This window comes from Accipiter gentilis, chromosome 15 (assembly GCF_929443795.1).
Source record: "Accipiter gentilis chromosome 15, bAccGen1.1, whole genome shotgun sequence".
Classification (NCBI taxonomy): Eukaryota; Metazoa; Chordata; class Aves; order Accipitriformes; family Accipitridae; genus Astur; species Astur gentilis.
In genome coordinates, this window is record NC_064894.1 from 28725554 (window position 1) to 29013911 (window position 288358).

The 288358-nt window shown below is 38.6% G+C and overlaps 1 protein-coding gene across 1 annotated transcript; it reads right to left on the bottom strand.

The window, feature by feature from the left end:
* Positions 1–4751: 4751 nt before the first annotated feature.
* On the bottom strand, positions 4752–240904 carry TRDN (triadin). Its single transcript, XM_049818154.1, has 36 exons — positions 240543–240904; positions 209700–209909; positions 196916–197053; positions 194982–195008; positions 179190–179240; positions 172280–172339; positions 169529–169588; positions 168100–168159; positions 165465–165524; positions 164043–164237; positions 159258–159317; positions 141381–141452; positions 129442–129504; positions 128546–128608; positions 107992–108027; positions 105091–105144; positions 92224–92256; positions 90953–90979; positions 84462–84509; positions 81453–81476; positions 78454–78504; positions 77896–77946; positions 72755–72805; positions 70879–70929; positions 70241–70291; positions 56910–56939; positions 43800–43826; positions 42674–42721; positions 37485–37529; positions 33642–33689; positions 32751–32771; positions 28739–28765; positions 27592–27627; positions 27345–27389; positions 26396–26443; positions 4752–7385 (listed from the first exon to the last, which is right to left on the bottom strand). Exons 1-36 carry the CDS (start codon positions 240562–240564, stop codon positions 7243–7245), a joined length of 2136 nt encoding a protein of 711 aa, XP_049674111.1. The 5' UTR covers positions 240565–240904; the 3' UTR covers positions 4752–7242.
* Positions 240905–288358: the final 47454 nt, after the last annotated feature.

Here is a 288358-nt window from a genome sequence, read left to right on the forward strand (position 1 = left end):
TTAGCATTTAATAACCTCACTGTCATCGGTACTAATTTTCCAAGTGCCTTTTCTGCTTTTGTTTTGAAAATGAATATGTGAAAAAATGTTTGGGTACTTCAATTTTCTCTTCTACTTTTTGGGGAAGCTTCCAAAATGATTAGCTAAGTGATCAATCAGTTAGAAAAAGTGGATTCAGGGTGCAATCCAAATGTCCTTAAAGTCTATAGTATTCTATTAAATTCTATTACTTGTACCTAGAGATGACAAATAAGTTGGCAAGTCATTCCTGGGAAAAACACTCTTGACAACTAATTTAAACTGATTTAAACAGTTAAAGTCTTCTTAGAAAAGCAGATATTTTAAATAGTTTTTGGTTTATACCTTTGTAATTTTATTTTTTTTTTACCTTTTTTTGTGCATTTGAAAAGAATAGTTAGTGCTATTGGACTCACCACTCCAGGTTCCTTGCCCTAGTTTACTAATCTGATCTATCAAAGAACATGTTGTCATTCCAATTGAAATGTCAGTGGTAGATATGCAAGTATAGTATACGCTCACACACACACACACATATATATATATATGAGAGCAGAACACAGTATTGACTTCCCCACTCTAAAAAATCACCAAGCAGTAATGATTTATTCAGATTTTCTCAAGCCAGACTTACACCCACTCACATCAAGGTCAAGGAGAGAACAAAGAAACTCAGTTGTTTTGAGAAAGAGTGACCGTATCACTTTGACAGAAAGATACGATATTTAGAGAGGCATATGGAGGGTTCTCATCAAGTTGTCTTCATGTTGCCTTTTCTTCATTGAAATGCCACAGATAAGCTCTAATTTAACAGCATGGTACTCAAGACTCCTCCTTTGCATTGTTCATCTTCTGAAAGAAAAAACCACAGAAAGTGGCTTGCACAATAAATGTGCATTTATAACTTTGTCATTCAGCTGGAAAGCGTGTTGGAGCATTAATGTCAGCAGCTTTATTTTCCCATTTCTTTGACAGGTCCAAAACTGAGAAGACCTTTCTTTTGTAATGCCCCTCTGCAGAATAAAAAACCAGCCGATTAAAGTGTTTCTGTTTACCCTTTACCATAATTACAATTTTTCAGTTTGGTGATTTGGTTTCAAAGAATGTTCACTTTTTCTCCTAGCTGGAGCTTAGCATGGGGTAGGTGAGAGAGTAAATGTATGTCTGAACAAAATTTAGCACAAAAAATGAGAAAACTTTAGAATTATAAAAGCAAATATCACACTTATCAGAAAGAAGCTGCTTATTACGTCCACTACTAACCACGTTCAGTGACTTGCTGGTTCAGACACCAGAGAATATTACCTAATATGATTTCCTACTGGTGACTAACACAAACCCCAAAGTTTTAGGATATGGGCATACTTATTACCATTAGATATTCTGAGAGAAAATGAAGGGAAATTTTCAGGTAAAAACATATCTGGAAAGAAGTTTGCCTGTGGGCAGAGTATCCTTTCATCTAAAGAAAATGAGACCACTTACTTAGGTTTTTCTTAATGCAGAACAAGAACCAAACTGAAGGGAACACAGGGGTCACACTGTTCATTTGAGCAAGGACATTTTCCCCCCCCTTTGAGAATAAGCAGCCCGTGCAAAGAAACAGGCTCAAAGTTTTAAACAAATTTTATCTAGTCAGTATTGGTAAAAGAGAATCTCCTTTCCCCCCATACATAATAAAAGTGATATCTGGAAAGTGCATTTTTTTGCAATACCTTTCCAAAAGGAAGCATCACTGAGTAAATTAAATTGCTGGGCATGTGGACCAGGGAAAACAAAATAGTGTTCTAAAAATTTGACTGATTTCTATCATAATAAAAGACAAGACTGGAAATTGAAGAAAACTCCTGAGAAGTATTTACAGCAATAACTAACACAGTTCTTGACATGCAAGTGCTGCGGAACAGATTGTTGTGTAGAGGAAGTATCACCAGCAACAAGCATATACCATAAACCAAGAGAAAACCCACAAAATGTCATGTTATTTCATTGTTTAATTGAAAGGCCAAGAATTCTACATTGAGAGGTACATTCTGTATAAGGAGGTTTTGCCCACAGGTGAATAATATGACTCCTTAACTAGTTGGCTAATTGGGAATTTCTGGAAAACCTCACTCAGGATAAATGGATGGTATGAAAGCTAGATATCTAGTGACCTTTTCAGGTGTATAAATAATGCATGCTTCATATTTTCATTTGCCTTTGTGTTTCTTCCTTCTGGAGAACTAAAAGGTGACAGAAATATCACCATCTCAAAGCTGAATCTTTAGCAAATTCTTCTTCTTTTTTTTTGCATAGTTCCTGCCTAGGAACCCTCATAAGGCATTTGATATTTCCTCTTATTTTGTCAGTTACCAGCCCCTCACACCTTCACTTTCTCCTTCACCCAGTGCTATTTATGGTATCATTTTACTTTTTTTCTTGGCTTCCAAACTCTTGAATCCTTGGAAAGAAGTGCTACTCATGGTATGCAACTGTGGGCAGTCCGCAGCTGACTGTCTTAAGTCCAAAGCAGCTTAAACAGCCAGTGTTCTCCCTGAGGGAGTAAGTCTTTCACTCATTCCTTACTATGCTGAGTGGATTATACAGTGGGATGGTGAAGTGGAAGTAAAGTTTTAAGTAAGATAGGAAAGGAAAGAGTCTTTCAGCTGCTCTCCTGAGTGCCTGTGTCCTGGCAGATAAAGACATCCCTCTGCAACTGTGCTTACTGCATTTCTCATATTACGTTGGATTAAAGCAGTGCCATAGAGTTTTTCTACAGGGAATTTGGCATGTCAACTAGAGTATATTAAGTAGTAAATGGCTGTGTATAAACAACCGAGCAGTGTAGTTCTAGAGTTGGGGACCAATGGGATAAATCTTTGTGGCAAGGTGCAAGTTATGTATCTTCTGTCTTGTGTTCTAAGTGGAGACCCTAAATGTGGGGACAAATAGCAATTTGTTGCCAGTCAGTAGGAGCTGTAGAGGATCTGTGTAACAACCAGCTGTGGTGGGTTAGCCTTGCCTAACAGCTGAACTCCCACCTAGCCACTCGCTCGCTTCTCCCCTCAGAGGGAGAAAATAGGAAGAACAGGAATGAGAAAGCTTGTGGGTCGAGATAAAGACAGGCATGTTAATTACTAATTACTGTTGTGGACAAAGCAAACTCAGGGAAAATTAACTGATAAAAATGTAATTGCTAATTTGGATAGTGGGAAACAGAAAGACGAACATTAACACTTTCCCCCACCCCTTTCCCAAGCTCAAGTTCACTCCTTCACTCCAGTCTCTAGCAGTTATGGTTGGTACATGGTGGTTCCTCTCCACTGCTCTGTTCTCCTCACACTTTTTGCCTGCTCTGGCATGGGTCCTCCGCAGGCTGCAGGGCGATCTCTTCTCCGGCACGGTGTGCCTCCTCTTCCTCCTCCTCTTCCAACCTTGGTGCTCCCTCCGCTGCTTCTCTCTCTCTTTCTTCCCTCCTCCTCTCTCTCTGTGGCAGTGTCTGCCCTTCCTCACACACGCATTCCCCGAGGCACCGCCATCTTGGCTGCGGGCCTCAGCCGTGCCCTGTGGATGGAACCGGCTGGAACCAGCCGTGTCTGGCACGGGGCAGCCCCGGCGTCTCCTCACAGAGGTCCCCTCCAGCCCCCCACCAGCACCTGGGCACCTACACCGAGTACACTGGCACAGTTAATCACCAAAATAGCTTCTTACACAGACTTTCTGACCTTCCCTTGGAAATCGTGTCAGCAACCGGAGCAACAGAAATGAGCCGTTCAGAAAAGCTCTCTTTGGAAGGTTTTAAAATGGACAAAATCAGACTCCAGCGGTGGTGTGGGTAGAAATGTGAACCACTGAACATGGGCTGAGGGCTGCGGACGGGGCCTATGGGCTGTATTAGCGAGAGCAGGCAGCTCTGGGGTGGGCAACCTACTCTTGGCCGAGCAGTGAAAAATTGATCTCATTGGGCTTGGTCAAGTCCTGATTTTCAGAGTTGCTGGAAATTTACTGTTCCTGTTGACTTCAGCAAGATTTTAGCATTTCAGAGAAAGGTGTGTTTTTGAGGAGAAGGGATTAGAAATACCGATCTACCTGCACAGCCAAACCGCCGAGCAACAAACCTCCCACATGGGAAGGGTCACCAAACTCCATGGGGCAAAAGACTCTTGAAGCCCAATGCAGAGCTGTGGAACTGCAGCCGTGCTGTCTTCAGGCTGTAGTCCAGTTCATGCACCAGCTCACCTGTTTTAGCAATTGCTGATACAGGCGAGGTATATTTTCTATGGTGGTGGTGGTGAAATCTCACTGTTTTTACTCTCATTTTCTTGGTGGTAATTTTCCTAATTTTCTGGACTACAGACTAGTCATTGGAGATTGCAGGTTTGTCTGTATTGGTTGTGCAGTTGTATTTTAAATAACCACTTTGATGAACATATGTGATTTTGGTACAGACAAAGTCCTACCTTGAATGACTGCAGCAACCACTTAGGTTTTTGTATGTCAGAGTATAATCCTCAAAGTGTGTAAAAACACTAGCTAAGATAAGCATTGCAAAAAGCTCATTAGGAATAAATATAATGCTGAATGATTCACTTTTCTAGCCTAATTGTAAGCAATGCCGCATCTTTATATTCAGAAGATCTGTATATGCTTAACAGGGATAGAAAACTTACATGTGTAAACCCTTGTCCTCCACTTTTGGATTCACAGGAAAACATATCACAGCCACTGGGAGCAAGGTTTATATTTTTTATTTTCCAAAATGGATAACAATCAGCATATGATTTTGCAATATTTCAGGCTAATTTGAGTAAAACCCATGCAATTCAAGTATTTTTTTCAAAGTTTCCAGGTGAATTTAAAGAGAAAAATGCTTGCCACTTTGAGAGTGTACCTGTTTCTCCTGTTCTTCAAGGCAGTGACTAAGATTAGGAAACAACAATAAATGACTGATTTTATATCACTTACTCAATGATATTGTTTATTTTTCCAAAGCTTTCAGACATCTAATTGAAACACTATGGAAATGAGATCTGGAACATATTCTCGTCACCTCCCAACTCAAATGGGAAGAAAGGATTAAGGCTAACTGTAATGAAAAAATGTATTCTGCCAAAAGAAGCTGAAAAAAATAACAGCTTATAGTATATTAGAATTTTGTCCTGATTATTGGAATTAGATAGGGTCTTGAATTAAATAGCTGATTTTTCAGAAAGTTATAATCTCATTTTAAGACAGTTTTCACAGTAAAAATCTAGGGCAAAATCACAAACTGGGAAGGAAAAGAAGTCACTGGAAATATAAAAAGGCCCACTGAAAGAAAATTAAAGATTGTCATTTTACTATGAAATATTCTCTGTTTGTAGCTCTTTCTCCTGAGCAGATTTCACAGGTGACTGTGGAGGCATTCACCATGAACACTTTTATCTGCAGCGTGCTCCTTTGTGGGAAGAGCTACCCCTAGGGCAGAACCTGTTCCTACCTCTTTCCAGAAACCACTGTCTAGACTGCTTTTTGCAATGACGGTTTTTGCAGCACAGGACCTGTGCAATATGAAAGCGCATTAAGACCAAGAACCCAGTTCATGTAAGGCCATGACCAGTAATCAGAGATTACCAACCTGACCCAGCAGTGTAACAGCAAATATTTCTGAATTGCATTAACCTGTCAAAGACTCAGTTGTCCAAAACTCATGTGAGTAAATTATTTGCTTAAGGTAAGAATGGATCAGCATGGAGAGGGGATAGGGAAGGGGCTGATGTTATCTTGAACTCTGCTAAAAATAAAAAAGCAGTATATAGTTACTGGTGTGATCAGACTTTACAAGTAGCCAGGTTGTACGAAGAGCATCATGTTGCTTCACCAGATAACTATATAACTAGAGATCACTGCTGTACATTTCACAGATTAAATGAAAAAATATAGTAAGGAGATACAAACAAATAGCAGCTTGCAAAAACATGATTATTTACATTGCCAGACGTACAGACAATTGAGATGCCAGTTTTCAGTCATGTGCCTTCACATGGATCAAATGCCATCCCATCTCTTTCTTAAGGCAACAAATCCATTATTCCTACAGAAATGCACAAAAGAAGGTTGAGGATTGGCATATCTACTTCCATTTCTCATCTATGAGCTATCAACAGCAGTGTGCTGTGAGGAAGTCCTTTTGTTTCATCTAGTAAAATCAGCTACCTGGATTATTTCATATGCTCCTGTTTGGGTTTTCTTGTGTGTTTGTTTGTTTGTTTGTTGTGTTCACCGATCTGAAATTGCACCAAACTGGCGTGCTTACCTATTGGAAATTTGGGCTGCCTTAGTTGCATAAGTGGCATCTCACATCATAGCTTTTCATCTGACTTATGGTAATGGCAAATGATTGGCTGGCATATTCTCCATTTACATGGTCTTCACTGCAAGTCAATCTGATTTACCCGCAGAAGAAAAGTAGAAGTACTAAAATTATTTCACTTGTTTCTTAGGACATTCATGTTGGTAAACCACTGGTTTTCCTCACCTTTGCCATGTTGCTTCACTTTTTCTGCTCACTTTGGGCTTTAGAAAGTGAAGAGTTTGTATTTCACGAACAGGCAGGGCAAACAGACCATGCTTTCACTACTTCAAGTTAAATAGAAGTATTCATCATTAACATGACTTGTGGAGGCAACTTACTGATAGTATATTGAGCTGCTCCGAATAAGTGTGAGCTTCAGGCTACACTGGTCAATGAGACATAAAAATAGCACCAGTCACAGAGCACATTTTCATGACTTAGTGAGGCTTTTTCCTGTCAGCAATTTGATTGAACGTTAAGAAGAAATGATTTAGGATCGCAGGTAGTTTTGCAATCTTGCTGATATAAGAGCTACATTCAACCTCTCACTCCCTAGATAAGATTAAATGGAAAACAGACTCACTTCAATGCTGAGCAGGTAGGTAAAGAAAAACAAGAAGAGCAAAAGAGGCAGGAAAACACACACACACACACACTCACACACACAACCAGGTCAATGCTTTGTTAGCATTGCAGCCTTTCCACGAGAAATGGGGCACTTTTACATTTCTACCTTTCTCAAACAGGGTTCATTACTGCTTGTTTTTCCTCTGCCCCATGGAAACTTTTTCCAGGTACATGTGTCCAAGTGGATCACATTCTTGCAATGACAAGTACCACTGTAACTACTGTGGACCTCAGCAGAAAGATAAAGTGCAACATGTGAGCGATCTCAGGACTCAGTCTCTCTACTGCCCTGGTTTCCTTGTCTTTTTCTTGGAAGTCTTTGAATGAGTCTTTTCTTCCTTGTTTGAAGGGGGATTAGTGGGAAACTGCAGTCCAAATCCATTAGGTCCATTTAGGAAGACACATTGAAAGTAGCGGACAGGAGCTAGGAAAACAAGGAAGAGATGGTTAATGTTTATGGCTTCCAAACTGGGGCCATGAGTCCATTCCATGTTCTTTCAGAAAACATCTGTATAATTTCATTCCCATTATGTGAGTTATAACAGCACAAATCCCTAGTGTGATCACAAGCCAGGTCCCACATATCAACAAGATTTTAGTCAAAAGGCTCAATGAGACATCTTTATAGCACAAGATGAGACATTATTGACAATTTCACACTTAAATCCATTATTCCTCTAGTGTTAGAGTCCTACTTCTCCCAGAATATTTGCATTTTGGGACAGCTGAATGGAAACCCCCAAAATTCACACATATATTTTCTGATTTTATATTTCACAGCCACTTTCAGATACATTGAGGAGTTCCAGAAGGACTCACATCTAATAGTGATAATGACATATTTTATTAGCCTTCAAGCAAATTAAGCAAATAAAGGGATCATAAATGACGGTACCTCTTTCCTAGTCTTTCACAATCAGGGAGGTTTTCTCCCTTTTGATTTTTGAGCTCTAGCCTGTGTAGTCACAATTCTTCCTATTATGTTTTAAAAGCTTTCAAGTACACATACTTTACCACAGATGGAATTGATCTAATTTATTCCAAAAGCTGAGTTTTTCACTCTGAGATTAAGGAAGGTTGACAAGATTTTAAAAGATAACTATTAGCCAGTTACGTGTTTGGGAAAATGATTGGAGGAATGTTGGCATCTGAAACAAGTTAGTTTTCATGCAATTGATTTTCTGATGACTTTTTCTTTCTTCTGCTGTTCATTCCATATTAAAAAAAAAGAGCTGTTCCCTGTGACTGTTCTAAACTGAGATGGACTCTAGGGATCCCTGCGTTATAAACTGAGGTGCAGGGTTTATTTATTGACTACCATGTCACAGTAAATGGTGGAACACAGAAAGGTGTGTTGGAAATGCTGGTGTATTTGATCCAGTTATACTATCCTTTGTCGTCGTCTTCCCTGACTTGCACAAAGGTTACATCTTTGTTATCTATAAAGCACGCTTGAAAATGGAGTTGGAAATCAGATCCTTCTGCAAATGACTTAACTGCTTTTCCACTAAATCTAAGAATGGAAACAAATTTTTTCCCCCAAATTTTCAGTATTTCTGATGTTCCTCTGTCAGATGAATCTGAGATTTCTTTGCAAAACAGAGAAAGCAACTCCCATGACTAGAGCTCACAGCCCAAACGTGACAGACCAAGGTTCCCCTGCGAGGCCTGGCAAGCCACGAACCAGTTGCACGGTGTGGATATGCTACGTCCTCTACCATTGGCCATTTTACAAAGACACTTGGCCAAGACCAGAAAGTTTCTGGGATATGTTATTTTTTCAACGGATAAACTTACTCCATCCTTGAACTAAAGTAATTGTTGTGAGTAAAATTAGCTAAAAGTAGTACATTGCCACAAAACCCGCTGTGATTGAAAACAATGTTCTCCTATCAAGTTACTTTGTCAGAGATTTCTCAATCAGATCTTCTTTAAAAAAACCCCAAACAAACACACAATTCCCTAAAATTTAATCCCAGTGGGTGCCAGTTTGATAAAGAGAAATACCTTACAGGATGAAAGCTGCCAATTAAAACCTCACCTTTCACTGTTTATGTAGAAATTATTTCTGTATATTCCTCTTAAGGATATAAAGATGAAAATAAAAAAGTCAATAACTCTCTCTTCTTTATGAAGAAGGCAAGTAGGGCATCATGCACTTTCTAGCCCAAATAAATACTAATAAATAGTTTACTTAACAGTAAAAAAAAATTATGATACCCCCTGTATTTTACATGCTATCAGAATGCAAAAATTTAGCTCTTTTTCTTTACATGCATTCACAAAGTCCTGATATGTACTAGCTTATGCAGCCACACTTACGAGCATTTTAAACATGGTTATACATTGTAATTATAGCATGCCTGACACCACAGCATTTTCCAGAGGTGTTATCTGATCATAATTTTAAAATCACTAGTAGCGGTGGCCACTGCAATCATTTCACTTGAAAATCTGACTTACAGTCTATTGTTAAAAGACACTAAATTCACAGAGGGAAAGGGAAAGGTCAAACTTTCAGATTTTTGCAACTTAGCCAAAAGCCACAAACTGATTACAAGGGCTGTAAGGCTAAATCTGAAAAATTGGCACAGAAAATAAGTATTTTGAAAAAAAATAAAAAAATCTAAAAGGTATGTGTATTTGGAATGTGTAATGCTGAAGATCATGCTTGATTCTGTTATTTCTGAGATACCTGTAGTGTTTGTGAAGTAAGCCCTATTGTTTGGCTGATATGTACTTAAGTTTAGGGCAACATTTTGATGTCACATTCAAATGTTCATATAGCCTATTACTTATCATCTGTCTTCAGAAAATACCAGGAAAATGTAGGATAAGGAAGAAACTCAGGAGAGATAGGGATGGTAGTAATGACTTTTATTAAGTTTGCCTGGTACTTCCTTTCATAAGACTCTAATTCCAGTAACTTAATTTGTTACCATATTTAACTATCTGTGGTGAAACTTTCAGTGTTGAAATTAGTGGCAGGCTGAGTTTGGCTTTTGGCGAAGAACACCAAAAGAGCAACGTAGGTATATTTAAAAAAAAACACAAAACAAAACAGCTAGGGGAAAAAAAAAAAAAGGTTTTCTTTCCTTGGTATAAAAAAATCTTTTCTTTAAAAAGTGTCAGTATCCTAGGGGGCTAGAGGGGCAATGTTGAGGGTAGAAGACATCTGACTTTTGTGTCAAGGGTGATGAGACTGAGATGGGAAGCCATGAAGGAGACTGACTGCTCAAGCAAAAAAAAAGTGGTCTGCTGTCTTAGGAGACCAACACTAATCTAGTAAAGTGCCTGGGCCAGGTGATACTTGGGGTGACTGGAAGGAAAAATAGGTGATGTACAACTTGACCAAAGAGCTTGAGGAGAAAAATGGACATAGCTGTGTCAAGAGACTGTAGCCAAGGAACTGGAAAGTGTTAGGTGAACCTCATGGTAGGAAGGTTGACAAGGGCTGGAGATTATCACAGATATTAAAAAACAAAGAATAGGAGTTACTTTCTGGACAAACAGAGAGTGGGAAAGCCTGAAGAGTGGAAGTAAGATAGGATGAACACTCAAAACAGGACAGGGAAAAGAACAAGGGGACTAGAAAGGCAGGGTATGTACAAGAATTTTTAAGAAAAGGAGGAAAAAATAATTACACTTCTTCCAGGAGAAGTGTGTAAGGGGTATGAGGCTCAAAACCCTCTGAATATTGCAGCATACTGTCTTCCAAACCCCGTATTTTTTACAATCGCTCTGCTGTCGACCAGCAGTCAAAACCACCGGTAAAGTACTTTATCCCTCTTCAGTGCTCACACATTTTGAGGATGACATCCTAATGCTGTTGAGAATTTTTCCTTTAGTTCAAATGACAGAAGCCCTTGTTAAGGGTCCAGCCCTTAGGGTCTGCAGGGGCTGTAATGTCAGGCTCTGGACCAGCACGTATGGGTGTCAGGGCCAAAAGCTGCTTCCACACTTACACTGACCAAGTCTCCTCTTCCCTATGGGATGAGTAAGGCAGTAAGAGGAATTAACCTGCAGGAGGTTTCCCCTAGCCTCTGAGGCACAGGCAAGGTGGCAGCCAATGAGAAATTTAGCTGTAACAACTTTTCATTGGAGAAAAACCTTCTGAAAAAAGGGAAAGATACAGATTCTGCTTACCAAAAAAAAATTAAAAAAGATCAAAGTCCGGAAAAGAATTAATAACTCCTTTTCGACTGTTTCATCTTGAGGAAGGATATACTAAAAAAAGCAAGTACTTTTTTCATCAATACTAAACAGATTATAGTAGAGGATTTAAAATATCCGAATATCCAAAAGCAACTTTATAAATAAAAAGTGATATCTGAAACAAAAATTTGGAAGCTCCACCTTGTGATTTTCAAAACTTTTAGATGAAACTTTTCTCAAATTCTTTGGAAAATATACAAATATTTCTGAAAAAATTGTTTTAATTTTTAACTGGAATGTCACTGGAATGAATCTGAAATGTTTCATTCTGAAATGAAAAGTCCGCATTTTCTTCAATTTTTTTGTGGGGGGTAGACAAACTAAAGCACAATGTTTCACGGATTTATCCTAATATTAAAGCAATGTTTATACATGAGTAAATTAAGCAGATTCACTTGCTAAAAGATTGAACTGTTTTGATACGTTGTATGGTATGTGGGATCTATATGCGAGATCTTATACTCTGTTATCAGAGTATAAGATTTAGTAAGCAAGGTGTTATGCTTCCAAATGTAGGTACAGAAGGAGAGCATTTTCAGGTTTTGGATGATAGTCCATACCTTCTTTGTAGATTGCTTCATATTAATTCTCTGAGTACCAAACTATTCAAATTTCATCAGCATGCCTTGCTGGGATGGATCTTTTATATTTTACCTAATCAAGCAACCAGAGCTTTGAAGGACAATATTGCAAATGTTTGTGGTTTAGGTTTTTTTGTTTGTTTCATATTGTCTGGTAAGCATCTCATATATTGTCTTTCTTCTTTATGGCTGATGAGATTCACACTTTCTGTGAACTGAATGGTCTGTCTTTAGCATATTCTAACTTGTTAAGCAGGACAAAGTCAGCTGCCAGTATAGTAAGTCTATGCAAGAGGAAATGGTTACAGATTAAAGCTTTTTGCTATGTGCTTTTTCACTATTTCCCTTTCATGTTGCCCTTCTGAGGCTGCTTTATCTAGAAAACCTCAGCTGCAAAACACGCAGATAAGGACTTCTTTCGAAAAATGCCAACATCTTTGGAACTGTGTCTGTATCAGAGCCTGCAACAGTGTTATGATACAAGCCATAGAGAACAATTTGAATTTTGGCATGCAAATAAGACTACAAATGCATCCCATTCTGCCTTTGTAATTCCCACGTTCAATGTGAATACAGAATGTGGCTTTTAAACTGAAGAGGGTTCTCACTTTGAATATATTGTCTCATATCTTCGGGGCGAATGCTACCAAAAAAAGATGAACAGTAGGAGCAAAACATGTGGTTTAACACTAGATGTCTTTTGTCAGCTTAGCTGAGGCAAAAAAAGACTTATATCTGGCCTTATGCTTTTGTTTAGGATGTAGCTTATGAGAATTCATATAATTACTTCAATTTCTCTTATGAGTACTACTGAGGAAAAAAAAAAAGAAGGCTGGGAAAGTATAAAAATGTTTTTTTAACAAATTCTAACTAATGCTGTTATATAAGGACATTTGATACCTGAGATGAATTCATTTCTGAAAGGCTGGAGGAGGGTGTATTTTCTTCTTTGTTTTTCACTTTGTGAAAGGATCAGGTACTTTTTGTCGTCACAAAAAAAGGAGAAATCTTTTAAATGATTTTTGATCTTTTAAAATGATTTTTGCCTGGATGGAAATCAGTTTGGAGTGAGAACAGCCAAGATGAGTTCCAGAAAGCAGAGAAACAAACAAAACCTCCATGATTCAAGGTTTGTGTGAAGCTGTTTAGGGCTAGTCAAGAGGAAATGCTAACTACCTTCCATAGATAGCAAATAATTTGTACAAATATTCCATGGAGCTTATGTGTCCTTTTGATCTCTAAGTGACCTGCATCTCACACAGAGGGTTGGTTTCAAGAAATGTGAGGAATATTGCAAGGGGACTCTCCTGATGCTTTCAATTCTTCAGCAGAAAGGAGGAAACCAGCCTGTTGAGGTCCCTCTGGATGGCAACACAGCCCTCCGTGTACCAGCTGTTTCCCCCAGTATTGCATCATCTGCAAACTTGCTGGGAGTACTCTGCTCCATCATCCAGATCGTTAATGAAGATGATAAATGGAACCAATATTGACCCCTGAGTTACCGTGCTAGTTGCTGGCCTCCAACTAGACGTCCTGCCACTGATCACCACCTCCTGGGCCTGGCAGTTTAGACAGTTTTCAATCCACTTCACTCTCTGCTCATCCAGCCCACACTTCATCAGCTTCTCTGAGACGATCCTATGGGGCACAGTGCCAAAAGCCTTACTGATGTCAAGGTAGACAATATCCACTGCTCTCCCCTGGTCTACCAAGCCAGTCATTTCATCACAGAAGGTCATCAGGTTGGTCAAGAATGACTTTCCCTTTGTGAATCCATGCTGACTATTCCTGATCAACTTCTTGTCCTTCATGTGTCTGGCAATGGTTTCCAGGATTAGCTGCTCCATCACCTTCCCAGGGACTGAGGTGAGGCTGACCAGCCTGTAGTTCCCTGCATCCTTCTTCTTGCTCTTTCTGAAGTCACAGCAACATTTACTTTCTGCCCGTCCTCAGGTACCTCTCCCAGTTGCCATGATCGTTCAAAGATTATTAATTTTGCTTTGAGGATCTAGTTTAACATTTAAAGAGCTAGAATGGAAATTGCATACTATTCATTGTTAATTGTTCTCGTTAAGCCTATTGAATGGAAGAGGTAACAGGTAAAAGACAACTAGCTGACACAAGTCCCAGTAAGGGATGAGACACTGGAGAACAAATAGAATCCCAAAGCCATGAGATTGTTGGAATAGTTAAACAGTGATTTTAGATACTGTTCCATTTCCACATATTCTCATACGGCAACGATACCAGCAGAATTGACTTGGCTGAGAACCAGCAGACAGGCTCACAGAAGTCCAAATACATCCCAGAATCAGATCTAACTTTCAAAGCATGCACATCTAGCATATCCCCTACAGATACTATTAAGGTATCATCCACAAGTCCTTTACCATCCCAAATAGATTGATTACTGTGTCACATCGCTGGCAAAAGTAGTGAAGAGTTAAATCCACCTGTATATGGCACAAATCATCGTTTTATGTGAATCTGTATAGAATATTAAAATCAATGTATGAGAAAGCTTCACTTTCAGGTTTGAATATTGCTTAACAGGTGGTCACAGTTTTTTGCCTTATGGTGGCTTATGTTGGTTAACAGTCTTTATTTACTGTCTGGGCAGGAAGATTCACACTCAGCCATTTACATTACCAAAGCATGAGAAAGCAGACACTGATGAAGTGACAATAAGATCCCAAATCTTTCTCTGTTGAGAGAAGCATTAAGGAATTGCTAGGAAACAGAGGAGTTTTAAATCTGAATAGATCACCAGAAGACCCTTCCATATGAAGGGAATAAAGGGGTCTTCAACCTGGGGTCCCCTTCTGTGACAAATCTGGATGGGGAAAGATTTTCATGAGAAGTCCAGTCACCAGGACACAGACTATTAAGCATCTGTCAGCTAATTAAAAGAACTCTGTAGTGGAAGAGACACTATAAAAGCTCAATGCTAGGTAAGCACTGACTTGCTCATCTCCATCCTGCATATTTATGCCTTTATAGGTCCTTACATCCTAACCAGTCTGTTTTGGAATTGTTTCTGTGCTGATTTAGCTGAAATAGTTCTTCAAGAAAACTGATGAATATGAGGGTACTCCATCCTTAGAGATGTGATGGATTTTATAAGTCAAGATGCTGGGACACTGTAAAAGAGTTTGGCTGCCAGTGCATTGACCCACAGTTTCCAAAGGATGGTAGGCTCAAGCTCTACTTAAGCAGCCTGTCTGGTTTGGGAATTGGCAATTCAGGGGCTAAAGAGGGAAAACCAGTTTTCAATTTCTTCTTTAGCTGTATGCAGTCCAACTGGTAACATATTTAAACTCCAAGGATGTGCAGGCACTTTGTGATAATTTTCAGGAAAGCTTCTCCTGAGTTAATATAATTTAGTGTCATTTTAAAGAAGACTGCTTAGGCGTAGCTTTCTACCATTCAAAGTGCTAAACTACCATTCAGGTGCCTATTCAAGTAACTAATGGGAGTTTTGTGTAAGGGATTATGGTGATCCAAACAAATAAATGTATTTTTTTTTCATGATAGTATTTTTAAAAATTAATCTTATAAGGAAAGTGGGCAGAAAATTCAGAGAGGAATAAAATTTACTAATCCTAAAGAATATAAAGGTGCTCCTGTTTATGTGTTACAATGGTCAAAGTCCCATTTCTACAAGGCTCAGAGAGCTGTTTTTAAGGCAAGTCACCAAATAAAACATTCATTAAAAAGCAATAGCTTTTAGCAATAACAGTTTGGTTATTAGGGAAAAATTACAGAGCATGTGTGAGGAAACATTTTTTATCACTAATATTTTCTAGTTTGAATCAAATTTCTTCACCTAGAGGCTCTCCTAATAGAATTAAACAATCCAACAAAGCACAAAAATTCAGGCAATCATAGCATTAGAAACAACTAATTAGTAAGCAATTATAAGTAAGAGGAAAGTATTAACAATTGCACTAATTTCTTTCTGATTGCTTCTCAGGAATGCACATACTGTGTTTTGGTTCAGCAATCAAAACTGAACCACACAAGAACAAGGAAAAATTGTTCCAATGACTGGGGAGCTGAAGTTTTTTTCACTTACTGAAGGGCAAGTAAGAGAAGCGGGTATTTTCCCCCTTGCTCTGCTTCTTTCCCTATCAAACAATTTGGGATCTTTCCCTTAATATTTCAGTAAAATTACAGAATGACAAACTGACTAGAGAAAGCACAGGGGCAGATGGGGAAGGGAAGTGGTGTGGAGTCCTTGCTCAGTATCACAAATTTTTGCCTTCACGCTTTCTAACACAAGTATCTAAGTCCTTGTGCTTAGTGGCACTGCGTAACTGACATTTAAGTAAATCCCATTTCTCTGAAGAGCAAAGCTGAATGCTGAGGGCCTATGCAGGAGACCAAATACTGTTTTCCTAAACTCACAACACGGTCCATGTTTGGATACCGGCTATTCAAAACAACATGGTTTGCTTCAAAAACTAGATTTATCTTTTTTTGATAAATCCTTTCACCTCCTTTCTTATTACGGAGCATGCTGTACAGCCACACTACTGTCATTCTCAGGAAGTACAATGCTTAATGGGAAGGAGCAGGGGGAAAAGAAGAGGAGAAAATGTTTATATGTCCATTACACATAAGCAAGAAATATCACTACCACTTCAAATCAATTCTACATATTTAAAAACATCCCCTTAAAATGACATTTTTCTAGCATTGTATAGACAATGTGTAGATAGAGAAAAAAAGAAATTGTCCCATGAGGACATTTCTTTTGCATCTTATTTTGAGTCTTGAATAAGGAAAGAAAATGAAGAATGGTTGGAAAGTAGCTCTCAAAGCTACTTTCAAAGTGTCTGCGATACAATGCAATTAATTGCTCATCCTTGCAAAGACCATCCAAGTTTTCATATCGCTTTTAGCAGGGGGTCTGTCAGAGAATAAGTTATTAAATACAAAAGTACTAAAGTTGTTTGAGTACCAGAGTTAAATACTAGCAACAGCATTGTTATTACAGGCACGAGAACTCTGATCACACATTCTCCTTGATGGCTCTTTTTCAAGCATTGTGGGACTGCAAGGTCTGGAGAAGGTGAAATTGTTATACTTCAAAAGAATAAACACTCCTTCTCCCCAAAATTGTGCTCAACAGTGAGCAAAAAACACCCAGAAGACTGTTCCACTTCTTATGAGTGTCTGTGGTCCCAACTCCCTCAGGAAATCTGCTAAATACGCAAAAGAAACCAGCCTTTATTGGTGTTACAATCAGTGGGACAAAACCAGTATCAGTACAAAGTCAGAAGTACATGTCTCTAATAACATTTTCTTGGTATAAAACATGTTGTAAATGTATCAAATCAATAGCACTAGAAGGTCACTCTGGTCATATTTAATGTCATTAGAGGCAAAAAATATCACCACAGTAAAAATATATATAAGATCCTAAGACCAGAACTGGTTAAAACCAGTTATGATTTGTTACTTATCAAAGTCAGTGCTCTTTTTGAAACATAACACCAAAGGTCAATGAATGAGATCTTTATTCTAACAAAACCCTTTTACTGCAATAAAAGGTAAAATTTATTATTTCTATCTTTTAGCTTGAATGTGATAGATGACACCTAACAACCATTTAAGGGAGCAAATAATTCTGTATTTTGCTACCTGGCTCTTGCCTTGTCTAGTAAGAAGACTTAATGGATAGATAAAATGTATGTTTAGGGAAAAGTGTTATATTCCATGTTATGGTCACTGCACACAAACAACATAACTCTCACATAAATGTGTGAATATCCCCAAAGTGACGTTCCCCCCAAATTCATTAAAAAATTCTTTTTGTTAGACAGTGAAACCATACAAGATGTAACAGTGTGACACGTGGTAACACAGACACTTCCAGCAGAGCAGAGCAATGATCAGAGTACACAGTCTTTACAATTTTGCTAGCATTGAGCTTTCAAAGGAGTCTGGTACTGGCGTTATGTGTTTTCTTAGTGAAACATAGGAGCAAAAGAATGAAACACTCAAGAAATTATATTTAAGAGGGATCAAAAATTAATGCAGGCCTGATCCAAAGCCTATTAAAATCTGTTGGATTTTTTCACAGTCTGCAGTGGCAATTCCATGAGACTACAGTGGTATTTGGTGGGCAGCAAAGTCGAATTGCTCGATAAACAATGACGGTGCTGTGATAGAATGCACTGTGTGCTCATCGTGTACCCTAGGCATGGTGACGTGACATGGTCTCTGTCGACTCATTCCTATGGCCAGCATGTTCAACTAATGTAATTACAACATATTACATTAAATCATTGTTTCTAGTGAACTGTCAGTCAGTAAAAGATTGGTTTAAACTTTACATACAAACTCATTTATGCACACAAAAAATGTATAAAACCAAAGAAGGTAAAACCAATCAGGGATCTTTTTATGTTAACAAGAATGGATACCAAAAAACTGGAAGTTAATACCAGGTATTTATTCAGCTGTGAAGGCCTGGGATGGAGAGAGGAGGGGAGGAGAACGGGAGGGAGGAGAAGAGAGGGGAGAAAAGAAGAACAGCGAAGATAAGGCAGTTAAGCCACTAATGAAAGTGAAGCTGGTGTTTGAATGATTCTAACTGAAATCTTTATTAAATAAAGGGTTTTTTTTTTTGGTTGCGTGTAGCATTATGTGTAGATATTTATCTTCCTCGGTGAGAACTTTTCTGCTGGGAGCAGCAGCACTCCTTTATGACAACAAAAAGTCAGGAAAAAGACAGTGCTTGAACTATGCTGCTGATAAACTCCGGTAGGCGCAAATTCATCCTGCTTGACATCAGTCATTAGAGGCACTACCTTCTGGATTTAGCTCTAGCCACAAGACGTAATGCTGGAGGCAATTCAGATTTCAAAGGGATGAGTAACCCATTGGAGGAGGTCCTCTCTCATTGGCCTTGGAACTTGTGCAAAAATGCTCTTATTTAGGTGTTTATGATTAGGAGGATCGGATCTATGCCTGTGTGCTACTTAGAATGAAAGATGAAGCTACATTAGAATGTCTTTCTCACCCTGAATTTGCACAGTTTTAGGAACAAGGAAAACCAGAAAGAAACCGTAGGAGCTCTATAGGCTGGCTTCTTTAAAATATTTCACAGCATCTGCTGCCAGTTCTGGTCTCACTAATTAAGAATTTCATCAGATAATTATGATTTGTCCACTGGATTTTACTATACTGATGTTAACCTGGAAACATGAACTCACTCCAACATCAGGATACCTGTTTTTCAGCTGATAAATGTTTGAAAACAAAATCTATGTTGATAAAATGTAAGACAGTTGCTCTGTCCTCAAAGCAATGTCCCCATTAGAAGAGAAGGAATATTACATTAGAGGAATTACTTTCCTAAAGTTCAAGAGGGATTTGAAGAAATGGCCATTTATCTGAAGAATTACATTTTGTATAGGACTTTAATTTCATGAGCTATGTCATGGAAATACATGATATGTACTTCTCTTCTCTTGCAGTGTGATTTAAGAAGATATACGAGTCAAACTAAAGGGCAAAACAAACAACAATGAGAAGCATTAGGATTCTAGATATTGATATTTCATTTGTGGCAAAATCATTCAGAAACTTATACTGAGGGTTTTTTTTGGTTTTTTTTTTTTTTTTTTTCATTTGACTTGGCACAAATTTAGTATATATTTATAAATGCTTGGAGCCACTTAGTTTAATTTTAGCAGAATGTTTTGACCCAGTTAAGAGGAAGGGAATGAAATCATTGTCCAACAAGCATAAATGACATTACTAATTGGATTAATTTTGGAAACTTAGGCAAATCAGATTCTCATTACTGGATCTAAACCAGCATGCTAAATATTTTTTTCATAGTCTTTTTTTCCATTGGCTGCAACCCTCATATGTTGTTTAGTTAGAATAATTTATCCCTACATTTATAGAAAATATAGATGTTTCTCTAATTTGCTAGGCAAATCATTTTTAGGCTTAACATGAGAAGTAATCAATTAATGAATTAATTGTAAAAAACCCCAACTTTTGACTAACTTGTCTGTTGTCAACTTTTGCTCATCCTTCAACTCTTTTTTTTCTTTTGCCAAAGATATTTCTTTATTTCTGAGATCTCTATATGGACTCAGTTTTTCCTTAGTGTATTCCCTGGTAGAATTTTGCTTGTTCCCTTGTGGTGTAAACAACCATTCCAAGCTCAGAGGGCACATTATCAAGTGTAATGGGAGAGGTTTAATAATGTTTGTGCACCAAAATTTAGAGTGGACTTCATACACCTTGAACAAGATTTAGGTCGAATGACAGAACCTACATTTGAAGTGATGTTCACAAACCAACTCTCCAATGACAACAGGAAATATCCTGCAAAACTCTCCTGATATTAAACTTAGTGCTGTAGATGTGCATGAGCCACAAGAGCTAGCTGCATGCATTATTAGATGTGCCTGATATTATAAGAATTAGCCTAGAATTATTTCTAAATTTTACCCAGTAACCATTTTGAAGTAATTTACATAAAGAGATTTCTGAAGCAGAGACAGACCTTTATATCAAATAGATAAATCTTGTCTATTAATCTCCAGTATCAATGACTTTTGTATTAATGGGTCTAGAATTGTGTAAATTCAAGAGGAACAGGCAGTTGAAGTTCCACCCATGTTATTCTGTAACTCAGTAGCCCTAGTACTCTCCTGGGAAGTGGAAAGTATAAAGTTGAGTGTCTCCAGGTGAAAAGGGCTCTGAAAGAGTGTCAGCTAAATCCCTGGAAGAGTACACAATAGCTATACAGGTATAGAGAAAATATCACTGTTACCACCATTTTAAAAGCAAAGTAATTATGGCTGCATTTTGTCAAGGGCCTGATGTTGCTGTTGGGTTAGTGGTACTCAAAGCATGTCTGGTAGACAGGAATTGTTAATCAAGTTTCTGGATCCTAATAAAGTTTTTGAAGGAACCGGACACTAGGCCAGCAGTTTTCCCTCTTTCAAAAACAGGGATGTAGGGGCCAAAAAATTCTGTGCTTGCATGGGAGGGTGCCTTATAGATGTAGAAATCTTCGGCTTTATGGAACCTCTTTGACAGACTCTTTGAGACATTAAAATCTTCTAAAATAAGGTTTTGGGTCTGACAAACAGTGGGTTTCACTGTTGATTGGCAAGGACTCTCTGCTCATTAATCTTCAGGATTTATCTCATATGGATGTTAAATGAGAGTCTGTCAATGGGGTCTGTAAAGTATATTCATGGTTGTGGTACAGCTGAGATTTGCAATCATAAGAAAAGGTTCTCAGTAATTTGAAGACTGAGCTAGTAAAGTTCAAGTGCTATTAACATGTAGCTAGTAGGAATTGAACTGAGTCAACCCTTCTTTTGTCACTGTGTTGGTAACTGTGAAAACTTAATGATTGTTTATTGGGGAGGTGGACTTTAAACTGAGTCCAAATACTTCTCATCATAATGCAAAGCCGATTGAGAATCAATCCCAGTAATTGCTAATTGTAAACAAATCTTGACAACAAATAAGCTCAAGATAAGGTAATGGAATTACCAAATATAGCCAAAGGTAAAAAAGGAGATTAGTTTAGAGCTAGGGATAGATGTCCTCCTGTAGAAGACACAGCAGGAACCCAAAGTGCTTCTAGATTCTCCCCAAGAAGTTCTTTGTTTCAAAAGACAAAACTTACCCTTTGGGCATTTAAATAGAATGTCTGTAATTCATAACTTAGCTTACAATGTCACTATGGTGAGAGGCTATCTATAAGCTTATAGTTAACATAAAATCTGATGTATTGTTCTCATTTGTGGTGTGTATTTACAGATTTAAAGTTTCAAAACTTATTGCAATCTATAGGAAGTTTTCCAGTGACATTTAATCAGCTTCAGACCAGACCATAAAGCTTTCATTTTACCTAGCTACTACAATATGGCTGATATTTCCCCCTTATATGCCTTTTCTATGTAGGAACAATCAGGAAGATTAATTCACGTTAACTTTCAAAATGGATGAATTAGGCCATATAAAAGCGTTGCATGGGCACTCATTCAGAATTAAAGCAGCCTCAGTGAAATTTTCATCAATTCAATTTCAACATAGGTTAAACTAGATTAAATCAAGGACATCTTAGTTCTTAATAAGTGACCACTCAAGCATTTAGCACTATTTAACTGAGCGCTTTAAACATACCCTTCTTGTTAATGCACAGTATTCCTCCATGTCCCCGCTTAGACAAGCCTGCTGAGATTTAGTCTCCAAGTATTTCTTTAAAAGTCAACTTCAGAACAGTGGAATGACTATCAGCAAGTTGCTGGAAAGCCCGCATGTGCAGTCTTGGTCCTTACAGTACTAACAGATGTGAAATATTGAGATGCTCACGGGTATCCACAGAACGGAGGCTGTTCTACATGGACTCTCCTGCAAGCAGCCTTAACGCCTGGCTCATCCTGCTCTCATGCTGAGCGCTTGTACTGCAGAGTGATGAGCACCCTAGAAAATCTTACTGAATGAGAATATTCTGTATAGATGCAGGTCTTGTAAATGAATGAGCCCAGATCTTATATAAAACATTCGGAAACTTCTCAGAGTGCCAGTTCCTTCTATTATTTTCCAGCCAATGGCACACTTTCTTGTGTCCAGAAAATACAACATTAATATTAGTGATTTATTGCTGAATTCTGGTGAGAAAAAAAATGATGAATCACTAATATAAATTATTTCGAGGTTGCTATTACTGTTTTCATTATTACTTTCAGAGGCACAGCTGTTACAGTTAATGGTCCCTTCCCTGATCTATATTTCTATTTTGGGAAAGGACACCACATCTTTTCTCCTCAACATTTCTCTTCAGCCTCTTTGATCTAGTTGCATTCAGATGGTCAGCTTTGGGACTATGAGTTTATACAGCTGAAGTTCTGGAAGAAACTGCTGGCAGAATACCAGAACCATCACACCTCTGAGATACACAGCCTGTCTGGGTGGCAAGGAGAGTAGAAAATCTAGTATGTGCTGTTCATCACCTATCTGTAGATGAGAGCTACCTGTCCTGCGGTGATGAAGTTCTTGTCTTCTCTTTTGAATATTGTGCTTTATTTTAAAAGTAGTTCAATGCTTCTATTTTATAGAACAGTACCAATACGTTTGTGCTCAATGAAATTGCCCCAAACTGCAACTTCAGAATAATGAAAAAGATCGTATTTTCCTCCAAAGTCTTCAAATGCTTCAGAACCAAGGAAAAAATAAAGTGGTCTCATTCTCTTTCAAAATAATGATCCATGGAAAAAATCTTACACATTGCACTGCTGACAAGTTTATGTTCCCTTAGCACTGAGGAAACATCCTTGATGTTCTCTCAAATGGCTCTTACATCAAATCTCACATTAAATAGAACTTTCTGTTTTTGCAGATTCGGAAATCATCTTTGCATTGGAAAATATATTACAGGAAGCCAGCAAGTGCAAAGCAATAAAACAACCTTACAGTAATAAACCAATCACCACGTGCTAATACAGACATGTAATGAATTCATCCACTGGAGTTGCTGAGGTTTTCATGTGGTGATCACTATGTGCCATTGCATATCTTTTACTGATAATATGATGAAATGATTCCTCTTTATGCTAGAAAACATCTGAGTAACTGTATTGCTCTCTGTCACTGCAGAAGCAGAGGAAAAATCTAGTTGAGATTTTTTTTTATTTTAAGTGCTAACACAGTATGTTCATATAAATGGTGTTCCAACTCTGCTTAGAGATAATTTTAGTTTTCCCAGAGGTACAACTTTGACTAGACAGTAAGTATAGAAGTTCTCATGTCCAAGAAAGTTTTAAGCCTCTAATAATATGTGAGGGTAGATGCATGAATTACATAAGTCTATTTACAACACATCTATTTACATGGAAGTTAGAATGACTAGTTTGATTTCTCTTGACCTTGAGAATAATCCACACACTTCTCTAACTTAACAAATTTATATAGGATGAGTATCAATCTCATTATTTCCCACTTTTCATGCTCTTCCATAGCAGCCTCTCTTTATTTCTGCCACATTTGCACATCTGTGGGCTTAGATAACAGCACAGTAAAAACACCAACCTCTTCAACTAACTGTATGACAAACACAACACACAGTTTCCTGAGTTTTCAGCCACGATGACAGTTACAAGGTAATTGCAATAAACATAATAAACTTTTGATTAATTTATGTTTTCATACTCTCGTATAAGCCTTGAAACAAACTAGGACTTATATAAAAGTATACAGCTGTTCATATAAAGGGTAGGGTAGGTAGTCTTCACCACAGAGTTGAATTTGTACGCTTCTCAAATTTTACTTCAAGAGTTGAAAAATCTGCTTCTGTGTGCTTGCAAGTATGTTTATTATAAGATAGAAAGAAAAAAATGGAGTCCCAAGAATTCCCCCCCTTTTTTTTTGTGTGGGTAGGTTTGAGTCTGGGTACAGGTGTTAATTTTGACATTTAGGACAGGTGAAAGGACGTGAAAAAATTCTAAGTAATTGTTTGCAGCTCTACAAGGGAGTGAAATTTAGTGTCTACTGCACATAACACCATTGTTTATGAAAGATACAGTACTGCTTAAAATTCTGTTTAAATGTGGAGCATTCTAAAATGGAAGATATATACAGCTTTATAAGTTGCTTATTTTTCTTTATCTGATTGCTTTTTAATATCAGGGAAAGCTTGAAGGACTGATCAAAATCTAAGAACACGTGAATATTCAGCTTTTGAAAGCTGAAAGAAGATTTACTATTTGAATTTTTAGATTAGCTCAGAATGTGTAAATCCTTTTCTACTTCCATTTATCAGCAAAAAGTATTAGTATTCAGCGCACTGGGGAAGATGCACTGGCTTCATCTGCAGACAGAACGGGCAACAGCTATCAAGTTCTGACTCAAGGGCACACGACCTAGGATTTGGTCTCAATTTTTAAATTCTCAGTTTGAGCAAATACCAAAGAACAACATTCATAAAGAGAAATCACTTTGATGTTCTTCTGGAAACCTTTCATCTGTTGTCTGAAAACTAACTTGTTCTTTTCAGTGGACAAAGAATATTTGAAAACACTTACATAGTAAGTTCTGTTAGCAAAGCCAGTTACGAAGAACTGTATGCACAGAGCTGCTTATGATCTGGTGAGCATCCACTGAAGAATAATTGCACAATGATAATGTGCAATTAAATTAACCAATCATAACAATTACTGTAAATGAAAGTCACAGGAACACAGTCTTTGAATGATGTAAACTTTGCAGGAATGTGATGTGCAGGAGAAAGTCCACTGGCAGACAAGACAACTGTTAGTACATTCCTGTTTTACACTGAATTTGGAATTTTGCTGCATAAGATAATACTTTTTTCTCCTGGCAAAATCTTTGGTCTATGTGAATTCTATATTAATAAAATAGTAATAACTTTTGTTAACAAAGAGTCTACCTTCTGTATCTATCAGTTAACAGCATCACTAAGAGGAATTAAAGTCTGTATCTGAATCTACAACTCTATATTCCTGATTAAAAAAAAAGAAAAAGCTAAACCATCCTTTTGTGTAAATGTAGTATCCCTTACGCAACAAAGTCTTGTGAGCCATGTGTGCAAATATTTTCATACAAATACACATGCTAACATTTGGATGTTTGATCTTAGTATTTCATTTACATTTTCTCTTCCTTGATGTCAGATTGTTCTGTGCTGCTTTTATACTTAACTACCTTTTTTATTATTATTCAAATATTTTATGTTTATACATATGGATAAATAGATATTTCTAAATATATATATACATATAACTATACGTATATTACACATTTTATATCATGTGTAGGGGACTGTAAAGCATACTTCTAGTAAAAAAGGTAAAAATAATTCACATAGAACAAAACAGTCTGGGTGATTAGAAGTGAAATTCTTTGCTTAGTAGTTTAAGAGTTGCACTGGGAGGATCCACATTAATCTTTAGTTCATATTTTCTGTGCAAACCAGTTACACCTCACAGGTGAGAGTAAGGACTTCAGTCTTTGTCTGTCATGAATCAGTGCAGTTCGACTGAGGTCACAGGGATTAATTTATAGTACTCAAGAATCTGCAACATATTTTTGTTTTTACTTTAAACTAGGAAAAACAGAGCTAACCGATAATGCAATGCAGGGAGATTTCCTCCTAAGATGCCCTAGCTTTACTCACCTTTTTTTGTGGGGGTTTGGGGTGCAGGGCACACTGTGATAGGAGATGATATTTATTAATGTTGGAGAAAAACTGAACATGCTTCACCTCATGTGGTTTTGTTATGGAGCAGATTTTCTATGAGCAGCATATGTTTGTTTTAAATAATGCACTGCCAAATTATTTACAGGCTACTTGGTTTATAAAGTAATTAGCTGAATATATGTTTAAAAGTTTAGGAAGGTGGTAAATCAATACCATTTGGGCAAATTATTCTCCACAGAAACAATATTTATGGATTTGATTTATTTGGCCTGCCTCACATCTTGTCCCCTAGGCTTGAATGAGAGATGTGAAAAGATTGCAGGTGTGATCTCCTTTACAAAAAACCCCCGCCACGACCAAAAAATGAAAAACAAAAAGGAAAGTTTTGGAAAGGAAAAGGAAGTTCCTTTACAATAAAGGAGAATCATGTACCTGATGTCAGGTTGTGATGTCGTGGAGCTTCTTTTACTGGCGGGACTCCTAAAGAACAAAACATAGATGATAAATTAATCTTCAGTTTCAGGCCAGAATATTTAAATAAATTTCAATAAAAAACATGCTAGTTTCTTGGAATCAACTCATAGATAGGAATCTCTATAAACTAGATTGTTTTTTTAAGTGCGACTTTCCTAGTAAATTATTTAAACATAGAAATTTTATGTCTTGTAAAACCATAGAAGCAAACTGCTTCTAGATACTAGTTAGAGCAAACTTGCACTACTACAACTAACTAACTGTTATCCTTTGAGGTTCCAGGACTTCAATATACAACATTTGTATGCAAGTCACTGTCATTAACCAATGTAGAGAAGACATAAATGTCTTAGACCTCTAACTTAATAAATCAGTGTAACTTAGTATTATTAATTATCTTCAGAGGTATAGCAGAAACCATTTCTCTCTCTGCATATTACTGTAGGGAAACAATCAGGGCAGTGCTGGGTGCAGCAGGTTAGCCAGAATATAGGTGACCACAAAGTCTGTCTTATGTATAAAAAGCACTTCTTGTTCTCAGCGTAGTTATTCTACAGGGTGAAGCTGGTGATCTAAAGCATCACGCAAACGGTGGAGGTGAACTTTGCACAACCCACTAGGGAGTGTAACAGCAGAGTAAGTGGGGACCACTAATCCTACTAGCCAGGGGGGGTCACGGGCAGGGCACCGCTGCAGCCACTTCGGGTGTGCTGATGGGATCCTTAATACTCACATGCAAAGAAGCCATCAGACATTCAATTACCGGGGATTTATGCACAATTTCATCATTTTGGCTTACTTGCACATATTTAGACAGACTAACAAAGCTCCTCTTTCCAATCCCATGAAAAACCCCTAACATTTGCGTTTTCATTGCTGTTTGCAGAGATTTTCATCCCTTTATTACCTTTGTTTTTTTCATCTTTTAGACGTTTCTTCTCAGCTGGTTTTTCTGGCAAGAAAAAAGTAGCACAGTTGGTAAATTGGCTGCTGGATAGATTATTACCTAGTGTTTTCAAGTAAAATTCTTTGAAAATTAACACAGATCTTTTAGGGTTTGTTTCAAATAGCAATACATGCAAAATTGTAATCCTTTACTATTTTTATTGTGATCATCTTCTACATGTATACACACACACAGAGTAAATTCCTACCTTCTTTTTCCTTAGCTGTCTTTGTTTTTTTCGTGGCTAGAAAGATTTGCAAGGAAACAACATTAAGTGACAGGCATCAGAAATACAGGGCTCTTACAATAAGTACATTGCACAAAGCTGATCTCCCTAGTAATTTCCCTGGAATAATAACTGTGGTAAATGTGTCTCACGGCATGTATACAGCATATCTAATATTACAACCGTGGCTGCTACCCTTGGTGGCAGTAGCAGTTCTGGGCTTTCTGAACAGTCATTGGAAATTTTTTGAATATTGCTGGTTGCAGAGTAGTTCGGAAACTCCTGATAAAGGTTTTAGGCACCAGACTTCTGTAATTCCCTACCTACTGCCAGAATTCCCTAATTATTGGCAGCCAAAATGCATCAGGGAAGGATCCTTCTGCCTATTGCCTGCTTCTACTCGATGATCTTGAAGGTCTTTTCCAACCTAAATGATCCTATGATTCTATGATTCTTGCCCACTTTCCCAGAGCAATTTCAATTGTTTGAAACACGTAAACGAACAAAAACCCACAACCAGGATATAGAGCTAGATGGGCCTTTCGAACCACCAGACGTGACCATTCTGAAGTCCTGCAGCAGTAGATTCTGATTTATTTTTCTCTAATTGTACGTTCACTTAAAACATGTGCTCTTTTCTTTTCAGCATCCTTTTCCCCAGCCCGCAAACACAGACATTTGGTCCGTGACTCCATTCAACAAGGCAGATTAAAATTAAGTCAGGTGTATTGCTTCAGGCGTCTGAGCCCATTTCAGTATTCCCTGTTGTCTGCAGCGGAAAGCTGGCAGGCTGCCTTCGAATTGTTCGTTTTCACATCATATTGTCTAACCAGTTGTAATAACGCTTTGTTCAATGTCTTCTGGTGCGTGTGTTATCTGATTAACACTAGCTCGCTCAGTGCTGATCACCTGTGTCTAGCTCACCAAAATGTGCCGCAGAAGATGAACAGTGAAAATAACATTATCAGCCCATCAGAATAGTCTTTGGTAGAGAACTGCGTAGCTGCAATGCTGTCAGTTTACCAGTGCTCGTTTACATTAGTGTTGTTGATGAACAATATATATTGATCAACACTGGTATGTTCATTAATTCTTTCCATAAGACATACCAGAGAAATGTAACATTTACCTGCTGTTGGTATTTCACCTGTTGGCTCTCCAGGAAAATAATCAGAAATGAAGAAGAAGGGAGGAAGGAAAAGAATATGAGGTACAGTGCCATGTTTTTTCAGGGCAAGTAACCATTTAAATAGTTCTCCTTTTCATCTGCAACTTTTCTGCAGGGTATTAATTTGCAAAGAAATGTGCCTTAACAATGGGCGTGTACACAGAATTTCACACTGAAAGCCGAGTCTCACTCTTTGAAGTACTATAATCCAGCATGCAATGGTTCCTGCAAATGCAAACACTGTGCCAATCAAAGCTTTCCAGCAAGCAAATATTTAAATAGAGTTATTTTAAAATGTGCATTCAAGGTTATAGCTGACTATGCTGTTTTCCAAAAAATGTATTCAGTTTAATTGTTACCTCTCTTTTCTCATCATCCACACATCCCAACCAAAGACTGATGCTGACCTTGAATAGCTGGCGTTCACCCCTGCATTACTGTTTCTTCTGCATTGTCAGTTTGCCTTGCCTTTTAAGAGTAAAAGCTCTTGAGAGCTGGAAAATTTTTTACTACACCTTTGCACAGCACCTGGCACAAAAGAAGCATATATTCCCATGCTGCTATAATACCCACAATAATTAATGAAAATTGATCAATTCAATGGGATAGAAATTCCCTGGTGTAAACCATCATGACTTTTTTTAAATCAAAGGAATGAATTAAATTATGATTTAGAATCCAGGATTTTTTTACCCATCACTACTTCATTAGTCCCAGTTTTATTCTGGAACACAATTTTAAGGAAAGAGAATAACCTTACTAGCCAAGCAAATCCTTTATTCCTTGAACCTAGAGCTGGATATAAAATGAATATGCTGACAAAATATTTCAGGGTCACCTTTGATTGAATTATCTCTGTATTTTCTTCATGCTGAGTTTTGGCCTCAGATGCAGATGAGGTTCTACAGCTTATACCAAGGTGAAAATGTTTCAGTCAATGCTTTTTCAACAGGAAGACTGAGGAATTGAGCATGATTTTCACTAACACACCCCAGGAAACTTTCATTCAGGTCTTTTTTTCATAAGGGGACTCATAAATGTCAGTGCTCAATACTTAGGCATCACAGGCATTCAGCAAAGGCCAGTTTTGCTGCCAGTAAATGCTAACATGCTTAAGTCCTTTAATATTTACATTTCTGCTTGTGGTCATGCTCATAGTTGCTGAAAGCTGATACGTTACTGCGTTGTGACCCATGGATTAATACCTGTTCTCATTTTTAGAAGGAAAAAAAAAAGAAATTGTCTGCGGCACTAAATCTAGGAAAGGGGTTCGTGCTCTCACTCCTTCCCTGGGGGGCTATCTGACTGAGGGAGCTGGACTGGCCCTGTGAAATGCATATATCCTAATTTAGGATTAATGACTGACTCCCTTAGCGAGGTACTGGAAGACTGTTGACCTGAAGGGTAGTTAGTTTGACCCTCTGATGTGTGAAACTTAAGTGTCATTTTCTCCTCTCAATGCATCAACAAACTTCTACTTACTCTGAGGGTTTTGGGAAACAATTTACCCCTATCATGGGACTTTCATTATAGAACTAAATGGGAATAGAGTTTGGCCAATGCTTCTTGCATGAGTAAGATATGCCAGCAGTTTTGACCTCTGTTCAAGGTAACCTCTCAAAATTTGAGAGTCTTTAGTCAGTATGCAGGGAGTAAATTCCGAGTTTCATTACATGTTCAAATTTGATATTGGATTAACTGCTGTCAAAGACCCTCCTGCATGCTAAAACAGAAATAGAGAAAATAAGATAGTTTACCAATTGCTTTTATAATTGCATGGTAATTCACATAGCAGGTTACTATAAAAATGTATTTGTTGTTAATTTGAAGACGTTTCAAACTCAACCTTGTATTTCTATTTACAACCTATCATTCACTTAATGATACAATCTCTCTACTGATTTAAACCCCCAGAATAGAGGTATAGAATTATTTTACATTCCTACTAGACCTGAACTCCAAAATCAGTCAATATTTTGTGTGCACAGCTACATCTCATACTGAATTGCATGATAGCTATGTCCATGTTATGGCAAGTATACTGTACACCTGGCTGAGAAATATATGAAGCAAAGCTATATAGAGCTCTAGAAATAAAGAAGGCAGTGATCCAACTAAGTGTTCTTCTTTGAATGGAAAAAAGTAATTTAAAATAGACAGCTTTGGTGCTTAAAATCTTGAACCAGATCTATTCAAGGATGGTTTGCTCAAAATAAGCAGTGTAAACTAAGGGTGGTTAGTTCAAAATAGGCAATGTAAACAGAATTACTTTTGTGTAAGATCATAGGTCTGCTTGTTACTGTTTTGTGGGTTTTTTTTGTTGTTGTTGGGTTGTTTTTTTCTTCTTTTCTTTTTCTAAAGGCACTGTTAACCTTTATAATCGTTTCAGGCAGCAGGATATAAGCTCAAGAATATGGTACAAACATCCCTCTGCAAAGGTCAAGGGAAAATACCTTGGCTGTTCCTTATATTCACTATATGCCAGGGTAATAAAGCTCTTGATAAAAAAGCATTGTAGACAGTGATTTTGGGTTGAAATGATCCTCACTGCAGAAAGCATGAGGAATTAGCCACTTAAACCTCTGATGTTTCTCTAATAGTAGAGAGTGCCATCAGTGGGTGTCTCAGATAAATCAGTGCAGAAGATATAAAATGTCAGTTAACAGATCCAGTGAATACAAGACTAAACAGATATGAATAATGGACTCAAATAGAGGAAAATTTACTTAAAATACTGGCAAAAATGGAAATAAACCCACCAATAGCTTCAGAAGAAGTAATAATTTTGCAGTGATAGCTTGAAAACTGAACACGGGAATTCAGGACTGCAGGAGATCCGTCAGTGTTGGCACATTTCAGATGCTCCGTGTTCCCCCTTATCCCCTAGGAGCTGGGGTTCAGAATAGCACTGTGCCTTCTGACAGGTGTTTAAGGGTGGGTATTCCTCTTCTCTAACTTCAAGCACCTGACACAGGAGACTAAATTTAGGAAGCTTAATGGCATCAGTTTGCCTTGCCTTGTTGTCAGCTTCTGACCTGGAGCAGGAAGAGGTCTGAATCTCCTGGGGCTTGGCCATGGTTTTGGATACTCTTCATAGATTACTTTACATCAGAATAACATGGTGTTTGGTCTTGATGTGCCAGGCACAGTACAAAAAAAGAAAATAGAGATCCCGTGCTAAAGAGGCTACAGCCAATTCATCTGCGAAGGTCCGTACTTGAATGTTTTCACAATTCAAAGCATGCAGCGTAAACGCTGTCCTTCTGATTGTTGTCTAATCGTGATTTGCAGTATGCAATGTATAATGACTTGCCACAATAAGTGTAGATCCCAGTCTTTATCTATTCAGAAGTCTTACTGACCTTAACAAGGACTTTATCTGGTGACTTCAGTGGAAGTCTTTGTTATGCAAGAAATTCCCCTTGAATCCTCCTTAAAACTCATCTAAAATGGAAATACTCCTTTCTCTTCCTAAATTTATTTTTTTTTTTTATTAAGGTAGGAAAAAAAAAATTATTGAAACAAGGCCAAGAATGTGCTTAGTGAAGTAATGAAATAAATCCTTTCCAAGTGGTAGAAGAAGTAATGAAAAGGTTGTCTAATTCAGTTATGCTACATGCCATTTTGTTATTTTTAATAAACAATATATTTGCATAAAGATAAATCATGTGTCTACACTCATCTAAAATCACCAGAGCTTCAATTATGCTACTAGCATAATTTATTTTACTTTTATAAGAAAGAAAAAATTGCAAGAAGAGTTTGACTGTTGTGGTTTCACAGTATTAAATTGTAAATGTACTTAGTTTTGGTGTGTTCAGCTGTTAGAAAGCAGGTGGAGTGCAAGAGTATCTGTAGTAGAAGCAAGAAAATAGCATTATCTAGCATGACAAAATTGCAAAAATGCAAATTGAGACAACATGCATCTGAAAAGAAGGTTTATACTCCATAGGAAACAAGACATGACACGTACTTGCAGTGTTTTTCAGTTTGACTGGGAAGTAAAAAGAGGAAAGAAAAATGGTCAGAACAGTCAGGTGCAGTATAATACTGTTACGGTGGAGAATGGCTTTATTTGTTCTATGTATAAACTGCATATCAAAATATAACTTTTAGTAATCTCACAGTAATTAATAACAATCTAATGATGGATAATAATAATAGGGATGTTCTCTTCTACACGTGATAATTGCTTCGCTAGCGTTAAGGATGAATAACACAGAATTTGAACCCTTCACTTATTTCCTTTCACGGAGAAGCATGGAGGGGACATTTTTTAAACCCATGGTGATTGCTTCACAGTGAAACGGAACCGTGCTGCTTCCTATACCTGCAGTAATTTTGCTCTATCTTGTACAAGCGAGGCTGCATAGGAGCTATGATATGCAGAGACATTTATCATAGATGATGGATAGTGCCAGGTCATGATCTGAATAGTATATCATATAATACCCGTTCTGGATGAAAATTAAACTATTGCTGGTCCTGAGAAGTTGGGTCATACAGGAAGACTGTGAAGTCCAAATAAGTGGCAGCTGCCCACAATTAACTAGCAAATTGAAGCCATTTAAAGCAAGCACTTTCAGAAAACAGTTCAAATTCTTTGCTGGCATAGCTCTGACATCGGTGGAATTACAGAAGCAGAAATTTGACCTTTGATATATATTTAACTTCAGAAAACAACTGGCATTGTGAATATGTGCTGTGCTACCTTAGCTGTGGTATGACATGTCAAGGCCATTTTGTGCAGCAAAATAGATCACAGGGCCATGATTTTGATGTTTGTCATATAAAATTGTATTTTGCAATTTCTTTAAATAACAGTTTCAAAAGCAATGAATACATAAAATACAGGAGTGCTTACCTGGTTTTGCAGGTGGAACACCTTTTTCATGTCTGACTGCTTCATGCTCTAGAAAAAAGAAACAACATAACAAAATTCCGATAATGTTTCTAAGCTACATTTTGTATGCCCTTTTTTTTTTTTTTTTTTTTTTTAACTAAGAAGGATTTCATGTGTATTTTCAGGAATAAACATTCATTTTCTCTTGCATCATGCTGTTATTTTGGAAAAAAAGACACATGGCTAGTTACTAACAGATTATCCACTGAGAGATCTGCTACTAAATAGCGAAGTTCAGTAGTACTGCACATAGCTCCACACATATAGCTACTGTTAATGTTACTAAGAGTTATGCAGGTATCTTAAGGAAGAAATCAGTTAATAGGGGCTCCCTTCCATTTCCAAAATGTAATTTGTATCTACTCTCCATTTTTGTTGTTTGAAAGGATAGTACAGAACAAACTCAGCAACCATTCACTCGACCTTTATGTTGTTGATTCTGACATACTTGAGCTGTATTCCCAAAGTCTCGAACGCATCCTATTCCATATGAATAAATTATATCTAGCTGAGGAAAATTAGAGAACTAGCACTGCTTGGTAGGCAATGCATCCCCTCACCCCCTGCCCTCCTTTCTATTTCATAATTATTACTGGAAAAAATTGAGAATTTTTGTTAGGTTGCTGGAAATGGAAAAGATGAAGCTTTGTTTTAAAACAAGGTCTAGAACTACATAATTTATACAAAAGTCACACCTGCTTAAAAGGAATTGAAAAAAAGCCCACACCACAGATCTCCCAGCATAATAGCAGCTATGCCAAATGCATGCAAATAGGGGCCACAATGCATTTTAGAGCTGAGGAATCAGGGGACAGCTATGCTGGCCTTGTTTCCAGGTGATGTTCCCTACAGCTAAAAAAAATGTGCATCAGTTTCTTTTTGAGCAACAAGGACACAAGGGTGAGCTGTAAAGTGGAAAATGTTGAAAATGTGAGTAGCCGCTGAAAAAAAAAGGGCAATATGCCTCAGCCCTTCTGCTACTTAGATGAATAATTGAACTTCTAGCAACTGTGATATCAGGTGAAGATATATGCCAGGAAATACCGAGATGAAGACATGATAGGGAATTTCAAATGGGAAACAGTTTTATGAGGTGTGAATTAAAACTTATGTCTGTGGGGAGTGATATTTTTCCCATATCTGGGCTCTTTTTGAGCGTGGTAGTATTTGGGGATTTAAATGAGTAGGTTTTTTTACTTTTGCAGTTTTCATTGCATGCTGACCATATGAAACGTATAGCAAGTTAACAAGCAGGCTTTGTGGTAAGTTAATATATGGACTCTTTCTTCAGTTCTTTTTGACTGAGAAAAATTCTAGGCACAGTTATACTAAAATAATATATGATTAGAAAGAAAATGTGATAATGTCTTCCTTTTTTTTTTCTTTAATTCAGCAGGATTATTTATTCAACCTAAGTAATTGTTAACAGCGATTTTTTAAAAGCTTGTCACTCCCATATTATTTTTTTTTGTTGAGAATCTTGATATGGGAAGGATAGAATAAGTTGATGCCTGTACTGAAGCAATTGGTTATGTCAAATGGACTTTTAAATAGCAATGAAAAGACAGTATGTTAAATGAAAGTAATGGAAGGCATGGTGATAAAGACACTCTAATTTTAAACAAAACTAGAAATTGCTAAGGGAGAGTTTCCATATGTTAAAGTCAAAAAAGCCACACATATCCAGCTATTTTACAGGATTTTTTCTGATAAGGTAGGTACCACGTACTTGCTGGTTTTGCCTGGACTACAGAAGACAAAAGAAAGTAAATTGTAATATTTAGATACAAAAAGAAAAGATGTTCTACTTTTTTTTTTTTCTTTTTAACATTCAAATATTTTTATGTCAGTCTGTTCTCACTTGTTCTTAGCTTCCCCCACTGATGTAAAGGTGCACAGCATTCAGGCCCCTAAAATGCAGGTAGGCTTTGACATGTTTAGACCTTTGCAACTCCCGCTAGCTATCAGCTCCTGCTGAAATAATGCAGTATCCTCTCATTTAGCACATTAACACATTTATGTATTCCAGGACCATTTCTCCTTGTGCAACAGTGTAAATCAGAAGTAGCACCAGACCAGTCAACAGGCGATTGGAAATTTTGGGTGGGATTTAACTCATTTGCACCACTGAGAACACATCGGTCTATACTTTTAGTCAGGAGAGCACTAGTCATCTCCAGAGGCTAATTCATATCATTATAAAAGACAGGATGACTTACCCACTGTTTGAAGTTGCCTGTTTCAAGCTCAACAGGTATTGATCTGAAAACTTACAAGTTATTCCTGTAGTGGCTTATGTTAAGTTGGCCAACCTGAAATACTGCATTTTTAGTTTGGTTCCAACAAACAGGAAGAAGACTCAGCAAGGACGTGACTCTAACAGTCTTACAGAAAGTAGTCAAGTCATGATATTTCTGGCAGCTTTGTTTCCAACCACTGCTAAACCACAGTTTGAGCTTTCTGATTTTGCTCACAAACTGAGAGTGAAACTTAAAAAGCAAAATTGTGAATTGAGCTTTGAAAATCCTGTAAATTCAAAGATGTCATTTCTTCCTTCTTCAGACTTGTTTGCCTGTCAGTAATTGCTAACTCATTAAACATCCAGGTTAGAAATATATTGAAGTATTTTGCAGTAATTTCTCCAATTCTATTAACAGAAGCATAATTTATATGGTTTTGAACAAGCTACAGCAGTTTATGATCAGATAAAAACTATCAAAACAGTATTCTTATTGGTTAAACAGAGTGCTGTAAAACATCACTTGATAGTAAAATGATAGATTATCATGAGAGTTCTTACAGAAAGCAATATAAACCCACAAATTATATGAATGTTCACAATTAGAGACAGATCATACTCTTCTGTACAACATCTATTCTGCTACTGCAGAGAAGAAAAGACATACAAAATAAGAATAGAAATGAGGTAGTAACAAGCACCATTTAGCTTAAAAGAAGACAGCATTTTATTTTATTGAAAATATTCTTCATCATCATCGTCATCATCATATCAAATGAAAATCCGATATTGGCATCATTGCCCAAGATTTGGCAATCCTTAATTTTATGTTTGGACCAAGGTGACCCCCAGTAGAAATCAAGAGGTTGATATCTAGAAAAATCCTTCAAAAGAGCTTTGTGTTGACTGTCAATGATGATGAGAATGTTCTAATTCCTTGGGTGACCCTTTAGGGATTCTATAACAGTCAATGTTTTGATTTGAATTTTTTTCTGTCAGCATTATTATTACAAAACCTACAAGGTCTAAATCATAGAAAAGACCCAAAGACTTAGAGATTAGTTCCAGAAATATTTTCCCCATGAGAAAGCCAGTTTAAGACCCATCCAAGTTCCTAATCCAACTGGTGATTCATCCTCCTGCATCTCTCCCTACTTGGGCACTGGTCTCTGTGCTGTAAATTCAGCTGTAATTTCGCTTGAAAGATCTGAGGTTGGAAAAAACAAACAGCAATGCCTTACAAGGATATTTGGGATCATTTCAGCGATCTGATTTACAGCTACACCCCATTTCATTAGCCCAGCTCTGGCAGAGAGGATGGACCGAGCAGCCCCAAGAGCTGAAACGTCTTGACCTGTCTTTGTCATTGGAAAGACTGTTCTTATAACGGTATCTGCAATTGCCACTCTGCTGGATTTGCTCTAAAAAAGTGTTATCAGTCACATATTTCAAAATACTGGAAAAAAATGATTGCAATGCAAATGTACTATGTGAGTACTGAACAGTGTTTAACACCCCCTCTCCCCCTCCCCCCCATAAATCAGGAGAGAATGACTTGTTCCTACCTGACTTCTCAGTGGGAGTTGTCTTTTGTTGTTTAATTTTCTCCTCTGTATTGTGAAAGCAGCATTAAAATTAGAAATTCACACTGTGTTAGCATAAGTGCATATAACTGGAATTTTTTTTCTATATGTGATATTATACATATGGTTCACCATGACAAAATAAATGCATGTCTTTGGCATCACTATCCCATTGCAGTGCTGTAAAACAGCACGTATGTATTATGAGTTCTGAATGCATAGTGAGATCATACTCCATAGAAAAAAAATAAAATAAAAATTGCTGAGCCTAATGTGTCAGACACTAAAGAACAGCCACATACCTGGTAGTGTCTTTCAGGCAGGCACTCAGGTGGAAACTGTATTCTAATAATACAAGTATTATAGCTTTGTGAACTTCACCTTCCTAAGTGTTTAAGTTCACGTTGGGTATTATACAACACTGAGAACTGTCTTAGCTACTGCCTGACCACCAGTATGAATGGACATATCCAGGTGTGTCTACACCCTGAAGATGAGGAAGGTACAGAGACCCCCAAGCACATACTGACTTGCAGAGGCACATCCACATGGGACAGTGCCAGTCTGAATGCCGGTTCATCCCACCTGCTACTGGACAAGCTTACCCAGACCCAGCTGGATATCTGTCATCAAACCTTAGAGCAGCCCTGAGCTTTTGCTAATCTCCTAAGAAAAGCTGCCTGTGGCTTTGCTCAGCACAGTTCTCGGGTGACGTGGACCCGTACCGACATCGGCCACCAGACCTGAGCTGCTTCTCCTCCCAGTAAGGTGGTGGATGAAGCTTCAGGCAGAGGTGGGACTACGCTTTCTGAGAAGGTGGGGTTTGTCTTAACTGCCCAATGGCCCAATCGGGTGGGAATTGGGATGTTTGTTTTCAGATCCCTACTCTGCCCACTTTGGTTGACTTGACCTTCACCCTTCCTGATCCTTTCCTAGCTCTACTCCCATGTTCTCTTTTCCCATACCCGAAGTCAAACCTCTTTCCTAACCCCTACTTTTCAACATTGACATACATCACTACTTTTCTTTTTAAATGTATTTAAGACGCGTTCAGAACGTATTTCCCCTTGCTCTCTCTGATGGAAGCAGTTTACAGCCACATGCCTCTGGCCTTTCCCCCCCAGACCTCTGGAGGCATCCGACTGCAGCTGGCCGTGGCTGGGTGGAGGTCAGGTCGGGCAGGGGTGTTTTGTCCCCTGAAGCCATTTAACTCATCTGAGTACCAGTTGGTTAGAAACCCTCCCGAGTAGTCTGTCTGTGCGTGCACAGAGCTGCTTGGAAACAGTCAACCTCAAGAACCGCTGCTCTTCTGTGGAGGCTATTTCTCCAGAACCCAAGTGTCCAAGTTTGGATGCTAAATCCCAGTCTGCACTCTGACTAAATATGTGGCTAGTACAGTATTTAGAAAAGCAGACTGTTGAGTGGTCTTAACGTACATGTCATTTCCTTTGAATTTAGCATGTGACCTCCAGAGGTGGTTTTTTTTTCTGAGGGCAGAGAGCAGGTTCATCTTCTCTGTGCCGATTTCTCTTTAACTTGGCTCTCTGAGATTCCCAGAGATTGCCAAAGAGGCCTAAAAAGATATTTATCAGATGTCAATAGATGGAGGAACAGCCTCATTGCTGCACAGTCCTTGTTTCTCATCCACAGCACAGAAGCATCCAGCAAAGCTGCAGTGCAAGTATGGACATGAAACATACAGCAATTGTGGTTTGGGGTTTATTTGTTTGGTCTGGGATGGTTTTTTGTTTGTTTGTTTGTTTCTGGAAGAAAATCAGTACTGGTGGGGGAAAATACAGGGAGGGATAAAGCTCCATGGTTACTGATCTTTTCTATTCTTTGGAAGTAAAATATAGCCCTGCATTGCTATGCCTTTCAGTTGTCAGCTGGTAGGTTGCGATTTAATTTCTCTTCACTTGTATTAAGTTTAGGGCTTTTTTTCCCCCTTACTCAGCTATTGTTATTGTCAGCTTCTTATGAAAGCAGTGAATTAAAAAATCTCATCTCCATTTCATGGCTGTCTGTGAAGCTAGAAATGTTTTTATAGCACAACCAGCAGCTTGAAGGTGCAACTTGTTGAGATAAAGTATCCTCATTCTGCTCTTAGATAAGCTTTAGCATATAACAGTACACTTCACTAATTTAGACTGGAGTATTAAGTTTTCCACGTCCCAATACACAAAAAGCCCAGCATGCTGACTTTAAACATAGGCCCTATACCATCCACCGGATTAATGACAAGTAAAGCTCAGAGGGTTTGGAGCTTCTCTTTCTTTGGGAGTTATCACTTCCTTTTTGAACACTAAATAAGGTATTTTTGCTTTTTCTAATTCTGGTGAGAATTTCCAGCAATGTTTGCTCTGTAACTCTAGGAGTCGATCAAATAAGCCTGTGAGTGAAAGGCAAGTCTGACCCATTTAAAGGTATGGGCGGGATTTCTTTTCAAAATTAATTCATTTTTGAAAACAGAGTGTCTTGGGCAGGCCTGTGGACTTGCATTTTCTGCGAATAAATACAGTAATTCTTTGGTATTCATTCACTACTTATTCTGCAACCTAACCACACAGCAAGTATCGATCTGCTGATTCCACTGGAGAACACCCTGACGTGTTTCCTGGCGGATCTCCAGGACGTGACTGTATGCCTTTTTTCTCTGAGTTTCTAGCTATTAGTTTTAGCCAGAAGGAAAACTGAAGAAGTAGATTATTAAAACTTAAGGAGAACACTCTTTATGAGGGAACACGCTTCAAGACATCAGGAAGCTTCACAAAATCATTTCTGTTCACCAAATCTGAAGAGGATAATACCTAGTATTTGGTTCTCTGGCAAGAACAGGAGTAATAATTCCAATTTCTCGTCTAATTTTGTTTACTATACCATGAGGAGTTTGGCAAAAAAAAAATTAAAAAAGAAATTCTAATGACCTCATAAAGCTACAAAATGTCCAAAATAATTTTTTTGTGAGTATTTCAGAAAAATACAGATTTTGTTCTGATTTTGAATAAGCCTGAAGTTTAAAGTTCTGAAATCTTTCATTGGAGAGAATTTCTTTCCTCTGCAGAGCTCTAGTTTTGTAGCACTACAAGCATTAATATTCATTTTTTTCCCTGATGAATCTAATTTAAATGGAAAAATATAAAGCTGTAAACATTTCTCTGTGTATTGCAGGCAGTTTCAGAAGAATTACATCAGGAATGAATTATCTTGCTTTACTTGCTCTAACAGACATACGCAAAACACTCTTTAATTCAAACATTTCTCTATAGGATCAATACATTTTCTGAAATTCTCTAGTTTCTCAGTCATGTGATACTTCCAAGTCTGATGACGGGAGGCGTAGGAATAATAGTTTGAAGCTGCTCTCAATCAAGGTGAAAAAGGAGGCCACTGCTTGGTACAGAATGAGGCTTTTATGATTCAGTCTGCTAACTCAAGAGCACTCGTTGGCACACAGAAGGCAGAAGCACTATCACCACCAGTGCTTGCAGATTAATACTTCCAGTCATCAACTGAAACTCAAAACAGCCACTGCTCTCCAAAGCAACTATTAATCATCTGAGAATAGATCTTTTATGATAAAGGAAATTTAGCAAGCCTTTTTTTTTTTCTTCAAGGATTTAAATTCCAAGGGCTGTAGTCTGGAATATACTGTACTAGAGTAGAGTGAGCTCCCAGTCAGTCCAATGTACTGGTTTGTGATGTGATGCTCTGATGTTTGCAGAAGCCTCACCAAGGAAATTTATTTTTATGCTGCTATGAGGATGAGATCAGGCTGATTGTGCAGCAGGACTGATTTAATTTTGCAGGAAAGGTGAGTGGTCGTGCCACCTGCCCAGGCAACCCATTCTTTGGCCACCAGTGACCCCTGCCAGGATGCACAGAGCTGGATAGGGTGGCTTCCTTACTGGGATGTTCCTGCCTTGGCTGAGCCCACCTGCACCCACCTCCTGGCTGAAGCACTCTGTTAGCTGTAAATACACAAACTGATCAACAAGGGGAAAAAAAAAAAAAAAAAAAAAAAAAAAAAAAGCAGCTTGGCCTCTGTGTCTTTGAAGGCTGGAGTGAGGAACTTTGATTTTTTTTCCCTGTTGACTCAAAACCAGCAATACAACTTCACTAAATCAGCTACTCAAGGCTTGCAGGACATCTCAAAATATCTATGGAAATACTTAACTTACAAGTAGAATATTGTATTATAAAAACAAATGAGAAACATAGTAAATGCATAGGAGAAATTGTTTTCTTTCAAAAAAAAATTCAGGAAAAAAATGGTAATGAGAAAAAAAGGCTGCCTGCTTAGCATTGAGCATGTTAGGTTTTAGGTAATTTATCCAATCACTTATTCATGAGGACTTCATCTTATGTGAAGTTCAAACAGCAGCACTGCCAGCAAAGGTGGATGGGATGCTGATACTTGCTTTTCAGTGCCCACTGCATCCGATAAGATCACTCCGGAGTGATGTAAGCGGAGACCCAATAGCTGAGTTTTCTGTGAGTTTATCCTCTTGGTCTCGTTTCTTCACACCAGACCCACGTGTGGATCCCGGAGTGCCTTCCTCCTCAAAAAGCACGACGAGGCACAAAGCCCTGGTTTGAAAGTGGGAACCTTGTCCTGCTCACCACAGCCAGTTCTCGCTGGTTATTACAGTTTACCCAAGTGCATAGTCAGCCCAGGATTATTTTTTATTTATTTATTTATTTAAAATTTTCAGCTCCTGTTCTTCTGAGACTCAGAAACTGGAGGCTGCCTCTGTGCAAGCTATCATATACCTGCTGAGATGGTAGCTCCTCCTTTTTGGGGACCAGACTCACTTCATGTAACAACTCGTTTACTGAAAAAGTGGAGATGGGGTAATTCCCAGTATTCCTCTTTGATGTACTAAAGGGCAGTCGAGAACTCCTTCCCCAAACTCTGGAAAATGGGTTTTGCTAATGTTTTATAAACTGTACTGCACCAATGAGAGAAACTCACAGGAACTATGAAAAACAGGGAAAGCTGAATCCTTTTAGTTAAATTTCACCCTCATTTTTGTTCTGCCAAACTCTGGAAAAGCCAATAACACGAAGAAAAAAACAGTGCCTAGCTCAAGAAAGTCTCCAAGTTCTGCAAACCACACATCTCCTTATGGAGTGGAGCCTGGAGTAACTGGAAGTTAAATTACCAAACCTACCTGGCTTAGTCTGAGAGGGAACCTTTTCATGTTTAATGTGTTCATGCTCTGCAAATAAGAAGAACCCCTACATTAGAACGCTTTTTAATTTTTAGATTTTAAAAATAAAAGAATCTCATTATGATTTTAAAAGATGACTTTGCACTACATATTCACACTAGACTTGAGAAGAATTTTTTGATAAATATCTTTCTTGAGAAAAGCTATTTAATTAATTTTTTCCCTAAAAATTACAAAAAAATGCCAAAGAATTTTTTTTTTAACTTTTTAATGTGGCTTAAGAAATCAAAAAATTCAATTATGTGTTTTGTTTTTTAGCAATATCAGAGAATTTCTAAAATTATGAAATGCTTCTACTACTAATTTTGATTGCTATCACCCCTCTTCTATATGGAAAATTTCTCTTTGATGTTTAATATAGAAATCATGAAAGTATTTTGTTACAACAGAAGTGGGCTTGTCTCATATGGAATGGCAAATAAATGTTCAGTATACTGCATAAAGAAAAAATAGCTTCCATATTTCTTTGTTAGCCTGGATCCCATGGATATATTGTGAGGCAGTAACAATAATAAATATTACACCGTATTAAAATACAAGCTGTACGCAGTTTTGTGCTATTTAAGAACAGCGTGATATCCAAACCCAGACATTATGAGACAGAAAAAAGAAAGCTATGGCATTTCAGAGGAAAGTTAAAAATATATTTCATTCTGATTTATAGCAGCTATGTCTAAATTATGTAGCAGGTGAGGGCTGCAGCATACCAAGAGATAAATCTCTCTATTGCTTTGACCAGAGCCCTGGATCAGAGCCCTAGCCAGGGAATTGCACAGACCCTTCCTCATCTCTGTCTTCCTTGATTTTTTCCAGTGTGAAGCTGCCACGGAGGCAGAGGGCACAGGTGGGTCTTAGCTCAGCCAGAATTGGAAAACGGTTTCCACGCAAACTAGGACCTGTGAAATACACCTGGTCCTGCGTTACAGCATCATTGAAAACCAGTTGCATAAGTCAAATTTCCTGTGAGCTTGTGTTGATGAATCCCATCTTAAGCTGCTAAAACTTTGACAACATAAAGAAACACCCTCCTCCTAAAAGCTGAAGTAATAATATTCTTTATACTTACTGTGTTTGTGAGGTTTCTCTGAGGTAGCTAGAAGTAAACAAAAAGGTGTATTTTAATATTTTTGTGACTGTAATGCAGGATTTAATCCATTTATTCATGACATTTGTAGACACGCCAAATAAACACTCAGTGAAATCTATATTAAAATGTGCCACGGGTAGCATTGCCTTACTTATACTCTCCGCCCCAGACACCTAACTGGGACACAGGCATCCTAAATTCCTCATTTAGCTAATGTTTGATACAAATACCCCTGGAAGGCTCTGCGCCTCCTCGCTGGGCTGAGTCACCCTCACTAATTGGTGACCATATATATATATATATATCAAACCTGGGGCAACTACCTTGCTAAATGAGTTGCTCAATTCAGTGCCCACTAAGAGACCAGATTCAGACCGTAAGTTGCCCAGTACTGGACAAAGCCAGGCAAATAATTTTAGGTCGGGTGAGGAAATGACATCTAGGGCAGTCTGAATGTAAGAGTCCCTGACAATGGCACCTGCCCTAGTGATGTCAATGACTTTCAGTGATACCCAAAGAGCAGAAAAATGTATTTGAAATACAATTATCATAATTAGGGCACATCTAAACAAAAGGACTCAGCATTTCAGTGCCACAGCTCCTAAACTTGTGCTATTTCATTTTCCACTTTTTTTTTTTTTTTTTTTCCAGGAAAAACAGATGAGAGAAAACTGAGAACTGAGCTAATACTTTCCATGAACCTTAAGAGAACATTTCCCAGGGCAAGCGAGAGCTCAGGGAGCTGTACCCGGTACCATCATTGGTTCTGCAGAAGGAATTGAAATGCCAAGACCAAGCCCACCAGGTAGATTTTTCTTTTTTGATTTTTGCAAGGCAGCTGTTGTTTTTAAGAGCATAAAGGCTCTACCACCTGCACGTAGCAGTCGGCTGCATGTGAAAGGGCGTAATCCGCAGAGAGACGGAGCGGTGCAGGGGATGCGCTGCCTTTGCAGGCCCAGCAACACGAGCAAGAATTCTGCTGCGGTGAGTTCCCGGGCTGTGATTCACTGAGCTTCCACTCCGGGCAAAAAGTAACTGCTGTGCAAATGGGTTTATGTTTTTCTTGTTTTCCCTGCAGTATAAAACTGCTCCGATTTTGTATCCAGTCTCTATTTAATCAAAGTTGTTGCTGTGCATTTAAGGAGACAGGAATTGGAGATGGTTTGCAGAGCAAAGCAAAAATAACAGAACATTTTGGGGGGTAATAGAGACTAAAGATACAAATTAAGTGCATATACTTGCTCCTAAGTGAGGAATCAGAAATAGGAAGCGGCAGATAAACAGGGATCCTATGACAAAGCCACATTTGCTATTTTTATGTGCATAAGAAAACCCTCTTGTAAATTTAAGCTCAATTATTTTTCCTAAACACCCTGAAACCCACAAAAAATGGTTCCCTAAAAGTCGTAAGCTTAGGTAAATTCTATTGTAATTAAGTATCCATGAAATAAGTCTGAAATTTGTAAAGGAAATTAATTTTGTATTGTGTCAAAAGGCATAGCGAGATATGCTCATCTAGCTATGAATTTCAATTCGCAAAAGCAAATTCGTGGCAAATATTAAAAAAAATAATATGAACTTCAGGGGCTGGTAGAATGACATACCTTGCTATCCCAGAATATTGTGTCATGTAACAGTTTCAGTGACCACCAACAATGATCAGAGCTAGGCCACACATGAACAATATTAATTTAAAGACTCTTTACTGACACTGCTCAATGAATTTTACAAACAAGCTTTTTTTATAGCAACCTTATCTCAGATCTGCAGTTCATTTTAAAACACTAAAATCAAAACAAACCTATTACAGCTTAATTTTCTAGTGAAGCCAGTGCAGTTATTTCCCTTTTTCTGCTGGTGAATGTGAGTCAGGGAGAATGTCTAAAGCAATAGGAATGCAGCCCAGGTCGGGTCTCTCAAGTGTAGGAAAGTATCTCTGTTGCCCTTGTCCATATTCTCTGTGGAGGTTTTAATAAGCCAGACTCGTATAAGTTGGTACCCAGTCAGAGCTTGAACAACGAGATTATCGCTATCAATCAGAGCTTTGCCTAAAACCCCAGCCTTCTTTTTTTTCTGGCGTAACACTCAGGGATATTTCTGCCACATATTTTGATCAAATAATGAAGATCTGCTAAAGTTGAAAGCTTTTACGGGATGTGTTGGCTATTCTAAAACAGACCTATATTTTGTTGGAAACAAAAACAAAGTGAAATTTTGAGATGGTCCTTAGGCCATAAAGATAAACATTTATGTTTTGCCAAATCTGCTAACTACAATTTCGGTCCATTCAATATTAATCCTATCCTTCTTCTGTGCCATATTATCTCATCAAAGATGTAATTCAAATGACTTATAGAATAAGCGGAAAGCCGAAAAATGAAATCCCAAGGCCCTTAGTTTAATTTGTACAGTATCACAATTGTCTATAACACAGATACCCTGATTTTTAGTCTACTTAGTGGAAAAGAGAAGAAGATAAAAGCTAAATGTCAGTGACCTAGTCAGACTTTCCAGGACATTTCATGATATATTATATGGCATTTAACCTAAAGGGTGAGAAATGAAAGGCTGTATTCTCCTGCTCTTACTCATTTCCTGTAGTATCTTGCACTGACAGTAAAGCAGCTCTATTCAAATGTTATGTTTAAATAATATTTCTTTATGCAGTGCCTAGATAAGCTGCAAAACTCCATGCTGCAAAATGTGCGCATGTTGACAATTTTCACAATTTCAAAAAGTGGCAGGGCAAATTTGAGAAAAAATCTACTAAGTGGTCTTCAACATGAGGAGACCGTTTCTGGCTTAGGAATTTTCTGAGCTGAGATCACGGGAGGTGACAGGGCGATCGCTGGGCGGCTCTTTTATTCCTGAGCTCCTCCCTAGGCCCTTGCTGGTTTGGTCGTTGGTGGAGAGAGGGTGTTGGGTGAGATGAACTCTTGATCTCGCTTCATAGAGCTGTTCTGATGTTCTTAACTAACAGGACTACCTGTTGGGTAAATAACTGCTTGTTGTTCACGCTGTTAGAAAATTCAGTCCTAAGTACTTTATCTTCGTTTAACACTTAAACTATATTCAAGGAGGAAAAGGGTCACATTCAGATCTAATCAAGACAGATGGATCTTTGATGAAATACTTGAAGCTACTTAAGATCTGAACCGGATCAATGAAATTATCTGGTTCTACCCTCAGCAAAAACGTTTTTGAGATTTCTTTTGTGTCATTCTAAATTAAATTTGGTAACTGGGCTTGGTAGTTATCTTGCTGGTTTTCACATTGACTTCAAATTTTCTTTGACTCTTGCCTGCTATTCTGAATGCCAGAAGGGTATTAATTATATATGGCATATTTTTGTAAATTAGCTTCTGATATGGGTTCAGAAAAGAAATCCTCTGGTTTATTGAACCGTAAGTGGTGAGGCTAAAAGCAGAACGTGCTTTTTGATTATAACATGTCTATTTTCCATCTGGATAACAGTCATTTGCTGATCAGACAGCGAATACATTTGTAAGTGTGCACGCTCTGTAAGAAAATAATATGTCGTGCAGGAAGTGAAAGCAATACCAGATCTATTTGTTTTAGTGAAGAAAAACAAAATAATAATACATACTGTAACTGAGAAAATGATTTCTAATCAGATAGTTACATGCGTATTCTAAATAAGAAAGTTACTTTCCATTAGGCTAAGTAAGAGCCTGGTTCATCTCTCATTAAACAGAGCACGAAGACTCTTTAACAGGATTTGGACTGGGCATTAGACAAACGCATGCATGATGTTAATCCGTAACAACATTACAGGCCTAAAGAAGAATCAAGATCAATAGGAGTCTTTTAATAGAATTCTCAAGATTTGTGCCTTAACCTTCCAGTTTGTACATCATGATGAAAGATAAACCTTTGATTTCCTTATTCAAGCTAAGTCCATTCTCCCTGAAAATGAACTCTAGACAAACTGACAGTTTGGCCCTTGGACAAACTAATGGATATTCCTCCTTCAAAATTCAGTGGGAATACTATAGTCTGCAAGAACTTAAGATGCTACATCATTCTACCTAATCATCAATGAGCTTTTCATATAAGGTTGAATAAAACAGTTTTGTTCTAGTCAGTGCAAAGTTTTTCAGTCTGGGGAGCAATGGTGTTATCAAAAAGTCAACCAGAATAAAACATGTTCCTTACATTGTGCCAGTTCAGAATGTCTCAGATATTAATAACTTTGGGAGAAAAAAGGATTATTAGGGTTTATCACACTGCTCAAGAGCAGCTCCCTGCCTTTGTGAAGTTATTGTCTGTACTCTCTGTCATTCAAAGGAGACGTCAAATGGTCCCACAAGTTTTCTAGATCGGCAGACCTGATCCCTCATATCTGTCTGTGTCCTACTCAAGTCCTGCTGGCTGGCTGAGCAGCTGGCAGACTGATTGTGCAGGAAAAACAGTCTAATGAGCATATGCCTAAAAAAATGTTGCCTCGCAAAACAGATTAGCTGCAGCAAGCTTCCTATAAAGAGAATGACTTGTGCTCATCCTGACCCTGCTCTACATTAAAAAATTGCTTTGACAGTGTATGGCGAAGAGTTACCCTATGGATGGGTCAAAGTAAAGAAAGCAAGAAGTGGGTGGTGGCATAAACAGAGGCAGTTGGTGTATGATTATATTAAAGTGCATGCCGTGCAAGCCTTATCCTTAGAGGATCTCTTAATTCCCTACAGTGTTCATTTAACATTTCTGGTTTACTTTAAACCTAGCACTTTCCAGGATATTTGTCAGGGTTTCTATACATTAAGGAAGTATTACCCCACATTAATTTGACAGGTATGAAAGCGATTTATCTAAGGCTATCTGGAAGGTTTGCAGGGAGGTAGAGAACTTGAGCTTTCAGCTAGTGCTCTCACTTTTACTCGTTAGCGGGGAGTGCTCGTCTGGGTCTGTGCAGCACCACAGACTTCCCTGGACCACTGTTTCAGCAGGACTTTTGTGCCTAATGATGATAATAGGGTAAACGGTTAAGGCAAACCCACCTAAAATGCCATGGTTTGCCATTATAATTAATAATTAACCACTGATATTAGAGCCTGTAGGGTATTCATTTGCAACAGACTGGTCTTTCTACTGCTGCTTTCCACCAAAAAAAGCTATCAGGCTGCTCTTACAGTTCCTTCTGCCTTATTTCCATTACCAGAGCAGCCTGGTCCAAGATATCTGCCTTCATGCAGTTAGCATGTTTGTGTCCTTGCTGTTTGGTTTGCTTTATACCTTGGGGCTGCCTAGTGAAGAATGAGCTGATTCTTGGGTTGGGGGGGGGGGGGGGGGGGGATTTTCTGTTGTTGTCTAGAACAGCTTGTTTTTTAAGACTTATTTTTAACTGGCAGTTCAAGAGTACTTTACATAACTGGGAAAAACAAGTAGTTCAGAAAGAGGAGGAAAGGGAGAAACTTTAGCATGGCATAAATATAGTAGAAGTAGCAAAGAAGTACAGACATTGCCAACATTTTTAAACAATTTTTAATGAGAGGAATTACTTCAGCTTGAATCTGAGATGCATGCCTGTAGGGACCATCGGTAATGATCCCAATCTTTCTCTGTTTCCCAGTTTGTCAGTTAAACAATAGAAATGCACTGGGAAATACAAGTCTTGTTGAAACAGCAATCCTGTATAATAGCGCTGAAAGCTAATGTCTTTAAAGTACTATAAGTCTTAAAATCCCAGGAGGACAAATCTTCCATCGATGGAGGTGGAAAGAATATAATTTCAGTCAAATGTAGATGAGGAACATGTGCTGCATTAATGCATTTCATCTTTAGGCACGTGTGGCGAAAGACCTGAAGAGCTTCCTCTCAATATCATCCTCAGCTTCTGACGTTTTCATGTGCTCTTCCCTGAAATTGTGGGATGGGAACATACAAATGAGGGAGAATATGCTTAACAAGCTTTCACTTTTAGTAATAATCAGTTTTACATTTGCATATAGCTAAGGCAAAACATAGCCAAGCTCAGGCCATGCTTTATTGCAACACAAATTATCGACTCATAAAGGGTAACTGAGTGAAATCGGGCAGACTGAGGTATACAGGATGTTAGAGTGATGACATTGTTTTCTGAATATTGACTTCAGTTTATGCAAAAATAGTGTTGTTCACCACTCTCTATAAACAACTGGAGCCAACAGGAGCACATCTTGCAGATGTTAATATTCATTAGTATTTGAATCTTCAGCCTCTTTCATAATGCCTGTTATATGTGAAAGGTGCCAAACTAACCCCGTGGGTCTGGATTCCATGCAAATACTTTGAATATGAACATCTTTGTTGAGCTCCTTCTTAACTACGACTGGATTTGTAAAAGTATAATCATGGCTGAATATGTATTTACATACATTTTTAAATAAATGTAAAAGAAGTGTCATTAAGACAAGAATAAGATGAAAATCTAGAAAAGAAGAATTTTTGAGGAGAGATTAGTTGATATTAGGAGTGGAGTACAATAGAAAAAGAATTAGCTTTTGAAAAGATGGACTTTTCCCAGTATGCTACCCAAAGATATGATGATTAAGGCAGAGGGCTAATGACTAGCTTCGAGAGGCAGAACATCCTGAGCCATCTTCATTCCTCAGGAAATGCTGCTGATCACTGTTTTTGCTTTAATTACAACTTTGTAAGGGCACATTTCTGAAAATGATGTCTGCATAGATAAAAAAGGAAATGTAGATTAACACTAGAAGAACTGTTAATTCTAGAATTGCATCTGAGTAGAATACCTCTGAACCGTCATTTGCAGACATCTTTGCACAGAGCAATAAAGTAATAGTTTATCCCATGGGGAAATTTTTAGCCAATTAACCATGTGTTACATGGATACCCAGGTGTTTAAGCATATTATGCTGATTGACAAGTGAGAGTGTTGCTGACATGATGCCAATATACATGTATTACAACTAACTTATAGTAATAACACAGGCCACCAATTACACAGATCACTCTCTCTTCAGAAATCACAGCTGTTTCATAATCATTAAAATACTAGTTTAACTGTCTCCATTTATTGGTAGCAGGGGCTGAATAAATTACTGATGTACTTTAAGGTAAGTTATAATGATTAACACAATTTGTAATCATAACTGCAATTGAAATGCTATGCCAGCTCTATCAATATGAATTGTTTTGCAGGTTTGTTGTTACCTAAGACATACAAAAAAGTATAATCTCAATTTTACCTCGAATGGATTACAAAGGTGTAACCAATGACAAGGTTTAGATTAAATCCTGTTGAGAATAAATTTGTGGGTGTTTTTAAAAAAACATTGATGCAAGTTAGCATGATTATTTTTACATGCCTTAACTGAGTACACTGAAAATGAGGTGCTAGGATGCTAAACATGGAGTTTCCAGCTTAATGCTGAGAATTTTAGATTAAACATTTGTATTGGCCCCTCCATCTAAGTACAATAAGAGTGGATATTCAATCAGCTTTTAAGATCTATAAATGACCTGCTGCTTTTTCTCACCTTTCTTCTCTTTCGATGTCAGATTCTTAAAAGAGAAAAATTAATTAAAGGCTTGGGCACGGTTGTTAAAATAATTAACAAGAAACTGTTCTGATTTTCATTGCCGTTTGTTTTCTATTTTTGTTACTAAACCTAAACTACATTCTTTGTTATAGTCATCAGAAATATAGGTAGCTCCAGGGGGCAATACTTTGCATTCTAACAGATATATATATATATATATATATATATATATGACGGGTGAAATACTCTCTGCAGATACTTATTTCTCTCCATTAACTCTAAAGTGAGACTAGGGTGAATAGCTTCAATGTAGATGACTAATTTTAGACATCTAAATTTGTATGAGTTAAAGTTTCTTAATGATTAAATTCATCTGAGGATCTGAAATGTTCTTTAAATTTATGAATTCAGTGAAAAGCCTTGAGCCCACTGCACTCATCATTCCTCTGCCTACTTTCTACTTATATCGAGTGGGTACTTTGGAGGGTGTTTTCTGGTCATGGCTTATCCTAACTGAAAGACCTGCAGCATGGAAAGTACATGACCCTGGTCCCTCAAGATCTCGCCATCACTTAACAGAGGTTGTACAGATCATTAAGTCTCACATAAACCTGCAAAATTGACATAAAATATTTATACCCCCAAAGACAGTTGAGACAAGGTAAGCAGAGGTCACAACTGATGTAGACTTTTCAAAACATTTTCCATATTTCATGCAAATTCTCCATTCATCAATATTCCTTGAAAATGCCGGGGTTTTGTTGCTTCAGCATGGGAAGCCAAAGCTCACCAATGTATGGCCAGCCATCTATTAAATGAAAAATATCTTTAGGCATGAGTGGATTTACATTGAAGAATACCTTGTCTGTAGCTTAATGTTTCGGTAAAACCGCATTACTTAGTTCTGAAGCTGGTTCAGGCAGGCAATTTTAACTACTGGTCGGAGACCCTTCGGGCTCCATCTTGTGGCTAATTCAATGACTGTTACCTCTCGGAAGAGATGCCTACCTTCAACTACAGTCAAAATAGCACTGCCAGGTTCAACAGCCTAGTAGCGTGTAACTGGTTTTACTATTTTCGCATACATAATACTGAATTTTTGACACTATTTTAAGAAAATGCTTTTAAAAGTATTTCTACTTTTTTTGATTTTCTCTATTTAGGAATACACATTCTGTTAGAGGGCTGTGTAATACACTTTGCAGTTATAGAATTAGGTAGCCTGCTTCCTTATCCCTTGAGGCATGTTAAAAAAGCTACATAATGAAGCTGTGGTTCATATGGCGCCAGTGGCATTTGTGACTGAGCAGAAATCCCACGCTGCCGTGACCATTTGCTTTATGGATAAGAAGGCTGCTTTCCAGTTTTTCTGGTCAACTCCAAAGCTAAGCAGTTCTGAAATGCACTACTGCTCAGTTCTTTTTCAGTTTGGAAAGCATCTTGATTTATATATACATGGAAAAGGGACACTGCTGTGCCTTGGCCAGTTTGTACCACACTGTATCCAGAGCAGCAGTTTCCAACTGATGAATAGGGTACCATTACCAGGAGTAATTGAAAGAAATTGTCCTTTACTGGATTGGCAAAAATATGTAATTTGGAGCTGGAATGTACATACCTTGCCCATTTTCTGCATTTGTTTGATATTGCCTGCACTCAGACTATATGTAGTTTTTTACACCACGATGCATTTATCGGGAAAAGGTCAAAATGTGATCCTGCATACACTCCTGTCGATTTATTATTGATGAAACTTGTCAGATGAATGTGGTTTTTGGCTTTCTAAAGACTATTAAATGAATTTAAGAGCAAGTCACTAGAGCGATAATGCTGAAAATGAGAAAGGGAATCATATTATTATTGACAGGCAACTAGCTTCCTCATCTTAGTGGCTTACAAGTACTCATAACATCTAACTATAGGCAGTCTCTACAGGAGATGAGACTCCCAGAAGACAGCTACCTTGAATTAAACGCATGATCTAACTTGCTCTCAGAAGCAAGACAGAGCTCGCTCTCTCGTTCATCAGCTGTAGGGAGCCTGGAGAAACCAACTTCTTGGCAACTTAGGTTCGTGATTCACTTTAAACAATGAGACAATTCCTGCATGTATGCATGTGGATGCATAACCCACAGGGATTACACGATGGTTAAATCCTGTCTTGGTTCACTAGAATCACAAAAGTAACAAATCTTCAGGCAAGCTTTCCTGAGACTGACCTGGAGAGATAACTTACTACGCTTGTTAAGGTTGGTTGCTTGACATTTCCATCTCAGTCCCTGCCCTCTTTAGTCAGAAATAAGTAAGGTATAGGAGCTATGAACTGAAATGAGAAATTCCATTTTATGCAGAACCAGAAAACTTTGAAATTGGCTTTAATCTGGCTCCATTTCGCACAAAGCATTTTTGGAACTCTCTGTAATTATGAAATATTTTTGAAATACAAAAATACTGTTTGGGTTTAAAAACATTAACATTTCTTTCCTTTAAAAAGGGCACTTAAAACTGAAAAAATGCTGAAAGAGTTTGGTGTTACAACTCTGCTTATTGTTTTCTGGAGGTACCCTGAAGCTGATGGGCTTTATCTTACATCCCCAATACCTGGCTCTATTGTAATTCACCTGAATCCCTGCTTGCAGTGCTTTGAATTATCAGCAAGAGTTAAAAATTTTCGTGTACTGGCAGCCAGATTTGCTCTTGGGGATATTAAGAAATACCTTCCTCTTGCAACGGGTTGCTACCTCTTGCCCTTTAGGAACTGACACCTTTTTACACATTTCTATGACAGCTCCTCTATCCCACACATGTGGAAACAAGGCATTACATGATGCTGGAAGCTGAAGCTGACTATTTTCTAGGACTTTGGTCACAAAGTCTTAGAGAGCCTACCTTTCAAATAGAAATGGTTAATGCATAAATTTCGTGCATGAATTGTGCCTTAAGGTTCCTGTTAGTATCACTCATATTTGGGGAAATCAGTGAAATACATAAGCTTTCTCCATCTTAATTTGGTCTTTTCTGCCTCTTTCAAACTTCATGTCTGATTTATGCTATGCACAGAATGTACCGTCGATAGAAAGTGTCATTCCATCTTCTTCTCTTTTTACGATGGCTTGTCACTCTGTATTGCTCATTATTCTTGTTTTTCTAGAAGAGGGCTGTGTATTTGAATAAGACAGAATAATTGGGGAAAGCTTCGTATACAGCACAGTGCCTATGCACTGCATGATTTTCATGAGAGATGGGGAAGTGGCATTTGAACTGTGCATGCTACTACCACAATATATTTTGGATAATGAGCCAGTCAATTTAGAGCACTGCTTGGCTACTTCCATTATTTTTGCAGCTGGGCAGAAAATACTGTGTCCTTAAGCAAAACCAGCAAACATTGCCCCTTTTTATTGCCAGTCAGAGGAATACACATGCAGCCTGGAGCAGTATTTTCTGGTAACAGAATAAGCAGAAATAAATAAAACCTGATCATATTAGGAGTTAGCTAGTAACATGCAGTATTTTCCATGTGGGGCCTGCAGAGAGCATGAAGGTAGATGAGAAAGCTGAAGAATAGCATGTTTGTTTTTTGGAAGAGGCCTTGTTACTCCAGTTGACTAGTTTAGTGCATATCTACTGATGCCAGGAACATCGCTGAATCAGTTTTCCTTAGCTACTGGAAAATTTTGTCAGACTAGCACGTCTTTCACCAGAATCACTACCTTCCTTGCTGACAATGTCGGTTATGATCTCAGAAAACCAGAGGGAGGTTTAGTCCAAAAATAAATAAAATTATGATATCAGAAGAATGACCAAAGCTGACTTTCAGTTCGCACCTTCATGTTTCTGTGAAGTAGGTTGGTGGTAACCAGCAGGGTGAGGTATACCCCGCCGTGAGCCAGGTGCTTCAAAGTATCCTACCTGTGCTTGGTGGTAAAATCCTTTCAACAAATTAAGAAATCAGAGGAAATGCTTTTTTAAGCAGAAAATATATAGAAAAGAAAATGAAATGGAAAAATTGATCCAAGATCAAAGAATGTTCATTAAAAATGCATTTTTTAATCAGTTTTGTTGAGGAAGATTACGGTTAAGGAGGAAAAAAATCCTAACCTGTGAAAAATGAACCAAGGGCAAGCAGTAGGTATTTTGAACAAATTCCCTTGATGTTCCTGTGTAAATGAATGGATCCATAACCTGTGGCAAGGCTGACAGAAGCAGCACCCTTAGTGATTACCTCACCCCTTTCTTTCCATTAAAGATGTAACAGTCCATGTGATAAATTCAAGGCTGTGAACACAGCAGGCACTTCGATGTCTGAAAACCAATGGCTGTAAGTGTAGCTGCCAGTTTTCTGATTCTCCCTGCTTCATGTGTTACCTTTCATGCCTCGGTTGTTGCAAATTAATCTTTGGACAAAATATCCTGCTTGATACCTATTAAGCGTGGTTGTTTTTGATAACCAAAATGAATTTTATTATTCTGTTAAACACATGAGGTGACATTTTGGCTCCAGTGGAGTGAATGGGAATTTTGCCACTAACATCAACACAGCCAAGATTTCACTCATGAACTGTTAAAACAGTTGAGACTATAATTTTTTTTTCCAGTTCAGTTAACAACTCTGTATAGGGATAACAGAAAAAAATAATAAATTAACAGGTTGAAAATGTCTTCATGTATAGACAGCAAAGTTTGGCTCCATTGTTCAACTATGTGAATGACAGAATTTCCAAACCTTTTGGAAATGACAGAAGATGTTTCCTCTGCCCCAAAATTACGCCCCCCCTCCCCCCCCAACTGTAAACTTCAGAAATAGAGAGCCAATTTTTTTCTCACTTACTCAACACTAAATCTCAAATAATCCTCTGAAATCTATGCAAAAGTTCTGGAAATGTTCCCAGTTTAGTAAGCAAGATATGGCTTGTAAACCAAATAATCAGTAAAGTTGAATAGATTAAAGAAAAATATCACCTTAGTGCTAATATTTCATTATTTTTGCAGTTGAAATAAAATCAACAAATTACAAAAAAATGTTTCAACTAGGCAAATCTTATTTTGGAAGATGACGCTGTAAATAGATATTTAGGGTCTGATAAATACAGTATATTGACCTTTAACATTTTAAGTAATATTTTTAGCTTCTGATTCAGGGCAAATTTTTCTATTAATCTGTTAAAATACCAAAGAACGACTTCAGCAAGGCTTATATTCATGCTACATACAGAGCTGACGAGGAAATTAAACGTCCCTAGGAAAGCGCCTTCTGCAAAGAACAAACAGCCAGGTCAGCATGCACGGTGCACTGCGAGTTTTGTTCTCTTTGACAGATCCTAACATGGTAACAAAAGCCTTTCATTCTCTTCCCAACCAGAATGATGAAGTGTCTGATACTGGGCTGTGTTGGCCTGTGGTAAAAAGGAGCTAACAATACTGGAAATGACAACTGTGTTATCACAGTAGGAGTAGATAAAGCCAGCTGATGGTAGCACATGAGGTGGTGTATGTCATCGCAATTGTATCACTGAATGAAAGAAACATTTCTCACAGCGGTCACAGCCTGAAAGACACTTCAGTCAAGGGAAAATAATTGATTTACCTTTCTTCTCCCCCTCCTTTTTCACGGCAGCTGAAATGGAAATAAAAATACTATATTTTCACAACCGAAGTTAATAACATGGAAAATCAGTAAAAATAATTCAAACACCTCTATATCAGCCTTTTGTGTACATATCTCAAACCATACACATTTATGCAATATAAGAATAAATTTCTTTGCCAGATGAAGAAGCTGATGAACAGAAAGATGAAGTGTTTCCTCACAGACACCCATCTCTGCTATTGATGAGAACAAATTCCAGCTCTCTGGATTCTCACACTTAACTTTAATCACAAAGTCATCGTTCTTCCCAGTCGCTAATACTGGGAGACAGAGGCACAGAGTTACTATTTCAAAATCATCAACGAAGAAGGAAGATAGACTGGAATGGGAAGGCATGAAGGGGTAAGGGGAGTCTAGAGGAAGGTTATGAAGCATCATCTGTTTAAGCGAAATATGTCCTTTTTGGCTATTAAACCTTGTAGTGGTAAACAAATGTATAAAACAAGAAGGGAAAAACCACCTGAAGTCATGTTCAGGTTTCTAAGCCTCTGCCTAATGTGGGGAATTACAAGACCTGATCAGGCAGCAATCCCACCTCCAAATCCCACGGCGTGACTTTTGTGGGATGGAAGATTGGAAGGAGACTGGGAGGAAACTGCTGCTTTAAACTTTAAACCCATCTTAAACAACGTGGAATTGGTTCTTCCGAAAAAGTTGTGCTGTGTCACCAGTATTCAAACTCTGGAGACAGAATACAAGTCCCCCAAAGCTCAGCCTGGGATTTCAATAAAACATTGCATGTATCTGCAACAGGTACTCTGAAAACATATCAAAATTTTACTAAAAAGACTGAGGTGTCTAAAATGGGAGAGTTAACCTGCATTGACTGCTGCCATCCTGATGGAGCTGAGCCAAGCTCATACCTAAGTCCATTTGAAATCCATGCACCACCCATTCCACAGCCTACGTTTATAGGCCTGAACCTTCTAAAAATGTGGTTACAGAGGTCACTTCGTTTTGAAACGAGTCTGTTAGAAGTGGTGCTAGTAAGCCTCTGCCTTAGGCTAGCATTAGCGGGCAAAAGGAGACAGAGGAATTAAAATTCAGATGTCCTACTCCCCAGAAAAGGGTGCTCAGCACCAGGCTGCTGGTATGAGCGGACCTGATGTGACACTGGAACTGGAAAGGAGACAAGCAGAAGCAGAGCTCTGCCCTTCCTTTGGAGGATGTGCCCTGGTGCAGGACAGAAATCAAGGGTCATGAAGTCAAAAGAGGGGGCAGGCGCAGTCTCAGGTGTTTGCATTTTGGGTTTGGGTGCTGATCCCTGCCTCTTCACTGTTCTTAAAATGAAAAGATAAAACAGCTTGGATAAAACAGCTCAAAAAGGAAAAGTTTAAACCTGAAATTACTGAAACGCTATCTATCAATGGCCAGCAGCAAACAAAAAGATTCGGATTTCAAAGATTTTTCAGGTTTTCTACCACTTACTGTCCTTTGAGAATGAAATAAACTTTTAGGATCTCGGGAATGTGCCCAGCAGCAGAAAAAAGGTTTCAAGCCTAGAATTAGTGAAAAACAGGCACAAGATTTCCAGGACCTGGTCCTCTTTACAATCACTTTGCTTTCCTAGAGGACGTGCATACCAAAGCTGTGAAGCACACCTTCTTACAGCAGATTTCGTATTTTTTCCGCCAGAAGCTGCTCTAGAAGCCTCAATGCCTTTTGCAAGGTGTACTTGTGTTGCCACTTGAAGCGCATTAGAGGGACTCCCAAATCAGCAGAAACCCCAAATATCAAGACTCTGGGTAGGGCTGATAAGTGAACGTGCAGTGCACCTCTGGGCTCCTCCAGACTTCTGTCCTGCCAGCTTACGGGATGTGGCTCACCACGTTTCTGGTCCCGAGGCGAGCACAGGCAGATCAAGGTCCGTCCGTGCCTGCCACTGCACTTACAGCTAGCTAATTTCTGTTATTGTGCTATTATACCCTGTTGTGACATCTGTTTGAATTTTCACCTTGGCCGCAGTTTTTCTGACGGAATGTACTGTAAATACTCAACAAATCTTTAGAGAGAGAAGAGACCTCATTCTGACTGCTGTTGCCAATAGCATTGCTCTGATCAAATCCTGTTATTCAAACTTAAAATGACAGGGAATAAATGAAAAACAGCACAAACACCATCCTTTAGATTGCTCTTTCAGAAGCTGAGCAATGTGTTTGTATCTGAAATACAGCAAAAAGATGGATAGATTACCCGAGGAATTTGGTCTACAACTGATAAAAAGCCAGATTACCTGCTGAGAACAAATGTGAGTAATATATTGTAGCTGGGCAGGGAAGGACATGAAATAAAGTAGAATGATGAACTAGAAAATGTGATGCTCAGATATGAGAGATGCTCTTGGCTGTGTTCTTTTTTACCTTGATTGTTTGGAGAAAGAACAAATTCCTTAGCCAACTTTTTTTTTGCACTGTACTGATGAGGGGTATCATCTAGTTCTTGAATTAGGAATTTGTACCTGCAAACCTGTTCAAAGAGGACTATATTAACAGCCTTAAATCACAGTCTTCCTCTCCTAGACCCATCCAAATCTAATCATACATTTCCAGTCAATATAGATATGATACAAAGCAAAATATGTTTCTCAAGGATACAAATCCCATGTTCAGGGATCATGAATTCAGATTGACAGCTACTCCAGAAACCAGAAGTTAGCACCATCATCTTTTATGTTTTGGGAATGGGGCAAAAATTCATTACAAACCATGGCAGACCTTATTCAAAAGTTTTTCAGTGCAGTGGAAAAATAGAGGTAAATTTCCAGTGATGGAAAGGTCACAAAAGTGTGTCAATGTAGTAAGTCTTTTCATGGAGAAAAAAAAAAAAAAAAAAAAAAAAAAAAATCAGGTTCAGGATGGTTCTCTTGTTTTTAACTTGTATCAGAAACTTGAATCTAGATCACCAGCAGTCCTTTAATCCCATACATAGTGATGGGTCTGAGGGACTATTTTCTGAGCTGTTCAGCAAAGAGAAACATTTCTGAAATCTTGAAAATGTCTTGAAAACACCAAAAATCTTGAAAGCACTGTTTCCCACTCAACAATAGTCCATTCCATGTAGCCTTATGACTCAGCAGTAGCCAGGAACAGATATTTAGTCCGAATACTGTCAAAGAAGTGATTTCCTCCACAACTTCTCCTGTTGTGTTCTTATAACAAGCAATTGTTTTCCATCCTGACACATGAAATTTAACTTTCTTTCTAAATCTACAATAATTAATTATGAAAATTTGGGCTATGAAAACTGTATTTCCATATAGATATCCAGTTCCTCTGCGGTGTTTTTGAACAGCCCTTGACTCAGATTTGTGATTTTCAATCTTCTCATGATCATACTAATTAATCTCAAAGATAATCTGAATCTTTTCTATCTCTCTTTCTATGAGACTTTTGCTGCTCTTTCCCAGCCCACTCCAGTGCCACTTTACCATGTAAGAGTTTTGTACACAACACTCCAGACAGGGCACATCTTTGATTTACGCAATCGCCTTAAAACACTATATGCATTTTTCCTAATGCATCTGCATATGGAAGAAAGTTCTTCACTGACTTGTCTGCAGTAATATTTAGGACCTTTCCTGAATTTACATAGTTAATATAGAGATAAATTCTTCTTTACTGTTTTCCCTCCAGTATATATTAATTCTACTTATTGACACTAAATTTTCTTTGGCATCATGCTGTCCACTGACCTCATAAATTCATTGTATCACAGCCCCTTCTGATCCCGAACTCTCTAACTAATTTTATGTCATCTGAAAATTTCATTACATTACTATTTCTATCTTTTCCTGTTAATTAAGGAATATAACATGAGTCCAGACATGGAGTCATAAGCAATTATTCTGTAAACGGGCTACAAGATGAAAATGAATCAATTGCTCTCTGCTTCCTAATCAGATATTTATTTCCTTCAATACTGTTCCTCTTAGGCAGCAGATATTTATTTCTGCAGTAATGCCTATACTGGAACTTTCCAATGGCCTATTTAAACCATCCCATAAATGCTGTGCTTATTACTTTATTAAGATGTTCAAAACACTTATTACGAAGACATAATTTCCTTTTGCAGAAACCGTGCAGGCTAGATCTCTGTGATGTGATTTTCCAGATATTTGGTTTTGTTCTGATTTTAATTATGTTTTCACCAATTTTCTGACTGATTTTTAAATCTCTGAATAACCCTGGAGTAATTTAAAATATTGTATTTACCCTGACACACTTTGAGACAGACAGTAACTGATTTGGCTGAAGTTGGTGGAAGTTTTGACTAAGTTCTTACATTTATTTTGGTTATAGACATGTAAGTTATGGTAAAACAAGATCAAATGCAGGCTCATCCCCTGTGTCAGGTAGTCGGTGAAAACTGTTCATGTGCATGCTGTTATGCTGAAGTGAAAACTACCTCATGTAGGCAGCTACAGCAAAGCAGCTGGCATTCACTGGCTTGATACTGTCTTTGCCCATCTCACCATAAATTGTCCATCTGTTCAGAGCTTGAGAAGAAGGTACTGTTTTAAAATATTTAAGAACCGTATAAAGTGATATTTCTCTCCCAGGTCTTCCTAACAAATATTTGACCTTTCTCTTACAGTCTTTCTGAGTTCAGAATTTCTCTTACTCATGTCAAGAGAGATTTTAATCATGTTAAGAAACCACAGTTAGAAGAAACAGCATAGTAAGCAGCAGAGAAGCGAATTTAGCCTTTCAATTGCTTGGAGCATCTGTGTTTAGAATGATTCTCATGCAGTAGCAGCAAACACCTTTTCTGCCCTTTTTCTCCTCTGGTCCAGGTTTTAATGAACAGGTTTGGAGAAATAACTTCTTATTCAATTATCTTCATGCATTTTATTATTAACAGGCAAGAAAGATGTTGCAGTTGAACTCCCCAGCATAACCTGACTATCCCTTTTGTCCTAAATTGTAAGACATAGCTGTCAGACCTATTAAGGAAAATTTAATCCATTGGATAACCTCCCAAAAAATTTACAGTGTTTTTCTCTTTACTACCAGCAACGCCTTAACGAGAATACACAAGCACATCGTCTAGAATGAAAACAACACAGGTGTGCAAGCTCTGCTTCGGATTATCAGGATTCAGGCTCCTATGGATTATCAGCCCCCCGGGAAGTTTCTCGGTGGAGGTGGTAAGAGCGTGGTTACATCCTGAGCGAGTCCCCGTTGACTGTGCGTTGGAGGCTGGTCCAGCCTCCCACGGTCAATTTGGGAATGGGAAATACTGACTACTGGCAGAAGCCTGACTTCTCCCATCCCTGCCTGAGTCCTCGAAACTTGATACCCAAGAAGTATGAGAATTAATTCAAGCACACTCCCAAAGACAGGCACAAATCTTTTTTTGAAAATATCACAAAAGGCCGAGGAGCGGGGCAGAGCTACCCGGGGATCTGATCTCTCTGCTGCATCAGTCGGTGCAAATCTCTCTCTGCCAGTCTCACTTTTCAGAGAGAGTGCCCAAAGTACAAAATGTTTTTGGAGAGGGACAGTTTTTCACTGGATCTGTGCAGAAAAGAGTGCAATTGGGCCATAAAATGGCAATAAACCAGAGGGAGCTCATTTCTGTCAGCTGTTGAGAAGTACGTTGTCCCAGTCAGAGAGAATCCTCATTTCTGATCTCAAATATTACGTGAAACAGTAATCTTATGCAACAAGAATTTTGTTTTACTGCATAAGCATGTATAAATAAAAAAGCTATGGATATGCATTCAGAGGACTTTTCAGAGTGCTATTATGGAGATCTGGGAGTCCCAGGATGCAGCAGTCCCTACCTCCAGGAAATACGTTAAGTATCAGTAGACATACTTTCATTTACAAACCTTTGACTAATGCTTGTATATTTCTACATACATACACAGACGTTACTTATTCAGCTTGAATATTTTCCTTAAAAAAAAAAATAATATAAAAAATCAACTATCAAACTATAAGGAGAACGTTACACTTCACAGTTTGCCATAAAATATGCCTCATATTTAATTTATATAAACTCCTTTTTGGAATTAAAATTTTATCTCCTTCCTTTTATAAAATTGTATTCATTCATATTATGTATGTTATTTCTGTTCTTTTTCTCTTATTTTCTAATGTCTGTTGAAGATTTTTTACAGAGAAGTGGTGACTCACAATGGGAATTTTATACCTCCCACTACAACTTGGTCTTGGTATTTATATATCTGTCATTATTTTAGTGTCTGACTTTTAAAGCTCGATGTTTTCTTGAAGTATTTCTTATCGGCAATGTTCAACAATGATGTTCTGTAATTGATGGACCGTTTGAACAGGCTGATATTGCAATTTTTATACCCCTAATATATCTACCTTACATTTAGGTTCTCTATTATTCAGGAGTTTCTATTGCAATTCTGTATCCAGCTTGTGTGAATTCGACTTTCACATTTCAAAAAAGTATTTATCTTAACTAAGGGGTTACACTGTGGCCACTTCTATTAACACAATTCACACTGGATTTGACAGATCTCTGTCAAACGGCAAGTGCTAATCAAACTACTGCTGTCTCTCAAGGCGTTTTTTGGTGGGCTGGTTTAAACTGAGATATCCACTGCAGAAGCTCCCTGTGTACTCTGAGAGGGCTAAAAAAAAAGTGCCAGTGCTCATAAAGGTGACCTCCCGTTTGCACTTTACAGGGCAATGGCCACAAAATTTCTGGAACGCTTTTCCCTATAGAGGCTTTTCTCAAACTGTCTGCCTGATCTATGCGACATGTCACTTATCATTGCTAAGAAAGAGAGGTTTAGTGAAGCACAGCGTCCCACATGGATGCTTAAAGCCACTTTACACATTGGGGTTACACTCTTCTGACAAAATGTCAATGTCTTGTCATACATATTCAGTGTCACTGAGTTAGTTGTATTTGCTTTGGGGAGTGCTGCATTTGTGTGAATCCCAGCAGCTAAGAAATGGCTTATGAAGATCTGTCACGTGGAACCGAAAAGACAAAAACAACTTTTAAAAACCTGCAGCCACTGAGCTGAACTGCCTTCAAAGCGAGATTGTATAAGGTTTGCTGCATCATGAACTTCAGTGACTAGAAAATGACTGAATCCTATTGTAGACACTAAGGTGGCGTCGGTGTACTCATGTATGCAACCTGAGATCTTCCCACCCAAGCTGCACTTTTCTGTTGCAGTCTTGCTCCAAGGGTCTTGAAGGATCTGCAGCCCTTTATGGACCTAACTAAGACACACAAGACTTAAAAAGAAGGCAGATGGGCTGATCGTGTGTCTGACAGCATCTCATCTAAATACTTGAAGTTCTTAAACTAGCTAGAGTCAAAGAGAAATGCTCTCACTGCTGTGAGACAGCAGTTGCTCTCAGTGAGCTGTGCAAGGCATCAAGTTTATCCACAGATAACATGCCAGGCCATATGCAAACCACTAGGAAAAACCAAAGTGGGTCCTTCTCATCTCATTTGGGAAGCTGGTAAAGACTGTGCAGATTCAGCACTATAAGTCCCCGCTAAATTACAGCATTGCTCAACCAAATATCCTGCTGTTACCATAAAAAATGATCAATTCTAGTTCAGACTTGATCCAAGCCATTGTTCTTTATCAGAATTATCACAGGTGTCTCTAATGTGAGCTTATTCTTCAGTGGAGTTAAACTCAGCATGCTCTGCACTAAACATTCAGGTCTTGGTTCTTGTGTCCTGACCAGTAGGAAACTGTAAGATGACACAACAACACAGAATCTTTTACGTCTCTTACAGTGTTTTGATCTATGGGTTAAAAAGTTAGCCCACGCAGAAAAATTCTATGTGATATGAAAGTTCACTAGGAACATAGCTCATATTTTCTACTGTTGAGGTATAAGGAAAATCTTGCATGTGTCCTATCAACTACTATGTGAAAAAGACTCAATTTTATTAAAAAAAAAAGTGGAGTTAATCACTTCTGGGTACTGAGTTTCATTCTCAAATACACTGAGCATAAACCACTTCATGTGCAGTCAGTGAAATCCTACAATGTTTAATTAAATGTGTCCTTTCTTGAAAGAACTCAGTTTTGGAATGTGAAAGGAGCTGTTATTCACCAGTTGTTTTACTCGCTGATCAAACTGAGTAAATTAAGTCCTTTTTAAATACTTATTTTTTTGTATAGTTGGGTGGGTGTTTGACACTTCACTGAAGGTAACTTATTAACAGTGCAGCTAAAAAACTCTTACAGGCATGCATTACTTCTTTATAATATTTGATCTTTTGTAATACATAGTATTTTATTTTTATTATCACTTAAATTTAAATAAATCGGTCTTCAAACCCGAAATATTTATGGAGAGCTGAAGACAAAAATTAGGTAAGAAACTCAATGGGAAGATCAATAGTCAAATACTTAAGGGTCTAATCAATGTTTAACTCTTTATTAACCTACCTATGCTTCACAGATATGTTTGCAAGAACCTAGCAGGAAGGCCATAGGCCTTGCTTGCTTGAAGCTCAAAATAAAAAAGCCAAATTGGATTAAACCAGGGAAGTCTAATGGGGAATGGAGATTAACCGTTGACTATCGCGGCCTGAATGAAGTTACCCCACCGCTGAGTGCTGCCGTTCCAGATATGCTAGAACTTCAATACGAGTTAGAGTCAAAGGCAGCCAAGTGGTATGCCACAATTGACATTGCTAATGCATTCTTCTCAATCCCTCTGGCAGCAGAGTGTCGCCCACAATTTGCCTTTACTTGGAGGGGTGTCCAGTACACTTGGAATCGATTGCCCCAGGGGTGGAAACACAGCCCCACCATTTGCCATGGACTAATCCAGACTGCACTGGAAAAAGGTGAAGCTCCGGAACACCTGCAATACATTGATGACATCATTGTATGGGGCAACACAGCAGAAGAAGTCTTTGGGAAAGGGAAGAAAATAATCCAAATCCTTCTGAAAGCTGGTTTCGCCATAAAGGAAAGTAAGGTCAAGGGACCTGCACAGGAGATCCAGTTTTGGGGAATAAAATGGCAAGATGGACGTCGTCAGATCCCAATGGACGTAATTAACAAAATAGCAGCTATGTCTCCCCCAACTAATAAAAAGGACACACAGGCCTTCTTAGGTGTTGTGGGGTTTTGGAGAATGCATATTCCAAATTACAGTTTGATTGTAAGCCCTCTCTATCAAGTGACCAGGAAGAAGAATGATTTTAAATGGGGCCCTGAACAACAACAAGCCTTCGAACAAATTAAACGGGAGATTGTTCATGCCGTAGCTCTTGGACCAGTCCGGACAGGACAAGATGTTAAAAATGTGCTCTACACTGCAGCTGGGGTGAATGGCCCTACCTGGAGCCTCTGGCAGAAAGCACCTGGGGAAACCCGAGGCCGACCCCTGGGGTTTTGGAGTCGAGGATATCGAGGATCTGAGGATCGCTATACTCCACTTGAAAAAGAGATACTGGCAGCGTATGAAGGAGTTCGAGCCGCCTCAGAAGTGGTTGGTACTGAGACACAGCTCCTCTTAGCACCCCGACTGCCAGTGCTGGGCTGGATGTTCAAAGGGAAAGTTTCCTCTACACATCACGCGACTGACGCCACGTGGAGTAAGTGGATCGCACTTATCACGCAACGGGCTCGCATAGGAAACCCCAGTCGCCCAGGAATTTTAGAAGTGATCACGGACTGGCCAGAAAGCAAAGATTTTGGAATGTCACCAGAGGAGGAGGTGGCACGTGCTGAAGAAGCCCAGCTGTATAATAAACTGCCAGAAAATGAGAGGCAATATGCCCTGTTCACTGATGGGTCCTGTCGCATTGTGGGAAAACATCGAAGGTGGAAGGCTGCTGTATGGAGTCCTACACGACAAGTCGCAGAAACTGCTGAAGGAGAAGGTGAATCGAGTCAGTTTGCAGAGGTGAAAGCCATCCAGCTAGCGTTAGACATTGCTGAAAGAGAAAAGTGGCCAGTGCTCTGTCTCTATACTGACTCATGGATGGTGGCAAATGCCCTGTGGGGGTGGCTACAGCAATGGAAGCAGAGCAACTGGCAGCGCAGAGGTAAACCCATTTGGGCTGCCACACTCTGGCAAGATATTGCGTCCCGGCTAGAGAATCTGGTTGTAAAAGTACGTCATGTAGATGCTCACGTACCCAAGGGTCGGGCCACTGAGGAACATCGAAACAACGAACAGGTGGATCAGGCTGCCAAGATTGAAGTGGCTCAGGTGGACCTGGACTGGCAACATAAGGGTGAGCTATTTATGGCTTGGTGGGCCCATGATACTTCAGGCCATCAGGGAAGAGATGCAACATATAGATGGGCTCGAGATCGAGGGGTGGACTTGACCATGGATGCTATCGCGCAGGTTATCCATGAATGTGAAACATGTGCTGCAATTAAGCAAGCCAAGCGGCAAAAACCCCTGTGGTATGGAGGGCGATGGCTGAAATATAAATCTGGGGAAGCCTGGCAGATTGACTATATCAACCTCCCACAAACTCACCAAGGCAAGCGCTATGTGCTGACAATGGTGGAAGCAACCACCGGGTGGCTGGAAACATATTCTGTACCCCATGCCACTGCCCGGAACACTATCCTGGGCCTTGAGAAGCAGGTCTTGTGGCGACACGGCACCCCAGAAAGAATCGAGTCAGACAATGGGACTCATTTCCGAAACAACCTCATAGACACCTGGGCCAAAGAGCATGGCATTGAGTGGGTGTATCATATTCCCTATCATGCACCAGCCTCTGGGAAAATCGAGCGATACAATGGACTGTTAAAGACTACATTGAGAGCAATGGGGGGTGGAACTTTCAAACATTGGGATACACATTTAGCAAAAGCCACCTGGTTAGTCAACACCAGAGGATCTGCCAATAGGAGTGGACCTGCCCAATCAGAATTTTTACGTACTGTAGAAGGGGATAAAGTCCCTGTAGTGCACATGAAAAATATGTTAGGGAAAACAGTCTGGGTTACTCCTGCCTCAGGCAATGGTAAACCCATTCGTGGGATTGCTTTTGCTCAAGGGCCTGGGTGCACTTGGTGGGTTATGCAAAAGGATGGGGAAGTCCGATGTGTGCCTCAAGGGGATTTGATTTTAGGTGAGAATAGCCAAAATTAAACTGTATGATATTAGTTGCTATATAACCCTGCTACTGTATGTTATCATTATTATAATTGTTATATGCTATATCCATAGTACTATAGCAAGAAAGAACTGTGATAAAACTGAGCAAAACGCAATAGTGATGGAACCAGAACTGACTCCAGCATGCAACAATCCAACGGTGCACACCATCTTCCTGCTACGTCAAATGTCAGCTGCTCATCACACCACACTGAAGCCCAATTCTGCTCTACCGACTGAGAGGACTTTGCACCATTCCTCCTGCCCAGACAGACTGGTATGACAGATGGAGCCCTGAGTCGGAAACTAATTGAACTCAACAAATGTTTTATGAACATAACTCATGAACTAAAGGAATAATATCTCTCTGTGTGTATATATATATATATCATTGTTCATATGTCTCAAAGGACTGGAAAGGTGGTGATGATTAATCAGGATGTAACTAAAGGTATGGGAACTGAGCATGACGTCAATGGTATAGAATAAGGGGTGGATACTGTCCTGGTTTCGGCTGGGATAGAGCTAACTGTCTTCCTAGTAGCTGGAACAGTGCTACGTTTTGAGTTCAGTATGTGAAGAATGTTGATAACACTGATGTTTGCAGTTGTTGCTCAGTATTGTTTAGACTATAGTCAAGGATTTTTCAGCTTCTCATGGCCAGCCAGGGCACAAGAAGTAGGAACAAGACACAACCAAGGCACCTGACCCAAACTGGCCAACGGTGTATTCCATACCATGGGACGTCCCATCTAGTTTAGGAACTGGGAAGTGGGGGCGGGGCAGGGAATCGCTGCTCGGGGACTGGCGGGGTGGCAGTCGGGGGGTGGTGAGCTATTGCCCTGCGCATCATTTGTACATTCCAATCTTTTTATTACTACTGTTGTCATTTTATTAGTGTTATCATTATCATTATAGTTTCTTCTTTTCTGCTCTATTAAACCGTTCTTATCTCAACCCAGAAGTTTTACCTTTTTTCCCGATTTCCTCCCCCATCCCACTGGATGGGGGAAGTGAGTGAGCGGCTGCGTGGTGCTTAGTTGCTGGCTGGGGTTAAACCACGACAACTACCCCCCCCCCCCCCCCGCCAGTACTCCCCATTGATTACAGTAAATGAAAAGAAATGGTACAATAATGAGTCCCTATTTTTCTAATGTCCTTGACCTTGGACTGACAATCCGGGTTCATCTATTTTGCCTACTTCAAAGAATTTCAGACTATTTAAGCCCTAGTTCCTTTGGTAGCACTTAAGCCTTCACTTTGCTTCAGAATGATACGACTGTGAAAAGTAATAGCTGGTTTCTACTATTCTGCTATATACTACCTACATACGCTATGTGAAATAGCCGCACTTAAAAACTTGCAAATGCTATCTTTAATAACTTTGTCAGAGAAAATATTGCCCCATTATTTCTAGTGATCCTTAGGGAAAACCTAAAGATAGGAAGTAATATTATTCAATTATCTGAAGTAGTTTTCCAAACTGACGGGAAGTTTTAAAGATTGACTACTCTATTCCCATGGTTCAAATGACTGTTATTAGCTAGGAAGTTATTACATATTCTTATCCATTGTAAATTATTTACACATTTAACCTGAGAGACTGCTTTCTAATGAGCAAGTGGTATTTAATCAATATGCAAATGGTGTCAAAGTAAAAATAAGTTTTGTTTGAATTTAGTTGATATGAAAAAATAAAGTTGAAAGCAGTTGATTATAATTACAGTTTTATCACTGCCTAAAAATGCCTAGTATTTGAGAGGTACTATAAATTGTAATTGATTTTTATTTGATGGCTAGTTAGTGCTGATATTTCAACGTATGAAGAGAGAGCAAAGCACAATCAAATAATGTATTACAGGAGAAAAGTAAAATGTAATATGAAATGACAAATTTAAATAGAAAGAATGAGACAAAATTAAGAAAGAAGAAAAGAAGTCCTCATAACTTTGCAGTCTATAAAGTACCACTGCTACAACTTGCTTGTATAGCCTCATATATATCTCTTATTTATCAGCCAGGTAAAAAGAATGTCCGGCAGCAAAGGATGCCATTTAAGGATATTTATGGATGGCTAATTGAAGAAGCTAGGATTTCGTTTGGAAATACTTGCACAATGGATTTCTTTTTCAACTGAATCTGATGCTAAGGCTCAGATCAACTTGGGATTGTTACCTTTTTCCTTAGTCATAGTTGAAGCCTTCATTTGTTTTCCTTTTGAGGAGTCTGGAGAAGATATCAAAGGCAAACATAGAAGGAAAAAGTTAGTAATATAAGTATACACTGTCCCCATCAGTACTATAAGAAACGTGCATAACACCAGATCAACCAAATGTGCAAAAGAGGTAAGTGTGAAGAGCTGGGATTTCTGGTTAGTTCAATAAAGGGCTCAACTTAAGATTTGAAAGCAAACCAAAAATAATTCCCACTAAATTAGCTGACAAGTTTCTGCAGTTCAAACCATGCACTCATTCCTGCGCAGCCTATCATTTCAGCCTGTCATGTGAATTCAGTAACAGCTCTGTTATTAATTCACTCAGAATAGACCAGCGTTCCCGCTGCAGCATTGGCTGTGCAGGTCAGACAGCAGTGAAAGAACACCACAGTAAGGGTTATGATTTTATTATTTCTGAATCGTGTCAGACACTGCTCCTTTCGACATATCAGATCTACTAAGTAAGAAGAAGCTAGGTTTAGTTCCTTTTCACCAAAAGTGTGTAATTCAAAATATTTCGAAACTGCACTGAGATACCAGCAGACCCTTTGATGAGGACTACTGGTTATTTCCCAACCACAGAATGATAAGACATTACCCTTTTCCTTTAAGGCTGCTGGAGGCTTCACATCTTTTCTTTTACCAGTCTCTAGAAAGAAACATTTAACATTTATCACAAGTCAGGTTAGAGAAATAAGATGACACTTGAAAAGAAAGCAAGTCAAACAATTTGATATGTAAAGAGCAAAAAAGATGTGATAATTAAATGGATTTAACAGCACGGAAATAAAAAACAGGACAAAACAACGGGGTCATTCATTCATCCTTTTAGACTTGGATATGCAAAATAATAAGCCTTCAGTATGTCATTAGCTTCTTCGCATTTTGAAGATACTGTTAAGCTGTCTCTCAAGTAGGCAATGAAGAATAATAATTTACAAAGAGGAAAGCAATTCTATAGAGCAGTTGGCATCAATGGATTTTTCTTTTGCTGCACCCAAATAAAAAATTAATCCACATTGATATAATTAAAATATTAGGAATACTGGTCTTGAAAGCCAGAGGCTGCTGATAAAGGTAAGTGGGAGTTTTCTTTATTCAGGAGTGACAAAAGGACCGGTTACTCATTCAGGGCTCTGTTATTCTTTTAATATCAAAGAGGCCATATGGGTATTGCCTGTGAACAGGATTTCACTTCCTGCATATATATAGCCTTTTAAAATCACAGGCAAGCTGGGTATGAAATAAGAGCAGTGCTCATCCTTTGAATGTACATTTGTATATTTTATGTCACAACGAATAGTCCAAGAACATCATTCTATCTTTAATTTTTCTGCAGTATATGACAAAGTATTAGAGGAGATGAGAAAAAACACTGATATTCTAGTTCTCTTTCTTGTACCTGACAAGGCAGAACCCAAGGACAAAAGAAAATCCAGAAGCTGGCTAAGCATAAAGGAAAACTATGATCTTCTTGTGGTGCCCAGGTGAGACGCATGGACTGACACCAGTGACAAAGAGGAGAGTCCTGAGCCCCAAGAGGTTTCCTGGCTTCATTCCCCAGAGGTTTCACAAAGAATAATATATTCCTCCTGGAAGTGCATCACTTTGCTGTATGTCCATTCAGTAGTCTGCACTATACCAGCCCTAATCTGAACTGCACTGAATATCTCCAGCTTCCAGAAAAATGGAACTTTGTCACAGTTTGTCTGTGACAAACTTTGTCTGATGGAACTTTGTCTGATGTGCCTTTATAGTTCAGAAACAATGCACAGTTCTGATAGCCTTTGCTGTTTCCCTTGAATTTTTGAGTTGTTTCAGTACTGTCCAGAAAGCCAACAGTGCCCGTGAATCCTATAATTGTTTGTATTAGTGTTCAATACACGTCACATTGCAACGAATAGGGCTGTCTCCAAACAGACACTATCAATCCGTGACCTCCCCATGCACAGCTAGCAGGCAACCCTCCTGCAACTGAAAAGCTTAGAGACATATGTGTCCGTGTGGCCAACAAATCAGGAAAAAATCCTGACTTATATCAGTCACCCTCCAACACCTGGATCCGTCAGTAGCCTCAGCCGGTCTCATTTGCAGTCAACCACATTCTTGAGCTGTAGCCACATGGATCAGATTCAGTCTAGTTCCCTGCAGGAATGTCCCCACTATGGGATTTAGAGAACTTGTTTTTGACAGACTAACATCCAAAGGTGGTGTAAAAATGCATTTTAGTATTTCCCCTAGGATGCTAATTCAAATCTCTGCATTTAAAAGAAGCTCAGGTTGTTACTGGGGTCCCTACTGGGGATCTGTACAGCATGAATGTTGTTGAAAACTATGTCATAGATAAAATAATCTAAACATGAACCAGGATGGGTTTGGCTTTCCAGCCTCATATATTCCTACTCAAGATCTGTTTCTAGCTTTGAATAGCTGTTCTGATATTCAGTTCTGAATTTCTTAACATCTTCACTTACCTTTTTCCTTTGACCCCTCTGGATTCTTGGGATTTTTTCCTTTCAGAGAATCTGTGGGGAGATAATTAAGCTTTTGAGACTTAGAACATAAGACTGCCCTTCTACACTTAAAAGAAAAAGTAACAAGTATTTAAAAATTAAGACTAAAATTGCGAACATAAATGGATGCAACCTTGACCTATCTTTACATCCTCTCTAGTGACCACTGTATATTTTTTAAGGTGCAATAATGTCAGTAGCAAATGCAAGAGTAGGAGTTACTATAGGTCACTCTGTCTGTAGAGACCTTGCAGAAAGGAGAAATTGGAAAAGAGGAGGGAAAAATGCAAGTAATAACACAGGATTAGAAATTCTTAGGGCCTTATCCAAAACTTCATGAAGACAGGAAGGATTATTCTGTTTTCTCTGATGGGCTGGAGCCTAATTTTTTGCCTCAGTCCTCCAGGGATCATGCATTCAGGGTCAGCAAGTACAGGAAAAACATACATTATGTTGTATAAACAGCTAATATTTAATTTTTTTTTTTTTAAGCAATAACCTCTTGACATCTTAAGTGTGTGTATAACGGAATATTAGGAGGAAATAGTTTTTTCTGAAGTGAAGAAGTAATTGCATAAGCTTATGAATATATGTGGTTTGAGTGAGGGAGTATCACAGCTTGCAGGATGCTCACTAGACCCAATTACACTCCATCTGACAGGATATAGCACCTAAGCATCTAGAAAAAACATGCCATTTATTCCAAATGAAAGTTAACCAAATCTTCCGTAAACCAGATAAAGCTAAAAGAAGATCCTTTCCAAAGTAAGTTTAACTCCGATCGTCTTCCTGGCTGCCACAGTACCAGGAAACGATCCCACTTATCCATCTGGCTTTAAGTGTGAGTCGTAGCAGAAAAAATTCACTTCCAGGGTAGCTGAAGCTGCTGGAGAAATCACACTGCTCGGGGATAGGGACTTAAATTAGGAGCCTGGTCTTCCCAGCAGCGGGTGGGCTCCTTCAGGGAATGGAGAGGAAACTTCCAGTGTGAAGACTGAAACCCTTTGAAGGATCCTCTTTGTTGACTGTACAGGAAGCCTTGTGGGAACAGCTACCCAACCGGACCGTTTTACTCTGTGTGCACATTTGCGATCTCAAAGATCAGCAGCCGCTGTTACAGCCACAAACCATGGCCTTTGGCCTTGTGGGTTTGGTGGCATGGGCCCACAAATTATTTTTTTTTTTTGTCATCCATGTAGCAGGCCTTCCTGAGACTTCCTACGACTTGTAGCAGGTTCAGCACTTTTGACTGTTAAAACTTTTGGATGCAGCTGTTGGTGCAGGACGCTTTCCCTGGTGCACCAACATCCCCACTCTCAGAGCCAAGGCTACTTAAGATCACCAGTCCTGCTTCCCTTCCAGGGAGGAGATTTTCATCTTCAGGGGTTTAAACAGGGCCTCACTGAAGACTTTTCAAACTTCTGCTCTCCACTGACCACTTTCCTGACGGTCCCAGAAGAGGAAAAATATAAAGGTGGCTTAAAGCTGACATTCACCTTGCTGCTTTCCTGCTGCATCCTACTCCAGGGGTGAAGCTGGGTCAGGTTAGGAAGATGGTGTAGGAAGATGTAGCAGCAGCAGTATGTGAACTCTTCAAGATAAAGATCTAGTTCTCGTGCAAATGACAACAACAAATATGTAGACGGCCATAGGAGGAAACACTAACTGAACAGACCTTGCTTTTCCGTAGGTGAGTCTCACAACATAACCTTCTATTTTTAAAGAAGAAAAATGTGTGTTATGAATTAAGATAAAAAATGCTACAGGCAAGATGTTATTTCACTTTACTTTTACTTTAAAGGAAGAAGAAGCATTGCATAACAAGTGCAAATCAACACATTTGTTTCTTTAATGACAATGTACTATTATGTATATGGAAAAAAGAAATACAAACTACTGGCTTATTTCCCTTACCAATCTGTGCATAAAAGTAAATAGGCTTGTTATTCACATATAACTGACAAAAGAAAAGATGCAAAGATATCCCGAAACATGGCAAAAGCAAACAAGAGGGAAAAAAGGAGCATTTGTTTGGAAAACAAATCACAGAACACAGGGTAAGAGTGAATTTACATTATCTATACAGCACAAATGCTGTCACTTTAATAACTCAGCATAGTGCAATTCTAGTGAATTTCTTAGAAAAATTCAGTGAGGAGTTATATATGATATATCATGAGCTTTTAGTTCCACTGTTAGAGACTCTGGATGAATGAGCTTCTACTCTGATTAGCTGGGTAAGATATCTACCAAAAAACCACATGGCAGATTATACCTTAGAGTTTCATTGGCCTCATATTATTTGAATATGCTTATGTCAACAGAAAAACAGCTTTTATATTCATTATTGTAAGTAGGCTTCTTTACTCCAGGAAAAAGCTGAAAAGCTACTGATAAATTCAGAACAAGTGTTGAGATGTCCTTTATCACAAGACAATGGAAAGTATAGTCTTTCAGTGTTCTCCTTAATTACTACCAATAAAATTAGACTCTAAGATTGAAGACCTTTTATTCACCTCATAAAATAGATAAGGTAACATCGTGAGGTTGTGATCTATAGAGTATCCCAGTGATAACTCCAAATTCAGGGATTTATTTTTCCTGTCTCTGCTTTCAATAGAAATACTATGCATCAGTTTATGAAAAATAGCCTGCTTTATGATAAGGTTTTTCGTCTGGACATCAACCTTGTTCATTCAAACTTAGCCCATCCTTCAAACAGAATGAGGTATGATGATGCCTCTTTTATTGCACAAGGTGCCAGGCAAACATTAATCATCACAAGGATTTAACACCTCATCTAAAAATGTTCCTTCATTTGGTTTTACATGAATAGTAACAAACTCCTAAGATGCATAATTAGCACATATACGCAGTCTTAAAAATCCTTACTTTCCTGTGTCCTTCAATGTATTTTTATTTGCCAGAAACATCCGCTTCAAGAAACAGATTGTAAGACACCAAGTTGCAAAGAGTGAAAAGAAGGCCCCGTAATCTGGGCAACCTTTACCGAGACCCACTGAGGAGGCTTGAAGAGGTGACGGGGAGGGGAAGGAGCAGCACGCAAAAAAAAGGCTTTGATTAACTTCTAAGCCACATTTTGGGCAAATATGGTGACTGAAATCGGGGATTTATAGTGCTAAATATATATTTATGTAGCAGAGTAATCCAGAACGCATCAGGGAAAGCACATAGCGCAGAAAGGCACCGAGATTTCTAAGGGTTTCTCCCACACAGCTTTATCAGTTCTTCCTGCCGAGTCTTCGCCGCCAACATATTTTGGACGTCGCCGCTGCTGCCGCCGGGGCTCGGGAGCCTGGGGCGCGTTTACGGCTCTATTCAGCATCGAGCCGTAGGTCGAGATCTCGCTGTGAGCAGCGGTAACGCATTGGGCATACGTGGCTGTACTACGGGGCGTAAAGAAAGCGGAGCGGAGCTCTAGTTGGGAACACTTTGAGTAGCATGTTTGAATTTTTACAGAGGTTTTTGCCTTGTTTTACTAATATGTAGGAAATCTGATATAACATGGCCTGCACTCGATGTTTAAAATAAATTCCTGCCTGTCCCTTTCTAAAGGCTGGGTGGAGGAGGTCTAACGCCCTCTGTCATGTTAGAAGGACCTGTTAATAACTCAGTGATTGAAGTCGCTGACCTATTGAGCACGAGCCCAGGAGATTAAAAGCAACGCCGTGGGAGCACTTGGCGAAAGACAGGCTACAGAACCTTGTTCAGGGCTGGCAAACCCCTTTCCACTGGTTCTAATGAAACTCTTGCCAAAGAGGAAAAATATTTTTAGTCTCCTCTCTCCTTTTTATTTTTTCTCCCCCCTCCCCCCCCCCCGCCCAGTAATCCTTTAAAAGGAGCAGCAGGCTGAGCATACCTGTTCCAGGCAGAGGAGGAGGGGACGGAGCTGTGACTCAAGTGCGTCTTCTAATTTTTCAGTGCAACCCCATCAGGGAACAACAGATTATAGGCAGTCTGTGGAGAGGGCCACCGGCCCCCAGGAGAGTTTAGAAAGAGTTCTGGTCCACATAACTAAGCTCTTGTAAATGGGGCATGTGTATATTAGGAGTAGAATACACATAGAAGAACAATACACAAACCACAGGATTTGCAGATTATTGTAATTTAATTTTAATTTGTGTATAAAGAAGTGATTAATTAGGGAATGTCCAATTAAACAAGAGTGAGTGAATGAACACAGCTTCCAGGATTTTGAAAATATGTCTAGCAATAAGATTATTCCTCCTTTTGTTTTAGATTTTTTTGATCTTTCCATAGTGCTTGAACTAAACTCTCCATTCAGTTTGAAATAGCATAGAATGACTACAATTTAGAATAAATATTGTCTATCTATATGGTAAATCTTTTTATCCTGCAGATCCTAAAGAACATGTCAAATAAAACTTATCCATAAACCACTTTTCCTTTCAAATACAGCTATCTCTAGAAAGGAGGGAAGCAATAAGATGGATAAAAAGCACCCAGCAAAATAACGGATGAAAGGAAATTCAGTTGAGCTAACCATCTATTCTGACCAAAGTAAAACAAACATAGGAACTGTTTGATAAAAAATAAGAAATGAAAGAAAAAATTCAGACCAACTTTGATGTTGCACGTGGTTGACTGGATGAAGCTACGGGTTTTTAACTATAGCTTTTACAGAGTCCAGAAAGCACATTGCCCACTCATATGCTCATAAACTTTATTTTATTCCTATTATGTCCACAGATTTATGCAAGCATTCAGTTCTGACATTGTTAACTGGCTCCTCTTAAATACTTTCCATTGTTCAGAAGAGCAAGTTCTTAGGAAAATTCTTAACTATTACTCAGAGGGGTTTTGTGATACTAATTTAAATAATTTTGAGATTTCTGAATGTTAGTTGGCTCACCATATTCTATTTATGTCGTGTGTCGTCTCCCCCCCCCCCCCCCCCCCTTTTCTTCATGCTACAAATCCTGCAGAATATTGTAACCAATTAAATGTTGAGTGGTTGAGATTTATAACGGGAAAGATTTATAATGATTATTTTAAAATTAGTATCTTAGTTCTACTTTGTGTGGTTTCAACAAGTTTTATATTCTATTGTGTATTCTTACCTTTATCTTTTAAAGCTGTAGGATTCTTTCCTTCCTTTTCCTTGGCATGTTCTGTAAAAATAATTTATTATTCTTCAAGCTAGATGTTAACATTTTATCACTCTAATACTTCTGGGATAATGATTGATTTAATAATTGGTGGTTTCCAACTAAGCCATGATACCAATTAAATGTGTAGTACAAAACTGTTTGTCATCACTTTTAACATGCTCACAAAGTGAAACCATGAACTTTTCTTAAGTGTGATGAAAGAACAAAGGTCACTCAAAAGTTATTTCATTTTGCATCTTGTAATAATAAATGTTAACAAGTGTTCCTGAATTCTGAGTTTGGACTTCTAGGTTTTCATACGGATGCTTCATATTACCAAGGCTCTATTTGCACTTCTGGTCCAGGTAATGCCAGTTAAGTTATATCATAAATTTACTGAAATAGTATTATGCTCATAAATTCCTAACTAAACTATACTGTAAAAACAAAATGGCCAATGCATTGCAAGATTTTTTTCCTTGATGCACATAGATCTTAGGGTTTTATACAATTTTGTCTTGCCATTACCTTTGTCTTTTGTAGCAGCTGGAGTTTTCGATTCTTTTTCTTTTCCAGGATCTGTAAAAGAAGTATTCACACTGATAAAGTGACAGTGAGGAGCCAAAACTGAGTGAAATTACAAGATCTAATCATAAGAGAGAATGAGGCTTCTAGATTATATGAGAGGCTATAACTGTATATTGGAAGAAACAGTGAAAAACTGAGGGATCGGAAGATTTGTACAAAATTCACCTGTTTCCATTCAGAGAGCTCAGTCCACAAAATGTGTTTTTTCTTTATTTAACTATGAAACCTATAAAATTTGCAAGCTTCAACTTAATATGGGATAAGGATAGTTTTTTAACTTCCTTAACCAGAAAGGACAGAACTGACCCTTTGCCAGTTTTGACTCATCAGAGCTGGCTGTGTCCTACTTCCCTCAGCTGGGCTTGTCCACTCTCGCTGAGCAAGTCCAAGGGTGCCCTTACTAAAACTATTCTTTTCTAAGGGTCATGTGTATCATCAAATTGAGAGACCAACACAATAGTGACAATAAGAGGATGAAAAGTTCTTTTCATTCTGCCTACGGAGCAGTAGTGGAGATGGCTAGGCCACACGATCCTTGATGGATATTCTCGGAGGAAGGGCAGTTAAAGGCATAAGAAATAATATGAATGAGACAGAAAACAAGAATTCTCTTTCAGACAAAATGCAAGATCATCGTTCTGGGCTGATGAAACCAAGGTCTCCAAAGCTTTTAGCACCAAAATTAAAAGGACAGGTGACATGGTCCCAAAACAGGCTAGTCAGAAAGAACAGACTTGGATTTTGAATTCTGGCATGTTAAGTGAGTGTTTTAACCATCTGCTACTGGTTACACTGGTTTATACACATTATCTGAGAAATACTAATTAACAGGTATTTTCTGGGGGAAAAAAACCCAACAAAAAAACCCCAACCAAAAAAACCCTAATGCTCTCCATTAGATATGAAGAAAAAATTCTTTCTATTGAGAAACTCAGCAGCAATTCAGTGCCAGAAGATCTTAAAGAAGTCTGTTAGAAGACTCTCTTGTTTTCTACACAAAGAATAAGAGGCCAAGACTCCTAATAAGGAAGAGGTTGTGTTTATCAGATAGATATGAAACTTGCAGTAGCTACAGTGGGTAGCTGCAGTGATAATTTTTTACTGCCTTAAACACACACAATTCACAAATTGTTGCTTTTGTTATAAAAGCATGGAATGTATCCGAAAGTAATTTATCATGGTATCAGTAAAGCTTCTTGTTCACAATTTAGTATTCAGCTCTGTGTAAGACAAACTGAGCTCATGGGGAATCTGAATTGAAAGAATCCACGAATAATAAAACATTATTTATGGCAGAAGTAACGATCAAGTGGAAAAAACTTAATTTACTGTTGACATTGAAACTCTAGTTTTGCTGGGGCTGACATCAAGAGAGAAATGTTTCATTATTTTTCTCCTACGCTGTCCTTCTAAACAGGCAATACTTCCAGATGATGCAATTATTAAAGGAGAAGACTTGGGAAAGGAATTTGTTGAACAAGGTCAAAAGTGTAATTTTATTGTAATAAAGCTGTCTCTTTCCATCCTCACTACATCCCAGACATCTGCTTCAGAACCTACCCCTGCTCTCCTGCTTCTACCTTCAGGTTTTATACTCACCAGTTTATGATTCAGTCACTAATTTTCAAAGTGAGAAAACAAAAAATTTACTGCAGATGTCCGTGAAGCATATACAGTGGAACTAAGTATCTCTAATAGCCCTAATAAAAAGCCCACACCCATTTTTAAATATTAAGTTAATGACAGAAATCTGTGCTAACAGAAATAAAAATCAGTGAGAAGACTGAAAAACTTGTACTTCTGTGCTCATGAGTTATGAAAAATTCCCAAGAGAGATTCCATGTTTGATACAATGGTCTCTTAAAAAAAAAAAAAAAAAAAAAAAAAAAAAAAAAAAAAAGAAGAGTGGAAGACACAGACTTTCTCTCTTTTTTCTTTTTTTTTTTTTTTGTGTGATTCACTATTCAAATAAAGATTTTCTGATTAATACAAGAATATAAGGAACACAGATAAATATTACATTATTATGCCTTTAGTAAAATAAATAATTCAATTTACAATATAAACCCTTTACTTTCAGAAGCCTGCCTGTAAGAACTTAAAGTTGTTGTGTACCTCCATTATTAAGAACATAGTTACCCAAACTGTTGCAGAAGATGTTACCTCAATGATGCATTTTGAAAAAAAGAACATTAAACAATTCTGAACAGAAAGATTAAGTCATTTCTGATAAAGCTTGAAGTCCCATATGATCCCCAAACAAGAAAACCTTTGAGAAGATTTGGCAGAGATAGTTATCATCTCCAGAAGAAAAAATGCCTTTTAGGGTGGTGTGGCATGTGACACAGATGCTGCCGAAGAATTTAAAACATGACCCAGAACTGACCTGGAAATAGGAATTTAAAGTGTAACTAAACACCAGCCATGTTCTGCAGGACTGCACTTACCAAGGTTTGTTAGACAGTTTGCCACAACTTGGCAAAATGACAACGTGTAGCACAAAACCCATGACAAGAGCCTTGCGTTACTCGCTCTGTACCGATTTGCACTGTTAAACTCATATTGACATCAGAATACATAGCAGAGCTGTAGTGAGCCTAGCAGGTGAGAAGAATTTTGCATGTAAAATAATAAATATAAACTTTATAAATAGGGGTTTTTTTGACTGGCATTGCACAAGTCTCTTCCTTTTGTCAAGGAAGAATATACAGTATTGGGATGAAACTTCTTCAGCTTAAACAGACTAGAATTTCTCAGCATATCCATTATTATATCTATTATCAGGTTTGTTGTATCAGTTCTAGTCCATCTAATCAACCATAATCTGCAATTTTTACTAGTAGCAGGACCTTTCACACTTTTTTTTTTTTTATTTATTTATAGATCTGACATTGCTTTATCAGTTATAGGGAGAAGCAATATGTAAAACTATGGCTTACTTCCTTGTTTCGGCTTTGGTTTATCTGAGGAAAGAGAAAAGAAGGGAAGCAAAAGAGAAAAGGGAAAAGAAAAAGGAAATATTAGAATACATGTTCACACAGGCAATTATTTTTAATACAGTCAGCTATTGAAAATGTATTTAAATGTATATTGTCCCTAAGTGCTTAAATATGTCTTGAAAGTGATTTTTGTTCCATTGTTGCTTGACAGTGTATGTGAAAAAAGTTCACGGGTCCCACCTAGTACCTTGCAGATGTGCAACAAGAGCATAAAAACCCCCAGTCTCATATGACCTGCTTTAACTGATGGTAATTAACTTCTTCCTTAGTACTATTGGCTACCACGAGAAAAAAAAATCTTTGCCTTTTATAATTTCTTTTAAGTATTAATTCTCAGTTGCGTTAATAACAGGCAGTAACTCCCTGGCAAGCATCTGACACTTGCTCGTGTCATTTGTCAAACAAACAGGGCAAAGAATTAAAGCACTGTCTTTTTCTAGACACTTCTGGCAGTTCTCTGCCTTCTCACTCTCCTCTTAACGGTTAAAAATGTTTCATGCAACTTTCCTTAACTACTAATGAAAGATCAGTGAACTAAAATGTTGCTTCAACCTTTTAGCCCATTTCCAGACTGTAGGGATTTGAGGTCAAAGCTGCAATAGCATGTTTGATCACTTAAACTTTCAGGTTTGAAACAGCAAAGCTATGTCCTGAGTGCCAAACAAACAGAGCTGCCAACACTCCAGGTTTTCCTGCGAGTCTCCTTATATTTGGTGTTTTTTCTTAAATTGCAAATCCTAATTTTGACCCCGTCTGTACCCCTCTACTTTTTGACATGTATCCTGACGTACAATAGCTAGCAGAGCAAATGATTTCATTTCTCAGTCTAAAGGGCTCAAAAGTCCCTGTCAGTTTAAAAACTATTTCCTGGTGTGTTCATACTTTCCTGATTAAGAAAAGGAGTCCTCACTTTTCCTCAGATCTTCCAGCTACCTGGAATCAGTGAGTTAAGTACAGTTTTCACTCAAAACATAATTCAGAGCTCCTCCCATCACCTTATATTTTATTCTTCCATGAGAAATATAAGTACATGCTAATATTCCAAAAACTTCCTGAAATTTTTTTTGCCTCATTTGCCTTCGAGTGATCAATGTGTTGGCAGTAGCTCCATACATACAGGGTGCAGAAGCGAGAAGCAGAGGCCATTGCCGTCTGAAAGTGTTGATGTTCGCTTCTGCGTGGCAGAGGAACTGAGCTGCTGCCAGCCCTTGGAAGTGGCTGCAGAAACGGCGGCGATAGACGTTACACATTGCTTTTATTCCTCTGACTTGCAGAAACTGGCTGGCTGCTGGCACGGGGACATCGTGCTGCTGCTGACTGCTACCGTGGGAAAGAGCTTCTCTCCTTTTTTGAGCCCTCTGGGTATCGCAACCCGTGGTTTAGAAATCCCTGCTCAATGCCAACCATGTGAAACTGGTTTGTACCGCTCAGTCCGTGCTCTTTACGGCACAGTTAAAATATTTTGCAGATAAAGCCCCATTTCATGGTGGCACAATGTAGAAAGGACAAATCTTACAGCAACCACCACCTCATTGCCGCATGAGGTAGCGAAGAGAGGGGAAGCAGTGCAGATGGCTGGGGAAGCACTTGTACGGCAATGGAAAATAGTGTGGAGATACCCAGACTAAGAACGACAGAAATCTAGGCCATGGCCCACCTAATTATAACATTTTCCATGACAACTAACAAGCAGCTGACAGCTGCTGCAGGGTGCCTGCACTGGCTTGAGTAATGCTGAGTAAAGCTGAAGCTGAGAAACTGGAGAAAAGAAAGGGATAATAGCTCAGCTGACCAAAGCTACGTTAGTAAATATGTCTTTAAATACCTTATTCATAAGGTTACCTGCAAGTTTGGAAAAACTCTCATATGATAAGACTGAAAATGCCAAATTCATCATCAGGGTTCTAATTGCCAACGTGAACGTGAATAAATACAAAAATCACCTTGGCAGACAGTTCGTAACAAAACACGATAGATTAGGATGTGTATCACATCAAGGAAGCCAGGACTGATAAGCTTTGGGTAGTTACACCAGCATTTTACTACTTTGCTCCTTACCATACTAACCTAAAAATGTATGGATTGCCTTTAACAAGTGTGCAAGAGGCAAGTATGCAGAATATAACGCTGAAAAAAACCAAAAGTAATCAATATAAGTATATATAATGGGAAATGGTGCATCTTTATCTAGACGCTTTAAGGCTCCAACCCTTTTTTATGTTCACCATCTTCGTTCAGTTGCTTGAGCTTTGTTCTAGCCTGGGTGTAGAACTTCCCTTGGTGTTCCTGCTCTGGTTGCCTTGGGAAACTGTGTGTAGACTTTGTCACCTTCTGAACTACGTGCCACCAACACATGTAGTTCTTGCATCCCTTCTTCTTCTGGTGTTCCCGCTCCCAGGCATTCCCATTCATGCCTCGTCCATACCAATCCTAAGCTTTTTGCTAAAAACCTCTACAAGTTCTGCTCTCAAAAGCTTTCGACTTTCTCTGCAGTGGACCTTCGTGGCTCTTCATGGGGCTAATGTTTGATTTGGGGTAAGAAAGGCAGCTCAGCTGACGCAGGGAGCCTCTGCCCCTCTACCTCACTGCAAGTCACTCTCGAAGACTGAAAAGTAAAGGTGATTGACCCCTGCCCAGGCTACAGGGGCAGAAAGCCTCTTGCGAGATCTGTGGGACACGAAGTCTCAGCACGGGACCTTTAAGCTGAAGCGGGCGGCCTGTTCACCTGAAGCTTTTTGGGAGGCTTGCAGTTGTGTGGAAGTGAGATCAAGCCAGTTTCCCAGTGGAAATTCCCTGTTGCTCTGACAAACACAGCAGAGCCCTGACAAATACCAGCAGAGCAATGCGTTGAAAGGCTCCTGTCATCCAGCTGTCCGAATCTGAGCTTCTTGTTTCTGTGCCATTCTCTTTTAAAAGAGATAATGCCAACATGCTTTGTTTTCTTTTTACCTTGCTCTGCTGCCTTTGTTGCTTTTTCTTCCTTCTTTTCAGGTACTGCTGCAAAACAAAGATAAGGTTTAAGTAAGATTTCTAGGCGGAAGCGTTGCTCCAACAGACAAAGCTTTTCTTAAATGCTTACAGATCACTTTGAGGCAAATGATTTCAAAGATTTGTAACTATGAGATACCTTTTTTTCCCCATATATGACTATGTAAAAAGTATTTTTTACCTATCTTCAAAAGAAAAGAGGAAAAGCAAACAGGGAACTCTTTTCTTTCAGAAATAAATAGCAGCATTGCCTCCTCAGGGAGGAGAGAGCAAAGCAAGCAGGTCTCTACTTTGCCCAGCCATGCTTGAGGGTTCCCCACACAAGCACGGTTTTCTGTTTGCACCAGCAGAAACATCCACTTTGCATCCCTGACACAGCAAAATACTTCCCCATATTCTTAATTTTAAGCAAGTAGATAGACTCAGTGAGGATAGCGGGCTGCAGTCAGACTGTGTATTACAAGACGTCTAACTCGGTCCTCGTGAATACTGCGATTTCTGCATGCAAGGGAGAAGAGTGAAGCAGACCACTCGTGCAGCAGGGCTGCTACATCTTCCCTGATGCCAGGGGAAAAAATTGTAACAGCCCAGGTCAGGATGTCTGGACGTAGCCAGCTGGCTATTCGCAGGCTTTAGCTTGCACAGTTCCTAAATTGATTTGCACAGCTTGAGAGACAAGGGACAGAGATTATTTGTTCATGCCTCCGCACTAAGGATTAGATGGTCTAAGGTGCAGGAAGGCATCCCTTCAGACTTGGCTCTCAGGAAGCTTACATAAATATGGGTATCTTTTACAGTTTCTGACAATTTACATGTCAGGTTTGGCAATGTACAAGATTCCCTGTAGATTACTGAATATACTTAGAACAACATATGCATTTTCTCACCTAATTGAATTATTCGGGGTTAAGTCTTGGAACTACGTAAACATATTTGTTTAGCTGTAAATGGCATTGTCAACACTTCACTTCTGTAAAACCAAGCTTTTGTAGCCATAGTTTATAACTATCATGCCGAATGAGAAGTGTTGCTTTAATTTAAAAAGGCATCCTCTCACAGTGTTCGAGACAAAAAATGTGGCATTAAGAAAATAAGCTTCACTGTCATCGCCTTGCTTAAAAGTAGTGCAAAGAATAAACAATCAGCATAAATGGCAGGATGTAAAGTGCATGGTGAAAATTAATTTACTCCTGGTAAGTATAGAAATGTCTTTGCAGCTACAGACTTATCAGCACATAACATCCCCTCAGCTTGTTATTTCAACCTGTCAAGCACAGAAATATTTTCAACACAATGTTTTATTACAGCAAATCACAGTTGTAAATTAAGAGCTTGGCTTTTAGAGCCAAGGTAAATGCTAAGGATCAGGTTCTATTATCATTATTTATGCTGAGAAATTCAGGGAATTTAAAGGACCTACGAAGTGCCTCCAGGTGTGCTCGCTACTCTTGGAAGGATGTTCTGGTGGTCCCGTTGGGGCCAGGCTCGCAGCCCAGGAGCAGGGAAGCCTTCTGAAGATGCTGGGCATGATGGCCCAAGCAAGCCAGCTCGGTTAGTAAGCAATGGCCTGTCTGCAATTGGGCTGGAGGCCAAAAGAAGGCTCTTCTGTTCCCATCAGGAAACCTTTCCTGAGATTCAGCGAGATATCAGGTATGGACAGGTGAACTGCTTCATGTTGGACCAGCTCACACACATCGATCACTCCCTTGCCACTCGCTCTTGTTTATCCCAGGATGCTGTAGGCTGAGCCGGCGTTTGTGACCGAGCTCCATCAAAATGGTGAAATATTGCACCTTGCACTCAGGTAACTTAATTTACTAAAGATAATCTCCAGTTTGCCTGAAAATCAAGTCTAGGCTGAAAGAATGGCTGATTGGATCCACAGAAAAAGAATATGTGAGTACTCCATTTTGGTCCAAGTACCTAAAGTTGTATTGGTATTACTGGACACAGAGAAAGCCAAAGAGGAGCAAAGTCCCTTAATATTTATTGTAGATCTCTGCTATTAACACCCATGTTGCTTAGGCCCAGATCAGCAGGGCTACTTAAATCAGCGATGAACTAGACACCTACAAGCTTAGATGAATCTGGGCATTGAGCCCTGCCACTGAGCAAACCAATATCACAGTCCTTCTAAAAATCTTGCTGAAGGGGTCAACACCTTGAAGAATAAGCTTATTTTAATATGGAAAAAAAGATATGAAAAGCAGCACCAGAAGCCAGTCCCACATGCATTCCAAAATGTATTTTTAGCATCTAAAGCAGCTATGATAAGAGGAAAATGAATTATTGAGAACTGTTGTTTTCTCCAAAGCATATTTATCCTTTTTAGCTAAAATTAAAGCAGTTTGGGTTTGTTTAGTTTCTGAAACCCGGAATACCGATGGAATAAAAACTAAAAGCATTTTCTGGATACTGAACTGCAGGCTAAAAGACCAACACAGCTTTCTGAGAAGATCCGGTATTTAGAGTCATCAAATTCACGTGGCAGTGGTAGACCACAAGTGTGGTTATGATGAAGGAACCAGCCGTCTTTAAGAAGCGTTGAGGCTGCTATTTAAAAATAACAGCTAATACTATTAATAGTATTCTGGCTATCGGTGCGTTCAGTAATGCTACAACGCTTCTGTGAGTGAGTGTTTGAAAAGAAGAACTTGCTGAGACAGGTCAGAGCTTTAGTAACTTTTGGGAACTGCCAAGTAGCATGATCTGGAAGGACAAACAGGACATCGCATTATTCCCTTTGCTTTTTGAGAAGGGAGGCGGGAGCTACTTTGGTAACGCTGAGAGGTCGTTTATCATCAAGTTAATAGTTGTCAACTTAACTGTCTGTGTAAATAGAAAGCCTGCACACACAGAGTTGGTGTTCGGAATAAGATTCCAAAGAAGGTTTTGGTTTGTTGCTCTTGGAACAGGGACAAGTTTTCCGAGTAGGTCAAGATTTCATCCCTTCCACTGAGCATTTTCAAAGTTTTTTGCCATTTCTGAGTGGCAGCCTGACCTCTCTGTAGAAAATGGTCCCTTTGCAGGTTTTCCTGATTTGAAAAGCTGATCCTTTAGCCATATGACTTAAGAAACACAGATGTGTTATAATGTATTAAAATTTTCTCCTCAGCAGAAGAGCATCAGGCATTAAAATAAACCAAAACCCTTCCCCAATAAAACCAAACCAAACCCACCGAAAAACCCCTGCCTGAAATAATACAAAATAAAATGAACGCACACAAAGGTAAAAGTAGAAAATTGTCAGGGTTCTATATTTTCATTAAATTATAGTTTAGAAAAATAGATTAAGTAAATGGAGTCTGGACTCCCATTTATATTTTGTCATTTCTCAGAAAAATTCTTGACAACTCGGCATAATGTAGATCAACTGGATGATTTCTATGATAATTGTTTCTCTGATTCCATCATAAGCTCTTTGGAATCAAATGAGAGAGAGCTTAGCAGATATTGTTTTGTGCTGAGAGTAGCCAGGAGAGTAATTCATCAGTCAAATATTTCTGCAGTCTCAATAGTTGTAGGCTACAATCAAGTTTGTCAGAATATTTATATCCCCAAAGAGTCAGGTTACATAACTAGCATCAACATCAGAAATATGCATTCCAAAATGTCACTGATTTTAAAGCTGTTTTGAGATATTTGTTCGGTGTGAAGGAAAGCTGAAAGAAATCACTGACTGGAGACAACAAACACTTCACTCACTGAACCCTGAGGTCAAAGGCAGGAGCTCCTCATCGCGACATCACTCACATCAAGAAATCATGAACCTAAGAAGGGTCTATTATGGTTTAGGAACTCTTCTGTTAGATGGAGAAATGAAAAAAATCCCTGCTATAGTGGCATTACAGAACCTTTTGTGAGAAAATGCAACTTCATATGAGCTTGATAGTTCATCAGAAGTACAAGCTAGTGGCAATGGCCTAGACCTTCTTTCATGCCAGCAGATTAATTTTTTTTAATTAGCAGAGAAGAGAATGTAATCAAAAGCCTCACTTGTTTTCAGAACAGGACTGTTTGCCTTCCATGAATAGGCTTAAAAAATTTAAATTTTGCCAACAGTTACTGAATATTGGAAACCACATTGTATCCAGAAAGCTGCTAAGTCTAAATGGATTAATAGCAGAAAAATGGGAAACAAGTAAATAAAAAGCAGCAATAGAGAGCAAACAAATACAGATCAAAAAGCAATGATTTTGTTCAGACTTAGTGAAAGGTGTAGCTCTTAACAGTACTAGAATTTGTCTGTCATCATAAAAAAATGTACTTAGAAGAAGTTAACAGCATTCCTTTGTGACTCTTAATGAGAGGCAAAAGAAACAGCTGTAACATTTTAATATAAAAATCAATTTTCCCCTGGAGCACAGGCTACGTTTGAGTTTCAAAATTAGCAACATAAAGTTAAATTTAGATCAGTTGTTAACAAGTAATTTTTCAGAAATTAACAATTACTCCAGAGCTAACATCAGCTATTTCTGTTTAATGGGGATTGGTGACTGATTAAAACAAAGTTGTTATTTACTTAACTACTGGAGAATAATTTCAGGTTCAACATTAGGCTGATCCTATGGTAAAACTAAGATGGCCGAGACCAATATTTTCAGTTGTGAGGCTGCTTCCTTGACAACAGAAATAACAGAATGATTCTTGTTTTCTATAATAGAGACCTACAATTTCTATTTATCCTTAATGAACTGTGAACTTCCTATAAATTTTTATTCAAGTGCCCCTTAATTCAATAGCTCACAAGGAAGAATTTACTTCCATCCTGCAAAATGCTGGAGACGTGATGAGGACCTATCATATATATAAATGTTCGCTTCTCATCTACATAAATATGAAATATGGGATTCACTAGAAAAATTTGAGGCCGCTCACAGCAATAAAGCATAGAGGTAAAAGCTCTGTAGTTTCAAACCCCCTGCTAAGTCTGTTTGCAAACTTTACAAGTGACTGAAACAAAATAACTGTCAATAAAAGTGTAAATATAAACACTGGGAATAACAATTTTGAAAGGTATGTGAAAACATTTCACAGTAGTGGCCAAAGAAAACTTCAAGTCTGCAGAAAGGGACTTGAATCTGCAAGAAACAACTTCTTTACTTCTTTTCAGACCCTGATGGACTGAGGCTTGGCAGAAATGGGTTCACAGAATGTTGAAATATTGACGTCATACACATACTACAGCGTTATAGAAGAAAATATAACGTATCAAAAAGATTTGCTCAGAGGATTCAAGCAATAGGGGAAAGCTTTATTCAATCACCCATAGCAGCAAGTCTACCTTTATTTTCAGCTTTGGCTGTCTGGAATTTGCTAAAAATGCAAAAGCTTAACTCCACATACTTCTCCCCCCTTTAGTTTCTGTGTTTTGTCTGGTGGGAGTATAAAGAGAACAAATGCCTAAATTACTCTGGTTTCTGTTTTGCTCAATACAATTAACTGCAGAGCAATGACAGCATTATGAATTTAGCCCATGAAGCAGGGAACTTAAAAACATCCAATAAAGGGAATAATGTATCAGCTTTGATTTTCTTACATTAATCTCTGCAGCTGCAGTTCTGCAACCCTTCCTACTGCCTTGCAGTTCAGCCTGACTCTGGTCTCAGTATTTACTGGTTAATGTGAACGAGGCTTCAGAGATAACTCTAAAGGAAAAGAAGATGCTTGAATGATAACTGGCTACTAACAACCTGAATTCTCATTTCCCTGCCTTTGACTTGTGGCGGACAGCTCGGAGACCACAATCCACAAGTCTGAGCAGTTGATACATTCAGTGCCATTTGTTTGAAAGGGAATGTTTAGAAAGCAAGGTGGTCATTGATACGAATAAACATGGACTGAGAGCAAAATGCAATTTATAACTTGCCATTCCATTTGTGTCTAGGATACAGTTGACACCTGTGATGTTCGTGAAGGCAATTCAGAGCTAGTAACTTGCATTGCATACATTAAAAAGGTGCATATATGTAAAAAGTCAGACAATGACACAAACAGTTAAATATTTCTCCAGCTCGGACTTAAGGCCTTGGTGTTCCTCGCCAATCCCAGTTCCCTGTGACCTCTGGAAAGGAGCAACCTTTGGAGCCAGCTGCAGCTGGACTGGCAAAAAGAGAAATACTGCTCTTTGTGTCATGTCTTTATAGGAGATTAGTTGCTTCTCCTTTCTGCCTGTCACAAAAACTTTGTGGTTTGAGTTAGGGTTAGAAACTGAATTTGATATGGTTGGAGAATTACAGTTTGTTAGTCTATGGATGACTCAGGGAAAAGACACCTGTTTTCTAGAGGTGCTTTCAGGTGCTTCGAGGAAGGAGCTGTTAGAATTTAAAAGGTCTGCTTTGTTTTACATGTCATGCCTGTTAAGAGTTTTGTCACAAAAGCTTTTCCATGAATAGTAGAGTTAACAACAGCATTCTTCCATTTCAATTTTAAAAACAAATAAAGTTACCCACCTTTTGACTTCAGAGCTTCCACAGATGCTGTAAAATAAAAGAAAACATTCCAAGAAACAAATTTTGCAACTGCATAAAAAATTTAAGATTGACCCTAACACCTCTTGCCTTGGTCAATACACTACCTATCTATGCAGAGGAGGCATTCATTTTTTTATGCAGAGAAAAACTGACACACACGTATGTTGCTTGTTTGGATAGTCTCATGGCAGGTGACTAATTTACCTGCAGATTAGAAGCAATGGAAAACAAGGTCAATAGGTAAGTTATATATGGACCTTCAATAGCTCCACTATTTTCAAGTAATGAGTGAGGGTGAGAGAAGGAGAAAAAACAGGTTGCAGAGAATAGGCACATATCAAACATAGGTGGAGGGTATGTGCTAGAAATCTCTTTTTAATAATTTGTTTATTATTCTTCATAATTGCATTAACTAAATCCAAATTAATTGAACTACCACATTTCTCTTTCTTCATTATTCACCCCTTCATTCTGAAGCACTGCGACAGGTTTTTATGCTATAAAAAAGGACAGATTCATTTTTCTATGAATTGACTGTCTACTGTAGGTATTTTTTCCTCAGAATTTATATCTGAGAAAATAGAGTCATCTGATGAATGAGTCATCAAGCTTGGCTGTAGAAGGAATTGAAAATCTTTATGCTTTCCTAAATTTGGATAAACTGGAGAAGTAGATTCCAGTCAGGAACAAGAAGAACACCTAGCTACAACAATAAAATACATGGGTGCTTGGAATAAAAACAAAATAAAACAACCTACATTTTTCCTCCCCTCCACACTCTGAAGCTCTTATTTTGTGTTTTGTTTTCCATCCATTTAATGTAACCTCCAAGCAGGCTCCCTTCCTTGAAAAGATACAGCTTTGAAAAGCTGAAATAAAAAAATCCTCACCCTCGTCGTTCTTCTCAGCGACGTTTGATCAGGTCTCAGTTCTAGAAGACGGAATGGCTGCATGTCTGCTCCACAGCCATTCATTTGCTCAAGTAACTTTGATTAAACCAGCAAATCTTTATCTCTGGCTTCACTTTTTTTGTCCCTTTACCTAATCCTGTCTCAACTTCAAACCTAACCAGATAAATGAGACTCTAAAACTTACTGTCTTTCACAGGTCTTACCATGTACTTTTACTTCTTTCTTTGCCGTTTTGGCTGTAAAAACAAAGAAACAAAACTCAAATATTGACTTGTGACATGAATTGACTTAAACCATTAGGATGGTTGAAAAGTAAGGTAAAAAGGGGAGAATATTCACCAGTTTCCACCGTTCTTTCTTTCTTGTGTGGTTCTGAAAAAGAAAATTAAAAACAAATCAAGTACTTCGCTTGTAATGTTTTGTTTCGTTTCCCTGGACAATCATTTTCAGGTTACTAGCAGGGGTTGGATGTGGCACATTCCTTTGGAGTCTCAGTTCAGGTGAGCCCATCCCTACTTTCCTGCATGTCAAAATAAAACCTTTAGAATCGTCACCACTCTCTTCAGTGGCTTTCGCACTGCGCAAACCAGGGTCAGGTTAGCTGCTAATAATGGACACCAAAGGATTTAAGTCTTATAATAAGGTGCTAAAAGGAAACTCTAAAAAGAGTGTAGGTTAAAATATCTGCAGTTTTACTCCGGGGTGGTGTGAGGCAGCTGTATGTGATGGGGTCCTTGCCTTCCTTCACCCAAGGGACTGGGGAAGGGGAGGGGGTCCTGGCCTCTTTCATAGGAACCCACAGCGTGGGGACAGTCACGGCTCATGGAGCTGATCCCCAAAACCGGCTCTGGAACCTGAAGCCGAAAAGCTTCATCCCACTAAACTCTGTAGCCTCTGGCAGCCCGTGACTGGGATTTACACATTTTTAATGGTAGTTTCTGTAGCAGCTCTTTCCACCTTGCCAGGACGTGCTTCGTCGCTCGTCGCTTACGGGTATCTGATGACTATATGCTTCTTATAGGATGTATTTGTTTTAATGCTGTGGTATACAGTTGAGGAATATTAATGTTTAAACAGTTTCCACTCTAGAATCAAGATAGACGGTTCCATGTTCAAAGTGATTCTGAACATTGTACCCTCACTAAAAGCAAGCCTGTTCTTAAATTTGAGCTATCCTTGAACTGAATGAGCAAAAAGGAACAAGAAATGCCAATAGAAAATTAAATATGTTGATCAATAACATTAATATGAGTAATATTCACATTAAATATTAATTCATAATCAATATTAATACTGAATGCACAGTGGACATCTAAAAGATGTATACTCCACACACAGCTAGGAAAATAATTGATGTAGAAAGGGCAGGCCGCTCTGAAATATGAAAAGAACGCCTCAACTGCTAAGTTTTAAACAAAATGCGTCATTGCTCCATAGTCACACTCCCAGTAAGTTTGTATCCAGCAACGCGTGTAGTTCTATCTGAAGTAAAATATTCATTTTTGTTTGAGTTTTTAAATCTATCATCTGAGGAGCCAGTTTATATCTATTTTAAAGAAAAATGTAGTTTCTAAAATAAAGTTTTGCTTGGAGTTCTTAAAAAAATTTTAAAAAAATGGATTTTTATTTTTCTGTTTTCACCAAAAATATTGATGGAATTTCATCACCATTTCATAAGCAATATCTTTCAGCCAAAATGTATATGTTAAATCATCAAGACTAGTTGACTGAAATCAGGGACCAAGCTTTAATATGTTTATATAAAGCACATTTTAACGTATTTATTACATAACTTAAACATATTTAAAATATCATAGGTGCTTTATAGTCACGTTGTATATGAGAGGCGAGATTCAGTGGAAATGATCATGGAGCAGGTCGATGTGGTCAAAGCAATGAGCCAGGGATATGATTTTCCCAGCGATATGGAAAAGCGATGGAGCTAGAGAGCGAGTTGGCGTTAGATAGTTTATTGCCTGAATAAATATTATATTTTCTCGATGGCATCCTACCTTGGGTGGCAACCCTAGTATAGGTCACGGAGGAGGAATACAGCAAAAAGCGCGAGGACAGAAGTTTGGGGCTCTGGCTCACTCAATCAGCTTAATCATAACAACAGCTGCAGCTTTGGTTTTGTGTAGCCCAAGTGCTTTTCAGAGTATCCAATTTCATCTAGATATTTTAGGACTCATTCTGTGAAATGAGAATTTTGATTGGTTTCTTGGGGTTTTCTGTTTTGCTGTTGCTCAGGACAGCTTCCTGGAAACTGAAGGAAATGTAATTATGACTTTAGTGGTTCTGAGGCAATTATTTTCCCCTCTCATTCTGAGATCTGTCAGCTCTCATGAGATCAGGGAACAGTATGACATTAACAACACTCAGCAAGTGTTTTTGCAAAGTATAAAATTTTCCATTTATTTAGCTTTATTTCCTGGTTTTTGAAACTGCAAACATTAAGGAAGTTCTATAGAGCTTTCCAGAAGTATATGAAATAAGAACCTTTACCGTGGGAAAAGTTAAAAAAAATGAATAACATAGAATTTGACATCAAGCGTTTCTGGGGAAATCTGATGTGATATGAAATTTCAGGTGATTCCTGCTCTGATATTTTAATGGAATGAACTGAAACCTTTCATTACATGAGCTATAAACTTCAGGGAAGTTCACACCTAGATCTTTTCTTTCTGCTATAAGTTATCGTTGCTTGATCTCAATGTCTTTTTCTTTCCCTATTTTTTTTTTTTTTTTTTTTACTAACAAGTAGTTTGTATGACACATAAAAGGATATTGCCAACTGTAGAGACATGAGGCATTTGCCTTGACATTTGTCATTCTTTTTATATTTAACCATTTTTGTATGTATGTGAGACTGTACAGTATGTTTTTATCCAGGAAACTTTTGCTGGTAATGCATTATTTTTCTACAATACATGGAATTGAGATTTGATTTAGTTTGACATTTCACCATCTTTATAAGCTTTGATGCTTTGAACAAATGGCTTTTCTTTTTCATCAATATTGGCAAAGTTATGTATAACATGCCCATAAAACCTTATAAATGTATTTTCTGTTTCATTACTAGTGACATACTCCTAGACACTGCTGGAGCAGGTGAGAGACAAAAGAGAACCTGAACCTGCCTCTGCAGCTCTTCCTTACGGCAAAAACCGTGCTGAACAGCATCAAGGCTGGCACATTTGCTGTGGTGCACTTTAATCTTTACTACCAGGAGGGACAGTCACAACCTGTGACCCTCAGCCCTCTGCCCGGAGAGAACGATTGATAACCCATCCCGCTTTGTATAGCTATGTGTGCACATATACTTGTGTGTGGGCATGGGTGTTATCTCCTAATTCAGATAAAGCATTCGTGTCCAGGAAGTGTTCAGAAAAATAAAAATTGCATCTGGAATCAGACAGTTTGGGAAAAGTTTAAATAAATGGCATTTCAAGTGGATTTGCTGGTCTGTGGCATGCACCACACGTTAAATAACCAACACCTTTCTGTTTGCACTCAGTAGCTGCGTAAAACCGGTGTTTTCTGTACTGTTGTTTAATTTTTACCACAAGTTTTTCAGTGAAGCGTACTGTTGTCATATTCCGTACAGTGTTTTGAATACTTAAATCCTTAGAGAGCAGAAAGTTAGCCTGGTCTTACAGTCTTGTAGTCGTGGTTTTATAGGCTATACGCCTGTCATTTCCCTTTTCAGACCTTCATATCATGTTGGTTAATTAAAACCAAATGAGACAGGGTGGTAAAGCTCTCCAAGATATCCTTTCATTAAGAATATTGTGAACATAAGCAGCTAGATACAAAAAAGATCCCTTTAGTCTCTTCTGTTGAAGGGAAAGGTTGCAATATGAGTTCAGTCACATTGTTAGACCTGTGATAATCCACATGAGAAAATTTTGCATCAAAATAGATTTTTCCATTTCTCCTGCTATATTTGACTGCCGTTCTACTTATGTAGAAAAAAGTAGAAATGTAGAAAAACTCACTGCCACCATACACTTTGATTTATAAAGACAATGAACTAGACAAATACATTTCTTTCTGGAATACAAACACACCAAGGAAACCTCTGACCTGGTGAGATCATGTCACACATATACCCGACTCTGTAAATGAATGTCTTTTGAGGAGGGTAACAGTTTTTCTGATGGATTTTCCTGAAGAAAAGGAAAGCAGGTGACGGTTCTCTGTACCAGTATCTTTGTATTAGAAATCTGCTACCATGTTGGGAAATATTTGGGCAAAACATGGTGCAAAGAAAAGAAAGAAAAGAGACCTGGATGAAATGCAAATTCTTTCAGTCCTGTCTATTGGGTCTGTAGCTTTTCTTCCCAGGCAGAAAGTGGTAGTACCAAAACTGAGGACGGAAGCCTTCACCACTGAGAAATGTCTCAGGATGCCTGAATAAGGTAGAAGCCACCAAAAAGACTTTTCTGCAGAAGATTGGGGTTATGCTGTCCTCTTTGGTGACTTCATCTAACAAAATAAATAAATAAATACATAATTGGGAGGCAGGAGATGGCGGTGCTGCCTCATATCCAAACCCTTGCTTTCACTAGTTGCCTTAGCTTCATTTTAAAAGAGCTCATTTCTTGTTTAATACAGTTACTGCATCATTTTGGATACATGCCTGATGCTCAGAGAGGAAGCTAGTATTAGGCTAGACACCATCAAATTGGCCAAGGTCCCTAATTTTGGGTCAGTCCTCACCACAGACAAGCTAGGCACTTGTGTTTTCAAAATCCTCCAATATGACCATATATCAGGTTTGCTACCAAAGTCGTTATGGGTAAGAGGTTAAACTGGTCATACCTTGGTAAACCCCTCTTTAACTTTTAAAGGGGTCAACAGTCTCTGCCTTTTCCTCAGAAGGTGTACACAATCAAAAAACCCATCTTGATGTTGAAATAGCTGTAATTATACATCATCTTCTGTATTACGTGGATGTACTCGAATAAAGATTGCTAAAAACCTTCATTCGAGTCTAGTACACCTTTTCTTACTCATCAGCAAGCCAGATTAAAAAAAAAAAAAAAAGAAAAATAGGAAAGGTGACAAAAATATATAGAGCACTGTCCCTAGGATGTGAATCTTCGAAGGTGGGGTCATTCTTAGATTTCAGACCCTTCTTTGAAGTTGATGGGATCTGTCATCCCATACTTGAGTAGGCAGAGAGTCTCTCATCTGTTTTTAGAATATCAGGTTGTATTAACTCAGAGGGAAAGCAAGCACCTTCTTTCCACAAGGCTCCAGTATAACCACAGTGAAGCCTAAAGTAAAAGCTGTGTCTCAGAAAACAGATAGGTACTTTTTCTTTTCCAGAGCCTGAGATACTCTGTTAGTTTCTGCAAGAGTTGGGATAATTAAGAGAAAAGGAACCAGCATTAGGAGGAAACGGAAAGAATGCAGATTTCTGCGTCCTGCCAGCCTTGCAAAGCTCCTCTCAGTTAGTGGAAAAACACTCCCCGAGGACTCAAACCACATGCAAATAAATCAGTTGCTCAAGCCAACATTTCTGAAGCACATGCTTATGTAAATGTAGAATATATTTGATCACTCCTAGGAAAACAACACTTTCATCACTTTTGCCATATGAGAAGGGGAAGGTGTGGGTCTACTGGTTTCCCATCAGAAGGAGCAGAACCAATACACAGCGTGGGTGTATTCCTAGACCACAGATGCCTATTTTCCCATTGGAATAAAAATCTTTTTTATTTAGAATCCTTAAAAAGAAAAGTCAGGTTAATCCCACAATTCTGACTAGGGCACTGTCTGTGTTCAAAACGGATCTACTACCCTTGAAAAGGACTCTCTCTGAAATCCTGACACATTTCTTAACGCCTATCATTAGCACTGATTTGTTTTAAAACCAAATTAACTTCACTAGTCTTAGGATTTCTGGCATGGGCATTCAGGTGGCAAAAAAAGTAACATATGTATAAACCTGTCATGATTCTTTAATGCAGAGAGCTAGTATCTACTTAGTAGATCTTTACCTGTGAAAAAGCTTCACCCATATTCCCTTTTAAATAGGGATCTGAGGAGTACTTCTAGCCTTTTTAGAACTAAGATGATTAAGCTGCTCAGGTGCAAGTATTTCCAGTTAATCCCTAATGAGTGAGGACACTCTACTGGATTTAGAAGAATACTGCTTTGAACTACATCTGTTCAAACCGTGAGCACCTCTAGGGAGGTATTTCTACATCACTCCAGGTGGAACTTCTCAAAGGAGGGCAACAAGCAACTTGGCAAATTACTAAGCATGAGATCAGGTGCAACAGTTTTATGCGTCTCATAGACCACAGCAAGGTGAAAGTAATTCAGTTTTCTTAATAATCTCTCACTATGAGGTAGAATGAGTCATCTTATTTTGTAATTGATTTATGACAAGAGCATCCCCACTGAGAGTGGTCATAGCTTGGATGGGGCTCAGCTGTTACTGCTTGCTCCTGCTTTAGCTTGTTCATACTCCACCTTCTTTTGACAAGGGAAGGACTTTTCCCTCAAGCTGTGTAGCCCATTGAAAATACGAGTCTGGAACAGACATTTCAGAAGAGAAAGAAAACTTTGAATTAAGTACCAGTTCTAGGTTTTGGCTGTCATTAGGCAAACATGATATGCAGATTAAATTAGCTAATTCAGCAACAAAAACAATAGACCCTAAAAATTAATGCAGTGAGATCCTGAAGGAATAAATTTGATTCCAAGTTACTGAACTTGGAACAGGAGCTCTGACTGCAGTGCCTGACTTAGAGCTGGGTACTGGTGTTGGTTAGCCCAAAGGAGCAGGGGAGAACGAGACAGTGAGCAAAAGCTTTGGTACATTTGCTCTCAGAGCAGAAATCAAAGGATCATGTAGTTAAATATTTCGAAAGGCTTCTCTGACTGCCTTAACCAGGACAAGCAACTTCTGAAGAAGGTATTTGCAGAGGCAGTGTCATGAAGGAGGACGTTGACAGAAGGCGCTAGGAGAAGTGTGCAGCTCAGACAGTCAGTAAAACGCTGAGAGAAGCTTACTGTATGCGTGAAATAAACCTAGCAACCACTATTTCTGAAATATGTAAAGCTCCAAACTTGGGCACCCCAAGAAGCTGTTATAGAAGAGAAAAAACCTCATCAGGCAGATTTGTGGCAGTCTGCAGACTAAACTGGTACTGTGCATTGGTGATGACTTGTTTTGTATTTATGATATCGGACTGCAACTTCTTAATACAGAAACTTTCAAATCTGTAGTTGATGTAGACCTGTATGATGGTGTGAGAAAATTCATACTTAAGAAACATCATAGTGAAGCATGCTGTGCTTCCACTTGTTCTCTAAAACATAGCACTGCCATATTCAAGAACATCATAAATTGTAGATGTAATATAATCACATACGGTAGAGAAAACTGTAGCCCACACCACTGCTCCCCTGAAAATCAAATGCCATTTTCATAATGGTCTCAATGATCAAGACGAGGCCCATTTATTCCCTTTCTGGCGAAGCAAAGGTGGTACCACTTCCAAAAGACTAATGCCTGGGAAGGTAATCATATACCTAGTGTATATGATAGTCTGGATTCAATAAAGCTTAAGCATGCACTTAAATGCTTTGCTGACTCAAGATAGAGCTAAAGATATATTAAGTGTTTTGCTGAAATTGGGCCCAATTCTTGCCAAAAGTGCACTTAAATCATGAAACAACCTCAGGGCTATGGAAGATTGTCAGCTTCTGAACGAAACACCTTAAAATGCCTTTTCCATAAAGAGTGGACACTTAAATCATCCTTTTAGCTCTGATTTGTATTTAAATAGCATTTAATTTTGACCCTCTTTTATTCTCATTATTGTTACTTCCATGTATTAAATAATTCCTTTTTTTTGTAGTTAACTTGCTCCCCCTGCCTTGCTGTTGAAGTAATGCAATTTTTTTTTTGTGTTAGTACTTTGCTGCATTGCATAGTCTGGACAGTAGCGTTTAATAATATCTAGGAATAAAAAAAGAAACAAGGCTGCATTTTTAGTACAAGTGTCTTCACAGTTCACCATGATGTGAAAGGAAGTATACGAAATTATTTTAACTCTATATGATCCTGAAACAGGGGATACTCTAAGGAATGTATAAATGCAACAATAGTATGCCAGGCTATGAGACTAGGCATTTCAACATCCTAGCAAAAGCAGTAACAATAACCTGAATTCTAGGCCATTTGCTCAAAAAGATTTTAAAAATTGGTGAATAAAAACTGGATTTCAGATTAGAAAGCTTAGTGTAAAATAAGCTATTTCATGCTCTGTTTAAATAAATCCTGTATGTAAAGAATTCAAGGTTGTAAGCAAAATCTTCTAACATTGGAAAATTCTTCTCCTTTGAGGGCGTATCTTGTGACATAAGTCAAGAATTCATTTTTCCTTTCCCATTCATGGTTAGATAATGATTCAATTTACATAATCCTGTGGACAACTTAAGACCTCCTAGTCTGCAATATTTTCTCAGACTTGAGCTGGGATGAAAACGTTAGTGGGTTGGAATGTTTTGTGGAGTTCGCCTCCATCCACATAATAGATTCCTGCAGATATTAAGAAGTGGCCGCGTGATGGACTACTGCAAGAGCAGCAAGGTTTTAGCTGCTGAGGGCACGGTGCATTCCTGGCAGACCACGAGCAGAGTCAGCTGTGAGGCTTCACTAAACCTCTGGGACAAACTGGGGAGGACCAAGACCCAGTTTATCCTAACCCCTGCAGGTTGCTGGGGACTGAGACCAGAAAATTTCCACTTACTGTGCAAAGACAAACAAGCCTGTAAGTCTTGTTTAAAACCAGAAAGAATCTGAGTAAGTCAGAGGTGATATGCTGTTTAACTTCCCAAAGAGTTAAGGCGGGAGAGAGGAAGAATTATGCTAACCTGGACCAAAAAGAAAGCCTCTGTGATTCAAAAAGACTACAGGATGACCCTGGATCTAAACCCAAGGACCCTGAGCAGCAGGATTAATACAGGTAGGGTTTCATTATTTTGTTTATTGCTGCATAAACACCTGCTACCTGAGTGAAGATTTATTTCATCCAAAGATAAACTGCAAAGCCTATCCTTATGCATATGCAATAAGCTACCTCTGTCATTTGTCCCTGAAGAGGTAAACTGTAAACCCAGAAAAGTAAACCCGGAGAATGGCTGTGCTTATGTTATGGAAAACCCTGAGAGAGTTAACTTCAGGGACTAGAAAACGGAACAGACTATTCCAGCTACCAGAAGAATTTTCCCGGCAACACCTGTACAACAGAAATACATGCAGTGATGCTAACCAGGGGCAGTGGCTGCTTATAAAGTGACATTTCAGGACACATAGAGGCACTCGGATATAAGACCCTGAAGATAATGCAGGATGGCAAACTCTACAAGGGCCACGTCCACGTAGGGCGAGAGAGAAAGAAACACTGCCCCTCTCCTTTTCCTCCTTCAAAAGTATTTATGTGGGGTGTGTAACATACAATTTACACTTCTTTTTGATGTCTCATCTCTTGGGCGATATATCTACACAAGAGGAGAATAAGTAGGTGGACGGGTGATGCAGAGGTTGTGGTGATGTGAGTAAAATACATCCCTGACGTGTGACGAGCGAGAGCTACCTGACTGTGAGAAACCTGAAAAAGAAATGATAATTTTGCCTGTTCCATTGTGTTGGTAAATTATTCAATAGACGTGCTGGATTTTATTAATGCTTTATAACATTTACATGGTTTTAGCATTCTTTCTATGTACTCGTGTCCTGTCAGTGATCAAAAAAGACAGCCAACGAGCCCAGCTCCTTAATAAACCTTTCCTTCGTTTCAAAGCACACCCACTGACTCATAAACTTTGTGTTATTTCTTCCTTTTTAAGTAGGATAGTGCTGGTTATACCATATGGCAAGTACAAAGATTCTTTCCTGCTGCCATTTTAGTTTCTGTTGTTCACCTTGAACCAAGAATTAAAATAATTTGTTAAATAGATACTGCCCATTACCAGTAGAACCAGTACTTCTTCCTGCATTAGGCAGAGGAATCTGACCCTCTTCAGCCGATCCTCTGACCGGGTTTTTCGTTCTAATACTCTGTACTTACATTATGAACTCATTTCCTATATAATGCCCCCTTTTTTTTTTCTTTTTTTTTCCTTTCTGCTTCTTACCAACAGTGGTGAAATCAGAGGCATAATAAAACAGTAATAATTCCAGCACAACTGACAGAGTCAGTTTGAGAGATTGGATGCAGCTGACATCTGAGCACTTAAAACTGGCTATTTGCCTGTCATACTTACTTTATTTTTTCTGGGCCTGAACTAAATTTCATTGATTTTCAAGGGGGAAATGGTGCTCAGAAGGAGTTTCTGTTATGACCCCAAAGGGAGCAATGAATTAGATTTTTTGTGTGTGTGTGTATGGAGAGGAAGATGGGAAAAATTAGGCATTAAAAATCAGTAATTAGGAAGTTAAGTGACAGTACAAAATCTGTTAAACATACTGTAAAATTAAATTAAAAATTGCACGACCAATCCGGGGAATTTCTAAGCTACAATTAGGATTTCATTTTTACAGCGTAGAAAACAGTTAGATCTGATTTTTATAACGGGCGAATCATCGGGGAAAGCACTGTCACTGGTCCTTAAAGAAGGCGCAGGAGCGTTGCCCAGGACGTGGGGTTATCCCGGGCGAGGGACTGGCAGAAGAGCCGTCCCCATCCCCGACCCCAGCTAAGGCAGCCCCCGAGGCTCCTCGCTGCCTGCCGGGGTACCTCGTCACCCTTCTGCTAATTGGACTGGTGTCACGAAGGCACTTCGCCTCTGGTTTCTCCCTTCAGAACAGCATCACCTGCAGAGGGCTGTGAAACTATTCTGCTGGAAAGCCAAATACTCGGTTCTCCAGCCTGGTTTCAGACGGTTGCCAGAGAGGTAATTTTTTCCAGTTAGAGAAAACACTCCGTTTGAAAAGATCCAATTTGAAAATCAAGTAAGAGGTATTCACTGAGGCTGGTTTCCTAGAGCAGCCATCAGTTTCCAGACGCAGAAGCTCTTCTAGACTTCCAAATTCCGCATTTACTTTCTTTGCTTTTGCCATATAAATATATGGAGCTAAAAATAGTGCACAGTGCATTAGGCAGGGTTTTCTTCACCAGTGACTTTAAGACCAGGAACATATGTGATGTAGAAGCACTAGAAGATGACCAGCTGCGCTCCCAGTCTGTTCAGTCTGTTAATAGGACTAAACCTTCAGCTTTAGGCATTCTGGGGTACAGGTTGTGATGTAATAAGATATGTGGAAGAAAATGAAATATGAAATTGGATAATGTATTTAATTTACTGTGCTAATAAGCAGCAGTCTAGTTACGATATTGCCAAACAAGCGTATTTAATATTTTGCTATGGTGAATTATTCTGGGGAAAAATCAATTTTCAGAGAATTTCAGAAGTGCCATTTGGGGAGGGGAAACAAAAACGCAGAAGTCAAAGCCTACTGCTCTTTATCGCTTTTAAGGCAAACTAGATATTTAGAAATGTGTCGGAACAGGCAAACTAATTTTATTTTTCCATAGGAAGCCATGCCAGTTTTTCCCCTTTTCTTTTTCTTAAGCAGATTACTGTCATCGCCATTCTTGCCAACAAGCAGACTCATTGGAATATTTTTCAAAAATGAACACAAATATTGGATGCAAGCAGGTGGAATGAATTAATTATAAGCATATGGTTCTAACATAACGATTTCTGCAGTGTACTGTCAAGACATCTAAGGGTCCAACTATACAACACACTTTGGCAACAAAGCTGCTTTAAGAAATTATCAGTTACAGGGATATAAATGTTTGCGGAGCCAGACTTACGGAAATGAGCCAGACTGAACACCCTGCCACACACACACACACACACGTTTCTAGGACAGTTTTTATCTCTAAGCCACGGCAACGGTGTGGTTTACCCTGTTCTCCCAGTTGTATTAGCACGACTGAATGCAGCGTCAAGCAAACACAGCAGTCAGGGACCGGGAGCATTGGTGGGGAAATGGCGCTGCTGAGGCCACCTTCGCACTGTACATCGTACATCTGTACAACATGCCCTCCGATAGCCTATATCAACTGCAATTCCAGCCTGCAAATCCTTTTGTGGAAGAGGCAACTGAAGATGTTCCTGGCTTGCACTGATCCTTGACCAATTCCCGGTCTCCCCTACTGAAGCAAGCTATTATTCCCTTGTTCGGTGGAGGAGAGTTCCGAGATAGATCACTGAAAAGGTCTGAATTAGAGAAAGACAGCCAGAAAACAATCTTAAAGGGGGGGGGGGGGGGGGGGAAGAAAAGGAAAAGATCCCAGATCCATGTGGATGCACATAGCCACGGACAGTGGGATCAGCTGGAAGTAGGATGCGGCAGAGGGAGTGGGTTGGCTGCTTCTGCGATGCCAGCACCAGGCAGAGCTCAGCAGCACCGAGCCTGGTGCAGCACTGGCTGCCCTACTTTAGAGTAGAATAATATGGTTATATATTGATCACATTTTCACATGGAAATTCCTGGGGTTTTTTGTTAGTTAATTTAAAATGTAGGAAAACTACAACTATCCTGAATATTTAGATTGTTATTCATTATATCGGCTTTTATTAAATTAAGCAGAAATGTGACATGGCATTTTTGAAGATGGCTGTGAAAGCAGAAGAGGTCAGAAATCAACAAAAAGTAGTAGACTTTTATAGTACATTCTAAATTCTGATATGAATTTGTGCCACCATTTTCTTTTAAACAAAGCTTCCTTGTCTTTTCAGTGCATATTTATGATTATCTAAGAGCTCCATTTTTGTAAAACGTACTGTGAGATCAGCACTTTGAAAAATCAGATCCCCTTCTCGAAGGGCTTGAATACATCTTCACGTGAAAACTCATTTCTGTAAATATTGCTTTTAAAATCACTCTTTACATTCAGATTCATTGTTTGGTCTCAAGCCCTGCAGAATGGCCCATGGGAGGACAGCTGCCATGGGAGGATGAGAAGCCACCAGAAGGTTAGAGACCAATGCAAAATGCTTTTGTTCTTAGCAAAGATTTCACATACAAATTATCACAATAATTTAGAACAAACAGACCAAAACCCCCAAACAGTGGCTTTTGCAGAATCCAGCAGATGGTGCTGTGATGCAATAAACTGGTTCAAGAATATAAGAAATACGCTGAATGTGAACATTTTGCTCCTTTACCTGGTGCTGCTGCTTTCTTGGTGCCTGGTTTGGCTGCAGGAGCTTTTGCTGGCACTTTAAAAAAAAAAAAAAAAAAAAAAAGAGAGAGAACAAATTAAACCAATTACTACAAAGTGTTATATCTTACAAAAACCCAGAAACCTGAGGAAAGGCTTTCAGTGAGATACAGCCTGTGGCAATATTTTCACTGAAGAGTTAGACAAAGAGGTCACCCAAAGAGAAAAGAGCTGAGCTGCCATCAATAAACTCAAAAGCATCAACAAAATAGCTAGCCGAAGGGCTAGCAAACTCTTGCTGTTAGGGACTGAATTGCTTCTTTTCGCTTTTTCTGTCTAGTAATTCAATCTCTATTGGCGAAGCAGAGCAAAGCAGGTATCTAGGGGCTCGGGCATGGCCTCGCGGCTCAGGCAGCAGTTTTGGGCCGGGAGCCTCCGCATTTGCTGGTGCGGTTATGGGAGCAGAAGGTCCTGAACCCGCCTGCCGCCAATTCAGTGGCTGTGCCTCTTGGGATCCCGGCGGGATTCGAAGCGTCATCCCTTTCCCCTGATCTGAATGTCTCCCTGATGAGAAAAGGCAAAATCGGGCTGCTACTGCAAAGTACGTTCCCAGATGCCGCGACGCCAGGAACCTCTCTCCAGCCTGAGGAATGGGGGAGCGTTAGGAGAACAACTTCGTGTTGGAGCCCGCACTTGAAAGAGCAACTGCTGGGTTCTCCTAGCAGAGAAACGGGCCCTCTTGGGCTGCTTAACTGTAGTTGGTTTTGGTCTTTTCATGAAACATTGACAGTGTTCTCTCTCTGCTGGGGTGGGACGTTTCCTTGCAGAATGAAGGCCCAAATGATGAAGGGTATGTGCACCCCCAAGCAGACCTGGAGAATCTCAGCCCTGGATAGAAGAACCAAACTAGCCTACCGGATTTATTTACTCTTTACCAATGTCTAGGTAAATACCAGAGTGTACTTAAACCACAATAATTTAACCAATTTCCATAAGTTAAACTCCACTGACTTTCATAATGGATTTTTTTATATCAACTAGAAGATCCTCTAACTTAAAATTCACATTTCCGTATTGTGAGAGGAAATAATTAATCATTTTAATCACAACCTGAATTACAGAATGCCAAAAAAATGTTAGTTAATCCTTCACATCTGTCACTGTGTTATTACAGAGAAAAAGAATATGGCTAAATCAGGAATGTAATTTTGAGTTCTTCCCCTCCAGTCTTTTGAGAAGTTCATAAAAGATGCATCAGATTGTCTTGTGAAACAGAATGAAAACAAAATACAGTTTGCATGTGTGGGATTGTTTTGTTTCCATCCATTTAAAAGCCTGCAGCAGATAATTATATCCTAACTTAGTTATTATCACAGCATTGTAATTACTTGGGGTGCTCACCCCTCCTTCAAGGAAATATGTGGAAGACCTTAGAGAAGAATTTACTTAGTATTACTTTCCTGAGTGCCTGTTCTTGCAGAAGAAACAGGAGATTCAACACACATATTCTACAAGTGGACTTAATACAAAATGGCAGGACTCCTGCATTTATTCCCTTCTGAGCTCTCAGCTAGAGCTTGCTGGCCAGCGAGACTTTTTTTTTTACTTTTTCTTTGTAACAGCTATGAAAACAAATTGAGCTAGGATTCTTTTTATTCTACTGGGATTTTTATTTTCTTTTCAAATATTTCATTTCTGAGCAACTAAAATAATTTTAATTGAGGAAAAAAATTTAAAATGAAGGATCTGTTTGACCAAAAACTTCTGCAATTTATTTATTTTTTTTTTATTTAACTTTTCAGTAGCTTTGAAACAAAAGTACCAAATGTTTTGACATTTCTTTTGTAAGCATATGCTTTTTAGCTTGTAATTCATAAATTATTTCAGTGCTAATGACTCTGCATCTTTATATGAACAAGTTTTAGCTGAAAACTTCACCCTGCACGTTTCACTCATGCAATGCAAATGGGCAGTTATTTCACTAACAGGACATTACTTGTAGACTAAGTCCGTTGAATCTTTTGTTCAATGTTTCTGGAAAATTTGAGTAGGAACCCAATGTATAAGCTTTTCTTGATTGCCAAAAGAAATCTTTTAATAAATTCCTGCAAAACTGAGGTTGGCAGGGGATTATTCTACCATACAGGTCGGGAAAGATCATATATGGAGATGGGAGTCAGTGCATGCTCTAATTATGAATTTGAATGAGATTTTGAAGCCCGGTAGTTTTCCTAAATTTTTTTATATACTGTGCTTCCAGAACAGAGATCTGAGCAGATGAAGTCTTACCAGTGAAACTGTCTTATTATCCTCAGTGTTGAGGCATTGATGCTTGCAAATTTGTAGAAAAGGAAGGCGTAAAAGTTCCCTTGTTAACAATAGCACGTTCTCAGCGCATTTTTTGGTTATTTATGCAGAAGAGCCCAGCCCCTACATCTCTTCTGCCTCAGAAGTCTCTCTGCCTGAATCTGAAGTAACTGGGTGGGCAGGGCCCTTGTTTTGCATTTGTGAAGATAAATTTGGTGGTCCTCAGCACGTTGGACTCTCAGTCTTCTCAGCCCATTTACCAAAACTGCTGCCACTGAGCGCACATTCAGCTGAGACTTCATTTGACATTTCCTTCCCCATGAAACCTTTGTTTTCGAAGACAGTGATAGAAAAGAGGGGAAGGCAAAACTGTCAGTCACAGAGGAGTGTGGAATTAGAAGCAGGATAAGAATGGATTTAGAAAGTAGGAGGCAGCTGAAGTCTAAATATGTCATTTTTCAATTATAAACGGTGTAGCTACTTTCTTTTTTGTGCTTTCAACAATTCAATAACTATTAATTTGGATTATTGAAACATGCTGTTTGAAAATACATGACATATAAAAGAGATCATAACCTATGGCACAGTAGTTTCTTACTTTTGAGTTCTTTGGACACAGCAGCTGCTTTTTTATCTGTAAGATAAAAAAAAAAGTGTATAAAAACACAGGAAGAATATAGGTAGATAGAAAACTGCAGCGTGTGCTTTCGAGGTGAAACAGGTTATTTGCTGCAAAGTGCACTTGAATGATGCAGTGAATCGGTTCACTTCTGTTTGTTTCACGGTACAGTTGCAGAAATTTAACCTTAAGTGTGAATGCAACAAAACCCGCGTGAACGTGAACATTTGTGTTTAATTTCAATATAGTAATCTGTGAGATTCAACGTGTGTTTGAGTTACTGTGGGTTACGTGTACTAGCTGAGCCGTGGCTGCTCACCGTGTGCACGTTGTCAGGTTGCAGAACTGCAAGGGAAGATGCTCTAGGAGCTCAAGTATAGAGACATGTCATGAGAGGCGTTATCTTCCTACAATTTCCGACAACCATAGAATCGAAGCCTAGTTTGGAAGGCTCCACATAACACCTAGCCACAACCCCAGCTGCCACGTTTTTCCCACCTGCCAAATTAAATGGAAGATTTACAGCTAAAATGAGGAGAGAGAGAGAAACCGAGTCATCCCTCTGGTCCAGCCTGGAGGAAAGATGCCGGCTTCTCCAGACTTTCCCCAATGTTCGAATAAAGTTCAAGCTAATCCATTTCTTTCATGGTTGTGAAAAAGAGCACGCATAAGATTCTTACCAAAGCTAAGCCAACGTGGAATAGCTTATGAACCTGAAGAAACTCAGTCAGTCCTACCTACGGACCATGTAAGAGTAGGCAAAATCTGTCCCGGCTTGATTTAAATAAACTTAAAATTACTCGGCTATATCAAAACACAGCATGGCCAGGCAGCCTACCAGAGACACTTAACTAAACTGTTTGTCCCATCTTCAGTCAAGGTGGCATTTTTGTGCCACTATTTTTGTAGGACTTTTTTTCTGATGGCTGAGAGAAGGTTTGGAATCTTTGCTAAGCAGATGTAAGTGGGCAGAAATACTCAGTGACGCTGAAATGCTCAGCGATACTCATGATAATTCGAGGTGCTATTCTACCTCAGGGCTTTTAGCTGGGTGCAAAAAGCAGCCGTTTCTATAACTGTACTTGGGGCCTTACGTACCTTTTTCGCTAGTCTCACCCGTACAACTAAGGAATGGTTCGTGGAGGTCCTGTGAGTCAGGAAGCAAAGAGATGCAGAGAGCAGTGGTAGAAGTTACTCCCCATGAGGAAATGAACATACTCACTAATAATCTATAGTGGGCCTAGAACATAGGCAGGATAATGCTTATGTCAACGACATATAGGAATGATAAATTAATTGTGCTTTTAAACACTAATACAAGAAATACTTCAGGGCAGAAGCTGCCAAAATAAGTAGCTTGCAAAACCAAGACTATCCCATTACTGATAATAATACAAAGTTGCTTCAGTTTCTGTTGCTCTCTAAATTGCTGTGAAGAAGTTGATATGAGATAAGGTAATGCAAATGACTGCCAAGTAGTCTAATAAAAAGTCTTGAAAAATTCAGAGGAAAATACATTTCTATTTGGGTGATATGCTGCTCTGAACTGAAATGTTTTTAGGTTAATCCTCTGCTTCCACTAACTCTCTGTGAAAGCATGTTTTGCAGGCATTACTTCAAAGTATGATAATTACCACATTTAGATGAAATTAATCATGAGGCAGCTTTCAGCCACATAATCTGGCTAAGGAGTCTATTGAAGCCTTCAAGAAGTGCCTATTAGTTGCCAGATATGGAAATTTTAAAAGGTGTATATTGCAGTGATATGAATCATTTATCACAATAATCTTCTATTGCTGGCGGTTATAAAAAAAATAAATAAATTGGCAGCATCATTTACAATAACAGACTGGATCTAAATAAAGCCCTCAAGTTCTTTCTTTCCTTTTTTTCATGTAAGTCATCATTTATTAGGACAACATACTTTAATGTATTTTAGAGCCATAATTTAAGTTAAAAGAATCAATGTGTTTTTCCATCATCTGAAATACAAAACATATAGTAAATTCTGAGTAAATATCTGGACAATTGTTCCCATAAGAAAATCTTATAATTTGGGTTTTACTGGTGTATTTTCGTTTTGTTATGTTTTTTTAAGAGCAGAAAATTACCAAGAGCTGATTCCAATAACACATATTGATATGAAAATGTAAATATTTTTACTCTTAGGCTATTCTTTTCAAGCCAAGGTGCCTAGAGTTTGATTTCTAAAGCCATACTTATGCAACTAGGCTGGAATGATTTACAAAAAATTGTCCAGAGGGGGTTTTGTAGGACCTTAAAACATGGAGGTTCCTTTGATGGTATATAGCATTTACATCTAGGCACCTCACACTTGAATGAAATAAATAACTTAATTGCAAAGAACTGAACAATTGGTAGATCTCACAGAAGGAAGGAAAACTGATCAGGACTTCTGAAGTCCCTAAATGTAGTTACCTGCTATAAGGCACAAATAGCATGTAACTAAACAACTCAAAGGAATATAATACCAAAACTTGAATTGAAGAATGAGTTACATTAGTGTAATTTAAGTCAATGATCATTTTGCCTCTGTCTTTTTTGTTTTGCACAGGTCTAGGGTTTAACTTTTAAACTATGGGAGTGTGGTTGGAGAACACAGCTTATATTACATCAGGTTTTTATAGTCATTATGTCTTTTTCTTAAAAACAACAACAACAAGCTCTCTGGCCTCTCAGTTCGTCTGTCTTTTTGGGTTAGTTAAGAAAAGGAATTTCCAGAAGAAACTAACTTTTCTTTGAACACCAATGTCAGGCAACATATAAACATTATCCTAAACATGTCTTTGCCAATCAGCCTAGGAAGTATAATCTCCAGAGTTTTAGGCTATTTTCTCTTTAAAACATTACATCTGAAGTCCGGCAACAGGAAGGGCAACTGTATGACATAAGAATGACGCCTACACTTGGAAGCCATGTCACTTCATTAGGACCCACATAACACATGAACATCACTCTGGGTGCTCTAGCAGCCTTCCCCAGTAGTACGGTCAAAACCACTGGCCTCGGTATTGGTGACAGAACTACTTGATATCCAACAATGGAGAATGCATTTTATTTTCAAGAAAACCCCCACTTCTACAACAATGTAAAGCAATTAAAAAAAAAAAAAAAAAGTAGACTTACTATAAGAGGTAAGACTTCAAAATCTGATGCTTTTGGTAATTTGTTGCCTAGTCTGATGCAGACGATTTTTCAGATATTGTTGAGGACAGCTTTGATACTTAGGTCTTCTTAAAGGGCTTATGTAAACCACCCAAATGCTGAGCAATCCAAAGGTTTTGGATACCTCTGACAACTCTACCCGTGGGCTTTTTTGAAAGCACCTGCAAGAGGCTTTAACAGGCTAAGCACCACAGCTAAAAAAATCATTTGTCAGCTTTGGAGGACTGTGAAGCACCCTTTTCTTTTTAAAGTTATTCTCAGGAGATATTTGAAGACAGTTGCATTCTGGTCTGTATTCTCAAAAAGCAAGCATGGTTGTACAAGCTCCTCTCTTTCCAGGTGAATGAACAGGTTTGTCTTTTACTGACTCTTGGAAAAGATTAAAGTACAGTAAAACTTTTTAAAAATTATTTTATTAAAAAACACCAAATATTTAAACAAACATGATCTGACTTTGCTCTTATCTGTACAGGCTAAAAGGATCAATTCTGAATTCAGACTAGGAATGAGCATTTGGCAGCCAGCACAGATGTATCTCAGTAGAACAGCAAAGCAGTACTTTATTATTTTGCCTCTTTTTAGCACATAGCTCAATCTTTTCCTCAGGCCTCGATCAGCATTCTTTTGAAGTAAACTAGCAGTACACAGTAGCTGCAAATGACATCTAAACTACACATGGGGCAAGAAAAAAAAAAAAATCCCTCTGGCTTATATAGTGCCTTTCATGCCAGTGAGTCCCCAGGAGATTTGGTAATAAGCCATTAGACAAGGATGCCCCAGTGCTTTAGTACAGAGTGGGGTTGGTTGAGTTTAAACAAACTTCCAAAACGGAGTGTTTCAAACATTGCTCTGAAGTGAATTCTAGATCTGGCGTTCACAAAAGTTTTATACCATTTTACCAATGGATTTCTAACACAGTGTATGTTGTACATTTGATCATTGTTGTACATTGAAGCAGATCTTCAGCAGCTCCATACATCCTTTAATTTTTATGTATAGAAAGAAGTTCTGGGAAATAAATGGGTCTCAAAGTGTACTCTCTTGAAAAGCTTCTCTGTGCTTTTTCTTCCTAGAAATCTCTCACTCAAATATATATATAAGCGTATAAAAAAATCTTAAATTAAAAGTGTTATTCAGATAAATGAGTATTTCAGAGACAATATATTGATAGCTCTGCTAATGATGCACTGTTTAAAATAGCTGCCTAAACCCACTTTTACTATTGGAAGCATTATTTTATATGCTGTATCTAAAACAAACTTTCGCTTTGGAAGCTTACCAAAGAACATGACGGTAATATCACATTTACAAACAGAAACTAATTTCGGCATCAGGTGGCAACCACAGTGTCCAAACTGAACGGTAGCTAATAACCTAATCAAACATTGCATAACCCGATAGCTAAGGTTAAGGAAGCTAAAGATGCAAGGATTCCTCTGTCCTGCCTGATCTGGACTAAGCACCAAGACCCTGGGGAATTACTAGATGCCTCTGGAAAACATGATTCACTGAATCAAAAACTAAAGAGAAATTTAAAATGGTAGGCAGTTACTAAAGGAGGAATTCTCATCCTAAACCCCAGCTACCACTGACCATCTACCTTCTCTATCATTTAGCTGGTGATCACGTACTAGAATGGGCTTAATCAAACCCCACTGATTTGCTAATGAGCTACATAGACCCACAGAAGAAATGTTCTGTGATGAAGTTGAGCATAGCTCTACCAGCTGATTCAAAGAAGAAAGCTTCTAATAAGATATATACAAATCTTGCGTCGTTGCTTGACTCTTACCATTTATTTTGACTTGGGTATTCAATTCATTTTGTAATTAAAAGCAAGAGAAGAAAAAGAGGGCAGAAAAAATGAACAGAAACTTCAAGAATCAGAAAGAAATGTGTTGAAAATTGAAATGATATTTTCCAGTGTCTTGAAGTCAAAATTGTGCTGGTTCTCCAGAAAAAAAGGCTTCTGGCTGTTATTACTGACCAAAGCACAATGGCAAGCATGCTTTGGGAGCTTGGTTCTGGCCTTGCAAATACAATACAACAGCAGAGCTTTTAAGACAATACACCTTACAAGTACGACAGCTAGTGTTCCCTTTGCTGCCCTGAGCAAGAGTTCACAAGAGTGGAAACAAAAATGATAACAGGTGGCATCTGATGGCTGAGAACTTCCATCATGTGAATGAAAAACATAATTAAAGTCGCCTAGAGACCAATCTCAGTACAGTCTGCTCCCAAGCTAGCAGATGTACCAGAATTTAAAAACAATTTATTAAGTCCCAAGATTTGCCGTTAATGCGATTTACAGTGGTAAAAGAGCACGACACCCCAGATAGCTGAGCATTATGAAAAATGTACTGCTATTGAACATATAGTAATTAAACGAGGATTTTCAAACCTCCTATTGAAATATACTGTGGCCTAGCATTTCTTTTTTCATTCACTTGGAGTTCTTAAAACTTATTTCCACAAAATAGTATTGATTTCAACTAAAATTCCAACATTCTGAGAAGTGTTCAATTCTGAACTACCTTTAAGAATTTGTTACTCGGTTGATTTTTAATTTATACTATTTTTGACGATGTTACAGTAATTGTATGGCATTAATGAAGTAATTGCAATCTTACCACATTTCACAGCTTTTGGCAGCATTTTTTATTTTGATTTCAGGCACTTCTGAAGCAGCAGATGCCCACATATAGGGGCATTTTATCAGAGTGCCTACATTTTCTATTGCAATGTCTCCATTTTACAATTAAGATTTTAAAGATTTCATATTACAGGGAATTAAACAATATTGTTTCTTCTTTTCAGTGGGCTTAAAATCTAGGAAGGCTCTATCAAAACTGCTCATACTATTGTAAGATTCATTTTTTAAAGTGCTTTCCGAAAACCCTAAAATTTGACACTGGCATAAAAGAGCTGTTCAGAAATACCACTATTTCTCCCACATGGAAAATTGTGTGTTTGGACCAACACTTGATTTTGTTCCTCATATTAATCACTGAGCATGATATTGCCATATGCTCTGTGACAATTACTGACAGAAACTCCTCTTTCCTTTCCAAAATACCATTTCTTGGTGAGCATAAGAAAGGCATCTCACTGCGCTGGCGAGGCTGAAGATGTGCACAAGGAAAACAATATATTGCATTGCTGCTGCTTCAGAGCTGTTCCCTGACCCATTTGGTGACAGCAACAAACTCCCTGACCAGAGTTTAACTACCTTCCTTTGAGAATAACTTGGGAATAACAGGGAAGTTTATTGGCAGAGGGCAGCAAGCCTTGAATCCCAGATTGCAGGTTTTGCATTGAAATCTCTCCAGGCTGTAGGACACAAAGTGAGGGGAAACTGCAGATGACATTACTATCGCTGGGTGAAGTGGGAGGAAGTGGAGGTTCTGGAAGATAAAATCAAGTTTCCTCAGGCAACATGAGACTGGACTATAAAAAACAATTCTCAAAGGTACTGATAACCAATGTGGGATATAAGTGGGGTTTGAAGAATTTAGGACTAAGAAAAACTAGCTAACGAACTAACATTCCTCTGCTGTTTACAATAGAAAATTGTGCTCTAAAATACTGCTGTAATTACTCTAAAATGCTACTCTCAAATTTTTACAGATTGTTTTCCATTGCAGCAGGAAAAATATTCAAGCCTTCCTTCCCCTCTCTGGGAAGGGTGCCCTCTCTCCTCACCATCGTTTCTATTTCCTCCCCACTCACAGTGGGAGGCTTTTTGATAATTTCTTCATTTCTTTGGTGTCTCCAAGTCCCTTCTGATCACCAGCCCCTGCGTGTGTTGCTTCCTCACCGCTCTGTCTCCTCGCACCACTGTGTCCATCACCATTTATGAAGGAGCTCTCTATTCTCCCCGGAGTGCTTGCAAGCCCCGAGCAGCACGGCACCAGAGGCAGGTAGTAGCCTAAAGCCCACAGAGCTTTCCAGAAAGTTGTATGGCAACGTGCATGGCTGAAATACTAAAAGTTGCCTCAAACAGATTTCTCAAGATCATTAAAAAAGTTCACTCAACAGAGTAAAAAATAAAGCAAGTAGAGAGGGATGTGAGCAAACAAGTGATTCAGCTACGCCTGTAGTACGAAACAGCCTGCACTTTGGGAATGGCCAATTTCAACTGTACCGTGATTCATGGTTCCCTAATTAGCGATTTCTCCTTTCTGCTTTGTAATTGCTGAAATGCCTTCAGTCTCCCCCACTGCAGAGCAGGTGGAAACATGTTCCATTGCCTTCTGCATTCATCAGGAGTGGTTTAAAAAAGCAAAACTCTGGAGCACGACATGAGATCACAGTCATCCACACAGAGGAAGCTGTAAGTGCAGTTAATTACACAAGCTGCAGTCATTTAGGGAAAAGGTAATGCTTTTGTGTAGCAAATGCAGGTAATAACATTAATTCCTAAAATTTAAGAATCATATCTTGTCCTGGAATAAAGTGTCATTTGAATTAATGTAAATATTATAACAGCTGAAAAATTTCTTCAGCTTTATTTCCCTTTTCTTGAAACAGCATGGAGGATATACTCTCTACATTTTTCTTAAGAAAGCTCACACCATTACTTTTTGAATGATTCACAAGAGGATTTTTTTTTTTTTTACAGTCAGAATAGGCTTTGTTAAGTGTATGTATGCTATGCGTGCTTGCGATACCTCTTTTATACTTCTCAATACATTTCAATTTCTTTCTTTCTCTTGGATAGACAGACGTACAGATGGCATCTATAGACATTGTCACTAGAAGGTATTTTTTATACTTCTGAACACAGATGCAGTCAGCATTCTCACTCCATGAAGAGGGACGTCTTGAATAATGTAATGTCCATCCGTTCATCTTTATAGGTGATACACTACTCTAATTACACTCTTGTAAGTGAAGCAAAATCTATCAGAAAGAAACATCATGCAGAACCTACTGCAATCAAGCTAAAAATCAATGCACTTATAGCCACAGCTATGTATGGCTCTTCCGCCTAAGAACATCTGCCCATTCTATTATCCTAATCATTCAATAATACTTCATCAGATTTAGTCTCTCAGAGTTACGTATAGCAAAGCCACAAATCTGGCTCTGCTTCTTGAAAAACAGATCAAGAGAACAAGCGTGGCCATTGGGAACATTTACTGAAGAGTTAAACAACTGTAAAATAAGAGTGAAGTGTAAAAGATGCCCTGTTACAAGTTAGGAATACCTCTGGTCTATGAACCTTTCTAGGGGAAAGGCATCCAAGAGGCTAAGTATACTTTCAAATAAGTGACATGAAAATCTTTATCAAATATGTGTTCATTAAAACTTAGTAAAAGCTTTTAAAATATAATTTCAAAGTCAAGGGAAAATTTACTTTTTCTTTTTAAGTGTAAAGCAAAAGAAAAGAAAGAAAATCAGCCTGATCTCAGACTATGAAGATTCCTACTGACTTTATTTAGCTGTGGGTCAAGCCTTCAACTTATCCTTTGAACGACAGCAGAAAATAGATAGCACTGCATAGGTATGTCATTGCAACCTGGCTGATGTGTCTGTGCATGGATGTTTCACATAGAATAATTATCTTAAATATCGGGCCTGCTGACTCAGATGCACATCTTATTTTGAGGGCACAGAACTGTTTTCCTTCATAAAAAAAGATTAACTTTGTGTTGTTTGAGGCACAGGCATATTCTAATCCTGTTATTTCTGGATGTGACTGGAAAAATAAATATTACATTAATCCCCAGACCGACATAAACAGGGTTGATGCAATGAATTAGATTCTTTAATTAAAGCTATGCCACCCAGCTGCTGGCACAGCACAGGTACTTCATTCTACATGTCTGAAAGTCCAAAGGCAAACTGATTATTTGGTTACCCATGTGGACTTTAGATTGAATATGTATCACCTTCAGGCTTGATTTTTTTCTAGTATCACATTTCCCCCAAAAGTTCTTTCCAAGACTGGCAATGCAGCGTCAGAAGCGATTGCCTGTCCGACACTAAACTCACTCCTATGCTTTGCTCAAGGAAGATTCTCTTGCTAACTCATCAAAAAGTGAGTTTGTAGCACAAGCCCAAGCCTCCTCCCTTTTCTCTGTATTTATTAAAGGGTTGGCATTTCTAATTCTTTGCCAACCAGATCTTACCACCATCATCCAGCATTTGCCTTTCTCACACCACTCCCTACTTTGTGCAGTCAAAGATGGAAAAGAACAAACACAAAGAAACAGGTCTGGGCTGAGCAATACTCAGCATTGCCTTGAAAGTGCTCAACTCACAATAGTCAGCGAAGGGGCCGCTGAAAGGTGCTTGAAGCTTATTCATCTGCTGCTGCCATTTCATGGAGAGAGCAGGCACTCAGACAGCGAATATTCACCTTCTCTACTAGAGTTTGCTTTGCACAACACCTGGAGGTGGGCGAGGACGGGAAGGGAGGCAGAGTTTCCTCCAAAGCCAGTTCGTACCAAATGAGAGGAGGTCAGTCTTCCACCTCGGAGCTGCCACCTCAATCGCAACGGAGAGTCAGTTTTGCATTGAGCCAGTCGTTACGGAGACATGAGGGAGAGACGAGGGGAAGGCAAGAAAACTTGTTTCTAACTCTTTACCTCTTTGCATTTCACCTCATTTCTAGCTCTTGAACACTGAAGCCTAACCGTGTCCTGGAAGGGCATAAGTGTTTGGCTTGATCTCGGTATGAATGATGTCATCATTCCCAGCCAAAGAACTCTTTCAACAGGCAGTAAGGGACTATGTTTTCAGAAACACCACAGCGACCTTGCAGCCTCTGTACTTTATTCAAAAGTGGTAGAGGTGTTTAGGAGCTCAGTTCTCACAGAAAATCAATGGGAGTTATGTGCCCGGCCTACTTTGACGGGCTTATAAATCCCACCAGGTGCCATGCTACATCTTTAGGCACTTAAATGTCTTTGAAATCATGTTGTCAATCACTGCTGATGATGGAGGATAGACTTCAAAGTCCACTGAGTGCTTTGAAACTTTCAGTGTAGGACATATTTGAGCTGCCTTTTGTCTTGTTTTGGGAGCAGACTCCCTTAACAGCCAGTCACATGGAGACCATGGGAATTACTTTTCTGCTGTGTTTGCATCTCTGCTCTGCGGGATTTTTTGCCTTCTCCCTCACTGTGACCCTGTTTTTGTTCTTCTGTTTTTATCTGTTTGGGGAGATACATTTTGATTTTTACTGAATAGTCATATCTGTCTCTTGATTTCTGGAAATATCAATTAGAAAAGCAGGCTTTCCTATTTTCCATGGAAGACTGAGTAGTTAGAGGATGGCTACCAGTCATGTGTTCAGCTTACAAAGGCTTATAAAAGTAATGCAGAAAGGAATTTCCATTTTTCCAATCAACCTGCAAGACGGTTCTCTCCAGCTGCATTCCTGCACTGAATCTCCACTGCATTCTCTTTTAACTTATCATGTGCATCTCTGAGGATATACCTCCATAATGTTCAAGGCTAGAACACGCCATCGGGTTATCTAGTCCGACACTTTGTTGTCAGAGACTCCTATATTTCAATGAGGCACCTTTTCACCTGATGTGTATCTTCCATTAGGTAAACAATCATCTTCTGCAGACATCAGGGAAAGCAATATCCACCCTACGCTGTGGTAGTTTATCACGCTTAGTGTTAAGAACATGTACCTCATTTTCAGTCTGGATTCAGTTAGCTTCAGCTCCCGGTCATTCATTCTTGTTAAACTCTTCCTACTAGATTAAAGAGAGCTATAGCAGCCAGAATCTTTTTTTTTTTTTTTTTTTTTTTTTTTCTGTGAAGGTACTTAGTATCCACAATAATAAAGTCACCTCTTCCTGAAGAGATGAATAGAATACTTTATTCCTCTCTGTGAAGAATATCCTTAATTTGTAAATAACTTGAGTGACTTTTTTCTGTTCTTTCTCCAATTTGGACACCGTATCGACACGCAAGTTCCAGTCTCACCAGTGCCTTGTAGACAGGTGATGTGTGGCCATGGTCTGTGTCCCCTGTTGCAATGTTTATAATTTCACAGCTGTATGAGAAAATATCAACCTCAACTTGCCTTTCACCTTGTCACTTTTAAAGCTACTTTCCAGATGTAAATGTAAGTGGCAATATAACACATGAGGCAGTAGGGAATTGGGCCCTGAGGTTAGAAAGACTATATTTGGGTGTCACAAGAGAATATAACTCTGAGTAATGGGATAAAATTAAGCAAAGGAAAATTTAGGCAGACTGGAATGAAAATACTTCTTAACTGTGAGATCTATTAGGTTGTAGAATAATCTTCTGTGGGAATTGATGGAGGTCTACTTACTTCAGACATTTAAAACTAAACTGGGTAAAGCACTTGAAGATATTCTGTAAGGAATTATCCTGCATTGCCAGAGGGAAGGATTAGATGACCTAGTAGGTCATTTCCATCTCCACTTTCTGTGATTTTGTTGTACAAAGCCCCACAAACAGGAAATTGTTATCAAAGTCAAGAGATGCCACTAAACCCTGTCTGTGTCAGAGAAGGAGGAGTAAATAACATCACCTGCTGGTAACTGTGTAGAAACCCTAATCCAGCATTTCTGTGAGTTAGTAAATACAACCAGTGCTGAGAGCTGGGTGTGTAGCTTATGGCTCAAAGCAGAAGCCTCCACTAATGCAAAAATGTCAGGAAACAGCAGGTGAGCTATGAATAGGATCCAGGAAAGGAGGAGTAGGAAAGAAAAAAAAAATCAGGATGGGCCTGATGTGCATAATAGTGTCATGAGCAAGTTATTAGTCAGGAATGAATCAGCCTGTAGTACAGGAGATGAAACTTGAAGCTCCAGTCAGCCAGCTGGGAAAACTAGATGTTTTTTATAGGCTTTGGTGTACAGGCATTGATTCATATAATGATATTACCAATTGAAATAATAGTTAAGATGAGACTGGAGCCAGGGTCTTTGCTGAAGGTTGTGCAAACACACAGCAAGCCAAGTCATGGCCCTTGCAGAAATGTACAAGTGGATGAACAGTCTAGCAGAGAAAGCTGTCAAAAGAATATTGATAAGTAATGCCCTAGAGAAGGATCACACAGTTCTAAGGTCCATAACTTGATCTTTCTTTTTTTGTGTGTGTGTGCTTTAACATGATTTGTTCCTAAATTTACTCTCAACTCGTAACACACTGTGCTCCCTTAATTATTGCTCTTATACATTCATTTGTCTGCATGAGGAATCACTAGGCAACTCATTGCTTATTATTTCTGTTACTTAATTTTTACATTTGTCTCTCCTCCTAATCTTTCTAAACCTAGCTGCAAATAAACATGAATTATAGGTTCCTGTGCTGGGTCTGGCTGGGATGGCATTAATTTTCTTTATAGCAGCCTATATGGTGCTATGTTTTGGATTTGTGGCTCAAACATTGTTAACACACCAGTATTTTGGCTATTGCTGAACAGTGCTTGCATAGCATCAAGGTTTTCTCTTTTTCGCACTCTGCCTGGCCCCACTAAGCTTGGAAGAGCCTGGGAGGGACACGGCTGCGATAGCTGACCCAAATTCACCAAAGGGATATTCCGTGCCATATAATGACATGCTCAGCAATAAAAACTGAGGTTAGAGAAGAACAGGGAGAAGGGTGGCTGTTGCTCAGGCTGGCTGGGCATTGGTCTGCTTGTGGGAGGTGGTGAGCGACTGCCATTGCAGCACTTGGTTTTTCCCCCTCTTTTTTTCACTTGTTAAGCTGTCTTTGTCTCGACCCATGAGTTTTTTCATTTTTGCTTTTCCTGTTCTCTCCCCCGTCCGGTTGGTGGGTGGGGATTGAGTGAGTGGCTGTGTGGGTGTTTAGCTGCTGGCCTGGGTCAACCCATTACAGTGTATTTTTTCATAAAAAAAAAAGAAAAAAAAGCAAAGAAACAGTCAGACAGGGTTCTACCCCTCAAAACTCCTACCTTCTACATGTTGTAGCAGCCACTCTGAAAACAGGCCTGGCCAATCCAAAATGCACAGTAACACATATACGTGCACCCCAGTTCCTCACCACTGCCGTTTTTTACCTTTTCTTCATACTTTGTCTAATAAGCCACAAGAAAATTCGTGAATAAACATGTTTTGTTTTCCGTATGTGACCAGCCACTTTCAAAATGCTTTGGGGTCTCTTGGTCCAGCTTCACAACTTTATTTTGCCCTTGTAAGCAGCCTAAATTGAGACAGCCTCTACATCTCACTGACCTTTGCAGATCTGATATTGGGGTGCACCCTCCCATCTGCTGACATCTACCGTGTGACGTCTATCACATTAGGGAACACGAGACACACAGCAGTGCCCAAACTGGGCTGCTGAAAGCTGTCAGCACTTCAGTTTTTTCCTAGCTGGAAATACACTCCTGGGAGTAGGCAGGACAGAGTGAGGAGGTTCAAACCCTGCTCTTGAGAGACAACAGAGATGTCTTCCTACAAATGTGTGCAAGCACTTCCCATTTGCTCATCCAAAAAAAATCTGGGATCAGCATTTGGATCCCAGATGAAGCGTTCAATCCATTGCAGATGGATCAAACCAAAGCATGTCAGGCAGCGTGGTGTGCATCTACTCTAGATCAGTGGATGTGCCAAGCATGGGTTCTTTTCTAAGTATCAACTTATGCCATAAAGTATATTTTAATTCATTTTTACTTTTTTTTGCAGTGCTGAAAGTACTGTCATTCCAAAATCTTTCTTCTGAGAATGGTGTCACATTTGGATGACATTCTAACACCTTTCTAGCTGTGAAAGAATTAGGATAAGGAGCATAGGGGAATACGCAATAGGTTCATCATTTCATCAGCAAACTCTTTAAATAGCCACATTTGAAAGCAAACAACAAAAAACCCAGGCACATAGAATGACAGAGAAAGATAATTGGCCACCAGGTGTCAGTAGTTGTTCTCTTATTATAATGGAAGGATTAATATCAAGACTGCAAGGGTAACGGTTGAGCCAAGGAAGTCACAAAATTAAATGGATTTTTTTTGTTGTTCAGACCAGGAATTTAAAAATGAACAGAAGAATTTGTCTTCCTGTCTGTATAGAGCACAATAACAAAGAACACACTGTGGGTGTATAAAATGGTCTTTCCCCTCCATTTCCTATTAAATCATTGCTTCTTTTGCAAATTACAAAGACTGGCCTTTAAAGCAAAGAAAATACAGCTGATGCAAATGCATCTGCAGTCAACCCATGCAAAAAATCACTGGGACCTGGTAGATCTTGTTTGGTCTTGCCTGATCATCTCTACTCTGGTCTGCTCACCTTGTACTAGAACATCCCTCCTCCAAAGCGTTATTAAACATACTTTCCCCCCACTGACATGATCTCACTGGATGACACAGTAGCAAGAATAACCTGGTTAACCTGGTTCTGTGGCAGCCATAAGGTAATGTTTTCAATTTTTACATCTGAGATTAACTTTTAGTTTATTTTTTTCATGACTGCAGAGCAAGTTCACTTGATTGTTACAGTGGCATCATTAAAATGTACCCCAGTATTTGTAACTTTAAGTCCTCAGAGACTTTTCCTATTCAGAAGGAAAAGATTTATTTTGGTAGCTAAAGAGACATCACTACTCCCCTCCTCTGCTATCACTGGCTGCCGTGAAACACATGACATGGTATCATGCAGCACAGATATATCATCAATGATCTGGACGAGGGGATCGAGTGCACCCTCAATAAGATTGCAGACAGCACCAAGTTGGGCAGCAGTGTTGATCTGCTGGAGGGCAGGAAGGCTCTACAGAGGGATCTGGACAGGCTGGATCGATGGGCTGAGGCCAATCGTATGAGGTTCTACAAGGCCGAGTGCCGGGTCCTGCACTTGGGTCACAACAACCCCATGCAGCGCTACGGGCTTGGGGAAGAGTGGCTGGAAAGCTGTCTGGTGGAAAAGGACCTGGGGGTGTTGGCCAACAGCCGGCTGAATATGGCTGACAGCCAGCTGGATACGAGCCAGCAGTGTGCCCAGGTGGCCAAGGCGGCCAAGAGCATCCTGGCCAGCATCAGAAATAGTGTGGCCAGCAGGAGCAGGGAGGTGGTTGTTCCCCTGTACTGGGCACTGGTGAGGCCGCACCTCGAGTCCTGTGTTCAGTTTTGGGCCCCTCACTGCAGGAAAGACATGGAGGTGCTGGAGCGTGTCCAGAGAAGGGCAACGAAGCTGGTGAGGGGCCTGGAGCACAAGTCTGATGAGGAGCGGCTGAGGGATCTGGGGCTGTTTAATCTGAGAAGAGGAGGCTGAGGGGAGACCTGATCGCTCTCTGCAACTACCTGAGAGGAGGGTTGTGGTGAGGTGGGTGCTGGTCTCTTCTGTCAGGTGGCTGGAGATAGGACGAGAGGAAATGGCCTCAAGTTGTGGCAAGGGAGGTTTAAGTTGGATATTAGGAAAAATTTATTTACTGAAAAGGTTGTCAGACATTGGAACAGGCTAGTGAGGGAACTAGTGGAGTCACCATCCTTGGAGGTATTCAAAAAGTGCATAAACAAGATATTCCAGAACATGGTTTAGTGGGCATGGTTGATGGTTGGACTCGATGATCTTGAAGGTCTTTTTCAACCTAAATGGTTCTATGATTCTATGATTCTATGGTTTAGTGGTGGACTTGGCAGTATTGGTTTATGGTTGTACTCGATGATCTTAAATGTCTTTTCCAACCTAAATGATTCTATGATTGATGCATCCACAACACGGGATGTGCAACCACCGCAACCTAGCTCCCTGATTTAGATAGAGGCTGCAATGCTCCTTCATAAGGGCTTGGATGCTCTGTTGGGAGCATGCGTGTACCAACACAATACAAGTCAGATCGTGCTTCCTGATCTGGGGTGAGTGGATCTGCACACCAAGACCTTGACTTGTTTTATCTCTGCTAAGCAGAACTGCTCAGGGAGGTACCTGTGTTTGACACCCTTAAAACGTTTGTGACTGGGGGTCAGAGGGTAGGGATTTTTGAACACTTGTCCAGCTGATCAGGCCTTATGGTTTTAAGCAAAAACATTTTCTTCCTAAACATCATTTGCATTGGCTGGTGTCCCTGGTTTTTCATTAGGGAAGTGATCAAAGTTTCTAAAAGTTTGGGATCTTTAATCCAGCTAGCATTGGTTTTGCATTCAGAGGTGTCGTGGTTTAACCCCAGCCAGCAACTAAGCACCACGCAGCTGCTCACTCACTCCCCCCGCCCACCCCCCCCCGCAGTGGGATGGGGGAGAAAATCAGGAAAAGAAGTAAAACTCATGGGTTGAGATAAGAACAGTTCAGTAGAACAGAAAGGAAGAAACTAATAATCATAATAACAACAATAATAAAAGGATTGGAATATACAAAACAAGCCATGCAAAACGCAATTGCTCACCACCCACCGACCAGAGCTTGTTTCCCAAGCAGCGATCCCTCCCAGGCCAACCTCCCCCAGTTTATATACTGGACATGACGTCACATGGTCTGGAATACCCCTTTGGCCAGTTTGGGTCAGCTGCCCTGGCTGTGTCCCCTCCCAGCTTCTTGTGCCCCTCCAGCCTTCTTGCTGGCTGGGCAGGAGAAGCTGAAAAATCCTTGACTTTAGTCTAAACACTACTTAGCAACAACTGAAAATGTCAGTATTATCAACATTCTTCTCATACTGAACTCAAAACATAGCACCGTACCAGCTACTAGGAAGACAATTAACTCTATCCCAGCTGAAACCAGGACAAGAAGATATATTTCATAAGCCCGTGGACAGCTGGCCTGGGTCACACGTCTATACCCAAATTTCCCTGTGTGGCAAGCGGAGGAAAAGGCACTGACTGTACTTCTAAAGTGGTTCTAAGATTTACTATCAAAAAATGCTGCACAAGACCTAGGTATTTTTATTACCATTATTATTTGAAATTATTCAGCAATAACAGGAAGGCAAGATCATCAATGACAGCTGAGCAGAGCTTTAGTTAGGAAATGGTGTGATGATCCAGGCTGACATTTTCATTGCTTTATAAGCTCATTTATTACCTACGTTATTTGTTGTGAGAACCAAAACAAAGTGGGAAAGGAGTTTGCAGCAATCAAACTTAAAGGCAAAGGCTGTGTTTGAACATCACGAAGTTTTAGGAAAGCTGATACAAGAAGGAGCAGAAAAGCTCCAGACTGTTGAGACTCTGAGAAAGGGACCATCAGGAAACACTCTGCAAGCAAACTATGAGTACCTGAAAACACCAACCTCTGCATATTCATTTTCCTGCAGGGCTGGACACCAAAGTTTTAAGAGAGAGGGTCCCCTTCCTCAGTCAGGTTGCAGGCTGGACCCCTCCACACCAACGCGCCCCAACCACCGGGAGCTTTGGAAGAGCCTGGCAAAGGCTTGTCTCTGCCGAGGCTCAGCAAGCCCCTTCATGGGGATTTGGAGATGCAGCTCCTTCTTTCTCCAGAGTAGCGCTGGATAGATTTTTGTACAATGTTTTGAAGTGTGACTGTGCCAGACCCTTGTGTCTGACAATTATGTTTGTTTAAGCAAGACCTCTGAGTTTGTAACAATGGAATTATCTATTTTTCAGGACAATTAACACAATGTTTTTGTATGAGCTGAAGGTCAGAGGATTAATGTGGTTTTATCTACAATGCATTTTTAAAAGCTAATTAAGAATCATTCAGTTCACTCTGTACTAAAGACTAAGAACATTGCACATTAGATGACTCTTGCTCCTCTGCAGCAGCAGAAAGAGAGAGAGAGGAATGGAGGAAGAGAGGAATGGAGAACGAGAGCGCCAGCATGCAAATAAACAAATACATCACAGGGATGCAGTTAATGGAGAGCAATAAAAAACTCCATTCTGGTAATGCCAGAGATAAAATTGTCTCCTGGACAAAAGGGCTAATCGAAAATATTAATCAGCAAGAATATTCAGTATTAGCAATCACAAGCATTCCTTGTTAGAGGAAGAGAGATGGAGGGGAAGAGGGGGAAGTGCTGCTCTCAGAGCATTATTTTAGAGATGTTTTTATCACTTAATGCTTACGGAGCATCTCCTCCGCTCGGTCTCTCTCGCACCTGACCGCCTCTACGCACCACCGTGGGGAAAGCCCGGTTGACGGGCCTCCTGGCAGGGCTGAATCTTCTGGGAGGAGGTAGGCGAGGATGAGGAGCAGAGGTGGGAGCGGGGTCCCTGCCGGCACGGGGACGGCGAGGAGGGTCGCGAAGGGTGGGGGGAGCAAAACACGACACAAAAACCGGGGGCATCCAGCGAGGATTTGGACACCAGAGTGAGGAGGTTATTTTTAACGCGGTGGCCTCCGCCTAGCCTTTTAATGGGAAAAGGTAAGAAAATTGGAAGCTGTTCCTACACTCTTGCTTTTGGATGCTTATCTGCGCTGCTGATTCAGGCGCTCTGAGCTTCTTTTGCCGTGTCTGCCCAAAGCATGTAAATACTATCAGACGTTGAGGTGCCTCATTTCAGAACTGGGCTATGCCCTACTATTCTGTTGATCAAATGTGGCAATTATTTCAGGCTTAAAACCTTTTAGGGATAACAATAGGTGCTGCCAGTCAAAGCTAGAAAGTACACATGCATTCAAAGAGCAAGCTGAATGAGGAATAACAGCAACATGTGTAGCTAGAATATATTATGGATTACCATCCTCTTGCACAAAGGCTAGTAAACTCTTCAAAATGCAACAACCTACGGAGCTAATAAAAGGGACAGAAATGTGCAGATGTCTCGGTTTGTCTCATTTGTGTCTTTCTGGCATTGGTAGGATGACTCACTGGATTTAGCAACAGCTTGTGAAGATGAACATATTAATAACTTTATGCTGCAGCTCTGCCATAAAATGTAATCTTTTACAATTCTGTATTCTCAAGTGAAATACAAGCTTAGAACCAGAATAAAATTAGAAAAGATATTTGAATTGTCAGCTTATTTTCTTTTTAAATCTGTGTTTATACATTTGAATATGCAACTTAACTTGGAAAAGAGTATTCCCTTTCATCCCCATCCCTTCCCCAGTGTGCCACTCCCTACTATAAAAGACTGAAGCCTATTTAAATACGGGGCTACCAGGATAGTACTCCAAGGTATTCTGTGTCGTTCTGTGTATTTTTATGTTGTAGGGGGCTACCGGGATGGTACTCCAAGGTATTCTGTGTCATTCTGTGTATTTTTATATTGTACCAAACATAAATTAACATTTTTCTTCCCGTCCATAAACACTTGAATAGGAAAGCTTACGTGGACCACGTACAACTCAATGGCAAAAAGCCAGTTGCTTATTGAAATTTGCATACATAATCTACAATGTTAGTAAACAATGGGATATATATCCTTTTGGCTTTTGATAAAATTCAACAGATTTGAATAATTACATAACAGAGTACAAGGCTTGCCTTGAGGACATAGAAACTATAGCCCTGAATCTTTCAATCCTATTTTAAACCTTTCTCCATGGTTTTAGGCATTACTCTAGTCTACAGAAATGTTCATCCGAGTACTTGATGGCTCGTAGAAGGATATATAGAAACTCTCTGACAAAGCAGCAAGTAGAATCAGTGTTTCTAGATATTAAGATGATGACCAAACCACTAGACTTGATCATTTTGCTTCTTCTTGATTTTAATGAGACTTGATTTTAATGATACTGTGTCACTTACTGGAGATATGTTTGTATTTGTGCATGAAACCTACTTGCAAATTTAGTGAAATAATGGGAAAGGAAATTTACAACAATTTTAGTGTAGACAAGACCCAAATGTTAATTTCTAATCTTTATGAAAAATTTATCTTTTTATGCTAAATAGCATGGAACACAATCAATGAGGTTCAGGACTCTCACTAACTTTATGTTTAACTTTTGAAAAAATTATTTTCTGGGTGTAGAGAAAGCCTCAGAAAGATAACTATTTTCTACCACATTAACTGTTTTGGTATGCTGATGTTTCTGTTTATTACTTAAAATAAGCTGAATTTCTGAAATAATTAATGCAAAAATCTATGCACTCCATTCAGTCTTTCCATGCCATGCACCCTTTGAAACTACTTATCCTCTCGACTGATTTAGTGTATAAGAAAAAGCAGTGTTTCTAAAGTTTTTGTAAAAATCCCAAGCTCACAGAATTGAAAATTACATGTATTATATATACACATACGTATATGCCTATATATAATATGCGTAAAGTACTCTATAATATAATGGACACACATTACACTTATATATATATATAAAAATATACGGTGATATGTATTATATATATCTCTCTCTCCAGCTTGGATTTCTAAGTGATAATGAATTACATACAACTCTATCATCTCAAATGCTTAAAACCTGAAAGTGCTTACACTAAATAGTCAGATATCTACTGCAGAGAAACACAGACTTCAATTTCTTACCTGCTTTTTTAATTTCAGGGACAGCTGTCTTCTCATGAGCTTTCTCTTTTTTTCCTTCTTTTTCTAAGATTTAATTAAAGAAAGTAATTTGATATGCTAGAACTCTGAATCATACACTCAAATATGCAGTCAGCCAAGTCCTGGTGGGCACATGCTGAAAAAATTGTGACTTATTTGGGAGTTTAGTTCAGATTATTCCCTTATAGCACTTGCACCCAACTAGCCACAGAGCAATCAGCTGCAAATGAAAATTAATCAGTATGCATCAACTATGGATGATTTGAACCCTTAATAATTCATCAAAGGCTAGGCAAAAATCATCAGTGCATGAATGTGGTACCTTTTAGCTTAAGCTCCAGTAGCAATGAGATCATTAAAAAATAATGAATGACATAAATATTTTCCCATGAAAGCAAGACCTTAGTGGATTTTAGATGCTTCCTGGGAATGAATGATCCAAAATGTTATTTAGATGGATATCAAGGCTTTGCAGTTTGGTCACTGCAAGTTTGGGTTGCGATTCTATAATATAAATAAAGAAATCTACCCCACATTCAGAAAGTGGTGTACCATGAACTGAGTGATATCTCCCATGAGTTTTGTGTATGGAAGTATCACTGTGTCCTGATATATAGAGGGAGTCCATCAAATTGTTTAACAAGCCCATAGATGGCCACCAAAAAGGACTTTCTCTTTGTTAGAAAGAGTTTAGAAAATATCAGACACTGAACAGATACTGAAGAAATGGTAACATGCAAAATAGTGACTAAGCAACTAAGAGAAGGACAATACAGAGCCAGAAGCATTGGATTAACCTAATAAAAACCAACGGGATTTGAGCCAGGAGTGGGAGTAAAAGCTGAATGAGGCCAATAAAAAACATTCCCAAACCATACCTTTCTTCTTGGTTTCAGTCGTAGCCTTTTTTATATCAGCCTTTTTCTTTTCCTCTTTTCTCTCTAAAAAAGGAAATAAAAGTTCAGCTGACTACTTTTACATAGCTAGCTAGATATACACACACACACACACACACACAGAGGTATGTATAATTATTTGGGATGGGAATCCTTGACTAACTGCAGTAGGTTCTAGATTTGATAAGCTGGTCACTTTTTGAGGAGTTTACTATCAGCAGCTCAGAAATACAGCTTAATACTCAGAATGTGGCACTGAGGATAGAACTGGAACCGGTAGGTACACCAGATAATTACTTAAGGAAGTACTAATTCAAGAAATTATGCCCATTAACCTGGTGTAAGAAAGAGTTTATTGTGGTGATTCAGTAGCCATACACCTGTTCTGCTGCTTATTTAAAATCTGACTGAATGGCAGCAAAACTTGCAAGTGGTACTTGGGTATAAGTGCAGAACGCCATGAAAAGCCTGCATATATAATATATTTTTATAACACTTTTTATGAATTGAACCTTTGAAATGGTCATTACAGGACTTCAGTCATTTATGGAGAATTGCAGTTAAAGCATCATCAACAAAAGAATATGACTTTTTCTTTTAAAAGTGTCTGCCTCTATTTTGTCAATTAATTAGACAGCAGTAGAAATAAGGATAATGTTTTTGCTTCTTTTACAAAAAGCTACAACAATTTCAGTACTTGTTCCATGGATGTTATTAATTAGAAAATTAAGAGTTCAGTAGAGGAAATGAAGAAGCTATAATTCTCATTTTTCCTTTGGGAAATGAATCCCCATTTTGATGGGGAAGAATACCAGAGTACAAGAATAGCTAATCTAAATGGTTTTTTTAACTACTCATCCAGAAAAAGCCAAATTTGTTACCTTCAGTTTGTGCTGCATGGCTTTGGGTGTTACTGTAGTTAGTGGAACTACTTTTCTTTTTGTGATGTTTTACTGTTATGAATGTGGATAAGAAACCAAGTTTTATTACCATACAAAACTGCACGAACACTGGACCATAAGCCTTTAAGCAAGTCTTGTCTTTACTTGAAAAATATTTAAGATATAGGAATATTTTCTAAAGCCAGCAGATCCAGGAAGCAAATATGTTATTATCCCTTGCATAAATTAACATGAAGATAAAGGAAAAATGAAGAAACTTACTTTTCACTTCTCTAGCTACCACAATAGACTTTTCTTCTGCATGAAAAAATATATACAAACAGGGAATGAAAAAAAATTAATTGAAATATAGAGTGTGCTTCCTAAACCAAAACAAAATATGTGTATGTGTGATAGAAAAATTGCTATTTTCATAGAGTACATGAATTCCACAGTCTGTCCGTGGCAGTTTCATAAAGAAAGTTATTTTTGCCTATCACGGAGGCAATGTATTTACCAATATTCAGGGTCTCCCCAAACCATACTTCTGCTGATTTTCTGACAATAGTGTTTAATGTTAAACACCATTTTGATGTGTTCCAGTTCTTTCTTGTTTTAAGCAGATTTGTTCAATGCATTTCCCTTGTTATTGTCTGACAAAATGAAGCAGAAAATCCTCGCATGTGGTTTACAGAATGTTCCTCCTAGTGTTTTGTGCACTTAGTGCTCCCTGCTGAAACCCTGAGCGTACCGGACTTCAAGCTACAAATTCCTTTGTGTCGTAAGTGTGGTTTACGATGCTGAGATTTCCTAAGCACGTATAGAGCGTCAGAGGAGCGTTCATCCTCCACAGGCTTATTCGGAGCTTCATTCTCTTGTAATGTTAATATTCTTGTCATTGCCTCTCTCTCGGGTTCCCAGGAGTCTCTGTCTCTTTGACGTGCTGTCCCACACTCACGTTAGGGGCCGTGGCTGCCTCCTCAGAAGAGAAGACTCTTCAGCCTCCGATTACACACAAGCTGTTCCACAGCTCCCCTTCCCTGTGCCACCTATGACTCGTCCGTGTTTCATTTCCACATGCAATGTACAACTCTTCTAGTCTCTAAAATGCGGTTTAATTGTTTGCGCACTCTGCGTGATTTAACCGAAACCGTTAAACATATCAGTTACTGTCAGAAAAAGGCTTCCTTCTGACTAGCCTTGACTCCTGGCAACTAGAGACTGAAGTGATCCTGGTACTTCTGTAATTTCCATTTTTTTCTGAGTGCCTTGGTTCTAGTGGAGCTGTTAACAGCTCTGCTTTTCCAGTTAGTTAGATTCTTTTTTTTTTTTTTTTTTTGCTTCCTTATACTTCTGGTGCTAGGTGATGCACAGGAATAATTTGTAAGCCCAAGGTCCTTACAACCAGCAAGATTCTCTTCAATCAGAGACCATTTCTGCCTTTGAATTTGTAGCGTGTTGTGCGCTTCTGGGGCCCAGCTAAACCACATGAAATCTGCTCCAAGTTTCATAGCAAGGTTCAGAGCCGTATGAGTCGTGAGAGCCATGAACCGAGACCTGGAGTTTTGAGAAGTGGAGCTTTGTATAGAGGATGTAAAGGAAGTAGGAGGAATTTTTACTGCAAATAACCTAAAGCACAAGGAGGCTACATCCCTAGCTGCAGAGATTTTATTGCTAAGTCATTCTACCAACTAATTCCACTGACATAATTTTCTCCCATCAAGCTCTCAAGTTGCAATATTCAGAGTGTCCGGGCAGCCTAGAGATGTCTACATTTGTTATGAATTTTCTAAAGGATGATTACATTGAGGTATTAAAGGACTGTGGACCCTATTTCCCATTAGCGCTGCCCAACGCAAGATATTCAGTCTTGGTCAAGCCTGAGAAAAAGTCACAGAGCTTCCAGCCACATCTCAGCTGCATCTAGCCCCACTGCTGTCCCTTACAACTACTACTGACAAAAGTTGACGTAAATGAGAACGATGGACTTGGGTATTATGGAAGGAGCTATTTCTAATTTAGGGAAGCAATCCCATTTCTTGAATAAATTTATTTCCTCTCAATTTGAGTAGCTCACATTTAGATTGTTGCATATTAAGCATATATTTAACACCAGCAAAACCTGTCATTTCTGAAGCAGTAAATGCAGTGGGTTTTCTCCAGATATGTACACACCTAAATTAAGAGGCAGAGCAAAGAATTAAATAGGAACTTATGCCGGTCTTTTGCACTGTAAAATATGAACCCTGTCTGTTAATTGAAAGTGCTCATTTCTTCAGCTAGGAACAGTAGCAGGACTACAAAAGTCCATGGATCAGCTGCATAAAGAAGGATCATAATATGCATGAACAGTAGGTTACACAAGGAAACACAAAGTGGTTTTGACGGTTCAGGGCCGACTAAAATATGGAATTCAAGTGCAATTGACTATTGAAAAATCTATTGTTATTGTTACTGTTTCTTGATAATGTAATTAATGTTATTTTAACAGCAGGAGCACTGGTCCCGACCCACATTTTATGTACAGGGTGTAAGACATACGTGTGCAAAAAGACCTGACTTTCAAAAGCCTGCAATGCCTTTACACAAATGAAATAGGGATATATGCAGATGACAGAGTCAGTCAGCAAGACAAGCAATGGACTTTGCATTTAGTCAAGTTTTTTTCTGTAGGCTTTATGGAGAAGAAGGAGGAATCCAGTGACCATCAGAAGTGTGAATTAAAGCAGTGAGGTGCTACCGAACAGGAAATTCAAGTAATATTTTTTTTCTGGGACAGAAAAAAAAGCAGCAGCACAGAAGAGCTTTCTTGGGAAGTGACTGGAGCAGAGAGAAGAGCCCTAAAGCAAAGAAACATCTGGGATGGAATTATTTATTTCTGAATAAGGGGTGAGGGACCACCAGTGGAAATCCAAGTAAGATTCAACAGAGACCAAGTAAGAGGTGTGTCAATCTGAATTGCCTTTTCTGGCTTTGACAATGTCTTTGTGTTATTCTCTGGGACATCAACTAATTGTTGGACAACAGGGGGAGGGGAGATAACAGAAACATGCTAACAATGCAGCACTTGAAAACAGGCCTGGTAAGACCAGTGTGCTACTGGGCCAGCGCTGAGTGGAATCTAAATTTAGGGATGCATGTGAATTACTGGGCATAGGGTTATGGGCATGCCAGCCGGGAACTGGAAGAGGATGGTGCTCTAAGAGTTTCTTCTCTGTATTGCTCTAGATGCTCCACGTGCTCATGGAAACACTGAGTCTGGAAGGAATTGTCAGCTCATCCCATCCCCTCTGAGAAACTGAGGTAAGGAGGGCAGCGAAATACAGCCACCGGGACCTTCTTGTGGAGAGGCGTGCGTATAACAGACACTAACTAGTGGGACTGAATGCCAGAAGTTTGGGGATGTTTTGGTTCAGATAAGCCTTCTAAAGTTCAGATACTTATACGAAGCTTGTCTGCATTTATCTAAACCCCTGTTGTGAGGGAATCTCAGGAGAAAAGCTCTTGTGATAGACTTTGGATATTGCCTGGCTTTGTGAAATACTGCGACAGCTTTTCTTGCCTACTGATTCTGGTCCTGGCAGAAATGAGGAGCAGCAGAGATACGTGTATATTCACTTACATACAAAACAGAACAAAACAAACATTAATTTAGCTTTTCCTGAGAAACTGTAATTCAGACTGAACTTAATAATAACATTCCAGGTAAAACTTCATTCCATTTTCCTGCAAGCATCTCTGTACACCTTAAGCTGTCACTGGCATAATATTAAAAGATCATTCCAAAAAATCCCAAGTTGTATTTTTAAAATTGTATCTACTTATTAATTTTGGAGAGATTATGGTTTTTCTTCCTTTGTTTTAATTGGTGACCAAAATCCTTTCCCTGCTGAACTCAGTGAAAGTTTTGCTGTTGATTTCAGCAGGACCTGGATATCTTTTTTAAATATTAAAATAACTCATTGCCTTTCAGGTTTTGGTGACATTTGTTTCCACTTTGCATGATGTTTAGGGTGGAGACTGACCATGACTAAGCAGTTGCACTTTTGATTCTAAACAATTTCATACACAGTCACACAATAAGGCCCCTTTAGGGTTAGAAACATTTTGGAGGAGTTAAAAAAAATGCGAGGAAATATTTCCGCTTAGTTTAGGATATCATGGAAACTCTTACTTTTAAAATTAAATCTAAATTTCAAGTAAAAATTGGCCTCTGGAAAAAAACCCTTTCTGGGGTAAGAGTCCCCTTGTTGGTCCAGTTATTTCCTCTATGAGAAATCATTCTGTCTTGTCTCAGCCAAACTACTGAAAAGTCAAGATAGATCAAAGAAACCTAAATAATATTAACCTAAATTTCTTAGAATTGTTTCTTTTCACACACAAACACATATGTCCACACTCGCGCGCGCGCACACGCACACACGTGCTCTCTCTAACTTACAGGTGAGTGCTTAGGCCAAAATCAAGTGCATTTTTTGCAAAGCTCTGTTTAAACCACACCATTCCATTTCGGCAGAGTAATGCAACGCAATTTGTTCTCGTATTGAGCAAGTGAAGGACTAATGGAACGCACAGGTCAGTGGAGATATAGTACACTCTGACGCCTAGGCAATCTCTCCAGCCTGATTTTGCGTTTTGAAACTGCTTCAGTGTTTTCAGATCCCAATCTGAAACACTGTTTGGCAGTTTTGAAGATTGCTTATGGAGATATTTTTGAGGTCTGCAGAAAGTATGTAATGGCAATATCATGCTTGAAATACCTAGTGCTTTCATGTGACCCACATAAGTGTTCCTTATTTCTTCCCGTAGTGATTATAGACTCCTTTTTCATGGCTCTGTTGAATTAAGCACCAAAACTGTTAGTTAATAGCATGGGGCCATATGTTGCCCTCACTAAACAACACAGTGGGGAGCAAAGAGTACAAATACCAGTGTAATGAAGCCAGAGTATGTGTGCCAAGGGAAAAAAGAGAGGACATGCCAACTTCCATGCCAAGACCAGAAATAGAAAATCCATTGGACAAAGGTCAATGGCAAATATGATGCAAATATGATTATGAGGAAGAACTGAATTCTCAGGGGAGCACTGGCTTCTTATGGTAAGACCTTCCCTAGCAAAAGCCAAACCAACACAGCTAAGGCAGCAGGCTTAGCCTTCTCCCTCCTTGTGACTGATATTTCTTGGCGACAAGAATCAACAGCAGGACCAATTGGGAAGGGTTTTGATGAGTTTTTTTATGGGACATGCCTTTGAGCAAGAATGTCTGAGGGTTAGGAAAACAGGTTGACCAGGCTACGCGGGACCTCTTCTGCAAGGGTTTCCCTTTTCTTTCCAAAGAAACACAGAATTTCTGCCTTTGAAAGCCCAGAGAATCTTAATCTAAGTAAGTATTTTCCATTTGCAGGTGCAACATACGCAAAAGATTATTGTTTTTCTGTAACAGTTAAAAAACACTTTAAAAAGTTAAAATAATCTTCAGAGTTATTTGATTTTGTTTTATTGGGTAGATGCATAATCTAATATTGTAAATTGGATTATTATGAATAATTACATTAATGAGAAAACAGTAATATGTCTAATCAAAATATACATATCTTTGTACATAATTTTTCTACATTCCAGTAATCTTTTTTCCCAATGTCTGTTTAATTTTTTTCTGTCTTATTCTAGAATAAAAGTAGTACAGAAAAGCCTCATGTCATTAAGTAAAATGTCAAGGGCTTTCTGAAACAGTGAAGATTTAGGCTTTTTTCATTATAGCTAAATCATTAGAGTTTACTGCTTAAATGTCTAATCCAAATCATTAAATAACTCACTTTGAAACCTTCCGCATATTATTTCAAAGGTTTTACTGTCTTCAGTACAGACTCATGAAGAGGGAGAGCCCATATTTCACAAAAACCCCTTGGTTTTATGCTGTTTATATAGTACCCTGCTAAAGCTACCTAACTGTTTCTTCTAATAAACTAGATTAAAACCTAGTCCATTGTATTATGATATTTCTGACAGAAACATTTTCTTATTTCTTTTTATTCTCCCTTCAAGTAAAATCAATCAGAAAATGGATTTTCATCCTCAAATCATGTCAGTATTATTAAATATATTCTAAATTTGGAGAAAACTTCAAAATTCTGCATTTTTGAAAGGTTTCTGTTGTATCTTAAATCACTGTCTTTCACTAGAAGGATTTTTTTTTAATGGGTAATTGATTTTGTAGTACAAAAGAAAGAAGTTTTTTATAGAACAATCTGTGTACAGAAAAGAAGGCCTTTGACAGACTGTACAGAGGCAGATTGGTTTGTACAAGATTCATACACTTCTATACATCAAGGGAGCTTTGTCAAAATTTGTATTGGCTTTAGTAATTTAGATACTCTTGGTTATATCGCCTAATGTTATATTCATGAACTGAGGTGTAGACTAGAAATCCTTCTTAAGCTAGTCAGATAGTGTACATTCTATACGGCAACAAAGATAGATGCAGATTTCTATTTCAGTGCCAATTTAGCCTCCGCAGGAATTTTGGAGGAAGTTAAACATATTTCACAGCAACTCTCTTTACTGCATTCTGCAAAATCGGTAGTCAGAGGATTCAGTGATCTAGAGGAAATAATTGTTTTTCCTCAGACATCCTCGAAAGACATCACGGAGATTTTAAATTCTTCTTTTTGCCTTCATTTAATATCACAAATACCAGCAAGAAGGCAAAGAACAGTATACCTCAGTCAAAGAAGGGGGATATTTCAGAGCCCATCACAATCCATTAGCAGATCAGAATGGTTATGTTGATGACTCTTCCCTGATAAATGCTCCCCTACTCAAAGATACAAGCACAGATTTCTAGGACAATATAACCTGGAAAATCATACTCAGATACAATGCTGTTCAGAGTTTTTTTGTGGTACAGTGCTCTTCAAAGTGGTACAAAACATACTGTCTGTTTGAGATCATATGAAGATGCCTTCCACTGAGAGAAAGATTTTGATACAGGCTTCTCACAAAGGTGCTGTGATCTCATGAGAAAGCAGAGACATACTATTCTGGAACAATTAATATGAAGCCTTACTAATAACTAACTAAGCCTCTGAGCTTAGTTTCAACATTTCTTGTCCAACTGTAGCATCTTCCTGAGAGATTACCCTGCCATGTCAGAAGCGTAACACGGGAGGACTATCAGAAAGGAGTGTTCTTCTCAGGTGACTGGGGAAATGGGGGTAGCAAAAAGCTATGTGAGCTGAGCAAAACCAGTCAAGACCTGAGAAAGAGATTCACAGAGAATCAATGTACACTGCAGAGCAGTTTTAGGATGTCGGTGGATAACAAAATACAAGAAAGCTAGAGTTAAAAGAGGTGGAGAAGAGTACAGTCAAGGAAGAAGCATACTGAAGTCAGATAGCCATGGAGAACTATTCAAATTACAGCCAGCACTAGCGTCCTCCTTAAATGGCAGCATCAGTGTCAGCCAAGCTGAGAGCGCTGCTTCCAAGTCCTTGTGAAACCTCCAGAAAAAAGATAAGATAAAGAATTTAAAATAAGTTAATTTACTTCATGGTTTGCCAAACAAGGCTTCCAAGCCTGGAACACAAGTTATGTATCAGTGTCTCTCCCTTCACAAATTCCCTTTCCCTCTTTCTCTTGTTTATTGTTACAGGGCCTTTTGTTTTGTTTTCTTTTGTTTTGTTTTGTTTTGTTATTATCTTCTCTTGGTGACCTGAAACTTCAAATTCTTCATTGAACTTTGAGTGTAAGATCTCAAGACAGCAGTTCTTTTTGAAAAGAGCCAAACCACCATGAAATAGGAGAGCGATGACCTGTTCTTTTCCCTTCTGACCAGATGAGTACAAAGCATTTTGCTTTCCAACCAGGAGATATCTGAAAAGTTCAATTCACATGCACACATTTCAATGCAATTTATGGCATACTACTAGAATATAGTGTACAAATTTGCATTGTCCTGCATAATGACCCCTTTTCCAAAAGATTTACTGTGGAGGTGAAGGAAGAGAAAATGGCCACGACAAGGAGAGAAAGGTTGAGATTTAATACATAATAACAATATTCTCTTCTTCTAAGATCTCACGAATTCAGCAGAGCATAGTTTCTACTGGGCATTGGCTACTATCCAGGAAAAGCTTTCTATTTGAAAGTATCTCATAATCTAAAAATGTTAGAGACATCTGGCATGCATACTGCCACTATTTTCACCTTATGAGAAATCAGGAATGGTCCAGGATTACCTAAGAAGACAGTGGCAAAACAGGGCAATAGTGAAAACATCTCAAACTAGAAAAAGGGTAAAATCTTTTCAGTCTTTACTAGCTGCATGGTTTTGTATCGAGTGTCCTAATATCACTGAGTTGGAAAGCCTAGGGTCTAAATAGATAGGTTTCATAAGTTTTCTGGGTGACAACAGTTCTGTTACTTCCTATTGTTTTACTTTTTTTCAGAGCTGGCTGCTTCTTTCAAAGTCTGGGCCAGTCCTTCTGTGTTATATAAAGTACATTTCTCAATTAACAAATGCTTGTACTTGCTCCCTATTCTGAGAACTTATTATACTATCTTCAGCTATATTTATGAAAAGGAGAATCACTTGTTTCAATCTGTCCCCTCACCTGAGCAGTGATATTTAGTGAAGTACCAGTCATAAAGGTATGTAAGCATTAAGAAGTCACAGACAGATATCTCTTCAGCTACATCTTTCACAGATGTAAATTTCTCCACCTCCTCCCTTTTTTCCCTTCTGTCACTGTGCCAAATATTCCCATATATTACTTAATTATTTTCCCCTGGATTGAAATAAAGCTTCAGGGTTTAGGGTTCCTAAAGGCACTGTGGTGTATTTTCTCATATATGGAGACCACAGAACAGCGCAATATAGCAGCTTTTCACAGCAGCATTTTGCAAGTAATTCTTCCTTCTTCATTTCCTCCAAAACTGTGGCTTGAACAGTATTGTATCCTAGTGACTGGCCTTGAGCCTTAAAGGGAATTTAGTTGTATGATTCTGAGCAGATAATCTGCCCCCCAATTTGTTTGCCAAATGGGTGTCTAATTTACATTCACAATTACCACAATTGCATGCATAAATGAGCTAATGAAACACACAAATGTGTAACTGGTCATAAATAGTCATTTCCATGTGCAATTGCAGTAATTGCATGCTCTTCATGATTTTGAAAATCAAGAACTTAATGTTAATTTGATGCTAGTTCATGTTGTATAACAGTTATATTTAAAGATTAAATTTATCACTTGGCAAATGCAGCAGTCTTTTTCTATTATGCTTTTTTCCCATTATGGTTAATTGGTGGATAACAGTGTTTAACGTTGCAGGGACTTCTTTTTGCTGATAAGCAGGGTTCAAACATTTCCCTAAAATAAGCAGGACTGCAAATCTATTCATGTACTACATTGTGTCACAATAACCACAGTTTGATACCCCTTTAAACAGTGTGTTTATAAAGAAATATTCATTTGAGGTAAAATATTTTGGGGAAAGAGATAAGAAATCACTTAACTACTTTTATCCAAACATTCTGATTCACAATAATCACATAACAGAAATATCTAATTAAATTAACTCTTTGTTTTAGTCATAGGCTCTGCCAAAATCTAACTCTCATTTTCCGTTTCCAAATGTAAGAAAATCTTGTAGCTCTTGTTACTTATTCTGCTGCCATCCCATCTGTTTTTCTCTTAGATTGCAATTGTTTTCTGGATAACATAGAACTAAGACGTCTATGAGAGAGATTAGCAAGTGCCATGGTGTGACTGAATGACTCTGAAGTATTATATGAAACCCGCTACATAATTACAGGAAAAGACTCATGTGTTTTGTACTATTAAATTGTATGGTGTAGAGACCAAGGATGTATATTGCAGTAGTAGTTTTAAGTCATTGGACACAGTCCTCAACCATTTTACCGATATGATTAGACTGTAAACAATATAATTTAATTGCAGGGTTATGTTTTAATCTTCTGAAGGTAAGATCTGGCATTGTATTTTTCTTTCAGTGGTTTTAACAATAGGAATAGGGTTGATAAATGCAGAGCCAGAAATATTATGTTCATTATTGCAGATAATACACAGAAACGTTTCTGAATAACAATAGCTGAAAGAGTAATCCAAAGTATATTAAGGGGATAATGTTGATTATGTTTACAGTTAGATGGCAACTTATGGCTGAACACCATCTAAAGCATTTTACAGATTGGGCCTTGATCCTGTAATCTATTTCACTCAGGAAATCCCCTGAGCCATCTGTGGGACTACTGTAAGGAATATTTAGGTCTTGTCATGCAAATATGACTGTGGCATTCGTGTCCCAGGCCTAATCATTTGATCAGTTTTGTAATATAGGTTTGTCGTGGTTTAACCCCAGCCAGCAACTCGACACAACGCAGCCGATCTCTCACTCTCCCTGCTCCCAGTGGGATGGGGAGAATAGGAAAAAAAAAGTAACAACTCATGGGTTGAGAGAAGAGCGATTTAACAACTAAAGTAAAACAAAATATAGTACTAACAATAAGAATAATAAAATATAATAGTAATAATTGGAATAATAATAAAAAAGAAATATAACCCAAGAAAAGACAAGTGATGCACAAGAGAGTGCATTTTCTCACCACCCGCTGACCGATGCCTGAGCAGCGATCCGCCCCTCCCAGCCAACTCCCCCCAGTTTATATACGGAGCGTGACATTCTATGGTATGGAATATCCCTTTGGCTAATTCGGATCAGCGATCCTGGCCGTGCTCCCTCCCAGCTTCTTCTGTACCTGCTTGCTGGCAGAGCATGGGAAACTGAAAAATCCTTGACTTAAGGTAAGCACTGCTCAGTGACAGCTAAAACTACAGTGTGTTATCAACTTTAGTCTCACACTAAATCCAAAACACACTGTACCAGCTACTAAGAAGAAAATTAACTCTATCCCAGCTGAAAGCAGGACAAGGTAACGTTTATAAACAAAATCCATTAGAACAGAGAGTCAAGTTAATGAGTAGAAGCCAATAAAGGAGGAAAAAACTCAAACTTACCTTCAATAGCTGCTGGTTTCTTTCTTGGACTATGTTCAAGAAGAAGACGAGGTGGTACCATTTCCTTATGTCCTGCACATGAGTATACAGGTTAAGAAGCATAGAAAATGTATTCACTAACAGGCTGAGCAGATTCACTGGGAGGCTGAGCTCCTTTCAGAATTGTTCATGTTTAAAATATTACACTGTGCATAAAAGCTATTATATTCCAGACACCGTAGGAAGGAAATGTATTTCTCAACAAATAAAGTAATTTATTTTTAAGAGACACATTTTAAATCAGTGAAGTCCAAGTGACTCAAGCACATGCTGAAATGCTTACAGTTCTATTTTTCTTCATTAAACTAAAAACCTGAAGAATAATACTGTGATAATAAGGTTACATATTCATGATGCCTCTTCTACAGTAAAAGCTTATTTTCTTCTGTCAAACAAATGATCTCCAGTCGTTCCCTCAAGTCCACTTATTATGAACTTCTCGAAACACCAGTAAAAAATTATTATGTTTCTCATCCTTAAGGGTTATTCTTAATTAGCCAGTACCAACCAGGTCACACACTGTAAATGCTGACGAGGTTCTGATTCCAGCTGCTGACTGAAACACTTCTACTCTCTCAGAGTGTTGAACTGTACTGTCTCATAGTATTGAACTGGGACTTTCTGTACTGTCTTAGCCTACGTGCAGATACCATGCTTTTTCCAAAATAATTTTCACTTCATTTCCCCAAAGATTCACAAACAGATCTATTGCACTCTTATATCACTTATGCTTCTTTTCTGGTTTATAACACCTGTTTGCAGTCTCCTTATTTCCTCTTAATTTCTTTCTCTGACATTTATGCTCAGTACCTATTGTGTCATTGTCATTTGGAAAGCACAATTTGTTGTGACCTGTGAAATCGAATTAAGTAGTTAAACATGACATCGATTCAGTCATTTGCACCAGCATACATTCACTGCACCAGAGTCCACATGCAATCAGGCTGTTAAATCTCAGCTCCAGCTCCACATCAGAAACTCAAAGCCATGCCTCATGCTTGGTGATAGACTCAGAAGAGAAATTAAGATCTTAATGAGCCTTGGAAACTGCAGTATCATACTTACCCCTCATTTTACAAAGGTATGTATACTCCTGGGGAATGCATGAGAAAAACATCATCTTGAAGACAGCATTGGGATTTGAGCACCATGGTCTTAATGTTATCGCATCTTATCAGCATATGTATGATTGCAGGCAAGTAATTTGCAAGCATGTAGTTTAGTTCATCCGGTAATTTGTATAAAATATCACACATGGAGCCACTCAAACTTGACTCACGTGCCTAAGACACTGACAAAATGTTGACGCATTGACAAAATCTATGCATTGAAGGCGCAGTGCAACAAATGGTAAAAATCTTAGGTTTTACATGTATTTCCTGTCTTGGCAATAATCACAAGTGCATATTTACTAATCTCATCACAGAATGACTCTAGCCTTACAATGAATTGTAAGCAAACTTCAGGAATCCAGATGCCTAGCCGTGATTTTCCAAACATTTTTTGTCTAAAAAAAAATCATCTTGAAATTGCAAATTGAGCTAATGAGATGCTGAATACCATTTGTTGCCAACCAGAATAGAAATATTGTATCCAGAACCTCTGTCAACATACAGGAACTGCATTAACTGAATTCCTAATTCAGAATGAAAACAAAAATAATACAAAAATTAATGAAGAACGGGTAAATAATCTTTATTCTTTCTGCTAGTTTTGATTAAAGTCCTAGACTAAAGTTTAGTTCTTTTTTTTTTTTCTTTTCCTTGTTTTCTCGTAAACTAGATCACCTATCCCTAGATGGAAAAAGTGATAAATTTTATAACTTGGACTAATTGTTCCGCGTGAAAGATGATAAAGGGCAGTGGCTCAGAATGTTAAGTAGAGCAGTAATGAAGAAGGATAGTCAATAATTTGGACTGCAGTGTGGTATCTACTGTGTGGGGCAATGATCTAACACCTCTAGGTCAAAGTATAGGCTGGCCCCATTATCTTCCTGTTCTTTGCTGTAGCAGCAGTTTTCTAATGATTGCACCAGTGTTAGTATAATGCCAGTGCGATACCACTTATTGCTAATGACTTGTCAAGTTCTATTTTATAGTTTTACAAGTTTTAAACAAATCATTTATTTCATGCAAATTGACCACATGATCCAATATGAGAGTGTTTTAAGCACCAAAAGCTTAAGCTTCACAGATCAAAAACTTTCCCTTAGGCCAGAATGTTTGCTCTGAGCAGGTTCCCATCCACTCTGATAAAAAGCTTCTTTAATGTTTCCATGTGTTATTAAATGTCTCTCTATTCACTTTGATGGGAATGCAAAGGAAAGTAGCTGAATAAATATTTTATCCATTCTTTTGATGAAATATGTTAAAGGGGATATCCTAAGTCAGATTTTTTCTCTCTTCCTTTTTCTCTCCTCTGTAAGTTATAAAGCACAAGTGGTTTTCTGCAGTACAGAGAACTCATAAATAGAAATGAGGAATTGGCCTCAGCAGATCAGACCATTAGGATTAATGGTGTCTACTATCTTGACTCCAGCAGTGGCCAGTTGGACACATATCCATGATGTAAATGAGAGGAAGGCAGGATGTTTTTAATGATCCCAGTGGACAATCAGATTAGTCCATGAATCATGAGAATTCATTATCCAGATTACCACTATTATTATTGGACATACAGTTATCTCACTGCTTTAAAAATGTGGCCACGGAAGAGTACTGAAATTTAGTGTCTGCATATTTATTTGCTTCTCATTTCAAATGTAGACTTTATTTTTCTACTATGAGATAAGCCGAAAATGTTCATTTGACTTGATTTTGGTTGTTATTAGGTTTTGATTGCTCCAAAAGCCATAATTGCAAGCACAAAAATGTGCATACATTTCTATCCCTCATCTGTCCATGCAGTTGTGCTACAGATACCTCCTTCATATATGATATTGTAAACAGCTATCTGACAACAAATCACAGCCGATGGAAACCGAAATGGTGAAATGTTTTGACTTTAAGCTCATGGGAAAGTGCTCACCAGGAGAAAAAGCATCATGTTAAGTCATGAGTAGCTTCCTCCACTTCCTGAAAGGAAAGAAATATGCTGCAAAGATGAGTAGAAGGTTTAAGACACTAGATGGTAACATGAATACTTCATTGAAAATAAGCTGCAGTCCTCAAGCTCTGTGAAACTTCTGTCATCGGTGTTTATTAAATCACTTGAGTTGTCATGAAGAAATTAATTCTGACTTGGTTTATGAATATTTTAGATTTTATATTACATGATAAGGATTACAAGACAAACTTTAATTATCTTACTTTTCTCAATCTAGGAAGCGTCTTTCTACATGTGTCAAAAATGTCATGTCCGAGCATTGAGGATAAATTGATTTCTTATAACAGCAAATCATGTGGGTTTTCTTTCTTCCCTGATCTGCCCAGTTCAATTTGTCTGCAGTGACCTTAATTGACATAGATAAAGTCTCTAAATGTATCTTGCTAAATCAAAAGATCATGAGATAAAAGAAAATACTTCTAAAATTATTATTATTATTAAATAACTAAAGGCATTGTAGATAGCTGAACATTCCAAATGCATATGGGGAGAAATAATATCACCACAGAAAGCAATATGTGGAAACACCGTTTCTATGACTGTGCACTTCCTCATGTCCATATACCGGTTATCTGAACAGCAGGAATCCTACAATCCAACAGCACCAACACTTTGTTACAGTGTCTCTCAAATAGCGCAGCAGGATATCTTCAGATAAATTTCAGTCTGCGCAGATGTCACTTCTTTCCCTAATGATACTAGAAATAATTGAAATAAAGTAAGTGTGCTCTTTGCAGAGTCATTTGTTATGAAAAGTAAATTCAAATCAAATGTTTCATGAAGCTTGAAACAAGGCATGGATCAGCAGAATGAGGTAAGGCTGCCAAATATGCTTTTAGAGGATTGAAATCTTGATGGAGTCCCACTGTGTCCAGGCTTCCAGTTTTGACGTGCAAGTTGCTTGAAGTTAAAGATGAGCCTCTCCCTTGTTATCAGTCGTTCCTCTTCAGACATTAGACTGTCACTACTCTGAGGAAGGCTTTGTCCCCTTAGTACGTGTGCATGAAAAACTATGAGCAAACTGGTTTTCATTAAGAAAGAATAGCTGAGGACCAAGAGGTGAGATTGTGCAATTGTTTTGGACAGTGGAAATGCTCATTTTGGGGAAGGAATTAATTGAAATACAGGTGCCCCAAATAGGCAATCTTTCTAAGGAACACATAATTATCACGATGGTTTTATGTACACTAGTAAATTAAATGGCGCCTGGGAATGTCACTGGGCTCTGGAATTCAGACATACACATCCTGCAACATTTTTTTGAATAGCTTCCGACAATTTTGACCTGTACCAAGTAGCAATGTCTCAAACAATTCATTGGCTCAGTTCAGGAGTTAGCAAGGGCCAGGGACCACTCCCAACAGACAGCTGGGATGTAGCTGGCCCATGTTGGCCTTGAAGAAGTGTAATGGCTGCCCATCACTCTATGACAGAAGGAATTACATTCAGAGAACAGTTGAGTTTGATTTACTAATCTAGATGTAGCCCACAAGCCTTAAAAGTGATAATGAAATTATGTCAAATGAAAAAAAAATAGTTTAAACAGGGTGTTAATGACCTATCTGGAACTCAATTTTTGACAGCGGCAGATGGAATTAATGGATAATAAAATGAGGCTTTTAAGGAGGTCAATCTTAGTAGCTAACATATATTTCAGGTTTTTAATTACATTCAGGATCTGGCTCTTTATTAAATGGATATTTGCCCAACATACAGTAAAACTCTCATTTTGCATGAGGTTGATATTACCTAAGGAAAAACACTGCTACAGTATATGCAATGACTACCAGTAGTAAAACAATCCTTTAAATTTTCCTATTCTGTTACACTGGCTATCGGCCAGTTGCTATTATTATGATGCAGAAGAAAAGGAAAGATTACATAGATAATGCCCAATCTATCTATATGTTCCACTTGGGTTTAAAATACTTTAAACATATCATATCATAATATTGGAGCTCTACATAGTGTCTCACTTACGTGTAAAGCATGTTTTTGAGATATACTCCTCCTTCAACACACAGACAACAAAACCGAGGTTATTATAAATAACCTAGCAGCCTTGGGAGGCCATCCATCTATTAAGCTAAAAGCAAGGACCAGTAGGTTAACAGTGAAGGTGTAGGAAGGATGGATGCAGACCGATAATCTAAATGCTCCTTTGAATGGAGTAGGGGGAAGGATTAAATTTCCCTCTCAAGGCATGAAGCAAAAAGTAGCAACAACTTGATAGTCTTCTATTTTTAATATGTAGAGATTTGAGTTCATCCTTTGGTTTTGATGATGCGTTCTTATATATATTTATATACATTTATACCTTTATAATATATACTATATATATGTATGTACGAGCATGTGTGTACACATGTGTAGCACATATATAGACAAATACATATAGATACTTATCTAGTGATGTTTCTGAACAGAAAATGCTTTTTCTAGCCCTACTTGATTTGGAAACTGAACAGGTGTGAGATTCCATTGGCGCAGATTCCCGGAGGTTGTGTGAACATCAGTCAGTCGGTACATTTTCACTCAGCCACCAAACCCAATTAAAGTCACAGCTGGGAATTTGTTTGATATTTTTTCTTTTCCTGTGGATTTGTACTTCACAGAATGCAAGTTTGCATAACAAGTGTACAAATTAGGCAGGCAAGAAAGGCATGAGTAGAGCTATGAGTGGGTTTTTTTTGTTGTTTTAACCTACAACCGATGCTATCGGTCTCAACCAGAAATGTATGCAATGTATCTTAGCCACACAACAGATCTGCGCAGTTAAATCCATTTACAGCAATGTATCTGTTGAGAATTCTTTTCCAGAGATTTTTACTACATTGAGGCTCCAAAATCCCTCTTTAGGTCAATCCATATCTTTTGAAAGCTGTTCTAATTTTTCTGTTCAGAAGATCGAAGTCATTAAGGAGTTAAAGGTTAAGTTTTAACAATTTTGTCATTACACATTAAGTAAGAAGTCACACAGACTTTCCTGACATTAAAAGAAAATTGAATTGAAAAAACTGAAAATTGAATTGAATTGTCTCCACTTCCTCCCATTATTTATCATGTACATTTAACAGGTAAAAATAATCCCACATGTTATGTTTAGAAAAACTGAAAGATGGATCTCAAAGAACTAAGTCCTAGGACAGTGAAAATGATGGGTTATTGTGTGGAAATGATGGGTTATTACAGTTATTGCTATATACTGGAGTGCAAAAGGACTGTAAAAGCAGATTACAAAATGAAAAGACATATTCAGCCTTCCTCCTTCTCCCCAAATAACCTTTAATAAATTGGTATCAAATACAGTGAACCTTAGCATAATTAGCATGAATATCAGGAGTTGGTATAGATGCATACTTTACACTATATGAAGTATCCACAGGAAAATAATTAAAACAGAGAAAAGAAAACACTGCAATTAAATACTTGCTGTTAACAATTAAACAGAATGGAGGGGACTGATAAGCTGTTATGATGAAAGGTAATAGACACAGACTATGCCATGGGATCACTGCTCAGTAATTTATGAGTTATTTGTATTTGGTTTATCTCTACATAGCATCATTTCAACTGTCATTAGTCCAACTACATCTCAGAAACTTTCAGTGCTAAAGTCAGCAAAGCTATCTAGACATTATTTCAAGAATGCTAAAACTTTATGTTGTCTTCAAGAAAGAGTGCATATGCCAGGTCTTGCTAAACAAAAAAACCCCAGCCTAGCATTGATAAAATCAAACTACAGATACGATAATCTCTCAATGTTAGATATATTAGTAGATAATGAATATGTTTAATATATAAAACACTAGAAGTCCAACTGAATCCAAATAGCTGTGACCACAAGCCAAGAAGTTTTTCACCTCTATGAATCTTTTCGCCAGAATGAAACAAGTTAATGATTATGTTACCTCTCTTGTCTATACTTGACAATCACCTAAGAGAGTGAATCTATAACCATTTTTCTGAAGTTAGAATTTCAATAATGCAGTTTGATGTTAGAGGAAAAAGAACTGAGAGATTTTATCAGATCAAATATCAGTAGGGCCCAAAAGTGCAGAGGTGTTGGCTACTAACTCCTGTTCCTCACTCCCACTGAAATCAATGAAAGATAAGTATTAGGTAGACGTTAAGTACCTAATACCTTTGAAGGTTAGGCTCTGTGTAATTAAGAAACTCAGTGAGCTTTCTCTTTCTTCTAAAAGTGCAATGGCTGTAATATTTTTAGGAATTACAAGCTTATGACATAGTGATAGTGAAAAAATAGATGTTGAAATTCGAGGCTAAAATTTACATCCTTTAAAACATATGGGGTTGTTAGGTTTGATGTAATACCCTTCAGCAGCTGTGGTTTCTATAGCAAGTCAGGATACCTGGCCTGAGTTGTTTCAGGCTGAAACAATTTCAACTAAAGCTGCTGGATTTGCGTAAAAGGTAGGAAAAATTATGAGAAACACTGGAACAAAAACCCTGTGATATTGGAGATAATAATTATGTTAAACCAACAACATTTTGGTAACTTCTGATTCTTCCTTCCCTTTCCTTTTCCCAGGAAGAATCCTCTTTCCTATAAAGAGGTTGTTTTTAGGACAAGAGTCCTGGGATTTGCTGTCATGAGTTCCAGCCCTTGTGCTCAAGGCCTTCTCTATGATTTTTTGGGAAACTGACTTAACTTACCATGCCTTTCTATTCCACCTATAAATGGATATAACAGAAACTTTCTAAAAAAATAATAAAATTGAATGTTGAAAGCATACAGCAACTAAAAATTCCAAAGCTTAAATTCTATAAAGTGGAAGCTGTAAAGACTGGAGCTTTGTTCTAAAGCTAAAATCATTTAGGCTTCTTTTGTTTGGCACATTTGGAAAGGGAATGCCTTCCATTTTTATTCAAGAAATATTTCCCTCTACATTTCTTCCTCTTCCCCTTCGCTCACTCCCAAAATGCAATAGCAATGCTATTATTGCTATTTATACTTTTCAGAGTGGCACCGCTCGTTTCATGGCTGAGCCAAGACCTGCTCCTGATAATACCATTTGAAATCTCATAGAAAATGTGTCATTTCAAGTCTTCATTTGGGCAAAATCCTTGCTTGCATATTTTTAGCATACTTCTTGAGTGTATGTAGGCTCTTTCTCAACCAGACATTTAAAAGTTAATTTTTAGACAGTTAAATCTAGATAAGTCACCCGAGGGATACATTTATAGTCAATGGAGAGAAATTGGTACCTTCAAAGGGTGATTCATCTTTTCTATCTTAGGCATCTTTTTTAGGATGAAATTGTCCTCTGGAGGCCTCCATTTCATACCATTGGCTATAAAGACAGCTAAAGGTTAAAGTTTGGCAATTAACTTTTGGGTATCTGTGAGGTGCAATGAATTGCCGACATCTCATTTTGCAGTTCCACATAAAGATGACCCTACATGCCACCAAAATATTCCAGGACTAAAATCAAGATCTGTGCATGATTTTTCACACTGTAACTGCTGCCTAGAAACACAGTGCTCCCCAAACCCCCAGAAATTACATGAATGAATATCACACAGAGAGAAAGGTTTTTGTTGTCAACTAAAAAAAAAGAAGATAAAAACATTGTTTAGGTTTAATGTGTGTCGGCATCGAACGCCTTTTGAACTCTATGTGCTGTTTACTCTGTCAGATGATACTGAGTGCATTGAAAGACAATGTAAAACAAGAGAAAGGAAAGTGAACTACCAGAGGGAAGAACAGCGTTTCCCGATGAAGAATAAATAAATTAGCCTTGACTCATTCTAGGTATATGTCAGTAAGTTGCATGTCTCTTTTGACAAAGCAGATACATGCAGAAAGAAAGTGAACGGCAAAAGAAAGAAGTGCCTGAACAGAGGATGGAGAAAGGAATGGAGCTGCCACAGCTTGACTGTCGCAGTGGCTGCGGACTAGATGGAGGAGGATGCGGAGACAAGCAAGGCAAGGACAGCACACGCTGCTGAGGCCACAGCTGAACACTCGTCTGTCTTCTGCACTCTATGTTCTATCGGCAGAAGAGGTGAGGAATTATTGCTAAGCTGGAAAGGCTTCACGATGGAAGGTATGTTGCCAAAGCATTTGTAGATCCCGCCGATGCTCTTCTTATCTCCACGGTACAGTGGCCAGGTACCGTTTCTGTTGTTAAAACTGAGCTTCCTCATTTTCTAGCAGAGGCAACAGAGAATCTATGTTTGGCTGAGGAATGTAACTGCTCTCAGTCCCACAATGAAGCTATAGGTTTTGCCTTGTTAATGAAAAATTCAGAAGAAAACTGGAAGCCCTTCAGTATACATTTTTTCTTCTTCATGGTGTTTCAGTGTATTGAGCATCAGGAGGAGTTTAAAGGCACATTTGCATAGATCTCAGCTATTTTCCTTCCTATTAAAGTTGAGAGAGACTCGTTGTATGGTGGTTAACTTCCCTAAGACAGTTTGAGGAGTATATTCTAAAGGTAATGGATGCATTAACTCACTTATAATTTTAGAAATATATCTATTTTAGAGAAATATTACTTGTGCTTATGCAACTAACTGAAAGAGAAGATTGTGGGTTGTGATGTCTTGCCAAAGACAGATGTTCGCTTGCAACTCATGTAAGGTTCCGAGTTTCCTGAAATGGTTGGCATTTCAGATGTAGTTGGCTGGCTTGGTTGGCTTAAGCAACTCCATAATGGCCTTTAGGGTTTCCCAGGCATTGCGTAAGGAGATTAAGCAATTAGTTAAGGTCTTCAGAGACGATTAGGTTGATAAGTGTTTAAAATATGGTGCTCAGTGTTACACCACCAAAATCTTTCTAGAGGTCAAGCTTCCTCTCCCACATTAGAAAATGACAGAACCAAGAGGTACATATATGTGAATCCATGTAGATAATCCTAAACTCTTTTTGACTATACTATTTGCTAAGAGGACATTGCTGAGCAGATGTTCCAACCTGTGAAACTAAGTCAAGGCTTTTAGCGAGTCCCACTTTTAGCTAGTTCAGGAACACTTAGAACATTTGGAAGGGAAGGACTGAAGGAGACAAATTTTAAATGGTCAACACAAAATATCTTTCTAAGTGTTGGAAATGGCTGCAATGTTTTGCCTAAACTAATCATCTTTGCTGGAAGAATAATCTGTCATGGCAAGTTTTGAACCCTACCAGCTGAAGTTTGGCAGAGCTATATGTAGCTGACTTCAGTGGCAGTCTTTTCTACCAAACTTGCTTATAATGCAATCTCAGCTCTATTGACAATTGTATCCCATCCCTTTAAATAACTAGTCCTATGTGTGTTCCAACTAGAAATACTGTCAGCAAAATCCACAATACACATGATCATTGTCTGGGTTCTTTTGCAATATAGTGATTTTTAAAAGTTAATAAACCTAGGCTTGAAAAGGAAGCTCGCTCTTTTGGGAATTGTGTTTTTCCCCATACACGAAGCCATCCAAGCTCTAAGAAAGAAACATATGCTGTTATAGGCTGACATTTGGAACTTACAGTTTCTAGGTTTCTGAGTTGTTTCCTTGCCAACTATGCCTCAAAAATATGGATAAAGTCACTTTTGGCTTAAATAATTTTCTGCAAATATTTTTCATATTGAATTAACTTCTGAAAACGATATTGAGTACTCCAGAAGGCTTGTGTGGCTCTATAATGTTTCCATTGTTTAACCTATTGAAAGACCATAAGTATTTGTTGTAATAATGATAACTGGAAATCAATGATGATAATGAGTCATTAAATGCAATGACTATTTTATAAGTGCTTAAACTTATTTTTACCATTTTAATATGAAACTCAATTTGTTTATTATCTTTTTTTTTTGGCATTTAACTTTTGCCTTTACTTTTTAAATAGCTTGCTTTTCAAAACTAAAGTAGTTGAGTCTTTTGATGATCCTTCAGAAGACAGCTAGCTTTTTTCAGACATTGTTAAAAATCTTTTGAAATGACCCTTGATTTTGAAACTTGATTACTGAACTATGTGAAATGGTTATAACATGAAATAGTAGTAATAAAATATAATACAAGTGTGAGAATACTTTTGTTAGTCTAGTCTCTCTGCTTGCACAGATTTGATTGGTTTATTTCCATTAAAATCAAGGATTTAGACTCATTTACACCAGCAAAGGTTTTGGCTTCCTTTTGTAACACAGGAGTCTGACTCCTCAGAGTGGCTTGCAGTGAATGATCAAAGAAAGAGATCCGTTCCTCTGTGCAGAAGCAGAATACCACGCATTCCCTGGGTAGCTGCTTCTGAGAGAGTGAAAGTCATTTGAAATTTTTTTGGCAAAGTTACAATAAAGTGCCATAAGAGTGTTGACAGATGCAGCTTTGTGTGCCAGCATCTGGCTCTGATTCCCGGTGGGATGATATAAACAGGGAATAATGGATAGCTGGTTTGCCTCTGTGGGATGGTGGCAGGATCGTGTGCTGATAACATCCCCATTAAGAGATCAATGTCATTTCAGAGTTCGGCCAAACAGACACAGCTTTTGGGGTGAGAGGGGAGTCACAGACAAGAACCTGGTTAAAATGACATCAGTGGATGTCTTCTCATAGTTTTACATAACTGACTAGATGTGTAAAGAAGCAATATCTAGACTCCAAACGACAGCTAAAATTATTGCAAGAATTCCACATTAATAAATCAGTTAGAAATTTTTCATTAATTAAAACTTAATTTTCAGTTTCTCATACATGTATTTAAAATTACTCTTCATTACTTCTTTCCTTTCAGACTGTTTGAAAAGTATTCAGAACTCTCCCAGGAGATTACTAGAGGAATAAATGCTTTTGTCGCTCAGTCATCTCCATTTGAGTCATCAGCAGAAACAAATGTGTCGACAGGTGTTTCATCATTTTAACAACTTTTTTATAAACTGATGGACAATTAACTGTCAACTCTGAAGATGAATCCAGATGAGCCTCTGCAAATTTTGGGGTACGGTACTGCCCTCACAGGGAGAAGACATGTTAGTTCTTAGGTACCTTTCCTGTTTAAAAAGTAAAACTGGAAAGGTTTCACAGCTGTCAAACTCTCCCTTTAGCATTTCACTAAGAAAAATATCTGGTTTGCTTGTTTCCTACTCTGGGGGTGAGGACTTTTGAGTAAGTAGCATCAGAAAGCATCTCTCCATACAAAAAATAATATTCTCTAGTGTTCTCTCTCAAATGTAACTTGGTCCACAGTTTTTCATGCTGAATTTCTCCAAGCAAGAAGCAAATAACATGTTACTTCCTTATTTATGATGACTGATTTTTTTCTTGCACTGCATCAAATATATCCCCAGAGAAACTACACTGGTATCAAAGTTGTCCCCATGTAAATGTAATGTAACAAGGTGAAAAGTTACACCCTGTCACTGATATATCCACAACACATCCTAGTCTTTAATCAAGTAGGAGTGACACTTAAAAATAGTTCAAGAGCCTGAAGCGTTTTGCTATCTGAACAGCAGAGGGCAAGTATTTAACTCCAGTGCTACAGCCCACCCACAGCAAATACAGGCATTTTTACTTTCAAAGTTAGGCACTTAATGCTCTCAGAGTTTTTGCAGTAATATACTCCATGACCTTGCGATATTGATGTACTTTTACACCAGTCTCTCCATAAATCTTTTTGGATATTAAATGGCAAGTAGCATACTGACAGCGTCTTCGAATTCTCTTACCACATTGTGTAATAATAATCCCTGCTCTTTGACTGAATACTTCTTGACAAGGGAAGAGAAGAGACAAAGCTTGGAAGAATATTGCAGACACGAAGGACATTCAGTCTGCCACTTCTTTCTGGGACCAAGCACACTGTAGGGTTCCCTATGGACTCCCGCCACAATATGCCTGAATTTCTTAACTGTCTGTTTGATTTTATTATTTTTTTTTAAAGAGCATTAATGCAAAGGGTGAGACTTTGGTGATTTTTCATGAGACGGTAGGATGATTGTTTTACCCTATAGCATACACTCTTGCCATGTAAACGTGCCAGAAATCCTGTCAAATTTTTCCAAGGCAAATATTTTTTCAATAGCATAAGATTAGCAAAATCGTCTGCATCGCTTTAGATTTTAGACCCTAGCATGGAAATACAAAATAAACGTATAAGGGTAAATTGATGAAAGGAAATGGTATGGCCACATGCCTTTGCAGTCTAGTTATTATTGGAAACAGTCATGTAGCGGTATGAGTTCCACAGGGTAACTGGGCGCTTCGGTGCAAAGATTTTAGATGGGTTAAATCGACAATAGTATCACAACTGTGCTCCCACTGTTTTTGTTGTCAATCAGGTAAAGATCATCCAGTAGTGAGTCCAGGGTACTGTGAAAGGCAAGTTGTTTAACCAAAACTAGACACAGTAAGACTATGCATGGAAAATAAACTTCCAAGTGATTAAAATAAAACCAAAATCTGACCATAAATATACAGTATGCCAGTGAGAAACAAGGGTGCCACGTTACGACCAAATACCCAAGAGATGCTTATCACTCTTAATTCAGCAGCACGCCACATGCGCAACCACATGCTGAGGTGGGCATGCAAAAAGACAGACACTCAAAAATACACTTTAGGTAGATGCAAAAAAAAACCCCCACGGCATTTCATTGGAACAACTCCTTGACCTGCCAGAGTAGTTTGGGAAATGCAAACGTAAAGCAAGCCAGCAAACATTGCAGGGAAAACAGGGGAGGAGTGGTAAAACAGGAGTATGGCACAGGTGGAGTAAAATAGAACAGATCCAGGTAACTTAGAGAAGCATGTGCTACATGCTAGAAGAGTGACCGACCAGTGTCCCTGAAATCCATCCACAGGTGAGGATTTCAAGAAATAGTAATGAAAAGGAAGTTAAAGGTTTCTACTAAAATAGAACCTGTTCTCCTACCAATAAAATATAAAAATGTGAATGAGAACACTAGAAATATTACTCAGAACAAAATTCAGGAATATCAAACAAATTATCAAATACATGGAATAGACTATATCCATGAAACTAAACAAAAGAAAGTCAGCAGCCTTCTGTATAAGAAAGGCTATCTTGGACCTCAGAAACACCAGTGCCGGTAGAAGAATAGAGGTGCCAGTCAGAACCAATGTGTCTCAGCATTTCTTAAAAAACAGCTTTCCTCTTCAGGTTTTAAAGTTTTAGAAGTAAAACTTGGAAGAAATGCATCTTAATTCTTCATTTACAGGCAGCCAAAAGGAGTACAAAGCAATCTGGACAGAGCGATTTGTTAATGCTGAGACAGTACTGCCTGTACTCGGCTGAGAAACTGTAGTCCAGGAATAAATAAGATCAGCAAATCTATCCTTTGGAGGAAAGGTGGTTCAGCAGTCCCTCTGAGAAACTGTCACTTATCACATGCGTGTTAGACAGAAAGTAAAAAATATTCTCAGGCTCCATACTTCATCAGATAAAATCAGAAAGCAATTTTTTATACTGTATACAGTAGAGCTCAAGAGGGCTATCTATAAATGTCTCAGTAGAATCCAGGGTAGGTCACTGTTGCAGTCATGATATTCATGAGATGGACTGCTGGTTTAGCAAAACTTATCTGAGTTTATGGCTAAAAGTCCACTGTCATCTATTGTAAAGGGCTAAGTAAAATAGAAAAGTAAAATAGAAGTTTTTATAAAAATAAAATAGAAGCCTCAGAAGTTAATTGATATTGATATAATTATTGTAATTTACAGGAGGATCTGTATGAAACTAGTCAGGGTATCAGGGTCAAATACTGGCCAGAGAAACAGGAAAACCAGCTAATGCTTCATGTAACAGCTTAGCACCATTCTGTGGCTTCCTATGAATTCGCTGTGAACAGTTTTACATACATTTCAGTCATTTTCTAAAGCTAGGGCTGCAGCAACGTGACAAAACTTTGAGTAAACGAACAACTTTTCAGCCCCATTTGTTAAAATCAACACAAGACCATTAACTGACCTCCAATAGATTGTTCAGGTGACTGTCAAAACGTATGAATTGATGTATTTTGAAAAGTGTGTCTAATTAATGAAATCCAAGGATCTGAGTTTTACTTTTAATTACTTGATCACTGTAATATGCCATCTTGAATGCTCTACTTTGCTATAAACTCTTGCATAAAGTTTATATAAGCCTAAAATAATTTCCTGTTGCCAGTAAGGAATAGAAATTTTTCAATAATACAAATATTCCAAAACTGCTATCAAAGAATAAATTTTGAATGGTATTGTTATTACTGACATTATAAATCCATATATTGTGCCTAAGGAATCTAATGAGTGGGACACTGCTCTTAGAAACTCAAGCAGACAGAAATTCATATCTGGTGTAAACAATCGTACAAAAAGCCAATATACCTATGTGAAAGAATTTTCTATGAGAAAAATTTCTTTTTCTCCTTCACAAATGGCAATACTGGGATTGACAGAAGTGATTCCTGGTTTGAAAGTATTGCAGTGTCAGGGTGACTGTAATTAAGTTCCTTAGTGGAATTGCACTCAGATCTTTTTGTTTGGACAATGTAATTTACCATAAAATATATAAACCAATAAAAGGATAAAATATAGCCATTTTTAAAGCTAATTGGATATTAGGATTATTAAAGGGACTTAGTGTGCTGGTGTTTCCCCCACATTTATCTACTCAAGAAAATGAATTACGTTAATATTTCAGTTCACAAAGGCCAGTGTGAAATGAGGACGTTGCCGGAGAAAAGCAGTGACAAACACTAACTGAGCAGTGTTTGGTGGCACTCTCCGCAATGATTTCTATAAAAAGCACGTTGCTGGGTGTACTTGGCCTTTACCTTGCTTCTCAGAGACACGGTCTGGATGTTTCAGCATTGCCTTTCACAGCTTGTGGGTTGCCTGAAGCTTGTTTTGAAGGCAATGCTTTATTTTACCTCCCAGAAAAATGTATCAGGCTCCATCATAACAACCATTCACAGCATTTCACTTCAGATGTCGACAAAGGACTTAGCAGGTCCAAAAGTAATTGCTTTACAGGTGGAGCCATGGGTGGAATTTTGGAGGCCCTAAATTAAGGGGCTGTCCTCTTCCTTCTCACCTACAAAGCAGATGATGTAAGCTCCTTTATGACTTATTTCCACTTTCTGGGGCCTCAAGCTGTCACCCTCACTGTTCACCTCTAAGGCCAGCTGACCACCCAATGACCATTGAACATTCTTCAGCTGTTTAACCTGTGGTTTCTTAGCACAACACTATCATAGCACGCTGCAATGGCACAAGGCAAATATTGGGAGGCGAGAGCAGACAGGCATGTCTTTTATCTTCTGAAATTCAAGTCACTACAGACTTCCCTGTCCACCTCCCTGCTCGCCTTCATGGTCTTCCCAGTTTCCTCCTCGCTGGAAAGGTCAAAACTGAAAAGCAATCTTCTCCAAAATTCCCTTCCCACAGCAGGTCTGCTCTGCATTAGAAGAGTGTCAAGCAGCCCAGGGAGCCATCTGGAAAAAAGGGCTCTGACATGTGTCAAAGCTGCTTGCAAATGTCAGGAGAACTATAAGAGATCTTGAAGATCTCCATGCAAGTCTTTGTGTTGTGATTTATTAATGGTACAGCTATGTAAAGCCAGAAACGGGGTGAATCACGTTTGGTACAGGGAGTTATTTTCTAAATCAAAGCATAACTGAAGGTCTCTGGAAGGTTTTGCTAACTTTTCTTCCACTCTGAGCCTAGACCGGTCCCTCTGTTTATTACTGGCTGTCTTTAAAAGTTCTAGAGGCAATATAATACTTTGGTCTCTTTTAACGGAGCCCCCGTCTCTCCGTGTCGCTCTTTGAGAATAGCAAATACAAACCCTCTCCCTCCAAATTCCCAAGCTTGTTTATTTTCCGTCCCCAAAAAATCTGTGTCCTCCTTCTCCCCATTTTGAGAGTCTCTATTTCTCATCTGCATCCTTAGGACTTCCCAGCTCTGATTGCACCTGGGCAGGTCAAGAGAGGACCTAAGCCACAAGGTAGAGATAAGAAAACACATCCAATTCAGAGAAGTACCAGTGGAGAGAGCTTCTCGAGCAAATAACTGACTAAACAAAGCTTGTAAGGCTTAGTGTGTCCTTAAATATTCTGTCCTTGACTCTTTTCATCAATATTGTTGCTTATCATTCCTAGGGTTATGTCCTCCCTATAGTATGTCCTCTTGCACTGGATTTCAGAAGGAAGAGTGTCCATTAAATAAGGCCAGGGTAGATTGACTTAATATTGTGAGACAATGCTTAGTCATCTTCAGTAGCTCTAGCTTCTTTTTCTGGCTAAGAATTAAGTGTCTGTGTGAGAACAGAGTAGCATGGAGATGTGGGAAGAGAGGAGAAAAAGCACAGAAGTGATGGAACAGCTAAGAAATTTTATATACTCAGAACAGCAATGGCAGTTCTATATTTAAAGCATTCTGGGGTTAAGGCTTGCTATTTGTGGGGGAAAAAACCAATAAACTATTAACAATAAGCTCCTTCCTCTTGCATCTCAGCCAAAAAAAGCACGGAGAATTTTAGCAATTTCTATAGCCTTCTATTGACTCTACTTTTAACATAATCTTAATTTTAATTCATGCATTGTAGACAGAAAATTAAAAGCTTTAATAATACAGCCATTAGCTCTTACGCTTTATTAAAACTATTTGCACACTCTTCGTTGCACTTGTGAGAGCTTTCAACAATACAAAACACACTTCTGATACATAAAGGAGCAGAAACTCTCAGGGCAACAGAAGAATATTAGAACATATTTCAATGATGTAGGAAAGTACCTGGATAAAAATCCCCTTGCGCAAACATGTCAATCACATAGCGACAGAATGCATATTGATCTAACAGAGCAAAAAGAAAAAAAGAGTAATGAAGAAAGTAAATTTAAAATGTTGCTTCTTTTTAACAGTGAAGATAAAGCTTGGCAGTGCAGAGACACATTTCAGGGATAGGCTTACTTGTACGTTTGGGGTTTTTTTCCCCAGCCTTCAAGTAATTCACATGTTCAGAAAGAGGCAATTTATTGTCCAGATCTAATTCAAGCCTCCCAGCCAAGAACTTCAGAGCTACCAGTGCCCCAGAGCTACCGACTCTTCTTCTGGGTTGGCAAGACGCAGTGCCCAGCCTCGGTTTTGGCATACGGCCTCACCCCCCGCCCCAGTATGGGCTGCCTGGTCACTGGGCCCAAAGTCTTTTCCTTATCCTTGAAGATCCATTTCAAATAGTCACAGCCAGGTGATAGAAAATTCAATAAATTTTTATATCACAGTATTTTGTTAATATCGTTTTAACAGTATAATCAATATGTACATTTAGTGAATGGGAATATAAAGAGAACTCCGTGTACTTACAATCCTGCAGCGATGTGATTTTCCACAGAATTTTATCATTTCACTACAGAATTATTTTCCAAACACTAATCTTTACAAATATATATATATATGTATATATTAAATCTGGATAGTTAAAACTATGCTATTCAGAAATCAAGGCTTCTGAAACTAAATTAAACTCCGATTTCAGAAATGTTGATTGTCTATTGATTTCTGCTATACATAAGCAGATTTGAAGACCTTAATAAAAATTTTTAACATTAAGAATGGTGAAGAAAAATTACCAGTTGTAACTGAGTGCAAAAGAATTGCAATAATACTGCTGGATTCTCCAGCTGGCCAGAAAAAAGCACGTTGCCCAGCCGGACTCTAAGGGACATTAGCTTTGAAAGTTAACGTTGATGGCTAAATGCCAACTCCTGTTAGCCAAATTAGTTCACAATATTCCTTGAGTTAAGCATATTCATCCATCGGTCCTAGACTTTTCTAGCACACTTCCTAGGCTATCGGTGTTGCATCTGCCTCCACCTGCAGTTGCATCTCCCTCTTACTCACCTACAAAGCCACTTTCTCTTTGCCAACTTCAAAATAAAATCATGCAGCCTTCCAAATACTTAAAATTGTTAATAATGGAATAAGCGTTGTATTTAAATGCAAAATGATGGTCCCAAGTATATAAACTCATTTTACTGTTTGCTTTCTTAGATAGTTCACTGGACCGTCAGTACTAGTTGATGTTGACACATTTATGTGATTGCTGCTCTGTTATGTTGACTGCCATAGAAGTCCTCGGCTGGAGAACTGCAGCTTTGAAGTCATGATTTCCTATGCAGTTGTAGAAATTAGGAAAGGGTTTATAATCTCGGCAAATATCCGATTGTTTCTACTAGCCAACAGGAGCCCACGCAGCTATTTCCCATTACTGAGATGGCGAGGTTAACACCAGTCAGTATTGTAGAACCTGGGGCAAAGCTTTCAGGACATACACAGGGATGTGGCTATAAACACTGCTTTTAAAACATCTAATGACTATTCATAATAGTTTCTACTTTTTTATTTAGGAATTCAAATTTATCATTCTGGCTGGATCCAGCTTTGGATTCCATCCTTAAGGAACCTGAAGAATTTGGCTGCAATATCTGCCCTAAATCTATGTGCTAATTTTCTGAAAAAAGTAGCAGCAAATGTGTCAGAAAACAAGTAAGTACAAATCTGTACTCTCATTAAGCCCATCTAAAGCCACTGAAGTCGGCAAAGTGTTTGCACCGACTTCAAGGCATTTGCAAATCTGGCCTCAGTGAGACAGTCTGTATTAATAATTAAAATGGACCAATGCCAAGTCTTTAGCCCAGAAAAAGCAAATGGGAGGGCAGAGCTCCTGCCCACAAAGCTTTTTCCTTACCCCTCTTTTGCCAAAACAAGCTGCCTTCTTCCACGCTGCCCATTGGGAAAAGCCCCTGGATGGTTTTGGGGCATTGTATGGAAGACTGCTAGGAGGCATGGGACAAAACTATGTCAGGGGACACAAGCTGTATGGACAATCACAGGACAGAGCACAGTCCTATGATGGTTCTATTTAGGTTATGATCTAGACATTGCCTGAGGGCTTAGCAGCTACACCATTTCATTGATATTAAAATAATCCATTTTTTAAACATAGTGATATAGACCAGGATTAAAATAGACTCTGGGTGTTTGGATGGGGGATTTTTTTTGGTTGGTTCTTGGGTTTTGGGTTTTTTTGGTTGGTTGGTTGGGTTTTTTTTTTTGTGGAAATGTAACTTGAATAAAGTTTAAAAAAAAAGCTTTAATCTTGATTGTACCTGAGAAGAAAGATTTTGTATTAATCTTCTCATAGGAGTTCTTTAGTAACTCAACCCCTGAAAACTGGGATTTATATAAAAAACTGAAGGCAGAATGTTAAACTCTGAATAACAAAAATAGCATTTCTACTATATATGAAATAATAAGGTGCACAGTAACATCCCATTGAAGTTCATGGGAATTCTGCCAATCAGCTAAGATTGAAACCTAAGGAATTTTAATGAATCTGATTTTGCAAATGTCTCTTCATGGCTAAAAATTCATTTTAATTTAAACTCTCCTGTTGAAAAGAAAATTTCACACTATAGTTTTCACCTTATAACTCTTTAACAGTGGCACAGATATTAATCTGAGTACTACAAAATTATGTCAAAGTCTGGGACTAGATTCTTATTGATAAAAACAGTAATAGATATTTCTGTCATTGATCTCATCTGAGTTACCCTAGGAGATGACCTATCTTTACTAATTTGAATTTGAGTAAGGAATGATGCAAAGGCAGGGACATCATAACAACCCTTCTATGACTACTGTTATATTTTTCACATTGTTACACAAAAAAAATGGCAGAAAAACTCCCTTGAGCAAGGAAAAATAAAAAAAATTGCGGGATCAGGAAATCTTGTCAAAACCATATTGACTTCAAAACTATGTTCACCTTGGGTCACAGTGGGACTGAAAGATAGAACTGAAATTTTCTGCGAGCGTCCAGCTGGGCAGCAGCGGCTTCCAGTAGAAAAAAGGAAGGATGGAAGTAGAAAAGGCAGCTCGCGCTGAACGTGTGCAACGCTATCTCCATTGATAAGGGCAGTTTAAGAGGCTCCTTCCTTCCTCCACTCCAGCTGCTCATTCCCACTTTCACGTGCCACGGTTCAGTGCACAGTCACCGCGGTCACTCTCTAAAGCAGCCTTACAAGGCGATCTGTTAAGGTTTGATGTTCAGATGGATCATTTTGCTAATATTTATCAGTTAAAGGGAGGAAAATTCAACCACAAAAAACCCCCAAACAACCTCCCCCACCACTCTCTATTGCTCTCTGTAATCTTTGACCCCTACTTACTTAAAATAATTTGCTGTCAGGGAGTAAAGTGCCTCATCTGCACACCATTGCTTTTTGAGAGCCTTATCCTGAACAGTATGGAGTGGAACTTACTGCGCACAAAAACTCTGTCAGAGCAAACAAAAACTGAAAGCGATTCGCACCTCCCAAGAGGAGCTCAACAATTTGCTGAACTTTCCCCTTGGTCACAGCAATCGGCATGAAAGATGCTGCTTTGGTTTTATGCCTGAAAGGTTCCAATATTTCAAGTCAAATCCAAAATTAACTAGAATACAAATAAATGTTAAAAAATGCTAGTTCAGCACACGATGCAGGGCAGAAAGGGGGCTATGTCTCAAAACCTCTCAGATTTCTAGAAATGTATAATTTAGCCAACTCCTACGGGGTCCAGAGCTGATGGTTATGAAATTCTGAGACAATCTGCCCATCCAGGCAGGGATGGCTGCTTTGATGCTCAGGCATAACGATTTATCTGTGGCGATCAGCTGAAAGGACCAGAGAGGTGTGCCACGCAACGCTGAGCCGCCTCTATTAACGTCAGAATAATCCTGTGCCTGCAGCGTGGCAGTTTGCACAGAAAGCCAGGTCCCGCTGCCTTCAGTCAGCCAAAATTGTACCTAAAGCTATGGAAAACATGGGGAAATTAGGGAACGAGTCAGTGCAGCTTGGGGGTGGAAGAACGCCGGCTGGCTCTGACAAAGAGGAACGTACGGTTAACATCTCCGTTTGGTGTTGAGGCATGTTGATTCTTTGTTTTATTACTTAATTGCTTCCTTTCATCAGGGTAATGGCATTTCCTGCCTTTTTAGGAGAAACGTGGAAGCTGTTCACATCAAATTACAGCAGGCAGGTGTATCACTATGTCATACAAACCCTGACAACCTCATATAATCTGATGTAAGACAAATGATTCCCTTTCCTCTGCTGCTACTTTCCTTATTATTGTGGAGGACGTACACTGATGTAGAAACAAAACGGAATTCCCAAAAGGTCAATGGACGGTCTGTATTTTCCAAAATAACTCAGCTAGCAATACGCTACCTAAGATGCTACTGAGCAAACCCATGAAGACTCAGGCCTATCCGGAGAGTAATTGGTCCTTGGTAAAGAAGGATTTAAACTAAAATGAATCTTTAGCCATGACAAACAGTCTGGTTATATAGATTAAACTTATTTTATTCTGGAGAGTCTCCTCCTAGCAGTGTGAGATTCATCTGGAATTTATTTGTACTGCACTTTCATTTTTCATGGGTGGACTTTGGTCCTTGCCAGCTTTAACTCCATTCTCTCTGCTTCTTCCCTACTACCTTTTTAAGATCTTCATCTGTTTCCTCCTGGTTTTGTTTACCTTTCTTTTCCGATTTAGTTACAGTCTGAAGAGCTTTCTCCTCCTTAACTTTTGGTTTGGCTTTTATTAGCCCAACTTCTGTTGTTTTAGTCTCTGCTTGCTTGACCTTCTCAGCCGTCTTTGCTTCTCCTTTTCCATCCTTCACTTCCTTTTTAACTTTTGCTTCCACTTTAGTGCTCTTTACTTTCTTCTCCTCTGCAGGTAACAAAGAAAAAGCTTTCAGTGTCATTCTTTCCCCCCGAAATAATACTCAATGCCATTTATTTTACCTTGTGCTATTACTAATGAGTATTTCTTCATTATTAACACCTTGTTCAGAGCTGATGAAAACTATAATCCCCCAAAACCAGACAGGCTTTGACAGAAATATGAGATGCAAGCATGTTTTGTCTTCAGTTCTGTACCAAGTATGTGACTGATACTAAATATAGTAGGCGATGGTAAATAATATTAAATGTTTCTAATGACAATGTGGTAACTTATGGTATAAACTAGGCAGACAAATGGTCATTAAGCAAACAAATATGGAAGGTACTTCCAGGCTAAATCTGAGTAACTTTAGATTGTAGAGATCAGAGCTAAACTCTGTTGGAAGCTGATTCATGACAAACCCTGCAGCAGAGTGCGAAGGTTTCCAAGGAGAATTACCAAATTGTAAATACCAGTGGCTGAAGCTACACAGAGGTTGATAAGACCAGGGGTATTCCTTCTGCTTGTATGTATCAGCAGGTTTTTTTCATCTGTGACATGGATGCTGACAATATGTGTGTTTCTAGCTCACTTTGGTGGAAAATCCAACAGTAGTTTGAAATGCCGCTGAGTCGGATTAAACTACTCTGTTTAGTGTGTTGTTCTCACTCCTGCTTTCTTCATAGCTTTAGCTGTCTCCATCCTTGAGGCAAAACTTGTATGCTACAAAATCTGTGTCTTCTGCAAGGCTCTAGACTTCTATTTCTATTAAGCCACTGGGCTGACTAGGCTGATTTTATCAATATGTAAACTGAATATTTTTACCTATTCTAAACCAGAGTACAGATATTTATATAAGGACACTCCTACTTCCAAACAAAACCATGGCATGACCAAATATTGCTGCCTAGTGAAGAAAGAATTTCCTTAACTAGTTATAGTGAAAATATGTATGTCAGATCACTTACATATAGGCCTACTTCTTTTTCAGGGAAACACTGTTTCATACCTTCAATGCTCACCTTTGAAATTTCGACGGGTTTTAAAAGGGATCATGCACAGAACTAACCCCTGGATGTTCTAGAGACATTTTAATTCAAATTATATTTTAATTTCATTATAGTATCATGTAGCTGATTTTTCATACACATTATATTCTCAGCTCCAGTAAAATAGAGTTTATGAATTTTAATGTAAATTCTGGTTAAAAACGTAGTATAAATAAATAAATACCTTTGGGAGGAGGTTTCTTTTCAGCTTTTTCATGTCTTTCAGGTTTGTCTTTCTGAATTACTAGAAATGAGTACAAGTGTATATTAGGGAAAAAAACTCACAAAGAATGAGAAAATATTGCTACAATACAACAACATCCCTGGAAGTTTCACATTTCTTCAGGATTCCTGTTTATTTAGTTGGCAAAATTCTCGCTTCTTTTTCTCAGGTTTACATGCTGGGGCAAAAATCTTCAAAATACCTTTTGAGACTGACCTAACCAGAAGACAAGGCAGCCACACAGATTGAAGCTCAGTAAGGAATATTGATACCATGTATTCCAGATGACACCAACTTGCTCAGCTCAAGCTGTGAGCGGACACAGGCTTGATCTTCCTGTGCTCCAGCCAACTGGAAGCCACGCGGCTACATTTTTCTTACAGAAAGGTGTTTTTCTTGGCGTGGCTCACAGTCATACAAACACAGGCACAAGCCTGGTGCTCACTTCAGAGGAGAGCTCAAGCGAGTTCATGCCTGCGCAGGTTACGCCGTGTAAACACCCGCTGCTACGTCCCAGAAAGGCTGTCGACATTTTGTGCGGCGACTTCTATCTTTCTTCTCTTGGTCCCCATCCAGACACATTGCCGGGACAAAACAGCCTTGAGAGTTAATTACACTTCTTTCAGGTGATAACTACATAATAGCAACATCCTCCCTAACTAAATTCCAGCCTGGAATTGCTGCCTGTATGAGCCATGATTGATCTTTAGACTTGTTTTTCTTAAGATAGCTGTTTCTTAGATGACGTGTTTAAATAGCGTTCATATCACTGAAGCTTTCTGGAGCCTTTAACAGGGGCTGAAGAACTCCCCTAAGGCTTTTTATTGAGCGTAGCGCAAACTTGCCGACTGGGGGGGGCGGGCAGTGGCCACCCCATTTTCCTTACGCCCGTTCCCTGAAGTTGGCCTTGCCCTGAGCACCCTTGTTTTCTAGGGACTGCAAAAGTGGGTGAAATGGCCCCTCACCCAGCGTAGAGCAGCCCCCAGCCAAAAGGGAGGTGGTCCCGGCGATGGATAGCTCAGCAGCAGAATGCCGGCAGAAATGCGCTGTTGGAAGCGCTGAGGGAGGGCGAGGAGTTCCCAGTGCACCCATATGGACTGGCACGGCGTGGAAATTATTCGAGAGAGGGTAGCGTGGCTATATGTCACACCACGGCAACAAATCTCCCTAGCTACAAAGTGGCCAAGTTCTTCATAAAATTTTCCAGCCAGTGACTGGAGTCATGGCTGCTATTAAACACATTAAAGCTCTAAGTGATTATTTGGTTAGCTAGCGGAAGATAAATGGGTAAACAGGCTGGCTGCTCATTAGGACTATCTCAGTGATTCTTGGAAGTTATTTGCTTTTCAAATCTACACAGACACTATGGGCATTTATTTTCTCCGGATTACTTCAGTGTGATTTCACTTTATTAAAAAAATCCTATGCTTCCAAGTTACGTACTGGAAGTAGAAAAAATGACCAAATATCTCTTTAAAAGAGAGACTGGACAATGGCTACCTTCCAAAGTCTTTTAAGGCTTTAAGTCTTCATTCCACTTTTTCTCTTTCTTCACTCCTACTTTCTGTTTTACGTTTCTCCTTAGAGTAAGGTCGAGTCCGATAAAGACTGATTTGTACATATGAATCTATATTGTCTTAACAGCTTCAAATTAAACCTAATTAATTCATGCGTCCCATTGTCATGAGATTAATCTGAATGCCATAACAGGCTGAAATTAAGATACACTGCACAGTATTTTTTTCAAGACTTAACTGAGTAAAAGCAAGAAGACTGAAACCTAACTTCATTATAGAAATATCTGGCTTCTGAAAAGCAATGAATGTTAAAAAAAAAAAAAAGAAAAAAAAAAAGAAAGAAAAACCGCAGAGCAAAGACATTCAAATGCCCAGCAATAATAAATGTTAGTCTTTAAAAAACGGCATAACAGGGCAAGCTGATTGGATTTTTAAATCCCCCTGTCCAAATCATGGCTAAAGATGAAATTATCAGTCAAAAGAATACTGAAAATCACCTCTCATACACGATATTGCTTCAGGATATATATGATAATTAGTAGATATGTAAATCTTAACCAAAGCCACTTCTGCCATGGAGGACAGTACAAATCACGTACTGAAATGAAAATGTTATTGCAAAAAAAGAAAGGCAAGAAAATTAAAATCTATTTTTGGATGTGATGGAAGACCGAGACTGAGAGACAGTAAACACTCTTGCATTAGGTCTGCACCAGATTGAAAACTGATACGCAAGAGAAAGCCTTCTTTGCAGGCAAATTACTGAATCCTATTGTGGAGGAAAAAACATCAAGGAATGCAAATATAATAGTCGTAGGCTTATTTCTTTAGCTGCACAAGAATGGTTCATAATTACCTCTGTGCATCCAAACAAAAGAACTAAGCAAGAAATATATGCTGAGCAAGACTTCACTCAGGGGCTGACCAAGACCCGCTCAAGCAAAACTGAGAGCATCCAAAAAATGTACAGCATGGGCTAGAAGAGCTTTACACTTTAAATACTCATCTCCACACTCTCCCAAACTGTGTAAGCACTCAAAATCTAAAATTGTACAACATCTAATAGTAATCTGCGTTACCTTTAGAAGGTGCTTTCTTTTCATGCTTTTCTGGCTTTTCAGGTTTCTCTTTGTGAATAGCTAGAAATATATAACAACATTAATGGTTAAAAAAAAAAAAAAAAAGAGAAAAATTGCATTTTAAGTGAGGAAAAGGAGAAAAAAGATCAAGAAACACAACTAGGCACCACGGCTATCCATGCAAAGAAGCAGATTGACTCAGCTGCTGCTGTTTATGCCAAAACACATCATCCAAACTTTCAAAAACTCATCTACCATCCCTGAGGTCTCTGCCATCAGCTGGGGGAGGAATGATCTTTCAGGCACAACTGTAATCCCATGAAAGAAGTTAGCCAAAAAGTCATGCTTATTTGGGTTATTTACTGGTTCATTTTGTTTGCTTTGTTTATACTGTTGTTTATTGGTTTATTTTTGTTTATTGTTATTTTGGAGCTTTCTTGTTTATTACTTTGGTTCATTTCTGAAGGATTTTCTGAACTCCACATAACTAACAGTTTTTCCAGCTACAAATGATTAAACACTATAATTAATTACAAATCTAATTGCAATGGCATTATAACTAATGCTCATTGGGGCGTTTTGTTTGCTTTTAATTTCCACTTTACAAATTGAAATAAAGTACACTGTAGTGACTGGATTTCTGGCCCAGGTTTCAGAATACACCTGAGATGTGCAATAGTCACTGAGTGGTGGGTAGTCTGGAATATCCTCCTATGTGGGTTCTGATTTGCTAATTTTTTGCGATTAATGTTTACACCTTAAGTTGTCCAGGAGTGTGCAGAACTGGTATTTATATGGGTCCATACCCCCTGAAGCCCCTTACAGGGACCAGTCGTGTGAAAACACTCAGCTGCCTATTTGACTCTGGCATATGAGTTTATACTAAGAACACAAAAATGCTTGCGTGAGCATTGCTATGTACTCTCCAGCCATGTGTTGGTCTTTCAAAAGCAAGTAAGAATTGTGGAAGATAAAGCAGTGCTAGATACCTATCTATTGCAAGTAACTACTTAAAGAAGTAGTCCTGCCCTATTCTGTATTGTATTTAAAATGTTAGTTTTCACATGGACTGCCTCATTACTGTTGTTTACAGATTGCCAGGTGTTTTTCCTGGATGACCATATTGTCTTAGGAACCATACTTACTGTAAGTGTTGGAAATACTCAGAGATTACTGGGAGATTATGCTAATCCAGAGTATAAAATATATTATCTCCCTTCCTCAGAAAAGAAACAACAAACATGCAGAAGGGATACAAAATGCTACTCAGTCTGTATGTCTGCAAATCTTTATATGATCTCATGATTTCTATTCATAAAGTTCTACAACATTTTTCTCCAATCAATGGGATACATAAATGGAAACTGAGGAGTCAATTAGTCCTGGGGTACCTCAAAATGTAAAATAAGTGCTGACATTAAATCATTACCTGCATGCCTTTCCTTTTTTTCAGGTTTTTCTTGTCTTTCCGGTTTATCTTTATGTGTCACTAGGAAAGAAGAAATGTGTTCATATATATGAAAAAAAAACCCGCGGAAAAACTCAAGAATCAAAAATAATTCTGCCAAGATAAGCTTTGGGAGACAAAATGGCAAACTGTGTTACTCCGGAGCTATCCCGTGCACATCTGCGCAGCATCCATCACACCACGTGGGTGCGAGCAGACAACTCTGGCTAACGAATCACTGCTCACCATCCGAGCCATGGTAACATGACTCAGCTCTTTACTACAGAAACATCATCGCTTGCAATTGTCTGCCCATTCCTGAAGAGAGATTTTTCAGAAAACTGTCAGGGACTGAGGCAGAGCTCGCAGTAAGTGCTGCTGCCTGCACTAAAAAGGGGACGTCACCTGGACCACCCCGCGCGTGGTCAGGCAGAGGCTTGTAAAAAACCTGGAATCAATCCTGGAGCATAATAGCATCACATGCACAAATGACACATCTGTCACTTGCCAGCTGGCTTGAAAAGGATAACCCGTAATGGATCCGGATAGCTAGTAATGGACGCTAGCTGAGATCCGTCCCTGGCAATGACGATCTCAGAGCCATAATTAGATGCCCAGTATGTGCGGTGTAAAAACTAACATTATGACAGTGGAAACTGTATTATGCTATCCACTCATTCCCATAACATTTCCCACTCACTTTTCTTAGGATTTTACGCAATAATTTTCCAGACAGTTGGAAATAAGCATGTGGATTTTAGAGCACTACAGAAAAATCAGCCATGAAACTGCCAGCTAGCTTTAACTCTAGCTTCCGCGGAGATTTTATCCCAGTTTAGTAAAACTCCCTTTGTCAAACATGAGAAAATAAGGAAGTTCTTTTACAGTACTGTGAATTCCATATCTAACTGGAAGCAAAAGAAGGGTAGGGAATTTTCAGGCGCTCACATTTTTTTAGCAACATAGTGATGAAACACATGAGAATAAGTTCCTGACATAGCTGACTGAGCGACTTCTAAGTGACTGAGAGAGACACTTCTAATTATTCTCTCTGTCATTAGATAACTTTTCTAAACTATATCACAGAAGTTGATTAGAAATTAGAACAGGATGCTATTTACTCTCTCCGTTATCTAAATCTTGAAAATGGAATGTATTTAAAGTAGAAAATAAGCAGTTAGAATTCAGGGATGCAGTGAAACTTTGGAGTCTCCCAGTCACACTACAATGAAATGGGCCTTAGAAAGACACGTATCCATAGTAATAGTTTTAAAATATAATGTACAGTTTGAAAGCAATGTTTCTTAGTACTGCGAATACAGAGAAACTCTATACGCAGTATTGCTTTAGTAGCAATTGTAGCAATAGCTCACTAAACAAAACGAAGTAATACATTCACTTTAAGATAAAATACTGTTAGGTAGACAGAATATTAGTAGGAGTTATGAGAAGTTAAGGCAGTATAATAATTCTTATTCTTATTCACTGGCTGTCTGAGATTGGCTGGGATCATTTTTTCCTGTTCTAAGAAACTTTTTAAAACATTAAATATTGTTCTGCTATAAAATCAAATTGAAGAGTTTCCCAAGTTTTCCACAAAATAAGAGGACAAGTCTTAATGACACATTCATGTTTTAATATGGGACATTATAGTCTTTGCTCTGGCATTTTTCCAAGTCTCAGAAGAAATTTGTCTTGTTACCACCATTTTCTAGTAATAAATATTCATTCTGACAGAAACCTGAACTTATGTGTCTGCCATTAACCTCTAGAGTCAGTCTTGCTAACCAAATGTGTTTTGAATTATTTATATAAAAAGGAAAAGCTCCAGTCTGAGACCATTAGAAAGGCCTAGTCAAGCACAGATTTCAGGAAGGTGCACGTTCACTTGGGTTGTGAGGCTTGTGTTCTTGGTCTGAAATAAATCAGCCGTGGCTGGATATTGGGTCTTCCCTTTTTTGGGTGATTTATCATGACCATTGGCCTATTTGCTCTTCCAGAATGGGTTTCTTCCTCCAGCTTGAGACTTCATTAATCTTATTTTTCTGTAAAGGACACGTTCTCAGAAGGCTTAAAGAGTTTTGACAAGTAGGTACGTTCCAGCAAAATACCGTTTTGCCAAAAAATCCCTCACACGAGGCAAACTAGATGGTGGCTCTTGGAGCCCAGAACTAACTCACGAGTTGTGGGTGGAGAAGAAGCAGTAGACTGATTCCGACTCCTACAACGGACAGATCTGTAATTTGTTGTTGGCATACAGCAACAGCAAATTAGTAAATCCTCTCTAACACCCTCTCCATCACCCTTTCCCTAACGTCTCTGAAATGAGTCTAGGGAAATTTTTTTCTAAGGCGGGTCTCTGAAGCAGAATGCCTCCAGGGACCATGCCCTGTATGTTATAATTTACTCATTACATTTTGTTCAGAAGTATTCCCAAAGACAAATATTATGCTTGGATTTATTCAAGAAGAATAAAAAAGGCACCTATTTATGCTCTGGGCATCTTTTACATAAGTTAATAATACAGTAAAAACTTACTCATTAATCTCTGAATATAATTTTAGCCTTTCTGTAGAGTGATGAATTCAAAGTGCTTTTAAAATCCTCATTCTCCTTCCAGCTGGCTTTCACAACACCTCCTCCATCCTTAAACATAATTGGGTCTAAAAGTCAATAGATTAGACTGTTTTGAACCACTGGTAAAAAGGCAAACACCAAATGCTAAATACATACCCTTTAGGGGTTCCTTCCTCTCAATTTTTTCTTGTTTTTCAGGTTTGTCTCTGTAAATTACTAGAAATAATAGAAAAAAAATCCACAATAAATCTGTAATCTGGAGGTATTATGTACACATACTATTTCACCAAAGTGATCGAGGAAAAATATTTGTAAATTTAAATAATGGATTTTAGCTCTGAGTCACAGGTACTAGATGATATATAGACCTTCTTAATGTCAATATTTAATTCCACATCCAAGAGAGATATTTTTCCTTGAATAAGTCTGCAGATGATAAAGCATATTTTTGCAAAATAAGTGATTATTCAGCAAGCTTAATCCAATCTGCAGGATCTCTTTTGGTCCCATTACACAAGCACCCTGACTCTAAGATTTCTGACAGAGGAAATTATTTTCAGTCCTTGACAGCATTGCTTTCTATTCTTAACAAAAAATCACTACCATATTGCTTTCCATGCTCTTTTTTTTTAATTATTTTTAGCTGTTACTTCAGCCACGAGATGGATTAATAAGAAAACATCTCTTTTAATCAGAGCGTAACTTCAGGAAGAGCAGCTGTTCAAAATACAACTGACGACACGTCCTGCTAGAAGCAGCAAACACGAATCCTTACGGACTCTATTGCCCACCTGACTTTCAGACCATGTTTTTGGACAGGACTGTATTCCACATCTTAATGATTTAGACAGACAAAAATGGTCCTTGTCAACCTCTGCTACTAAAAGACTAGCGTTTTGCCATTTCAGGGAAAAAAAGACTTTCTTTGCAATACTCAAGTTTCTGTCAACGAGTAAACCACAGAAAATACAACTCTGATTAGAAGACAACTGTGAGCTTTATACCCAAGCACAGTAATGGTTTTGCGTACATTCATTTCACCAGCTTTGCAGCAAATGTCATTTCACAGAGGTGCAAGCATTCTTTTGTTGGTTAAACATTTCCTCATTAAAAAATAGGTCTATGTCTTTATGAAAAATCATTCCAAACATTCAGCAGTTTCATTATGTCTTGCACGTGTTTGCATTATCCAAATACATTTCCAGTCATAACAGGTAAATTATTGTTGATAACAATTAGCAGCACAGTGGAAGGAGATTGAAGGGAGATTTTTCAAAGCCTTTAAGGAATGCAGACAGCCAATTTACACTAAAAAAACAGGCTGCGAAGAACGCAGCAGCACCAGCAATGTATTACTGAATGAATTACAGACTGTAACTCATTCAATTGCTTTAGGACATCTAGTAGCGCACCACGGAAAAGCAGCCTCCTTTCTCCCTGTGCTGTGTAGAACTTAGACTGAATATTTTTGCCGGAACTGTAGCATGCTTTTACATCTTACATTTGTATTAGCAGGTGCTAGCTCTGTGCAAAACACTTCGAGCCAGCGGGTTGTCAGCGTTGGATGGGGCAATAGCACAGTTTTGCAAACGATAGCTCTGTGGTGGTCAGTGGCAGTGAAACATAAGATTCTGCATATCAGACAAAAGCCCTTGTAGTCCCTATGCCAAAATATATAGTCGAACTATGCAGAACAGTCAGAAAGCTTGTTTTTAGCCACAGAACGTCTTGTGTAAGGGAAACTGTTGTGGGTTTTTTTGGTGTTTTTTTTTAAATTTATTCTAGTTTCTCCATAGCATTTCCCTATTTCATGCTTTGGAAAAAAACCAAAACTAGCCTTGAATGACACTGACTGAATTGAGTGTCGGCAGACCTTAAAGTGGACAGAAAAATCTAATTTAAGGTTCCTTCACATCATCAAAATGGTATAAAGGGCTAAAAGGCAAGGAAAAATCAATATTCATGTGGACCCAAGCTAAAAACAGGGAGCAGGGATCAGTTGGCTCCTTCTTGAGAAATAAAAGTAACTTGAAGTATCTGGGCAGGGAGCCTGGAATGTGGATAAACAGAGACCAGGCTGGCATAAGCCTAAGCTATTTTTCTCTTCCTAGCAATAGGCTGAAGGCGATCTCCGGTTAGTTCAAGATCCCTGCCCTGTGCCTTGATATCCCCACAGCCTCAGAGCTTGCCAATCTCAGGTTGTAACTTTTACCATTCCCTCTTACGGACACTGTCAGAGCTATAGCGTTTGGGTAGAACCTTATCCAGGAAGGGCAGGTGTTGCCGAAAATTAAAGGGTTCATGTTTCAGGGCTGTGATGACTGGCCATTTTTGACTCTTCAGTCACAGGGCAGCAGGGCCACCAAAGTCCACTGAAGCTTTTGAGCTGACAAACTTAAATATGATTTTTCTTTTGCATCTTAAGTCTGTTTTTTCCCTCCCTGAAATGTTTTCTTGTTCAGCCTCATTATATAGTCCTAAAAGCTCTATCAAGAAAATACTTCACTCTCTACAGATCTTTTCCAGATTTAGTCACTTGGCTATATATTCCTTTGTAAAGGGCTTAATATCTGCCCTTTTTCAAGCCCGCAGCACTTAGTTGCAAGCGTTAGGTTTTAGAAATAAGCCAGGCTGGCCGTACTGCCATGTTTCTGTGAAACAAATTAGAGTTAATAAGATTTTCTTTTGCATATAAAAAAAAACAAAGAGAAAGCACATAAAAATGTTTTTAAGGCCGCTAAGTCCAGTTCTCTTCAGCTGAAAAATGCTGGAACTAAACCTGCTTATTTAACTTTAATTCAACAATTTCATTTGCTTTATGATACACTTTGTAATTAAAAGATCACCTCTTTTCTTTTTATAATAGGATGCTGGAGTTATCCAGAAAAAATAAGAAGAATAACTAAAATAAGTTTTACAACAATTGTGCAAGCTAAAATTTTCCCATACCTTAAAGAAATTTCCTTGGAAATATTTGCAAATACCAAAAAAGCATAAGCTCAGAATGAACTGCTATTAGCATTGGAAAAAATATAACACCCCAACCTAATTTTCACTAACCTAGATTTTGGAAATTGCTGAAACATTTTTATATGACTTTGAATGAAAATTCAGCCTTAGGCAAAAAGATGAGCATGAAAAATTTCGTCCTCAGTGACTGAAGTGTGTTAAATTCATAAATAATATAAAATAGGAGCTTATAATGGAAAATTTTAAGGTAATTTAACAATGCATTCCAAACTTAATCATATAAGACTGTTGCTATCTACTTCACATAAAATTAAAAAGAAGCATAGCACATAGGTGATAGGTTTTTCCAAATTTCAATCATCTAATAGTATATTTGATTTGCATCAAGTGGAAGACATAGTGAAGGGGGAGGTGATTTAGTTTTTCTTCATTAAAGCGTTTGAGACAGAGACATTCACCACCCCAAAAAAGCAAGTGCCAAAAGAAGAGATGTAACAAGGAGTCACTAATTCCATACCTAAGGGAAGTAAAAATAGTTTCCAGCTGAGTAAGTCCTAAGTCTGCTGCTTAGTATAAAGCTAGGTGATGAGTGCAGTAAGCATGAAGCAGAGATTGCTTGCTCCAGCTAACTGACTAAGTGCTTGTCTACAGGGCAACACTCAGGAAAGTTAAGATAAATGAACTAATACAATGAACTTAGAGTGCATTAGTCAGAGAGCGTTAAACCTCGGTGTAGATGCTTTTATTCAGAAGTAAAGTAACTTGAGATAGCTATAACTTAATTCTTCTTGAAGGACCACTCAAAAAAAAAAGGGGAAAGGGCTTGATATGGAGAGGGGCACAGGCTTCCAGATCAAAACAATCAGTCAGACAGCCTTACATCTGTCTGAACTGAGACTTAGGTTTGACAGCTACTGGTGGTAGCCAAACTGCCCACAGCGTTGGCTTTACCCGAGGCTGCTGTAAGCCCATATGGCTAAATAAATACTTGGCAGCTCTACCTGAGCCACTACAGCTACGTTGCTATCTGCACCGTGTTCCCTAATTTAAAGTTAACTCAGGTGAATCTGTAGCTATACCTCCAGAAATCAGGGTAGATAGCCCCTGTGTCAAACATAAATACGCCATTTAACTTGCTAGTTTTGTCAATTTATGTGGGTTTCTAGTGTACTGTGCATTTGTATGGTCCAGCTGTATTTTTCTATTTAGATGTCTCAAATACCTTGACTTCCAGCTACAGCAAATTAAATTATGGGGCCACATTACAACTGTCTTTATTATCTCATAATTTATCCGTATGCTCAAATACAGACAGCTTTATTCTGTGATGTTTAATATTTGCATTATCAGTACGGCCCTATTAACAACTCAATAGGAGTAGGAGGGATAGATATGTGCTACGCATAGTAAGTGAAATAGTTTTGTAGGGCCTGGAATCTATTTGTCAAATCAGGCTGAATTCAGAGATACTTTCTACAAAAAACCAGAGAGACTAGTGTTATTTCAGAGGCACACAAGTATCTGTCCTAAAATCACGGTGATTAAATGTATGGCTGTCAGAGGTAGCATTTCATCATCCCATTGTCTTCTTCCATCCCTCACTCCAACAGCAACGTGTAAGTGAAGTGTATTTGGGAAAAGCCACACAGTAGATCAACCTTTTCCCATTCCTTCTCAGTGCCTGTTGTAACAAGAGATATTTCCCAGAAATGCAGGATGATTCAGTTCACTGCTAATATCAGTTTTCCATAGAAATCAGAAATGATCAGTCCACTTGGCTTATCATTGAACCTTCCGTTAGACAGAAATTATACACTTTTAGTTTTATCTCGATATATTTCATCATTGTTCTTCCCTGTTGCCAAAGTACCGCATAGCTCTCTCTTATTCGTTGATAGTAATAACAATTACGACACCTACGCCTGAAACAGGCTGAGACAGCCCCATCCCTCAGCCTTTCCCCTCAGGACGACCGCTCCAGCCCTGACCGTTGCAGTGGTCCCACCCTGAACTCGCCCCAGTTTATGGGTGCCTTTCTTGAACTGGGAGGCCCAGAACTGGATGCGGTATCTAGATGTGTCTCATGAGAGCTGAGATTAATTATCCCCTTACCTCCACCGACCGGCCGAGCTCCTGCTCATACAGTCCAGGGTGGCCTCGGTCCTTGTGAAAGTACTAATACATCAAATACCAAATTGGAAAGACCCTATTTTGTAGTGAATTTGTGCCTATGTGTACATGTCACCATGAAATAATTGAATTTCAGTGCTCTTAAGCATGAGCAAATGCTTTATTGAATCATTCCTCAGAGTATTTCTTCTTTTCAGGATTAAATTGACTAAGTACTATAATTGAAATGAACTTTATTACTAGTAGTTTATCAAAATATTTAATTAAAACAAAATTTTAGGGCACAAGTTTGCCTGGCTCTTAATACTCTAAGAATCTTTCTTATAATTTCAGCCACTTCCATCTGGGATTTCCATTCATTATATCTGTTCCTCATATTGTGGTAGAATCTTTTCAAAAAGAGGCTTAGGAATGGAACTCCCTTGCAAATCTTGGGACTTGGATTCAGGGGGTTTGACTATTTCAAAGTAAAATTATTTTTAAAACCCCAGTGTCCCCCTATTTTTGGGTGGAGGACTGAAATTTGTTTGAGGTGTTTGCTTCTGTCAAAAACATTCATTTTAACTCTAGATTTTTCCTGTTAAAAAACAGCAAAAGATTATATTTACACACACTTCCTGGAGGTACTTTAGAAGGTAACAGTAAAACTCCCTAAAGATTCACACCTTTATCATGCTCTAGCTTCAGGCCTGACAGAATGTTTTCTTGTAATCGTTCCTTCTATGTACAAGATGCATTTTTGGGACTAAATATGAAAACAAAAAATAGAAAAAAAATTATTTGTCCTGTGCTTCAGGAAGTGATTGTATAATTAAAGACTGCTTTATCAGGCATATGAATAAAGGGACTTAACTAATGACACCCGAATCCTTTTTTTCCTGGCATCCTATAACTTCTTAGTAATCATTTCTGCAACGTTAATGTTCTTCAATGTAAAGCAATGCACTTCTGTATAGATGAAGTGGTACACGAGAGGCTGTTTTGTTCAAGGCTGCAACTTCATTTGTGGTTTTAGAATGCTGTGCTTGAAAAGACCTTAACTGGGATCCCTTGCTAATGGATCTGAGTTCATTATTGCCTGGCTAGTCCACCGATACCCTAAAAAATTCATTTTCATACAACATGATTTATTAAGTAGTTGGGAAGCAGTTCTAGGCACTCCAGATGACCCTGATTAGCACAGAACTGGAAAGCTAGCACTAGAGGTGTAAAATACTATAAAAGCATATAAAGAATATATACAGAAGTGAATATAATTGCGTGAGGGAGGGTGTATGTATATACACACTATTTTTTAATAAGCTTCCTTCTTACTTCCTCCTGCCATTACTAAGCACAGCACTGGTGCATCAGAGAGATGCTCATCAAATTATACGTGGCCTAACCTTTACAGAGGCTTTCTTAGGCAAAAAATTTGCACATATCCCAGGAAACTTCTTTATTTACGTGACCTCTGAAAACCAGTCCAAACCAGTTCCTCTGTGGATTTTTGGAAAGTGCCAGTTAGAGGAGATTAACAGTCTGAAAAAGAGTAGGTTCTTAAAATGGAGGCTTTTCTTATCTCCGATACACACCTGGCTCACTGTTAACTATGACTTCCTAACTTGGATGGCACCCACTGGCCTATAAATTGGCTTTCTTCCTTGCCCAACACACTTCACGCCTTTTGCACCAGAGGAAGCTCATCAGCACTCTACTTTCTCGCACCTTTGCTACAAAAAAGATGTCTGGATAAGTTTGGGCAGCAGAATCTTATTATGAATGTGCAGTTACAATATAGCCACACAAACATAAAATGACCCTATTTGTTAATGCTAAGGTATACAAGAATTTTTGATCATTTACAGTCTGTGCCAACTATCTTTGAATGCTTCTATGATACAACAGTGGTAACGTATGTAGTTAACAAACACACTGTATATTACATACATTTATGTAGGTAAACACATTAAAAAAAAGAAGTTACCCTTTGGTGGTGTTCGTTTTTCATGTCTCTCCGGTTTCTGTTTATGAATTTCTGAAAACAATGCAATGTAGAGTTATCAATATTAAAATAATTTTCAGACACAAAAATATCAGATGCATTCTCACAGTAAAAAATAAGTGCTTCAAATATTACAGCAGAGCCATGGCTTTATCACCTGCATATGCAGAATTATATACAATAAAGTTCAATTTTATATATACATGCAGACAATATATATGGACAAAAAAGGTAACACTAAGTGACTGTAATAACTATTCTCTTTTTACCTGAGCCATATAGCTGCTTTTAAAGTCAAGAATAGGTTTTGCTGATCTGTAATAGCTATACAGTAACGCGTTGGTCATGAATCAGAAAAAAACATGCTTTTACTAAACATTTTTCTCTATGTGTCCTGAGTTGTTTGCCAGGATTAGTACATAGTGTTTTCCAAATTACCATTGGAAGGAAATAATGTTCTTTTTACTACATTTTCTAAATTTTTTAAAGCTCACATGCTAAATTGGTAGCTCCAACACACAATAAAAGGTAGACCCAATGCTGTATACAAATTACAGAGATAAAAGTTCCCAGGTTAGGGATCCTTGTCTTGGAGAATGACTCATTTTAATCATGCTGTATACCAAAGCACCGAGGACTGCCTTGTTAGAGGAGGAAGTGCTGCACTATTTACCTGCCCTTGCTATGCCATATCTTTCAAACAGAATTCCTCACCTGTGATATTGATATTAAATTACTGCTATATGCCTCTGTAACTGACTTTTCCTACTGTCTTTACTGTGCCAAACCCAGGATAATATTGAAAATGCAAAATGTTGAATTTGAGAAAAAGCAAACCAAAATTAAATCAAGCTTGCCTAGCAGTGTTTGCATGCAGTGGTAGAAATTTAGAGGCTGTTTATTACAGGTATGCAATAAGGTCATTAATGCTATACAGAGTGCCAGGTTTATGGTATCATGCAGGTATTTCCTGCAGTAGGAAACTGGTATAAAAGACAGGATCAAATTTGTCTTTGACAAAAGCACATGCAAATCTCACTAGACTCTATGGGAGATGCCTCCCTGTATTTTAGGGTTAGATTCGGTCTGCAGGGTCTAAATAACAAAATTAATACATCAGAGAAAAAGTTATGCATATTACATCTCCACTCTAGGGAGCTACTTTAATGTCTGTTGAAGACAACTAAAATCGCCCACTTATATCCTTAGTTATTTGCTCAGGTTGTAACAGGATGCATGTTGCCAAAGAGATCCAATAGAAAATGGTATCTTCCCTTCCCAAGACTCTGATCTTTGCATAGGTTTTTATTGGACAGCGTTTGCCATCTGAAAAAAATGATTGTGTCTGGTTTACAAGAAATGTAACTATTTTAGGGCATCAGCCTACGTTGTCATCAGACAGAACGTTATTTCACTGAGATAAAGCGTAACAAAGGCCAAAATGTATATCGCTGCCACTAATGTATGGCAGCATAACTGAGCTAATTATATGATGTCATTAAGCTAAAAGGACTTTTATTCAGTTTTCATCTTGCTCCTTGCCGCCTGGGTGTGTAGTTTGTTTATTGTTCTATAAACCTCAAAGGTTGTGATTAGGAAGAAATCATGCCATATTGATTTACTGCATTTCAGCTGAGCCTGGATTATTTTTCTGCAACTGTGTGAAGATTTTTTTTCTAGCAACTGAGAGAATCTAGTGGTGGATTTTCAAACTTCTCCCACCTGTCCTGCTGAAAAGGATGCATAAACTGGTTTAGGTAGCGTAAGTGGGAGGAGGGGTGCAAGACAAGAACAGCCAGAGGATTGCTCCCCGATTCTGAGCACATTGGAGCGGTTCTCCATGCCGCTGCTCCAGACTGCCTCCAGACCCTGACTTACTGCATTTAAAGAAAGCTAAGTCACTGCCTCTGCATTGCAACATACAGCGGAGATGTATCTCACCCAGCTCAAGAGGTCATCCTACACACAGAGATGAATATGGCCCTCTAAGTGATAAATCACATTCTTCAGGCAGAGTCATCTACACAGACACGTATTCCTTGCTTGCCTTAAGATGCCTCAGCTCCGCTGGGTTCCCACCATCTGTTATGTGTCTCACTACAGAAAATAGGCCTCTTTTTCTTGAAAAAATCAGTATAAACCTTTGTTATTTCAAAAATGGCTTTTAAAATTACTATGGTCTTAGGGAATTTCTTATTGCTAGCTTGACTGCAAAATACGTATGGAGCAATGACTGTAGAGCTGGCCACCTAAATCAGCCTCACATTGTATTGGCAGTGAAGCTTACTTGACACAAATGCTTCAGTAACTTACACGAAAAGATCCTTTCTAGACAGCTGCGCTGAGAATCTCATCTAACTTGCTGCTACAATTAGGATACACACATCACAAAAAACCCTACACAAATTTATTGAAGTGAAATACGTCTTCATAATACATAAGTATGTGCATATATGTTTTTATATATTGCAAAGCGTGCCATCATTAAGATCTCGTCACAAGCTTCCCATTAGAGTTTGAACCGTCATAAAAAATTGCAGCCTGGAACCCATCAATTCTGATACATTACAAGCTAAATTTTCCCAGCACAAATAAATCTAGTCTCAATATATGCTGATCTTGATCAATTTACAAGACGGAAAATAGTGACTCTTTGCTAACTCAAAAATATTTAAAATAAGGAAACATATTAGATTATTGGAGATTTTTTTCTGTTCTGAGAGTTTTGGTACTCTCTGCTTCATCTTTTATGACAAATAGCTTTAATTTTCTTGTAATCACATCATATCTTATTGCTGAGTTGACAAAGTGGCTATAATATCATAGAAGACTTACATGGCCAGTTTAAAGCATGTAATTTATCTCTATCAATGTGACACATTGTTAATAAATCCTAAATATTATGAATTCATGTTTAGAAAAATGACAGAATCAAGCAGCAGCAAGGATAATCTGTGTCACCACGGCAACCATCCTGATTCTTTATGAGATGACAGCGTGGTTTATTAAATTATTGTAAGGGAGTATGTATTTTAAAAGCTGTATTTCATTGTTTGTTTTCTTCAGTTATCAAGCAGACATGAAAAATTATCTTTCCCCTGTATTTCTTCGGTTTTGAATGGATAAGTACTTTATTTCCTTAACTATGGATACTGTTTGACACTGAATTCTCTAGACCTCGGGTCTTGTGCAGATACACGGAACATGCAGGGCGATTATTTTAAAATAACTGCAAGAAGGGAAGCTAGTAGTCTCCTCACTGACCATTTCAAGATGCTGAAAGGAGATATATTTGACTATTTGGTTAGCAGGCCGATATATTTATGTACTGTTGACCCAAAGCAGGCCCTCACAATCAGCTGAGGATCAGTATCGCAGGCAGCTTTACCGAAAATCCCTGCTGAGCATGCAGTTTGGGCGCTAGCTTCCCCCACCCCTCACCCAGCTAATTTCCATTAATAGCTTTTCACAGTGTCTAACAACAGCCCAGCACTGGCTGCTCCCTACAAAGCCCCAGCTCCAGGAAAATCAAGGTGGGAGAAAGGGAAAAAAAATTACAGTCCCCCGAATCCGCGTGAGCTGGTGGTGCAGCACCGTGCAGGTTTACGTCAGCGTGAACGAAGAGCGCAGCCCCTCGTGGTAGGGCGTGAGGAGATTCTCCTGGTTCCTGAAATGGAGTTCCCTTCTTCGTCAGCTCTCATGTTTCTGATTTTGATTTTTTTGTTATCTCCTTTTTTAACATAGTTAAATATATAGCATTCTTCTTAGCTATTTTAGTTGTATTGTATTATCATAGCACATATGGGCTTCAGCCCACGTAAATTGCTTTAGGTAACACATGGAGTCATAACTCCATGTTGTTGGTTGACGAGAAGCTCAACATGACCCAGCAACGTGCGCTCACAGCCCAGAAAGCCAACCGTGTCCTGGGCTGCATCCAGAGCAGCGTGACCAGCAGGTCGAGGGAGGGGATTCTGCCCCTCTGCTCCGCTCGGGTGAGACCCCCCCTGCAGTGCTGCCTTCAGCTCGGGGGGGGCAACATAAGGAAGATGTGGACCTGCCTGAGTGGGTCCAGAGGAGGGCCAAGAAGATGATCAGGGGGGCTGGAGCACCTCTCCTGTGAGGACAGGCTGAGAGAGTTCAGCCTGGAGAAGAGAAGGCTCCGGGGAGACCTTACAGCAGCCTGCCAGTACCTAAAGGGGGGCTACAAGAAAGCTGGGGAGGGACTTGTTACACGGGCATGTAGTGATAGGACAAGGGGTAATGGCTTTAAACTGAAGGAGGGTAGATTTAGATTAGATATTAGGAATGAATTCTTCCCTGTGAGGGTGGTGAGACACTGGGACAGGTTGCCCAGAGAGGCTGTGGCTGCCCCATCCCTGGCAGTGTTCAAGGCCAGGTTGGATGGGGCTTGGAGCAACCTGGTCTAGTGGAAGGTGTCCCTGCCCATGGCAGGGGGTTGGAACTAGGTGATCTCTAAGGTCCCTTCCAACCCAAACCATTCTGTGATTCTATGATAACACGATAGAATATGCCATCTCTGTAACACAGGACTTCAAACTTTAAGAGGGCTACATTTCTTCACTGAGTGGGAAAACACAGCACTGCATCTTGCTTCGTTAGAGGATGAAGTGGTGAGCAGCAATGTGGCACTGCTAAACCAGGTCCTAGGTCTCACCCTCTGCTGAGTTTTCATCTTGTGGGTGAAATATATCTTAGAAAAAACAACAAACCAAATAAAAAATGTTAATGATGGGAGAGGCAAAGTGAGAAAAAAAGGGATGATTGTCCCCATCTGAAACACAAGAATGCTTTACTCAAGGTAACCCAGAAAGTCAGCAAAAGAACTGGGAATTTAACTCTGATCCCTGACATTCAATATTATCCCCCTCATGCTTAAAGCTACCCTGTTTCTACTTAAATACTGTAGTGAGGATGGAATGTAGGTTTAACGTATCCACTATTTTAAAGATATAATTGAACAGATGGAATTTCAGTTAAAATGATAATACATTGTTCTTTCTAAGCAAATTTTACCAGTTGGTCATCTTTTTCATAATCTCTTAGAGGTGATACAGCGTTATACACCTTCAGTGCTTTGACATTCTTTCTCTTACAGATATCTAAGTGTGAAAAGGAAAATGAGTCCTATTCAGAGTCCTGGTGAACCAGAGGTTAATAATTTGCTTTTGAGCAGTTAAAACCCTTACAGCTATTGCCAGCAATTTAATGGGGCTATATCCTTGCTAGTTTATCAAGACTAATTGGTAGCAGGCAGCTGATTATCCTGAAGAGTTGGTGGAAATAGATACTGAGGGCAAGGCAAGAGTGAGTGGTGTTAAGAGCTTTAGAAGATGAGAGGGATGTCATTTCTAATATGTTTCTAGATGCTGTCTGTATGAAGAATTGTAGTCAACTCTCTTGCTGCTGGTATCCTCAGGAGAAATTTGCAATTGTGCAGCTGATATCTATTTTTAATCTAGATAGTACCAGCTGGTGAGGGTGACAGTTATCCTTGTGGGGCTAGGAGGAGAATAAAAGAAGTAGTACATTAGAGCACCCTCCATCTAACTACTAATACATCACGTAGCTGTACTCTAGAGAAAAAACCCCACATATTTTGCAACAGGACAAAACCACGGGGGAGGGGGAGAATAGGAAATATTTAATTGGGGAATTACATTGGTGTATCGTGCCTATATCTAGGAACCAAAGACAGCGTAACAGAAGGCTTTAAGTACCAGCATTCAATGTTGGAAAGTCTGAGTGACACATATGACTAATTTAGGTGACTTCCCTACGAGCTTGCTAGTAGCACAGTCTTATCTGCAGTGTTTTCTTAGATCTTGCCCTGTTCTGAGGATTCATAGCAACTTCAGGCTGGGGTACAGAACAACTTTTCCTGAAGTCATGTGTTGTTAAGACCTTTCTTGAAAATGTGACAGGAGATGAATTGCCTCTTACCGATGAAAAAGCTGAACGGTTTGTGTGCTCGTCCACTGCATGAGATACCAGCCCGTAGTCTCTCTTAAGTATGGTTGCAAAATTATTTATGCATCTCTTTGGAAATCACAACTACAGGTTAGAGTGAGAATGGCGGTTTCTTTTTTCTCTTCTTTTTTTTCTTTCATATTTTGCAGAATTTTACAGCATCTCTCATTTGCTGTGTAAGACTACGTCTGACAGAGGTCACAGAAGACCATTTCTCATTCTTCTTGGTGCAAACCCTCTGCCCTGGTGTATATTTACCCCCCAAACAACATGTTGTTCCAAACTGCAAATGTCGCTGTGAAGTGACATTGACTGGTCCTAAACCTGTTCAGCAAAGCTCAGCTACTTCACCTTAGTTGCCTTTATTCCTTCCACTTGATACTTTGCTTGGCATCACTTGTCAGAGGTACAGAGAACGTGACCCTCAAACATTTCTGGACAATTTACCTATCTTGAGTAGCATACAGCAAACAAGTAGGCTTTATGTTCCCCCAAGAATACAGGGATTTAACATGGCCTTCCAGATATATGTTAAGCCTTCTTCATAAAGCCAGAACACAACAAAAATAAAAAGATTTGATTCCAGTTCAACAGATATTCAATTGTTTCCACACTATTGCAGTTTCACTGGTCTATAATAGAAATTCACTGTAGATGACCTGCTGACATCTTCATCATCCTGCTAATGAGTGCTTTGATTCCAGGGTGATGTTTCATCTTATATTTATTTTTACAAAACTATACAACGAAGGAGATGCATTGTGGGGAAGGCATTTTCAGAACAGCGTGCATGTTATTTTCATAACATCAAAACATCCCAGCCCATGTAAAGATTCTATTATAAGCCACTCTTTCATAAGCTCCAACTTTCTAAACTGAACTTATTCCACTCATCTTTTTCACATTATGTTAAAGACAATTAAATACAGACATATTTTTCCATATTGCTATGTTTGAAATAGCATTCCTATTGCTATAGAATAGAATAGCTTTAGCAGTTAATGGTGACTAGAAGTGTATCATATTACTATGTAGTTATTAAGAGTTTTATCACAAAATCACTGTTTGGTGTCATTGACGTTTCCCCTTTGTTTTTATATGTTTGGGCATTTTCATGTATCTACTAGGGCTGCTCTGAAACCTAATCCCACAAACTCTTTCAATACAAAATGGTCTTTCAGCAAAATGGGAAAATATTTATTTTTCCCGAAAAGCTGAGATGAGAGGAAAAGTTTGATAGAAGTCTCCAAGGCTGGAGAATTAGCTGTAAACATGGGAGCTATTACATAGTTCCCAGAAGATTTGTTTCTTTGAGATAAACCCAAAAGTTGCACTGCATCCTCCACCAAAAAAATAAAATAAAAAATAATAATTAAAAAAAAAGGTTGTGGCTAATTCCAGCTTGAAAGCCTCAGTTTACCAACACAAATGGAACTTGACACAGTGCACAACTATTTCTTTTCTTTTCTTTCTAAAGCCTAACTGATTTTTTGTTTCGGGTTTTCTTTTCCCTCTGGTGAGGTTTCCATTTGCAGCAGAAAAGCAATATCTTAACAGAAAGGTTTTTAAGGGGAGGAGGGTATTTGCAATTATCTTTGACTAATCATCCTGTAAGCAGCACTGGCATCTTTCAGGAAGACCATACACAGACTGTTTTATATGAAGGAATTTTAATGACTGGGCTTTTGAAAGAATTAAAAGTGGAAGATATTAAAAGATCTTCAACCCTAAACATTTTTTACACAAAAGTAATTTTTATTCCAAGTATATAAATATGTTAAGACTGTTTTTTTTCATTCCCATACTGCAGGTCTGTACCTTGGTTCTGAAATGTAAAAGGAATGCTAATTGCACTTTGATTAAAAAACAAAACAAAACAAAACGTAACCACAAAAACCCCTAACCCCAACAAATCCGAGCTAGAGCCATGTGATCAAAACCAGGCTTTTCTTTTCCTTCTGTGGAAAGTAAAATTGTCTCGACATGTTTTCCTTTATGGATTCCAGCCTGCAAAGATGTTATTGGACCAGTTTTAAATGATGTTTTTCATAATCAATTTTATCGGAGTCTGCATTTAATTAGATGTAATTTTATGCAGAAAAAATGCAGACAAAACTTATAGACCTCTAAGTGGAGCAACATTATATAGAGAGTAATACATAAAGATCTCTAATCTTGATTAGCATCAGAGAAATTTTTTCCCATATAAATCTATTCAGTAGGGTTTTTTTGTGAAAGGAGGAACAAAATAGGAAAAAGAAATCACAGGACTAACCACAGTTCCTCTGCTCAGCTTATAAAATGTCAGCTCTGCGGCTCCTACCTTAATGTATTAGTCTGCAAATACATATTCCTATAAATTCAATCACTTCTAGGTCCAACTGATTTTTTTTTATTTTTTTTTTTAGGGGTCTGGCACGCAGAAGAGAGAACCTCTTTCTGCGGGTCATGAGCACGGGGCTCCATTTGCCGTATTGTCCCCTTGGCACAGCGGCAGCCGGGGGGGGATCCGAGTCCCCTGAGAAACACGCAGGACCCCCGGTTGCAGTGCTGGGGGTCTAACTGAGTTTTGGAAGACCCTCTCGCTTCCCAGGTGTGGCATTTACTCTGTCTCAGGCAGGGCAAGCTCCCAGTGGGGGGGACATCTGCCCAACGCTCCCTTTTTAGAGCAAAAACCTCCCCAGTGCTCCATTGCTGGGGCAGAAATGGGGATTTCCATGAAGGTAACATGGATAGAGGCGCTTAAAGTTTTCCCTCATTTAAGAGGGTAGCTTAACCAGCTGCAAACCTCCGTGCTGCTATCGTTCTGCCCAGGATTCCTCCTCCCCTTGTGGCTCCAAGTTCTCTCTGTATCTTTTAAAAAGTAGCTGGCAAGTTTGGATCCCAGTCACTATTCCTCCATAGGCAAAAGAACTATAATGGGACAGCCCTGTTCCCTAGTGTATACAGTTTTGTTTCATCCGGATAATATGGAAATTATTTTCTTTAAATTATAAAATGCTATTTTATAGTGGATATGCTGTTACTGTATTGATCAGAGTAAGTAAAACAAGATGAGGTTGTTAAAAGAATATTAATAACAGAAATGAATGCCACAAAAATGCAAAATGCAAAAAAATACATATCTGGGAAAGCGGTTTAGCATCTGAGAATTGAATCAATCAATGATTTTCATCTTTTAACACAGGGTGTACTTTACACAAAGATATGCAAAATGCTTTGTAGTAAAGTGTAGCCTAGGGAGACAGTGAAAGCCTTTTAGAGAGATCTATAATAGCAACTCATACACAGAAAAGTGAACATTACCATATGGCAACATAAAAGAAACTGAATTCAGAAGGCATTACCAGTACAAATAGATATATACTTTAGGGATGAATGCAACTGCATAATTAATTTCTAAGACACACACATAACAACCACACCAGCAATTCAGTTTTCAGGTTGCATCTATGGTATTCCGCATTGCTTTTCTCTAGTCCGTTTCCAGTTTTTTTTGGTTGGAAACTGTTTTCTGAACATGAATATTACCTCCAGAAAGCCCACTTGCTTTCTTTATTTTTCCAGATTTTCTGATAAAATATCACGTTCTAATTTCAGTATTTTGCTCAGAAATAAAGTAATTAGCTAGCAATGTGAATTTTGCCAGATATTCTTGATATAAACTATAGTAATAACAAATTATTATTTATCTATAACTTATAGTTATTTTAAATTTTAGAAAACCCTTTCAGTAAAGAATTTTAAATGTAAGAACCTTAATAGTCACCTGGTGGCATTTTAAACATCCTAAGGTACTCTGGTAGTCATCAGCTCCCCTAGAGGGGTGCCCTTCTCCCATAGGTCCTGCGTCATTTCTGCCAGTCCCATGCTACGTCTGAGGCACCATGTGGTATCTAAAATGTCACTAGTCAGCTTTGTTTATTCATCCGAATCCTGCCCAATATGTTTTTACTGTGGGAAAAGGTTGTTGCTGGACGATAATGAGTTAAAACTTGCTAACAGGACTTCTTTAAGATAACAGATATCTGAGTGGGACTAATTGCTATTGAACTAATCATGTGGGAATTTGGGAAAGAAAAATGTCTTCTTCAAAATCTTGTTATGAAACCGAACTCATTCCAGCAACTTGCTGCCATGCTTGTTTTACTCCCTAAAGTTAATGTACATACTGGCTGTAGCCTTGGGTTCATAGAAAGCAGTAGACGGATTTACGGCTGCGCAAGATCCCTCTTGAATTCAGTGACACCAATGGCTCAGGGAGTCCCTGACTGGGGCAAATATCTAGAGTATGGAAAACTGTTTGGGGAAATTATCACCGTATTTTTAACAGTTCTCCGTCCTGAGGCATTTGAACTGGTCACTCTTGGGCAGCAAGAGGGACTTCTGTCCCATCCACTGGGTGAGCTGCACTGTTGGTCTGATCATATATAACCATTCTTATGTACTTAATAGATAAAACCAATCTGACACACATTATAAATTGCAGGACTAAAACCTTAAATATTTGTTGGTATGTTCTTCCTTACCCTGTCTGAAAACCTCAAACAGTTCTTTTTGGTCTCATTGCTGGCTGGGGTTAAAGCGCACCAAAGCCATAATACCAAACCCACTTTCAAATCCAAATTAGCAAATCCCCTACCAGTCTTCTCTAAGCCGGTTGTTCCTACCTCTCCCCTTCCCCAGGCAAAGCTGTGGTAGATGTTTGCTTGATCACTTTCAAAAGGAGATATAGGAAATTATTTGGTGTGAAAACCTTTCCTTTTGGGAGTATTTTGTTTGTCGTCATTAGCACAGATTAATACCCAGATCTGAAGAAACAAATAGTTTGTGCTGAGTAAATTCTGACAGTCTTAACCTTGGGGTGGAAGTGGGGGTTAATGGGAGTGAGTGTCTGGAGTCGGGTCTGGGGGACCTGCACCTTGGCCAGAGCTGCTGAGGGTAAGTCAGTGTAACCGACTCTACCCCTAGAAGTTGCCACGTCTTTTAAGAAGAGCATGATGTCTATGTCTTCAGCATATTAACAACCAGCCTAATGCTCAGGCAACAATATTCTCATTTGTACTGAAGACAGAAGGATAAGGTGCTTTGCCAAAAAGTTTACTTGTAATTAACAAAATTTCTTGCAACCTTTGTCAGAAATGTCTCTCGTTTATGGCTTCTTGTTTTAATCTATCATTTCTTTACCCACATTTTTCTAAGAAAAAGTTTTATAGCCAAGTAAGGAGAATGGGATAATTTCATATAACTATTGTATACATCTTTCTGCCTCATACATAGGCTGACTCACAGAAATTTAGAGATACACCTCTACCTCAAGGAAATCAAGTTTACTTTGACTATTGGTATAGAATAATTTTGTGCCAATAAAAACCTATTTGGAAGCACAGAGATGGTTAACAGTGTCATGAGGGTGCTTTATTTCATACTCTGCTTTCTAAATTCATTGTACTTATTAAAATGAAAATTACTTACATAGTGAGTTACGTGTGTGTGTGTCTGTGTGTGTGAGAGGGAGAGAGCGCAAGAGAAAGAGAAAGACAGAGAGAGGATTTAATCTAAACCCAAATATAAAATCAAGGAAGGACATCTTATGAAAACAATTTCCTCAGCTTCAAAGTATAAAGTAAAAAACCAAATAATTCTGACCTTGGAATCTTTTTCAAAGGTTTCCAGCAACTTATTCCTAAGGCCACATACCAGATTCAAGCTTCCAAGCCAGAATGCATCGGCTGTTTTGAAGCAAAAGAAGATGCTACCTTAACATACAAAACTCACTGTGCACAGCTTGTCAGGTCTACCCTGGTTAGCTAAACGAGGAATCCATGTTCAGATTTTAAATTTCCCGTTACTCATATGTAAACTAGAATGAAGCTCCAGAACAGTTTAATAATGACATTTTTAGCCATGGATGAGAATGCTGAAGTGTCTGCACTTGGTTATATTTTACAGATCATTATTTCCAATTTTGTGCACCAGGTTTCTCAGCTCTTTTCCAAACTCACAACTAATACTAGTAACATCCACCAAAAAGTAATAAATATTTCTCTCTTTTTCTATAACAATAACTTCTAGTAAAAAGGACCAAAATAGAAGAAAACATACAGCTGTCAAATAATTGAATATGTCTCTAAACGTTAAACTAACCCTGAAAAAATGAACAAGATTATCAGTCATAACCATTGTTCTCGAAAGAAATGAAGCTAAAAACATATTAAGCATGCAACAAACAGTTATTAGGCTTCTTACTATCTTTTGTGAAAATGTTCTGTAGTTTTAGCATGTTGAGAATATGCATTGTTAAAAACTGCAAAGTCCTCTACAGAATAATCTTTCACTACCTCCACTGAAGAACACTTTTTTTTTTTCCAGACAATATCAAATGTTCACTCTTTTCCAATTATTAAAGATAAATATTAATGATAAGACTTGGACTGTCAAAAATAATTGCAATAAAAAAGGCACTCAAGAAGCATTTTCATCCTTTCTAAAGGATTCTGAAACTGATATTAGTCCTGTTGCACGTGCAAGCCCATTGTCATTACTTGTACTTTTATTATCTTTACTTTCAATTTGCATCTCTAGGAAGGTGATCTTTGCTTTCTTTGGGTTCGTAATTATCATTCCACTTTTCCCTCCTTCTTTCATCACTACATAGTGTCCTTACTACTCCCCTTGAATTTTTTCCAATCCATAATTGTATTGTAGTACCAGCAATCTTCTTATTTTTTTCAGTTACTATATTCCATTATAAAGTAAATTTTCTGCTAACTTTTTAGCATTCATAACATCTGGTAATCAAGAAAGCAAAAGAGTGAAGGCTTGTTCATACACCAAAAATAGGTATGGAGATTTTTCAAAAACTCTCCGCCTATTCCTGAATACCACAGTAACTGTGGGTTAGATCCAATACAAATACTTAAAAATCAGGCACAGCAACCATAATGCACATTTCCAGAGAGGAATTTGAGAGAGGTTTCCTGTAACTATGTGCAAAAAGTCAAACTCTTCATCTTCTGGAGACAGCAGCAGTGTACTGTACCATCTCAATGGGTCATTTTTTTGTTTAGGCTGTTCAAATGCCACAAGCTTAAGAGCCATCTAAAGAAAAGGTCGTTCACAAAGCTATAGATAACAGCGCTGTGCCGAGTGGAAGGGGCTTTGATGCAGAAATGCTCCTTTACATGAAAACAGAGAATACTCCCATAGCCTAAAAATTTGGCTCCGATTTTGTGGATCTAACTACTAACATTCTGATACCCAGAAAGTCTCAAAATTAATTTGTATAGCTGGTCCTCCTTTGGGTCCAGCCCTAACTGCAGTCAGATGGCAAAAATCACGGTTGCAAAGTCTTGTTTTGGTTTAGAAAGCTTTTCTTCTGGGACTCTTATTTCTGGACCGTGGACATGCCAGCACACATTAGTTAGGAAAAGCTACTCGAAGAGATCTGCACCTTGTGCTCAGAGAAGCGGATTGCGGTGTTCGTGAGTGCTGCGGTCTGAGCCCTCACCTCCCAGGGCTTTGCCTTCCGCGCTCCTGAGCTTTAGCCCTTGGACTGAATTTCACTGTCCCTAAGCAGAAAACCTGTTGACTAGACTTTACGACAGAGCTCTCAGAAAACTTCTACATAGGCTTAGAGCCCAGCAATTCAGCTCCTTGACGTTTACACAATTTTCAGAGAAGTCTGCAAAGAGGGACGGTGACAGCTCTGAGCAGCTCCCAGCTGCCTGTCACCGAGTGGACATCGCCATGCTCTGCACTGGCATTTCCAAGGGACTTGGAATCACATTTCCAAGGGACATGGTGGCTTCAGGCCACATATGTTGTATTTCTGTAGCCCCAGAAAGAGAGGTGGCAAAATCAAGTATAATCAAGGTCAGATCCTGGCGGCCAGGATGAAATGGAGACCTCCAGTCGTCTGGAGAAGGTAAGTTTTTTGAGGATGCTGCTAAGTGAAAGCTTACAGCTATACCCAGAAAGGGCCTCAGACCGCTTTCTTCATCAGTCCTAGCCAAGAAACAGCTTTTTTGCAGGGAGACAATGATGGGACTCCTTATCCTCTGAAAGACAGACGGACAGACCTTGAGCACGCATCCTCAGAGTGGAGGAAGTGGAAAAGCCCACGCAAAATCTGTTTTACTGCCCAGGCAGGTGAAGCGTGTTTGAATTTGGGCCTTTTCACATCTGTGTGGCTGAGTTATCCTGTGAGATACCAGCTCCAGAGGAATCACCAGCTCCTTGTCCATCTCCTTCACGCCAAACAGAGAAGACATTCATTTCTCTCCAGAGCAGGGCTGTGAGCTTTGAATACTAAGGAAAACATTTCAAGCTGGCAGTTAGATACTCAGCTCCTTGGATGGAGGACTTTTAGGTCTGAACAATCATCTCATCACTTCCACCTGACTAATTTAAGCAGCTTCCAGCTTATTTCATGGCTTCTCTGAATTCTATTTTTACAGCCTAGTGTCCCAATGCAAAGTGTAAGGCATGACTTTGTCACCCATTTCCAAAGAAGGCGGCATTGCAATGCTGAGCATCGTGTTGTCCATAATGTTTTTATGGATCAAGCCTTCCCAGCAGTGAAGTATCTCCACAGTACTCCCAGCCTGGTCACCTACACTGGCCCACAGTGAGCAGACACCTCCCACCCCTGTACCCGGTGTCCCTGCCAGCAATGCTCTACAGCTTCAGACTCTTTGCATCCACTGTAAAATTAACAACGCGTTTCTCTCTCTGGGAGCAGAGAAAGGGCAATGCTGAACCTTTTGTGATTCTTACCGATGGAGTAAAGAGATGGAATGTTTTCCTACACTGTCTATAAGGTTTTTTTCAATTCTAACATGAAGGATCATCCATAGAAAGATGAATGGTCGTGGTCTTCAAGTCCATTAATTCCTTGGATGCCCTATTGAGACTGACAAAATGTGTCATTAAATAGAAGCCTGATCCAGTTCCAATTAACTTCAGAAAAAAATGGATTGTAATCTGAGCACCAACGGGGGTGATAGGTTCTTCCGTATGGGCATTTACCTACTGAGAATTGGATGGATACCAAATTCAGATCACATAGGGCTGGTTACACATCTTCTGATTATCAAGCTGTGCTCAATTTGGAGAAAAAAACACCCTAGTTTTGAAAAGCTTTACATCCTATCACCAATATCTCAAGTCTTCTAATACATTTTCATTTTGATTTAATAGAAGTTGAACTTAAGTTTTATGTTCCAGCATAACAATTTTAATGTCTGAAAAGATATATATTATAAATCCTACTTGCTTCACTTGCCTGCTTTAAAAAGTCAGTGATAACTAAGTAATTTTTTTCAGAAGATTCAGTAGTCCTTATTTTAGAGTTCTGCGTTGGCACAAGGTAAAATGCTTTTACAACGCCTCGCCATAATTTCTCACTAAATATCCTTTCTATATTATTATTTCTAAATATTATTTCTATCCACACATAGACGTAACTCATATTGGCACTAATAGGAGTCCCACATGCAAGGCAAGGGTACAGATAATATTTCTGTAATTCTGTTGGGTTTTTATGAATATTTTTCAGATTTTTCTGGATAATAATAAAACAGTCAAGAATTCTCACAGAGCAGCAAACAGTACAGCAAGTATTACTACTCGACTCTCTTATTTAATGAGTTTGTTAAAGCACAGTTTACAAGGTTAGTAGACTGACATGTAACTAATGACAGAATCTGTATCACAGATATACTAGTTAATTCTTAAAAAGGCTGCAAATATTTGCTCTCTACAGTAAGGCAACTGACCAACCTTTTTTCAGGGAAGGTTCCACTTCACCTAAACCAAGAGAAAAGAACAAATGTCAGAGAAGACATATCATCATAAAAAAAAAATAATTAAAAAAAAATCACATTTTTTCTCATGTTGGCTCATTTTGATTAAAAAAAGAAAAAAATTCTTTTATATGCTAAGTGACAAGCACTCTATTCTGAGATTTGGGATTTTTCATAACATATCTCTCTTGCCATAGAGGTTTTCCTGGGTCTAGGGTAGATAAATTCAATGTGCAGCAGTAACCAAGGAAATATCCAAATCTGCGTTTGTGCTTCTGAATGTCAACTTGTGACTACAATTTACAATTTGCTTGATTTTATGCATGTTTCCATGTTTTAAGGAAAGGCCCAGCAGTTCCATTTTAGCTCCAAATGATAAAATGTATATGCAGGTTAACGAGGTTGTAAACCTAGCAATGCTTCCAGTGAAATCCAAGGCAAAAAATACTCAACTCCAGTGGAACTACAGCACTTGATTGCTGCAGTATGTTATTCCGCCTCCACGTAGGACATGGAATTTAAAGGAGTTAGCCTGAATGACTGTGGTGAGTGTGCAGCCTGAGCCGCGCTGACTGCAGCCCACGGTGGGCAGGGAGTTCCCATGTATTTACTTTTTATGATAGAGTGCAGTAAAGTTGCCTACTGCCTTTTCACACTCCTAGTAGAAATTGATGAAATTCCACTTGGGCCAAAGGCTGGTAGGAGTGAGGTTTCCAAACACTTACTGAGCATTCAGATCTTGAATTTTTGTATGTCAGGTATTTTATGACCTTTCCTACTTGCATTAACACTTATCCATTCAAGTATTTGAAAGCTTGCGCGTGCTTTGGGAGCTATGAAATGATAAAAATGAACACTGTTCAAATTTTAGCAAGCTCTCCATATTACACTTTTTCTGTTTCTCAGCCATATGAGAGACTGGCTTTCCGTTAGTCGTAATTCATATCTCAGAATAGGATGCCCAGTTCACAGACTCGCATGTAGCAGCCTATCTATTAGTATTCATACATGGTGCTAATATAAAAAGCTCATGCACACGTTTAAAAGGTAGAAACTTGATAATATCTCAAGTGTATGAACAAATGGGTAGAAGTCAGTTTCAGTACATGTTGCTTTTTAATTATATTCTAGTATAACCAAATAGAATAGAAAATAAACTACCGTGAAATGAAGATGTCACTCCTACACTCATCGCTTGTCAAAATGACCAATACGATGTGACATGATGATCCACTAGTGCTCTGCTCATACCAGGGAACTACTTTTTTTATAACAGAAGGATAGTTATTTCCAAACTTGAAAGGCTGGCAATTTACTTTCATTTATCAGATAATGTCAGATGAAGAATGTTATTATAATGGCAGAACCATAATTTCTAGCAAACGGAATCATTTGCAGTATGCCATCCAAAATCCCCTTAGTTCAGCCAAAATGTTATTTTTTCTTTCCCCCCTTTTTTTTTTTTTTATTTCAATATATTGTCCTGTCATCAATATATCAAATAAAAAAGTTCTAAGTTTCTTGGTCTATCTTGTATATTTACCGGAGTTCTTGAGATTCTTGCTGATTAAAAGAAAATAGCTATTGCCATTCTCTGAAGCAATATCCTGACGCATGTTTTGGTTGTAGCTTTGAAGTCTTGTATAAATTAGTGCTCTTTACTTCAAGATGTACTAACGGTAATATTTAATTCTGACAGCTTTTCTGTAATGGTACATTAAACATGAGATGAAAGCTAACAAAGAGACCAATTTACTGATTAGAATAGCCAGTAGATGCTTTATTAGCAACAACATTCACTTTTCATTTTGTTTGACCTTCTTGTCAGTGAGGTTAAAAGCTGAGTAAGCCAACATGATGCATGTAAACCAGCAGTTAGAGCAGTTACAGAAGTCTTTACATTAGAAATACCTTCATCACTGTCATCATCATCACTCCATACGATGTCAGACAGTAAAGAAATAAAGCCATAAAGCCAATCAGCGGATTCTTCCAATGTCTCATGAATGATTCTCAGTGGTTCTGTGCTGAGCTTGTTAACAGATCTTCCTGGGTGCAGAGTTGAAAACAAAAGCAGTTTGAAAACAAAACAAAACAAAACAAAACAACACCTCCTTCAGTGGTTAAAGTTAATCTTCATTTTATACAGGACTAATTATACTACTTCCTTTAACAGAAACAAAGATTGTGAATGTTAATTTTTATTATTCAAGGGTTTGAGGACAGCTTTCCTTCCTGTGCAAGACTGGTATAAACTGTATCCTACTGTACTTGCTGCTGGCAGGGTGATTAAGGACCCAGTGGGTAATTTAGTCTGATACTGCGCTCCGAGCTCTGGCTCTTCTTCTAAGGCTTGGCTGGGCAAAGTATAAATATAGATTTGATTCTATCTCCTATTCATCCTTTTAGATAATCTCTTCCTTTCACAGCCCAGTTTTTTTCTCTGGCTCAGGTCCTCTGCCTCTTGATGCCTGCTTAGGATTCACTGCCGTCTGTGTCCCGCTCCTCATGCCATCTCCCCCCTCCTTTACACCAGTCCGGGCTGAGGAAATTGCTGAGCCCTGGCTTAACTCTACAGAAAAGTGCCATCATTGCCACAGACTACGTGTACAGGGTGGGAAGAAGCCAAGCTATGTATACTCGGGCCAAAACAAACCCGAGTCCAGGATGAAGGGGAACGTAAATCCAAATTGTGACACAGAGACAGCTACTTTCAAACACGTACTCTGGTGTATCTGGTTCTTCTCTCACCACTTTTTTAGAGTTTCTTTCACATACACTTGTGCACCTCCTCATACTTGGCTAGTTCTGGTCTCTCTGCTCCTGTAGGCAAGTAAGGTGGCAACCAAGGAAGGTGTGCAGTTTAATGTGCTCCACCTTCCTGGGACCGCCGGTGGAAGGGAGGTCCCTGGTCCCCACCGCATCCCCGCCCAGGGACAGCAACCACCAGTGGGCAACACAAGTATTCCCTTAAAGGCTCTTCCAACCGTGATTTCACCAGATTTCTTCCTGCCCTGTTTATGCCGACGTAGTATTTCAGAGGAACTTTCCAGCCTCTGACAGAGTATTTCTTCTGACCTTTCTGTTCAGCAAACTTTTGTGTTCTTGAAATCTGTACCAAACACTGCTTACGAAGAGGAACAACTCTGGTCCCGTCTATGTTACTGTCCACTGCACTTGAAATGGCAGACTGAACGATTGCCCTATCTTTGTGAAGATTTCCCACAAATGTAGACAATTGAAGGTAGAACACAAATATGACTTGAGTTGTTGGCCTAGTCTTGTTCCTAGGAGTTTCTGAAGTTAGCAGTATCAAGATGGGAACCATATCGCTGTTTACCACTATCTTTCTGTATGCAAATATTTTAGTAGGAAGTTAAACACAAGTCTCTTCGGAACTACTTCTGGTTGCAGTGTTCTGACTCACAAGCCAAATCTTAGCAGTAATTAGAAGTAGTCTCACATGGACTTGCAGGTTACAAAAACAGGCAAAGTGCAGGCTTGAAGCAACTTCTTTGATGGCAGCAGTACGAACAGTCATTTTCTAAAAGTACTGTAATGAAATATACAAGCAGCTTTATTTGAAATATAAATAATTCCTTTTATTTCTAATTAATTAATCGGAAACAGCGACGACCAGGCTGATTTTCTGTTATTTTGCATCTGCTTATTAATAACGTAGGCCAAAGAAATATTTCAGTTAATGTTTTTTTGAAGATTGTATTAGATAGATATATGCTACTGAACAATCAGGCACATTAAATAAATTAATCGTGTGCCACGATGAAATGACACAATTACAAAGAAATATGCATGATCTCTTCATTTAGTGTACTATTGCGTGCACTATTGTATTCAGAAAGATTAAGTAGTATAACGGAATATTTACTTCGCTTAGCACAAGGCATTTATTTATTTTCATTGGCCTCACGCACTGAGATGTAGAGATTTTATTTTTTCAAGTGATTTGCCACAAATGCTCTTCTCAAGTGTTTACCAGGAGAATTAATACCTCTATTTAGGCCATTAAAAAGTAAATCTGCAACCCAACCCCTGATGTCATTTGCGCTTTCTTCTAAACTAGAGGTGCTAAGGAGTCCAAGTGGACCAACAGAACGGACATGGCCAGAGGGGTCTCAGCGAAACTGAGGTTTTGATTCACAAGCAGGGATGGTTTAACTTCGGACAGCTGCCTTGATTTCCACTCTGGCTCCCCACCTACCCTTTACCCACTGCTTGCTTAGGGATGGCTCAGCTGCTTTTACAGCCATAGGCTTTTAGAGCCGCAGGGACTACAGCTGTAAACTAAACAAGATTTGGTGTCAATTTATTTTAATGTACCAGTCTATCAACGAGCAGTTCAAGAACTGCTTCACAGGTAGCAGAGCTGTCCCCCCGGGCAGGCAAGGGAAATGCTCAGAGAAGAGCAAGATCAAGAGCAGAGGAAATTATTCCAACCACCCCAAGGCAAGCCATCTTTGCTGATGAATCAGAGCCCTCAACGTCATATCCTGGTCTTTAATTCATAACATCTTCACAGCGAACTATGAAAAGGGATTAGAAATTGTAAGTGTCCAGAGGCGAAAATCTCTAGTCATGCCTAAACTAAGAGGCCCAAGTTGCAAATCCTGTTTAACATAAAAAGTTCAGAGGAATCATTTTGGGGTTACGTAGAGGACACTTTAGTAGTATTTGCAAAATTAAATTTTGTATACAAACAGATACTGTGACTTTCACTTGCGGTCTGATGCAGGTGACACAGGCCTGGAAAGTTGTCTCCTTGTGCATAGATATTCTGCTTAACTTCTGTTGTGTTTCCTACATTTTGGAAAAGTAGCGCTAACAGTAATCATGTGTCCTAAAATGCTTAAGAACACCACACCATGTAAGGTTGAAGTGAAAATTACGACTGATCAAATCCATGCTTTTAGCTCTCCCCACAGCTATGACAACGGCAGGTTCTTCCTTAGTAGAACAAAACACACAAGAAAGAAAGGGAATAAAGCAATTCAGGGGGTAACGAGTAGAGAGGAAGATGCCATTTGCCTCACACACATGCAAACAAAGGTAACCATTTCCAGAGGATTTGCATACTCTTGCTTCAAGAGTGAAGCTGAGAGAATGCAGGTTTGCAGAACAAAGTTTAAGCTTGGTATCGTGATGTAATTTAGATATTTTCTTTATTTACAGATGTCCAGCAAGGGTAAAGTATGATGAATTTTTTTGGAATAGTCTTGGATTCAGCACATTCAGACTGGATTAGCTGTTCTCTGCCTGACTTTTCATGTCTTGGCAGACCTTAGAACACAGATTATTTTCAAACTAAGCTCACAATAAACTTCTTTTGCTAGCATAAGTTATATAGTATGTAATATATAATTTACAACTGATCTATAACTATAAAGTATAACTAATATATGATATATCATCTATCATCTATCGTGCTGGGAGTTGCAGGGGCAGGATCTTGAATTTAAACTGTAAAGAGCCTTTATGAATACAGAGTATTTCTCAGGTAGAGACAGGCTGTGAAGTTCTACGTTTTGCTGAACTTGTAAACAGGGACTGAGCCAATTGTTCGTCTTGGATAATGTAGTAGAAAAATACTAAAGGTCTGTCGAAGGAGGAAGGAGGGGAAAGGAAGTGAGTGGTTACTCAGCAGGTTAAGCTCAGGGATGAAACATGCAATTAATATTGAAGAATTTTGTTGACAGTATGTAATTTCATTTAATCACAGTTTAAGTTCAGATTATCCTATCTAGCCAAAAGTATCTGAAAGCCAGGTGTTGAACTCCTGATGGTTTCCAGACTCCCTTAAAAGCCAATGCAGAAAGACATTGTGACCTTCAGAAGGCAAGTGTCTCGCTTTCCTCTGACATCTTTTTTAGGGTTATATGAATTAATTTCCAAAGATGCCCATCCCTTTCCATTGACTAGGAAGGAAAGGAAGGCTGAAAAATTAGCATGGACATGACACCTTATTTTCATATGACTGAGGTACGTGACATGGATCCTATTAGTGGTGCTGTTTCATATTTAAATCCTTGTCACTTTGGCTAAGCACTTAGATTTGTAACTTTATATTCATAATTAATTCCAGTACAATATACTATTCACATCGATAAATTACTTGCATTCCAAAACAGCACGGGTACCACCAACAGTGCTCTGCTATAACATTTTGTTTTGTCATGGCCTTTTATTACTGGTACAGTATGAGATGTTTTTCCTTTCAGATCTATTTGTGCTGGCATTTTCACTGCTATGAGAATAATTCACAGCCTTGCCTTTTCTTTTTTTTTTTCTTTTTTTTTTTTTTTAGTGGGAACTTCAAAATTTTAATTCCAGAACTTTCTGGCAAGTGCTGAAATTTGGAAGAGTTAAAGCTGACAGAGCTTTAACAGTGTTTTTTGGAAATAGGAATTGATTAGTCACATAGTATGATTTGTTGTATTGCCTCAAGCAAATTTGGTTATGTTTCATGGTCTGTGTCATTTATTCATGTGAAGTGCACAACAAAAAGTGACTAATTGATTTATCTGTGCAAATCACATCAGTCATTATTCCAGTCTTAATAACTCTGCCAGGAATGTAGTCTCCTATCAATTTTTTTTGCTTGTCAAATAGTTAAATATATACTCAGAGTGTAACCTATTTTAAAGTGTTTTTTTTTTTTTTTTTTTTTTTTTTTTTAATGAATTGCAGTGAATTACTTAATAATTGTTGGATTTTCATCAATTACATATTTTGACTCCAGTGAATTGAATGCAATTAAATTACAAATGATGGTAATTATCTGGTGTAAAGATTGATCTATGAGATATAATCTAATTCATTGATACTGACAAGGTACAGCTGATGAAGACAGAGAACTTCTGTCATGTTTGATAAAATACAAAAGCCTAACACCAGTTTGTGATAAAAAAAAAATCCTAGCTTTAGTAAAATATTCTCTTATAAATATAGACACCTGTATTTTAATTTGAAAGTTTATATATTTTTAAGGTTTCTTAGTAGTAGTAGTAGTTTGTTCCTACTCTGTGGTCTTCTGAAGAGTATTATTTAACATAGAAAACTCAATACACACATAAAGTCTTCCATTGTTAATATTCCAGTTTATCAGCATAAGTGTCCTTAGGTCTTATCTTCCTTATTTCATAGACTGACATTCTTGTCTTGCTTACAGCATTAAGCTTCAGGACAAACTCTGGTGGGTATCATTGAATCATAAGTAAGTATAAAAATAATTTAATTTTGAATTATAAGTATATTGAATTATAAGTATAAAAACAATGCCAAAGAAAACTCGGACTCAACATTTCCCATTAATTTCCATTTTATAGGTACTTAAATTGTAAATATGAAGACTACAGTCTGTAGTATAAAACTTCTCTGCCTCTTTCTAATATCAGCCTTAGCTAATTATATTGAGGTCAAGTCCATAGAGAAAACCTCACCTGAAAGTGGACAAAAGCATTTTACGCCAAATGCGAACAAAGTAGTTATAACTAGAATCTACTTGGTGAAATTTAGAGAGAAATTCACAAAGCGTCACAAAGTATCAAGTAATTTCAGGTACTTTTGCTATAGCCACACACAGGGACAGCAATGTAGGTTTAGGATGGGCTTCACGTGGAATTTATGTGAAATTGATTTGATATCAGCTAAAAGGCTTCTGATTTGATGGACCAGACCCTAATTAGGTGGTGTCATGTGAAAGAGCCAGACATTTTATCTAAAATAATTCGAGGCTGTATTTTTTTCTTATTCTAAGGAGTCAATTCACTGACTAAGAACACAGATCTTAACTTCCGATGAAAAAGGCAGAGCTGTTAAATAATTGTACGATGGCATTTTTAAAGGCCATTTACGAGGGTAAAGTGAGTAGCCCTCAGCTCGCCACCATTTCCTAGGAATCTCCTGACGGAGGGCGTCTCTCAGCTGACAGATCTATTTCAAGCACGATGTGAAAAAAAAAAAAATCAGGAGGAGGCTATTGCAATGAATTTGCGTCCCCGGGCGGCCAGCGTTGGGGTTAGGGGGGAAGCGGTGCTGCCGCGTCCTGGCGCTCTGCTGGCGCCCATGCTGTGTTAGCGCAGACCAGGCGCCCGCGCGTATTCGGAACACTGCAGGCAGAACGTCTTTACCAGGTGGTAAACAGGGATCATCGCAATGTTGGGAATAGGAGGCTAGAGCGGATGGCAACAGGATGAACCCCAGAATGGCCAACGACAAAAAAAAAAAAAAAAAGGAAGAAACACGGTTAGCCATAACGAACATCCTCAGCTGGCGCTTGGCTGGAGGAAGCAGTCAAGGAGGGAAGCGAGGAGCTCTTTAATCTCTGTGGGGCTGCTGTTATGAAGCAGAAATTGGAGTTCATTAAGAAGAAAAACAATACGCTGTAGGTGTGAGATAACACAGTACGAATCAGAGCAATGTAAAAACACGGTTAAATATAGGCACAGGTATTTTCACAAGTTGCAAACACATTCTATTGCTGAAAAGAATACATTACGTATAGTTGATGCTAGTTGAATTATTTCAATTTCTTCAACAGCAAATAACCAAAGAATTACATTACTGCAATTGTTACTGAAATGAATTACTGGTTTTGTTTGTTTGTTTAAAATTAGAAATTTCACAGATACCATTATGGGCTGGAAATTTGGTTTGTGTTTTGTATCCCATGAAGTGCATTTAAGCATGCAAGACTTATTTCTCTTCTTAGATCCTTCCCTATTCGAGTCTGTTTCTGAAATTTCATATTTTCAACTTCATGACCTCATGAGGTTTGATGTCTCACAATTTATCATCTTGTATATGCTAGACCATTTGGGATGAACAGAGTACTCACAGTACTGCAGTACTTCATAGACTGTCATTCTTTCCAGTATAAACTCATTTTCTAGGGTTTTATAACTCAGCTGTGAGATTTGCTGCAGAGTGAAACATGGGAAAGAAGATGTTATCTAGGCAGCCCTTCTTTAAACTGGAATTGGGTTTAAATCCCTTTAATTGTTTTTATCATTGTGGAAAACAGTGAAAAAAGGGGTTTTGTAGGTTTGGGGTACATTAGTGGAAGTCCCATATAATTCAATTAAGAATTTCATGAAGAACTTTGAAATGGGTAAACTGTTTACTCGTGCTCTGGATTGACACCTGTAAAGACAGTAAAAATTGTATTTCAAAAGACTGTAGCACTATTTTGATAAGTTCCAAGGTGAGCACAGCGAGGACCAACACCTTTTTGTTTACACCCTACTCCTTTGTTCTGTGGGAGATTTGTCTAGGGTTTTGCATGTATGGAAAAGCTTTTACCAGTTATTTCCATTTGGTGACCCTGTGAAACACCTCTTGAACCAAGAGACAAAATTTTGTTCCATTAAGTTTGCTGGTGCTTTAAACTAAGCCAGAAGTTCATTCTTCTTCCTGAATAAGTTCAAAGGTATTATCAGTTTTAATACTGAAGGATATACAGTTATAAAACACAAGAGTAAATATAGGTACACTCTTCTTTTTACAATTCTTAAAAGTTTCCCATGAACACGAGCTCAGCACAATGACTACAGTGTGATGACATTCCACGAGAAAAATGGAGGTATATATTCCTAATAATGATTGCCTTACAAAAAAAAAAAAAAAAAAAAAAAAAAAAAGAAACCCAGTAGAATAGCTGTATTTTGCTGACTTCCACTTCTCTTAATGATGAAACAAACATTCTGCACCTGACAGGTTTTGCACCTTACAGGTTTGTCATGCAGGAGACTGGGGGAAAAAATGCCCATGTGTCGATTATAGGACAAGTTGTTTGGAGTCCTGTTCTTTACCTTCATGTGGTTTTTTTGTCCAAAATACAGATGCTCATGTGAATATATGGCTCCTAATTTTTTGTTTGTTTGTTTTCCTCTACTGGACATGTTAATACTATCTGTTAACTGACATGTTAATAGGTATAACCCCACAACAATTTGGCCAGATGTTTTCCCATTAACTTAAAAAGAAAACAAACAAACATTAAAGAAAACATCTGACTGGAATCCCTGCTGCTTCTTGTGGAGCTGGGAGCTCGGTGCCTCCATGCCCTGTTAAGTCCCCATTCCCGTCATTGACAGGCATTACCTCCACAGAGATCTGCCTTTGCTGCAGGTCTCTAAAAAGCCTCTCTATGGTGGAGCAAAGTGACTTAGCCACAACAAAAAGCCTGCTCTTTTTTTCTTTTATTGAAGCAGTCACGATAAAATGGCAAGCTCATCGTGCTGTGTGTTTGTTCTATATTTTCACTTAGATTATTTTTCGGATAGTTTTGGATTTCATAGATTTGGTGAGGTTTCATTAGGTTTGATTTACTCTGGCCTTTAGGTGACTGGCTAAATCACTATCAATTTACTCTGAATATTGAACACTCTGGATCTGAAATTAGGGTGGTGTTAATTAGCTGTAATTGGTCACAGAGATGGCAGGGAATTCTGAACACTTTATTAGCCCATTAGTAAACGTGGATTCCTGGGCAATCAATCTTTAGGACTAAAATAATCTTAAATTATTTAGTTACATTTACCAATTAAAATATATAATCCAGTTATGTGTACAAGAAATGCGTGAAATACATTCGTGAATTATGAAGCCAATTAACAAGGTGTATTTTCTAACAGAAAGGATGGTAGTAATAACAAACTGTTGCAAAACATCAAACCACAACAAATCTTTTTCTGCATTTCTGAAAATACCGAGAATGTACAAGAGATCTTCCAATGCGGTATGCTGCTTACTGCATATTCATACATGCTACGTACTGCATGAGATTCGTACTTTCTTATCTCGGGCTTTTGTAATGCATGTCACCTCCATGCCATGTTAGAAATATTTCAGTCATGTTTATAGTTGTACAACACAACATGATAGGAATGCAAGCTTTCATTTCTTTCCTCAAAGGAATGAGCATAACACACTAAAGCGAAACACTGCAAAATTTAATTTCCTTCTTCTGGGTAGATAGAACAGGGGTGAATCTTTCAGCACTGGTCTAATTCTTGTCTCATGCTTTCCTCAAAATCCACTGCCAAAGCTGACTTGCAGATCCCATCTCTGTTCTTCCCTCCGAACAAACTGACACGTAACCACCAGGGAGGCACAGCTTTACACGCGCAGCCCATAGCATAGGGTCCTCCTGCAGCACTTCATATCCTAATCGGCACCGCGTGAATACTAGAATTTACAGTAATCATGTTCTGGATGTGTAAAATAACACAAAATATATCTTAAATCTTTCTGTGAGTAGAGCTTGAATTCATGTAATCTGACTTCAGCTACCTACAGCCTAAGTGTTATCCTCCCTCAGTTCTAAAGGCTCCTTTTCAAGTACTGAATAAAGAGAGCCCACCCAAAAGTAATTTACCACATCTGTTTTAGGATGAAACCAAACACCTCATTTTCATATAGTTACTTCTGGGACAAATTTCATCTTCTATAAATTGTCAAAATTCCCAAACTTGACAGTTTACTTCTAAAAGAACATGAAGCCGTAGTAATCAAGAAGCAAAATCTATGGGGTGGCACTCTGATCATAGAGGCAATGTGAAGTTTACACTGATAAATTGAAAGAATGCATAGGAGCTAAAATACATATACCACTACTTTATGTCTTTTTGGAGCTATTTGCCTTTACGATAATGAAAGTAAAATTGTTAGTTGTTGAAATAAGAGAACAATGCCTGAGTTCAAGTCTGAAATACTTCCGACTCTGCTGATGTGTTGTCTTTCTACTGGACTCCATGAATCTCTGTATAATCTAGATAACTCATAATTTAGGGCATTCCGCTTTCTGCATTAGCCAGAGGCTAGCAGCTCTGTAGAGTAATCAGGAGGACAAAACCCGTGTCCATCCCTCAGCCACAGTTTCCAGCCTGCTTTTCCTATGTCAACCCGCTCCTCTTTGCTGCTGCAGCACCGTCACTGCCAGCGGCTCTGCGATGGGGACGGTCGTTTCTGGCACAGAAACGTCGGGGAAGTCTCTGGTGGGAGCCCATAGGTCAGAGTCCTTTGTCATCTTTGTAACTGTCCTTCAAAAAGCTGCAGGCTGCTCCTAGGTCAGCCCGCAGTTTCCTCTTCTCTAGACTAATCGAGTTCAGCTCGCTCAGCTGGCCTCATTCGTATGCTGTGCATCCTTTCTAAACTTGAACTTCATGGAACTTCAGGTAAAGAAATGGGAAAGAAATTGAATGCACTGACTTATGAAAGGCAAGTGTTATTTGAGGAAAAATACACTGAATATTCTGTGTTTTATAGATTAAAAAATATACAGCTGACTACAGTTTCTGTGGCATCTTTCATTTACATTTGAAAACTAGGAAATTAATTTTAATCATGCTTGCAAAAATAAACTTACAGTCCTGCAAATAACTTTTCCCTTTTTCTATGCAGGTCTTGTTCAAAGAACAGTGTCAAACCCAAGAGAAAATATCACTGGGTTTTAGATTTAAAGGAGCCACTTAAAAATATGCTCCAAATTCTACTTTCACTACGAAAAGACAGCATTACCTCCACTGGAGGCAAAGGGCCAAACTGGCAGAGGGTGAAAATCATTCTAGTATCAGTGACACCAGCCGGGTGGTCCTATGTGAAATCTTCAGCCATTTCCATGGAATTTTTATAAATCCGTGGGTTTGACCAGGAAAAAATCAGACTGAGTAGGAACTCAGGAGTTGAGTTGAAACCCAAGGGTCACGATAAGAGCTACGTAGCCATTGTTATATTTATGTAAATACAGAAAAAAGTCTAATAAATCTTGGTCTGAAGGAGCACAGCACTTCCTTCTCTTAACATTTGACCACTGAGACCCAATTTAAATGCTGCCTTAATTAATCACTTAGGAACAGAAATATCTTCGGGAAGGAAATGAAACGAACTCACGAACTCAAAATACTAAAGTATCCTCTCTCAAAGATCTCCACAAAATATGAACGCACCCTGCAGATTAAATTTTACATTCTTTTATTTCTACAGCCTGGTCTGAAAATGTCAGTTTCCATCAACACTTGGGGGATTTAAGCTCATTTAACCAATACAACATGAACATCAGATTTCCATCTGCTTAGAAAGTTTCCTTCAGTCTCCAGTATGAATGCAAATTCTCATTGCTTAGCATTACCCTGACTAGTAAGCATATCGAGCATGCACGAGCTGACAGCCAGTTCAGGAATTGCTTTGTTTAAGAGTTTAGTCTGAGTTATGCCCTGGTTCTCGGCTGCTCATTGAAAACATACAAGGAACTTGACTGACTGATTGATAGTTAATATGGAAAATTAAAAGCAGAATATGCTGGTTTCCCTCTCTTGCTTTATAACTATGTTACAGCACTAAGCGTGTGGTGTCCAAACTAAAATCTGGTGCCTGTTTTGGAAGGATGGCTCAAAAGTAACTTGATGTTTTGCTGGGACTCAAGTGATTTCCTTCTGAAAACAAAGACAGGTGAGAAGCAGCAAATTTAAGAGAGGTTTGTAATATATTTTCTCCACATTTCAAGCTTCTGTGTCATCCATTGATCCAGGACTGATTGGTTTCTTTCAAGATCTATGTCTCAAAAGCTTTTTAAGTAAATCTTGAGGTCAATATTGATATATAGCAGGACAAAAATCTATGGATTTATCAGTAAACTAATAAAGTCAAGGAAATTAACTTTGAAACATCGACTCAATTTGTTTTGAATTAAAAGGCCGAAGTCTGAATTTCAATTCCTAGTTAATTAATGTGACAGATGTGATAACTTTAGAGCTGGAGTTCTTATTTAAGAAAGAAAAGGACCCTAATCATTTGTTTTCTGTTTCACATACATGTTCCCCGGTCATTACAGGCTGTTTATCTCACAAAAGTTTTAGTGCTGAAGTGGCTTGATGAACACTATGCACTCTTTACAAACATAAGTAGTCAGTTTATCTTATTTTTCATTATATATCATTGCCAGTTACAAGGCATAAAAATCAAGTAGCAGTGACGTAATTTCTGTTCCCCATTCCTTTCTTCCTGTTCTCAGCCACAATCACACTCCTCGTACCACCCGCTTCATTTTTATCTTTGCCCTCAGTAACCAATATGTACCCCAAAACTTGATGTTGTTCAGTCAGTTTGCCAAGTCTTAAACTAAGCTGGAATTATTGCCTTCTTGAAGACAAGGGTGTAACTTAGCTAATATTAAGAATCTGGTCCTCTGTGCTTATGGGTTTTGAAGATGATTTTAGGGTTAGCATGTTTAGAAATGATCTTTTGCATTTTTCTTGCCATTGAACTATGTAAGCAGGTGTCAGAATACTCAAGGCAACTATGAAAGACTTTAAAATATATTTCAGAAAATGTGCATTAATAATGAATTTTATTTTTCTTGAAATAATTTTATATTGAAATTGCAAAACAGAAATCTGACCATACATGCTCATATACATATTATATTACTGTCAACATACACATTTTCCAGGATGAGGATGGGCTGCAAAATGGAGAGACTTAAATTATAAAGATGTATGAAGTGTAAACTAATATGTTCTGACATTTCTCACAATATCTCCTCTCTTGATAAACTCAGCAGAGACACTGTGCTGCCTCCAAGAAGGTGAGAGACATGCATATTTACACAATACACACTCCCTAATAAATTTTTAAATTTTAATATACAAGACGTCAAACAGAATATGCTGAATTTTACCTGCAAAGGCTTTGTAATCCACCAAGTCAAACATTACAATAGCTACTGCTGACCAGGTAACAATCAGAGCAACAACAAGAAGCCATGCTGCTGGTGAGCTGAATGTTGTCACGAGGTCTTCTGTAACCGATTTCTTGCCCACTTTCATGGATGAGGAGGGAACGGATCCGTTCTTACCATTTATTATTGTTGTGGTTGTAGACATACGTCCTAGGTAAATGGGGAAAGCAGAGGAAACAGAATGTAAGACTTGGAGCTTAAAAATCAAGAATATGAGTGTCATTTTGAAATTGCGCTCTAATCAGAATACTTAAAATAAATATAAATATTGCATTATTAAAGACAGGCTCTTGTGCTTTCTGGAAGGATTTTTTTCCTGAACTGGGGCCACTTTCAGCAACGTTAATTTGGGAGCAACCATGGTGAAATAGCCACGACCAGCCTTTTTGATTATAATATGACATTTTTTAGTCTGCCATGAATAGCTACAGACCTAAGAGAGTGATTGATGAAAGCATAAAATATTATTACTCTCCAAAGGACAGTCTTGTTACAGGCTGTAGGCCAGATTCTCAGGTGATGTGATTAAGTGTACTTCCATCGACTGTAATGGAGCTAATGTGTCTATGCCGCTCGAGGTTTGGCTGGAGTTCTGCTGTCAAGGACACCTATCAATGGCAATAGGAACGTATATACTCCATTTCATCTAACAGAAACACAATTGATTTACATGTCCAGTACTGTTACAAGTTGGGAAGAGGCTTGTAGCTGATTTTTAAATACCTTTCTTTGTGGCATTTTTCACTTAATGAAATAATCTCCTAAAAAACAAGAGTTACAGTGCCAGAGCAGACTTAATTCCAGAAAGCATAGGTCTGGTACTAGGAAACTGGTACAAAGGTGAGTTGTACATTAGCTGAGTAAACAGTAGACACACATTAACTGTTTAATGGACAGTTAACAGTAGTGACTTAACCTACTTCTTCCTGGGGTATTAAGAAATGTTAATTCTGGACATAAACCAAAACTATGGTAACTGAAACCTGATCACATTGGAAAGTTCTCAAATTACTCTTCTTTGCAAAAGAAAGTGATAACCTAAACAATCGTGGTTGGTATTTGTTTTGCAGTATATACAATAACAAGAGTCAAAATATTCATAACTCCACAGTCAAAACCAGTAGAAGAGCACAGTACCTCCACTTAGTTTACAATACTTGCTTGTATGCTACCGTAAAAATATTCAAAGACATGTTACATATGTTCCTGGTCTGGTTGATGATACCAACTCTCCTAAATTAACGTCAGTGATTTCAGGGACCCTTGCTCACTCAGAGGTCTGAAATTTCAAGGAATCAGGTGATGCCTGGTTTGCTCATACCTTTGCTTCTCACCCTGAGATCACCTATGTTCTGTCACAACTGATACCATCTATAAAGCTGATAATTTTCTAGGATGACAGAGGCAAAGAAAGTGGCAGAGCTGATCTATACAAAGATAAACAGATCTAGTTTCACTTTTCACATAGAAAATGGTAAATATGCATTTGGAAACTATCACTAGAACTAAGGTACAAGGCTGTTGAAGACTTTCAGATATTTCCCATCACAATATGTATGTAGCCTCTATTTGAGAATCACTGTATTGATATTCTTAAAGAAATAAGTGAAGAAATTATTAGATCCTTGATATTACCCATAGGCACATATGTTTATCCCTAAAAAAAAAAAAAAAAAAAAAAAAAAATAAAATAAAAAGAGATGGTATAACTAAACTTCCAACCCTTCTACTAAAGAATAATGGTTTTGTTCCTTTTTCTGCAGAAAGTGAGAACAATACTCTAAAGTGATACTGAAATGACCTTTATGGATCTCACATATATCTGCAGAACTGGACAATTTTGGTATTAGAGGTTCCCTAACTCTTAATCTGTCATATTGGTAGAGTGTTCTACTCTTCTACATTTCTTCTGTTTATTATGTAGTGCATTGCATTTACGTGTACTTCCCTTAGCTCTACCTTTTAAGCTTGGTTCTGCACAAGCATCCCGACACTGATCAGTGCCTCGCTTCAAGCCCCGGAAAGCTGTTCTGCTACACAGCAGTGTTGTGTAAGCAGAACAAGATTGGCATATTACATGTTTTTTGTTGCTTATTTGAAATTTAGTCTTATTTATAGAATGTTTATTCTGCTTATGAATAATGTCTATCTACTAGGATAGGATTTATACACTTTTTTTTTTTTTTTAATATTATAAAGCCATCACTGCTTCCTTTTCTCCAAACATAAATTTTAGATCAAACATTTCACAGTAGGAAGAAAAATCTGCCAAGTGACAACTAGCAATAAACATCAGCATCCTAAAGTCAAATTCAAAATCAATAACATTTTGTTATCCTACTGCATACAAAATGCAAGTAATTGGTGCATGCAACAGGTCATAAATGACACATTATGCATTTTTTTCCCTTGGGGATATCAGTCAGAGTTTATGATGTGTAAGAGAGAAAGGAAAGGTACTGTCTCATCTTGACAAATCTGATTAGTACCACAGCATATCTCCAAGGACATACTAATGACAGATATTTGCACAGTTATAATACAAGCAATTAAAACTCTATGTGTGTATATAGATATAGGTTTATACGTATAATTACCATTCAAAGGATCATTCCTCTAGGTCTTTTGCTATATAAAAAGAGTTTCTTCCTATTTACTATACATAACTTTTCAAATTCAGAGTGCTATGTGCCGCCTTTGGTGAAAGAAATAGTTTCCCACAATTTATCAATCTGAGCAATGCTGCAGAGATGAAGTTCAAGTTTGCTAGAAGGTTATCTATTGCATGCTTTTGGCTACTGATGTAGCCACGTGAGATTTCCCCTTAAAAACTCAGGATGTTATACAATAAAATCACCACTTTTACATTCACACATTGAAGTGGGAGTGAACAGCTATTGACTCAAATCTGACTGGAAGTCAAGCTAAGAAAAATGCTGTTATACTGCTAGATTTTCCTGATGAGGGTGCTTACAGTATGATTCAGGTACCTAAGAAAGGTCTCTGGTGTTGTTATAGATGTCTTATGATATCAAAGATATCCTCACAGGAGTGGCAGGCATCATCTACAAGACAGTGACTTCTGAACTGCCTGGAAGAATCCAGACAGGGTGTCCTAACCGCTGAACACAGAAAATCGATGTTTATGTCCCTAGATACTAATATAAACAAAATTGGCTGGAGGAGTTTATCTGAGGACTCCTGAGAAAGACATTGTTTGCTGCTACATATTCTCAGGTAGGCTGGATTGTATATCGATACCATCGGAATTTCACGACTCCAAAAGAAGAGGCAATAACACCAAGGTGATTGCCCTCCCTCCTACAACTATTCTCTTATTGCAGTACCCATGGTGCTACCCTGGTGCTTTTCTCTGCCTCTTCCTTGCTTTGCCATGCTGAGGTGTTGTGTGCATTTTTGTCCATCTCCTACCGGTTCTAACCTCCTCCCCAAACCTGCAGTGATGCCATTTATGCTGCTGGACTGGTAGAGAAGGAGGGGACCTACACATGGGCAATGTTTCCGTCAGACCAGCCAGCAGCAATTCTCCTTTTTCTCAGAAAAGTGCCAAAGTTAAGCGGAGCTCCTGCCCAAGAGGTCAGTGGGGCTTCAGGTGCCCGGTGGGGGGATGAGAAAGACAGGCATTTTTGTTGCTTTGAAATCACCTGATGGAGCCTACTGAGTTTTACTTTTACAACTGGCAGGGATCATTCAGCAACAGGTCAAAATCAGATCCCTGAACTTCTCCAGTCATCCTTGCCACCTCCCATATAATACACATTTTCTGTCCCAAGGCAAATTTCACTGTCTGTATTACAGCCCACCAGAATCCGGGTCAGTTTACTTTCGATGAAGTCTGCAGTGGATCAGGAGATTCATGAGCAGATCAGTTGTCCCTGCTTTGGGGGAGGCAACATCTGTCACAGGAGTGGAGGGTGCAGTTGAAGGCTGTTACAATTTCAGCCATCCAATTTTAATCCCCCACCACATATCTGCTAGAGCCTCCTGGCACTTTGGGTTGTGATTGCTATTGATTTTCAATGAGGATGGGAACTTTAAAAAGTTATATATACATTTCTATAAAAAGATTACTCCGGGGATATATACCTCTGACTCCACAGCACAATTTTTCATGCACACAGAAGTTCACAGACCCCATCAGGTCACAAATGTCACCTTTACATCAACAGATTGATTTCCTAAATTCCAAACAGCTAAAACTCTGAGATTCTTACTATTCCTCTGGTTTCAGAATTGTCACTTAAGATACAATCTGAAGACCCATAAGGTCTTGTAAGTATAAATAAACCTTGACAATTGGTGACAACTTTGAGGAGAACACCGTGCGACTTTCAGAGTCCAGAGTGAGCTTGTAGTCCTGGCAGCTTAGATACAATACCCTTTATATTTGTGAGCTAAGCTCTCCTTAAGGCATAATAAGCATAGGAGTCCACGGTTAAGGATGGGCACTTGATTTTACAGTTCAGCTGCTATACCTTCCAGTACCCCAGAAGAAAAACAAAACAAAACAAAAAAAACAAACTGAAACGAAAAAATATCCCTACTCCATTCAGACTCATTCAAATGTAAAATAGCAATTTTCTGTATCTATGTTATTTCATAGTTATTTTATGTATAACAGTCCTTGTTCTGCCAAGCGCACCAAAAAAAAAAAAAAATCAAGTAAAATATTTAATGTGCAGTGCCTTTTTAAGGCTGAGCATATTAACAGCGGAGGGCTAGTCACGCTACTGAAAAAAAGAGGTTGTTCCCTTTTAAATAATAATATTGTTGCTAGGGCAATTCAGTTGGGATGTGAGAAGCCTCAGTGCAGTCTGCTCTAAATGAAAGAGCTGGTAGATTTTGACTTGTCTATTCCACTCCCCAGATGAACACTCCAATAAATAGGCTATAGAGTATTCTGGATTCAGGTCATTAATGGCTCCTGTTCGACCTATTCCACTTCACTTGGAATATTTAAATACTAATTAAGGGAGCAGAAAAGAGAAAGAATGACTGTATAAATTGACACTGTACGTTAAGCACCGGCTCGAGCCTTGGGCTTTAACCCGGTGACCTTATCAATCCGCCACCGTTGCGACCAGGCAGGCAGAGTCTCAGCCTGTGGTAAGGAGGGTACCACAGGGAGGAGAGGACAAGGGATTAGAACCCTTCACTGAAGGACTGGGCGATGGATATATGATAATCTGCTGCATTTTTTCAGGCCCAACACACCAACCCTTAGTGATTCCACAGACCTCTGCAGCTCTCACAGTAATCACTCTTTTCCCATGCAGAGAAAGGGCTTTCTACCACGAGAAAAGACTGTACCTACGCCCGTCGTACTGGTGCCTGACTGTGGCATCCTCCTCTCTGCGTCTCTGTGCTATGGTTCCTGCACCCTTGGCTTATACGAATGCGAAGGAAAAGACAGAACTTCTGCTGTGGTTAACAGTTAGTAGCTTGCAATAAAATATCAGTATCAATATTCTTTCCTGAAGCGGTCTAATGACTTTTGTCCAGAAAGCTTTTGCCTTGTCATAAGCATGTAGCCAATTTCCCAGCACTTCCATGGGCACAGGGGGTTGAAAACTCTTCACTGGACTCGGGTGTTTTGCTTCCTTCATACATTTATGGGGGAACAAAATGCTGAGCAGGAAGAAGAACCCACTCGGAACCCACTGGACGCACTTGGACAGAGAACCTCCATCATCTTATTTGGCCAAGAGATGCAGATACTGGGTGACGAGTAACAGGGCGTAGAACAGCTCAGAGGAGGAAAAGCAAGAGGAGTGCAGCTGGGCAAAACCTTTGGCTCTCCTCCAAATGCTGCTAAAGCGTGTGACTACAGTGGATTTAAAACCACTTACTAGGGAGGATCTGTAGTCCTGGTAAACTTCAGTAGGTTAGGAACCTAGTTAAATCCACTAATATGGATCATGTTTTCTGTTGGACATACATAGTAATATAAAGGCAACGTTCTTCCTGCTGCTGATAGAGGGGCAGAGGGAAACGGGGAAAAACAACTTAAACAGGCAAGTTCAGATTATCGTTGAAAGCTCCTCTCTCTCTCCGTTATCTGCAATAGCCTCTGTGAGTAGGGCAGTGATCTACGGTTCAGCCCAGAAATGGGTGGCGGGCACCTAGTGTAGATCTTCTTTCTGAGTATGAAGGAGTTTCTGCAAGCTGTCAAGCAGAAATGTGACAATTTTAAGAAAAGCTAAGTTATTTAGAGCTGCAGCATAAATCTTCTCTTGAGACGGCTGACATTCAGCTATTTCTTTTCTTTTGTACCATATTACATCTCCGTGCGTAGGAATGAATGAATGCAACTGGAATAACTAAAAGGGAATAATGTATAAAAGGAGTTTCACAACTGATACCAGAATTTACAGACTTCTAAATTCATCGCACCGAGTACTGAAATGTTGCTCTACAGTTTATGTAATTAAAGTACAAAGACAAAAACCTCTCAACACATATCATGTATATATTGGCAAACTTCTCAAAATTAAAAGGTAGTCTTTCTGCAGACTAAAGACTTAGAAAGCTGTGACTGGGACTGTCTGTGAGGGAACATTTGCAGATTTATTGGTGACTGATAGTTATAAAAATGTAATATTCTTTATGAAATGTGGAAAATAGGGTTGGAGATTATCCAGCAGCCAATTCTACATGACAAAAGAAATAGGATAGAGATTATGGAATATGGAGAGGGTGGTGCATGAAAATTAACTGAACGATTGAATTCAGAAAAGGCATTTATAATTACATATGGTGCTGTGTACTTTTTTAATTTCCTTTTCTGTTATTATATCTGTATTGGTTTTATTTTTGATCAATAGAGAGCATCTGATAATTTAAGGAAGTAAATCGTATTAATCTTTTCCATTCATTCTCCAAGAAATTATGTACACCAATCTTTCAATCTCATCGATTTCATTAAGAAGTTTGTAGAATAAAAGATACATCCTATCAAGCCATTTCATTATCTAGTTCAAAGAAAATGTGTACTTCATGCAGTATCAGTAAATAATACCAATAACAGTACTACTACTAAATACTACGAGGTGAAAACTGAACATTATTGATGCTGTATTCTACAGCGTGATATATACTCTGGGATTATAATAATGACTGTTTCTTAGGATACTATGGTGGGTTGACCCTGGCGGGACACCAGGTGCCCACCAAAGCCGCTCTATCACTGCCCTCCTCAGCCGGACAGGAGAGAGAAAATAGAGCAAAGGGCTTTTGGGTCGAGATAAGGACAGGAGAGATCACTCACCAATTACTGTCATGGGCAAACCAGACTGGACTTGACGGAATTTTAGTTTAATTTATTGCCAATCAAATCAAAACAAGGATAATGAGAAATAAACCCAAATCTTACAAACACCCTCCCCCCACCCCTCCCTTCTTCCTGGGCTTAACTTTACTGCCAAATTCTCTACCTATCTCCACCTAGTGGCACAGGGGGATGGGGAATGGGGGTTGGGGTCAGTTCCTCAAACCTTGTCTCTGCCGCTCCTTCCTCCTCAGGGGGAGGAGGACTCCTCACTCATCCTCTGCTCCAGCTTGGGGTCCCTCCCGCAGGAGACAGTCCTCCACAAACTTTTCCGATGTGGCGTCTTCCCCGGGCTGCAGGTGGAGATCTGCTCCCCCGTGGAGCTCCCTGGGCTGCAGGGGCACAGCCTGCCTCACCAGGGTCTTCATCACCACGGGCTGCAGGGGAATCTCTGCTCCGGCGCCTGGAGCATCTCCTCCCCTCCTTCTGCACTCACCTGGGGGGGTCTCTCACATATTCTCACTCCTCTCCCAGCTGCGATTGTGCAGGTTTTTTCCCCCTTAAATCTGTTCTCCCAGAGGCACTACCACCATCGCTGATGGACTTGGCCTTGGCCAGCAGCAGGTCCGACTTGGAGCCCGCTGGTGTTGGCTCTGTCGGACATGGGGGAAGCTTCCAGCAGCTTCTCACAGAAGCCACCCCTGTAGTCCCCCTGCTACCAAAACCTTGCCACACAAACCCGATACAAATACAGTACACCACCATGTGCTATGTGGGAAAAACCCTAAAGAATCTCTGAAGAAAATAGTTTAACTAATACTAATTAGAAAACCTCCCTAAATCTATGAACAGAAAATTACTTTCCAGTGATGTATGACCAGATTATAACAGGGACTGGTGAACTGCATGAAAGGAAAAAGGGCTTCTGAATAGAAAGACATAATCTCTGACTCAGGAATTTCCTTTATTTCATATCACTGAGTGCTAAGCAAGTAGTCTGGCAGGGCAGGGGTTAAGCATTTAATGCCTGAACTTATACATTTTCCCTCAGCCATTGGCTGCTGCTATTGAAGACAAGAAAATGCACCAGCTGGACCAATCCTCTGACATGTTGGCTGTTCTCATGTTCTTGTTGACCTTATTTTCATCAAAAAATATCAAATAAATATCAAAGAAAAATCCATTTTTAACAATATTTTATTTCTCTTATTGCTTCTCCATTGCTCTTTATGTGCAATGCTACTTGTACAGAAGCAGGATCTTTTCACTTTAAGAACCTGCTGCTTACTTGCAGTCATAATTCTTCCGTTGTGATATTACAACCATTTCCATGTCAATCTATTGTGAGGATTACGATGATTCTAAATGGGACGGAGCAGCAAGAGAAAATAAACTTTTAAGAAACAAATCTACTATTTTTATGCAAATGCCCTTTATAATAAAAAGGAGAAATATAAAATGTATGGGAGGGTTTTTTTTCCACATGGAACAATATTTCAAAACCTGCTGTGAAGTGCTAGTGACTCTAAACAAAAGAAATATGGAAAACTCAGAAACTGAGCTCCAATGTTTTTAAATAAGTTTCTTACTATATTTTGCTCTTTCCTATATAATGCATCACTTTTTGCAATAATTATTCAGCTGAAGCACAGCACTTCATCATACTCCAAGAACACCAAATCAAAATATTTCCAAACCCCACATTTTCCATGTAGCTACAATTAATTGAAAGCATATATCTGATTTTGTTTTTTCTGAGGACAACTGCAAAGATTACTTGAAAGATACTTTTGTGTATATAAAAGATTGGTTCTATCTCATATAACAAGTTGGCATATGTGGTTAACTCCTTGCCGTGCAGATTCGAATGATGGATTTGGACCACTGCTGTACGCAAGGAGTCAGAATCCCCTGAGGGAAACCTGGACTTCACCCCCCCAGGAGCCCTCCTGATCGAGGGGAGAAATCCAAGCAACTAAGGATGGTTTGTCTAGAAAAGCTCAGAGCATGGAATGGGGTAGTAGGGAAGGAAGTCTTCTACAGTCGGGAAATTCAATTTGTTCTAACAACAGGTGTAACTTAGAAAATTTTGAAAAGGAATAAGGATATCTAACTGAGAAAGGTCTCTTTGTTCCAGACAGATTTCCAGTGCAGAGAAGAGTGGGAACAAAAATCCTACCAAACACTTCCCCTCGCCCCCAAAAAAGCCTTGATGAAAACCAAATAGGCAACATCTGCATTTTGAGGAATGCATCATTGGATCCTGTTGAAGAAATACTAATATTAGCTATTACTTCTTGTTCTGGAATAGGCCAAGGTATGAACTGTAGTATTAGACGAATTACGTATGAAGAAGAGGAATTCTCCCTATTTGTACAGATGTCTTGAAGCAATCTGAGAACTTCAGGGAGGTGAAGTGGAGACCAGTTTCGGTCAGACCACAAATACATTGTGTTTTAAAATATGATCAGCAGTAAAATAACTCTCTCTCAGCTGATATATTTCTAACCTTTGAATTCAAAGAGCCCATTTAGGTCAGCAGATGGCTGCAGGATTTAGGAGCCCACATCCCATTGAAACTTCATATGAGATGAGTCCTAAATCACTGGAAAAGTTGAACTTCTGTGATCGTGATCTGGAGCTGAATTTCTATCTTTCCTTACTTGTGTGAATTTCATAGTCTAGTAGACCATTGGTCAATAGTCCAAATTTCTCCAAAATTTCTCTCCTATACCTTTGGAAGGAAGTGTAAAAAATGCCTTCACATCATTCCAAAATTGCTTATAAAGAACATTATGCTGATACGACCTTTAACCTTCTGTCTCTGTGTGGTTGTTTCTTATGTGCGTATGTATTTCAAAGAGCTTTTAGATTATTCTGGTTATTCAGATACAACAGACGCAGAAGGGATTAGTGGTTAGTTAGTAGTTAAAAAATCTTCTGTGTTGTTGAGCCTGCTGAAATAGTCTTACATGACTGATTGTATTGCAAACCTCTCTGTAATAATTCATACCTGAAATGACTTTAGAAAGAAAAGTAAGGGAAGCCCTAAGGACCAGGTTTAAAAGTTAACAGGTTTTATTGGGAAATTTTATAGATCATTTTACTTACAGCTATATCACTTTGTGTAGTAATTTCTTGAGAACTTAGCAGACCACAGGGGTTAACAATAATCAACACAGAATAAATTACTTCTATAAAATCAAAACTGCAGGATGTACAGTTGATAAGAACAAGAAAAGTGTTGTTTACTGCAGTTTTCAAGCATGGCAAAAGGACATTGAGCTGCTCCCTTTCCAAAAGGCAGTAGACCTTCATGATCTGCAAGTTGGACGTTTAAATTTTTCTGTTTGAAAGACCTCTTCAGTTTGATACAGTTTTTACATTTTCTTTTAGACATGTTGAGATTTATTAAAAAAGCAAATGTTTCATTTCCAGCTTCTCAGTATGCAGATGAGATAAGAATGTAACTGAATTCTGAACACTTAATCCTAAACCACCAACAGCCTGTAAAATCCATTATTTGTTTGGTTCCACACCTGAATTTTTTTATTGATCGGTAGTAACACCTTCCCTTCTTTGGAAACAAATTGGTGCTCTAAAACAGTAAAAAGAAGTTTTAACTTCCTGTTTATCTTAGAAATCTGACATTTCAGAAAGAGATGCCAACGGGATATTTAGACATACTTGTGAGTTGATATAAACTGAGAGGTACATCTTATCTTTTAAAATGTCAAAATGAAGGTTGGAGGAAAACGGTTGCCATTTATCTTTAAATAGCATGAAACCTTCTGAAGCAAGAGGACTGTATGCATTCCCCTTGTTATTTGTTTTTGGAGACTCAAATCTACACATCCCTGAAACTTTCAGAGGGGATTAGAGAAAAACATTGACTATTTTTTTTTCAATATGGAAAATAAGAAAAAGAATCTATTCCCATCTGTAAAATAATGATAGTCGTAATAAATATTGAAAGTCACTAGGATAAATGGTAGGTTACAAATGCTTCTGTCTTCACTCTGGACAAGTGTATCAGTATAAAGAAATTCTGTAAAGACAATTCCGGATCTGTGCTTCCTCTGGTGGAACTACCGTTATCTCTCAAATAAGTGTATCTAGGAATGATTAATAAGATGATTTGCTTGATTTCATTTATTCCAAGCTAACCTGACAGTGGGGGAAGGACCAACTTTTTATGTCTTATTGGACTGATATCTACAGACTCTGAAAATGAAAGTAGTTCTAGCAATAATTCAATATACTCTCCACAACTTATGGTGCAAACAGTGTCTCACATCACAAGTCTGCCAAGTCTTCCATATGGAGCTGTCCAGTCATTACAACACTCAAATATGGAGATCACCACGTGCATAGTTTCAGTATATATATGCATAAGTCATAATGAAGAGACTTGGTCCAGCTGCCTTACAAGAGACAGAGGAAAAAAGGCATTTTTAGCCAACAAAAATACAGAAATTGCTATCCTAAGAGTTATGCAGTAAATATATATATATATATATTGAAAAGACTTGCTAAAAAAGTGGGGAGACAAAATTCCTCATCTGACAAAGGGGGAAAACTACAATAAGTGGCAAGTGACTCGCGGCAAGTCAGTCATCTATGTCAGTGATATATCTCATGTGTACCTGACAATTTACCCAGGAAACTATATTACAGGTTGTGCTGTCTGGGAGAGAGAAAACTGAAAGAGATCTACTGAAAACTTTCATGTGGCTTGCAAAATAGTATAACCAATTTAATGACAGACAGTAGTTAGCTATAGTCAACAGGAACAGAAGAACCAAGGTCTATCTTCTGTCAGGGAGTTATTTTCTAATAAATATGAGAGTACTCCATCTGTATACTCACGGAATAGCTAAAGGGAAGTCCACTACATAGGCACCTGAAATACTAGGGAAACAAGGTTTTCTGAAGCTTGCTTTGACACTTATGGGGCTATCAAAATATATGCCCCGAATGCTTTTTGATATACTATTTGTATTCAGTGTGTGCTCCCATAAGAAAAGAATTCTAGGAAGCAGTGGCAGTCATGATAGAAATGGTTCCTCTGAAGGTTTTGGGTAGTTTTTTCTTTTCTTCCTCTTTGGTCTGGAAGAATCCTTTGGAAAATATCCCTTTAGTTTTAGGGCACGAGAGGGCTCTTGAACTGACACCATGGAATAGAATTCAGTGCTTAGGTAAAAGTTAATGGTGTGTTTTATCATTTTCCTTTTGCAATACTGATTCCAAAAATAGTAATCTGAAGTTTAACCCTGATAGACTAAATTAATATTATCATTCATCTCTGATCTTTATTTGGAAATAGGCATGATCCCTACGGGCAGCTGAGACACATAGGATATGTCGTCACAGTGAGGACAGTTGATCTTTGCTGAGGGTACATATTCACAGTACCTCTGTCATCTAAAATGTGTTCCGAGATTCTCAAGAGCTGGGAAATCTTTACACTATCTTACAAAGGTTTCTTTAACAGAAGCTTATGCCAGACACTCACATTCTAGAAGAAAACTTTATTTCAAATGAGCATTAAGTAATCTGGAGAAAATGGGCTGGTTTTGAGACTATTGAGACCCCTGCTAAGGACCAAAATCTTTGACCAAGTAGGAAAAAGTCACTGTGCCCTCCCTTACTCACAGTCATTCCTGATCCAGCCACCATGACTTAGCCATGTCTCAATCCATTTTATTTAGGATTATACCCTGGCCAAGTTTCAGAATGTATGAAAAACTTGTCAATTCAAGTTTGATGAGAAGAGATCACTACATAGTATGCATGTAGAGGTACAGAGTCCTAGGTATCTTGTTTTCTTTTCTCTTTTCCTCCCTATGCAGGTATTTTTATAGCACCTCATTCACACACTGAAAAGAAGGAAAACCAAGAATATTTAGGATTCCTTGAAGGTTACCTGAGGAAAAAACAAAATCACTTCAGTAATCATATCTTTCTCTGCATCCTTCCTCTGTCAGGCCAAATCAATCAACACCTGTCAGTAGAACAAGGTCATGACCAGATTTTAGAAATTGTTAGCAATATCTGAGTTTTATCCACAAGTAAATTAACAATAAATGAGACTGTTAGTGAGTCTGTCTTGTACCCATACCTAAGCCCAGAGGACTTCTAATATTGCTAATTTTCACACTACCATATTCTGAACAAACGAACCCAGAAAAAGTTACTCAACAGCACGATGAATAACCTACAGATTGGTTTAGAACTCTTGCTTCCATGACCTGGAAGTCAGGCCCCAAACCCTCCTCATCTAAGAGGCTAGAGATGACCTACAATTTAAATCTTCCTACAACACCTCTTCAGATCTCCGCAGAGTAGATGAGATAAAATAATAAAGACTTCAGCTGACCACACAGATATGAGATTCAGAGTGGTCTCTAATTTATTCTAGTGATAAATGACAAGAAGTTGTCACCTGGCTATATTATTTAGCTCCAGAAATGGAGCTATTCTCTATAATATTTTCTAGAATTATCGCTTATTAGGCTGTGAGATATTGATGTGGCATATAAAATAAAACTTCAAATTACAGACAAGTCTGGATTAAAATCTGTGGACAAGTAAGCTCCATGCCTCTCCAGTACTACTTGTCTGAAGAAACTGTGGAATCCAAACTCAGCTATGACTTTTTCTGGCAAAAACAAGTGCGTGAAAAGCAACACTTTGATGTGTGCACTTAAAAAGGTTATTTGTTTTTTTTTCCAAACTATGAGTGAAGTTCCAATTTCTACATCAATTCTAACTTGAAATGTCATGTAAGTTGTACGATAGCCATGGAAATATGCATGGAAGATATCAAGAAGTGCAAGGTTATTAAAGTAAATATTTTTTTGTGGGTATGATATTAGTGTTATTATATGGGCAGGATATTTTCTTTGCTTAGTCTTTTTGGCGTATAATAACAGCATTATACAACTTTTGTGATTTACAGAGAAAGAATTGGCAGAGTTATCAGCTGATAGCTCAAGATTTTCCTGTTTCCTACAAAAGATGTTAACTTATTTGCTCACCTGACAGAGTAAATCCAAATCCCAAATGAATGCTTTTTTCAAGTATATATGCCACAACATTCTGCATTAATGGCTTCCACATAAAGCAATAATGACATAATTGTAAAGCAAATTTTTTTTTTTGCTAAGCACAAAATTGCCAACACTAGTACACAGAACAAGTTCCTAATGTGAATATATCTATTTTTTTAATATTAATTTGCTGAATCATAAAAGCAAAACTGGCTTTTCCCCTACCTCCTTGTCCATGTAAATATTTATCCATATAAAAGCTATAATACCCGAGGAGGATGTTTCTGGTATAGGATTCAGGCCTTAGAAAGGAAAAAAGAATTTTGATCCATGGATTAATTGTTAAGTGACTCGAAGAAGTGACATCTTAATCTTGAAACTGATTCATATGAAAAATTTACTTGTAGGCTAACAGTCCTTTAAACTTACTCAGTGACAGGTAAGATAAAAATCTTCTCTGAATTCAAAATTATCTAAAAGAAAAGTTAATTTATTTTTAATATCTATCTATATAGAGTATGTCTAAAAAAGCTCTTTATCCTGCTTACATTAAGCTTCTAAGCATATAACCCAAACCAGGAAGAACAAATTCATGATAAGCTTATGTGTTTGTAATATAAATGAAATAAAAATAATCTCTACTGAAAGACATATTTGTGAAATTATTTTAACAATATAAGAATCCAAATTCTAGAAAACAAATTCAAACTACACATGCTTGTGCAGAGCATAGAATGTTGTGACATTATCATTAATTTTAATTCACTCTCACGGCATTTTTCTAATCAGCACTAGCATAGAAATGGCACAGAAGTGTTGAAATATCTCTGAGTTGCCCTTTCTGGGCTCCTCTCTGCCCTGTGCATGGATGGGGCATCCATCTACTTATATTTTTGGAATGTGAATCTTTCTGAAGTTCATAGTCTCTCTTAATTCCTGTGTCTTCATCAAAATATTAGACACTGAGACAAAATAGGGTGCCGCCTTATCTAGCCATGGAAGGCTAATTAACATCTAAGTAGGCTTCAGCAGAGCAGTCCTCAAACCTCACTGATACATATTAGAACAGAAGAAAACCTTTCCACTTTTTTAATGGCATAATCAGTCCAAGAAGCATTCATAATGTTAAAGTCTTGCCTCAGTGCTGTTTAAAAGATTTTATTGGAGTTAAAAAAAAGCCTCCATCTCGAGATGACCCCTCCATGTTGTTATTCCTAACTGGAACAGAAAGTGAGCTACGGCAGGGAAAAATTTTGACCTGGTTGGAATGATAGTTCCCTTATTTCCTCCCATGGATTCTAAATCAAATAATCTTTAGCATCTGCTGTAACCACGCACAAAGTCATTGCAAAACCATTCAGCTCTCAATCCCAAGCTGTAACACCTCCCCACACTCTCTGTAATAGCAGATCCCTCTGGTAGGAGCTCCCGTATTCCTAACCCACAGTGACAGCAGGTGCTGCAAAGTTTCCACCCAGCTTGACCGCCTTGCGTGGACATCAGGCACTTGCAGGACCTCTGTGATGTCCCTGGCATCTTGCCCCGACCGTAGCACTTTTGTGCTTTCCTCCCCGCCTCTCACGGTGATAGGAAAGGAGAAGAACAAAGTTGCATACCTGTGCCTCAGGTTCAACCGTGATGCCCGAAAAGGGTATTTATGCATGTTTGTCCTGATTTCATACCACTCACTTTCATCCAACAGAAAAACTCTTTTGTTCCGTATCAATGAAATAGAGACAGCAGCTGAAAGGACATTTTTCAGCCTGGTATGGCTTTCCAAACTGCCTGGGCTGTGTTCACAAACCTTCTAGTGATGCTCAAACGTGTCCATATAAACACAATGTTTTCCTATTTACTAAACTTCATATAGTCTCAGGTCATATCCAAAATGTGCAGTTCTGGTCTGGGTATTTTTATACATCTTCAAATCTGGGTTTATTTGCCCCTAGTCTTCTCTCCTTGATCTTCCCTCCAGCTCACACTCTGATGTAAAGCCATAGTATTTTCATTTGAAATAAAGGAAGCGATGGAGCAATTAAGTGACAAGCGAAAGCCTTACTGGAAATCTGTTAGGACTGAACCCGGGTCTCCTGTCCTAACTTCTGGCTCATTGCTCCTCTACATTGTGTAAAGTTTAAAGCCAAATCACAGGCTGCTTTTGAGTGTAGTTGTTCATCTTCTTTGCCCATCTTTTCAAGCCATTTATACACATTCAGCATGTATATAAAGTTTCTTGAAATCTTTCCATCTTGGATTTTAAGAATAGCAAAGCTACTGCTACTTTCTCATTTAAGGAAACTTTCAAGCAATTCTCTGAAGTTTCTTTAATATTAATACAGCAGTCTCAACTCATAACTTTGTCAGTATAATGAAAAGAGATCGAGATGTCCTCTGCAGATGTAGATGTTGATAGTCCTTTCTAAATTTTTAAGAAAGCTTTCGAGAGCTACTTAATTATTCTGTATACATCTTTGCAAGATTTTGCCTGCTGTTATATTCTGGTCAAAGGCCTATTCATCATCTAACCTTTCTTTATTAATTTCCTTTTCTATTCTATCAATAGAGTGCAGCTTCAGCTGTAATTAGATAAGTGCTAATAAATAAAAAATGCATACTTTCACATTTATTGAAGATGAACATTTACATTACAGTCAATATCTCAGCCTTACAGCTTACATTGACTTCATTCTTATGGTCGCGTAACTGATAATCTTCCACTCACTAACACAATTCATCCCCCAAAAGGACAATACATTCAGAACGCTGTTGAAGTATTATGGTGGAAGACAAGAATAGATACAAAATGTATCTAAAATAATTGAATGACTAATAATGAAAAAGATTCACAGTATGAAATAGAAGTAGGCTATAAGACATTGTACCATACTTGCTATAACCTGTCTTGGCTTTTTATTTAAGGTAGTGCTTTATTTAAGCCTTAAGCCAGGTGCCACATAGGAAGTGTGAAAGAAACTGTAGTGGATGTTGTTCTTAAAGAACTCTACCTACATACTGCAGGGCATCCCGTGCGCTCCCCAGGACCTGCGCAGGCAGACTGCTTTTGACAGATAAAGTGCCTTTAGGGTTCTTCTACCATTAGGAACTGCAAAAAAAGGTTCGCACCACTTAGCCAGGCAAATAAGACCTATCAGTCTTATTTACAGCTGAGCCAGTTTCCAAGCCCAGATCAACAGTTCATGCCTGCTCATCCTGCTGATTAGGGCAGGAGTGGTATTGTCAGCTTTCAAGGGACATTCATGAGATACCTGCTGTGGGAGAGAGCTGGAACATTTTCCTTGTCCCTACGTGGGCAGGTGCAGGTTAGATTTTCTTCCCTCCATTGCCAGAAACGCTCAGACCTGGCAGACTTCAACCTGACAGAGTCCCTTGGGTATTCATTCCTCAGAGGGTGCTCTTCCCTAGCAAACTACTACACAAATGGGCTTGGAAGACCACTAGACATCAGGGGCTTGTTAAAGTCACCGTTCCTGTGATGAAGTGCTGAAAATGTTGATAGCAGATCTGCGAGTATAAGAAAGTGCAAGGTCTACTCGTCATGGAAAAATATTGTCAGGATTTGTATCATGCGCAGTGTAGTTCTGTCCCAGCTGATACTTAAATTCACATCACCCTTAGTCAGGAGCTACTTCTCTGCAGAGAGAAGTATAGATTAAGAAGAGTTAGGGTGCTGAAGCACTTGCAGATTCATATAGTGGAAGTTTGGGCAGGTAGCTTTTACACGGAATAAATTCAGATGATACCTTTGGAAGCGCACAAGCCATGAAAATGGTATTTGTACTAGAGATCCACAGAAAATTAATAGTCTGTGTGTTGGGAAGTTCACATTATTCATATGTATGTCCAAAAAGGTGTTCATGAAATGCTGGTTATAAAATCAATGAAGAATAAAATAATTTATGATTTCCTTATCTACCCACTTCATTGCCCTAGCATCTAAGCAAGTTGGAAACACAAAACAAAAGAAATGTTTCTGCAACCAAAAGTAAATCAGCAGCTTACTAACTGATAACAAAGGACTAAAAATACATGCTCTTTCACATAGAATGTGTGCTCTTCTTTTTCAGCTGATGAGACACTACTGTAATTTTAGGTTTATTCAAAACCATTGAAAATATTCTCTCCAATCACTGGGAGAATAAAAGGTAATATTTCTATATTTGTTGTAGCAGAAAAGTTTGATTCTTCCAATTAAAAGAAATAAAGGCATAAAAGAAGAGGAAAGATTGAAAGCAAACATAGATATGAAGTCCAGACTGTAGCTGAAAGCAAGAGAATCTTTTCGGAAACCAGATTCAGAGATATAGCAAATTTCATTTAGGCAACTTTCATGAAAGACCTAAGTAAGTGCATCTACTTTTTGAAGACTTAGGATTATTCAATTAGACAAAGTGAAGCAATTCTCAACAAAAAACTTAAAGATAACAAGGATTGCATTAGTAGTGATAGCAACTACAGTGATTTCAAAGGTATTGACTTGACATGTTCAATGAGTCCACAAATGTAAGAGTTTACAGTAAATGCAAAAAGTGGAATAAAACTAGGACTGAAATAGAGAAAAAAGTGGAATGATATCTTCAAGAATATGAAAGTAGAGAATGTATCCTGTAAAAGCATGAACACATTAACTGAGTTTTCATTCACGCTAACTTGAACCAGTGAATCTGTGGGAAGGTTGTTTTCACTTGTATGTTCCTTAGGGACGGCTGACAAAAGTAGTTTTAGTGAGGAAACTATTGAGACAACTACTATAATAAAATATACTTTCAAAAGTACGATGAAGTTTCTGAAGTTTACAATGTGATTCTGCAAAACCACAGACTTTAAGACAGGGTACAGTTCTTCATGAAGTGCACTAAGCCTGAAGATTTTAACACCTCCATTTGTCTGTCTGCAGAATACACAGAATATTCTATTTTAAAGTGCATTAATGTTGTATCTCATGTTTAATTTATATTTACTTAAATAAAGCACACTCTAAAAGAGAATACCTTTGGTATTGCTTAAATTCAAAGATGAGAACTGAGAGGAGAAAGATGAACATGATGTACAACCAGGACTTCACAGGCTTTTGTAAACACTCCGTTTTTTCGGCACACTTTACACATTTTTGTTTGTTTTGATACCTATTCTTGTGCAAATAAAAATATCTGTGATTTTTTAGTTGGTTGGGTGGGTGGGTTTTTTTCAGATTAGAGATTGATCGCCATACTATATAGTGAACTACAGGCTGGTCACCAGATATCTGAGAAAATGAGTAGTGCAGAGTGGGAAGAAGATCTAGGGAGTTTTCTAGGGACTTACTAATACAAGCTTTATTTCACCATTCCTTTCTAATTCTTAACACAAGGACCTAACATTAATTGTAACCGTTTGTTCTGTCCTGTGTGCCTACATGACCAGGAGTTCAGACTTCTGCACAATTTTTTGCAGACGTCCCACAGGATGAGAGGAAACGTCTCTCTTCCTACTTATTCACATAAACAGAAAAACAGGGAGAGGTGGAATTGGCTGAAAATGAGATTGCCGGGCTAGAAAACAGACACATAATAGCATTATAAGGTGGTTTTTGTTGCTAGTTAAATAGTTTCACCTGGAAAACAGCTGCCTCCTCCAGTGGGATATTGACACTGGAATTGCTCCAATGCAAACGATGTACATCTATTTTCAAGAGAAGTTGCAATCCGTATCTGTCTACCTGGGCATTTTGAGGGAAAGAAGGAACATCTGGAAGTTAAAATTGTGTTCACATTTGAGAAATGCCAAGAAAATGTAACGAGCTTAATGAAAGAATAAAAGGGAAAGTGGCTGAGTCTGCATATACAGGGAATCAATGATTACAGCTTGATGATGTTTGGAAATAAACATTATGTTGCATTCAACATCTCTTAGAGCAGCTCAGAGCCATAGAGAGAAGAATGGACATGGGTTAGTTGAAATTTTACATAATGTTTGCAATATCTAAGGAAAGGCCACATTATGAAAGAAATCTTGGGCCTTAGACTTGCAAAGATACTTGTCCAGTTTTAAATTCAGGCAGACCCTATACTCCAGGGTCTGAAGCCTTATTGTTAAAACTCAAAGACAAACATTTATTTAAAGACCAATTTCTGCTATGGTGAAAAATTCTTTTGGAACATGAAGATTTCTGAGCCTCAAGAATAGACTCAAAATCAGTGCCCCTGGGGATGTGGAAGCATCCCAGCCATCTAGCACTGGGCGGAGAGGCATCTCGCCGCAAACGGCTCTTGTGTGGGGCAGCGAGGACGCTCGTGGGTCCTGAAGCCCACGAGATCTGGCTGTCTCCAGCAGAATGGAGAGTGGAGTTATCTCTTGTCTTCTTGTTTGGGTTACTTATGCAAAAAAAAAAAAATAGTCAGCAAGCAAAAACCGTAACGCATGATTTATATAACAGGTAATCACTAAAAATATTCTCAGGAATTACAATGTTAACTTTTAGAGAGTCTTATAGTTTAATATTTACTTTACTAGACCATTAAAGCTTAAAATTATTACCAAGAGGACTTTATTCTCTAAAATATTAAGGAAATCAAAGAATCTCTACAAGTCGAAATTACTGTAACATTCTAGTGTAGAGACTGTTTCTTGCTACTCGAAGTAAAGTGATTAGCCCAATGCAGTCCTTACCTCTAGGCACTATCACAGTAAATGAATAATAAAAACCCCACCAGATCCTATGCCACTTTATAGTTCTGGCAGCCTCTGCAGATGCAGAGGATTTCTGGATTTCTGCGCTTAGCATGACACACTAAAGAGTGGATAGCAACCATGTTGTAAAACTAACTTAGTCATTTGTATCTCTTCTGTGGAACTGCCTTTAGCACTTCACAGTGTGAAATGCATTAGCCTGTACTGGGCGACAAATGAAACGATGGCAAATATATTCTTAAAAGAAACTTCCCGCTAATTAGTTTTTAAGACAAAAACCTAGCCCTCATCATTGTTTTGCCTGTAGAGTTGAAATTATCTTAATTCATTAACTTGGGCAAAATTGCACATTGCCCCCCACCCCGATGCACTAATATCTGCATATGCACATTTAATTCACATTTCATTTTAATTCTAAGTGTGTCCTGAAGCCTCATCAATATTTGCAGCTAACCTTGCAAAGCAAAACGGCTTTCCTGAAATTGCATTCTCACATATTTGTAGCTTTTGTCTTCATAATTTCCAAAATTACTAAATTCCCTTCTTTCCAGAATAACAGCCACCTAGCGAAGTTTCCCTTGTGATCTTTCTTACGTGAGCTCTGTATAAATCACTACAAGAAAACAACAACAAATCACTGGAAACCTCTGGTTCGATAGCAACTTGCAGGCAAAATATAATAAAGTTGTATTACAAAATCTATGGATTTCTCACTCGTGATAAATGAAGGGAATAGGCGTGGAGGTGTGGATCTGGGCAGAGGGCCCTGCTGCACTTCTTTCTGGAAGGGGAAGGAAGCAAGAGAGTAGCTTGGGAAAGAGGGGTTTTGGCCATTACTGATCTGGAAATTCATCACTTCATCTGGTTTGCTAACAGCAGAGCAGAGCACGACATTCTCCAGAGCACCTCAGGTGGCTTTTATGTAATCAATACAAAATTACAATATCTAGAACGAGAGATGCGTTTTAGGATAAATGCATCTCACATGGATTAATTCTGTTTGGGTGTCTGATAACAGGGCTACTCTTGCTGTGAAAAAAATGCTTGTATTTAGTTCTGAGTTGACGTGCCTCTTACTAAAGTGATTACTTTATCAAATATATATACAGATTAAAAAAAAAAAAAAAACAGAAAAAAAAAGCTTTTTAAGCACTTTCTTTTTTGAAGCAGAAGAAAAACTTGTATCGTCAGAATTCACTCTCTACTACCAAAACAACGTCTTCATCGATTTTACAGGTTGTAACACAAATTAAGAGCAGTGTGTGTAATGGTTCTGCTCTAAGTGATAGGATATAGTCAGCCATCTAGACATGTAGCCGTCCCAAGCACACAGGGGTGACATTCAACCTCTGTCAGGGATCTTTTGCTATAATTAGTGATATAATACTGGTAAAACCCCAACCCAAACCAAAAAAAACCACTAAGTATTTAAAGGGATGAGTATAACTTTGGATATCTCCTTGTGAAATGCTCACATTTTTTAATCCTACCACGCATGGTGATGCAAGAAAATCTATAGGACGAAGAAGGTTTGAAGTTTTCTCTTAAAAAAAGAAAAGCAATTGAAAATATACTGATTTCATGTTATGATTACAGTTTCAATATTGGGATTATAAAACTATGAAATGTATATAGACTGAACTGTATCATATACATGTGATATTGCCTCTTTGGGGTGTTAAGCTGTATCCTGCATCATACATGCTTCTGTAGCAATTCAGTTGACTTCAGTAGGAGTTACATAGGTAGACCTGAAGCCAAAATTAAGGTCCTACCTGCTATAGGAAGAAAAGGTCAAAGCAAAATGAGGATCTTAACATTTGAATAGATGCATTAAATTATGCCTCTAAAAACAGTAAAATAGTTACCAGAAAACTGTATTTATGGTAATTGTGTCAATTCTGAATAACCTCTTAGCGAAGATTGAAACAAGATTTAGCCTTCCTGACATGCATAGAGAACCACAACTTAAATCTACATAATGGAATATAGGAAAAAAATGAGTTCATTTACATACCAAAGGAGGCTACAGAGGCTTAGATTCATTGTGCCTTTGACAATTTGACTCCAGGCAAAGGTACAGAAAAACTTTTGAAGCTGTGAGAACATAAGCATGTACAGGGAGTAGCAGGTCTTTTCTCATTACATATTTGTAAAGGATTTTTTAAAACTGTCTTTGAGGGTAGAAAGAGGAGACTTCGCCAGTCAGAAAGTTTTTCTGGCATTTTATATTTTCCTTTCTTATGGTAAATGCCTTCACATGGCACCAAGCAGAACTTTTAGGCCAGAGGTAAGTTCATACTGTGCTGTAGGACTGATTCTAAAAAAAGCCCAAATCAGCTACAGGACTCAAGTGAGACTTATTCAGGACTTAAAGCCACAGCTTTTTCATTCTGATTTCTAAGGGCAAAACCCAGCAATGACCACGATTTTGAGCGACTGAACTGGTTGGACTGAAATTGAACATAGGTGAGTTTTAGCATATGAGACAGTTTGGGATGGAAAAAAGCCCCAACAGTACCTTCTACAGCTTTTTTGTTTGGCCTCCTGCACTTTACATGATCTGTTTTGTTAGCTCAGCTCTTTTCCTCAAAATCTAATCAGTCTGAAGAATAATGTAGCTGCTTGCTGTGTGCTTTACCATGTTCTGATTATGTTTTGCATTTAGGGAAGGTACCGGAGTTACCTCTTCTGCATATTACCTGCAGTATTATCTACCAGATCTTGGAAGAGGGAAGAGAAGAGAAACAGAAAAAGGAAAACTATTAAAGGGCAAAAAAAAGTATCAGGGGCTATGAAGAAAAGGACAGAACATGGGGCAGGAGAAGATCCATTGGCAGTGTCATCTGGTATCTCTGCTACCTAGTGGTGTCGCTGCCTCCATCGTTAGTCAAATATTTGGTTGCCATGTACGTGCTTCCTAATTCCTGACATAGACTTACTTATGTAAATCAGCTGTGTTGTAGGCACTTATTAGGAATAAAACTAGATGCTAAATCTTGCTGGTCCCATTTGACCACATACTGCTTAAACACATTCCCACTCCGGGATCTAAAGTCTGAATGGTCCTGTTCCAATGCACCAACGCAAGATTTATATAAAGACCCAGGGCTAAGACTAAAATATGAAATAATGGCAATTACCAGTACAAATGTTTAAAGCTGACAGGAGAACTTGACAGTGGGATCATATGGATAAGAAGTATAGCTGGTTGTCCATAGCTTTAAGTTAAGTCTTTAGACGCAGTGACTTTACAGTTCAGATCTGCTTATCTACTTCGTCTTCCCTTGTTACCAGTGTGATCTGCCAATGTAAAGCAGGAAGGATATTAAGCCTGCACGTCTCTGTAAAGTCCTCTTTGACCATACCTTTGAACTGGTTTTAAATCAGTGTGAGAGCACTGTAGAAAAAGACATTGTTGCTGGTTGACACCTGTTTATACATCTGCAACTACTGAAGACATTTCAATATTAATCTTTAATTATTCTCCTTTTGAAGCCCCACTCAAATGATGCTGCAGCAGGGGAAGGCAGGGAATATAATTGTTGGTGCTTTTTGAATCACAAACAGAATTTTTCTATAAATGCTTTTAAAAATCCACCTTTTAAAATTGTAATATAAAATGAGAAAACCCATGCTAAGGACTACACTTTTACACTACTCTACACTCTTACACTACCACCTACAGAAATCACTTTTGTTTAAACAAAAAGCTATGATCAAGCAAGAAAGTGAAAGACATCACTGGGCTGTTGGAAATCACTGGTTAAGCAAATGGAGTCAAATTAAGCTAACCTTTTCTTTTTAGTATAACCTGTTTGCAAATGCAAAGACTATGTTCTTAATTTCAATTTATTTTACTATTTGAAGTCAATTACTATCTTATTCTATGTCAAGAACTAATTAGTTTGTTTGTGTTTTTTTTAAAGTAGAAAATACATTTTCTTTCTCTACCCTTTGAATAAACATTTACATGAAAGAAAATGAGCTCCGTCAGTTATATATTCTTGTAGGATGCAGTGGCCAGAAACTAAATTACAAATAGTATTATATTTATTTAATAAATCACTTAGCTTATCAAAACAGGTTCTATTTAAAATTGACTTTTCCTATATATCCAGTACATCTACAAGACACAAATAAACAATTTAAAATGCTGGGTTTGTACCATTTTAATTGAATTCCAATTTCCATCCTAATGAAGCCTGACAGAAATCACAAGTAAAAATGAAATTATTATCTAGTAAAAAAGAAATGCACCATTTACCATTCTCTATCATACCCCCCCCCGTAAAGACTAAGAATCTGGATAAATGGCTCCTGAACTACAGAACTGTTTAATAGACAAATATTTAGGTTCTCTTTCTCTCTAAGAGTAAAAGGCACAAATTTAGTGAGAAAGGCTGTACTCAGTCACCATATTAATAATCAGCAAACAGAAATCAGTACCTCTTTTCCATTCTTTTGGGAAAAAGAATGATAGAAGACATATGCAAAAAATATTAAAATTGCTATTTTGAAACCCAGGTTTCTTGTTTGCTGGTTTAAATCATGATTAAAATTGGTGATTTAAAAGGTTTTTCAATCATTTTGATTTAAAGCAATCCACCTTCTACTATTTTAAATATGGTTTAAGCTGGAAAAATGAGCACCGCCCACTAGTTCAATCTTCTTAAACAGAGCACAAACCAGGGAATTTCAGCATCAGAAAGAAAAAGAAAGCTTCTCCATTTCTGTAAGCAGCTGACCTGCCTCAAAGAGGGCATCTCTGGTTTCTCTGTCCTCAGTGTGTCCTGGACTGCAGCCAGGCCTGTATTATGAAACGTGTTTTAAACTGAACCAGTTTCTGCTTTCCAGAGCAGAGCAGTAAAAGCAGCATGAATCCACCTCTTACTCACGGTTTACATTGTAGGCAATGGGTAAAAGTACTCAAACTATTTATAGACTAGATTTTTTTTTTTACAAGGATTAGGTACCTGAGAGTGTAGACTGGGACTTTTGAGAAGCTAAGTAGTTGCACAGATTTTGTTTTTAAATCAGTGGGAACTGATCACCCCAATAACTTGAAAACACTACTAGGCTTTTAAACATATTTCTCATTATATAAGCAACCTTAAAACATGTTCCAAATACTTATGAGCACAAGGTTCTTTTAAAAAAAGTGAATAAATGATCAGATCTACCGTCCAGCTGTTTGCACACAAGTAAACACGAGGTAACTGCACGCACACGCTTTTAGCCCATCATGGACTAACAAAAGGGTGCATTAGCTCAAACCTCTGGTTCTAAGGTTTTAAGGTTTCCTGCGGTCCATAGCTAGCTGACTTTCTAAGGGGCTACCTGAGGTAACAACATGTTAGAGCTTCTCTGAACCAACTGAACGTGCATAGACACCGTACCAGCTGTGAGTAACATTGGCCCCAAGTTCTTAAACCTAAAACTTCAGCTAACAAATTTGGCTTTACGCTTGCTTGCCTCAATAGGCTACAAGAAAGCATCCAGGCTGCAGCCAAACTAACCTGCTCAGTTGTCCAGGCCCACAGGCACAGGGGAATCCAAGTTTTAAGGAATTTCAGTGAGAATTTGGAGCCCCAAAGACTTACTTTTTTACAGGCAGTCCTGGGGTTTTTGATTTTTTTTGTCCCTCTGGGTAATTAGGCTGTTAACTTAACCTGGTACCTCTGAAAAAAAGCAGACTGATTCCTTAAAGAAATCATTGCCAAAATTGTTGTATTTTCACTACCCCACTGCAAAAGGTATAGTCTCTGCTTCCGCATCCACATTGAAAGCCAGAAAAAGAAAACATCTTTTCATTTTGCAAATTTGCTTTTTGCAAATAAATGCTATAGAAACCTCCTAACTCGATGCTTAAACCGCAGTCTAACTGAAGGCTAGGAAACACCTCACATGCCTTTAGCCATCAAAATGGATCATCTAATCTAATTTATTCATCTAGGCCCCTTTTGCAGTCGGCACAACTCGCACCTCTAGCAGCAACTCATGAATTACCATGAGAAGTAGCTATCTCCCTCTTGCCTGTCGTGTGACTTCGCTAAACTTTTTGCCAACTGGAGACTGCTGTTAGCTTCTGGCTATCACACTTGTGAAGTCGTCCTGATTTTACCCTCTGGCTCTCGTGTGTTATTTCTCATATATTATCAGTTTCACGTATATTAATCTTCAAGCATACAGGTCTTGTTACATCCGCCTTTTGAAATGGTTTACATCTCAAAACTTTTCCTAGTTATCAAACAGCCTGAGAAAAGGTCTGAAATCCAGAAGCTAATTTTGATTTTGTTGCTGACAAGCTGTGTGTAGCCTCAGGGCTAGCCCGTCTCCTTGCAGCCTGCCCCGAGACAGACGAAATGCGTAGTTGCACAGCTCTCAGCAGCAAAATAAGGACCAAACTGTGACTCATTGTCACATTGCTGTTCGACTCCTGCTTCTTTCTTGCTCCGCTGGGGAAATAAGCTGTGGCAGACAAACAGCTGGCATAGAAACCTTGTCTTTCTCCTCTCCTCGCCTCCCCGGATTAGATCGGCGCACGGTCTCCGGTGGGTTGCGGCAGGCGGAGCCCAGTCTCTGTCCATTTGTCCCTGCGTGGGACAACAAAGCGCCAGGGGACAGCAGCGACCCGGCACTCTGTGTGACCTGCAGGAGGTCGGACTAGACAGGACCAACGACAGGGCTGCTGCCGGAGCTATTCTGCACACGTAGATTAAGCTGTACGTTGGTAGAAGCCGTTTCTCAGAGGTGCCGGGCTTTTTGTATTCGTGTTTCAGTGGCGGCAGCGATAACTGCATCTGCCATTGGGTCCCGTCCAGTCCCCGGGTTCATAAACACAGCAGAGCGGCATAGTTAGACACCTGCGGCTTTCTAGGCAAGCTCTGAAGTGGATCACAGTAAAGACCCTGGCCATTACAGAATGCTCAGTAGCAGCTGAAATGTAACAATAACAACCACAAAATAATGACAATAATAATAATAATAATGATAATACTATCCTGACAGTGTTGCAAAGACAGAGTACTTGGTATCTGTGCTGAGATTTTTTTGTATACAGTTTTAAGGACTTCCACATTTTCATAGTACATTTCTGTGGTTGCAATTACATGTAATACGAGGATGCTGAAGATAATCCTTTGGCATCTTTTCCTAAATATTTGCCAGCAGGAGACCTAGGCCCTGCCAACTTTCTAAGGACGTTTCTAAATTGCTATCTTGAGAGATCGCCTTTTGTCTTTCACCGGGTACACTTCACCAGTATTTCCACAGCTAATAATTTGTAGCTGTGGAAATGAAGAGGCAGCACACGGGGCTTGCAACGCAAGTAGACGGGCCAGGGTCATTGCTCGGTGGCAACACTTTTAAGCCACTTAGTCTCATTGTCATTACCGTGATGTTGACCTGGAAGAGCACCCCACCGGCCCTGTGCATCTGTCTCTGAGTAGATCACGGTATTGACACGGGCTGTCAAAAAAAGATACCTTGAGCTGGGCACCAGCAGCATCCCTCTGCCAGGGCTGGACCGTCTCTCTAAACCGGCAGCCCCACTGGCCGTGGCGGTGTTGAAGCCTGCATCGCTTTTGTGCCGCGCTCTCCGACGTGCCGGCACGGTACCCAGAAAGACAAGGAGCCCCACAGCCTAGCTGATGTGTGGCCCATAGCGTAAAATAGAGTTAAGAATACCTACCACGAGGAGCAAGTACTTTAATCCTAATAAAGAAGACCCCAGCAAATCATGGGCGGGGTTGTAGGATGCAACAAAATAAAATCAAACAGGAATTTTGTGAAGCAAGAGGTATTTTAATTGATTTTTATTTGGCCAGGCTATATGTTGCTGAAGTTTAGAGCTGAACTTTCAGACTGCCTTGTGAGTGCCAGCAGTAGCCCCAGAGAAAAATAAACTGCAGTGAAACATTAGCCCCAGGCTGAATTCTTGGTTTCTGCCATAAGTAAAATTTCTATCTCGTGGATCCAGAGTTTAAAAATCAGCCAATCAACAATAGTCCATTCCAAATATAAGAAAACAAAACCTAACCTACACTAAACTAAACAAGTTACATAGCTTATTTACCCGTCATGCTGAAGGTCAGGTTACTGCCGAGCTGACGCCCCTTATCACCTGAAGTCTATTGCTTTGCACAGAAAAAACACAGAAGACAGACACACAGTATTACAGCTAAGGGATACCTGTAAAAACATTATGAAAGCACTATAAAAACATTTTCAGACTCTTTGTTTTATTTATTTTTATTTTATTTTAGGTTCTTTTGTTTTCTTTCTTTAGTCAGCTAAATGACTGAAAAGTCACTTCCAGACTGTTTGAAAAGCCTTCTGTTTTTGCTATTAATTTTGGACTAAAATTCCTGCTAATTCTGTTTTTTGTTTTTTTTTTTTTCACTTGGAGAACCTTGCAAGAGGTACTTCCATACTGCTTCTCTGACACTGATGGTATTAATGCATGTATTTTGGAAGACAAATACTATTTCACAGATTTCCCTGATAGCAGCTACAAAATAACCAATGTTTCCAACAAAACAGGTTAAGAATATCCAAATAAACTAGTGCTAGCATGTAGGTTAGGGCTGTCAGGCTGAGCTACCTGTTTTGGTAGTGTTTGCTGCCAGAAGCGAATTATAGATCTGTCCAATGCTGATTAAAAAAGTCATACGCGCATCGTCTCCTTGCTGTGGCTAACCAGACGGCAGGCAAGGATTGTACAATTTGACATAGTCCTAACATCAATCCTTTAGAAGACAGTGAGCTCACTCTCTAACGGCGCTTAATGCAGATCCTGTTACAAATATTAACAACGAAAAATGAAAGATGAAAAGTACAACTTTCAGACGCTGAAATGCCACATAACCTTAAGTCGAATAAAAATAACTTTCAGAAGACTGTTTAAAAGTTAGGGTTTTTTTGTGGTGTTATTATTAAATTCAGATAAACAGTGGAGTAATCCACACTGGAAAAAAAGGGTTGGAATGAAATTCAACTAAAATATTCAGTATTAAATTTAAAGAAGGTTGCATTTTAAATATATTCCCTGTCTGACTGAGGTTGATAAAATATTGTTATGCATCTAAAATGTTATTTAAATATGAATGGTCAGGAAATATTAAAGGACATGAAATATTCATATTCTAGAATATGTATTTACTGGTTAATACAATTGCCTTTCCTTCTTGCAAGCCTAGCTCTGGAGTACTTCAGCACAACTCTCACTGACTCCTTCAGAAGTTCACCTGAATAAGGATTGCGGGGCTGATAGCTTCTACCCTTCAGTAACTTCATCTGCGGTTCACAAGTAATCTGGGCTCCTTACGGAAAAATCAGCGCCACCAAACTAAGCTATTCCGACTCTGGCAAAGCTGATTATAAGGGACTACCAAAGCTTTACCTGAGCAAAGGCTTGAGGGTGGAACCACCTGACAGCCAGACATTGCCCTTCTTGTAGCACTCTAATGGAGCTGCCTAAGCGCTGCTGTTCTGCAAACGAGACTAACGCTATTTTTAGAGGTGTACAGAGATCTAGCTTCAGTAACCGGTAGAGACTCAGGCTACAGGAATGGAAATGAAAAAAGGAAAAAGAGGAAAGAAAGGCAGAAAGCAATCCAACAAAGGAAATGAAACAATCCTGGACTGAAAGCACTATTTGCTAAGAGCAACAAATCATATTGACACGCTGGCTCAATTACACTGTCAAAGTACATATCATTTTTGGTTAATTATATTTGAAAATAGTTACCGTACCTTCTGCTGTAATCTCGGCCATGATGATGATGGTAAGAGATACTCTGTTAAAAAGGTCAAGATCTACTGTGGCAGCTCAGATAATACTTCTGGGTTGCTGGCTCTTGCAGGAGCTGCAGAATGAGGAGGAGGGAGGTCCTCTGCTTTTCTAATTCTGTTCCTTCTTCTTCTGCACCCCTCTGAACTTTCTGTTTCCTCCGCAGAGCAACCTAAGGCCTTCCAGAGGCAACACTTCAAACTCAGTCTAAAGTATCAACTTCTAACAAAAATAGCCATGCCTCACAGCGACTCTTCAGCATATTTCTTCTAACAGCCTAAGAACCACACACACTACAAATAAAAAGGAAAAAGGCCAAGCTCTAAACCGGACAGGAACGCATGGAAAGGCAGCAAAAACCAAAAGAACGGGGAAAGAACTGTTTAACGCTCCTGCAGCCTGGCTGGCATAATTGCAGTTCTTTAGAGGGTATGTCAGGAAACATGAAATATAGAGTTCAAAGTAACCTTATCCATCCCAGCTCAATTTTATTCTTAGCACACTCAGTGGTTAGCACATTCTTCCTGGCCTTATTTGGTTTGGGGAGGGTCCTATGAAGCTTACTGCTGACTAAGGGGGAGGGTAAATTTAGGTGATTTTCTCCTCTTTGATTCTTAGTCGCAGTTCAGAGCCAGTTAAGAGACCACTTTAAAACTATGAAATTGGTAACTTCTTCAGCTTGGATTTTTTTTGGTACTCTGCTGATTTGCTGCCGTTATCACACATACCTGTGAAGTTCATCTAAGTACAGAACACTGTTAGAAATGTAGGTAATATGCAAAAATATTAAGCAGATCAGATTATTTCTAGGTCTTATTCATGGAAACAATTAAACAGGTAAAAAAATCTGTGACTTTAAACAAGACTTTATAAAACTGAAAACAAGCAGACTTTTAAAACAATTTAGAGGAACAAAACCACTGACCATTTAAATAAGAATAAAGGTTTAAAAACCTGAGCAATCTTTTCATTGCATTGCTTGCAATTTCACAGCTGTGGAATTACATATGTGGGCAAGAGCTTGAAAATGGAATTAGCAAAAAAGTGCCCTCGAGCCAGCATACCTCTACATAAATGTCATCGTCACATGAAACCAGAAACCGTCTTAAACAGTTCTTACTAGGGAACCTATAGTCAGCTCGTCTCTGCTACACGGGCTGGCATTTGCACTTCTCATCTTCCTCCCAGGAGATATAAGCACCTGGCTCTGTGGTAAAGCAGAGGGAAAGGAATCTATTTATCCAGTGCACAAGATGCAGAAGTGAAGCTTCACTGAACAGTTTACAGACACCACCAGGATTTGTCTCTTCCCTCTAACACACTTCAAACCTGCCACATACATGAAAATATTTGCCTTTTCTAGCCAAAGCTTACAATCAGCGCTCCATCCCCTTTCTTCTTCAGCTCTACTGACCAAATCTTTTGCACTGACGAGTTTTGATTACTTGATGCTCAGTAGTCAGCGCTTTTCTGTTCATCCTCCTAACCCTCCATTTGCTCCTTTAACCTGTCCCTCAGAGGATCTTCCTCACTAAGGCTGCTGAAAAGATATTACACAAAACCTTATTCCTTCAAAAATACTCTTTCATGAATACCAAAATGTTCTGTGGAATCGCATTCACATCAACAAAACGGCTGCCCACAATAGGAAAGTGTGCTAGGATGTGTGACAATAAGGCAAAGCCCTTGCCCTTCTTAATTACTTCTTTCTCTTCTGCTGGAGCACTTCCATTCCACGTGAACAGTTAAATATTTGGAGTCACCTGTATTTTGGCATCTATCCTACTTGCTTGAGATGTGAGAGATACCATCTCAGCTGAATACCCGAAGCACAGAGCTAATCAATATTGCAAAGTCAGGATTGCTTTCACTTGTATTACTATTCAAATTGAAATAAAATAATAAAGGTTCAGTTTGGGTATGTGAGAAGAGAGAACTGGGGAAAATATTAAAGTCTGAATTTTGTTCTTGTTTTATGTAGCAAGATCCTGAGACTGTGGACCATACCCAGACATATCTGTTTGTGTAACTACGTGTATGGTTGCCTGTCCCTCGCTGTTTCCATTTCAGCTCCTACCACCTGCCCTCTCGCCTCCACGCCTCACTTCCTTTGCTGCTATTTCTGCTCACCCTCAATCACGGGCTGATATTCTGAAATCAAAATACAAGAGCAGAGGAAGAGAGAGAATCCAACTGGAAATCAATTTTCCACAACATCAGCCCAGTGGCCAGAAGGAGAACTGCTTGGTAGTCTCTGCAGCCCCTGTATATGCAAAACATTCATTGTGGAAAGCAGGCTAAAGCTGTCCCAGGCACAAAAATCTCAGAACAAATGTAGTTCTGGGCAACTGTATTGGAAGTTACACAGTTGCTCCCTTTAAGGGAGGCAAAGTCAAGGGAGCTGGGTGTCATTTTTACTGGAGAAAATCACAGCCTTTGCAAAAATGCATAGAACTAAGGTAAACCAAGTTTTGCTTCTGTGTATGTGCATGTACTTTTATATTGAAAAACAAACATTGCCATCTGAAAATTACACAGAATATCATATTTCCTCTTTAGGAGTCTAAGCAAGGAAAATTCTCAAAGTTTTGTTCAGCGCTGGTTAGAAGCTTAGTTAAAATCTCAAGTTTAGCACCTGACCCGAGTTTAGGAGTTTCTTCTACACTAATCTGTGAAATTCACATTATGCAGGAGGCCAGCACAAAATCTCTACAGTTCTTCATCCAACAAAGTAAACATTAATTCCCTGACCTAGGTTATATATTGAACCTGACCCAGAATGCATTTTGGTGGGAGCCTTCTCTGTCTAACCTGATAGGAAATCTTCCTTTGTAAAATGTCCTTTCTCTCTCCTTGTTCATATTTTGAACAATGACAAAACTGAAAAATTTCAAACTACTTTGGTTCTTGCAAGCAATATCCAAACCTGGACACACACAATTTCTCCTCATTTTCTTCCTCTCCGGTCTCGGGCACAATGTGAAAACGCTCTCGGCTTGAGTTAGCCATAGGTATTCCCTTCCCACTCGCAGGGGCTACGTGGTAAATGACCTGTCCCAGGATCAGGTCTCGCATTCCGTGGTGATGGAGGGAGTTGTAGCAGCAGGTTAAGTGTTCCTTCCCACACCAGATTCTTGAGATATACAAGTCTGTGTTAAAGAAAGTAAAATGAAGGTTCTCTTTGCTCTATAGGTGCCCAGATAGGGGAAAAAGTAACAATTTTACGGTGAGGGGAGAAGGAAGTACTGTATGTCTGCGTGCAGCCACGTGCCTTGATCTCAGATTGTGTATTTCAGTGAGAATCCTAACTGATGAATCAAAGAAAAGCAATTATTTGAACATTTATTTTAGGAAAATGTCAGAGGTTTCCTATTTGACAGATTCAAATACAAACTCCTGCTTTTAGATGAAAAGTTGTGTTGTTCATATAATCAAAGTAGGAGTATACAAATACTTTATGAGCTGATTTCTGGGTTGTCTTGATGATATTATTAAAAAGGGAATAGGGAAAGACAATAGATCACATTGAATTACTAGGTAATGAGAAGAGAGACTTTCATACTGATACAAGGAAGCATTTGAGGAATTGAGTAAAACCGTCAGTCAACAAGAAAATGCAGAACAAGATTTGAGCTTGTCTGCTAACACATTACCGAGGAATTGTCAGAGTTCGGTCCTACAAAATCAAACGAAGCAAAAGAAAAGGGCTTTGTATCTCAGTGCATGCTCAGCAGCACAGCAGGGTCAAGGAAAGGAAACTTAACCTCAACTCCAATCTATCTGATGAATCCTGGGAGTATGTTGTTATCAGAAACAGCTAGTAATCAACTGATAAGAACTAAATATAGGATGGAAGTATAATGCCAGGGAGAGGGTGTATGGTACTGAATCCAGTGGATAATAAAGACACATGCAGAGGCAAAGGTAGGATTAGAGTGATGTCTGTCACTGAGCTTTGATGTGCATATGAAGAAAAATACTAATATTTGTTTGATGCATCAGCTGGTTTCCACTGAAACAGACATTTCCAGTCCTTTTTTTTGTTTGATTTTTGTTTAGGAACACTGTTACTTATAGATGAGATTTTCATTCAGTCCCAGTAGTAATACTCTGTGTTTTTCAGTACAAACAGGAGCACACATTCACATTCTGATGCCCTTGAGGTCGTGATCAGTCAGAGATGTAGCTGTGACCCTCTATGGAACATTACACAAGTCTAAAGTAATTGTTTTCCATTCGCGATTGATATTTCATGAAGAACATTTGCAAGGTTTTTGGAATCTAGATGACCAGAGTATAGACTTATTTTGGATGTACTGACGTACACCCAAAGTACAGAACTAAACAAGACCTAGGTATAATTTCTGATCTAAGTTAAAGCTTGGTTTACGTTTAAACATTCTCATAAATCAGCCTGCATAATTTTTCCAGTTAGAGAGTTGCATACGTAGTGCCTTTAAGCAATTCCTACTTTAATATGTAGGAGACTGTCAGTTGAACTCTGTATTAGATCTGTCCCACATTTAAGGCGAACAACCGACAGGCAGGTAAGAAGCCCTGTCCGCGGGCAGAGTGGTCTGGACGCAAATCAGCCTCTGCCTGGGGACAGCGGACCAACACACCGGGGTCACCTCACCGTGGCACTCTGAGCTCACGAAGGGGCGTTGGGTAGGTTAGGTTTCACAAAAAGAAATTACTCCAAAGCTACACGATGCAAACTCAGCAGGTACAAAAGAAAATATCTATGACACTGAGTATTCCACTTTACTACAGGCAAGACTCCCGACTAGACATCCTACTGCAAAACTGCGGGCGTGACCTCAGTCTGGATGTGCGACTGAATAAGGAACCATTTCTAACATCCAAAAAGGACCACTTTTGGTTATAAAACAGGGATGTTACAAGATATTCTACTTGGTCTTCTTGCAAGCTGACAGAGTAGACAGTCAGTGGAGGGAAATCAGGCTAAAGCAGCCCCCTCGTTTAGGAGAGTGGTTTTTTTCAGCATTTTGTGCAGTAACTGTACCAAGTGTTACTATGAGCTAGTTTCAGGGAGGGCATCTACCGCAGCACGTCAAGGTGGACTGCATTTGGACGAGCTTTAGCGGTTCCATGCTACACGCTTTTTCTTTTCCTTTAACCTACTTTATTCTTGCTATTCTTAATGAGTATTGTTTGATTAGCACCCTTGTGGCTTTACTTTCACATCTGGGAAATTTCTCAGAAGCTGTCTCACAGATTGCACAACCTCCACGACGGTGAAGAAGGGATATCTGGAACTGACCCTTTTTAAGAAGCAAGGACAAAAAGTCCACTTTAATTGTCCTTTTCTTCATGACAAGCTGCACCCAAAGTTGATGGTGTACAGGACACAAAAAGTAGCCAACCAATTAGTAGAGGTGGGGGTTGGCTCTGACATAACATGAATTACCCCTGTAAGAAATATTGAGAACTGTTCTAATATTCTAATTAGCTTGGTGTGATGGCTGGTCAAAAATGTTCTTTCAAAGCAAGATGACTTCACTTCTGATGATTTTTTCCTTGAGAACAGGAATATTTTTTTTTTTTAAATTACTACTTTTTCAAAATTTTATTTTAAACCAAGTTCCCATGCTGAAGGAGCAAGATTCAGAGATATATCACACAAATACATGTAGCAAAAGAATTAAAATTTTCCTGAACTTCAAATTTCAGACTCAGCTCCAAATTTTCACTAATACATTTCAGGTTTGTGTTCAGACCTTACTCTTAAAAAAAGTTTCAACAGAAATCAACGTAGAATTTTTTTTTTTTTTTTCCCAGATATGATCATAGTTGAGCACACTGCCAAAAGGAAGACAATTTGGGACAAAAGTCTGATGTGAAAAGACAAAGACAAAAGACAAATATATGTTCTCATGCCAAGTACTCGGGAAAAGATATGGGGTAAAATTAACACTTAATTGTACCTTTGCTAACGTGCACCCTTTTGGGGATGCTCTAAACTATCTGCTCAGCCTGACCTTCACAACCAAGGGGAAATCTCACCTTCTTTTTCATTTAATGGCTTATTCTTCTGCTTGCTATGCCACCTTATGGACCACGTGTTCTCAGACACCCAGGCTTGACTGAACTTCCCATAGTCACATTAGCAAAGGATTCCCCTTGTAACTAACTCCAGTCAAAACCTCAGGAGGCTCATCTGGGTTTTGGCCCTTTCCTAGCTTTTCTGAGAGCTCCCACACAGGATCTGGGCACAGGGAATTAAAAGCCACTTCCAAGCTGAGCACCGTTTGTTTGGAAATGCAAGAGTAGAGTAGAAATAGGCTTGGAGAATAGAAGGTTATACATCCTAGACCTTTCTTACAAGTATAAGCAGGCCTTTTTGTCCCGGACATCCCGGCGTGTGTGATACAGTTGCATCTCTAAGAGTGGTCCTGCGGCCAGTGGGTGTCTCCCGTGGGGTTTTTTAACAGCAGGGCTTTCTGATATTCCCAGGTCCCTGTTTGCCCTGGGACATTAGAACCTGCTGGAGTTATGCATTTCCACAGATGGGATAGATATCAGCTCCTGGCAGTGGATAAATCATTCTTTGACTCCTGAAATGCAAAAGTCTGCAGCTGCAGCTGGAATTAACCCTTTGTGTGCCACAAAGACAGTCACCCACCCAGGAATACACAAACCTACGCTGCAAAATACTCAAGAAAAACTGCTATTTGTCACAAGTATACAGAGTGACAGATACAGACGAAAGGAGAAAAAGATACAAAGCAGGCAAAATATTTTGGGAATTATCAGCAATAAGAAAGAAATTACATGACAGAAACCAGATTTATAAAAAAATGTGTTTGTTTCAACAATAGCTATAATTTTTCTTTTTGTTTCCTCTTTCTTTCATTCTTCCTCATTCTAGCCACAGTCTCGGACAGATCGAAGTCAGAATTGCAGATGAAGAACCCACATTATTATTATTATTATTATTATTATTATTATTATTATCATCATCATCACCATTTAAAAAGGAAATCTAAATGGGGTGCTTTTTCATTAGGCAATTTAGCTTCTTTATACAGAGTGCAAATAGAAGATACCAATTAGTAAATTCAGCCTTGTCAGTGCTGACAGCTGCAACTGCACTGAAAAAAGTATGTCTAAAAAATAAAGTATATTTTAAAAGGAGAAACAAATTTGAGCATTAATGTCTTTACCACTCATCATAGTGGATATACACTAATTTTTCTTGAACAGTACGTCACCATTTGTCACTGTCAGTCACATTAGATTCCTGTCCAAGCTCCAACATATGTCCAAAGCCAACCCCCTAATGCAAACCATAAAGAATATTTGTCTGCAAAGCATTTACTGAAAAGAATTGCTACGTCTTCCTTACTCCTCCCCCGTCTCCCTGAAAGAGCAGAACACAGACAGACCAAATGCAGAGGGATACAACGATTCTTAAGGGACAGTCAAACCATTTCTTTTTCCAAATTCGCAGGTTAAATGAAAATAAAAGTATTACCCTGGAGACACAGAGTAGAAGATCCTCAGCTGAGTCCCCAGAGCTCGGAAGGCAAGTCAAGGGCGTTGGGGACTTTTGGAAGCTGCCGGCTGCATTCCCAGGGCCTGAGGAAACTGGGCAGCTCTGGTACAACTGGCACAAACCGCAGCTGCCAAGGACCTGTTGGCAGTTGTTCCCCGCGGGGTGAAGGGGCCACGCAGCCAGATTCAGCAGCGCAGCACGTCGAGCCGTCGTGACATTGGAAAACGATCCAGAGTGGGACACAAATATTTTCTGCATCGGGGGGATTTGGCCTCCGGTATAAAGGTTTGTGCTTGAGATCATTTTGTGGGTCTTGGAAAGAATTCTAACTCTAGTTGATTATTTTATATTCATAGACACTTTCTGAAGTGGGCATTTGGCTATAGAATCCCCTTTTATATCCCCGATGCCTTCAGGATTTTCGTCTCTGATCACTTGTGGTTCTTCCCCTTTCCTGAGCTACCTGGACAGCTCAGACTTTTGCTCTCAGATTCACATTTGGTGAAAGGTTTTGTGAAGCAAACGCAACCTGGATATTTGGATTCCGCTTCACCTAACTTCTACCTTATGATGGACAAGGAAAAGCCACGTTTCTTGTTACTTAGGTAACAGGCAATAGAAAGGGGAGGGTTTGGGTTTTATTTGTTTGAGAGAGGGAAGGAAGCTGGGGTTTTATTTAAACTGTGGAAGGCAGATATAACAATACTCCTATTCCCCACATTTCAAAATAACAACAAAAAATGTTATCTGTTCTACAAATAAGAAACAGAGCATGACAGTTGGGTTAAGCAACGCTTTGGTTCAGCTGCAGCAATAACAAAGTCCAGACAGCATCGAAACTACACAGATGCAGGACTGGAAGTACAACCAACCAGAACATGCTCTTTTCACACATCACCAATTTTTGAACTAATAATGTTGACGATCATGTCCCACATACTGCAAAGAGGCGCCTGACAGAAATTTGGGTGCCGCACAGTCCTGGGGGAGGTTACGCACGGAGGCAGAGGACCGCAAGCAGCGAGAGGTGCGTGCCACGGGCAGGGTGATGGTCCTTTCCTACCTGACTTGGCAGACCTGCTCTGAAAATGACACCACCCTGCTTCTGTTACTGCATTTGTCAAATGAGTCCTTCTTACCCCACTTTCCCTATCAGTACATTCCTTTTCTTAGTGAAAAGCCAACTCTTCATTTGCCACAGTAGTGCCCTGACAGTGACCAGCAAATGCTGTGGGCAGACTGAGTCCTAACGGTGGTTTTAAATCACTCAGAGTAACGTTACCAGTTCTTGCACTGCATACTAAGACAAGTGGGCTGGGAAATAAGTTTGTTCCTGCTCTTTTCCTCCTAAAAGACTTCCACCAAAGCATATTAGGAAGAGAACAAAAGCTCTTTTCCCTTGTCTGGCTGGACAAGGTCTATCAACCCTTTCACTGGAGTCAAAAGGAGTGGAGGATCAGGCACTTAAAGCTTGTGATCCTGAAGTAAATTCATGTCCCGAATAGTCGGGGTGTTTTTTGAGAGGTTAATTTAAACACACCTGTCACTCTTAAGTACAAGGCAGTTGGGGGATATTAATATTCTCTTGAATTATTTTAAAGATATGACTAATGCTTCATGTACCATAAGACTGTTATATGCAAAAATAACGTCTGTGTCAGTCATTGCTGGGCGGTTAGGATTTTGTCACTAGCATTTATCAGTATTTCTGAGTGCTGAGTGTGAAGGATTCTGCCAGGTTACCAGCTCTCCTTCACCTTCAAGTGTAAAACCCGACCTACAGGCTCCTTCACATTGTTCCTTTTGATCAGGGATGAATCAGACAAAGGTATGGAGTCTCCTTCCTGAGCAGAATCTCATATAAAAAGATCAAAAATATTTCAGAAAGATTTCTGATAAACTATTTATTTTAACCACCAAAGACTGTGGCATAGATAAGTTAGACAGTTGTGTGCGATAATAAGTCTTCTTTCAAGAAAGTAGAAATTGATCCTACAAAATTTTTGCCTAAGTCCTGAAGAAGAGCAGTAGTATCTACTGCAATAACTCAGGGAACTGAACTGAATGCTATGTGCTAACTAAAAAAAAGTTCTCACAGTTTATGCTAATAAATCCCTCCTGTGGCACTGGTAATGTGGCCAAGTATGTATAAAACGCAGTCTTTAGATACACACCAGCAATGAACCGTCACTGGGAGGGAAAATGAAAGGGCATTTAAAAGTATGAAAAGCAAATTTTAGTTCCTTTATTTATGGCACAGCGTACCTGTCTCCCATGATGTGTCTGATGCCAGATGAAGAACATTTGGCTATGGAAGTTATTTCTGGTAATTATCCGATTCTGTTTGAAGGACTTCACGAAGGACACTGCATTCTGCTGCTTCCCAATGGAACAGCACCAGCACAGCAAACCGCGCAGCCCTTTCAAAGTGTAGCTGTCTCAGTGGGTCATCAGCCAGAAGTCATGCATGAAGTACAAGAACATTTCAAGGAAAGAAGTTCCTTTCCTGCTACAGCACGGATGGAAGAACCTTTGTATCACCTGTTGCTCACGCATTACAGTAGAGGTCCTGGCACCAAAGAACCTCTTCCTCACCCAGCTGGATCAATTAGAGCCCAATTTTCAGAGTGTCAAAGATCTCAGTTAAAGCAAGCAAGAACTGTGGGAAATTTTGAAAATAGAATGTGGGCTATGTACTTGTATTGCTTGTATACTTGCACTGCATGTGCAGTCAATGATTGTAAACATAAGTATCTAGTTGAAAGCTATGACCATACTGAAAGACAATCATTTTATTAAGTAATTCAAAGTTTTGCAGTCACTTTGCCAATTGTCTTTCATTAAACGCACAACATAGCAGAGAATTTGAGTCAGGTTATGGAAGGAATGTGTGAACGAATGAATGAATAAATAGTAGCCCCATATTTTAAAGGTCTAGTGCTTTTTTAGTTGGTATTCTCAGTGTAAAAGGACATGTAATACCTGTCATATTTCTTTGCAAACCTTGCTGCCCTCTTTTGTTTACTTCTAAAATAATCTTGTAGTACACCCCACAGAATTTATTTCCATAACTGAGAGTATCAAGACACCGGCTCTCAGATTTCAGTTTAATTTTGTGAACTCTGTAAGTAGTTTGTTTTGCACTTCCTTGGACCATTACAGATATACTGTACAAAATCCTGAGGTTCATCAAGTGGGTGTTGGCTAGTAGTGCCTCACACAGTGGCACCTACCTCATGTTAGTCACCGATAGGAAGGAAATGAGCTTCAATGTGGAAAATACATTCCCCACACAGACATATCAAGTACGTTTCTAGAGAATTTCTAAGGATTTAATTTTCACAGTAATGTTACACTAATAATTTTCATTTAGGTCTTGGCTAGATCTGGGTGTGTTGCATGTAGCCTTGTGTTACTGTGGGGATAGGAACTGTTACGTTCCTCCAAATCCACCTAAACATCTCGTCAGAGCTTCAGATTGGGCCTGCTGTTAAAATCCGGGCTGAGAGGATGCCTAAAAATTTCTGCTGGCACTTTCTGGCTGTGTCCTGGGAGAGGCCGCGATGGCTGGCTAGCTGCGTAGGATTCTGGTTATGTAAAGCCCAAGTCAAAATATTGGAAAATTTTGGGACTCAAGAGTTCAACCATGGACCCAGACGCAGAAGTATATACAGCCCCAGGTTGAGCAGCAGCAGTGTTGTGGTTCCAGGGTCCAGGCGTGCTTAAAAGCACAGGGTCAGCTGCTAGAGCACAGCTGGGGAGACACAGTGAGGAGTCAACCGCTGGTCATCGCGCTTTCTAGATTTGTGCTAACCTTCGCCAGAGGAGGTATTGGAAATTAATACACCTTTGGGACAGTAAACAGGTATGGGTATGTCAAATAATTTACAAACAAAAAGTTCTGATCCAAATGCGTTCCCATGCCCTGGTCTTGAGAATTGTTTTCTACCATATTTTCGTATTAGACAGCGATTTATATCCACAACTCTAAAGAAGAGGTCAAGTGCCTCGTTTGAATGTGCCTCGCTCGCTTAGTTGGTATACTTTTTACATTTGCATTATGATGGTTTCTCTTGTGCCATAGGCTTCAAAAATGAAACATTAAGATGTGAAATCTAAATGATTCTCTTACAAACATTTGCAAGAATCTGGAACCCAGTGTATGAGGTTTACATCTGTGATCACCTACTGTGTCTGTTGCTCAACACCAAAATAACACAGGGAGTATTCGTCTGTCACTATTAAAAAGAAATAAAACAGAACTATTAACATGTAAGCTCACCATGAGAATTTTAAATACTTTGACACATTTTTATAAAAAACCCACTTAAAAGCTATTTTTCAAGTGATTAACATTGATTAATTCACCACTAAAAAGATTATTTGCATAATTTTCAGGATATATAATTAACACAGTGATTTGTATGAACACTTTAGTCTTGAAAGAGTTTTTAAAGGTTCTCCTTTCAAATCAAGCTGTTATTTTTGCATTCACAACCAGTAGGGCAAAATTAAATATATATGCCTTGCTCTTTATACTGTTCATACTCACGTTACACAGAGAATGAGAGAGCGTATTTTGAGGCTGTTCAGAAGGAGCCGCTGGTGATGGAAATACTGTGCTTGAGCCTTCTGACAGCCACACAATATAGTCTTATTAAGGTTGAGGAATTCCAGTGGCAATTGCAATTTTACTGGTTGTTACAGCAGATGACTGCTGCTCACACCTGATCACTGCTGAGAGAAAGCCCAGCATTTTATACCTGTTAAATTCAGAATGAAAGAACCAACCTCGGTTGTATGAGAAAGTATGTTTAGAAAGTGTCAATGCCAAAATGCAAAACCAAAAGGACATGATATACCAGTACATGCACACTTAGTTTTCTCCTATCCTTTCTGACTTGGAAAAAGACAAAGAAAATGCAAAATTTGAAATCTTCTATGTTATCCAGGCACCCCTTTATAGATAATCCAGAGTTAGAACGCTTACGATCCCAATGGGCCAAGACAAGCTGGTAATAGAAAAACCGCACCTCCTTCGCTTGTTGAAGCTTCAGCTGCTGTGAAGCTCATAAAGTAATTTTGCAAAGAAAGAAGATTTCCAGGAATACCCTAACACAAAGGGGAGCAAATTTACCATGTGAATTCAGCACAGTATAGAAACAAACTGTTCTGGCCATATCCACCAATGACATACCAAAAGAACAGCAGCAAAAAGGATACCTGATGTGAGCAGACTGGTGTATTTCTACTGCTGCTAGAAAAATCATTCTGTAGCTAAAATGCAAGTCCATTGGTCAGATTGTATCAAGAAACCCCAGCTACTCCACAGATCAATATCTAATCTACATTCCTTTCCCGGCAAATTTTAAAACCTTCACCATATTTTGGAGGATCAGAAAGTCTACTATCACTACACTTGATGACTTGTCAGCAGAAGGATTTGCCTTTGTATTGCAAAAACAGGCACACACATAGTTGATCGCAAAGATTTCCTTTAAAAGTTATTTATAAAATGACAGCCTCTTTTCTCTCTCATTTCCCTCTGGAAAACCTAGCATTTACAAATTTGATCTTTTGTCTTCCAGATTTTCAAACATCTCCTGGATCTTTACAATGTCAGATTGATTCTGTCACTGAGTTTGAGATGAAGTTAGTCTCTTCTTGATATCCTTATTTCACTATTCTATCTCAAAGTCTTTATTACAAATCCCTTGAACTTATCATTTATTCCTTTAACTTTAAAAATCATCTGACACAAAAGAAATACTGGAACAAAATATGCCCCCCATGTTTCTCACGCAGCTACCGCTCTCCTCCTCTGGCAGTTTGAGCATGCCGCAAGGACGTACAGACCAGAAGAGAGTGGCAAGCCATTCTGCCCAATTCTACACACCTGCTTTGTCCGCTTTCGTCCTGTTTTGCCCTTAATCACTGGGGAGCACCAGTACCAGTGGCAGTTGATACCTGTGAAGACTGTCAGACTGCTACCACTCTAAGCCCAGTTGCTCCAGTGTAACCCTCCACTACCCAGACAAACCTATTCCTTAGCTGTATGGAAATGAGATTAATTCCCACAGACACATGCTGATGAATTACAATGGATTGCTTTGTCTTGCAAGGGCCATCAGAAATAAGCTGTACAACTCTAAGCATGGTTGCCTAGACAGAAGATGATCAGCACAATGCAAATATCTCTAAGTACGACGCTAGTTAGACCAGGCTAACTTTTTCTCGGTGGCAGAATAAATGAATTAATTTCATGCAGTTCATTCAGTCTCTGTCATCAAAACTCCCACTACGGACACTCACCAGATACAGGCAACACTAGCCACAGGCCTCTTCTCCCCTTGTGAGTCCTTGGGTGCTGTTTCTTACCATGTCGAGCCTCCCCCTCCCCCTTGAGGTGGGCTTTTGTTGTTACTTGGATAATACCACCATATCAGGGAATATAGAGCCCATTACCGACAAACAGCTTCTCTCCTGATGACCACAGCACCGGGTAGGGAGCTGGCAGCTCCACTGCAGTGTCTTTATGGTTACAGTGTTCTCATATAGAGACCGCAGCTTCTTTAGCGACTGCAGAATCTCCAGCTAACAGTTGGAGGTGTAAGGCTGAGTATAACCAACAGCCAAAATCAGAGGCCACAAAATACCAGTTGCCCCAATTTCCAGGTTTGTCTCTTTTTGAAAAAGAAAATTATGGGACTAGTAATCCCACCAGTCCTTTGAGACCTTCACTATCTTCTCACAGCTACCTGCTGCCAGCTGATTTGACCGCTTGCCTAATTTATGAGACAGTTGCGTCAGTGTTTCTACTCTTTCCATTTTAGCGATTCAGCACACTCACCTCAGTACTCCCTGTCAAATCTCCTTAAGGATCACAACTCAGCATGCAAGCTATGGACATCTCTATATTTCAAATTTGAGCCTAAAGTGGAGATAAAAAATAAATAAAAGACAAAGTCAAAAATCAAACTAAAATTTACATAAGAAGTCAAGATTTAACATTCTGAACCAAGTGTTGGAGCACTGATGGTCAGTGGTGGGGACTGGCAAAAAACTCCATCTAAAAGTTTCGCTACAGCACCACTAGTTGACTGTACAGAGCTTTGCTGGTCTTTCATTGCAAAGACATAAATACAGTCTAGTAACAAAATATATAACACTGCCTATCAGGACCAAAGGGACCTATGAACCTGCTCCTGCTCTCACTGTAAGAAGCTGAGAAGTACCAGGTTTTAACTTTAATGTGGTTGAGTAGTGCTATTAATGTACCCATGTCACGCTTCATTGCAGTCTAACACTTGTTTGGAAAGAGGGAAAAAAGCTTTCATGAGAATTGTGATAAATAGAAATATTCCCTTCAAAAACACTCCTGCGGCTTTGTCTTTCGTTTAAGCCTTCTCTCAGGACTCCAGATTCTTACATGTCGTTTACCCCTGACTCAAATTATCCTTAAGACTCTGAGCACTGAAGACACCTCTGATGTTGCCAAGGTTCCTTTTTCTAAGTTGTATTAATTACTTTGGTAGTTTGCCTATTGCTGAAATCACTGAAGATTTCAAATTGACATGCATTTCTTTGCACCAAGATAGAACGAGTTCATGAATTGATTTACTTCTGCTGTATTTCTTCCTAAAATAAAACTATGTAAGCTGTCTCTCTCTCTCTCTCTGCTTTAAATATGCACAGACCACTTGGCTGAAACTGTCTTGGGATATCTGAGAACTGAATATAAATAATTCTATTAATTTTCACTGACTAAAGACTAACTCATAGGGTTTTCCTCCTATCTTCTACCCACATTAGTCTTTGATGGTTAGAAGCTGGTTGGACCCATAGATAATATATCATTATATATATATTTTTTTTTTTTTTTTAACTATTAGTGCAACTAAAAAGGAACTAAAAAGTTACATGGAATGAAAAGGAAAGTTTGAAGGCAAAGGATTAGTTTTTAGCAGTCTCCTGTCACATCACTGTTGAGTAGCTCGAACCTAAACACCCTAAAGGGATTTAGGGTTTTGTTATCTTTGTCTTGCTCCAAATCTAAATCCAGAAGGACAGTGCTTAGTGTTTCCGTAAAAAGGTGGGTTTCAGCACCCTGCAACAGAGCCCTCATTTCTGTACCTGACCTCTCAGAGAATATGAGAGAAGCGCAGAGGGAACAGACAGTGGAAGCTCTCATCCCCAGCAGAGAAGGAAACAGAGAAATAACACATGCCTGCAAAATTAACACAGAAAAAAAATCAAATGTAACTTTAAGATGTGTTTCACTGGAGCAACCTCCAGGGCTAGAATCCTATTTTAGGGTGGAATTTCTAAACTTGCTTATGGACAAGGGTAGTATAAGAAAAGTAAGCTGAGAGATCTGAGCAAGGAGGCATTGCAAGGTACTAGGCTGGTGCTAAAACACTGTCCTCCTTACACATGCCCACATTTTCTTGAAGAGTCTGGTATTCTTGTATTTGGAGGCTAGCTTTTGTGATTGTTCATTAGTGAAAGAAAACACATTTGTATCCTTATTCAAATGGCTTACCAGAAACTGTGAATCCCAACTATTTCTCTCTAGCAAAGGATGATGTGGTTCTCTACCTGCTGGCTGATCAATTAATTTTAAATGGCACACACCAGTTTTCACTTTACCCTAATGGGACTTAGCTACAGATCAAGAGGAATAGACTTTCCCTGACCTCATTGATGTTTAGAGTTGTAGAGTGCATGATCAAGCTGTGCTCCACAACTAGACTTCTGTGGGTTTAAAGAAAGACTTCAAAGAGGTTAGAAACCATTTATTTCAATATATCAGGACTAGCATCATACTTTCTAATTGTTAGAGAAAATAAAGCAGCAGCACCATCGCAGGCACTTCATAGCATTTATTGTTGGGAAAGACTCCAAGGAAGAGGTAAATAAATACAATTTCTTAAAAGTGATTAAAGTCAGATTGTAGTCAAGTGCAGTCTTAGAAAACAGTGGGGGATACCAACAGGAAATGGGATAACAGGGAGCAATGGGAATTAATTTTGGAGGTACCTGCTGTATCCTCCATCTGCACTGCCATTAGAGAAAACCATCTTAAGCTTTTCTACTACAGGTACCACATGCCCAGAGGTTCAGTGGGCAGTGGTTAGGAAAGATGGGTTAGAGGTTGTTAGAGTCGGTAAAAGGGTCTACAGTTCCTGAAACACAGTACGAGTGTCTGAATGTCATTTCTAAAGTCAACCCTTTTGCATCCTGAATGAGACTGTAATTTTTTTTTTTTTTTTTTCCATTGGGCATTTCTTATGATATTTTTAGTTTTTTCTAGCCACAGAAGTTAACAGCTTGAGTAGTAAGAAATTAATTTCTCATGTGTTAGTGACAACCAGATGTTCAGTTCTAGGCAACTAGAAGAAAGAAAAGCAATGGCAGACATGAAAAAAACATCTCTTTAGAACTTCAAGGACCCTGATTCCTCTTGTTCTGCATGAGTGTCACTATTCCACGTAGGGACCTTTATGATATATTACTTAGGCATCAAGGAATAAGGAATACCTTATGTTGCATTCGCTAAAATATATTAGAAATGTATTTGAGCCTGGCAACTTTCAGTGATGGCTTTTTGAGTATGCAAGCACAACAGATATAAAATAGAGAATTTTTGTTATCTTTTCCCCCCAAATATTAAATAACCATATCAGAACTGTCTCCTTTTGCTATTTCTTGTACAGATAATGGTTGATCTATCATTTTTCATTAATATCTATAGCTTCAAGTCTATAAGAACCTTGTCATTACATCCCAAAGGAACTGAATCAATGTAAAGAAAAGGTAAAACGTGAGAAAGAGAGGATGAATATTTTGCTATGAATGAGACAAATATCTCTACTAGGTCTTGCCAGTGCTCCAAACTCTGAGAATATTTCAGTACTGAATATTTTTTCCATGTTAGATCAAAGTTGTACACCTTTTCTTTTTGCTGCTCAAGCCTAGAATATTGAAGATACGTTAGCCTTAAGTAAGTGACTGTATTTATTCACTCACACTGGATAACAGATCGTATCGCTCACTAGTTCTTCTCCCTGCCAACTCATTTCACAATGCGCTGGTACAAAGAGTTTGTTGGTGGAGATGGAGTTTTGCCAAAGTGGTCATTACCGGCCATCAGCAGCTGCTCACTGTCCTGCGCGCAGGCTAGAGAAAACAAGGGAGGGACTTCCAACTCCCTGTTGTAGATACGTAGTACAGCTTGCGACTGAGCCCTTCACAAAGGATCAGCCTTTATTAGATGTTAAAAGATCCTCGGTGAATGGGAAATTGAGGAAAAAGCAGGCATAAGTCACTTTATTTCTCTGTTTTGAGCCAAGGGTAGGACAAAGTGTAACTTAGGGTGGTCACTTGCAAGTAGGAGGGTCACTACTGTGGAACCACGGCAGGTAGCTTGATACTGAGTGGTCCTTGTCAGCCACGTAACAGAAGGAACTGACTTAATCTGAAAAAGTGTCCCCTGACCTCCCCGTTGGAGTAAGGGTCAGCATCCAGGGAGTGCTACCGGAGCCTGAGAAGAGAGGATTTCTCCCCTCAGCAGTCATAGTATGCACTGTAAAAGAAGAGCACTAGCATATATGTTCTGAAAGTCTTTCCAAGGAATAACTATTACAAACGGTATGGAATTAATGACTGAATGCCAAATTCTAAAGAAGACTAAAAATCTTTACAGAGATGCATGGCAACTCTATTTCCAGTTACATACTCATTTGGGAATTTGTAATAGCTAATAAGAATTTATAATAGCTGATAATAAACCCCCAAATACCTTTGACACTCCTAGAAGGTAGCTGAAAATTACTCCTGCCCACCACCAATGATCCCCACCATGGATAGTGGGGTGGCCCAGATCATTCCCATGCCTGCCATACTCTGACTGTGCCCAACATACTGCAGAACTGCTGTAAATGTTGTAAAAAACCTTCCTGCTTCTGTTTTCCTTCGTTTCCGAGTCACAGGAATTGTCCTCAACCTGGTCCTGGAGTTTTCATAGCTTTTATACATGACTAACCTCAGTCTTTACCTCAAAATCATGGAACCAAAGTGGGGGTAAGCTCTTTCCAAATAGCCAAGATTTACTTTTCTTCTCTCTTGTTTTTCTTGATTATCTTTTTTTTTTTTCATTTAATACATAAAGGAAATAATATTCACAGACTGGAATATGCCATTTTTGTCATCATTAACTATGTTAGTTTAGCAGTCTCATGTTATTTCCTATATATTCATATATTAACCATTCTCATGATCAACTAACATTACATCAAACCAAGTAAAATAGATACAAAACTCAAAAAGTATACAGAAATGTCTAAATAAGAATGCAAGAAAAGAAAATGAAAAATAACTTTTAGGAAACTTCCTTCAATTTAAATATAAAAAAAAAAAAAAAAAAAAGAATCAATGACACACAACAGGGAGTTTGATTATCCTGTGATAATAATTCCCCCAGGCCTTACCAGCAGTTTTCAATCCAAGATATAAATAGCACGACAGTAAATGCTAACGGCTGAGTTTCACATTCATTTTCCATGTTATCACTGTGCAGACCTTAAGGGATGCATTCCTGACAATGTCCATCATTCCTTTCTGCAAAATGAGCAGAATTTTAGATGGGAATCTGAACAATAGGTTTTAGAGGGAAAAATATTCAGATTTTTTTTAAACAAATCTTGAAATAGAAGGAGTTGCTATTATGGAAAATCTCACACCTTCTTTCATATGCAAAGTGTAAAAAAGTATTTTCACCTCTGAATCATATTTATGAGAATACCAGAACTCTAATAATAGTCATCGTATTTCCATTGATGTTTATATTTTGTACCCAGATTACAAAAGAACATTGTGTGGCACCTGGAAAGAATACAGATTAAAAATGTTTTAAACAGTAACTCACCAGGCTGTCGGTAAGCTTTGGGAATTCTTGAATCAATAAAAATTAGTGAGGTTTCAATCAATTTACAAAAAACTGATAGGAGGAGGTAAAGGTTTTTAATAGCTGGAAGGAATAGGAAACATTTCCTATTAGATAAGCAGATTTCAGAGAGGGTTTTATACACAAACTGTGTTTCAGGACTTTTTACCGCTGTATATTTCCACCCTCAAATTCAGTCCTCTCAATTTAAATAACAAGGAAAGGCAGCCGTAAATACATGCCGGGAAGGCATCATGACAAATTGAGACTCCTCAGAGGCACAGCTCACCATGTGTGATCAAACTTGACGTATCCTAATTAATACATAGTCTCAGTAGCTTTCAGAGACAATGTTTGACAGGGTCCAGTGGTCCTGGTATCATTTTTCAACTTCCATCTCACGCATGAAAGGTAGCCCCGCTTACTTGCATGAAGTTTCTTCTTTCAGTAAAGATGCCAGAAGAGACTACTTCTTCCTATTCTACAATTATAATTTTGTACCAGAAGTCTACCCAGAAAAAATTCTCCTGTACAGCTGCATATAAGTTATGAAGACACTTTTCGTATTCTCAGCCAACACATAACACTGAACGTTCATGATTAACGAAAAATAAAGTGCAGAAAATCTGTAAATTTTGGCCATAATTTGTATGTCTCTTACAGGTTGCTTTTCATTGGTGGTTCTCAGAGCTCTGTATCATGAGATAAGATTACCAACTGCCATTTTCAGGCATGAGAAACAAAACCACAGAGAGGAATATATATTTACCCAGATCATCAGTTACTGAACAACAGAATTTGGAATACAAATCAGACTTCTTTAGTCTCAAGCCATCACGCTGTTTCTAGTTATTTCTTTGTTCACCTCTATACTTTTCAATAAACCTTTAATAGAAATACTTTATCATCTGTGGTTCAGATTATCCAATCAGAACTAGGTGCATTTGATATTTCACTGCAGTGCTAAGCTTGTCACAGGATCAAATCCACCTACAAATTATTTCTTTTTTTCCTCAAAACACACGCTTACTTTCCTTTGTAAGTTTTAAAGAAAAACAATTCCAAAATATTCAGAAAATAAATTTAAATAATCACAGAATGAACATCATTTCCTGTTGCAAAGACTTCCACTTACCTTCAGCTATTCTTTTTCTATTCTTACAACATGCCGGATGTTAATTTGGCTCGCAACCCCTTGCATACAGCCCTATTGCAACTTTAATCAAGTGATTAAGAGAGCTGTTATTTCATTAGTGAATCCTTTTACTGATCATTGTGACACATTAGTCATAGATAAAATGGGTACCAGAGGCTTGCTTCAAAAATTATGCATCGTGGTTTCACCTGCAACAACACTTTTGTTGCCTTTCAACCTGCAAAAATGTCATTGTTCTAAACAATCTAGTCTAGCAACTTTTCCATCTCTGAGTAACAAAGGCTTTTCATTCTAAAGCAATAACTATTCCTTTTGTCTTTTTTTAATATAAGGAAAAGAAAGAAAGAGAAATGATAAAGCAATGCAATTGGGTATTTTATTTTGTTATTTTCAAAGGCCTCTTGACAGGAGGGAAAGACTTGTTAATAATAATCAGCCAGATACCTCCGCCATCACTTGTGGTAAAATTGCACTATGTTACAGTTTTCAGCCTCCTGCATTTGCTGGCCCGTGTATGCAAATCATTCAGGGGAATGGATACGAGGAGCTGAATATTTTTTTGTAATGGATTCTAATAAGAAATGGAATCCACAGTGCAATAAAAATTTATAGGGACTAAAGCAATGCTATTAATAGTCAGAATTAAAGTATTTGTATTACCAACCGCCCATTTTTTGAGCTATGTGTGAAAAATATCAGAATTTTCCACACAGATAACACAAAGACAAATTATACAAAACTTCATCCTTTGGTGGATGACATATACCTCAGATTTTAAAAATTCAGAAGTCTGTGAGATCCATCCTATCTTCCCAGACACCTTCAGCTTCCTACTGTACCAAAATAATTCAGCATACAGTGACAAAACCATTCACATACAGTCATGATTTTTCAATTTTGGAGCATACTGACCAAGATTTTGGGGCTCAGCAGCTCTGCAGTTGACTCTGATGTCCTTCTCAAGGGCCACCCCCAGCCAGTGTTTCTCACTTCCCCAGGGTGGATCCGCGACTCTTCCGCCGCCTTCCATCTACAGAAATCAGATTCGGCATGACAACCAATGGGTCACTGAAGAATTGCCTGATATTAAACCTTAAAAGACATGTTCAAGGAAGAATTTTTAGTAGTTGAAAGAAAAAGCTTTTTTTTTTTTTTTTTCCCCCTGTATGATCAGCTATAGAGCTCAGAGACCAGTGGAAAAAGTTTTTTGTCCAAAATTGGATATGATCTAATCTAAGTAGTATGTCAACTTTCTTCAGCAGAGAAGCAAGCCTTTTAATTTTGCACCAGCGGGAGGGCCTAATTGAGCAGGTCATCTTCCTCCTCAATTTCAACCAGAATTTGTAAGATAAATGGGTTTGTAAATAGTCATTCATTCCACCAAGAAAAGACGGCTTTCAGAATTGGTATTAAAGAAGCATTTGACATCCTATTATTACAGTCTAATTGCTGCACACATTCACAATGCCATAAAATTGTGAAAGGGTATGCTGTTACTTTTCGCTGGCAAGTGTATTGTGATGTAAAATGTGCGGAAGTATAGGGTATGGAACAGCTATAGTGAAATTCAATTACTGTAGCATACATATAAGCTTTGAGAAAAATGTAACAGGAACATGCAGCCCTGTGTTACTGACATAATCAAAGTACTGGCTGCTTTTCACGAGTGTTGTAAGAAGGGATTTTCTATTAAAGTTTTTTCTTTTTTTTTTTTTTTTTAAAGTAGAATATGTACTGCTTTTTTAAAGATTACACAAACAACCAAACAAAAGCCGAAAGAATGAAATGCCTTAACAAAAATCACATCCAGTCTCCTGTAAACGCTCCTGCCTCCAAAACAAATGTAGGATAGCCCTGCATTTTATTATAGGTTTCATCAGTAGATTCAGATCCAGAGCTGTGATTAGGGCCTGAAAAAATCTTAGGATGAAACTGAAAGATGCACTTCAGCTGCAAATATGTAGCAATTATGATGAAATGAAGTTCATTCCACATTTTAGTTAATCACCATGGAAACCCATATTCATTGGCTCCTAATTGGAAATGTTCCAGACCTGGAAAACATTGTAGGCTTAAGACTGCATAATTTCTTATTTAAGCAATTGTACTATTCTTCTGTGTTTGTGACAGTACGCCATGGCAATTTTGGCAATCGTAGAATCACAGAAGCAGTTAGGTTGGAAAAGACCTTTAAGATCGTATAGTCCAGCCATTAACCTAGCACTGCCAAGTCCACCACTAACCCGCGTCCCTGAGCACCACATCTACACGTCTTTTAAATACCTCCAGGGATGGTGACTCCATCACTTCCCTAGGCAGCCTGTTCCAATGCTTGACAACCCTTTCGGTGAAGAAATTTTTCCTAATGTCCAATCTAAACCTTCCCTGGTGCAAGTCGAGGCCATTTCCTCTTGTCCTATCACGAGTTACTTGGGAGAAGAGACGGACACCCTCCAGATCACCTTCTGCATTTCACTCTCATAAGCTGCTGAGTATGTACTCCTATCTTTACTATGTAAACTGCTTGTCACGAGGAGTCTCGGTATTATCAGGTTATTTGCACTACATATTTAATTCTCTCTTTTTCTTACAATGGAAACTGCCTCAAGCTCATGTCCAGTCTTGGGTGGTTTTACCTACTGATGTTGTGGCTGCCTCAGGTTAGCTATGGCCAAGTCCAGGGTTCCAGGGACCCTGAAAAGCAGCACAGCGTCTCCAAAATGTGCAAAAAGCTGCTGCCAAAATCTGCTCCCATCCCTTCTTCCTCCCCTAATGACTACAGCCTCCTGCTGTCACTCTTACAACAGCAGCTTTTCTCCCCTTTTTTCTCTCCCCCTTTTTTTTCCCCCCAAGCCCTTCTTTTTCCCCTAACCCTTCCTTTTTCCCAAGGAATAATCACCAAATAATCCTGCCTGCATTTTCTTCAGTGATTCTGTGGGTATGAGATGCTAAGGGAACATGGCACCCATTTTCCTAGTAGGACAGGGAAGAATGGTGTGTTTAGACACCAGGGCAGCATCGTTGTGTAAAAAGCTGATGCTCTTTTTCCAAAAAGTGGCCATTGCGATACCTATGGCATGACACTGCTCTAGTCTATTTGCTAAATTTGAATTTTCACCAGGGTTTTGCTGACTCAGTAGCCAAAAGTCATGAAAAATAGTTCTTTCTAAGTTGTTCTTTTAGAGAAGCAACTTTCTGTTGGCTGTTAAAATCTTAAATGAGGGTTTTACATATCTGTTACACTGAATTCCAAACCTTCCAAGCTTTAAGTAAACATCACGGCCCAGCATACTAATTTATCTGGCATTGAGAAAAATTTTAAATTTTGTGCTAGCACTCCTTTGAATTTCAAGTCTTGATATACCTGAGAGCTAAAGTTTGCATACATAAGGCTTCTCCCGCTACATCTCCTGAGAACATTACAAATAACCAGTCTTCAGATGACTAAATCTATTCATTCATTTTATTAATGTTTCCTGTCTCAGAGTAGTGTTCCTTCTTTCATGCAAATGTTTGGCAAACTTTGATGTGGTATGTTATTCTAGCACTTAAGAGAGTGTTGGTAGCTTTTGCCAAGACATTCTCCCCAAGCCTTCTTATTGACCTCAAAAGAGCCACTTTACTCCTGTAAATACTTATGTGATGAATGAATGCATCTTTACTGCTAGTTGTTTTACAAAATGAGCGGGTTTTGAGTTCATGCTTTGAATTCTTGTTTTCTAAAATCCATTCCCATAAATGGAACTCCAGAAAGATTGATGGCATTAAATTAGAGCATACCTATTTAAATCTGATTTCTTTCCTAATGATTACATTCCTGTCAATACCTTTCTTTCTATACGCTTACCGGGTTGCTGTTAGGATGGCAAAGGGGCGGTGGGGATGGCAAAGCAGGTGTTGGGAAATAAGAGGTTGTTTCCAATAAGCACAGCTGAAGAGCTGTGCAGAAAATGAATGCAAGAAATTAAAATCAGATTTCATTAAATCAAAAAGCAAAACAAAAGAAATTCACTTCAGGTAAAACAATAATAAATATTTACTATTGATAGCTTTCATTGTTAACAGCAGGGAAATAGACATTGCTTTGTTGATTTATATAGAAGAAAAGGAACTAAAGGGCTAGTTTGTAAAAAGTGGTTGGGGCTGCTATCTGTTTCCCAGAAGTGCAATGCTTGAAAGGCTCTCCCAGGATGTATGAGGTAAAGGTTTACTTTAAATCCCAGTCTTCAGTGATTTAAACAATAAAGCCCAGACTGGGATATGCCAGTTCAGGCATAATATGGGAAGTTTTCAGGTTTTGTGCCATACGTAACACACCATTTTGCCCCAAGTACTTTAGTATTCATCTAACTGCAGGTAAAACGGCCAAACCTTGTCTTTCTCATTTGAAAAGCCATAACGAATATCCAGGTTACCTCATTCCCCAACTTGGGATTTTCTTCCCCTTGAGACCAACTGGGGGAGAACTTGTCTTGGAGCCACTGCTGTCCTGCTGGGACAGGTCTTCTTCAAAGGGGAATGTTTCTTATTAGAATTTAACTTTCTGAGACCAAAAGCATCATTAAAAAAACCAGTGAACAGTTAACTGAACCCCAAATAATGTTTAGGAAAGGAAACAGCTCCATGCTTTCCACAGTATATCCATCCTTCTTTATACATTCTTCTGGTGGTTAATCTTTCTGAGCATAACTGAGTTTGATTTATGTTAGGTACATGCCTTCAAATAATGAAACTTTCCTAAAATCAGCATTTTACTTTCTGACAATCAGTTCTGGAGATAAAAAGTTGATGTGTGAAGAAGATACATGAGCATCTAGCTAAGCTAAACCCTTTCTCCTGTGGTGGACAAAGAGATGCAGACAGAGGAATTGAAATCGATGTATTTTTTTAAGAGAGGAATTAATTTTAAATCTTACAAGGAAAAGATAAGGGAAGACATATATTAGTAGGATTCTGAAAGCAGAGAGGGCACTACAATTTGAAAACCTTAAAACCCCCATTTTATAAGGTTAATTTATATCCAGCATGTTATTAAAGTCATTTAATGGCATTCTCTTTCTAAAAAGACTGTTTAGGATCTTGGATAGCGCCATGACAGGTGCTAATAGAAAACCTAGAAAAATATAGTAGTGCTGCATTAATTCAGATGGAATAAGTTGGCTGGGCTTTACAAAGTTCTTCTCATAACCTTGTTACTTTGTAATACCATGAACAGCTAAGTAAAGTTCAGAATTTGAGTACCATCATAATAAACGCTATCCAAAATCTTTTTAACTTTTATTAAAGATACAGAAATGAAAAGAGAACACAGTTAAACTTTATGACATATAAGGAACTAAACAAGGCTAATTTTAAACAGCATTTTTTTCTATTACTCTCTGCTTTTGCTCTAAAGCTTTTAGAAATAGACTCCTTATATCACAGCTTTTAGATGGTAATTGCTGTCCATTTGGGACAGACAAAAAAAGTAAAAGCGGTTTAGATAGATGCTGTTGTTGCAGTCTGTGTCCTTCAGAACAAAAGAAGATAAACACAGAAAAAAAAAGAAGATAAAAAGAGCAGCAAAAAAAGCAAAGTGTAGCTTCTGCTTCTGAGCTTCACTTTTGAATTATGGACTAGAGTTTAACAGCTTTTTAACTATGATGAAGGCCATGCTCTCTTTTTGGCTAACCTGAAGAGGGCACATTCCTCCCTGGGGCATGCATGACCCAGGGCAAGACTCAAGGCCTGGGTCAGAGCTTCCCTTCCCCAATTGTTGGGTTGGGTTTTTTCCAAGGTGTTTGAGAATGGGTAAATTTCTTTGCCCGTAATGAGAAGACGATCCTGCGGTCTGGACAGAGGTCACGCTGTTCTAACCTGCCCTTCAGAAAGATGATGTGAACCTTCTAAAAGATGAAGGTTCCTCAAAATCATTAGCATACTTGCATACCGAGAGAGCTGAGGGCCTGTCTTAGATAATCCATGATGTCTGGTCACCCCACCAGAGACACACGGCCTTTTCTGCTCACAGCCGTGCTGCCCAAAGACGTTATTTTTGTGAGCCAGAAGAGGATGAAGTATTTCCTCACTGGGTAGTTAGTCGCTGTCTGGGGTTGGGAAAAGCTCTACCAGCAGCAGATTATTTCAGAACATTTCTTTAGCAACCTCTGTGGGGTGAAGCTGTGGCTGGCTCTTTTTTTATAGAGAAGACCAAAAGAGAAAAACCAAAAAAAAAAGATCAAAAAAAGAGAAAGGAGTTAAAAAGACACGAGGGAAAGAGTGGCGGTATTAGGACTTTAGCTCATACTGTGAAGCCGGCATTTGCACTTAGCTGTCTCCATCTGGCGCGGTATGTTCAGGGCATTTCTCACAACTGGCTGTGAAAATTTTGGGTGTTACGGTTAAACCCCAAAGATCCTGGGTACGGGACCCTGGGGGGTGGATCTCAGATCTTCCAGTAAAGAAAATGGTTAAGACGGTAGGAATATCCTGTCCTCTTAGCTTTTTTTGTCCACCGAGTAAGTGCAGTAATTTTTGGTCCCACGTTCTTGTCTGTCAGACGTGATACAAGCACAGTCCTCTGTGGATAATTTTGTGATAACTTTTTTTTTTTTTGAAGAAAAGAACAGCTTGGCACAGTCAGTATAATACTGGCTTAACAATCTCCGTCTGAGATGAATTCAGAAAGTCACAGAATTTGCATAGTAAACCAATTGAAATAATTACATTGACAAACCAAAACCATTAATTGAAGAACCTGTGTTTGAAGATAATGCCTTTAATTATAATGAGGTTAAACATTTCTGACAAAAGTGAATCCTTCCAATGACATGTGAGTTGGGAAGAGAACGCTAATCCACATTAAGTTCCATGGCTGTAACTTATTATTCGTCATAGACTCAAACATGCAAGCAAGCTATATCAGAAGTTGCATAATACTGATCTTTCTACCCTTGAGACTGTTGCAAATGTCTATCATTAAGGCAGCTACAGCTAGCCAGTCAGTTAGTGTCAATCAAAGCCTGCGAGGCATTTTACAAATTAGTCCCTATTGATATATAATGATATATGAATTAAAAGCAAGAGATGGAGCCATTTGTCATTGTAACAGCTAAGTTTCCAATTAGCCTGTTTAGCTACTTTTATTGTATATGCCATGTGTATGCCATGCATTTTTTATTGTTCAATGCATTTTAATTGAATAACACAAATGCTTGAAGGAGCTGACATTAAATCAGAAATCTTTGGGGTTTTTTAATCTACTGTGTGCATGGAGGAAGGAGGAGAATAACATTTCTTATTTTATTCTTAACTTCATTTTGCCTAGATTATTTACTTCACATTTCTTCACACACAGAAAGACTTAAGTTATAACCAAAGACTTTCTGACAATATTTTGGAGCCAAATTTGGTGATAACAAAAGGTAATAGAGCACTCTTGGGCAGAAAGAATCCAGAGCAGAGATATCTATCTCAGCAATGGAGACTACCTTAAATCCGGTGATGATAACTGAGTTGCTCTCACATTTTACCAGTGAAGTTGAGATGAGAAGCTAATTCATATCTTTCAAAGAGTTTCCTGGGGTTACTTCTGCACACCCGTAGTGAACCTCGCTAGAACTATATTCTTTTGCAGGTGTGTTGGCATACCCCAAAATGCACGGCCAGTTTACTCCCCAGGATATCTGACAGGGAACAAGGGAGCAGAAGAGAAGGCAGAATGACTTTCTTGCAAGTGTACTGCAGCATTTCTCTGTTCCTTGGCTAGGCATCACCCAAAGCAAAAAGAATCAGTTCAGCCGCTGGCTGATAAGCTGCAAGAACAGAACATCGATGCTCTGTCAGGAGCTGCTTTTCTCCAGTTAGAGTCGGAAACTACTGTCTTCGTTACTCTGTATTGCTCTAGATTTTAAGTGGTGAAGTATCTTTGCTTATCTCAGTTTCTAAAATGTAGCTCTCTCATATAATATTGCCTATCAGAACAGCAATCCTACCAAGATTATTCTTGAGTTATTTGCATTCTACATGCTGACTTTTGCATATCAGATCCTAAGTATTTTAAACATTGATTTGTTATTTGTTTAGCCTCTTGTGCTCAGAGATTATGATAGTTCCATTAAATGACTCTTGGATGATTCCGAATTTTAAAGTGACATAATACCATAAAGAATAAGATGTTTTTCAAAGAATAAGAATAAAGAAAACTTCAAAAATAAAAAAGAAACAAAATAAAATAAAAATAAATTATTCATTTCACATAATAACATTGAGTAGCTACACAAATCTGCTAGAGTATGGAAGAATAATCACAAGCAAAAGAGGGAACTGTTAGAAACTCTCTCTTCTAGAAGATTTCTACTCCAAAGCTTCTTGCCAGATACTCCGTTTTGAATTTTCAAAAACATTCAAGGGATTTAGATGTCGAAGTCCCGCTGGAAGTGCCTTTGAAAGTCCTCCCTAGGAGAACAGCCTGGAAGGAATTTTGTGCAGGGAGTAATTAGGAGCTGAGAAGATACAGAATAACACCATCTGTGTAGCAACTCTAATTCTGCACAGAATTCAGGCCTATAATGTCACCTTTCTTCACTTATTAATCTGATTGTCCTCATTCACCACTGAACTTTTCCTTGTGTATACTCCATCTACAGGAAGAACACCCGGAGTCAACTGATTGCATTGGGTTTTGAATGTTTAAAAAACCTCTCTGTATTAAGAATTAAGCTATTTACTGAACTAATTTGCAACATCCTGCTGCCATTTCTTGACATGAGGCTGAATATTACATGAACATGGTGGAGTGCAGGGCTGCAGGGTGACCAGAAAAAGAAGAAATAAAGGCAGGTAAGAGGGATCTCAGGGAATGTTAAAGCTGTGCGAGACTGCAGAGAAGTAAGTGGGACAAAAAGAGACAAAAGAATCAATATGAGTCAAACACCTTTGAGGAAGGTGTTTTAAAAGGTTTTACAGGTAGGATCTACCTTCACGCTAGAGAACTCTGTACTGCTATTAAAATAACGGCAAAATTCCTGAAACAGTTTAGAGGAGATCTTTATTTTCCAGATATAAATTAAGAATAAATGCCATTAAAATCATGAGGCTGAGAAGAGAGTTGATTGTTCTCTCACAGGGTAAATACCAGAAAGAAGTAAGAGCGATTTACAATGAAGGACAGAACTGGCATAAAACAAATCAGTGCTCATCGGTGAGGAATTAATTCAGGCTGGAAATTAGAAGCTATCTAAGCATCTCGAGAGCAGGGTTCCAAAAGACTCAGCATGTGGCCCAGAAAAATAATGCATTTTATGCTGGAACATGAGAAATTTATGAGGGCAGTCGCATGATAGTTTCATATCCTGGGAAGCGATTTGAAAGTGAAAAAAACCAAACCAAACCAAAACCCTCCTGTCAACTCTTCAGTTGGCCAGTTGTTTATCATTGCATACTTAAACTTTAAGCAGCAATTATCTTCTCACTGTAAATTTGGAGACAGCAAAGAAGAGTCTGAATCAAATACAGCTAACATGGTAGAAAAAATAACAAAATAACATTGAGGTTTAAAGAGAGCTATTTATGGAAAAGATTAAATTATGATAATGTCTTCCATAGAAAATTTCAATAAATCTGCTAGAGTCAGATAAGTTCAAAATCAGTGAGACGAGGCTATGACCACATTTATTAGGTAGAAATGACCCAAGTGAGTAATTTCTGTGAGTGGGGGAAATCAAGGAAGAAATGGGAAATAGCTTTTTGGAAAAATGAGAACTTGGAGTTCACTCAAGACAAACATTCTCTGTTTTCTTTCTAAGCAATATAGTAGGGTTAAACTCCTTACTTTGCAAGCACCAAATTATCCTAGATGTAGCTCAGGCTTCAGATCTACTTAAAAATATTGGTGCAGTAGAAACAATTATAGCCAAATAACAAGAACCACATAACAAGAAGCATCTCTTCTTTGAAAATAAATGTATCAGAGTTTCTTTACTATTTATTCCAATGCCTTAGGATTCATGTAGAAGCAAGAGACTATTATTCTGTGACAATGTTCTGTTCAATTCATATTATCTCTTAATTAAATTAATGTATGCTGTATTGCAGACAATTATTAAAATAATTGTTTGCGTAAAGCAGGGCTATCATAGATATAAACATTCCAGTCATCTTGATATGATTCAGAGATCTTTGCTAATGACTTACTTGAGTAAAAGTCTGGATTTGGCTTGCCCTCTGTAATAATAATTTACTAGAAATTGGGCTAAATTATTATGCAAATTCTGTACTAGGCTTATAAGCCTAGCTAAAACTATGAAAGGAAGATTAAAAGAAATATCCTGCCACTGCGCGGTTTGGTGATCCTGTTTCCAGACTCAAATATCTAGGCAAAGTTTCAATTCATACAAAGCAAATGTAAGTCAATGAGTTAAGAGCTCTGCCCCCCCACCTCAGAACATGATATAATAGATGGTCAGGGACAGCTTCTTCTCTGGAGTCACGAACCTGCATCTTCACTGTGGGCATTTGCCTCAAATTCATCAATAGCTTTGAGATTTTTGGCACCACTCTCTCCAAGATAAATTTACCTCATTAAAACTGATAATAACATTGTGTATTTCTCTTTAACAGGAGACTTTCCAAAACAATGACATGGGGAGTCATCTTTTTTTTTTTTTTTTTTTTTTTAAATTCCTCTCTCCCCAAGGCATATCTGAGCTGTCTGAGGATTAGTGAAAAAACTGTTTAATCACACCAAGAATTTGAGGGAAAACAAGTGATTTTCTCCACATGTAGAGGTTTCCCCCAACAGCTATTAACTTGGTAATGTAATATTAAACAAAGAAGAATTGTCATGACACGTTCTTTGACTAGTACTATTTAACAAAGCAATGATAGTATTGTCTTGAACATCACCTCAGACATCTACTATATACAATGCTTAGGAATCAAAATCAGCCTTTGATTGAACACTTTTCTTTTTCACTGGAGTGGACATTAATCTCATGGATTCCCGAGCCAAACTTGTCATTTATAAGCTTTACTGATGTCTTCTATGCAGCTTCCATAATAATCTTAACCAGATCCCATCTTTAAATTTTTGCAAAACTGGATCTAGAAACACACAGGAAGACTATCACTGCTAAATTATACTATCGGGTGATATCCTTGTAATGAGGAAAAAAAAAAGAAATTCTACGGTTTCCTCATACATAGGTATTACAACTTTAGTCATGCTGAAGATACAGTATTTCCTTTTCATATCAACTGCCTTAACAAAGCCAAATGTATATTCCTGAAGTTTAAGATTTTGCTGAATGACTCAACTGGCTTTATAACACAGGAAAACACCCCTCGGAATTACTTACAAATTGTGGAATTGGCTCCCAACCCAGAAAGAGATTGGTTGCTATGGCTGCTGCTTGTGAAAGCAGCTGGCTTCTTCAGCATCTGATTATTGTAATGTATTAAGTGGCAATCTCCAAGCACCAGAATTTTTTAAAAATAAAATATATATATATAATTTTATATCTATATATTTAAAATAAAACCTGCATAGACCTCATTAAGGAAAACATTATCTATTTGAATATTCCATGTCTTTACATTCCCCTTTCTGTAATGTTTCAGTTACTGGGCTGAGCCAGATATACTTTATAGGGCTTGATGGACAAATTGTCTCTTTCAGTATTGCAAATTCTATTCTCCTACTTCTGATGAAGTCAAGTTGATGCTATGACATTTACTTTCACTTGTAAGGAGAGGTAGGATAATTCATTCATATCTATTCCTTTCAACTGTTACTTTCTTTTTTTACCATGAAAATGGAAAGAAAAAGGGAAAATGAGGGATTATCTGGATTCAGGGTTACTATATTCTTCATTTTGAAACAAATTATTAATTGCTATTATCAATTTGTCTTTTGAGTAACTTTTGTGTACCGTTCTAAAACAGTGTGGTCAATTTTTCTTTAGGTAATTTTATGGCTCAAAGAATCAATTGCGAACAAAAAAAAAATGAAGTAAGCGTATCAAAACAAACTTTAATTCATAATTCACTCAGACAAAGCTGATTGTGCTTTTTTTTTTTTTCCTGTTCTAGAACTAAAAACCAGAAGGTGATTTGTTTCTTTGGTGTACAAGTCATTACCTATGCTTGTGTGATGTCAAATTGCTATACTGTAACAAGAATTTTCATGTTCGGCTACAAGGACTTTCAGAGGGAATGCGTTGTTTTCAAGGCTTAAGCTGCAACTGGAGAAGTTCCAAATCATTACCTAAATTTACATTTTATTCTGTCTGGAAATGTATTTTTGTAACTTGCAGACCTTGTCCTATTCCTTTTGAAGACAATAGGAATTTTGCAGTTGACTTCAGTGTGAAAAGAGCATCCCTGTAGCTTTTAAGGGCTAACTGAAAGTCACAGAATCACAGAATAGCCCAGGCTATAAGGGACCTCGGGAGGCATCTGGTCCAACCTTCCACGGGAGAGGGACAGGGAGCCTAGATGAGAACTATTCCATTCTCCTGATTGCCTGCTTAGATATGACTCATTGTCTCTATGTTATGTTTTGTTTTATTTTAAAATTGAAAGTGTCACAACATCTAGAAAAGACCTGTAGTTTTGCAGAGGATGGGTGGTTATGGACCTAAGAGTAATGTTCTCTCAGAGACATCTATTCTATGCACATGTACTGCTGAGACTTATTTCTTATGTTTGAAGTGCAATGTAGTAGCCAGTAAATGTATGTAGGAGCTCTTTTGTACGACAGGGAGTGAAATCCCGCTTCCCTTAATCATCAGGTAGAATCCTTCAGGAGAAAAGGACCTGACTACTAATTCTGCTTTGAAATGGAAAACTTGGAGGGCAGAAGATTTCACCACTGAAAAGAACAAGGTATACTGATATCAGTCGTCTTAGAATTCAGGTGGCTCCCTTGTTGCAAAGGTTGTGCTAAATATAGGAATGGGTTTGAGCCGAGGAAGAAGATCTACAAAAATCTGCAGAAAACCCTCGTCTATAAAAGGTTTTTTGCTTGTGAGAGTTCTCACATATTTGAAATTAAACAAATGCTTAACTTTCCACCAGTTTACACGAGTCCTTGTTAGACCAAAATCTCATGATTTACAAGAATAGTAGAACAATAGTTGCCAGATTTGGCTGATTTGTACTGTGAGTCAGAAAAAACAAAAAAAGGAATACTATTCCTTTTTTTCTGCAGTCACTCTCATGCTATCTTTCCCTCCTAGCTTAAAAGCATTAGCTCAAGAAGCAGAGAGAGAAAAGGAAAGCAAGCATTCATCTAAAACAAATTTAATGATTTTTTTCGGCCATAAAGACAGGTTAATATTTTTGGCAACTTACATTTTTCCCTCTGCAGCTGGAATTCAGCAGCTCATAGCTGTCTGCCAAAGGAGATGCATAATCTAGGCCATTGCCTCACAACTGCTTTTGTGAGTGTTGTTAAAAGAAACACTTTCTAGATAAATACTGTGAGAATCTGAAAATAACAGAGTTTTAATAAAAATGTCAGGATTCACTTGTCCGGGTTGGATCAGAGGAAATAGCTGGTTGCACAATTTAGGTATGGAGATATTTTTTCTCAGTTCTAATAAATATACATTATTATTTCCTCCCTAACTACCCATAAAATAAAGATCTAGCTGGTAGTTTTAATTCAGAGGACGCTGTATTGATGAAATCAAGCATTTTTCACAATATCCTATTAATATGAATGCAATCATCATGTTATCTTGAATATGGGAAGAATTAAACCACCAGAAAGTTTACTTGTTCACACTCCCAAATCTTTTTCAGCTAGTGTCCTGACTTTACAGCTTTCTTTTCAAGTACACTTACAGTGCTGGGATGATACTTCCCCCCCCTTAAATTTTACTACTTGCTGCTCCAATTGTTCTGTTATTCTCTCCCTCCACACACACGTATGCATATATGTACCTATTCAAGAAAATAGTCAGCAATGTCCTCTTATTTTTGACCTGGGTGGAAATGGGTGCTTTGTGTTGGGGATTTGGAGACTGTTATTTACTCAGCTGTCTCCTGTGGAAGCGTTTCCACTAATATTCCTGGTAAAACAAAACCATTAAACTAAACTCACCAGTTTCAATAACGTTCTACCCCATGCGATATTTTTATGGTGCTGATAGAGATCTCCTTCAAACCAGGGCAATTTGGTGGAGCTGTCATCTGCTACATATAATTAAAACATTTCTGGATTTGGTTCTCCACCTGTGGAGGTTATCTTGCCTTCAAGTACGAGCAGCTTAGAGCAAGTTGTTCAGGGCAAGGTTTCACAGCCTTTCTGGGAAACCTGCTCCAACCTTTAATCATCGGGCTGGTCCTCAGCTGAATTCCCTCCAATTTGTCACTGGTTTTGCAGCAATGGTGTGTTGGAAAACCCAGCACGGTAGAAAACCCCTGACGGTGGAAGTCACAAGCTTACTGCTTCTTGCTCTTCCACAAGCTCTATATTATACTTCTGTCCGTTCCAGCTTATGGAATAGCTTCTTAACTAGGGATATTTTAGGTCCAGAAGCAGTCTGCCCTCTGCTTAGCACAGTTCCCAAGCTGATACTCCTTCCCAGCACCCAAACAGCTAAGGACCGTGATACAGATAGGTCCAATCCGCTCCATAGTCGTTGGGGGGGGGGGGGGGGGGGGGGTGTCTGCAAAAAAATGAAGTTGGTTAGAGCTTCCTAATTAGAGCTGGTTTCTTATGGAGTAGCCAAGTTTTTTCGTTGCCATCAGTTCCCAGGCTTCTGAGGAAACGGCTGCAGAAGCTGCATGGGCTGAGTGGTCCCGGCAAACTTCACCCATTCTCTGTTAGGTCAGTTCAAGTGATACCACTCACTGATGGTGTCACAGATTCAGGTGACCATACCGCTGATGGTGAATCTCGGATTTCTGCACTGCCCTATAGGCATTTTCTGTAGATATGTGGATTCATATATCTGTGTATCTACCTACGTATCTATCCCATGATTTATAGAATTACAGTTAATCTAAAGGAAAAAAACAAACAAACAAAAAAACCCCCTCCAAAACCAACCCAAACCACTGAATTACTTCTTTGTGGCCATTAATGGTGAAATAAGCAGGACATTAGGTGTCAATTAAACATCACCTCTTTACCAGCTGATGCAAAGGTGACCTTGTCGTCTACTTTGTTGTGCTTTTCATGCTAAAATATTAATTCTGTGTAGACAAAGTGTGTGGAATGACACAGACCTTTTATTCTAAAAGACTCAGTCAGTATTCTCTGAAAGCTTCTTTAACTAATAACTATTTCTGACATTGACTGTGGAAAAGAGTCAATATGTTTTAATGGAATATCCTTTCTGAAAAAAAATTAAAATAAATGCACACACTCCTATATCATGAATAAAGGTTTTATAAAAAGAAGACAGAGGAGAGGAGAGGAGTGGAGAGGCAAGGAGAGGAAGAAAATTGAAAAAAAAATATAGATACCAAGTTAAAAACGTTTTTATCTCTAACTGATAATCACCAGGGTTATCAGGGAAGAAGTCAGAAACTCTTGAGCCTGGTATTTGATAAACCTTGACTATGTATAACAGAGTTGTTGGCCAATTTCATGGCTGCATTCATCAAACTCCTTTCTCAAGCAGTATTGCAGTGAACATCTTGTAGTTAACATTGTCTTAAGATAAAAAAAAAACCACTATAATGAACCACAATGGGCACCGCTTAATGTTTTTATATTCCTGCCATGAAGACAGATGTGTTCCTTTTGTACTGCCTGATACATGTATCCCCGAAGCAATAGCCACATGAGGTCACTGTTGTTCATACATGAGTCATAAGCTTGAATCACAATATTTTCAGTTGACTGAAGCCAAAATGTGTGACTGGAAAATAAAGTTTTTTGTATTCTATATCAACAAAAATCTGCAAAAAGGCTGTATTAACAGGGGACATATGAAATGCAAACATTAATTGTGTAAAATACAGAATATAAGTTAATAGTTTCGTTGCATTTGAAAAACAGTTTAAAATTATCCCATAGTGGCCAAAAAGAAGCAAGGGTATTATCTACTATATTTACGGGAACTTTCTCTGTAGTAGTTACTCTCCTCTGTACCTGGTTATAGAACATTTGATGGGCTGTGCTGGCGTAAGAACACCAAAAGACTTTCAAGAAAGACTTAGAAGTTTGTAATTGTTTAATTGCTTACCTTTCATGAGAGAGATTTATTTTTTTCTTTTTCCTTTTACACGTGAAGTTTAGTGTCTTCAGAGGTATGAAGATGTAAAAGGTTGAAATATTACAAGCAATGTGAGATGCTCTGGCATTAAAGCAGCAAGGAATTAGAGAAGCAATGTTACAGCAAACCTGTGTACTGAACTGTGGTGTGAAGCCATTCTGACTGAAAATTTGCTTACAATTCTTTTGTCAGTTCTTATCATATATTATACCTATTATGCTGATAGAGTTTCTCTGAACAATTATTCCGCTCACGTGATTATATCTACATACATTATCATAACATCTTCTCTTAAAAGATTACATAGTATATATGGTGAATTCAGTGTTATGAGATTTCAGAGAAGGTACGTTTCTTTTTTACTAAATTCTTCTCATTAAAGAATAAGGTGCCATTCATCAATGTTATATAGTCATGAAATTAAAAAACTTATCGTGATCAAAATCATCAAGAGAATAGAACTGAAATAGCAATCAAAAATGTCAGCTGAATTTGTAGAACTGCATAATTAAAATCTTACTCTCCAAACTGAATCAAATTCACATTCATATGCTGAGATTCTTTCATGAAGGTATTTCTGTGCTGGTGTATTTATCAGCACGCATTTAGATGTAAAAACATGACTTGTTCTACTAATAAAATAACAGATAACTTTAAAAGTTGATTAGTTTTTGCAACATCTTTTATCAAAGTACCAGGCATATTAACTTGTACATTTGAGCATAAACCCCCCTCTCTACATAATATACAGAAAGACTGCTTTAATAGGACATTAACACAGTAAAAACCCCAGTCATCTGCTCAACAGTTCTTGCATTTATTTCTTCATCTTTAAGCAGGTGAGTAAATAAAATTCCTCATATTATGTAATCCTTTCATAACTTTGGACTCCCATATGGGATTTAAGAGACCATGGAGAAAACTTAAAAATTGAACATATTCATCTTAGGTAAAAGAGGAGCACAATAATGAATCTTAAAGGACAGAGCCTGTATAAAAAATGGATGAAAAAGTGGGTCAACACAGGACATTATCCCCAGTTTCTATTGACAGTATATTGCCTTAAAAATGAAAAAAAATAAATTGTTCTCATAATTAAATAACCATTAGCTTAAATTCGACAGTAGATGCAAGTACACATAATGCGACCTCCATGTTTATAGAAACAAAACATAGTATAATTACAAAATATAATTAACTGTACTAATTAAGCTATAAAATAGCAATAACTCTCAGTAAGTATCTCTCTACAGTTTGCTTCTTAGCTGAATTTATGACTGTAAAGAAAGGCTAAAAGGACTAGATGCGGGAGTGAGTGCGAGAGTTCAGCCTGCCCCAGAAGTCAATTAGATTTAGAAAATCTGTCAGAATAGTTGGTGAAAAAGCAGTAGCAACAGCATGTGCGGCAGATGGTTGTTCAACAGCGGGAAGAAGTTTGAGTGTGCAAGGCTGGAACCGCTCTTCTGGTAGCTGGTGGCCCTCCTGCCATCTGAAAGGACAAGAAGAGTTTTACCTCAAGGTTTGTTAGCTGGCTCCACAAAGCAGCAGCTCAGCCAGCGCTGCTCTCTCTCAAAGAGGAGCCGAACCGTTACCCGGAGAAATGTTTGATTTTTGGAGAAGCAATAATGGGGTCTTTCCACTTGCAGAGTACAACATATAGAGTTACTTGATGGTGCCGTCACGCAGGAAGAGAAACCTGTTGCACCCCCAGACTCAGGTCGCTGCCGTGGAACAACGGAATACTTTTGGTTTGGCTCCTGTGTCCAAATAGATCTTGATTTATTGTACCAACAATTGTCGTAACACAGCTGACCTTTTAAACCATGCCAGCTGACAGTTGTTGTACAAGATGAATGCATGAGAGGTATTTTCAGGAACGAGCCATATGACAAACAACTTCGACGTAATGATGATTAGGTGTTTATCAAGTAGTGGGTTCCTTCTTTCTTTTGCTATTTTTTCTAATAAAGTATTTCTGCCTAAGCAAGCAAATAAGCTAACATACCTTCCGCTACCTTGCCTTTACCCTCTGTAATAAAAACCCTTACTGAAAGAATTTATCACAGGGTAAAGAGCATATTTTTGGAGTGGAAACCTTTCAAGATATTGGCAACACATCACTGGATTCCCTAGGAAAGGAAAAAAAAAGTCTTCTTTACTAGAAATACATGTTTTAGTGCCAGCTACTATTCCACCTAAAAGATTAACAACCCAGGAGACTACTTTTGATCCCTGAGTGTTATTGCCCAATGTGTCACTCTGGCAGACGATGATGGGGCAGGTGGAGGGCTCTCCTATTCATTTTTGTCAAGTGAGTTTGAATGTATTCTTCACCTTTTCTTCCACTGAGAACTTCTCTCCCTTGCCTCAGTAACCTACTTCAGTCAGTGTGTCTGACCAGCGAAGAGGAGATAGGATAACGTATTTTTGTGTGAGTCATACGCTGGTAACAGTCTGAGCTATTTTACTGTCTGAAGTCGTGGAGCTCTTTCATCTCCTAGGTAGTTTTACCTCTCCTGGTTAAAGGTTTAAAGGAATGTATGGCCGGTCTGTCTCAGGGGCAGCTGACACACAGTCGGAAAATACATTGCGGAAATTTTAGATCAGTGAGGTTCAAATATCATTTAGAAGAAGCAAGCAGAAAAAGCCTTTCATCACAGCCTTGTGATCTCGAATGTAGCTTTTGTATTGTATCTCTATAGTTTGTAACTTATAAGGATCAAATTGTAGCATCCTTTAGAGAAATTTTTGAGATTCCGTCATTTTAGTAGTTCTAGATTACATTTATAAGAGAGAAATTAGCACAGTTGGTGTCAAACCACCCGTAACACTTTTATAAGAATCCACATCATTTAAACAAACGTATTATAAGTTTTGCTTTTCTTTTTTTGACAAATTAATCATCCATCCACAGAGATGTAGAGATTCCTGCTGACATAGGCAAATCAGGACTTGACGTCATTCAGAAGTCTAACAGGATAGGTAATGATAATAAAAATAATAATAACAAAAATAATAATAATAAAATTATCATCATAATTAAACTTGTGTAGAACACTAATATGAAGTAAACCAGTTTGTTCCAACTGTTGTGGAAATTTTTGGAACACCTTGCTCTCTGTACTAAAGTTTCTTCTTCCAAACCAGGGAAGCCCAAGCACCATCTCTCCGATCACCAGAAAGTTTGACCCTATTCCTGTGGTACATATACCACTTGCATATACCTTCCCTTTAAGTGAGTGTGTTTTTTAATCTCCACCTTATCAAGACACCTGGGACATATAAATATGCAATTAGTTATCATCAAGGCATTTTTGTAACCAATTTTTGCTTGGGAAATGTGTGTGCACGTGTGAACATTTTTGTATGTGTAAACAGCATCTCAGAATAATTTAGATTGGAAGAGACCTCTGGAGGTCATCTTGCCCTGTCCCCCTGCTCAAGACAGACATACATTCACTAATTAGGCTAGAAACAGCAAATTATTTATTTATATTGGCATCAGGACAGCTATGAAAGACACATGTTTGTGATAAAATAATATAGGAGCTTACAATTATGTACATTAAGCAACACCATTTTTCAGTTACCTTTCTGACACACACACATTATGCTTTACATGCATGTATATATATATATACACACACCATATATAAAGACACAAACACGTAAGTTGGAAAGACATGTGAAAGGCTGTGTAAATATACATATATAGCAGAAATTGCATTTGCAAAAAGGAATATGCTTACGTGAAATGTTCTAAAATAATAGTCTTTTCCTCCTGAAATAAAGGCAAAGCCACAGAGCCTACTAAGAGAGCTAAAAGAGGTCAGAAGACAGGACCACTTGTCTGTTACTTAGACCAATCTTTTTAAACAAAAATATCATATAATGGAGCTTGGATACAAGATGTGACATTTTGAGAGCACATCAGTTGCCCTTCAGTGCATTCCGTATGAGCTTAACAAGTCAATGCTAACCTGGGTGACAACTAATTAAGACACTACTAATGAGGCTGTAAAAATCAGGATCCTTAGAGATTTCTGATTACTGGCATCTATTGGGTTTTGGTCATTATATGGGGAGAAATGTCCCTGAGTGAAAGCTTGAATATTTCAAATAGGTTTTCCAGAGCACCACTTTCGGTGGTAAATAGGAAACAAATGTAGTTAATCATGCAGATATCAGCAAAACATGGAACATTATGCCTTTGTGTTCATGCAGAAAGAAAATGTGTCTGATGTAGATGTTTAGCTTTATAATAGCTTAATAGAACCAATATTTGGCATATTCAAACACCGAACTACAAACAAATGTGCTGTCACTCTGAAAGCTTTCATATGGTTGCAATTTTCAAATTAGCAAACTGAAAGTTATCTAAAAGGCAACATATTGTTATACTCTAATGGGCCATTATGGCATAACTTATTTACTTATTTAGTTATCTGTTCCAGCTTAAATTCAATTTCTTCCGACTTTGGACTCGGAAACCCCCCAGGGCTTTTACAATTTGGCTTCTGCAAAGCCTACTCCTTTCTCAAGAAGTAGACATTTTCTTCTGGACTGTATTACAGGAGCATGAACACTACAGAGCTTGGCAATACATCTGAGTAAATGTGACCTGTATAGGCATTTTTTTCCTGTACTTACCTCCCCTAATCCAAGAATAGCGTAATGCAAAGACTCCCTTGTCTTAGTACATGCTTGCATACGGTAAAGCAAGAAGACTGACCTGAGCCTATTTAGAGAGAAAATATCTGATCTCAGCACACAGGGAGAAGTTGAGTGAAGCCAGATTGCAGCCAATTGACCTGAAAGGAAAACATCCAAGCTCCTATATTAGTTCCATTGATGCTCTACTGACTGAAAGGCATTTATATTCACGATAACTTCCCTGTGATTTCTCTCCTGACATTTTATTTTCCTAGTTTTAAAGCAGAGAACATGAAAAAGGTTGCCTTTTTTATCCCATATACATAACCCTAATTCGGTAATGCTGTTTTCTCAGATTCAGCATCTTTCCCCGACCATCCTTAACTGCCCACAAGGTAGATGTCTATATATGAAATAGTCACTCTAAACAAACTGGGTTTATAGTCAATGGAAAGCTAGTCTGTGTAGTTAACACGGAGTCTACTTGAGGAAGAAATTCTTCTATAGCTTCTTTTCATTGTAATTATCGGGTCTCTGTTGACTACAGAGATACCGCAAGATGATTTTTCAGAGATCTTTTTTTTTGTCAGATGACTCCCAGAATTACCTCAATTTGTCTAATAATAACCCATTGCTCAGTGTAGTTACATCTGGAAAAAACGTTGAAAACATTATCGCGTTCCTTTGACTTTTGTCTGAAGGGCTGTTTTTTTAAAGCAGCAGATCTTTCACTCTTACATATCAAAGTGTCTTTCTAAATTCATTCGGATCTTCATTTACAAAATCAGAATATACACAAGTGAGGAGATAAAGTTCTCATCCGTGAAACTCAGAGATAAACACAGCTGGAACATGAGACTCCAATCTAATTTAAGATTTTTCTTTTCTCTACAAGCATCTAAAACATTCAATTCCATTTTGGAGTTTTACAGTGGGTCTACTGCAGTCTGTTGAAAGGTTTGCATCGATGTCCACCCTTACTGGATTAGGTTCCAGATATTTAGACTCTTTAAGACTTTTGGGGAAAAAAACCCTGAATTCTGAGTTAAATTTGGTATTTATACTGGTCAGATTTTCAGTGCTGCTGAATTATCTGGATGTCCTTATTTCTACATGCATACTGTATATGATCTTTGACTTTTTCTTGGCGACTTTTCTTCCAAAGCTGTCCAAAAACTTTTTAAGCTTCTTCTCAGAGCTGCCTTCAATTTTTTTTCCCAATATATTCCTAACATAGAGATGCCCAGAAGTGGTCACAGTATTTCAAGTGTAGCCAGGACAGCAGTAATTGTGTCCCTGTTAATGCCTGTTCTGTACATATGTCAAGCAAAGATCTGTTTCCCTTCCTAGATGCAGTATTAAAATGGCATATCTGTTTTGCTGCCTACTGACACCCTTCCTCCTTTGAAGAATAATGAAAATCAGGCTGTTACCCTCTGTGGGTTATATTGTATTATACTGTTCCCCAAATGAAACTGTGTATGTCCTCAGTGGTGTCTGCAAAATGTATTATCTCCTATATCATGAGTATGCCATTTATTCTACTTCTTCTGAGCTTTTACTTTAGAAAAAGGCTGACTTACCACTGACTCAGTAGGAATCATCTTACTAACTTTAGCTGTTGACAATGTAGATAACTTTTTCAATTCCTGTTTATATTTTTCTCTTACAAAATGATTATATAATTTTATTTCTCTTTGGTTTAGAAGTAATTATATCATATCTATTGAGAAAAAACCTACTGTGATTATATTCCAGCTATTTTCAAATTACTTAGGCAGGGTTTGAGGTCCCTAATGTAAAATTGTAGTTGAAATCCAACATAGTCCTCAGGATAGAATTGGAGATTTAGACCTCCCAGCTCCCAAGACTCTGTATTTAATAATAATAAGATAAAAATACACCAACAGTATTTGGAGCAGGAACCAGAAGCTGGCAGTATCTTCCCTCCCAGATAAAGACTCTAGTCAATGGTTTGTTACAGCTGGTTTTCCCCTTTCTGTCATCTCTTTGCAGAATGGCCCATCTTTACCATGAACGTAAGAAACGTCCTACTACTATGGTGTAACTGGTGATTAGGACAGTTTCCTTGACAACAGAATAGTATGTAGCTGTTTCTCCAGATTAGTCACATGAGATCTAGTAGCTACAAGCTACAGTACGAACTATGTGATTAAGACAGGGGGAAAAAGTTATTTGTCCATACTCTGTACGAGAGACGTTCAATCGTATTTTCCTCATGGCTCACACTTTGTAAGACAACGATGATCCATTATACCTTTCTAAATGAAATTCGTAAGACTAATTGCAGAAGAACATTTTTTGATTCTCAGTTTCCATCTTCATATTCATGCCAACTGAAGACTGCAGGGAAGTAGCTATTAGCAAGATTTCAGATAATCTACTCTTTGTAGTATCTAAGAAACTGTTGCTTATAACTCTATTTCATGATCTGTACACAGACCACCTCTTTCAGCCCTTTTACCAAGGCTCTTTTTGAAGCTGTTGGTGTTCTCCGTACTCTTGGAGGTAGGGCACTGCAAATCAAAACTCTTGATTAGCAGCCCAGGTTCTTCCCCCTGGTTACCACCATTAACGCAAAACAGACCCATAAAATCTTCAGACGGTAACAGTAAAGCAAGACTTTTCAGTATGCTGTCTCACCTACACTTGCAAGTCCCTAAAACACCCCACACAGGCATGACTTAATGACTTCTCTGGGGTGCATCTCTGCTGCCTTCTGCTCCGCAGCGTGCTGAGCCCCGAGGCCTGCAACGTGCTGGCTGGTATTGCTTGGAGCGCATCAGAGATCCCATCTGGAAAGAGCACTCGGATTTCTTTTGCAGGGAAACTGGAGCCTGGGTGAAAGTGTCGGGGGGAGAAGAAAACCTTGGAGAAGAGTGGGTGCACGCCCTTCTCTTGCCCCACCAGGACAACCTGACGCACCTACGCTTGGGCTTTGCTTTCTGTAAATCAGGACTCCAAGCGCGAGTCATAACCCAGCACTCACGACTTCCACCTCGTCATTCTTTGCGTTCTGCAAATGGAAGCCTTTAAGCTTTTAAATATATATCTCATTTTAAGATTGACCTGAGAATTAAAATCCCGGAGGAAGTCCCAGAGGCATCCTCTGTTATGTTGGTATTCAGTAGTGTATCACGCTAGGTTTGCTACTGTTTTCCTTTCCTACATTAAAACTTTTGATCTCAGCCAGCTGTAAGTAATTCATCACACAAAATGCACTGTTATTCACTATGCCAACAAACAGAATGCAAATATTTCCCAATTTGGCACACTGAGCATGTGTCACATCTTGTGACCAAATAAGAGCAGCACACTCCGTATAAACAAGATAAAATTCCTTGGGAATATATCAGTCATCAGTCATCACCTCTCTCGCAAGACAGTGTAATATAAAATTGCTTAATAATCACCTGCTGCCTTTTTTTTTTTTTTTTTTTTTAATGAATAAGCCATGCTTAAAAGTCTTCTGATTTAAGATAAAATGTACTCCTCCACTATTTTCTCATCATGAAAAGAGGTTTTGGCCTGTTTGAACAGGAGTATGTTTCACTAATACATCTCTCAGCATCTTGCTAATGAGGGAAGTTTACAGAAGTAATCAAAAGAAGTTTTGACAGCCTATTTGTTCTGTGACATTGACCCAATCAGTTGGAAGATTAAAAATCCCCATTCAGGACTGCCGTTTTTGGAAAAAACAGCGAACCAGGAGGTATACTATAGGGTAACTTTCTGAGATGTTCTAAACCTTCACATTGCTTGTATTAGAACATGAATAGAAGGAACACTCTTAGAGATAAATATAATGTTTATAGACATTTATATGGCAGGTCAAATGGAAAAAATATTCTGTTTTATTGAGAGACAATGATTACTTCTTATGACTAAATTTTATAGTGCTGCATTATTTACAAAGCTTTGGGCAGACATTAAAATAGTCATTACCAAGGGGAGGATTCTCCTTTCATTCTGTCTCTGTTCTTTCACATAAAAGAACATATTGCAAATGTAAACACACTTTGAGCTGAATATATACAGTATTTTTAACACTCTTTCTGGCATCTTGCTGGCAGATGACTAGCTGTGATATAAAAAAGAAATGTTTTTGTGACAATTGTTTTATGCACTTTTTAGTGAAACTTTCTTCTGATATATGTGCTGTCAGAATGCACATGCACAACATATTTATGCTCTGTTGTCCATCCACATTTAAAATATACCAGCTGGATATAGGACAATGAATGGAGTCAATTTCGAATGCCTATGCATCTCAGCTCACAAACTGAAGAAATCCGGGTAGCTTTTTAATACTTACACACCTCAGTCCCTCTGTGTTTCCATTTTCTCGCCTGTGTCTATTTATTCCATTTGTATGAACGAGAAGGAGAAAAAGAAACATGCACAGGTTGTTATTACGGTCAGGATTAGGATTTTCAATATAGACAACAGCTGAGGTACCCCTTTTTAAGCCCAGATGTCGCCTGAATAGCCCCCAAAGACAGCGTGCTTCTCTGAGACCCAGTTTTTTACTCATTTCTCGGTGCAGCCTTAGAATCCCTATGCGGTGCATCGAGGCTGACAGCAAATGTTAGCCTGTACCACCCAGAAGTCACTTTTCCCCTCCGCTGGTTGTTCATCTGAGCTAATCAAAAAGCCCGTGGACCAAGGAAAAGCAGGTGCCAGCTGCTGGCTCTGCAGAGCTACGGGCAGGTCAGCTCAGAACCCAAAATTGTGCCCACCGCAAGCACCGAGCCGCTCTCTGCTTCCCGGCACACGAAGGCGTAACCGCTCATCAGAAGTTTCGGTCGGCTGCAATGTTGTTAAAAATTGTGTGGGCCTGCATGAAAGGAATAATCGAGAGAGGAAAGGGGTGGGAGGCTGAGCTCCATTTACATCTGTAAAGTGCAAAAAGAAGGTCTTACTCCTTTGCGAAAGCCGCAGACCCCAGGGGAGTGGATTAGTGCTGTGCAATTGATGTATCCGTAAGCCGATTGCATGGTGTGTGGGGTGGATGTGCAGAGATAGGAGGGAGAGAAGGGAAGCCTATGGTCTGACGGACTGAATAGGCTTCTGGTTAGGTAATAGTTCTTAAAACAGCCCCACCGTGTTGACCGAGATGGTGGCTGCCATATGTAAGCTGTAAAAAGATCACCTTGAGTGAATCATCCCAAATAAGCACATCAAGGAGAGATAAAGCAGGCAAATTTGGAGAGAAATGAATTCAACTCGTACAAGCCAGTGTTAAAAAAAAAAAGTAACACTGATCGTATTCCTTTATTCACAACGATTTGCATTATCCCAGTCAGCTCTATCCACTCCTAGAATCTTGTTTGATAAAATGAAAGTGGCTTTAGTAATATAGTTTGCAGAGGGCATGGAGAACAAGATTGTTTATTCTTATGTTATAACTTTATTACTTTGCATATTTGCAGGAGAAGTTGCTTACTATAAGGAGAAAAATGAAGGTTTATGCCTTGGATGTTCAGTTCCGATACTTGTTTTTTTTCAATTACATTTCATATCCCATCTCATTTTTAGATAATTAAAAAGAAAGCTACAAAGAGAATCAAGTTTAAGACTCACTTATAATAGGGAACTTGGGCAATGACAAAGCCTGAATGACTTAAGTATCTTCATTTCTTGACTGTATTTTCAATATTTTTTTGATCACACTAATATAATGGGAAAATAGGAGAAGCGGGAAGAATGTCCAGTACCTCCGAGTCTTCTTCTGGTTTAGCCTGTAGCCACATGTTGAATGCACAGCTGCCATGACTTTTTCCCCCAGTGCTGTTCAAGCAATGATCAGAATGCTCCAACGAATGTTTTGAGAGACAAGAAAAACAAATAAACTGGGAAGAAAGCCCCAGGACTAGCAAAAAGTTCACCTTGAGATTTTCCTGCCAGAACTTTCCACAAATGAACCGCAGAGTTCTTAAAGTTTGGGGTATGGAAGGGAATTTAGCAAGTGAAGAACGAACTTCAGTGAAGTGAAGAAAGCTCAGTGACAGAAGCAACACCTACAGGCAGTGAGAGCAAAAAGAAACTGAGTCAATATGTGTGAAAAGAACAGTGTCAGGGAGTAAAACAGCTGAAGAGAAAGTGATAAAAAAGGAAGAACAGGAACAGGAACAAAATGTGATTGGAGAATGTAGTTTTACTACAGAAGATTTATTTATGTGAAATCTTCCTAATGAGTAGAGAAAAATTACTCCAGGCTGGTTAAAACTTCTTAGGCAAAATAATCCTGAGAAACAGACTGAAGGGGAGATTCA

Bases quoted from the DNA above. Each gene is read 5' to 3' on its own strand.
- TRDN (XM_049818154.1), bottom strand. From the start codon at position 240,564: ATGGCCGAGATTACAGCAGAAG. The intron at 169,589-172,279 runs GTATGTATTTAG...CTTCTTTCCTAG, and splicing joins GAGGAAGGAACCCCTAAAGG to TGACACATAAAGATAAACCG. The intron at 168,160-169,528 runs GTAATGATTTAA...ATATATTTCTAG, and splicing joins AAAAAAGGAAAGGCATGCAG to CTATTCACAAAGAGAAACCT.